General features: G+C 47.4%; 5 protein-coding genes and 3 long non-coding RNA genes across 9 annotated transcripts in view; 2 read left to right on the top strand and 6 right to left on the bottom strand.

Annotated features, from left to right (window-relative positions):
• The window catches only part of UCK1 (uridine-cytidine kinase 1), a 4,773-nt gene extending 593 nt beyond the window's left edge, over positions 1–4,180 (bottom strand). Inside the window, exons 1-7 of the mRNA XM_040083221.1 lie at positions 4,070–4,180; positions 3,670–3,829; positions 2,797–2,893; positions 2,559–2,701; positions 2,385–2,479; positions 1,251–1,299; positions 1–943 (exon numbers count right to left, since the gene is read on the bottom strand). The exon at positions 1–943 is cut by the window's left edge and continues 593 nt beyond it. Of these exons, the coding sequence (XP_039939155.1) occupies positions 756–943; positions 1,251–1,299; positions 2,385–2,479; positions 2,559–2,701; positions 2,797–2,893; positions 3,670–3,829; positions 4,070–4,156 (819 nt within the window). The 5' untranslated portion in view covers positions 4,157–4,180 and the 3' untranslated portion in view covers positions 1–755. The remainder of the gene's footprint in view (positions 944–1,250; positions 1,300–2,384; positions 2,480–2,558; positions 2,702–2,796; positions 2,894–3,669; positions 3,830–4,069) is intronic.
• Positions 4,181–5,794: 1,614 nt separating this feature from the next.
• PRRT1B (proline rich transmembrane protein 1B) lies at positions 5,795–7,491 on the top strand. Its single transcript, XM_040083527.1, is given in 5 exon segments — positions 5,795–5,822; positions 5,825–5,907; positions 6,061–6,441; positions 6,584–6,712; positions 6,800–7,491. Coding segments are annotated over 5 exon segments (768 nt in total). The 3' UTR covers positions 6,947–7,491.
• Positions 7,492–8,175: 684 nt separating this feature from the next.
• Positions 8,176–92,409, bottom strand: RAPGEF1 (Rap guanine nucleotide exchange factor 1). Its single transcript, XM_040083002.2, has 26 exons — positions 92,310–92,409; positions 60,655–60,794; positions 56,220–56,398; positions 53,369–53,525; positions 48,915–49,003; positions 48,393–48,545; positions 46,909–47,032; positions 45,495–45,678; positions 44,440–44,955; positions 37,984–38,186; positions 35,399–35,557; positions 26,068–26,352; positions 24,715–24,807; positions 23,016–23,104; positions 21,623–21,734; positions 19,939–20,014; positions 16,905–16,989; positions 15,393–15,485; positions 14,834–15,019; positions 14,599–14,683; positions 14,271–14,365; positions 13,749–13,827; positions 13,506–13,607; positions 12,982–13,079; positions 12,461–12,589; positions 8,176–11,960 (listed from the first exon to the last, which is right to left on the bottom strand). The coding sequence occupies exons 1-26, from the start codon at positions 92,332–92,334 to the stop codon at positions 11,810–11,812; spliced, it is 3,687 nt and encodes a 1,228-aa protein (XP_039938936.1). The 5' UTR covers positions 92,335–92,409; the 3' UTR covers positions 8,176–11,809.
• Positions 92,410–97,828: 5,419 nt separating this feature from the next.
• On the bottom strand, positions 97,829–105,149 carry LOC120761723 (uncharacterized). Its single transcript, XR_005703724.2, has 3 exons — positions 104,969–105,149; positions 99,718–101,172; positions 97,829–99,525 (listed from the first exon to the last, which is right to left on the bottom strand). It is a non-coding gene; the product is annotated as an uncharacterized LOC120761723 (long non-coding RNA).
• Positions 105,150–127,809: 22,660 nt separating this feature from the next.
• Positions 127,810–210,526, bottom strand: MED27 (mediator complex subunit 27). Its single transcript, XM_040083121.2, has 8 exons — positions 210,259–210,526; positions 207,607–207,751; positions 178,299–178,429; positions 154,370–154,463; positions 144,127–144,234; positions 137,870–137,911; positions 130,711–130,788; positions 127,810–128,268 (listed from the first exon to the last, which is right to left on the bottom strand). Exons 1-8 carry the CDS (start codon positions 210,462–210,464, stop codon positions 128,134–128,136), a joined length of 939 nt encoding a protein of 312 aa, XP_039939055.1. The 5' UTR covers positions 210,465–210,526; the 3' UTR covers positions 127,810–128,133.
• A 2,049-nt stretch (positions 210,527–212,575) lies between these two features.
• Positions 212,576–259,259, bottom strand: LOC131378685 (uncharacterized). Its single transcript, XR_009208444.1, has 3 exons — positions 258,863–259,259; positions 216,291–216,420; positions 212,576–215,480 (listed from the first exon to the last, which is right to left on the bottom strand). It is a non-coding gene; the product is annotated as an uncharacterized LOC131378685 (long non-coding RNA).
• Positions 238,783–285,874, top strand: NTNG2 (netrin G2). Its single transcript, XM_040083119.2, is given in 14 exon segments — positions 238,783–239,114; positions 241,671–242,739; positions 260,093–260,736; positions 271,726–271,898; positions 273,594–273,620; positions 275,503–275,661; positions 277,691–277,781; positions 279,736–279,754; positions 280,777–280,810; positions 281,502–281,567; positions 282,019–282,093; positions 283,610–283,777; positions 284,330–284,464; positions 284,783–285,874. Coding segments are annotated over 13 exon segments (2,028 nt in total). The 5' UTR covers positions 238,783–239,114; positions 241,671–242,526; the 3' UTR covers positions 285,007–285,874.
• LOC120761655 (uncharacterized) lies at positions 273,797–283,275 on the bottom strand. Of its 2 annotated transcripts, XR_005703710.2 has the most exons (4): positions 283,121–283,275; positions 276,638–276,769; positions 275,641–275,741; positions 273,797–273,871 (listed from the first exon to the last, which is right to left on the bottom strand). It is a non-coding gene; the product is annotated as an uncharacterized LOC120761655 (long non-coding RNA). The 2 variants fall into 2 exon arrangements; XR_005703711.1 differs by lacking the exons at positions 273,797–273,871; positions 275,641–275,741; positions 276,638–276,769 and adding exons at positions 277,848–278,057; positions 278,327–278,471.
• Positions 285,875–287,297: the final 1,423 nt, after the last annotated feature.

Below are 287,297 nucleotides of genomic sequence, written 5' to 3'. Positions count from 1 at the left end.
GCTCACACATTCAGTAACTGTGGTAAAGCACACTGGGTACAAAACAATAATCATACAGTGTAGCGAGATTCAGGAGCTTAGAAACGAATAAATTAAGAATCATTAATTAGGAATTCGAACCACTAAACTTGGGCCTGTCCCCTGGGTGAACTGCAAGTTCCCATTTGTGCCAGAGAGTCTCAGTCTCAGCCCTATCTCCAGGGAGAGGTGCCTCTAGAGGTCAGTGCCTCTGACCCCACACACTAGAAGGAGGCTGGCCAGCAGCACAGCTCGGCCACAACTCAAGGTGCCAACAAGGTGGAGAAGAGTAAGAGCTTGTTAAAATTAACAGCATGTGAGCTAGTCTTGGATAGAGAGAAAAACACCCAAGAGGCAGATGATCTTCCTGCCACAGATGACCATCATCAGGGAAAAGGGGTATCTTGCTAGTCACCTGATAGTGCTTTAATTTTCAGGGGAATCTTCAGCATTAAATCTCATTTTGAAAATTAAAAAATGGCAAGTAGCACTGCCTTTAACCAGTTCATCAAGTAACAACTCCAGACATCTCAGGGAGAACAGGGAAAGGCTTAGAGGGAAGAGGGATGGATGACCAACCCTTTCCTCTCCCCTCTGTGAGAAGATTCCCACCAGGATCCCCTCCGCTGCTTGGACGACTTAAGGGGCACTTCACCAACCATTCCGTGGAAGCCCTTTCCCAAAAGTTGTCTTCAGTGTTGGTGTGGACCAGAGGCAAACCCTTGGGCCGTGCCGGCTTAGTGCGGGCGGCTGCTGGACTCGAGGTGCGAGCGCTTCCCGGCCGCCAGGACGGCGCCGCTCTCCGCCTGCTCCGGGAACGGCCGCTTGTACGTCCGGCCGTGCCCGTTCAGCGCCCCCCGCTGCCACTTGCAGATGTCTCCGTTCAGGATGTCCTGGATGTGCTGCACGATGAGGTTTATGGCAACTGCAGAGAGGAACGGGGAATACGGGACATGAAGGCTCTCCTGGTTGTCTAGAAAAATGTGGAGCATCCAGCCCTGCTCAATTCGAGTTTTAACGAGCCCTTAAATGAAACTCTGCCTGCTGTCTGCAGTGAGGTCAGACCTCAACGGGTCACTTTTCCAGCCCTCCACAGGCTGAGCAGCTCCCTCCCATCCAGCAAAAATCCCCTCCTCACGAGCCGGCATTCGAGGCAGCAGTGTGCCTCCTGCTCTCTTCCCAACCCCAAAGGTGCCTCCCCAGGGAAATCAGGAAACCCAACTCCCTTTTACCCATGTTGTCAACTCCTCGGGGGATGATCACATCCGCATACTTCTTTGTCTGCAAAACAGAAACAGTGGTGGAGGAGGCTGTTAATGGGAAAAGTCAGCTTCGTTCCAGGAAAAAGCAAACCAAAGGCCAGAAAACTGGGCAAGGGTGGAAGGTCCTGGTGCTCCAGGGTTGTAAGTTAAAGCTCTCATGGTAACAACCTAAATGAATTACAATATCACTCTGGCAAATGTGCACTGCATTTATGCCCAGGGATTCTTCTTACTGTCCCTTTGCAGAGAATCACCAGGTAGAAGCAGCAGGTCAGCTGTGGTGTCTTTTGCTTTTACCCATCTGAACTGCCTTCAAACATTGCCCACTTTAGGCAAGGTCTGTTTGTCAAGAGCTGGTTTTAATCAGCATTTCGCAAGCCATTGCTAAATCTCTGCTGAGAGCCAAGGTATCCAATGTGCATGTGAAATTCCTGCCCGGCACTGATAACACTTTATTGATCTTTACCACCTTAGCAGTCCTGCTTTTTCTTTTCCCCCACAGCTGGAAAAAAGCTGGCAAATTCAGCATTTCTAATGAGTAGTTTCAGAATCCCAGAATTCCTCTGATCTAGAGTAAGAGGCACCTGAGTTTAGCTTTTTCCAATTTATTTAATCCACATACTGGATTTTGTTCTCACAGGGCTTTTTACAAATTTGATTATGTGAGCACCTAAATTGGCCTTGGTGTACCAAGTAAAGCCAGAATGGTCTGGCCCAGGTTTTCACCAGTGTTCCCTTTGAGAAAGGCTGCTGGAAACCAAGCTTTTCTTTCTTCCTACAAGGCTTAAGAATAAACTGAGAGTGGGAGTGTTTCATTCAGAGAGACCCATACTTAAATAGCCTCAGCAGCCAGCAGTGAGAAAACGTGCTGGAGGCATTTCCACAGTGCTTCGCCAGCAGAAGGGACCATTTCAGTTCCTTAACAATCAGCTCAAAATGGTTGAAGACATGAGGCGGAGGGGAGAGCGTGGGATTTGTGAAATACGAATACCAAAACCACCACTGCTGCACCTACAGCAGCTAATTCCCAGACAACTCCTGTTCCTCTGCCCCTCCACCCCCAAAAAAACACCGCACAAATGAACACAGTGAAAGGCTTCATACCGGTAAGCAGAACTCCTCAAAGGCAGGCTTGACAAACGTGGTGTACTGCGTGAGGATCTGCTCCAGGTCCCTCCCACGTTTCATATCTCGCAGAACTGGGATGGGGAGATAAAAGCCCTGAGTGTTGTCCCGTGGTGGGGACGGATAAGGAGCAGGGGCACGGCGGGGCTTCACCTCTGCGGGACAGCCGGACGTCGGAGTCCGTGTCCACAAAGAGACGGAGGTGGAACATGTCCCGAATGTCTTGATTGTAGAAAACCAGGATCCCCTCGAAGAGGACGACATCAGCGGGGTACACCACCGTGGTCTCTGCCAGCCTGCCAGGAGAGAACACCCAGAGCACGCTGTTGAACAGGCCTCAGGCTGGGGACACCCCACACAACCCAGCACTCCAGACAAAGCCAGGGCCTACCTAGAATGTGTCACGAAGTCGTACGTTGGCACCTCAACCGTTTTGCCCTCAACAATGCTTTTCAGGGTTGAATGCATCAAATCGTTATCGAAGGCATCTGCAAGAGGGAAGTTTAAAGAGAAGGACTTTCAGATGCTGTTGTATCAAATGTTCTGCTCAGGTTTTTCCAGACCCAAAGGAAAAACCCTCTGCCCGGTATTTTGTCAGGAAAAAAAGGAACTTGCAGCTTATTCTTTGCTACCAGTAGCAACACAGCACTCTCTGCCCAAGTGACAATGGCTGTGTTTGGTTTCAGAGATAAGGAAGAGACAGTTTGATGTTTATAAGCAACTAGAACACAATGAAATTAACAGCGCAAAGGTGAAGCTGGTCATTTTATAATTTTATCAACCCACTTAGTAATTGTGTAATTTTGTGCAACTTTGTTCATCTGTTAGTCAGAAGCCAATTGGAAAACCCCAGGAACCTTTCATGATTTCCATTACGGACCCAACAGGCACCAGACTTCATCCAAGGGCAGCTCCCTGTCCCGCCTACAATCCACAGCACTCCCCCGGGCAAGGGGAGCAGCTGTTTGTGCGGACAAGAAGTAACAAGAAAGGATTTCGAGAATTATGTGGTTCATTGAGGAGCCTCTCAAGAGCAGGGAGTGGAGCACGGAGCAGGATGGGGATGCTCTGCACCTCTGCACGGCTCCGGAAGGGCCGTCAGTAACAACGGGCACAAGGGAAGGACGAATGGGATCTTCGGGTGGGGGAAAGCACATTTCTGTTCTCCAACACTTCCCGCTTCCTACAAGCGCTTCCTGTAAGACCCAGCCGCGCTCCGAGCACCGACAGAACCCTGCCGGGGCCGGGGCGGTGAGCGGCTCACCCGGGTGGTCGAAGTTGTACTGTCCCTTCAGCGCCTTGGCCTGCTGCTCGGCCGTCAGCACCTTGTAGAAGCTGTCCTGGCTGAGGATCAGCACCTTGCGCTGCCGCTGCTCCACCTCGTTCTGCCCCAGCAGCTCCATGATCTTCTCGCACACTGTGGACTGAGCGGGACGGGGGCTCAGGCGGGGCGCGGAGACCCCGACCCTTCCCGCGGAGCCCGGCCCGGCCCGGCCCGCAGCCCGACTCCCGCCGCTGCCGGGGCGCAGGGGGCAAGCGGCGCTCGCTCAGCGCGGGGCCGGCCCCGGCGATGCCCCTGCGGGCAGGGCCCGCGCCAGGCGGGCTGCCCGGGGCGGGGTGAGCCCCGGCGCGGCCCCGGCGCGGCCCCGGCACGGCGGGCTCACCTTGCCGCTGGCGGTGCCGCCGCTGACGCCGATGAGGAAGGGCTTGGGGTGCGGCCGCTCCGCGTCCGGGCCGCCGGCGGACGCCATGGCGGGATGGACGGCGGGGGGCGGGGCCGGGCCGGGGGCGTGGTCCGCCAACGGGGCGTGGTCACCGGCGCCGGGCGCCTCCGGGGCCGCGGCAGCGGCGCGGACAGATGGACGGACAGATGGACGGACGGGGGGATGGACAGACGGACAGCAGGACGGCTCTGCCTTATTACAGACAACGCTGTCTTAGCCAGGCACTCGTGTGAGCGTCTGTCTGAGCGCACACCGGACCCCGGGTGATGTGTTTGACACCTGTTCCCGTGTGTTTGACACCTGGACCCACGTGCCTGTTTCCGCCTGTTCCCGTGTGTTTTACACCTGTACCCATGTGCATATTTACACCTGTTCCTGTGTGTGTTTTACACCTGGACCCACGTGCATATTTACACCTGTTCCCAGGTGTTTTACACCTGGACCCACGTGCATGTTTCTGCCTGTTCCCGGGTGTTTTACACCTGTACCCATGTGCATATTTACGCCTGTTCCTGTGTGTGTTTTACACCTGGACCCATGTGCATATTTACACCTGTTCCCAGGTGTTTTGCACCTGGATCCACGTGCATGTTTCCACCTGTTCCTGGGTGTGTTTTACACCTGGACCCACGTGTATATTTACACCTGTTCCCAGGTGTTTTACACCTGGACCCACGTGCATGTTTCTGCCTGTTCACGGGTGTTTTACACCTGGACCCACGTGCATATTTACACCTGTTCCCATGTGTTTTACACCTGGACCCATGTGCATATTTACACCTGTTCCCAAGTGTTTTGCACCTGGATCCACGTGCATGTTTCCACCTGTTCCTGGGTGTGTTTTACACCTGTACCCACGTGCATGTTTCTGCCTGTTCCCGTGTGTTTTACACCTGGATCCACGTGCATGTTTCTGCCTGTTCCCGTGTGTTTTACACCTGGACCCACGTGCATGTTTACGCCTGTTCCCGTGTGTTTTACACCTGGACCCACGTGTATATTTACACCTGTTCCCAGGGGTTTTGCACCTGGATCCACGTGCATGTTTCCACCTGTTCCTGGGTGTGTTTTACACCTGGACCCATGTGCATGTTTCCACCTGTTCCTGGGTGTGTTTTACACCTGGACCCACGCGCATATTTACACCTGTTCCCGTGTGTTTTACTCCTGTTCCTGAGGGTGCACGCAGGTGCATGCAGGGCACAACACATGGGAACCGTGAAGAAACACCTGAAGGTACAACAGAGAGACCCCAGGACACATAAAGACACATAGGGGTGAGACACGTACTACACACAGTGTGTGCACACACATCCTGTGCGTGGGTGCCACAGAGATATCTACACACACCCCCCTTAAATTTTAATAGCTACAGCTACAATATATAGAATTTTATACACATTTTGTGTATAAATGCAGCCGGAACACAAACCACATCCTATATGTAAATACGATACTGTAAAATAAAACCAAACCATATGTTTAATCACGAACAATTTGCTGTGAAGTGAAGCTCCTTTACTGCCCTGGCCCAGCACCGGCTCCATCGGCCGCGATGGACCCCGGACCCTTTGGCCGCTGCCGCCCGGAGCCCCCCGGTTCTGGGGGCCGCGGTGGCCGGTCCGGGGCGGCCCCGCCCGCAGGGCCCGGGCAAACAGCGGGTCAATGATTAACCGGGCCCGGCCGCGCTCCCGCCGCCGCGCGGGGCCACGCGGGGCTCGGGGGCCGCGGCGGGGCCGGACCCGAGCGGCCGCAGTTGGGACCCCGCGGGCACCGCCGTGAGTGGGGCCGGGGATGGGGGCGCCGGGGCGCGCAGGGGAACGGGACGGGGGGGAACGAGGGCGGCTCCGTGCCGCCCCGAACCTGGGGTGACCGCTTGGGTGGGTGTGCCGGGAGCGTCCCGTCCCATCAGAACCTCCCCGTCCCCGCAGGAGTCTCCGCGGATGGACGGTGAGCCGCCAGCCGGGCCCCAGGGCCCCGGCCCCGCAGCCCGAGCGGCGGGGCAGGGCGATGGCAGCGCGGCGGCCGGGGCGCTGCCCACCCCCGGCACCCGCAGCGAGCCCACCCCCGCGGGCCCTGCGGACAGACCCGTGTCGGTGTCGGTGGTCACCAACTCAGCCTTCGAGGGGGCTCCTCCACCCTACTCGCCCCCGGACCCCAAGAGCTTTCACTTCTACCCGCCGTACCCAGCCGGTTTCTCCCAGCAAGGGCCTTTCATTTACCAGCCGGGGCCGGGACCGCGGCCCTTCCCAGCGCCGGGCTTCCCACCCGGGCCCCTGCCCTGCACCACGGTACGTATCCCCCACCCCGATGTGCTCCTGCCCCGCTCCGCAGCGGGGGCCACCCCTTATCTCCCCTCCCGGGTCTGTGGGGTTCCCTGGGGTGCCCCCAGTGATGCCCCGGAGGGGGGCACACCCGGGGCTCTCGCAGCTCTAACCACTCCCTGTGTGGCAGCCGGGCTCGGGGGCCATGCCCGCCGGCCGCGGGCAGCAGCTGCCCAAGGATTACATGGTGGAGTCGGTGCTGGTGACCCTCTTCTGCTGCCTGCTGACCGGGGTCATGGCGCTCGTCTACTCGCACGAGGTGAGGAAGGGCTCTCCCGGCAGCCTCGAAGCCCCTCCTGGAGCCGCGGGTCTCTTCTAACCCCCTCCCCTTCTCCCCCTGCGCCAGACCCGGGCTGCGCTCGCCCGCGGGGACGTGGCCCAGGCGTACGTGGCATCCAGAAAGGCCCAGTCTCTGGTCCTCTTCAGCCTCCTCTTCGGCTTGTTCGCCTCCATCACCTGGATCATCTACGTCCTGGTGTCCCTGTACCTGTGACAAGGACCCTGAGCCCCAGGGACGCGGCGTGTGCCAGGAGCTCCCTGCGGCTGGCCAGCCGGGGGGACACGGGCAGGTGGAGCTGCCACAGCCTCGTGGGGGAACGGGTGACAACGGAGCGTTACTGGGGCTGCGGGGCAGCGTCCGTCCTTCCTGAGCCTTCAGCCACCTGCCCAGCCCTGCGAGCCCCGGCCAGGGCAGGAGGAGCCCCGGGCAGGGAGATGCCGGTGCCGCGTCCTGCCGGAGCCAGCTCTGGGCAGGGAGCTGTGCCGGATCCACGGGCGGCATCTGGCTCTGCTGCAGGATGCTGAATCCCACTGCTGCGGGCTCTCACTTGGAGCTGCCTGCGGGACTCTGGTGCAGAGGGAGCATCTTGTAGGATTGGGGGTGGAGGTGGAGCAGAAGTAACAGGTGCGTGGGAAGCGCTCACTGGTCATGAATAGTGTGAGAAAATACAAACACATGTATGCAGTTCTGCAGTAGTTCTGGGCATACACACACACACACACACACTGTATTGCCACCTCCTTGCTGCTTCCAGATTGAAATAAAACACAGCTGTAGCCAAAGTTGCTGTCTTCTCTGCACACCAAGGGCCTACATCTCCCCTTGCCATGGCCTTTGTCCACCACAAAATTCAGGGTAAGTTCTCCTGCAACAGCTGAAATCAGGGTTTTTCCTGGAGCAGGTGGGCACCGGGGTTCCAGCCCACGCAGGACCCCAGGGAAGGGGAATCCCCCCATGGCCCAGGGGGACACTGAGCTGTGGACAGACCCCTCCCGTGGGATGCAGCCCCACATTCCAGCCCTGGAGCAGGGGGCACGTGCTCTGTCAGTGTCTGGGCACTCTCCTCCTGAGCTCGCCCGTGACAATTATTGCCAGGGGAATTTTGAACCCTGTCCAGGACTGAAATAGCAGCACGGAGCAGCTCGGTTGCTGCAGGGGTTATTTATAGCCCTTGGCTGCCGGCACACGGCCGCTGCACGGGCTGGGCACGCGCCAGGGGCTGGGCAGCCAAAACCCCTGACACTGGGGACACCGGTGCCCACAGAAGGTGACGGGAGTAGATTTTCCCCTCCTAAGTGCAAGGCTTGTATCGGGGCAAAGCCGTCTTGGCAGAGAGAGGGAAGAAATTTACAGCGAAAAAATAAAGGGAAAAAGAGGCACGGGCAGAGGAAACCCAAGGGGGGGGCACATGAGAAAACACGAGGCCACACCAGCGCCAGAGGCGGATTCGATTGTCACTTTAATCCACAGACTGTGCATGCACTGTAAACAGGATCATCAGGCAGGTGCGTTACTGGTGTTTTATTTGTCTTTAATATAAAAGTTACAGGTCTGAAATGTTCGCAGAAGATGCCACCATGGGGGTTAGTGGTAAATCTATAATACAACGGAACTGCTCGGGGGGAGAGGCCTGGGAGCGGGGCGGGGGCTGGTGACGGGGGGCATCGCTTCTCCCCACTCCCTGCCCCGTGTGGAGAGGGGACTCGGACTCTTCCCTCTCCCCAGAAAGAGGTGATGGCCTTGAGGATGCTGCCTGCAAGATGGGAACACACTCATAGCCACTCCTGCACAAGGATGTTCTGTGTTTCTGCTCCCCAGGGACTGCCCTGGAGATGGGGGGGGTCTCTGGTCAGCAAACCTGAAGCTGCTCCAGGCAAGGGGACCTGGAGGGTCCCTCCAGCCCTGTGAGCCCGGCCTGAGGGTGGGACAGGGCCAGGAGCTGTGGCTGGGACATTGCTCAGCTGGGGATGACAGCAGAGGAAGGGCTGAGGGGGGAGGAGAGCTGGGGACCCCATCCCACTGGAGGAGGTGCTGTGGCCACTCAGACCTCCCATCCCCACGCCATGGGCTGAGCCTCTGGCTCTGGGGGTTGGCAGAGGGCAAAGGGTGAGACCTCCTTTGGTGCTAAGTGGGTTCAAGTGCAGGGACGAACCTGGAAATGGCTCCTGCTGCTGGGGATCACAGAATCACAGAATCTGCTGACTTGAAAGGGACCCATCAGGGTCACCGAGTCCAGCTCCTGGCCCTGCACAGGACAACCCAAAAATCCCACCATGTGAGAGCGCTGTCCAAATGCTTCTTGATCTCACACAGGCCTGGTGCTGCCCTGGGGAGCCTGTGACAGTGCCCCACCACCCTCTGGGAGAAGAACTTTTTCCTGATTTCCACCCTGAACCTCCCCTGACACAGCTCCAGCCGTTCCCTCGGGTCCTGTCACCGGTCACAAGTGGAGAGATCTGCACCTGCCCCTCCTGAGGCTGCTGAAGGCCACAATGCCTCCCCTCAGTCTCCTCCAGGCTGAACAAACCAAGTGTCCTCAGCCACTCCTCACAAGGCCCCTCCAGACCCTTTCCCATCCTTATGCCCTCCTTTGGACACTCTCTAATAGCTTAATACCTTTTTTATATCACTCTGCCCAAATTTAGTGTTGTCAGCAAAGTTCCTCAGTATCCCTTCCACTCCTGTGTCCAGGCTGCTGATGACGATGTTGAAGAGCACAGGGCCACGGCTGGAGCCCTGTGGAAGCCCATCTTTGGGGTGCCCAACCCATGAGCCACTCGCTCACCCCTCACCTAACGCAGTCACTCAGCTGGACGAAGACGAGCTGTCCCCTCCTGGCCCTCTGCACCCCCAGGGCTGCGATTCCAGAGCCAGCGCCAGGCACAGCCCTGCCAGGACAGCCTGGACACCGCACCAGGGGCTGCTCAGAGCCACCAGGGTGACACCCACAGCACATCCCGGGTGTTTTCATCGCCCTTTTCACCACCTTGCCGTGCTGGGCTTTTAAAAGATCTTATTTACAAAGGAAACACGGACATTGCTTCCTGGGAAGCCTCTGGGGATTGCAAAGCCTTGGCTGGACAGAACGCACAGCTCCAGTGCCCTCAGTGCCATAAAAATAAACCACTTTTGAAGTGTTCTGGCTCAGACACCGTGGTTCAGCACGAGAGATTCCCGCTCCTCCTGCTCTGGGGCTGCACAGAACTGTGCTGGGCCCCACAGTCCCCTCCCCCAGAAGATGCCCTCGTGGGCAGGGGGTCTCTCTGTGCTTGGCCACTGCGTGAGTCTCGTGCCTGAGCCTTCAGGAAAATAACCAAGCTGGGTAAAGCCCCGGGCTGTCACTCCCTCCTGAGAGTCAGGCAGAGCCGGCCAAGGCTTTGCAATCTGTTTGGAGAAGGAAAGGAGCACAGCTCTGATTCGCCCAGAACAAACAGAGGCTTTAGCAGGCACAGAGCTGCTATTGAGAAATCAGTTCAGGATGCTCTGTGAAAACTCCACATCTGTATTCCTTGGGAGCTGCTGCCCTAAAGCTGCAGGATTTTGCCAGAACCCTGTAAAAACCTGTGACCACAGGACAGGGAGTGGAGGAGGGTCTTGCAAGGCTGCTGAAACCTGCAGGGCACACTCACACCCAGGATCCTACTGCAAACCACTGGGGCAGGACAGAGAGGAAGGATATGAAAGGTGGGACACAGGGGGGACAGAGGGGCTGAATAAGGCACACTGAACAGATTGGGGTTAACACTGTGTGTGTGGGAAATGACACCCCTGCCTCGCCCTTCCATGCTGGGCTGTCCCTGCCCTGCTGGCACCAGCACAGCGGGACAGGGGACAGGGACCTGCTCGGGGTCCTGCCGGAGTGCAGCTCTCAAAGCACAGCACTGAGGGTCCCAGCGGGGACCCCTGGAGAAAAACATTTGGCAACGGAGAGAGGAGAGAGGAGTGGGTGGGAGGACAGGGTGGCTCAGGACATGGCTCCTTCCTGGTTCCCACTTCCAACCCAGAAAGGGATCCACTGGCTCCTTCACAAGGCTCCTGCCTCTGCTCTGCAGCCAGTGCCCACCTGGCTGCCCTGAGCCTCCTTTATCCAGCACTTGGAACAACATTGTCACTGGTTGTGGATTTTATACAGACTGGTTTGGACTTTTCTTTTTTTTTTTTCTTTTTTTTTCTTTTTTTTTTTTTTTTCCTATAAACTCAGCGGTATTCAGACATGCATCAAAAATCCCCCGGGGGGTTCTAAACACTAGGTATGTACAGTCTGTATCCTACAGCATTTCCTGTGCAAAAGCTAAGTACCATCGCTAAGAGACACGGGGTCACAGACGGGTGACCCCCGGTACCTGGGCAGTCCACGTTTCCAGGTTCAGAGGGATTTACCGTTGCTTAAATAACGAGATTTGAGAGGAGGAGGGGGTGCGATGACTGGAGATGGCGGGTCCCTGCCCACGTTTTCAGTGCCTCTTCCGCATCTACGACCGGCGCCTTCCTGCCGTGAAGAAGGCGCCAGAGACCTGGGGTGAGCCGAGACCCCTGTAAACACAAGCAGCTCTCTGAAAGCACAGAGAGCTCCTCTGGCAGGCAGCGGGAGACGCTCCCATCCTCGCCAACACGCTGGGAAAGGTGGCATTGCAGGGGAGACTCCAACCCTTGGCTTCCACGGCTGCTGCTGCCCGACGCCGCTCCGGAGATGAGTTCGGTGGGTGCTGAGCTCCTGCTGCCCCTGCCCTGGATGGGGACGAGAGCCAGGGCACACCTGGGTGCGCCAGGGGCCAGCAACGCCGGGACTCTCCTTCCACGCGCAGCTCCGTCCCCGGGGTTGAAGCTGGTTCACGGCACGGGGGGACGGGAGGAGGAGGAGGAGGAGGAGGGCGAGTGCAGCGAGCACCACCGGCCGATCTCTGCCCTCGGCGGCCGCGCCGGCGCCTCCGCGCCCCGCGTTCCCGCCCCCAGGGACACGGCTGCCAGCTGGGAGCGAGGCCGTGTCATCCAGTGACAGGTACAAACATTGAACTCCAGTCTCATAGCTGCCCTCGGCGCCTCTGCGGAGCGGTTCTCCTCGCACCGCCCCTCCTCCTAGGTTTTCTCCTCCCGGTCTGTTTTCCGCCTCGTGATGTTCCGAGGTTTGATTTTCAGGGACAGTTCCCACAGGGCCTCCTCGGCCAGGTGGTCGCTGAAGTCGTTGAAGAATGACACTATGTCGTCGTTCCTCTTGATGTCGTAATGTCTGGAAAAGCCACAGGGGAGCTGCAGTTAAACGAGGGCTACCTGGGGTCCTGTCCTGGCTTTGGGCCGCCCCTGCCCTGCTCTGGGGACGTCCAGCACCGTGTGTGGGCTCTGCCCGGTGCTCGCGACAGTGGCGTCACGAAGGGGAAAAACCCGCTGCTGAGCTGAGGGGAAAAGGCACCTAGCACACAGAAATCAGCAGGCAGATCTGCTGCCTCTGCTGCAAGACAGCACCGAGGAAAACCCTGAATATCCCAGAGAACATGGGAACCAGCAACGGAAAAACCTGAAGGCAAAACCTGTCTGGATCTCCAAACTAGTATCAGAAAAACGTCCTCACGGTGTCTGTCTAACCTAGAGAGGGAAGCAGGCTGATTAAAGCCCTGTTTTCCCAGCTCTCCGTCTCCTTCCCCTTGCACAGGGGCTTCCCTGTCCCAGCCCCTGCCCCAGTCCCCACCGTGGTGCCCCACAGCCGCCTCTGAGCCCCACTGCTGCACTTACACTTGCTGGAAGCACCTCATGCTGTCCAGGATGTTAAACTGCTGCCAGCGCTTGGAAAAGTTCACTTTGCTGTCAATGTAATCAGGGTTTCCCAGATGGACAAAGGTCAGGTCCTGCAGAATCAGGCCTCTGAAAGAGGGAAAGGGGCAGCGGGCCAAGGGAGCAGGCAAACAGGCACTGAGGTTAGTCACACAGGGCAGGCTGGCCAGCCAAAAGGCAGCCCAAAAAAATCCAGCAAGCCTCCCACTGCCACCAGAACGGCAACCTTATCCAGAGGGGAACATTCCCCAGCAGCAGATCCAAAGGTGTTTAGGACCAAACACCCCCAGCTGCCCACCCTGCCCCAGACAAACTGCTCCAGAGAGGGTCCGTGGGCTGACGTGGCACAGTGCTGCCTTACCCCAGATGTCGGGGGAAAAAGCAAGGGCTGAGCTCAGCAGCTGCAGCAGCAGCTGAGAAATCCTTGAAGGAGCCATGTTAATGCACAGGAGCAGTGGCAGGGGAAGGAAGTGGCCACTCACAGGTAGGGGATGCAGGGGGGCTCCACGTCGGCCAGGGCCGCTCGGTAGGCGCGGAAGGACGAGGAGCTGTCGATCAGGGTGCAGTACTCAGCCAGGCCCTGCAGGACACAAACCCCCTGCTGACGCCCCTGCTGCAAACCCGTTCTCTCTGTCACCTCCCCCCGAGGGCCGCACAGAGCAGGGAGTTAATGCCACCCTGCAAACACCTCCAGCTGATTTACTCAGCCCGACGCTGGGGTGCTCCTCTGGAACATTGCTGCCTTCGGCCTCCCCAAGCCTTGGGCTGCAGGAGGAGGAGGAGGAGGAGGCTGTTCTCCCCTGTGACTGTGCTGGCACTCCTGCAGCTGTCGGAATGCCCAGCCACACTGAAGGCTTTCAGCACTGTGGCGTTTCACCCACTGGAGAGGAGTTTATCCACCATCCCTGCAAGCTGGGACTCTGCTGAGATGTAAAACCACTCAGCTATTTCACACATAACCACGCTTTTCCTGCCCCCAGAGATCACAGGCCCCGCTGCCCCTCACCTCTGAGGTTTGCTTCTGCCACTCCAGCCTCCGGATGGGTGCAGAATCCAGTGCAGAAAGAATGGCCAGATAGGAATTAAAATTATTCAGCTTTCGTAAGTGCTGCGAAGAGGGAGAATATTCCAGTTAAACAAGAGCTCTGAAAAGCCTTCTAGCATCAAACCGCTCTGCCAAGCAGAGGGCCCCAGTCCCCTGCTCCTTTAAGCAGCAGTGTGTGATTCACAGGAAAAAACAAGCTGGTACCTTCATAATCTTTATAAATTTAAGGAGCAGCCTCTCTCGGTCCTGGGCTTTCTCCTGTAGCATAATTATTGAACGGACCCTGGAAGAACAGACAGAATAAAAGATGAACCTACTTAAGCAGAAATCAGATTTCTTCTTGGTTAAGAAAACTGATCACTAATAGGGATGGGCCAATACTAAAAAGTTCACAATACCTCCAATTTAAATGGAGCACTCCAATCCACAGCAAAGACAGGATAATTTCGCAGACTGCATTTATTTGCAAGGGGAATATTTGTTTGAAGAGCTCAGTGATACTGATAATTAATTCCTCTGGATTACAGGTCCTCCCTAACCCTCCCGATTTTATTTCTGCTGTGCCCTGGGGTCTTAGATGAGTGCTCTGCATCTAATTCCTGGCCAAAAATATACTTTATCCCATTTGTAATAAAGGAACCCAAGTCTATGAGGAACACTCGGAGCATCTGCAAGGCATTGGAGGTTAGGCACAGTTCAGTGCCGTGGCAGTTCTGAGCTCCTTACCAGTAGGACATGTTATTAAAGTGCTCTGTGAACTGTGTCAGGTTGGGACTCTTCTCTTCATTTTGTTCCTTTGCCCAAAGCAGAACTTCTGGGATCTGCCAAGAAAGGAGAGGAGAGGAGAGGAGAGGGGTGGGAAAATACCACATATTAAAACGGGATTTCTACCCCAAGATTCCCAGTTGCAGCCTTTGTTCACAGCCACTTGCTGGCACAAGAGCAGCTGTGTCCTTCAATCCAGCAGGTGTCTGGGAGAGCTGGCAGGGAATACCAGACATTGCAGGAGGCCCAAAGCCTCCCACTGCCCCTCAGCCCATCCTCATCTCTGTACCTCGATTTTATAGAAGAGTTCAGCATCCAGCAGGGTCAGCTGCTCGGCTATTTCATGACTGTGGAAATCGTGCAGCGTCCCTGGCCTGTGGAAAACAACGAGGAAGTACAAAGGCTCACAAAGTGTGACCTGTTTTCTTTCTTGTATTTTGAACTGAGGAAACCCCTGTGTTCCCAGGGAAGGGGTGCCCTGGCTCTCAGAGGACGCAGATGTGGCTGTGTGCCCCTTCCCTCACCTGGCTGCCACCCCCCTGGCCGCGAGAGGTTTGATGGAGTTGGCGTAGCTCAGCGTTTTCTTCTGATCCACTTTATCCAGGATGTTCTTGCGCAGCACTCTGGCCAGGCTCAGCTCCCCGCTGCACACCAGCCGGAACACCAGGTCCATCAGCAGCTTGAGGATTTCCTCTGTCAATTCCACCAGGCTGAGAGGAAGAGGGAAAGTGCAGGGAAGGCATCAGAGCTAAGACACTGAGCTGTGGGGTTTGTATCCGCACCGAGTCTCATTGCTCTTTCCTACAGGCAGAAATGGGTGACTGAAATTCCTCTTCTTCCCAGCTCCTCCTTTCCATGAGACTCCCCTTTTACTTGTTATTTTAAAACCACTGACCCAGTTAGGACACGCATCTGTGTTCTTCCAACACCAGAGTTCAGCACTATAGGTCAGGGTCAGGGGGTTTCAGCTGTTGTTACAGATGGGGTTAAAAAAATACATCTTCCCTACAACCCACATTTTCCCAGCTGCCAGATTTCTGTGAGTTACTGACCCTGCATCCCAAAATGAAGAAGGCAACTCACCACAGCTCATCCACCACTCGCACCAGCACGAAGAAGGTGTTCTTACTGACTCTCTTCTTGAACGTGTCGGGGAAGTGGCAAAACTTCTCATATGTTGGTTGCAAATTAAAGAATCAACTCAGTGTGGCCAGACCAGCATCAGTGCAACTCCCAACTGCCTCGAGGAGTTGTGAAATCACTGAATGATTTTTGGGGGGGAAGGGACCTCAGTAATCCTCCAGCTCCACTCCCTACCATGGGCAGGGACACCTTCCACTGCCCCGGGTTGCTCCGAGCTCCATCCACCCTTGCCTTGGACACTTCCAGGGACGGAGCAGCCACATCAGAACACCACACTGCTCTGTCCTGAAGGAAGCTGGTGTTCCATTTCCAGGAGATAAGGCTGCTATGGCTCTAAGATGGCATTAAACTGACACCAGCTGCTGGTAGCAGGCAGTGTGAGGAGGTACTTACACCTGGCAGAACTGAGAGCAGGTGCACCCTGAAATTGTTCTCTCTAAGGTGGAATTTAATGAGCAGCACTTCCCTGCAGTGATCTCCCCCACTGGTCTGTGACATCTGGTCTCAACAGATCTCAGATGTCACCTCCACCTTCCTGGCTGCCTAATCTGCTGCAAGGACAGTGACAGGGGCGACAGCACAGGTTGAAAAACCTCCTGCCAGGTGGACAAAGGGACAGAGAACAAGGTGATCAGTAAGGCAGCACTGGCAGGGCCCTGCAGGGACACCCCCGCTGGGATTGTCACCCGGGCTGAGCCGATCCCAGCTGCAGCAGTGGCTCTGCTGCAGATGGCACTGACGAGCTGCAGCAGGACACGGTGACGTCAGGCTCCCTCTGACGTGGGTGCACAGCACCGGAGCCACGGGGCCTCGGCGCCCAGGGACCCAGACCCTGCTGGCAGGGAACGCAGCCAAGGGCCAGGAATGGCAGCAGCGTGCCCAGGGAGAGCCCTCCTCCATCCTCTGCCAGGAATGCTCACCCTGCACATCGGGGCCCTGCCTCCTCACCAGCTGCAAGCTCAGCTCAGCTCCCCCCTGCACTGGGAGGCCGAGAGCTCTGCATCCTCAGGGCTGAGGTTACCGCAGTGAGAAAGTCGTGATGGTTTAATCATCTCTAATATTAAACTACACCTGCCCATGCAGGCAATGCCCACGGCCTCTCTGGAAGGCAGAAGGTTCTCTGGTCCCCACTCTATAAATGACACGTCCCAAATAAAAGACCAGTTCCCCAGTGACGTACAAAACCCCTGAATTGCTCCTCTACCCTGCCAGGACTCTCAGGAGACAACTCTCAGGCCCAGTGTCCACTGTGACTGGACCTGCCCTGCAGCAATTCCCACTGGAGAGAGCGGAGGTGAAGGAATTCCTGCCTGGGACACCATCAGGGCCAGCACATCACTGGCTATGCTGCCAGCAGGCTTTTGACCAAAACACTTGCCACCAGCTTCCCTCCAGGATGAACATTCAGCTCTGATTCCTGGTGGGAATGAACTGCCACTCACAAAAGGATATCTGTACTGCAGCTTCTTGATGAGCTCCTCAGGGGTAATAAATGTCCTGTATGTAGTCAGAAAGGCTTCACAGTACAGCACCAGATCTAGGCAAAAAAAGCAAGAAAGCCTCAGTCAAGCCTCCTTTCAGAAAAAGCAGCTTCTTGTAAGGTTGAATCCAGATGTACAGAGGAGGACATGGACACGTTTTGGGATGAGTGAACTTCCCAGAAGTGCTGTGCTCTTGGTCCTTACCAGCAGATGGACCCTTTGGCACAAGAGCAGCAGTGACACAGCCCTGTCCCCCACCGGCCTGGCCCTGGCTCCCACTTGCAGCACTCGGGCTTGTGCCTCATGAAAGGGTCAGTGAAAAACACCTGCTGCTGGGACAGCAGCTATCAATAATGTGTCAAGGAAAAATGTAGTTTAGACTTTGGGGATGCTTTAAAAAGAAGGTCTGATGGCAAGAGGTGATGCCTGCTCTGTCTTTGGTGCTCAGACAGGTCACTCTGCCCTCCCAATGAGGAACACACATGTTTCAACACATGCTGTGGTGCTGCAGGTCCTCTCCCCTTGCTGAATTCCAGGAAATCCATCCCAGGACAGTGTAAATAGAAGATTATTTCCAGCCAAAAAACCATCAAATTGCACGGCAAAAAACTGATGCTGCCCCAACAGAGATGTGGTGGATGCAGTCAGCCTGTGCTAATTCATCTGCAGGACAAGGGGCCTGGAATTGCAAAGGCTTTGAGCATTATCACGGGCACAGAGGATGGGATTTGAAGAAGCACGAAATGCAGACAGGAATGCAGATGTCAGGTCAAGACTGCAGAACACTTGCAGTCCCAATGCCTGGTCACTGTGGCCAGCAGTGCCAAAATGGGAGCTTTAGGCATTAGTCCCAGGACGGAGCAGGGGCAGGGCAGCAGGGTGGGCAGCGCGTGGCACCCTGCCCCTGCCAGGAGCACTGCACCAAGAGCTCCTGGTGTGCCTGCCCAGGCGGGGCTGAACGTGCAGAGCTTGTTCCAGCCAGGACAGGCATCACCCCACATCCACGTGCTGTAAGAGCCAGCCGCTGCTGCGAGGAGGGAAGGAGCAGGGCACAGAGGGAGAGCTGTGCCTCTCTGCCTGCAGTGTTGCTCTTGGCAGGAACCTCACCTTCCTCCTGCTCTTAAATCAGGGAGTGCTGCTGCCCCTGGGTTACAGACAGCAGAGGCTGGGTGGTCACAGCAGGCCTTGTCCAGCTCTAATCCTGCACTCACAATTGCATGTCGCTGTGAGCACTTCACTGGCCGTGGATTTTATTCCTGATGACCACGGGTCTCCCTTTATTCCTTATGCCACTTAGCTTCTTCAGAAAACTCAAATGGACAAGAAGCATCATGCAACAGGGCGTGGAGTTACATTTATTCTGGGTTCCCATCTGCTCAAAAGGCAACGTGAGGTAATACAGCTGGTCTGCTCTGGCACTTGAAGCTGCCAAGAAATCCATCTTTAAAGGAAAGCCTCTTAACTCTACCCCTCTGTGCCGTTTGGCTGATTGATTTACAAGCCCCGAATTCTTCTCATTGTAAGCTTAATTCATTAACCCTCTCAGCCACCCCAGCAGTGGGTTAGCATAGCACAAATTCCTCCGTGCTCCGCTCAGCTCCGTGGCTTGGCAGCGCCTGGGAGGCCGAGCTCAGGCACCGGGAGCCGTCGCCTGCCCGAGCTTCCTCCGCCCAGCTCTCCACAGCTGCACCACCGGGCACATAAAATCCTGCCCTAGCTTCTCCCAGCTCTGAAAGGTTCCCCACAGCTCTCACCCCACAGCTTGCAGAACCCTCAGAGTTCATGAACTGGAGGTCCAGCACTCACCCCCTTGTCTGTCTTTCAACAGGAGCAGTAGGGAAGTTCTTCGCTGTGATGCTTGTTGCAGAGAACAGAGCAGAGTTTCTCTGCCCCACTTTCAGCATGTTTGTAAGTGGTGTCTCCACCATCCCATTTAGACTGTTTTCTTTAATATACATTTCCAGCCTTGGCACAATCAACTGCCTTCCTCCTCTCTGGTGTGCTCCTAACTTTGGTCCTTTCTGCCTTTCTGGATTCGGTGCCCAATGCAGACTGGGAAACACAGCTGTCAGGGGAAGGATTTTCTTGCAAGCTGAATGGTGCTGGTAAGTAATTGCAAACTTCTTATGCTACAGTAAAACCCCTGTCATTTAAAAACGTACATGAAAGATATTTCCCCTTCGACTATCAACCTCTAAACCAGGAGCACTGAGTGATTCAGAGGGTTAGTGTTTTGCCTCCCAGGAGATAAGGAGATCAATCCTGGTTAAGGCCATCAGCACAAATGTGTTTGGCAGGCTCAAATCACTCTCTGGAAACACTGCAAAGGCTGTCTTTGCCACAGGTCTTGGAAAAGAGCTGCTTCATGTGTGTGGTGACTGGGTTTGGACAGATGGAGAGGGGTCTTAACAAATCCAGAGCTAAGGGTGCCTTTTCCTCCCTCACATCTCTTCCTTTGTACTGTGGATTCCCTCTCTCAACTGGTCTGGGAGGCTCCCAGGACAGAGGTGGTACAGAGTGGGACAGGAGGTGGCACAGTAAATTAAAAACACAGCACCTAAACAGCCTCCCACTGCCCACAGGTACTGCAGGAAACCCAAACCAACATCCCTTTTTTCCTACTTAGATTCAACAATCGTTCCAGTAACTCCTACATCACCACTGCCCTGAAATTCGAAGGACAAGGAGCACCACTGGAAACAGGATCCATGCACAACATGGTCACACCCGCTCTCTCAGAAGGCCCAGCTCAGCAGGTACAGGGACACAACACAGCGCTGTCACTGGCGTGCTTCATCCTCCAGACCCAGGCAAGGGCGGCGAGGAGTTAATCCCCTCCCTGCTGCTAAATGGAACCACCAGGAGCTTATCCAGCTTATGTCCATCTCCCACAGACAAACACAACCCCCCAGCTCCGAGGATCGCTGCAGACTCTCCCCCAGCCCAGCTGTCTGTGGCCCTGGGGCAGGGGACAGTGCCAGGCCGTGCCCCCAGCTCTGCTGTACCTTTCCTGTCCGTCTCCGTGGCGTGCACCAACAGAATGTCTCCAGATCCACCACGGACATCCGGCCCATCGTCCCCCTGCAAAGGGAACACACCACGTTAGGCGGGGCCCAAGCTCCCTTAGGCCTGGTTTAACATCGCCGGGGCTCCGGCTCAGCACCAACTGGCGGCGCACACAACGTTCCTGGCACTGCTCGCAGCACAAGCTTGGGATAATCCTGGAATCTGCAAAGAGCATTTGGTGTCTCAGATGAGGAGCTGGGCTGATCCTCACTCAGGGTCTCTGACTCCTTAAGGCCAGGTTGTGAAGCTCAGTGAAAGCCGAACTTTCTGCCCGCAGCAGAATGAGCAGAAATGCCACAAACTCTGCCCAGAAGACCATCAAGAGGGCAGCAGCCCTGTGTGAACTGTCTCAAAGTGCAGGATCACGTAGCACAGTGGCTGTGGGGTGGGAGGTCATGCATTCAGCTTGCATGTTCCTGGAACATCAAAACCTAGCGAGTTAATTCCCTAATCTGGAGCCATTTGGCCGAGGTCACCTGAAACGATCCAATAACTGGCAGAAGAAAACAGCCCTGCTAATTGCTTGACCCCTGCCTTACCACTCTCTAAAACACGTCTTTCTTCTAGCTACTGCATTTCACGACTTAAAAAATGCAAAACTGATCCACCACTCAGCCAGCAGTGCTCACACTGCAGGAAGCAGCTGGCAGTGACAGTTCTATACGACTTCAAACATGTAGATCACAAAGAAAAGAAAGAAAGAAAGACACTAAGACATGGATCTGCTAGTCCCAAATGTTCAGAAATCACTGATTTTTAAATGTTTTTTAAAGGAAACAATCCATCAGAGAAGGCTGGAGCTGTGTCTGGCTTCCCTTAGGAATGTCTTTATCATTTCAACAGGCAAAACAGTGAAACAATCACGGACTACAGCCACGGAGCAGCTCTATCTAAGACGTGAATTCTTCAGGTGACCCTCTGGCAAAACTCATGAAATACTACTTAGAGAGCAAATAAAAGCTTCTCACTCTCTCCTGCACATCTCAGCTGACCAAAGAGCACCCCTAAAGTGCCAGCAAATGATCCATTCTCTCTGTTTTCCAGCCAAGCCAAGCCCCCTGACAGTCTGAAAGCTTCAGACGCCTGCGTGTTCCCTCCAGCTGCATGCCAAAGACAGCGTGGCTCAGAGCACAGAGAGCAAAGCTGGCTGGGAGTGCACCCAAGGCTAGACACAAAGCTTTGTCTCAAACACAGGAGCAGTTCCTCTGGCTGCTTTTCCACATCAGTGACATCCTGTCCTGCTCATTCACCTGCTGAACCCGCCGTCAGAGAGAAAGGCCAGCACCATCACCCACACTGGATTTATTGTGCCCAGGCTCTCAGGTGATTCATTTCAGTCTGTCAGTGTCTGAAGAGGTGGGAAAGGGCAGACTGGGAAAAGGGCACAGGATGTGCTGGATTTTAGGGAGACATCTCACCAAAAGGTTAAACCCTCACTCACTGCTGGTGTGCCCTGCCTGCACCAGCATCTCTTTAACAGCAGCCTTCACACACTCCCTCCTTCTGCTGCAACCTAGCTTTTCCTGTCAAATAAAAGGTGGTGCCTTGTTTGTGCACACAGAGAGTCGGATTTCAACTCAGAGTAAACCAAAGAGTATGAAAACAAACCCTGAATGCACCTACCTCTTGCTTCAGTGTTAACCTAGACATGATTTCACTGTGGTCAATAAGGGACAGCTCATCTACCTCCTCCTCCAGCTGTGATGACTCCAAAGTATCTGGTGACTGTGGCTGCCTGTGGAAAAAAAAAAGGGAAATAACCTTCATCAAATGACAGTAAATACACAGACACTCTGGAGGTAAATCTTTTGCAAACAAGCCCCAATGTCTGGCTCTAACTCTGTTGCTTTGTGCATCTCTTGAAAAAGAGAAAGATAAACCTTTAGGACCTGAACACTTGTCTGTCTGCATTTCTGGCAGACAGGATTTTACTGTAAGTACACACTTCCATGTCTCCTTAATCCACCAAATTTTTAGTGCACACAAATCTAAGCCCTTCCTCAAGTGTATAGAGACTGAGCACACTCTGCACATCCACATCTTACTTAGTTCATGACCCGCTGTGCTGAGACAAGAGATGACAGGCTCATGTTCTGCAGGAAAATAGAGCAGAAAATCATGACCATTTTTTTGGTGTACATTCCCCTCCAGAATTCCTACCCCCAAAGGCTGGTACTCTTGTGCCAGGACATGTCCCCTCTGTGCCTGTATTTCTAAAAAAAAAATCTAAAAATAAAAATAAAGTACTTATGTTCCTCATGGCTCTCCCTAGGCACAGGCCAAAATCCCACACACTTTGGGCAGACAGTGAGCTTTGCAGAGCACTCCTGTGTTGTCTCCTTCACTGCAGGGATTAAAACCCTCAATCCAACTGCAGGAAAATGGGGGAGGGAAGTTGACTGTCACACACAAATCAACGCTGTTCTCTATTTTTGCTTTAGAAATGCAATTGCAGAGCAATCTCCAGCAGCAGGGAAGCACTCACTCCACTCCTCCTGAAGCCCATCTGTTACAGCCTGCACCTCTTCATTAACATAGGCAAATGACAGCTAAGAGCATTAGAAGGGATACAAAACCTCCTGCTCCAGGGCCTCAGCCAGCCTCTAACTAGCAGGGTTAGGAAGAAATTTCCCCCTGGAAGCCCATTCCAAACAGCAGTACAGACTCTTTTCACACTTTTCCCTGGAAGCAGGAGGGAGCAGCCAGTGTCAGTGACAGCACTGAGATGGACAGAGGATGGCTAACACAGGCTGCATTAACCCCCATGGGCTCCCTGAGTTCAGCAAGGATCGACCTTGGATATAGATCTATGGATATGGAGGATTCTCTTCGTTCAGCAGGATCCCACCGCGCACCGGCTGCGCAAAAAACAAGTGGGTTTGGAAGTTTAGACAACATGGAGGTGGTTTGGGGCAGACCAGGCGGCCCCAAGGATGGGGAGAGCGGATGTTGTGGCTCTGTTGTGGCTCTGCACCCTCTGAACCTACAAGGAGGACACCAGGGGACCAAGGCTCACCTTTCAGCACCATCTTTGCCCTCCTTCCCCATGGCACTGCTGCTCAAAGCGGAGTCTTTGGAGTGGCCATCTTTGACAGGGGGAGATTCCTGCCAAGAGAAAGGAGTTTTCCATCATCACACGAGGTCCTTGAGCCCAGCCAGCCTTGCATTTAACAGTCTGCCTGCCTCTAAATGGCCCTTTACTGTAAATTCCTACAGAGAGGTTAAAGATTGATGCAAGTTAATGCCAAATGCCAGGAAAACACAGAAGTTAATCAGACAGGAAATTTGGGACCATCTCTGGAGACTAGTGTAATTAGCACTGTTTGCTTTTAACATTGTGAAATGATGCTGAAAGTTACAACACAAGTCAGCTGTTGTCTCGGATTTTAACCCTCTCATGACCCTTTATTTTTCCTCCAGCCCTTCCTGCTGAAATACACTTTGCCTCCCGCTTTAATCCAAACAGACACAATCAGCTCTAAGCTCTCCAGTTTCAGTTCCCCTCCTGACCACAGCCCCCCTTGCCTCGGGGGGTGGATGCTCTCTGCCTCCTACCTCCCTTCTCTCCCATCAGAAGAGGTTTTGCAACCATGCAACATTTCCACTCCACGACTCGGGGCTGTGGAAATGAGGCTAATGCAAAAAAGCAGAACCAGCTGAACCCGCGGCACGGAACAGCAGGTAGAGAGCTCGGAGCAAAGATACAGCCCTTTAAATTAGCCATTTATTAAGGAGACAAATAGCCATGAACAGCAAATGGGAGTATTAATCCAGCAGTGCCGGAGTTCAGAATTATTTAACATCATGCAGAGTGAAGCTTGGAAATGCAACCCGGCGAACAGACAGGACTGAAACCATCTCAGCATGGAAACGCCCTGCTGGGCCTGGGGTTCTTGGTGTCTGCAGGATTCTTCCAGACTCTATCTGTAAAGCCCTCTGCTTCAAAGTTGAGAACCCGCTGCCCAAAAGGATGGGCCTTGCCCAGATGTGTCTCCTGAGGGGAAGTGATGGGAGCACTATCTCTTGGCGTATTTAACACCACCATGAATAAAGGTCTTGGAGACATCCTGCAGGAGATGCGCCTTCCAAGAGGAGGGCAGGCAAAAGGATCACCACAGACTTCTGCCAGCTTCCTATGACCCAACAGGAAGATGGGACCTCCCTGGAATGGAAAACGCCCTGGCTCCTCTAGGAAATATCTAAGATAAAATGCTTGAGTAAAGGAAGAAACAGCGTGCGAGTACGATGCTAAACCAATCATTTACTTTGCAACCAAACAGTGAAGGAGAAAATAAATACTTCGTGCAGACGGCTTTCTGTATTAAAAATAGGGAAGGCAAAGCAGTTACAAGAAAAGACGTGGGCCCAGGATGGCACAGGGTGCAGCTCCCTGGAAGGGAACTTCACGCGAGCAGCTCCAAACAGCCAGCGAAGCGCAAAGGGAACAGCGCGGCAGGAGAAGCCATCCCTGGCTCCTGCCAGGGCTCAGCGTGACCCCAAAAGCATCTCCTGCCCTGCACCTGCACCAAGAGGGACCCCAAACCTGCGGCCAGGAGTGGGCAAGCAGAGGGGCGGCTGGGGAGCTGGGGCAGCAGGAGGGACAGGGAGCTCCAGGCCGTGCGGAAGAGGCCGGTGCCAAGCGCGAGCCCCGGCGCGAAGTCGGCATGCACCGGGCAGCCCCTGCCGGGGTCCGGCCTCTCCGGGCTGGTACTTACTCCTTCAGAGCGAGGGAGTTCCCCGTTGCTCTGGCCAGAGGAATACAGATTGACATATTCACCCTCACCAGCCTCCTCACTGGCGTTTTCACTCTGAGGGAGACAGGATGAAAGGAGATCCGTGATGATGGTGCCCCCCGCCAGCGCTGCACGGCAGAGAGAACCTGGGAGCAGAACTGCCCTCGGCAGCTGCTGTCAGCTCCCTCGGAGCTGTGCTCTGTCTCTGCGGCCACTGAGGCTGCGCCGTGCTGGGGGACATTATTTCTGGCTCTGGAGGATTACGCTGAAGGCCCTGGGCAGCAGCAGGCGCTGCTTTGCAAGAGCTGCGGACTCCAGGTGAGACTGCCGAGGTGCAGCGGGTGGATTTTGAGGTGCTGGAAGGGGAATGTTCCGAGCTGGACACAGAGCTCCTGTCCTACCCTACTCCTGCTGAGTGCAGACCAGCCCTGCAGCCCCATGGGCACCAAAGGTATCCCCCAAATCAGGCTACAGGCATGGACTAGACCCATCACACCAGAATAAAGCAAACTCGAGGCCTTCTGGGATCTAACAAGGAGCCAGTGCAAGGAGGATGCAAAGCAAGGTCACGTCCAAAGCGTGAAAAGCTGCACATTTACTCTGTAATCAGTGACCCTCTTCCAAACTTGGCAGAGAGGCAGCACTAGCACGCCCTGCGCTGACAGCTCTAATCCCATCAACTCTCGGCTTCGCAGCGGACGAAAGTGGAACTGTCTTGAAAATGAGGTGGTCAAAATAGTATCTGTAATGGACAGGCCTGCTCAGTGATGTGCAAAGGGATCTCAAACCAGCAGAGTGGGAACAGTGTTAGCCTAACTTCACCAGCATGTGACAACCTGCCACCAAGCACGCAGCTGGGGCTGATGGAAACTGGGAAGAGCAGGAACCTGGAGAGAACAATAGATTTTATGCACAGGAGAGACAGAGCTGGACTGTACCCACTGCTCCGGGTGACTTCGGAGGGCACAGGTGGCAACTGCAGGATGTGAACTGCTGTTAGGAGCCTGCATTTAGTAACCACCAACCTCACCAAACACAACTTTACCTCCCTCAGCTTTGTCTTACAATTGCAGGAAGCTACAGCCAACTCTCCCCCTCACCAGCATTTGACATTTTGCGTTTCCTACATACGTCTAACATTTTCTAAAACCTGCTGAGGTTGTCCATTCCTTTCTGGCCATTTTTATATGAAATTTCCTCCCAGCAGTTCACTAGACCAGACCACAATTTAGCATATATTAATACAAGAGACATTTTCTTAACCAAAAAAAAAACCCCAACAAATAAAGGCAGCCTCGCGTTAAGGTGCGTTATCATCTCTTTGGAAAGTCTCACCGAAGGCGTCTGGAGAGAATCAGTGAGAGAGGTTTCAGAAGGAAGGCAGACAGGAGCATTCCCGTTAAAGCTGCTCTCCTGAGAAGAGGAGTTTGGCACATCCACAGTGCTGGGTGACTGGCTGGCTGCGGCGGGCACCGCTAGGTCGGGGCTCTGGGATGGATGGACGGGCGGAAAAGGCGGGGTGGAGCAGGAGGAGGAGGAGGTAGAAGAGAGGAAAGGAGGTATGGAGACTTGGTTGTGAGGCACAAAGTCCTGGGAGTAGGACCTAAACACAGATTTGTACTGCAGGACGCAGAGACACAACACAAAAAACAAGGAAGATGGGGAAAGGAAAGAGACAGACAAAAGAAAAAGTAATTAGATTGGCAGCAGCGTAGCAGCGACAGCACAAGGCATTTCTAACACAGGCAGCACTGTTTTACCATCCACACGCTAGAGCAGGAATTGCTACCTGGGATACAGCAGCCAGGCTTTTCCTGGAGAGGCGTGTTCCTGCACCACCAGCAGCCTGGCTGCTCATCTCACAGAGGGAAAGTGAGCGGCAAGGTGTGACCTGCAGGTATCCAGGCAGGGGAAAGCCTGGATTATCTCAGAACTGCTAATGCAGAAGCACCTGAGTGGAGGAAAGGACGTGAAGGCACACAGCAAAACTCTGAGCATGCTGGAAGTATCTACATAGAGAAAACTGCTTCAAGTGCTTATTGCTTTTCTGGGATTTTCCACAGGATCCAAATTTAAGATGCTTTTTGCTCCAGCCCTGTAATTTAACGGCTACTGTGTCAAGTCTGTTCCAGAACACACAGCTTCCAGGGAGGAGTGGCTGGATACTGCCTTCAAAGTTACACCAAAGGATAAAGGAGATTATGCTGCTACTCCTTCCCATTCGTGAAAAACAGGGAGCAAAAATGGTAATTGCCCTCCGGAGTGATGAATTCCTTATCAAACCGATCCTTTAATGCAGTGCCTTGAAGAGTCAGCTGAAGAGATGAAAAGAGATCATCTGCGTAAAGCTTTATTTCACTATCTCTCCTAATCATCAGATTACTGTTCAGATAATATTAAACAGGGTGCAGTGGGAATATATTGTGCCAAGAAAAACAAGAGCAACCCTCTGTCTTTTAACATCTGGTGCTAGTAAGATTTGCCATCGGGGTAAGTCCAAAACAAAGCTGACAACCATTAAGAAAAAAAAAAAAAAAAAAAAAAGAAAATAATGCTAAATCTGCTGGTGAGGAGTTTATTTTAAAACCTGCAAAGCTGGTCATAGTCAAGTGGACTGAAGGAAGAATCACATCATCCAAAAAAGCCCAGGCTGGAACGCAGTTGTGGCGCTGCTCCATCAAGAGATCTGCTGCAGCACAGAGCTCTCAAGAAGCACTGACACAACTTGCTCAAACCAGGCTGAAAAGTGACACCACTGTGATGTAAAAATAAAGGGAATCAAAGGCAGGAATTTGAGAATTCAGGCTGCATTTTCTCAGGGGAGTTGTTCAGGTAAGAAAAAGCAAAGCTTAGTCCATCACCTGAGCCCCAGCAGCAGCACCCAGCTCGGCAATGGTATTTTTGTTTCTACCCAGGAAAAGATGTGGGCTTAAAAATCTAAACTGAGAACAGCCTCAGGCCAGAAGCCTGGTCAAAAAAGCTTTTGCACTACAAAGGAAAGGAAATGTAAAGGTCAATGACTAGACTTTACCTTCCATCACCTTAATCCTCTAGTGGCTGTGCCTTGTGCCTTGCGTGGAGTCCACCAGTGCTCTGGGTGTATTCTCAGGGCCCAAAACAAATTGCAGGCCAAAATACAGAGGAGAGGAGGGGGATGCTTTGGAAAGAGAGCTTAAAAGACTACTGAAAAATAATTAAAATGCAAATCCCCACCATGTGCCTGCGGCTAAAAGGAGACTGGCCCTAGGACAGGCTCCTCTCTCTTCCTGCCCATTTCTTTCTGGATGAGCAGCGCTGGCTCCAGGGACACTGTCAGCTTTTGGAGCTGCCTCAGTAACAATGACAAGTCTAATCTCTGTATTTACTTTCTGCCTGGATAAATGCTCCACATTTATTCATTTTTACTTGCATGGCACAAACCACTAAATCCCTCCTAAGACGCCAGGCTCATGACATCACCTTGGCTCAGCAGATTCATTATGCCTGCCTGGTATTTCATGATCTCACTGGCATTAGTACAGCAACCATCACCCCAAGTCCCAGCCTGGACCCCAAACCACCGCTCAACAGCTCAAGAAGGCTCTCAAAAAACTGCTGTGCCGATAACAAGATCCTCTGCTCCTGCAGGGGAAATAATTAGCTCCAGCAGAAGCTCTGTGCCAGCCCCCCCATTGCTGGACTTCCTGCACCCACACGACGCAGGGCGTCCTTCACTTTGTACTTGATGGACATCTTCCACCCAGGAGCTCCAAGGGGTTTTGTCCCTGACCTGCTGAACCCAGAGGAAAAGCCAGGCTTTTGCAGAGCAGCAGTGGAGCTCACGCAGGGCAGGAGTGAAAGGAAACGACTGTCCTCAGCCAAGTCACTCCGGGACAAGCAGAGCCCTGCGTGAGGAGCTGGCAGGGTTAGCTCAGGGCACACTCTGCTTCCCTGCCTGCAGCCTGGACCAGCAGCTCAGAGAGATGAGTTACTGCTTCTGGGGCAGGAACACTTGCACACATCCTGCCTCCAGGAGTTTCACACACGTTAATCCTAATCTGAAGGCAACTTAGACCTAAACAGAACATAACATTGCAGAAATTTCAGAAGTTTGAATGCAGGTAAGTCAGTATTGACAATCACTGGATGTTTCTCTCTACCTGGTCTCATAATACACCTTCAGGACAACTTCTTGGCATGAGATACGTTGAAAAGGCCAGTTTGAGGCCCAGGTACCGATGAAAATGAATTAATCTTAATTATGTGATCCGTGAACAATCATTTAAGGATGCAGACAGGCTCCCAGCACGCAGTTAACAAAGGGAACAGTGCAGAGAAGCCTTTGGTGTGCTGGCATTAATTAGTCAGCCTGCTCTCAACTTCCAATCTCGTTGTAAAACTGCATCTTGTAGAAAGGGAGCCAGGGAGCCCCCTCCTTCCTCCGGAGCCTGAAAGCAGCTCTGGAATTCCAGTTATGCAGCCGTGCTGGGACAAGAGCCAAGAGTGAAGCATACTTTTCAAAGGGAAAAAAACCCACCCTGCAGTGGAGATGATGTCCATATGGCACCCATTCCTGCTGCTCCCCAGCCTGACCCAGCCCAGCCAGCAGCTGCCCCAGGAACTGCAGCAATGGCTTCCATGGGATCTGGGTGTTGTCCATCTCCTGGAAGCCTTGTCATCCTCTAAAATAAATACTTTTCAGGGGAGGGGACAGTCCATTCAACACAACTGTCACAAGGAAACAAGCCATCCTTCAGTGCTCCCCCCAAGAGGCAGCAGTTTATCTTGGAAACAAATCAGTGCTCGTTTTAATCAGCTTCTCAGAGGTTTCCTGCAGGGTCAGTAAGGCCTCGGTTACGGCTTCAGGGACACAACCTCCTACTCCATGGCTTTGCTTACAGTGAATATTTCCAAATAATCTCTGGGAAAGCTACAAAACAGGCTGCAACTGGAATCTTTGGGAAAGGATGCTCTCCTGCATCCAAACTCTGGCCCACGCTGCCAGCTCCCACCACAGGGCCAGAACAGAGAGCTCCCTCTCTCACCAGGGCAGTGGTTTTTAAAAAAACCTCTCTGCCACTTGGGAAGTGCTTGCACAAAGCAAGCTTTCAAGCTGGGAGCAGTCTCATCTCCTGGGAGCAGCAGGAAGCAAACGTGCCTGGCCCTGAACATTTACCACACACTGTGACACACAGAGGTCTCCCAGAGGCAGCATCTTTCAACCTTTTCAATCTGCTGCCTTTGATTTTTTTTGCAACGGTGAATACTTCAGAGCAGCCTTCCATCATTAGAAGCCTTGTTCCAGGATGTCCCAAAGGCCAGTGACATTCTGGCTGTTTATTTGGATTAGATGGCAGGAGATAAGCACTCTAATAGAAAACTTATTTCGGGAGCGATGTTTCTTCACACTCACTAGGCAAGGCTGACCACAGCTAACAGGGAGACAGGGATATATATGCAGAGAGTCAGTGATTGCAAGTTACAGCAGTCTCCAGCCCAAATCCAAAGCTGAATTCGATTATATGGCTTACAGAGCACCTGCAGCATCAGCATACAGAGTCTTTACCTTTTAAGCACAGCCTTCCCAGTTACCCTATGGGCTTCTGCCAAATTAATCTGCCATCCTGCCAGACACTCCCAGACCAGGTAGAGCATCAGACTCCCAAAGTATGGAGCTATCAGAGGAAGGGATCAATCTTTTAGATCTCCTCTGCTAATGCTATTAAGAGAACTACGTGGGCAACGTGCCAGAACTGGATGCCCAAATTGTAACAGTACAGAATTATGTTCACAAAATACTGGGTGTTGCAAAGTCGTTAGACCCTAAGAATGTAATTGCACAGACAACTATTGGAAAAGACTTCCTATCTCATGACACAATGCTGGGCTTCCAGGTACTTTTGCTAATGAGGAAGGAAATGCTCCTGCAATGAATGGCTGGAAACACAAGCTGCCAACAGAATGGCTTCAAGCACTGCCGCAGGAAGGGCAGCAACTCCTCAGGCTGGAATGTTTCTCAGCAAGGCCTCTGACCTGGCTGCAAAGCTGACTTCCCTGGTTTTAACTGATGGTTAGCACAGTAAAGGGATGGATGGGGTTTGCTCTGTCTCCTGGCTTCTGCACGAGAAAACACAAAATTCAAACTTTTCCTCGTGGAGGAGAGATTCCTTGCGTATCTTTGCAACAAAACAGCTAAGGGGGCAGCAGGGGAAGAAAACATTTGTAAGATTTGTTAACCATGCTATCATGCACCCCTTGTTGGAAAATAACAGAATTCAACTCAGTTGCACCTACAGTATCAACTCTTTAGCTTGTGGACAAAGCCCCCAGATCCAGATGGCAGATCTGGAAAAAACAGAGTCTGGAGACCAAGACAAGACTTCTAAAAAATCACTCACACGAAAAACATGGGCTGTGTGGCCTATAAAGTCAACATGGGACCGGTTAGAAAGACCCAGAGAGACCTGCAGTGTTCCAACTGCAAGGAAAATGTATAAACCCTCAGAGGAAGTGGTTTTCAGCAGCAGGATCCAGTGATACCAGCAGGCAACAGCACTGTTAATACCAGCGTCCAGGCCCGCCACGGGCAGTGGAAATGAACACAAACAAAGAAGGAATGCTAAACAGGAAAGGCAAAACAATACCTAAGTCAGAGCAGCTGGTTAAAGGGATGCAAACCTTTTCAATCCCCCTTCCCTCTGCTCCAAATTAAGGAGCCAAAACCCGAAGACAGAAACGAACAAACGCATTATGACTTCCCAGCCGTGGTCTGACTGAGGCTCCCACCGTATGAATGAAAACAGCTCGGCCTCTGCTGAGGGCCAGAGCCTGGTGCGTGCTGCAGGCTGGAAGCGAGCTACAGGGAGGGGAACAAGGCAGGGAAAACATGAGGAGCACATGTCTGCACCGTGCACGCCTCTAATCACTTATCTCACCCCCCTTTTCCTGAACATACGTTAGCACGCACGCAAGAAAGGAAAACAGTTGCTGTGGATTTTCTGTGCACTTGCTCAACTCGCCCAAGAATGGTGAGAACAAGGGGGAACAGAAGCTCTGAACTGGAGCTTTCATAAGGAAATCGTTTGCGCCTTCTGCTGGCATCTGACAGCCAATCGGTTTCTGGAAAATTCCTGGAAACGTTTCTTAATTAAAAAGAAAACGTAAGAAAAAAAACCTCAGCATTTTGAGAAAGGCAACCTATTTCTCCACAGCGAAGGATGCAGCCAAATTTCCACTCATGGCGTGTACGTGCCTTGGAGATACAACTGTTCCTTGTTTCAGCGAGGAAAAGCTTCCACAAGACTTTCTGCAGCCCTTGGTGGAAAATGTGCGGATGGGCAGCAGCGGAGCTAGTCCTGGATGATTTCCTCTGTCAGTGCAGAGTTCTCCAGCTGCCAGGAAGTAACGAGATTTCAAGACCTGATTATCCCTGCTGCTCGGATACCTGCCCACCCATTCCCAGGCAAACTGCGCAAGGATTGATTAAAGCAAGGGACAGCAGCTCTGTGCTCACGAGAAGAAGGGAGGGAGGTGATCAGCTGGAGAGAAACTACTGCCAACCATAATCAAGGACAATGCCCTCTTGTTGCAAACCTCCTTTCCCACTGCTTAGAACTTTCAAAAGAGGTGGGAATCCCCTGAATGATTCTTGCCAGTACAATCCAGTTGTGCCCCCAGTGTGGGATTTGATGGCTCAGCTGTCCATGGGATGGGGAACATGACGCAGCTCCTTAAAACACCAGCCCACACTACCAACACAACCCCAGCTGGCACAGAGGCCAGACACGAGTCAGACTCGTTTAAAAAACAGCTCAACTTGCCAAACCTACGAGGTCTGATCCAGTTGCTCAAGATCTGCCTCTATCCAGTAAAAGCTATTACCTCTGACACAATTTCCTGCAAAGGAGGGAAAAGCACAATTAGTGGGCTGACAGAGCAGCGGTGGCAGCTGGGCTGCAACAGCCCCTGCAGTGCCGAGTGGAGGGAAAGGAGTCGGGGCTCCAGAAAAATTCATCCATTAAAAATGAAAAGATGCTCTGAACAACTTCACCTCTCTCCTGCTGTCTGAAAACAGCCTCGTTAGGCCGTGTAAATCAGGAGTGAGGCACTAATCCTTCACCTGGAGCACAGAGCTAAGGGGATAACGAGCAGGACGGGGCGCAGGCTCGGCCTCCCTGCTGCTGGCACGTGAACAGATGGGGACAGGGACAGGAGGGACAGGTCCTCCCTGGGAGTGACTCCTGTGTCCTCCCTCGGCCTGTCTCCAGGGGAGGAAACAAAGCACAGGACACTTTCTGAAAACTGGCCACACTTACTGACACTGGGTCAGTTGACAGCCATCGAGTTTAGCAGCTCGGACTCCCTGGTGTTGATCCAAGGAGGTTTTTGCTTCCTGTGCAGAATGAATAACAATTTATGCAGGAGATACATAATTTTAGAAGATCTGATAGCCACTGCTGCTATGTGGGTACACAAGAGGCCAACTGCTCAGCTGGCAGTGTCTGAAAGGTGTGCTCTCCCTGGCACTGAGTCCCTCACTGGGGCTGGTGGCAGCTAATGCTGATTTTTGCCAGGTTTATCGTTCACTAGAGGCTCACTTGAGTGGCCTTTCTCTAGGGAGAGAGAGGAAATGAACACAAGAGAATATGAGGAGCAGAGCAGCATGCTGAAGTGCTACTGGTGCAGCTCTCAGCATCCCTTGAGTGAAAGCTCATGGAGCAGATTGCAGGAGGGGCTCTGGTCCTTCCAGCGCTGATGGAGGGCGTCACCCTGGGAGGGATCCAGACCTCCACAGCTGTTCCACATCTTCTTAGGGACAGGGGAAATGGGAAAAAACCGTGGTTATGGCATTACATGGGTCAGCTATGATATATGTAAGGACATTGGTATTTTGCAGCTCAAAGAGACACGTTCAGAGTGAAAAATCTCATTTTTGGCTGTGAAAAAATAGACCAGATAGAGTAATGAGAAACGATGAAATTATCCTACTTTAAAGGCACTAATGGAAAAAATCACCATTTTTAAATAAGCTTATTTCCTTTGTGCATTTGACAGCGCACTGTCTCACTGTTCTCACTGCTCCTCATGCTCCAGCCATTTATTTTACCCCTCACCAAATCCTTGCAAAAACGAGCAAGGATTTTTTTAATGAAGTTTCAACATTTCTTAAAATAATATATTCACAGTAATGTAGTCCAAAGTAAGATGAGAACGGGTCAGAGCAATTTAATAGGTAGCAACCATTTAATACAACAAGGACACTTTTTAAAATCAAAATGCCCATGTATTTTTAGAACATTACAGAGTTGTATTTATAGCCTCTCAATTAAATCAAAAATAGTCAAGTACTTTTATCTAGTCCCACAGTTCCATGTTTTGCTTGCAAGGACCACTACCAAGTAAGAGAGCTGTACCATTCAGGACTTCTACTTCAAATTTTAGAACCGTTTACCTCAAATTTATGCCAACACTAACCTTGGCCACCCCCAGCCCTTTCATCTGCGCAGCAAAGCTGTGATACTGCTCTCTCTCTCAGACAAGTGGAAGCCAAAAGCTTTCATTCATGGCTTGTGAAGTAGCTCTACTTGTAAAGTACTTGAATACTTTCTTCTTCTTCGGACCAGTGATTATCACTAATTTTTAAAGAATGAGTAAGTGCTGAAAGGGGAAGATAGCAGTGGCACAGTGGGAGGATACTGTTTTCAAACATTTAATATTAAACTAATTGAGCACTTCTGAATCTTCACAAGTCTCGGCTGATAATCTCTTCTCCAGAAGAAGCCTAATTTACTAAACATCCAGGTCACTGTCAAAAATAGTGTATTCTCAGTTGTCATCACATGGCAATCAGAGCATAACCACATCGTTTTACATGCAAACGAGCCCCACACTGATGAGCTGGTGGAATCCCATGGTTGAGTTTAATTTCATCATATTAACACTTCGTTATTACTACCATTTAATTTAAGCAGCTGATCAGAGATTTAAGCAGTGCTCTAATACTATTTTGATTTAAATTATTTCCAGCTCCTCCTGCCATTCTCCCTTCATGCTGTAGGAGAGAAAACCCTGCTCATCCATCACCAAATCATACAAGCAAACTGAGCTTGTTTGGGAGCATGGAGATGTGAAGGGAAGCAGACAGGCAAAAATGAGATGGAAGATCTGGTAGAGGCCATTTTCTAGGAAAAAAAAAAAAACTGAGGAGCTGCAGCTCCCGTTCCACGTGTTTGACTAAATCCATGGGTTTTGAGGACAGCACCTTGTTAATTCTCCCAAGGTCAGCCTTTAACTGACTCATGCACATCACTGGCATCATGCAACGGGACAGAAAGACTTTGCAGCTCCAGCGTGCAGCCTGGGGCACACCGAGGTCACAGGAGAGTGCCTGGGCACACGGGCCAGCTCCCCTTCCTCAGTCCCCCACCACAAATGTCAACATGGACAAAGAAAGCTACACCTCCCCTGGCTTCACTCGGTGAGATTTACACCTGGTGAGATTCATACTTGGTGAGATTTACACCCCGTGAGATTTACACACCGTTTCTCCCAGTGGCTGGTGACTCCAGGAGTTCAAACACTCCCAAAAGGAACCTCCACCTTGAGCTGAGAGGGCAAGCAGAGAATTTGCACACAAGTGATCGGCAGTAAGACAATACCCACGTGTTCCAGAGCGGAGGGAACTCACCGAGTGCACAGGAAAGGAGCTGTGCCGGCTGAGAAAGGAGTTAGAGACTGACATAGTGAGGCCCTGAGCGGCACCGCAGTCCTCGGGGGTGAAGGGCACTTTAGGTGGCTGGACACAGTAGGAGACAGAAGAGAAAGAAGAGGCAGCATAGGAGGCCTGCTGAGGACGGGGGAGAAAGCAGGAGACACAAGACACAGAGAAAGAGAGCACAGAAAAGGCGATGAATAAAGGGCAAGAAATGCTAACTGTAAAACAATGCATATAATGGCTGGCTAAACAAACAGCTATTCATACAGCTCATCAGAGCCAGACACACCAATATGCCTCTCTTGAGCTCAAGAGGCACGACAGAAATCACAATTCCAATCTTCTTTGTTTCACAAATCCCTTAAAAAATGAACTCCTGCCTCCCCCTCCCTGCTCCCCCTGGCCAGCTGCTGCCAGCACAGACAAGCTGCTCCTCGCTGCCCTTTTCTCCCCGTGAAATGGGGGCAGATACCCAAAGGAGGATCTGGCTCCAAGCACACAATTCCTGCACACTGTTACTGTTTTCTGGCAACCTGCAGATCGGGAACTTGGCCTCTCCGGTGTGAGCTATGGATCCTCAGTGGTGCTGCTGCGAGACTGGGTGACAGTGACGTCCTGCCATTTCTCTGTCCAGCCCAAGGTCACAATCATTGCACAGGAGGCAGCGATTACACCCTAAGTGACAAATCCTGGCAAGGAATTTCTCCTGAGTTCCCCTATGGTAGGGACACCGAGAGAGGATAAGGTATATTCAGGCTTTCTCAGGCTTGTTGAATCAAACATACAATGTAAACATGTAATCTTATTTTTGATTAAGATCTGAAGCTGACAAGAAAGGACTTCCTCATTATTATATTACAGAGGAGTCCATCCAGCAAAACTCGCTGCTGCTAGAGCAGCTGATGCCCATCTGATTTGCCAAATCAAAGACTCCCAGGGCTGCAGGAGCAGAGGAACAAGAGTCTGGTGGCTTTTAGAGGGATTGTGGAATAAGCCATCACCTGCTTGCACCTCTTTCCCAACAGAGGGAGGAAGGGAGGGAGGCTGCTCTTGAAGAAACCTTTGCTTCAGGGGAACTGCAAGCAACACCTCGATGGTATCAGCTTGTAAAACAACAAGAATGATCAGCAGGCAAAGCAGTGACATCCTGGCTGTGCAGGTAATGATTAAAGGGAAGCAAAGAAATGCTTTGCTTCAGTCAACAAGTTCAGGACAGGAGCAGAATTTCCCTTCTGCACAACGGCTGCAGTAAATCTGTGCTTTGCAGACACTGATCACAACTGTGCAGCCCAAGCCACCTCTGGAAACATCACTGCAAGTGCAGCCACCTCCAGGAGGGGAAGGGTCACACTGATGGGCACCACAAACCCTGGGGAGCTGCCTGATCCTCCAGAGATGAGCCCTGTAAACTCTCTGGGGTCCCCACAAAGCAAAAGGGACGCCAGCATTTAAGGTCTTGTCCCCACAAAGAATTAATGCGTAATACTCAGTTCAGCTCAGCCAAAAATGTCACTTTATCTTTTTAGGGCCTCCTACTTACATCACAGGAATGTGGCTATGCAAATCTCAAAATTAGAGTTAAAAAGTAACACTCTGGGACAGTCAAGCTTCAGCACATACAACATGAAGAAACACTGCAAGAGTCACCCTCACAATGGTAAGACCACGGCTCTGTTCCCACATTTCCTCCCATTTTGTTAATGCCATGGCCAATTTAAGTAAGCTACATCAGAACAAAAATTTTTTTTTAAACAGAACAAATCAGATAATTAATACAAACAAAATACCTCAGGTTGGAGTTGAAAAAAAAATAATAAAGAGAGAGAGAAAAGACATGAAAGGAAAACCCTTAAAAGGAAATGGGACAAAATCCCACCCTCCGCTGAGGTTGGAAACAAGACTGCTGCTGCCATCACTGAGGTCAGGATTTCACCCCCCACATGGAAAAAGGCCCTTTCTGTGCTGTTAAACCCACCTCCCACCCACGTGTGGATGTGCCTTTCCATGCTGGCAGCCTGGGGGGCCAGCAGCACCCTGAGAAACAGGTAAAATCCCGAACCACACAAGGGACTAGCGTGAAGGAAACACGCACGAGTGAAGCAGTGCCTATACCAAAGGTCTGTGCATAACAACATAAAAGCAGTTCTTATGTTTAAACAGCTATTATTAGTGGCATCTCTGATAACATTTCAAAACAGCAGTGGGAACAAGAGTGCAGCAATCTCTTGAAAACAGCACTGCTCAGTGTGTCAGAATCTTCCAAGCAGTCATCGTTACACAAGCCTGGCACAGATTCAGCCCTGCCACGTGGAAGACGAACGTTTCATTTTTTTAGGGCATTTTAGGACCTTCAAAACTTACTGGGAACGGTCTGAACGTGGGGTTAGAAAGCAGCAAAAAATGATGCAAAATGCCTCGAGCCATGTTCACAAGGTGCCAAGGAGCACGATGTGGTAACACCAGTGACACAACCTCCCACCGCCTCTATGTCAGAGCCAGGAGCAGGAATTCCGAGCAGAGCTGTTCCTGGAGCCTGGTGGCCCTGAGGTGTCACTCACCAGCTGCCTCTGCTTCGGTGGGAGAGCAGGAGGAGGTGCCAGATCTTGAGAGGTCTCTGGGCTGATATAGGAGTCATTGATCCCGTAGACTTCCCTGAGGTACTTGTTCTTCTTCTGGTAGATGTGCTCGTTCTGAGGGGTCTGGTAGAACATGGACGGCTGTGGCTCTGAGTAGTCTTCCACAAACTGCATGTAGGCCATCACTGCAAGGCAAAGAGAGGTCACACTCACTGCCCTGGCCTGCAAACCCCAGCTGAGCTCAGCAGGCAGCTGCTTGTTCTCGGAAGGGCACCCAAGCTGTGCCCACAGGGAGCTCACACGGTTGCCATCCACCTTGCAAATCCAAATATCCATCCCATTGAGCCAGCACACAACAAACACCAGCCCAGGCCACAAACACAGCTGATAATACTCTGGAACCAGTGAGGTCTCCAAACAGCTGCTTGAGAAGTCTCATTTACTGGTGCTTGGCCCAAATCCTCACACAGTCCATGGCAACTCTGAGAATATTTCTCAACAGCTAACGTCCAAAGTCACCAAAAAACCCAGAATGACGTCAGTCTGCTTTTTAGGAGTGTAACAATGCAACCCTGACAATAAACCTGTAGTAATTTTTGTGCCTACAGGAAGTCTCACCTGCAGTCAGCAAGATTTCTAGAACCAGGAGCAAGCTGATAAAACTGTTATCAGAGAACACCTACCTGTGAGACTGCGTGCCTCTCCCTCAGCTCTTTAAATGCCACTGCCAATCCTGGTACAAAATACTCACAGAATACTTCTGCAAGTGCCACTGACCACGTGTTCCTACCTCCTTAGCTCAAAAGTCCAGCACCCTTTGCTCCCATCCCTTTTTAAAGCAACTTACCAGCTCCAATTTTCAAATTCAACCGATTCACAAACTTTTGTGAGATGTGGCTCAATAGAAATGTTAAATGGGATCAAATCTTATCTGGAGGACCTTTCCATCTGTACAATATTCCTTCCAAAATCCATGAAAAAAATCCACACAGACAGCCTAGGCAGCTCTGACAGAGGATTAATTACTGCTGCAATATTTTACTGCTGGAGGGGGAGGATGACGCCGCAGAAAGATTACTACAAGCCCACTCCTATTATTAAGGATCAGAAGTGTACTGGATAATGTAAAACAAACAAACACCTGTACACCTGAGAGCAGGGGAAACAGATGTAATTAAGTGTCATGGGAAGGAACAAGCAAGGCCGCCCTGTAAACACGTTGTCATGCACAAGGCACTGTGATCACCCCTCCCTTCCTCCTGATAAACAAGCAGTTGTCAATTTTTGTAAAATCTGGTCATTTGGTGGCAATTATTCAGCTTCTGCTGGCGTTCCTGTTGTACAGCTGAAAGGAGGGGATGACTTCAGTGAGAGCTGTAAACACAAGGAGCACGATGCAGGATTTGCACATCATGAAGCCGGTTCCCACACTGGCTGCAAGGCAAAGCCCTCTGTTCACCTGCCAGGGCAGAACCCCAGGCCAGCCTTTAAACAGGATGCAGCCCTGCAAATGTGTCAGCAGGAAGGGGCTGCTTTGCACCTGTCTTGGGCACCTTTCTTCAGATTTCCTCTAATATTTTAAACTCCATTTGGAAGCGGAGCTAACACAGCTGCCCTTCCCCAAAAGAATTATAACCCTCTTCCAAAAAACAGAATAAAGATAAAAAAGAAATAATGAAAAAAAACCAAAAAAACAACAAACTAGGTCGAGGCAATGGGAGCACAGGAAATGGAGCTGATGGATTTCAGTCCTGACCGGTAACACCTGCTGTCCCCATCCTGTGACCCCATGGTCCTGCCACTGGACAACCTGCTCATGTCCTGCAGTACAGCCAGCCCTGCACAGCTCTGCCAAAGCTGCTGCAATTCAGAGCTCCAGCTCTCCCTGCCACCTGAGCCTTGCCCCTCTTCCTCCCTCAGACTCCCTGCTCCTTCCCAGCACCACCTCACAGTGAAAAGAAGCATGTTCTGAAAATACTGTCTCTATTTGGAGTCACAGGGAAGGTGTAGGAAATACAGAATTACTAAAATAGTCTGTTCAAGTATCGGTGATTCGGTTGGCTAAGGTGCTCTGGAATCATACAACAGCTTCAATGGACAAGATCTAAAGGAGGGTTATGAAAGATATTTCTCTAGCAGCAAAACTGAACTAAGGATCAGGAGTCCTTGCAGAAGCGTAGAGGACAAGAGCTTGAGGGAAGGACCACATTTGGAGAGCTCATCAGCTGAGCAGGACAAAAGCCAAGAAGGCAGGCCTGGCAGTGCTGGCATAATGCAGCAGACAGTGCTGAATCCAGACCAGCCCTGCAGGTTGAGTCACCTACAAAAGCAGCGCTCCACTGCACACCCAGATCTGCAGACACCACTGGGGATCCACAGCTGTGAGCTCCTGGAACGGCACCAAACACCGGAATGACACCACAACTCAGAAGTGTTGGTGAAAAGGGCATCACATCAGACACTTGGGTAAAATTCAATCACTGTAACTCAGGGCACTGAGCCTGAATGCTGTCGGGAGCCTTAACTCAATCTGCAAGGGAATAATGAAGAGCTCTTTTATCTCAGCTCTTTATGGGTCTAACGCATCCATTGTCATGGCAGCTCCCTGGCCTGGCTTGTTACAACTAGTCCTGGGCAGGTGAGCACACCTCTGCCTCTACTTTGTCATCCTTGTTTTCAGACAAAGTGAAGAACAGTTGGGATGGTGAAATACAAACCTGGCACTGCGGGGTGCAAATCAAAATAGGCATCATTAAAATCCTGCCGATCTTGAACAGGAGAGCAAGAGAGAGAGAGCACTCCCAGGACTCCTGTTTGCAAAGGGTCTTCTCTCCTCTCCGCTGTGGGTTTTAACAAGGCAGAAATTTAAAAGCAGATGGGAAATTACATCAGCAGCTCAGTTCAGGCTGCACGCCCTGCAGCAACTGTGCAGAGGGAGGGATGGGGGCTGCAACTCCCCAGTGAGCAGCTGGGGTGGAGTGACACTCTCAAGGCAGCACCCCGGGAGAGAAGGGAGGCGTGAGAGAAAAACCTCTCCCACCACGTGCCCAGTTTATGTCAGTCCTTAACCCAGACAGAAAATATGTGAAATTTAAAAAAACCATGAAATCTCAAGCTGAGGCTAGGAGCACCTTCCCAGCAATCTGCTTGCAGGGCCCTGGCTGCTGTTTCTGAAGGAGCTGAAGCTGCTCAGGGATTTCCAGCACACACCAGTCCTGCCCACATGGCAGAAGTCGCAGGTACTGCTCTCCCAGGAGCCAGCTCTCCTGGCAGCAACGCTGCAGGAGAGGACCAGTGGTTGTTGGAGCCTCAGGGGGTTATTAGGAGATGATCAGCACTAAGGTACCCCCGCAGTAAAGTGAGGCACACCTGCAGAGCTCACTGACAGCTCAGCCCGACCCTGGCGCTGTGGGCAGCTGGGCCCTGCACAGGCACAACAGACCTGTGTGCAAGGGCAAGAGCCAAAATAATGGACATTCTTAAGCTATACCACAGAGCAGCTCGCTGGAGAAGTCAAGGTCAATGAGCCAGTCGTTGCTGTCACCTCTGGGAGGAGAGCTGTTCCTCACAGAGCTCGCATTATCCGCTGGCTAAGCCCAGCCTGCCCTCAGCGTGGTTCCTGCAGTTAAATACCAGCTGCTCACTGGGCACCAGGCTGCGTTTTGTTCCCACTGACAAGGAGGGAAACATGAATAAGTGCCTCACCAGTAGTTTCCAAGCTGTTTGGGGAAAGGATCGTGTTATTTCTGACTCTGGGCTCTTAATGGCAGAAGCTGTTCCGTGTCTGGGTCTTGTTCAGCAGGAGCACGATGCCGGCGCTCGAGCAGAAGTCTGGAGTAATTTGCCCTTAGCACAGTAACATGTGCTCTTACAGCACAGTAAAATAACCATAACTCATGCCAGACTAAAAGCCCTATCACTCCCCTGTTTAAATTATACAGAAGTCAACTCTTGGAGGTCCCTCTGAGCACAGCTCCCAGCAATACACAAGGTTAACTGAAGCAGATCTTCTGTACATTACCCATAAAAATACCACCAGTGTCTCTGCTGCAACGCTTACTGCCAGCTACCAAAAGGACCCACGACAAAGGCACTACAACCAAGTCCCACCTGTGTGAGCTCTGGGTCTTTTTAACAAATCCATGCATCTCCTCCAGATCCCAGGAGCTTGCTGAGGTTGTGGAAGCAGCCCTGTGTCATTACACAAGAATATCTATATGCATCACCCTCTGGGCAAAAAGTATCCTGGGTGTCACCACTGAGTAACATTCGACTGGCCTTTTAAATGCTGAAAATAAAAGTAAAACTAGCAACCACAAATCTGTGGTGTGATGTAGTGTGGAGTAAAAACAATCCAAAATAAATTCTCAGTGAATGCAACTAAAATACTTGCAGCGGTCAGGTATCAGCCCCAAGACTACCACCAGGAAGTTTTGCAGCAAGGATACTTTATCAAATCATCAGAGTTGACAACAAATTAGGTAATAGCTCCTACCTCTCCTAACAATGCAGTCTGATCGATACTCCCAAAATTTCTGATAGTGCCAGATTACAATGAACTCTAATCCAACATCAAGGGAAATTCACACAAGGCCTTGGTAAGTGAGGTTAAAGTTGTGCCCAGGCAATAATGCAGTTTGCTTTCAAACTTGTTTTCAAGTAACTCTTCGGCATCTTCTGTGACACCAGAAAACAAAGACATGGGGCTTGAAGACACAAGCAAACAGCTCAGATCTCTCTTTCAAATGTCCAACTGCCTCTTACCCTGGGTTCACCAGGACTCTCCCCTCCACTGAAGCTGCCTAAGAGCACAGAGGTGCATTTCCCTGCATCCCCCCAGCCTGAGAGGTGCAAGAGCCATCCCTCATCAGTAACAGCAGATGCACAAGGCTCTGATCCTGCAGTAACGTGCTCTACTATCACAGCCCCTGGCAGCTCATATTGCAGCTGAGGATTTTGAACAGCACGAGCTGTAACAACCACCTTTGGCTGTGCCCTTTTACTTCCTTTCTGTTGTCCAAAACCAACCATCTCAGCCTCTTTTTTAGATGATTTTAGGGTCTTTAACTGCTGGAGTACCAGAGAGGAACAAAAGAGATTTCCTGCACATGGGGACACTTGGATGACCCTCACTTTCAGGTGGGTCAAGCCTTGTGCTCTGAGTAAAATCCCTGAGGGATTCCCATGTGGACTGGTTACTTAGGGATAATGGAAATGCTTTTAGACAAGGCATATTTTTAAAGAAGTGGCAGGCAGAATGCACTACACAGGAATGGAGAGAATACACCCTGACACCACACACCCCTCTTACTCCCACCTTATCCACAGAACTGCAGCATCTTAGACTGGTTTGGGTCCTTAAAGAATCCAGTTTCAACCCCCCCTACCATGGACAGGGACACCTTCCCCTAGGCCAGGTTGCTCAGAGTCCCAGCCAGCCTGGCCTGGAAGACCTCCAGGGACAGGGAGTCCACAACCTCCCTGAGCAAAAATCAATCCCACTGAGAAGTCTATAAACTGCAGAAAGGAGCCAGAAGGCCAACTCAGTGCTTTGAAATCAGCTCTTCTCTCGGGCTGCCAGCCATGCAACGTAATTCTCTTCCCCCAGATCCCGTACACGTTACCCCCTCATGCAACACACAGCTGCAAAGCCAGCCAGGGAACTGCAAACCAGTGTCTGCTGCATCTCACTGTGCAGCCCACAGCCTTCCCTGGCAGAGCACTGTGGCTGCCTGTTTGGCAAGAGGTTTCACATTTTTCAGCCATGAACATTAAGGAAATCAGAAGAAGGTTGTGAGCTTGAGATGTGGTCAGCCCTGGTGTGCCAGGAGCCTGGCTGGGGACAGGAGCCTTTGCTTTTAGAGGCTGCTTGTTTTAATGATGTGGGAAATTCTCAGGCATCCAAAGGAAATGAGATCCTGTAGCAAAACAGCAGTACTGGACTGCAGCTAATAGTGTTGTCTTGCACAGCTATGTGGGTGACTGTGCTCCTACTGCCAAGCAACTGCTCTGGCAAGGCAAGGCTGGGTTTTGGACAGAAGAGCAATCCTTTCTCCGAGCTCTTGGAGAGGACCCAACTCTTCTCTGCAGTGGGAAAACAAAACTGAGGAAGGGGGGAAGGAATGGACTTTAAAAGGGAGAACAAACCAGAAAGATCTGCACGGCAGAGTTCAGGTAAACATAGAAGCAACACGGTCCCACTACAGTAATGAAGATGCTGCGTGATTCCAGATCCCTTGGGCCTGGAGCTATCTTGGCCCCAGCAATCACTCCCTGCCCACCACAGCACGGACGTTTCCCCTCCATGTCTTTGATACCGACTATCAGCTTTTGACACACTCAAACAAGAGCATCACCACGAGCACCGCTACTTAGCGACCATCAGAAGCGCGACAACTGCGGGGTAAAAGTAAAACCCAAACACAGGAACTTGCTTACTGTGTTTGTTTTTCTTCTCCGGCAGAGGCGGCGGCTTTTCTGGGTCACTGTTCGAAACTGGAGCAGCAAAATCAGTAATGAATTCCTCAGGTGCTGAAGAGTTTCCCTGCTGGAAAGGCAAAACAGCAGCAAAGGGCGTGAAGGGCATTGAGGAGACAACCACGGCACTCTGCAGGTCATCCTCGGAGATGTTGTCGTACTGGGAGGGGTGCCTCTCGTAGGACACCCTGCAGCCCGAGCTGTCCGAAGTCTGGGAGGCTGCACTCCTTCTCTTCTTCTCTGGCAGAGCTGGGGGAGTCTCTGTCGGCTGCGCTGCTCCCGAGAGGCTGCGGAATTCCGGAGGAGGAGAGCTGCCCTGCGGGAGCTGGAAAGCGTGTCCGTGGAAAGGGGAGCCAGACTCACCCAAGGACTCTGGCAAGGGGCTGAGGGCACCTGACCCCTGCTGAGGTATCTGATCAGCGTTGGAGAGGTCCTGCTGCAGGAATTCATAGTCTGGATCATAGTGATCCGATTGATCTGGCAAAACAGACAATGATGGATTAGTTTCTCTCTTATGCTGTTTAGCCCTTCTCAGTTCTGTCCCTCCCATTCTATCAGTTAATTAATCAGTTCATTTTAATCAGAGTGCAACTTCCTTGCAGCTGGGACCATCTTTTTACACCTTCTGTAACACCCAGACTCCATAAAACTCATAATTAATTCTTTACACTAGCAAACAAATAACAAAAATTCAATAGGTAGACGAATAACACGTGTCATATTTATATCTTTATTTTCTTTCCTAGCATGTAGAAACAACACTGCTTTAGTCTACCAGGACTGTCGTTTCTGCAGACAGGGCTGAAATGAAGAAAACATTCCACTAGAGAGCTGAACTGAGTTTGAGAACCATCACCTACAGCAAGGGAAACACATTCCCCTGGGCTTTTTCCTCTCTGACAGAACAGCTCTGCAGCAACTCCAAGACAGCAGCTGCAAGTTCAGTGCATTTACTCCATCAACTCGTGCACCTCAGCTCCCAACTGAGAGGGCCAGGGCCCCACAGCCCCTCTTACCCAGGGTTTCACAGCTTGTGTTGCGGGAGCACTGCCCGCTGTCGCGGTCCAGAGAGGAGAGCTGCTCGTCAGACTTGCTCAGTTTGCCGATGCTGCTGCACGGAGAGAGGCGAGGAGACTCCCCTCCATAGGAGTGGCTTCCACCTGACAACCTCCTCTGGGCATAGCAGTCAACATCAAAATCCTTCAGGACAAAAAAAAAACAAATTAAAAAAACCCAAAAAAAATCACCTTCACTCTTGGCAGCTCGCTAGTGAGGAAGATGCAGCTCGAGGAGCAAAGATCTCTCTAAGCTGATGGAGAACACAGAAACCCTCTGATCTGGTGAACAGTCCATGCCAGGGGGCTCTGTGGATTCTCGATTTCAAGCAGGGGTTGCTGTGGCCCACACTGGACTTTAGAGATGCTGAGAAGATGACCAAGCTCTTCACAGCTACGTGTGTCTGATGACTTGTCATGACACTGAGACAAGGGAATTTCTCATTACATACCTGTGGCTTTAGCAAATACTTGGTTACCTCAGGTGCATGCAAAGGGAAAATAAAGTACAGTGAGATACAACTTTCTGTGCCTATGGCTATGGTCTCATTTCAGAAATTACCTCAAGCTTATTAACCTGTAAGTGAAACCCTCAACTATTCCCACTCCATCAGAACAACCTGTGTGTGACTGCAGTTTTAACTGAAGAGTGGCCACAGCTTTATCTGAGTCAGCCAAAGGCTGCAGAGGCTCCCTAAGCCAGAGCTGAGGCTTTGGGGATGAGGACAAGATTTGATTTTTGTGTAATTTGATATGATTCAGGTCCTCACTGCTGAGCTAGTAAGTTCCTGAATGGGTAAAGCAAATCCAGCCATTTACAACCTCATAAACCCCAGACAAACAGAAGAAATGGAATGTGATTAACACACACACACACACACACACACACACCACTTTCCCATTTTTATACCAGAAAAAATTCCCCAAAGCACCAGCAGCAGTCAGAGCAGTAGCTCCCACTACGGCTTGAGTTAAAAGATGTTTTAAATTGTGACTTCTGATCTCACTCAGCCACATGCTCCCTTGGCCTGTGAGTAAAGCCTGCTGAGATCTCAGGGAGCTCAGCCAGCTGCTGTCCCCTGATCTATTGGACGCTCCCACCCTCACACTCTGCTACCGCTCAGGGCAGCAAAGTTTGCAGCAATTTGTTAATTAAACACAACAAAGCTGTAAAAAAAACCCCCAAAATTAAGCTGTTCACATTATTTATGGCACTGCAGCTCTTGCCACTGCCGCTCCCAGTGCAGGCTGCCTGCTTGGGACGGGCAGGGACGTGCAGGGATCCGTGTGGCTGCAGGTCACAGCATCAAACTGAGCTTTTCCTCCAGCTCTCAGCATGTTTCCCTTGGCTTCCACCAAGGGGCTATGCCATTACCTGTCTGTTGATCCCAACAGGTAAACTGGACCCGCTGGTGGCTCGGCTCATGGGGGCCACAACAGCCACTCTGGTTGGGGAAGGCGCCGACTGACGTTTTTTAGGGGGCAACGCTGGTGGAGGGCTGCAAGACACAACAGGAATTGATGCTTCCATCACTCTTCCAGAAAAAAAAAAAAAAAGGATTTTCAGATGCTTCACAAGTTGTTTTCCAGAAAGCTTTCGTCAGCCAGGAGCTATTCAGCAAAATGTAGCCAGTAAAAATAGCGATTTAAGAATACTCTCACAGGTAAGGTCCTGTTAAGTGATTTATTTTTTGAGGTTGGTTATTTCTCAAACGAAAACAAATGCTGTTCTAAAAAGTATTTTTAATGGAGCTAATTAGCATGGTAATTATTCCTTCGTAAAAGCAGCGAAAATCCAAATTAATTGTTTTGGTTGGCCCAAATATTGTTTCCATTCACAGAAGTCCCTCCGTCTCCTCAAACCTTCCCGGTCTGAAAAATGCTCAAAGTTTCACGAATTTACAGGACAGGCAAATTCTCTTTTCTGGCCTTTGCTTTCTTGGTGAACTGCTCTCACCACCTGCACCGTGAGGGCCCCATGTTTTGCCATGAATCTGTATCAGACCCACACATTTGCAGTAACTTGTGAGAGTTTAACCCTTTGACTTTTAGCTTTTGCTTCTAATGACACGTAATCCTGGTAGTCATCAAGCCTGAGAAGTTCCCAAGAGCGCACATAGCCTGTTCTTGGAATGTACCAGGAAATTTTTATGTAACCTTTTAGAATTCATAAAATACACAGAAATGAGATTCTTTTTGTCAGCCACAACGACAGCCACAGCCCTTGATGCCGCATTTTCAAATTAACACAACACATATTTTTCACACCAGACATTAACACCAGAGAAGAGAAGAAAAACAACACACACACACATACAAAAACCTGCAAATTGGGGGTTTTCTCTTCCATCTCAAAATAGAACACAGAAACTTTCATGTGGTTACTCACAGAACAGGGTAAGAACAACCAGGCTCAAGGGTTTTTTTCACACACTCTTGGCTTTCACTCTTAAGCTGACAGGCAAAGCCCAAAAACCTGGCTGTGCAGGACAGATTGGTAACTGCCCCCGAGGTTAAAGGAGCATTTCCCACTGCACACAGCAGCCCAAGACACTTGTACAGTGTGGAATTCACACAGTTTTATGTAAGGTTATTACAGATTTACGTGACGCCTCTCATGCGTGGATGTCAGGGCATGGCACTACCCTCACATCAAAAGAAGGAAAAGACACAAAAAATAATAAGAGAGACAGAACACAAAGCAGAGTCCAGGAGCGGAGAAGAATTACTCTGGAGGACTGGAAATTCAAAAGCAACACTAACCCTCCTCTCTGGTGCACATTTTGCAAGATTGTTTAAAAACCAACAGGCTGATGAGAGGCACTGGTGTTCTTCAGTCAGCTGGCTGGTCAGTATTACCTGTTCTCTGCCACACGAATGCTGGGCAGAGGGGGTTTAGGAGGTGCAACTTCTTCATCCATGGAGTCAGTCAGCAGCTCGTTGGATTGGGTCATATTAGTTGTTTTGTTGAGGATCTCCATTTCCCGGTCGGTAAGGGGAAGTTCTGATGGGCTGCAACATGCAAAACACAGATTGTAGATCACAAACCACAGCTGGAACGCAGCCTGCTGACAGATTCAAACCTATTTTAAATCATGTGCCATCAGACAGACACCTAGAGCAGAAGGCAGAATTTGCATCTGCAGGTGGAATTCCATGTCTATGCAGAGCTCGGTGTGCACAAAGGGACGTTTCACTGCCAGATTTCAGTGCCTTTCCTATCATAGCATATTCTCTTTTAGTGAGCCTACTGAAATGGATGGGGGGGCTACATAAAGAACACTACACCACCCTCTGTGAAGTGATTTAACTCAACTGCCAGCAGTCAGAAATTACGCCTTCTGTTATCAGTCCTGCCCACAGAAGAAGTCAGTGACCCACCTGTCGGATTTACACGCTGGTAAACTGGGTTTAACTGGGCTTGTGGGAGAGGGATGCTCCTGCTTTTCAATCGTGAGTTTGACCAGCTCCTGATGGATGGAGAGAAGAAAAAGAGAATAATCACTACTTGCTGAATGCACTTAAACATCCCAGAACACAAAGGGATGCTACTGCAGTAAACTCTTGGTTATGGTTTGATGATGGCGAGGACACAGAGAGAGCTGAGCTGGGTTTGTCTGGTACAGAGCCGCTCAAATGATGCAGAACAGCTGCTAAGGAACAGCCAGAGGAACTTCTGGCAGTATTTGAGTGAAGTTCATTACCCCTGACTGCATGGGGATTCTGCACAAACCCACGTGTGTCTTTTTGCTGTGCTTCCTCTTTCCTCTATCTCACAAATGTGTTCCAATCCACACAACACCCTAGATAATGGTAAATCTGCTTTACATACACAGATGTAAGTACAAAACAGTCTTACCCAGCGGAATGCTTCATCTAGCCAAAACCAACATTAAATAATTGCTTTACATTTTATAAATAAGAATGTATTTGTTTCAAAAAGCAAGTTTTCCCTAAAATGCCCAACTAAAAACTAAACAGTGAACACTTTTATTAAAAGGCCTGCTTCCCCTGAAGCCACCTTTTAACACATTAGCAAGAGAAGACTTAATCATTCAAGGAGCTGCTGTAGTGTATCTGTTATAGGCAGATAAGGCTCTGGATAAAGAGATAAGGGCATGATAATCCTGAACTCTGTCTGCCAGCAGTCAAAGCAACAATCATTCACAGCAGAAAGATGGAGAGAACATTTTATGGATGTCTGAGGCTGACAAATAGATCTGCTCACACGTACAGACACATGCCCCTCTTACAGGCAGGCTGGAAAACTGGCAGTGCTTCCTGCCACTATTGGTTCCCCACCATATTACACAAAGGAAACTAAAAGGGATCAATTTTAATTTTTTTTTTTTTTTTAAAGCAGTCTGAAATACATCATTCCAGTATCATCTTTGTGTCCTTGTCTGTGGAGTTTGGAAACAACTGGCATTGCTCTGTCAGTGCAGTAGCTGCAATGAATGCCATTGCCACCATTCCTCTGAGGAAGGAAAATACTCCAGTTCTGCAGTTTTACATAAGGCTCTCCTGAAAGCTGAAATTCCATGGGTTAACACACACACAACAAGAAGAATAAGGTGCAAACACCATCCAAGTGTCCACCACAGCTGACTTTGGTCTCCGTGCTCTGCTTGCACTCTTGGTGTGAGCTGGTGCTCCAACAGAACGCACACGGCGTTACCCAAAACCAGGACACTCGGCTTTCCAGAAGCTGTCCTGGAACATCCCACACAGAGGGAGGGAAGGGGGAGCACTAACAGATGTCCCCAGGGACTAAAATGATGAAGATGTCCCTGCTGGGACAGAGAGCCCTGGTGAGGAACAGTGTGTTCTGAGAAGTGTCCTGATGAGTAACATCACCTGACTCTTTTGGCTGCATTTGATATCATAGGGCTGAGTGATGACACAAGGGATTGCCACCTTTCTGCCCTCTGGACAAAATTCCACCGCTGAAAAGGTTTTTGGAGATCCTCATGCACTTTAACAGACTCAGGGCTGGACCCTGTGGGCCTCTGGGGTAGCGGCCAGCGAGGACTGCAAATGCGCAGGAGCACAATAAAGGAAATAAAATGTATGGGCATTCAAACCAAAAGGCAGAATACTCAAACATCTCCCTGAAAGGCTATGGAAGGGCAAGTGTAATGTCTTTTTTTCCTGACCTCTCTTCACCACCTTGCACCAAGGCCAGGCCAACACTGCAGGCTGTTCTGCAGCAGCGCTGAGGAGCCCCGGACACTGAGGGCTGAAGTCATCAGTTTTCCTATTTTGCCAATCCTGCTGGACACAGCTTTCTATCACATGGGAATGTATGTTAAAACCGGAGAAAATCAATCAAATTTGGCTCAAAAGTACCTGCAGAATTATTCAAACCATTGCAACTGGGGGAAAAAACCCAAAGCACCTTCCAGCAGAGGCACCAAGGCAATGCATGATTGCAATTACCTGAGAGGATCAGTTTTCCTTCCAGCTTTGACAAATATCACCAGACCCTGAATGTTTCTCCTCTCTGCTACCCTCAAATGAGAACTCGCATTTGGAAATCAAGCCAAAAATCTTTAGCATACACACAGAGGTAATCTGCACACAACCGAGCCAGATGCACATTATGCTATTTCTTATCAGCAAGGCAAGAGATTCCTGCAGCAGTAATTAGAGATAATTAAAGCCTCTCTACAAACTATGCTACTTCAGCAAGCTGAAAATTCCACAATGAGATGGATTTTTGAGAAGTTATGTAATCAAACCAAGGATTTTTTCTTCCTGCCTAGCAAAGCCCTAAAACCTGAGATCAAAATATCAAGTAACGGAGGTGAACAAGTCTCCTTTATGCTTAATTCTGAAAATAAAGAAGTAAGCACTGAAATGTGGAAGTGGACCTTGTGTGATCTGCCAGAAAAACAAAATAGGCTCTGCTGTGGAGAGAAGTGTCCATCTTCTCAGTTCTGCTTCCAGATCTGAAACATGGCTTGGCCTTTCTAAAATAAACCTCGTTCCTTGCTGCGCAGGAGGTGAAACACGCCGCTTCCAAATGCTGACCTCTCGATGGGCAAATACTCTCCCATCTCCCCAGACAGCCACACATCTGCTCTAAGGCTGACCAGACATGAGCCAGCTCCAATTGAAGGCCAAAATAACTTTCAGTCTAAAAACAAAGCAGAGACTGATATAGCCACGCTGCTGAGCGGGGCCGAGCTCAGGCTCAGCACTGCATGGACAGATTCATGCTGCTCCCAGTCTGGGCTGCCTCATGAGCAGACATCCAAGACCTTCCCCAATCCCAAACCTTCCCCAATCCACAGAGGACACAGCTCTGGCTGAAAGGCAACAGGTACCAAGGGTTTAAATACTGCCTGCAGTCAAAGAACAATGTGTGTCCAAATCTCCTGCAATGAGACCACACAACTCTGTTCCACGTCTGGGGATAACACATCTCTCCCTGGGATGGTGCAGATTCAGCCAGTGATAACTCACCATTTGCTGGGGAATTACAGTTCAGATGCCACAGCACTGATTTTCACATCCTGCAAATTGCTGCTGAATTCCAGTGCTAATGGCAGCTGAGGTTTTAGGCTAAACTCTTTTCCTTTCTCCTGCTGTGCAAATTTAAGACCAGCTTTACTTTTAAAATGTGGAGCTTAAAGTTAAAGAGCATATTGTGCAAAATAATCCTAGAAAATCCATCTTCTCTAGGTGATAGAAATGATTTGTTTCAAAGGTATTTATTTGAAAGGCTCATAAAGTAATAGCAGATTTTAGTAACTGTGTTTGAGTAACAGTAAAGAGATATCCAGAAGATGCAGACATCAAACCAAGAGGCCTGAAAATGTGACAGCCAAAGCTTGGGAGATCCACTTCATTTTTGCATTTGGCTCCATTTAATAAAACTGAATAGTACAGTGAAAGATGCCTGTTCTTGATCCACAATTCCAGGTAAAATACCTGCTGCACTTCTTAAAATTCTATCCCAACTTTCCTTGTGTAGCTGATTTAAACATTCCCCTTTAGATTCAGCCCTTCTCTAGAAAGAGATTTAACCTCCTCTAGTTTCCAAAATAAGATTCCCAGGAGATATGACAGTCTGTCCACTGGTGCCCTAAGCCCACATCAACCAAACTTTTACCAACAGTGCTGGGACAGGTGAGGAGGGATCAGCCCAGAGACAAGCCTGGGACACAGGAATAATGGGTTCAAGAACCTGACCAGGAGACAGAAGGAAAGCCAACAGCTTTTCCAGGGTGGAACAGGGAGGGAATGCTACAGGCAGGTCAGACAATGGATACAAAGGTTTCTGTTAAACGTTTCCATTAGCAATGTAAAACATCTCCAGAAAACTGAATTTAACTCACCACCTGTTCCACGCCCTAATCCAGCTGCTTAGAGTGGTGATGTATCACTGGCAAATCCCCTGAAATTTTGCTTAAAAGATGGACCTGGAGTCTTTCACCCTCTGTGGGGACTGACAGGGAGCATTTTCATTTTATTTTGCTGAGACAGAAAATGTGCAAACCACATCTTATAATCTGCATGGGAGACTGGGAATGACTTGCTGAAAATTTAATACCAAGCTGAATAAAGATCCCTTGCTTCTTCCAATTCGTCCAGATGCCAGGATGAGTGTGCCAGAAGTTCACATTCAGAGCCAAACTGCGCTAGTCTCTAACCAACACTCCAAAAGGGAACATTTAACTTATGGAACAGTTGATTTAAGGGGTGGCTTACTGAAGGCATAGGACCTTCATGTTTCACCTGCACTTAAAAACCTAGTTTACACAGATCTCTTCTAAAATACATTATTATACACTCTTTATAACAAAATTTACAACATTTGTCTCAGGTACCTTGACTCCATCCAGAACAGCTTTTATGACATCCTTCACTGTTGTCACCATCTCCTTGTCCTCTGAATTCACCCCCTCCAGCATCACCTGATCTGACCAGCGGATGAGGTTGGCCAGGCTCTGGTACACCCGGCTGTAGCAGGATGAGATGGCAGAACTGCAAAGCAGGAGAGGGAGCAGGTGAGAAAAAAAGAACAAAAAGAAATTTTGGAGACGTTATCAAACGTTACTGAGAGCGAGTTTCACACTGTGCATTTCGCTGCTTTGCTCTCTGACACTCGGAATTTGTGCTGAGTGGGTGACAAAGCTCAGGCTTCTCCTCCAGTGCAGCTGCTCTCCCCTTCTCTAGCAGCAAATGATGACAGTCTGAAGGTACAAACCATCAACAGCTCATTCCCAGGTATCAGAAGGAATTATCTGGGATGCAGGTTAACACAGCAATGCTAAAAATAACATTCTTTCCATCTTAATTTACAGCTCCATCCTATGCCTTAACTTTAAATGTAAGTATTTAAGCCCTACATTTAAGTTTAAGCTATGTTATTGCAGTATTATCCTTCTTCCTTATTAGCTCTCCCCAAAACCACCTTGGATCACTGAGAGCTGACTCTACTCATTCCTTTACAAATCACTGCCTCGCTGTTTATAACGCCTGAAAACATGTAATTAAAATGACTTCTGTAGAGAAATTGAACTGAATGAATTTCAGGTTTGAAAGAGGAAGGGTGTTACTTTGTTTTGTTTTTAATGAGAAACAGAATTGAAGCTATTGTTCTGAAGGGGAAAAAAAAAAAAAAAGTTTTGGAAGGATGACAACTTTAAATAAAAGTTAACTGTAACAACAGTGCTCCCAGGCATTTTCCTGGCCATTCTGAAAACACTGACTTCATTACTAAACAAGGTGTGTTAACAGTACTGCTGATGGCAACGCTTCAGCAATTCTTTGTCATGTTAAATCAATTTCAAACTGCATCAAAACCATAAACAGATAAGAGAAGGTGTAATCTTGCAATCATTACTGATACAAGTTGTTCCAAATCTTCCCATTTCTCTCTGGTATCCATTTTACATTGGCTTAACTCCAGTAACCTCGTTATCTGTGAGAAAAGAATCAAGCCCATGAGCTGCAATGAGCTGATTTAGGTGAATGAGGTTTGCAGGACTGGGGAAAGAACTACTGTCAAGTTACAACCAGGGGATACAAACAATGGCAAGGACTTGATTGTTTGGTCGTTGATTGGGGTTTTTTCTTAACGTTTGCTGCTTGCCATTTGATCTAATTTCAAATGAAATTAGCTTGGAAGGAGATATTTCTGAAATGGGGCCCTTCCCCATCTCTTTCTAAAGCTTTGATTTCTTTGCCATTAATCCTCAGTCTGCTTCCTTCTAAGGAGGCAGTAATTGAAAGCCCATTTTGTGCAAGATTTAATTACTTTTTTCCTTGATGCGAATGCTTCCCCTAAAGTAAAAAGAAGTCCAACAATAATTGTAGGGCTTTCTTTGTCACTGACACAAGTCTTGCTCACTTTTCTTGAGGGGGATTTGCCATCAGAATCATCCCTTTGTGTCCTGCCACTGAAGTACACAGGTAGGGAGAGAAGGACACAGCTTGTTGAGAAAGCCAGATCCCCTTCTGGGTTTTTTGGGAGGCTAAGCAAGGCATGGACATGGGACCTGTGCTTTAATGCACACTGTCTCCAGAAAGAGAGACTTATCACTGTGTAGAGGACATTCCCATTCTAACAGATTTGCTCACTATGGTTGGACAGATCCAACCTCAACTGGATCTTACCTGTCCCAGCCACAGGTGTGATACTCACACATCTCCTTCTTTTTGCCAGAAGCAGCCCTGGCCTCAGCACTGGGGCCAAACACAGCTGAACATCTCTGTCTGCAAAGTACTTGGCACCCCAGTGCTACCTCAACTACATTATAAACCCTCCCTGTGCCAGCACTGAAATAAGCATCTTGAAAGAAAAAAATTTGGAGATATTTAATGGGAAAACAAACAGGGACAGCACAAAACCTGGCAGGAATTCAGGAACCAAACACCTGCATTTCTCTGCTTAGTTCTGTGCTTTTCTCCGTGTTAACTTTGCTCTTCCAGTATTATTCAACAATGTTTGCTTGTTTTCTGTAAGTCAATTGCTCCAGCATCCATGGGATGAACACCAACAATATCTCTATGGCTTGGCAACACCACAAATTCTTATAATCCATGCTGAGCTTGGCTTTGGCAAATTTCTACTTCTTTCCTGGCTTCAAACCCACTGCCTAACCGGTAAAAACATAATATACATAATCTGTTAAAACATAAAACAATAATCTGTTGAGTGCAGCAGGAATGAACTTGGATGGGTTAATCTGCTGAAGTACGTCTATTTCCTTCTGTATCTGATCCAGTAAAATCCAAAAAAGCAGTTAAGAGTGCAGGCTCAGACTTTTGTAGTATCAGGGTGGATAAACTGAGCACAAAAAAAGGATTACTCTGAAGATAAACTCCTTTTTCAGGTGAAGCTATTGGATTTGCTAGCTTTTAGGATACCACCATGGACTGCAGAAACAGAAATAGCATCTGACGAGAATCTCCCTCTAGAAAATGACAAATTTCCAAGTTTATGCAAAGAACCATCCCCTCCTCCACTCCGCCAGCAGCCTGATTTGCTTTATCTTTCTATGGCATGAGCTTCTTCACAGCAGGGAATCTGCTTTTAAATGATGTCTGAAAACCACCACGTAATTAATAAAAACAGCAGTCATGCTACATCAGCATCTCCTGCACTGGGATTCTTCAGATTAAGAAGGAGCCTGTTGGTCTGTCTTGGTCCCAAAATCCAAGAAGGACACTCACCTTTGCTGGATGCGTGGGTCAGTCTGCACCAAGGGCAGGATGGCTTCCAGCACTTTACTTGCTGAGCCTGGCAGCATCTCTAATACTTTGTTATCAATTGCCATTTTGTCCACAATAGTCTTAAAGTAGCGCAATGCACTGACAACCTCCTTCTCCTTTTCCTCTAGCCAGGATACATTCTAAAGAGGAGGGAAGAAAAGGGGAGAGACGTAAAAATGTCAGTATTTTTAAGGGCAGGGATCTTTTAACAAACTCAAAATATGGTGACACTGAGGTGTAATCCAGGAGGAGTGGAAAAAAAACCCTTTTAGCACAAACACTTTTAAATTGAATTAGTACTTTTTCAGAGGAATAGTCAGTGCAAGATTACACCCACACTTTAACCTTCAGAAATACCTGCATTCCAAACTGAAGGCTGGTCTCGATCAGTTTTAGGCTAAGATTAGCACCACTGATGAAATCAAGGACACTGCTTTGAAACCCACACCCTAAACTGGGACAGTGAAAGAAAAAATATTTCACAGAATGGTTTGGGTTGGAAGGGACCTTAAAGCCCATCTCCACCCCCTGCCAGGACAGGGACACCTTCCACTATCCCAGGTTGTCCAAGCCCCATCCAACCTGGCCTTGGACACTTCCAGGGATGGGGCAGCTAAAGCTGCTCTGGTCAACCTGTGCCAGGGCCTCTCCACCCTCATAGGGAAGAATTTTCTCCTAATATCTAACCTAAACCTGCCCTCTCTCAATTTAAAGGCAGTACCCCCCTTGTCCAATTACTACATGTTCTTGTAAAATACATGAAAACATTCAAACAAACTCCACTCTGATGAGCCTCCATCCTCAAATCACTTTGCAATGCTGCTGGAACAAGAGAACTCAATTTCCATGAGGACCAACTGTAAAAGCTAAGTTCTGGCACTGGTGAATGAATGTTGCAGAAGGGAACAATTCATTGGAATAAAGCTGAGTTGTGGTCACCGATTTTCGTGCCACCACCAGCACCAGAGGACGAAATTCAGAAGTGATACATGATACCTCAATGGCATTCTGGACAGGGATATTTTTTAAAAGTTTACAAGAGTATGCCTGGAGGACTTTTAATGCCACAAGTAATTTCTAAGTGAGATTTAAATTAACTACTGAACATTGCTAGAAAGGAGCAGAGAGCTTAGCAGAGTCAGAGTTCATCCATTATCTCCTCAGTAAATTCAGCTTCAAGAATTAATGACCTCTGGGCATTGTGGGCTCCCCATATTCTTGTCAGCTGTTAAACTGCTGCTTTTCTGCCAAATCAGGCCAGCGGCCCAAAAGGTTTTAGGAATAACAATTTATAGGCAGCACTGGTTAGTAATTTGGGGCCAGTTGCATAAAAGGATTAGAATCCTAAGTTCCATCTAGGTCCAACTGCAGAAGTCTAAGTCCCAATCCAAGAACTACAAACCACCCTGTCATTTTCCGTCTCATCTGGGCAGTGCCCGAAATCTGCTGCTGCTTCGCCTTTGGGCAACGCTTCTTGCCAGCAACCTCAAGTTCTGATCTACAGCCCACAGTGCCCTGAACTCCCTTGATGAGGAGCATCCTGGCAACACAAAAAAAAAGCCATTTCCCATTTTGCAGGGATGTGCCCTCACCACTGCACAGTTTATTCCAGGATATAGAATCATATAAACATTTAGGTTGGAAACGACCTCTAGGATCATTGAGTCCAACCATTAATCTATGGAGAGCCTCTCCCAAGAAGGCTTTGCACTTCATATGAAATGATCACACATTTTAGGGATCAAAGAGTCTTTAAATTCCCTGGGTAAGTACGACCATGGTCCAGCAGTCAAAGCTCTCAAACAGAAGTGAAAAAATGTGGACGGCAGTTCCTGCTCCGATGGCTGTTTATGGGTTTCATTCAACAACTGTTTCCTGTAGAAAGGCTTGTGACTTAACAGCTTAAACACTCTCCTGGTGCACAGGAGGGACAGGCCTGACAGAGTTCAGGGCTGAGAATGACAACTGGAAACACAAATCCTTCCGCTGAGAGCACACCGAGCGATGCGAATCCAGCCACCGGACACTGTCTGGGACACAGCCCTTCTTTTTTTTCCCTTTGTTTTTTTTTTCCCCTGCTAGTTCTTTGGGTGACATTCCCCAGGAGCACTTTTTAATGAATCCTCTCCCAAGGTCCAAAAGTATCACATGTAGGTGTGTGTAGGTTGGAATGGTTTGGGTTGGAAGGGACCTGAAATCTCATCTCATTCCACCCCCTGCCACAGCTTCCACTAGACCAGACTGCTCCAAGCCCTGTCCAACCTGCCCTGGAACAGTTCCCAGGATGGGGAAGCCACCCATTTCTCTTTTGGGCATTAAATGAGAAAAAGTTACAACTCAGGCAAAACAGCATCTCCTCTCCACTCCCTGCCTGACACATATAGATATTTTTGGAGGATTTCCGAAATTTTCCCTTAATAATCGAATTGTAAATGCATCATGTATGAGACACAGATGACCCAGAAGGGGTCACAGTGAGCTGTACAGAATACACCCAATTACAAAAGCTGGAATCATCCCTTTTTTTCCTTACATTTTGGCAGTGTAAAACCTATCATAAGTCTGTATATAGCACTGAAGGACACTTCTGTTCCTGTAACAGGATAAGAATCACAGACAGGGCTCAGGGGACAAAAGGAGGCTCTGAAAAGAACTCCCCCAGTGTTGCCCCCATCCAGATATAAAGAACAGGAGATGATGATGTTTCCATGAGCTGAGCATGTCCTTCAGCTTACACATCGTGATTTTACATTAATTCTTAGTATTATTTAGAGCTATTTCTGCTCTACAGTGATTATCTACTTCAAGAGCACAAAAATAGCATCTTAAGTACTTCAGAGGGAGAAAAGGATGATATTTGGTTTATCAAGTGAGCCTTCTGACAGAAGATCTCCCGTTTGTCAACTGATGTCTATATTCCAGTGAGAAAACCTGGAGGCAATCCAGACACATCCCCTTCCCCACTCCCTCCACACAAAGCTAATGAGCTGACTAAATCCAGCTAATTGATTAGTTGGACAGTAGCTATTAAAAAAGGTAAGGAATGAGCCAGAAATCAACAATATTTTGCAGAATAAAAATGAATGCACCTTAAATAATCATGTACAGTAATAAAAAATATTGTGTTTCGTTTTCCAATTAAAAAAATCCTACTCTGTACATAAAAATTGGTTTTAATGTCCAGCATGACTTATTAGTAAATCCTCTTGCACTGTTTTTAGGGGAAAAAATAGAAAAGCAAAAACTTCATCTATTATTAACATGCATTTGCTATAGACCACATTTTGAAAAGGGCTCTTCATTTCCTAATGTATTTAATGTGGTCACATATCAATTTAAAGGAAGGCCTCTAAATTATCTCAAGATACCATCCTGAAACATCATTGGAATTAAAAGCCTTCAAGGAGTATTCTCGCTGTTGTTTTGTTCGGGGTTTTTTAAATTTTGTTTTTAAATAGCACTCAGCAATGCAAGGTGTTTGGCTCCCTAGAAAGCATTTCCACAGCCTCCTGGGGAAAAATCCTACAGCCTGGGGAAAAAACCCTCATCGTCCTCCACCTGATGGTGCAGAACAGGGTGAGGAAGCGCTGCTGAGACTTCTCTGGGTGTTAAAGTCACACAGCCTAAGAAAACTTTATCTTGCTGGCTGCTCTCAGTAACTCCACAACAACTCTCAGCAGAGATAATCTGAAAAATTCTGCATGTCTGGCGCTGCACACTGGATGAGACTTTTAACAGCTGAGAATGATGTTTAATTATCCTCAACAACTTCAACTGCTCTTCACTTCTGGCTTCGATTTGTACTTGAAAACTGACTGCAACGGTGTTGTCACAGAGATAGTCTCCAGCTACATAATCAGGTCACAACAGGAGAGGAGATAACACACATCAGTTTGTGACCTCATTTCTTAGAGGACCTGGAGTACATTTGGTCTGAGGAACATTGTGCTGGATCAGCAGCTGCTTGAACCCTCCTGTGTGACTCTCGCTGCTGGTGTCACCAGAGACTGAGCACATCTTTGGACCAGCTTCAAGGATGTGCTCGCCTAGGTCTGGGCTTTTTAAAACGATCACACCCCAAAAGCAAGCAGCTTTTTGGAAGCTGTAAGCATAACCCACAGGGTGTGCATGTGGGGAGGATGTGTCAGGCCATACACCACGTTCCATGATGAGATGTTTAAATGCTTGTGGAAGGAGGTCTCGTCGTGCTCTCCAAAGGGAAGCACATGTCTTGATTTAATACTACACAGTGCTGTTTATAGGTAACCATAAAGTGACCCTGAGGACCCCTGAGCTGCAGAATGATGCAGAGGACAAATTCACACACCACATTATGACAATCTGAGCACCAGGAAGCAAGAAACTCTCAGGAAAACAGAACACAGCCTTCACTTACTTTGTTCACTGATTTCTCCGGTGTTTTCACTGTCAGGTCAGCTTGCTTTCCTTTCTTGGAGGGTGTTCTCTTTATTTTTGGTGAATGAAACTTGCCCTTCAGCTTCATGGTGAATGAGGTGAGATGGGAACGCTCAGAATCTAGAAAGACACAGAAAAGCATTACTGGATTAGGGCAAATACGTTGAAACCAGGTTCGTGTAACAGCATTATCTGGAAGACACTTGCACCACGTAAATTTATTGAGCGGAACACGATAAAGAAAATTAATAAACTGCAGCTCAGTATTATGTTTCAAACCACAATACCACCATAATTTCCTGCCTTCCTCGACCACAATATCACCATCATTTCCTGCTTTCCCTTGGAGGCAGGAATGCTGCAAAGCAGAGGCAGGGACAGCGGGACTGCTACTGCTCTGTGCCTTGGAGGGAAGAGGAGAAACACCTCTCTTCAAAGCACTTATCTGCAGCAGGTCCTTTACAGTACTCCACAAAGGAGGTAATCATCGTGCCCCTTTGGCAGATGAGCAACTGAGTCAGGGGGATGAAGTGACTCGCTCACAGACCCCTGGCAGAGCAGAGCCCTTGGCCGTGGGTTGCCTTGCCTTGGCAGGGCTCTGCCTGCTTCAGGGATGGAGAACACAACCCCAGGCACTGCCCTACCCAGGGTGCTGACCTCCACCCACTCGGCAGCATCAGTTTTGAACGTGGTCCCATGGATAATCTGAATAAAAACGCCAGCCCTTGTCATCTGCAATGCATTTCACTTCCAGTGTACCAGAAAAAACAGAGAACAGAGGAACCACTTTGATACCAGGGCATCCTTCAAGGAGCTGAACTGCAGAAGTGCTCAGCCCTTTTAAAAATTGTGTTTTCATTGTTTTTTGAATACCTAAAAGAAGACTCAAAGGTTTGCAATCATGCCATATGCAGACTTACTGCTGAAATACATTTTTAGCTGTTTAACCATGAAGCTAAATAAAACTAAGCTGCCTTGTAGAGAGCAATTTGGAAAGTATTTTGAGCAAAGAGGACTTTAATAAATGAAGGTCTGAGTTGCTCTCTAGTGACCCAGATAATTCAGCAGAAGTTACCCAACTTGTCTGTAACTACATTATCAAGAAAAGTACACGGTTTTGCTGTATGTCTCATTTTTCTTTTAGATTATTTGAGCACTAACTGTACCAGCTGCAATGAGTCCAAGAGGACAGCCCCATGCATGCAGCACTGCAGCACCTCGTTAGCATGCAGCCTGCAAACAGCAAAGGCTGCTGAGTCAAATCTAGTACCCAGCAGCTAAATACCACAGAGCAGTGCTGTTCCTCGTACTCAGAAACCACCTAACCACAGCTCAAGGAAAGGAACCTGTCTCCCTTTAAACCTGGTTTCCTGGCAGCATGTTCTGATCCTCTGTGAGCACACTCACCAATACTCTGGTTAGGTCTGTCCTCCAGACCAAGATTTTTCAGGCATCCTACGAATCGACCACTGATCCTAACCTGGTCTGGCTGCAGAGCTGCTCTTCATTTACAGAGCTAAATGCTTTCCCAGGTTTTCTTTGTATCCTAAAGTCCTGTTCAGCGCACTGAGGAGGGCGGCACTAATTAAAAACCTTGGCCACTGCAGATAAATCCGGGCATATCAGCTGGCCTCTGAAGAATCACTTACAGCAGCTGGCACCCCAACTTAGCAACAATTTACGTCAGTGCTTTACATCCACCAGAGGATCTCCAAACCTTTAAAACCTCTCTGTCTCCACAGGGTGCTGAAGGTCACCACTGAAGAGAGTTCCTGGCTGCTGCGATAACACTCTTGAACTCCTCCCCAGAAAATCATTTGTATTTATTCCATACACCATATGAGAATTTCCATATTTGCACGCATATGCACGCTTGCCATGAGAAGTCATGGCTCTGAATTAATTTTTCGAGAACTGGCAAACAATTACAATAATTAATCTACAAGGAAGTAATGGTGACAGCAACAAATTGTGTCTGGCTCCTCCACAGGCTGCAGTGAAATCCAAACTGCCGGTCTCTAAGAAAACGCTCAATACCTACAAAATCCTTGGTTACCTATGGTGATAATTTTACATTGTAGGGACAAGATATCTGAAAGGGAGAAAGATTTCAATAGATTACAATTTCCTTTTCTCCTTGCCACCAGACATCTCTACCCACCTTCATGGGGCAAGCACATGAATGGCTGAGCCAACGTGTCTGCACGGTCAGGAACCTCCAAAAGGAGACGTCATCAGAGAAATTCCTTTTCTGCTGACAGCAGATCCTCTTCACCACCACCAGCAGCCAACCGCTGCCCCTTTGCTCTTTTCACTTTGGTCACACCAAACACCAAATCATTTGTGTGCCACACACCGAGGGGAGACAGACACACAGAGCAAGGACAGAAGCAAGTGGCTGGAGCAGAATAGGAACTGCTGAAAATAGTACTGGTGAAGTAAACCAGCTGACATTTGCAAAAATAATAAACGTTACTGTTTGAACAGCCCTGCTAAGTCCTGCTTTGAAGATCACAAATTAATGCAGCTTTTTACTGCCATGGCTTTCTGTCTACACCGAGCACTTTCCAGCTCTCATCTGCTCACAAGTTTCTGATGCATTTGCAGTTAAACAAATGAGTCACAAACCAATATTCTCTCACACTCAATTACACTTAGCACTTAAAATAGCGCTTTTCTTGTTCCAAGCACATTACAAACACATTGCTCTCATCCTTAAGCAGCCAGGCCTTAACCTTACTCTGCAGATGGGAAGCAGGCACAGAGGTGAAGCAACTTGCCTAAACAGAGCAGAGGGTGAGTCAGTGACTCTGGTACAGCATCTCCATCGCCCTGCAGGCCCTCAGCCCTCTCCCCCTGTTCATGGGTCAAGCTGTGGAGCTCCTGTGATTACCTTCAGTGAATGCCAACAGAATTATTCGGCACACTGGGCTTTACAGTTTGCAAGCTGATACATCATTCAAGCATTACAAACAGAATTTGCTTTGTAATGAATCTGGATGAAGCGGTATAAAAGAGAAGTGACACTTGAGCAGGAAGGGATTCTAGCTCACAGGTGTAAGGGACCTAAGCTTTTACAGTTGAAGCCTGAAACTCTCCTCTGAAGAGCACAGCTGAGCAAGACTTCCTAGACTGGTTACTGGTCTGCTGTGAAAAAGTAACTTTTTTATACTATATCCCCATTTAAATATCTTACACGTCCTGTGTGTCTGTCCAGCTAAAAAGTTCTAACAGCACAGCATGCCTTTACAGATTAAATAATTTGATAACATACACAGAGGTAAAAAACAGCCATGGCAGTGCTCAAGCCACTTCTGTCCCTCTGCTCCTTGCTGCCTATCTACAGTAACCAAAGCCTTTAATGCAGCATTGAGGTTGTTCTGAGCTTGGGAGTTTGCCCACTGGAAATTATTCTATCATATTACCCTCGCCTCTTGTTGATGAATAGCCAGCAGTGTTTAGCTGGAGTCTCAGCACTGGCTTTCTCCTCTCTGGTGTGCAGGAGAAGGGTACCCCACACTTAACTTCTATGCAGTGTCCAAATATTTGTGAGATGAATGGGAAAAGTCAGGGTAATAAACTCAATGAAATTATTTCAACTCGAAGCTGGGGGAAAAAAAAATTGTATCGAAGTGTTTCTGTCTCAAAGGAACCACCGACTTTCCATGCCCTCATATTTCATCTGTCTGGATGCTCTCTGCTGCTGCGCACCACTGGAAAAAAACAGCCCTTCAAAATGACTTTATTACGGATCTGAGTTTCTTGATTTCTGACTGGAAGCTTCACTACATCACTCGTTTCACAGCTAATTCCATCCCCTGGCAGCGAGGCTCCAGCTCGGCCGCGCTTGAACGTGCTCCAGCTGTTGAGTCACGGCCCCGCTCAGCTCCCAGGCTCGTCTCCCCCGGCACGTGTCTGGGGTCTGACCACACACACAACACCACACAGCTCGCCTGACACGCCTGCTCCAACCAGCCCTGCTGTCAGGTGTGGCCAGAGGGGTCTGCAGCATCCCTCAGAGCAGGCAGAGCACGGCTAAGGAGACCACGGCCACCCAGGAGCCCCCTGATTCCCCACCAGCTCCCCAAGCTCCAGCAATTGGTGCTGCTGCTGCCCGTTTGCCAGCTGCAAGCTAGCTCTGGTGAGGAAAGCACTGCAGGTTTAAAACAACAGTGGATTAAAAGGGAAGGCAGATAAATCAGCTTATGTGCTTGTGGGCGAAGAAACTGAGGCTGCTCAGGAGAAAGCTGGCAAATCAAAGCCCAACATCCACCTCTACTGTAGTCAAATGGTCACTCTCCACTTGGGCTCAAATGAAGGCCAGAATAAGTCAAAACACACCCAAGCCGGTGAATTCCACCAAGCTAAGCCAGTGGCAAATTATTTGCTTTAAAGTCAAAGTGAAAGTTCAGTCTTTTACAGAGCTCAGGCACAGCAGAGTTTCCATCGGTTGGGTCCCACTGACCAACCTCGTGCAACGAGCACATGGGAGCCCTCAGAAATGGGAAATAATGCCCTGCCTGGTCCTCTTTTTGTCACTACTGCTCCATGGCAGGGACACTCCAGCAGCTGGGACAGGCTGCTCAACTTGTCTAGTGCTTGGATCATATAAAACTAACTGAAAACAGACTTATTTTTAATTAAAACCCCACAAACTTTAGAATACAGTACCTTTTCTTTCCTTCACCTGAAAAACTAAATCCTCCACCTTCTCTCACTCTCTCTGTGTGTTCAGACAACAAAACCCTGCAGCTTTAGAGGAGACACAACCTTAAAAAAGGGTTGTAGTTCATTTTCCAGCTTGTCCTGACTCTTGTGGCTTGTTAGAAAGAACGAAGTGGAGTCTAAAAATCGTATTCCGCAAATGGTTCCTTTTTCAAAGGCCGTTTAGGTCTCTCTGTTGGATGCACATATTTAAAAGCTATCAGATTAAAAATAACAACAGACATCTCTCCCCATGTCATAACGAAGCTATTGTGCGCATTTTTAATCAACTGCTCCCGCCACTTTTGCCACGAGTCCTTTGAAGGCAGCAGTGACTTATGTAATGAGTTACACAACGATGCCCATTAAAATGGCATTTGTTCCCTTGGGCTCAGCTCCATCATTTGAGAAGACAAAAGGCAAGTTGCAAGGCTTCAGCTAAACCCTAGCTGACAGGGACTTTATGGGTTCTGAAGCAAAAGGCAAAAATAACGAGCTAGAGTTCAAAACGACCTTTCTGCTGAGGATGTCTGTGCTGCGGTGCAGCACCCAGTGAGAGGCTCTGGGCTGGGGCTACTCCAGATGCAATTCAGCTCTGAGAAACACAGGAAAACAGGTGATTCAGGATGGGCAGAGAGGCATATAAGAGCTTATCATGATAATCAAAGAACATTCTGCAAAGCAAACGTTTCCCCAGATTTTATATGAATATGACTACAATACCCAACATCTTCCTTCCACCCTTAGGGCAAGGGCTGTATCTGTTACACACCTGTAAGCACAAAAATCTGGGGGACTGTGCCCTGGCTAAAGCTTTTGGGCTCTCTTGTAATTTAAATTTTAAAATCAGTGACTGACAGAAAATCAAGCCTTTGAGCTTTGTAGGAAAAAGCCGAATTCCTCTGCAGAAGAGCTGGCACAGGAGGCACAGTGTGATGCTCACCAGTGAGCTCAGCTGTGGGCAACAGAAAACTACTGCAGGGGCACTTGTAAAAGCAAACTTTAATAATTCTGTCATATGACAAAATGTTCAAGCCTGCCAAAGTGCAGCTACGAAAGCGGAGAGAAAGCACGAGGTTTCAAGGAGGGTTGAAGAAACAGATGAGGAGGACCCCAGATAAATTCTCCACCCATTCACACCTGCAGTGTGTCGCTAGCTCTCCCAGTACACTGCAAACAGCCTTCAGCTACTTTTCACACCCTCTTTCTCCACAAGTCCTGAGGAGGTTTAGAAGCCTAAAAACGCTGATATGCAGCACTTGTGCAATGCTGCATGTTCTCAAAATGATGAACTGGGATCCTGAGTACAGAAAAGACAGAATGCGACAGAACAGAATTAAAATATCCCTTTTAAATGTATCAGCGTATCACTACTGCATCATGGGTGCTCAAAAGCCTCAGACCCACTACTCCCAGCTCTGTGAGTTTACTTTTCTCACCTCTGCCATTATCCCCAGAGACTGAAGCAAAGAAAATTATTGCAGAAACAAAAAAAAAAAACCTGGTAGGTGACCTGGAAAGGAAAAAAAAAAAGGGAGGGTCCAGTGTCAATCAGGAAGTTTGCCCACCCTAACCTTTGTACCTTGGTGGAGTTGTTTGTAAGCTGCTCCAAGTCCCTCTCCAGGGAATCCAATTGCTAGGAGAACCGCCAGGTTTTAGAGGAAAACGATGGAGGAAGGGCAGCTGAGAATCAAACAATCCTTCTCGAGTGCTAAAGAAACTTTTCCTCTAACATCACGTCACCTTGGAAGCAGCCAGCTTTTAGGAGCAGAAAGACCGACTGCCCTTTTTCTTTTCTGGCAACATTACAGTGAATGAGCATAAACCAGTGAGCATTAATGATGTGCAATGACAGCACACAAACTTCTCTGGAAAAGGGAGGCTCAGTTCCTTCTCAGCTGGCCAGGCAATGCTCACTGACTCACAGGCTTCATTATTTTTATGCCGCCCTCTGGGGCCTCCAGAGGAAGCAAAACATTTTTATTTGTCACAGAGCACATTTTTATTTTTATTTTTTTCTTTCTAAGCAGCCATGAATGAGGCACCTCCAGCTGCAGCAACCTCATGTGGAAAGAGCTTGCAGTGTTTGCGAGGGAACTGGAAGGCAGGGAGGGTAACTTGTCAATTCAGCCACGTCTCCCTACTGCAGTGAAAAGGACTGGGTTAGTCAACATTAATTTTATGGTGCATTAACACAACAGTTCTTCTTCCTTCCAGTATCATATCTGGAAACAAATCCCCAGGTTGCAAGGAACAGAAGATACACACGATCAAGTAGCAAGTTCAGAGCAGCTGACCAGATTCCCTTCTACTCCTCTTTTTGCCTGGTATTTCAGAACAGAGAAATCTCCTTGTGTGCAGATAAACCAGGAATCCTTTACCTGCTGAAAACTGTGGCAGTATCGCTCAACCAATCCACAGGAGAAAAGGAAAAGGCAAAAAGCTAAAATAAATCAAACAAGGAAGAATTTAAGGAAGTAGAACTGCTACCCAAGTTCAGTTTCCTGCAGCACACCAAAGCTGGTTTTGAGATTTCTTTGTGAGCAAGATACCGTAATTTATTGATAAGCAGCAGACAGGACTTTTGCTGTGGTTTTATCAAGAGCTGCTCCAGCAGACTGGTGCCATATCAACCCCCAAGCAGAAACACCAGCAAACCTTTGTGCAGCATCTGGAGAGTCTCTGGTAATTTCCCATCTAAGAACTGATTTTGCACAGCCCTGCAAGCCCCAGAGAACTGATGGGATTACAACACTGGTAACATGACTCGTAACACCCCCAGTGCCAACAGCACTAGAACAACAAGAGACTCAAGTAGCCTCCAACACCAACATGAACAAAGTGGTCCTTGCTCACCCTGTTCTACCCATGAAGGCCACCAAGGATGTTAACTAAACATTTTGTTTTAAATTGAAAAAAGAATCCAGCTACCGGGCATAGCATCCGCATTACTTCAGCAAACAGCTCCTAACACAGAAATCGCAACGGTCGAGAGGGAACCTGCTGAATATTTCCCTGCTCACCAAACATGACTTAATATGGGGTCCGTGGGCATCCCCACTTGTCTAGCAGCTTTTGGAGGATACGGTCATGACAGTGATTCAGACATCTAAAAATAAAGCCCTGCAGGCACAAGTGTGCGTGCGCAGCACCTGAGTCACTCGGGGCTGCGGGGAGCCCGGGAGCCAAGGCTCATCTGTTTCATTGACACCACTGCCGTGGCCAAGCAAAAAGCCTCGTCACCCAGCTCTGCTTCAACTCCTTCTCCCCTCCTCTCGTTTTCTCAAGCACGTTTAAGTTTTCTTCCCGAAAAAACCTTTGCTGGGCTAGGGTTTCAGTTGTACGGCCGTCAGCTTGGAAACTCAGAGCTGAAAGATTATAAGCCAATGTTGCTGAGGCTGTTTATCCATCTCCAAGGTGACAGGATGTCGTCACAGGCACTCGGCAGGACACCAAGCAGAAAGGCATTATTTCAGATGCTTTAGGGAAAAGCCTAATTGCTCACAACCCGGCTATAGGTTCAACAGCCGGCAAACAAGGCTGTAAATGGAGCCTTGGCTTCTTGTCTGCCCCACAGCACCGGCTCTGAATGGGAAAAACTCAGCCCTCTTTCATCCTTGGAGAGTAACCTCCGCTCTCATTCATCAGGCAATGGAAAAAAAAAAAAAAAAGAGAAGCTGGCTCAGATCTGCCTGACACAATTTCCAGTTGCTTTGGACATTACTAATTATAGTCATCTTTATTTTTGACCTCTGATTACAGACTCTTTGCACATTCAGTCTGAATGGCAAAGATAACCCCTCTTTTCTAGTAGGCTTGGGAGGAACCTTATACCCTGCCCAAAAGCCACCGCCCACACTCATCTGAGCTGAGCACAAGAAATAAGATGAAAACATGGAAAGCATTTGCTTAAACATGCTCGGTTTTACTTCCTTCTTTAGCAAGTGCCACGGATCAAGGGCAGCAGTCCAGGTGAGAGTGTGATGTAAGCTCTTTTCCATGCATGTTCCGAGATGAGCTAACTGCTCCGCACGGGAGCCTCGTTTGTCACTGTTCTGACTAGCACTGTATCCTCGGGGCTCAGATGCTGAAAAGGAGATATTCAGTTCAGTAAGATTAAACATGTCTGCACAACTCCAGTGCACCATGCTGGGGGCTCACATCTCTGCACGAGAGAGAAAAATGAATTTTAGGAACCGGGCCAGCGCTATCTCCTAGAGGCACCGCAACACCAGTGTAAACTTCCCTAATACTGCTTACTCAATAAAACAAGGCATCACAGGAGGGCTATGCAAATCCCTCAGCTTTGAAGTACTGCTCTCCTGTTGCCCCAAAGGACCAGCTCTCTATCTCCACACACCCAGACAAGTGTGTGTGTGTGTGTGTGAAGCGATACAGCGGCACCGCAGGTGTGAAATTTCTGATGTAATCAGGTCAGAAGCTGCTTTGACATCATTGTTGTGCTGCTCAGTAAAGGGTTAAGAAGCTGCAGGCCATATCCTCAATTCCATACTCTCTTCTACACCTGATAGGATCTGCAACCAAACCACCAGCTTTATTGCCTGCCTACAGGCAGGAGAAAATATTAGTCTTCTATAAGCATGATTTGAAACATCAGTGCCTCCAGCAAGGGGAAACCGAGATGTTAATTGAACTGAACAGCCCAGGAGGGAGCTCCCTCTTCCCTTCCTTAGCTGGAGGATTAGCACATCCCTGCACTACCATGGCAGGAAACATGAAGTACCTCAGGGAGTCTAAGAGGGATGTCTGGCTATCACTCTGCTGCACATAAACATTAATGTCACTTCAGCAGTAAACAATTAATTGTGACAAACTTTCTATTTCATCCCATTTCCTCATGCCTGGATTAAAGTCTCCTGGTTACACTAGTCTACGGACAACAGGTTTCAAGATAAAGACATTCTGACACCAACACTTGCAGTTCTCTCCACTCTTTTTGGCAAATCCTGACTTCGAAAGATACAGAAGACTGAACTTCTGCAGCAGCAAACCCCAGCAGATTTGTACAAACATCAACAACAACATGAAGGGAATCTGAAGAATCCATCCCATCTCTAACTCATCTGAGCCTACTGAAGACTTGAGGTTTCAGTAGCAGGAAACAGCCACTAGAATTTTACTTGATAATTTAATTTTGAAGAAAAAGTACCTATTCCCCAGCTGCTTCAGCTATTACTCAGCCTAATGCAGTGACAAGTCTGAAAACCCACTTAACCAGGAGATACCTGAGCCTCATTTCTTTGGCACATCATTCTTTGCTGGCATGCAACATTAAATCTTGTATCATCCTATCTGTATTTAACTGTTACTGTCATCTTTAATGGAAATTCCCAAAAGGGGGCCCTACAAAGAATCAGATGCAGTATTTCGATGAACTTTCAGTTTGCTCACACAGGAAACTGGCCTGACTTTCAAGAAGAAATATCTTCAACACTCATATACGACAACCCAACAGCCAAAGGGAACTCAGCTCAGGCTGGATTTCACCAAAAACAAAGCGCAACCTTATCTCAGCATCTCTCTACAATCTTACTGAAACTGTTCTCTTATCACAGAATAAATCTTGGTGAATTAATAGCTACTTGAGCGATGTTTTTACCAACAGCCCATTTCCTGATCATATCCCATCCCATTCAGGGCATGGCATCGGGTTTCAAAAGCGAGATCTTGCCCACAAGCCAGCCACACCTGCCAGGAAGACACACGAATGCATCCAAAGACCATGACCCGCTCCAAGAAAAAAAGCATATTTTAAAAGCCAGCGCCCAGATTGTGTGGTAGAGAGACCTTAGGATTCTATAAATAAGAAATAATTTTGTACAGCATTTCTGTTTAATTTGGTTTTGACAAAACAGCAAGCCCGCAATTGCCAAAGCTATTTAAGTCCGTGCAACACAACGCGCGACCGTGTGGCCATCCTGCCATCAGCCCTTTTGAAAGGTGAATCGATACTAATTTCAGTTTGTGGTCTGTTGAGCAATACTTTGGAGCTTTAGGAGGTCTGTTTGGAAAACAGCAGCCAGTTTGTAACAGGAAACTTCAGCTCCACGAGGCCTCGAGCCATGTGGTGCGGGGTCAGGCCGGGCTCTGCTCCATCGCCTCCGGAGAGCACGGCCCTTCGGTCAGGCTGAGCCTGGTGCCCTGTCAAAGCTTCACTGTCATTAACTTTATGCTCCTTCACTGTGAAAAACAGGCGACAGCCCACTGGTTTCTGCAGTGCATTCAGTATGTCACACAGCTGGGTTCAGAAAGACATCAAGAGACGTTTATAAAAATACCTGCGGTGCTCTTACTAGGAAGGGGAAACACCTCCCAGATCTTCTGGGCTCAGTATTATCAACTGGTAATGCACAAACTGCCATCAAAAGCTTCACCCCAACTGGATTTTGAGCCCTCACCTGGATCCAGCCAATGAATATAAAAAATTACACTGCAGTAAAGCAACGAGAAACACTATAAACCCTCTTTCAAGTAAAAAACAAGCACCTATAATGCTGCAAGCACAGAACTGACTTGGAATATTTGGTCCATGCTTATTAATATCACTTTGCATAAGAATCCAGTACAAAGCTTTGCGTCAGTGTAGTAAAAAAACATTACTTTTGTTTTTCTGCTCAGCAGGAACAACTTTACGTTGCAGGGAAGGGGCTTAGGGGAAACAAACACTGCATCATTGACTGCAGGACCTCCACGAACATCTGCTCCACACAAGGACCACTCTCCACAACACCCTGCATGACTTCACAAGATCTGCAGTCTGAGCTCTTGGACTTCATTTATTTTAGGATATGTTTTCAGGAAACTTCTCTTTCCTTTCTACCGTGTTTACAAATTTGCACAGCAAACTCACTTTGCCTCCCTCACCAAACAAACACATAAATTTTGCCTTTCTTCTCCTCTGTGTACTCATGCACTCTGAAGCTCAGCAAATAAACTCTCAGCTACATCCACTTCTAAGCTGCTGATTTCTGTAGAGGAATGACAGATGGAAGAGAGCTCTCCTGCTTCATTTTTCGTCAACTCTGCAGCCAGAAGTCTGAATACACTCAATGTGCCCTCATTCCTCATTAACCTGAGAGCCACTCACGTATCTACAGCAAAGAGCGCAGAACTGGAAGATGGCTCAAACAAATCTTCAAAAAGGCAGTTGGTTTGGGAAAAGCTGCTTCATTAAAATGTATTGAAACTCTTAAGTCCATCTGCAAAAGGCTCCTACAGCTTTGTGTGACTTTAACCAGCACCATTTCCATGTCTATCCTCATATGACACACCAGCCACAGGTATAAAACACCCCTCAAGGCTTGATTGCTGCTATTTGATAAAAACCCAACACTATATATAGCAGTCACAATCATAATTGTGAAACTGAACCCATATGGGAACTTTGAAAGACGGCCCTCACAGAAGACACTTTCAACAGGGATTCAAATCACTTATAAAAATAGAGAATTTAAAAATATATAGAAAAGACTTCTTCAAGTACAGTCAAGTAAATTTGCCATTTGTTGGCAGAAAACAGAGCAGGTGAAGAGCTGAGCTGGTTTTCTGGCAATTGTACAAATCTACTTTTAGGGAAATTGCTGCAAACTACAACACACCAGAATTTATCGTGATAAAACAGTCAACATTCAAAACCACAAGAACCCTCTTTATAAAGTCTGAGCTAAAGGGTTCTTCTCCATCCTGGAAAGGTAGCTTAAATCAAGGTGAAAGTTGGAAATCCACACATATTATTCCAAATTAACTCCCTATATATAGTTTTACTTTGTAATACAACTGTTCACTTGCAGAATGGATTTAGCTAATTGAAAGGCGAAAGGGCAATATTTAGAGATAGTTCTCATATATATGGGAGATTGTTTCTCAAAGATAAAGTCTAGCTTTGTTGAACAGAAGTAGATAACAAACCCCAAAGGAAGAGATTTTTCTTGTATGAACCGTCATTTTTTTAATTTAAAGGACACTCCTGTGTTATTATAAGAAATCAGGACAACGTAACCTCAACGATTTCCATCATAAAACAGATTTAAAACGCATTTAGAACTGTTTTGTGCTCTCCTGTTAAGAACTGGGTCTGCATTTGCAAAACAACCCAACAAAGAAGTGCCAGCTCCACTGAAATACTTTGTCATTCAGGAACTCAGGGGAGGGAGAGTCAGTTCCAGACCTAGCAGCAAAGCTCTAGGCTTACATTTCATCAATAGTCTAAACAAAGCCTGACCTAGCACCAAACAGGCAGCTGGTTTGCACATTGAAATTCTCAGAATGTTGCTTTTGCCCCCTTTAATGAGAAAACTGCCATCTCTGCGCCTCCAGAATGACTGTTTGATGGTTTTTCATTTTATAAGCCAGAAATTCGTGGCACAAATTGATGAGGTGGGGATTCAGAGCAGGTGACGCTGTCAGTCACAAGAAAAGTTCGCGCAGAACAGACGCAAAACCACGTCACCGTCGGCAGGTGACCTACCTGGGTGGCTCCTGAAGTCACCAGGAGTGGCTTTAAAGGACAAACGGAATAACCGCGATCCTGAAGGCACGTAACATTCCTATAACGAGCTTGAAACACGCTGCCAGTCACAGGCAGCCCACAGTAAACAGTTTGGCAAAGCTGCCCGAGCAATAAGCAGGCTGCTGTGAAAGAAATGACCGATCCTCACAGCAAATGACCCAGCAGAACCAATCTCACCACCCCTAACGAGCTCTCCAGACCAACGCTTACAGTCATTTTCAATATTTCAAACCAAGAAACTGCTCCCTCATACTCTTAATTGCCTCCCCCAGCAGGACGGACAGGGATTTGGAGCCTCCATAAATTCTCAGTGGTAGAGAAATCAACACCATTATTTTTCTAACATTAAGGCTACTAGGTTTATTGTATAAAATTACTAGCCAACCCAGAGTCCAATAATGAGATGATCTATTTGTAAATAATATTTTGCTTGGAGGAAAGAAAGAAAGAAACACTGTTTTCATCTCTAATACCCGTAAATCACTGTATTTACAGACTACAGCTTGGGGACCCAGGGCCAATCTACTGATAGGATTTCTTTTCTATTTGCACCGTGTCAGCATCTGCTCCCTTCATGTGAAAACAAAAAGCTGCCCAAGGAGATTATGGCACTTTCACACCCTGGATCACCCAGGTCCCAAAGAGTCTGCCTAGCTCAGCGCGTTAGGAGCACACCACACTTTGCCTTTCCTACTATTTTAATATCCTAAGTGTTCAGTGAATATAGGATAACACTGGTAAAGCAGCTCTTGTTCAATTTCAAATATCAGATGCTTCTTTATTACAAAAGCTGAAGTCACATGCTCCAAGGCTCCTTTCAGAAAGTCATCATGGGCATAACAAGGTGAACACCAATAAGTACAATCAAACACACATCCTCCTCTCCCTAGACATGTTCAATTACACTGTGCTAGACGTGGCTTATTAAAGGATTTGCACACACCTAAGGAGCTATGTCTGGCAGTGATTTCTTTATTTATTTAAATAAACACTTTACACCTATATTTACATAGTGCTTTTAAAGAGAACCTCCAAAAAACATCAGAAACCATTCAACTCCAGGGTAAAGAGTGAGAAAAATCACAAGGAAGAAGAGAAATTAAGTTCTGGAAAAAAAGAGCAAATGACACGGATTTGAAAGCATGCTAGGGGCTATGCAGGGCTACACAGAGCCCACTTACCACAGATAAGAATTCAGATTGAATTTTGGAGGTCTAATCTGAAATACAGAGAGTCGTAATATTCCTGGGGGTAAACAGCTCCAGAGAGCATCAGCATTACAGGAGGCTTCTTCTGCCAAATTACCACTCTTACTTGAATTCACACCTCCTGGCTGCGTATTAACACAAGAATCTTGGATTATATTAACCTCAGTCAATCATTTTGCCTCCACAGAGGCACAGGCCAGGAAGGGAATTTCAGAGTTCAAGCCCATTCTCCTGCTGGATCATAAAAATCCCAGCATTACTGTATCACACAAAAGGTTTCCCACCGGGAGCTGATGCAAAACAAGGAAAACCAAAACCAGGAAACAAAGCAAACAAGGAAAAATCCTTAAACAAAGAAAGAAAATCTTTGAAATCATTGGCTCATCCACTTAAGCGCTGTTAATTCACAATGATCTTGATTCCTACAGCTAGTTTTGAAATTCTCAACGTAGTACGTGCCATTTTATTTAAAAAACACGACCTACATTTGAATTTCTGAGTACGAGCACTGTACACAACGCTTTGCATGCTAAAGATGCGTCTCTATGGTGGCTCAGATTTCACACGTGCCCATCTTTTAAACGACAAATCTGTTCTGACGCTGCCCATTGTTACGGGATCTAAAAAATCCAGAGACACAGGGAGCACCTGACCTGGGAGTTCTGATAAAAAAACCAGGCTATTGCAGAGAGACAGCAGGAGAAAAGAGGCCGCTCAGTGCCAGTCAGACGCTTTTTAATCAAGTTGAAACGCTTGGCTGTGGAGAGGGGGGTTCAATCTCTCCAATCCACGCTCCCATCGCTCATGCTGCTTTCTTAATTAGCAGCAAGTGGACAACAGCTGTCAGTAGCCTGGAGGCCAGAAAGTTATCAGCAAAAAAGGGGGATGTGTTAAGAGAGAGAGACAGAACGGGGCTGTTCAATGCACCAGTGGTCAATACAGGCAAGAGATCCCTCCACAGCCAACATGGAATGCTTTGGGCTGGAAGGGCCCTTAAAGATCATCTCATTTCAATCCCCTGCCATGGGCAGGGAACACGGCCTCAGCCACTGGCACTGAGAGGATGCTCTTCCTGCTGGCTTTAGTCTGGTTATTTTAATATATAACTAACTGTAATTCGGTTGTTTTGGTGGTTTTTTTTAGTACTCCCGTAACAGGAAAATTTAAACTGAGAATACAAGGAAATGGGAAGGCCATCCTAATGTCTTGATGAAAATACATGGGGGTCAATTCAAAGGCACAGCAGAATAAAGGCTTCAAGATTGTTCCAGAGATTTTCAACATAAAAGCTGAAGCACAAGAGAGAGGGTGGAGAAAGGATGTTTTACTTAAACAGTAGAGAGAAACTTTAGCAGAAGATAGAAACTCCATCTGCAAGCCCTAACCTCAAATAGCACAAAAGAAAAAGACTCTAGTCAGTCATTATTGTCTGTGTATCAAATCCTGTGAGCCCAAGTCATTGGGCTTGACCTTACTGTACCATGTATTAGACTAAAGTGGGTCAAAAAGAAAATTCCTTCCCAAAGAGGTGACACCCTCTGGTCAAACCATGTGCTTATCTTGTAACACAACTCGCTGACTCTCTGGATGATCAAGAAATAAAGTAATTGCTTCCCTCTTGGATGTCCTAATTACTGTCATTTGTAGCAATAGGGAACTCAATGCAATTGCAAGCAATAAAACGTATTATTAAAATTTCCCACTGCCCATTTGTTACTGATAAATTGTCATCACCCCAACTTCTTCAGAAAAGCCAGGCTTCTTTTGAATTTGGCGTTAACCTACCTAGAAACCAGAGATTTGGAGCAATTTTCTGAGGCCTGGCTGGCAGTTCTGCCAGTTCTAAATAAATCCCAGCTTTCTGAGCTTGAACCTATGCAAGGGAAGCTGGGAGGAAGATGGAAGTATTTCCCCAAGCTGCCAGTAGACTAGCAAGACATCTAAAAGCCCTCATCAAATTAAGTGCTTAATTACAATTCAGACTTTGAGACTCTGGAAATTAGGATAATCTTCTGGGAAATTTAACAGTCTCCCACAAAAGAAATTGCAACATACAAGCCAAAAAAAGCAGAGAGCTTGGAGAACGTTACCCCATCAAATCACACCTTGTACTAGATTCCTCACCCTAATTCCTGTAGAATAGGAAGTGAGATCCACAACTTAATTTCAGGTTCTTGAGCCGTTGGGAAAGATGAGGATCAACATTTAGGAGGCTAAATCGGGAAAATAGTCTCCCGTAAAAAGCTGAGAAACATTTGTTGAGTTGATGGAGAGCTGCCTGCGAAGGGAACTTCTCACACTTGATTTCAGGATGGAATGTGAGGGGAGGCCACAAAGGGCACGGCTCGGAGAAGGTCTCTGGCACAACCACCAAAATTTTGGCAGCAAAGCAATGGCTGCAGGCTCGCCAGCTCCGTTCCTCTAGGTGGCATGATCTGTGCACGCATCACCTGCATCTTCCCACGCGGAGAGATGCCACCACTGCACTGCACTGCGTCTGCCACTCTCACTACCTAATGACATCCCTAAAAGCACCAACTAACAACCCACTCACAGGCTACACAGCTCCAGTGATGACTGAAAAGCTCACAGAAGCTGATGGAGGAGTAGAGATCATCTGACCACAGCACCAAGTGAAACCACAGCAGTAAATGAAAGGAGGGCAGAAGTTGTACTCACTGTCCTTACCTCACTACAGACAGCACTTTCCATCACCGCCCATCATGAAGTCAGAAGTACAGGTGAAATGTCTGCACAATGCTCTAAAAATGTAAAGCTCTAGGTGAACACTAAGCATTACACATTTTCCTTTTTGATTCATGAAATTATTGCAGAGGAAATGAAATCTCGATCTCAAAATAAGCCAGAACATCCCACACTTCCCATTGTTCTCACTCTCATGAGCCATGACCCCAGAATCACATTTAGCAGCAAGAGGAGCTCTGCTGCTTGGGTAAGATGTGTAAGATTGCTCTTCTGCTGTGACACATGTACCACTGCTTGCTGGCACATCCCTGCACATCTCCAGAACAACGCTGCTGAGTCAAAACCTTGTGACACAGAGGATGCACTACAAGCAACGTGAGTGTTACCATCCAAAAAAACTGCAAACTAAGAGAAACAAAGGGCAGGGAGAGCTGACAGAGAAGAAATCATATCCTGGTATCAAAGACAACAAGAGACAATACAAAATGAAAAGTAATTCAGACCCAGAGCTCAAATGGAGAGTGAAGGAAGTGACTGAACTTGGGCTGGAGGTGTCTCAGAAGCTGAGCTGTGACACTGGGTTCACTTGGATAATGCAGAGGCTGTAGGTGAGAGGGTGTTTCCCAACAGCAGCTTATCTCTGCACACTCAGCTTCCAGACAGGTTCACATCTGGAGCACTGCACTTCTTACTCATTGTTTTTTCCGTGAGCCAAAGGTCAGCAGCGCTGCTGACACCTCCATAGGCTGGATGAGCCCACTGGAGCCTGCTGCTCACACCTGGCACTGATCAGAGGGGTCTGGACCAAAATCATGATTTATTGTTCCAGAACATGTCTACTACAGAAATTCACAAAAATGTTCATTAATTCAAAACAAATCTTTTGGCGGAAAGCTATGGAAATCTATATATAATCTCATCAGAAATCAGCTCTGTGATTAAAAACAGAGAATGCAACAAAGAAAAGTCCCAACTTGCACATTAGGAAGCTCAGGAGAGGGAGTTGACTGCATTTCCAGAGTGTGCCTGGCCTAACTCATGTCCTGGTAGACACCCAGGGTAGGTCACAGGGTGCTACAATGCCAAAGAATGCTCAAAGCCATGCAGCCAGCAGAGATGCCTACCTGCAGAGACAGAAACTGCTGCTTTAACTCAACATGGAATAAATCAATTAAATTTGTACCCTGGAGCAAGAGTCTGGGGAGTGTCCAGACAAGCCTTAACAAATATTAACTAGCCAGAAGTTAAATACCTCTCTGTAAACTATCCTACAGACTTTGATACCCTAGGAACCAGAATTTTTTTTCCCCAATATAAAATTCCAGGCAAGTGAAAATAAGAAAGCAGTTCTTCACACAGCTTAACTAGACTAGCAGTTAAATAACTAGCAGTTCTTCAATACAGCTTAACTAGACTGATCGTTTAAGCTCGAGCTGCTTCCTAGAGGTATTAGGGCTTTCACAAGATTTTCCTGTGGCTTACTCATAATGAACAGCTGCTCTGGCAACTGCTGGAGTCAGCAGGTACTTCCTGCCCTGAGAAACAGTCATCAATATATCTCAGTGCAGAAAAATCATACTCTCTTTAAAACAATTCATGATAGGGTTTAGATATCAACTGGCTCCATGCCACGGACACTCCCTTAAACAACGGTTACACCCTCTATACAGCTAAAAATGAAATAGTTGAAAAGGAAGACATTTTATACAAGTTCCCAGGGTAAAACATATCTGAGAAGCACTGGTCTGGGACTGACATTGTTCTACTGAAAGAATAAATATCTGAGACCAAATCGTATTTCCTTCACCACCTTCCCAGCCTTGCACAAGGAGAAAATCCCCCTGAGCTTTCCTTTTATACTTCTGGTGCTCTCCAACAGAATGAAACCCCAGCGTTTTATAAGACTGTAAATAAATTAGAAGTGCTGCAGATTATGATTTGCCCTTTTGTTAACATTGCTGGTAGCACCAGCGAGCCTGTTTGCCAGCTTAGGAGAGGTCTGAAACTCCTTCAGTGTTGACTTTAAGCTGAATACAAATATTGAGTGAGCTGCCTGTACACGGAGTCCTCAACCACAGCCATCTCCTCGCATAGCAATGCTGCTTGCAATGCTGCCAGTGAGCCAGGGTGTCAAAACAAACATCATTGTATTAATTGCATCTGTTGATGAACCAGCCCAAGAACAGCCTTGTTTCAATCACAGGCTTTATAAGACAGTACTGAAATGTTACTGTGAGTGTTGAGATGGATGAGTCAACAGACAAAATACAAAAGCATTTGTAAAGAGAGTCTCGCTGGAGTAATTTGAAAAGCTGCACAGCTACACAAATTGATGGCCTTTATTGACACAGCTTGCTCATAATAGTCCTTAACCTAATTTTAAGTTTCAGTTTTGTTTTCTGCAGCCTTTCCAGTCAAGGGCAGGGAAACACACAAGTACTGTTGCCTTTGCAAAGGTGAAAGATCAGCAGACGCGTAACCAATTTGAAAATAGTTCAAGAAGTCATGTCAGATACTAATCCTCGCTCGGGGAGTTACAAATGGCTCTTCCCTGCACTTTGGAAGCTTTCCTTGACCTTGTGGAGTGAAAGATCTCTCAAACTACCAGGTAAATATAACACTGGGGCTCAGGGTCAGCCCAAGCACGAAGCACTGGCCACACATCCCCAGCCAGCCTCTCCTCCTGGTCTTACTCGGCTGAAATCATCTCTGCAGTGCCACGTAAGGTCAGGAGATTCAGGTTACTGAAAGAATGACATTTTCAACCTGATCTCTCTCCCCCTCTCATCCAAAACCATCTGCAACTCATCTTTTAAGGCAGAGATTATTCATTCTGGGGGAATTATCCACTGATCAGTTTTTATCTGCAAACCAGGTCCTCATGCTGGCAGCTAGGTCTGGCAGAGGTTTTGGTTCCTTCTACTCTCAGAGCAGCCTCAAACTGCACAGACTTTAATATGCAGTTGATGGCAGCCCCAATTTACCAGCCACCACATTGTGTGCCAAGGCAGGTACAGAGAAGCAAAGCAAGGCTCCAATTATGAGTCACTTTTACTGGGCTAGAGTTAGTTCTTTACATCTTCATGCCCAAGGAACTGCTGTGTGAGGTTTCACACCACCCTGATTTTCTGAAGTAGGATAAAAGCAAGCAAAACCATACTGCACAACAGGAAGAGGAGACAAAGACTCCGGTATTTCCCCCCAAACCACACAGAGAGAGGTCAGCACAGACCTCTGGCTCTCAGCACACTTGCTCACAAGCCTGGCTGCTATTCCATTCGATATTTGTCACAGCCAAGTGTGAAGCTCAAGAGAAGCACGTGGTCAAGTGAGTCAGACCCCTGCATTCTGCAAGTGCTTCTCCCCTACTTATTATAGCTCATCCTTTAGCTCTGCCCTGTGACACCGAAGCATTTCCATCCCCTGCTCAATCACGACAGCAGTTCCTTCCACTCACCAGCACGAAATTCCTGTCCATCACCTCCCAGAGGTGACATCCCTCTTCTGTAGGGCCTTCCCAACAAGATGTGATGTTCATCTGCAATTATCACGCAAAAATACCTCCACAAAAACTCAGGCAGATGAACTGCCTCCTGCGTTTCACCCTGAGGCCAAGGCAATAACTGCACAACTTGTAGTTTGCATCAGTAAACACAGCAACGTAATAGTTCTGGGTTATCTAATTTTCAATTTTGAGGACTATGTTAAAACAAAACCAAAACCAAACCAAACCAAACTCACCTGGATCTCTCCTGACAAGCAAATTGTTAAACTGGCCCAAAATCATATTTTACCAACTGCAAAAGGGAAATTCTGGAGATTCTTCAGCTGGTATGAATCAGGATAAAAGGCATTTCACAGCTGTAGAAGTGAGAATATTTTGGGAAAAAGAAATGTTTTTAATTCCCTCTAGTTTATTTATTAAATTCTAAACATCATAGCTTAAAATAATCTTGACAGACAAAGCAGGTCAGACTTTCCTATACAACAGAGTACATTCTCTATTCTCTATTGGGTAAAACAGAGGGGATGGAAGGAAAGAAACTATTTAGACTGAAGAGCAGAAACCTCTACCCAGACCCATTTGTTTTACTCTGCAAGTATTGACAGATGAGTAATGAAAACTTTGCTGCAGACACAGGCTGTTCTTCAAGGCAGCATCAGTTAATAAACCACAACCACAGCTGCAAAAATATTAAGGAATTTAACTAAATGAGTCCTTCAAGGGCAAAGGATTGCAGGAGGAGCCAGTTTTTGTGCTTTGTTATCATCCCAAAGGTTAAGATCAGAGCATGCAGCACCAACACAAACCAGTGTTACTGTTTTGGACACAAAAGCTCTGAATAACAATTTCATAAATGTATACAACTGGGTACTAATATTTCTAGCATGATGCTTTTCCATTATGATAATATTTGAAACTTAGTATACTATGTTGCCAAAGCTTTTAGACGTCAATTATCTCATCTGAAAAGAATTAAATGGTAAAAACAAATTAACTGTAATAATAGAACTTACAGCCTGTTAGCTCTCAGAACCACAGAACCATCAGGGCTGGAAGAGACCTTCAAGATGATCTGGTCCAACTGCCAGCCATAATCACTACAAAACCATGTTCTCAAGAGCCACATCCAGAGACAGTGATTCCACCCCTTCTCTGGGCAACTTATTCCAAGGCCTGAGCTCTCTTACAGTGAAAAACCTGAACCTTCTCACAGGACAAGCCATAGCCCTGGCCTGGTGGCAGGGCTGAGAAGGGTGTTCTGCAGGCATTACATACTTGGATCAGGATGCTGATCCACAGCCCTGCTAACAGCCCATGCACGCTGGCAATGATTTCAGAAGCAGTTATGCTCACAGCTGATGGGGGGATTTTTGGTGACATTACCAGTGGAGCTCCAACAGAGTGGATAACCAATGGTTCTAACCTTAGGTACAATTATCTATACCAGTCCCAAGTCCTTACAGAACTTGAGAAGTATCCAAACAATGACATGGGCAATCAACAACCCTCCAATTGTCCTTTTTATTGTTGCTAACACTCTTACACACCTTGTTGCCAAAACACCCTCAGGATTTATAGACAAATTCCTCTGCCCAGGGCAAAAGAGGGTTTGGATCCCTTGGAGCTCGGCACTCACCAGGCTGCCAGCCAAATGGAAGCTCAGGGAAATTCTGCTGGGTATCACTTGTGGTGCACCTGATGTCTCCAGGGAGCCCTCCGAGTGCTGCAGTGAAACACACACCTCGCATTTGAGGTCTAATTGAAGCAGGTTGTATTTCAGGATAAAATCTAAGAGTAAGCGCTGCCAATGAATGTTTAGGGAATTTATACAAGTGCTTGCACCCAACACACACAGGAACAAAACCATCTTTGTTTAAAGCCTACCTGGAAATCGGCACAGAGAGTAACAAGAACCAAATTCTCCCCTGGCATGGTTTTTAGGTGTTTCTTTGCCCTGCAATTGGTACCAGGCTTTAATTGGCAACCCACCCTTCACTGCCCCCGACTGGCTCCTCTGAACTGTCTCCAAAAACACACGCATTTGCTTTTTTCCCAAAGATTTTGCAGCTCCTAGGCATTCCCCACTCCAGGCCGTTCACAAGTCACGTTTGCCAAGTGGCTACAAACACGGGACAGCTACATTTTTAATTTTACCATAATGAAGACCGTATTTGCAACCTCTCTGATCGCCTCAGCCTCCTTCTGAAAATGTGCAGAAATTTAGATAAATGTCAATATCCATTCCTCTGTGAAGTTTGACAGAAATTGGCCAGTAAGTCCAAGAGTTGTAACAGGATGGATGAGCTATCACAACTGCCTTATGTAAGGATGTAACAGATTAAGGAAGAGAGGTGCAGACAAGGAGCAAACTTATCTCCGAGAGATGTGCCAAGTTATGCATGAAGACTCGCTGGTTCTTCTTTAAAGGGATTTTGTGCACCTGAGTATCACAAAATTGCCCAGAGCTGAGAGCGCCAGCTCATGCACTTTAAACATCATTCCTGAAATTCACTCCGTCATTTTAACAGGGTGGCTCTACAATGTTCCGAAGTGTTTCCCTCGTAAAACAACATCTCAGACAGAAGTGCCACTGATTCCAACAACAAAGGGCAAACACACATAAAAAGAACAGAAAAACTAAGCTGAAAACAGAGGCACTCCCCACCTCAGATTGTCAGTTATGTTCTAGGTATTGCTCATAAAAATACAAGATTATGGGGTTTTTTTACGTCATGTGACAGCGTTTTTGGGCACTGCAAATTTTTCCCACACAGAGAAGCAATTCCAAGCAGTAAAAGTTAAATTCAACCCCTGCACTGCTCTTACCATGCTCTGTCAAAAATCCAGCATCAGTCTTAACATCTGATTTCATGTGACCTTTCAAGGGTATTTATACAGACAAACCAGTGCTCTACATTTTCTGCAAATCCCTGTAAATTCATAGATGAGTTCTAACAAAACCTTTCGGCAGAATTCCCTCGTTCCTCAAACATATTATTCTTATATTTAATTCTACTAAGAAAAGTAGAAAATATAGACTTTAAAAAAATAAGAAAAATATATATCCAAAGAGGGATATTTCATTTTCTTGTATATGAAAGCTGCAGCACACATCACTCTCCACTGTGAAATGCAAGGCTGCATTGAGCATTAAAAAGGAAAAAAAAAAAGGCAAAATGCTCACATTGACAAAGTTAATATAGTTAGAGCACAGCTGAAAGGATCATAAAACACCCAAGAAAAACCATGTTTAACCAGTATTGTCCTGCTAACTGAACCCATTGTCAGATGGATTCACTGAGCTCTGCTCTCCAGAATTGATTGGAATGTGCTCTACAACCAGAACTGCAATATTGATCTCCCTGGGTGCCCTTTGTGACGTTTGGTTCATAAAGGAAACTTTCTAAATATGGAATTAATTCCTGAGGCTACTTTGGCACCTCTTGGGCAGCACAGACAGGACAGATGGGTAGACAGGACCCAAACAAACTGAGGGATAAAAAAATGTGTGCTGTATATTTGGAACACACTTGTTTTGGTACCCATTTAAACTGTTAAAGACTCCCTGCAAGCTACAGCTGAATAGATACAGAACTATTTATTCAGCCTCCCAGTAAAATTCAATCAAGGTTTAATCAACCAACCAAGCTGCAGTATCTGCTTCCTCCAACCTTACCAGCTGTGAGTAACCGTTCTTTGACTTTAACCTCCGCTGATTTTTCTTCCTTTCTTTCCAGAAGCCTAAAAAAGAAAATTCTCATGCATTTCCTTTCAAACCCTAAGATTTTGTACACGTCAGGGATGAAATTAAAGATCTTGTTTAGAATATAAATGGGACTGGTTCAGTGAATATGTTAAGTACCCAACAAAGGGCATCCCCCCATGAAGCCTTCAGAGAGAAAGAATGAGAGCATGAGAGTGCAAGCAAGCTTTAACCTCTCTCCCTGGGCAGAATAATGGATTAGGATTTCCTCAGAGGCACTGGTGGCCACGCCAAGATGTTAACTTACATCACAAAATGCACAGGATTTTCATGGCACCAGAAAAACTCTACTCAAAGCAGCAGGCACTGTCTCCCAGGTAAAGTAAGACAATGCAAAACATGTTTTTTTTTTTTTTTTCAATTCAAAAAGCCTCAGTTTCTATAATTAAGAAATCTCTTCTTCAGCGCCACCCATGCTCATTCGACTCTCAGAGTGGTTATAAAATAGGAACCAAAAAATGATTTAGAATACAGCTCTTATGAATTCTCAGATCTTTCAGATAATTTCCTAAATATGATACAACAGAAGGGAGGTGTAGGAGAAGCAGTCCTCCCAAACATTGTGAATATTGTACCTCCCACAACACCAAGAGAACACTCTGACACAGGCTCTCTTTTTCCTCTGCTTGTTTCTATTCACTTCTCCCTTGCTCTCACAAGGAAACATTACCTTACAAACTCCACCGAAGGTGAGCTGTGCTAGCAGCTCCAGCAGCAAAGAGATTTAATATGAAGAGACTGTCTCAAAGCTGGAGAGCTTTCACTGAAACATGCAACCCAAATAAAAGCAGATCAATAATGTGATCCATCAGCCTTCTCAGGCTGCTTCACAGAACATGTGAGGACATCATTTCTCCCCTGCACAGATGAAATTGTTTGCTCTGTCACTGCCAATGTCAGACACCTGAAGAAGAGATTGGAAATGTGCTTTTAAGAGTGGATGCTGTGGGTCAGGGAATAAAGCTGTGATTTGTCAGGCTGCAGCAAAAGGCGAACAGCACAACTGCAGAACATTCCTTTGGCAGCACGTCCCAACCTGCAGGATTCCTGCAGCTTTTCCGGATTGCTGAAATTCATCTTCTGTCTCTTTGCCTTGGAACAGACTCCTGTGAAAGCTGTTGGGAACGTCCTCCTTGCCTGATTTCCCCCTTTGTCATCCGCCTTGTCCTCTCCTCTCTGCTCTCCTCGCACGCAACTCAGCCCCCCGCTGCCTCCTCTCCCATCACCCGTGGGCTGGGCATCCTCTCACTCGATTTTCTCATCTCTCAACCCATTCCATCAACATGTGATGCCTCTTTTTCCTTCTCTGGACACCTTTTCATGCACCTTGGAGTTCTGGGGCTGCAAATTCAAACTTGCAAAGAGAATAATTCTAGTTTTCCTTCAACCTGTTCGTCCTTTTCCTCTGATTTTAAGCCCTGAGAATGACACACTGCTGTTCCTTGGCACCTCCTCATCTCATTATGTTCTACAGTACTTCTCAACTGTAGCCAAACTTCAGTTATTCAGAAAAAAATCACAAATAACAACGCTAATATCCTTGCATTAGCTCTGTGATTTCAATACTCTTTCTGTGACACTGGCTGAATCCCACAGTCATATGCTAATAAAAAGGAAAAAAATCTAACTCCAAAGCAGAATTTTCCAACTATTCAGGCACTTACAGCATAATAAATTTTCAATTCTTTTCAGAGAGAAAAGCCTATTCTGTCACAAATCTGAGAAGCTGAAGGACCCCTCTCCGTGCATAGGATTTTTCTCCAGATAATGTAACGTCTCTACAGGCAGCATACAAGCTGAAAGGATTAATTTCATGCTAAGCAACAGTACACAGAGGACAAGAGCTTCCCAAAGTAGCAAACAATCCCAAATCCCGAGTTCCAGCAGAAGAATGCTGTGATTATATGCTTTGGAAAACTGAACAAGTTATATCCACTACATGTATTCAAACTATGCAAAATGATGGGTGTGGTGAGGAGGGGGAGAGAGGAAGGAGGCTATTAAATCACCTTACCTGTAGTTCTGACATGTAATTTGTTATTTTTAATATAAAACATAGTTTCAGGTGTTTTATCTGGCACAAAGACAGAAAATGTTCTTTATCATCTTACCTTTGCTGGGGTACAAGGGATCTTCCAAAGTGGGTGCTACGGTAACAAACAACTCCAGCTCCCACTCACTCAACTGAGAGCTACCTATAATACACATAATGACTGAGTGATTGAATTAAACCTGATTAGCCATCAAATGCCTCTGCCAAGGAAGGTACAACATCTCTCCAGCTTCTTTAAAATGAAGTCTAGCAAGTTAACTCCTCATGTTCCTCCACTTGCAGTTCAAATGCTGTTAAGATTCTGGATGGAATGCTCTCCTTCCAAAGGATTTGTAAGTCAACAGCAAAGCTCATTTTGCCAATTCTACCCTCAGGCTTTCCACTTTGGAAAAAACTAAGGTTTTAATGTATATTTCTCTAAAAAAACCCAAACCCATACTTTTGCATTACAATCTATCTGCACCTACAGTAGAGCAAAGCTAGAGCATCAACTGCAATTCAAAACTTCCAAAAATACGAACAAAACCCCGAGGAATCCTGAAAGAGGAGTTACAGATTGACTCCCCTCCCTAGAAACAAACACCCAGGTTTCTTCCACTCAGGCAATACATTGCAGCAAACAAAGCCACACAAGTGAATCAAGAGATCTAAATGAGGGATATTTGTTTTATGATCTTGACTGACAGTGAACTTCCACTCCTCGCTCTGCCTGCCAGGAGGTTAGCAAGAGCCAGTGAGTTACCACCACATAAAAATCACAACCAAGAGATATATTTAGTCACTGTGGTTCAAGGAAAACGATTGCTTACACTGGAAATAAATTTAGCAATTGTTTCCAGTTTCTGATTTTCACTGACTAAGGCACAACCCAGCTGCTTCACATTCCAGTAGCCTTCAGCTGTCTTTTTTCTCCACTCCTTGCCCACTTCCTTCTAACTGCTAAGACCATCTCAATCCTCCAGCAGTCATCCTACAGGCTGCATTTCGGAACACACCACCACCTGTCAACCTACAATGGCTCACAAAAGATGCCAAATTCTGCTCCTTGTGCTATTTTGTAGAAATGAGCGATCATCTCGTACCTGTATTTTACCTCCACACAAAACAAGTTACAGTAAAACACAGGTGGGATGTCACTATGGGGGCAGCACATAGGAGAAAACAGTAGGTACTAAAAGCCTGACTAAGGAAGAATTGGAACTGAACTGCTTTTGGGGTTGAGAGGTAAGTTTTTTAAAGGGTCTAATTTTCAGATAACGCCTACTTTGCTTGAAAACCACCTGCAGAGAAGCACTTAAGCTGGTCAACTGCAAAATTTTCTAACCTGAAAGCCCTCACTTCTTATTGAGGAACATGGTACAGCTGTGAATGCACAACAGAACTGAGAGAGTCCTGCCTAGTAACCCACCTAGGCATGACAGACAAAGAGAAACTGCATAAAACTGTACAGGTATATAAAACAGGCAGGCTCATTTCCATAAAATGATCCAAGACATGATGACAGTTCAAAATATACCCTCTGCAAAAACAAAATCTCCAGGAAACTTCACATGAGTACAAAAACATTCGCAGTTGAACAACTCCGGATCACATAAATCGGCATGAAGGGCTCCAGATAGAACACTAAATTCCCGCAAAGATGGGAATAATGTGACCTCCTGAATTGCTCCTTCGATTTTGTCATTTTCTTAAGAACACAGCTCTCCTGGGATTACCCCTGGTTTTTTATCCCACCAATACTAAAGGGTGAGAATTAGAGGTGAATTTGCATATCAGGCAAGTAAGAGATCATGAGCAAAAGGCAAAGCCAACAGCATTTTTGGTCTACTGGGAATAAACACATCCCGTTGAGTCCTGAGCCAAATAGAGATGACTGCCTGCACTCCAGGTAGCTAACACCTGAAACAGCTCTCTCAAACAACCTTTAGCAGGCAGCTGTTGGAAAAACAAGTTCACAAGGGAAATGAAAACCCTGAAAGAAATAACAAGCTTAGGAGTGAAAACACCAAGTAGAATAAGCCTTCAAAATATGGCACCCATATGTTCTTTGGCTTTAGTGTAAGAGCATTTTTGAATGGACTTGCTTCACAACAAGCTTTTGGTTCAGAGGTGATGGTGCCTAATTCCTCCCTTACTCTCCCTGAATGATGCAGAGTAGCTGAATTCCCTGCTGCACGTAATCCATCAGGTAAATAAAAACAGGAATTCGTGCATCGCCATGGTAACAGGAAACCCAAGCAGAATCTGTGACCTTCTCCGCTCTTTCTTGGCATCCCTGTTTTGGATTTCACATCAAAAAGGGAGAGAGCAAATATTTTCTGAAAGTGAAGACAAAAAGTCACAGTCTTGGAGTAAAGAGAGGCCAGTGGCCATTCCTTCTCTTCAAGCCAAGGAGGGTTCTGCTTTGGAAAAGTGTCTGGAAGTCTCCTGGCAGGAGCCTAACAAAGCAGGGCTCTAACACCAGCAAACCCCAAATATACCATCTTCTTCATTACCCGATGGCTGCCCTTCACTCCAAAGCAGAGCTCTGAACTGCTCCACAGTGACCCTTCTGTTGATTAAACAGCAGCACTGAGAGGCTCCAGAGGGAGCCTTGGCTGCTCTTCCTTCATGGACAGGATGGAAGCTGTTATCTCTAGTCATTTATTACTGGTTTTTATTGAGTGCCAACAAGGTGTTTCAGTTAAGGACCCAGGGAGCAGATGTGTGAGGGTCTCTGGGGGTCTAACCCTGTAAGGGGTAACACATTTTTTCCAGCAGCCTGTCTAGATGGCCACATGAGTCAAACCAAAGCCCACTCCAAAGTCAGGGCTTCGGACCAGTCTATTTTACTTGTAACACAATGCATGAATTTCTGTCCCTGCAAGAAAAATAAATTCAAATGCACACAAATGCACAGACCTTGGACCTCAGAGCATTTATTTCATGAGTCTGTATCCTTTGTTCTGCTACTGTACACGTCTTGACAAACATTACCCCTGAGTGGCTGTGGTATTATGGGCTGTGTTTATTCGGTGACGCTATTAACCAAACTGTTTGTGTCAATCAGAAGTTCAAACACTCAGAAACGGCGATGGAGGCTGTCCTGCTCTGGAACAGCTGGCTCCCAGCCCTCCTTCCATGTCTCTTCTCCTCCCATTTATATCTGGACCAGAGATTTTTTTTTTTTTTTTTTAATATCCTTCCTAAAGAAATGAAAGTACAAGCAATTGAGGGAGGACGGATTGCCAGATTTACGGTTTCTCTTGTTCAGCAAATCCTCACTGTGATAGCCTTCCAACTAGAACAAATGCCTCTGCATCAGGGCTTCTCCCACTGCATCTTCCAACTGCACGCTCACAGCACCGACATGGGGATGGATCTTGTATGATCCTTGAATTCTTCAGTGGGAGCTCAGTGTGGCTGGTCTCTAGGTTGGGCAGGGTATGATTTTTATACGGTATTTTATTGCTATTATACAGTATTTTAGATGGCATTTATATTTATATGGTATTTCTTGGCCTCTCTGTTCTATTGTTTATGGAACCATGATGAGTTTGTGTGCGTCTCCAGAGTCGTCTTCCTGTGCTTGAACTCCTCACGCTGCCTCTCTGGTGTGGAGCTCTATTTACTATTCTCCCAGGGTTATTTACTGCACGCGAATAAACAGAACGTGATCACTTATTTATACATCTGTAATTACTGTCTACAGTTACTAAATCCCAAGCCAAATTCACCTCCAGCATAAACAAGTGGCAATTATTCCAGAGCTGGCCCGAGGTCTGCGTACTCCGCTAACACCTTCCTTGCTCGCTGAAGTACGGGACAAGCACGGAAAAGCTCGGCAGGAGCAAAGCTACGCTGCGACACCGTGAAAAGGCGCGGTGCACCGGATTAACCTGCGATATTTCTGGAGTCACACTTGTCCCCTGATGCGGCGCACACTTGTTAGACGGTAACTCAGCGCGAAGAGCTGGAAGCACGCCGAGGTGCTGCTGCACGGAGAAGCCGGCTGGCAGGCTGCTCATCCCCCGGGGCCGCTCCAGAACCCGCCGCAGCCGGAGGAGAACACGCAGCAGCAGCCGGAGCACATCAGGGTGGGATGAGCGCAGCCAGAACGCGATGCTACAAAGACTTCGCTCCTTGGAATCGGGGATCCTTCCTGCATCCGTGTCCCGGGAAGCCTGGATGCTCCACGCAGCCCCGCTCGGGCTGCTGCCCCGCGTTCCCCACGAGGAGCCAGCCTGGCTACTCGCCGCAATGAAATATACAAAAACAGCATCGATTTTTCTCTGCTAATTAAATGCAGCATAATTAAACGACGTAACTTCGCTGCTTGATCTGCGCAACGCTAATTGAATCTTTAAGCGTACTACTCCCACTACAGAGAAAAACAGGGTCACTCAACCATCTAAAGTGACAACTGAGAACCAGGCACGGCTCCAGAGGCACGGACAGACAATACGATCCGTGCTCGAGCGTTTCCTTGTGAGCGCAGGAGGAACCTCAGCAGCCTCCCCTGGTTCTGGTTCTCACGAGCACCCCAGGCAGAGGGGAAGAGGGAGGGAAAAACCCTGCAAGTTCCCTCTGACATTTGCCCACGACCTCATCTTTTCTCATCCTGCACAAACACCAGGAGAGGAAAGTTGGGAGAAGTTGAAATTAACCATAGCGCGTAGGCCCCAAAGCGCTGCAGCGCCCGGCTGGGCTGATGCTCGGCTGCACGGCAAGGACGGAACGGGTGCGACAACGTGAAAATTAAAATAAAAGAATTAGGGGCGGAGGGGGGAAAACCCAGGAAAACAGCGAGGAAAAAGGAAAACGCGGAGAAGACACAAAGCCCGAGCCAAACAGCGCCGGGGCAGCGCAGGACCAGCCCCCGGGGGGACGGGCAGAGCATCTCCTGCAGCCCCCGGGCCCGGCCCCGGCCCCCGCTCGCCGCCCGCGCTGCCAGGAGCCCCCCGGGGAGACCTCTCCGGGCGCGGGGGGCCCTGCCCGGCTCCCCCCGCCCCGCCGGGCCGCGCCAGGCCCGCGGCACCGCCGGCACCTCCCGCGGCTCCGCGGCCCCGGCGGCTCCGGCTCCTCCGGCGGCTCCGCGGGCCCCCGGCGGCTCCGCGGGGCGAGCGGCGAGCGCGGCCGCCCCGGCGCGTCCCCTCCCGCGCCGCCCCCGGGCCTGCCGGCGCTCACCTGCTTTCTCGATCTTGCCGGACATGTCGGAGCCGGCGCTCGGCGCTCAGGCCCGGCGGCGCACGGAGCCGGCGCTCGGGGCAGCCGGGCTCCCGCTGCTGCCGGGCGCGATGCGGGAGCGGCTCCAGCGGCGGCCGTGGAGCAGCGCCCGCCCCCCTGCCCGCTCCGCGGGGCCGCGAACGGGAAGGGGCGGCCCGGGGCTCCCGCCGCGCACGCCCAGCGCCCCGCGCCGCCTCCCGGCCGCGGAGGGAACCGCGGGGAGGGCGGGGCCGGCGGCGGGGAGGGCAGCGAGCGCCCGCCGCCGCGGGATCCCGGGATGGGGGCGCGGCGTGGGCGTCGGGATCGCGGGATGGGATCGAGATCGCGGGATGGGACCGGGATCGCGGGATGGGACCGGGATCGCGGGATGGGATCGGGATCGCGGGATGGGCATCGGGATCGCGGGATGGGCATCGGGATCGCGGGATGGGCATCGGGATCGCGGGATGAAGATCAGAACCCCGGGATGGGCATCGGGATCGCGGGATGGGACCGGGGTCGCGGGATGAAGATCAGAACCCCGGGATGGGCATCGGGATCGCGGGATGGGACCGGGATCGCGGGATGGGACCGGGATCGCGGGATGGGCATCGGGATCGCGGGATGGGATCAGGATCGCGGGATGGGCATCGGGATCGCGGGATGAAGATCAGAACCCCGGGATGGGCATCGGGATCGCGGGATGGGACCGGGATCGCGGGATGGGACCGGGATCGCGGGATGGGCATCGGGATCGCGGGATGGGATCAGGATCGCGGGATGGGCATCGGGATCGCGGGATGAAGATCAGAACCCCGGGATGGGCATCGGGATCGCGGGATGGGATCAGGATCGCGGGATGGGACCGGGATCGCGGGATGGGACCGGGATCCCGGGATGGGCATCGGGATCGCGGGATGGGATCAGGATCGCGGGATGGGCATCGGGATCGCGGGATGGGCATCGGGATCGCGGGATGATCAGAACCCCGGGATGGGCATCGGGATCGCGGGATGGGCATCGGGATCGCGGGATGGGATCGGGATCGCGGGAAGAGGATCAGAACCCCGGGATGGGCGTCGGGATCCCGGGATTGGATCGGGATCGCGGGATGGGCATCGGGATCCCAGGATGAGGATCAAAATTCCGGCATGGGTATTGGGATCTCGGCATAGGCACCAGGATTGCGGGATGGACGTCAGTATCCTGGGATGGGGATCAGAAATCCAGGATGGTCTTCAGGATCTCGGGATGGGATCAGAATACCTGGATGGGCATCAGGATCCAGAGATGAGGATCAGAAATCCAGGATGGTCTTCAGGCTCTCAGGATGGGATCAGAATTCTGGGGTGGGCATCAGGATCCAGAGATGAGGATCAGAAATCCAGGATGGTCATCAGGATCTCAAGATGGGATCAGAATACCTGGATGGGCATCAGGATCCGGGTCTGGCTGGGAGGGACCCAGCGGCTCAGCTGGTCTGACCTCCTGCTCAGGGAGGGTCATCTCAGAGCACAGGGCTGTGACCAGATGGGTCTGGAATATCTCTGGTGAGGGACACTCCACACCCTTTCCTGTCTCTGTTCCAGTGTGTGGTCATTGCACGGGAAAGTAATTTTTCCTCGTGTCCAGGTGGAACTTGTTGTGCTTCAATTTCTGCCTGTTTCCTCGTGTCCAAGTGGTTGGCACTACCGTGAAGAACCTGGCTGTATCTTCTTGGCATCCCCCTTTAAATACTTACACACATTAATGTGGTCTCTTCTTGAGGCTGAGCAGCCCCAGCTCCCTCAGTCTCTTCCTAGGAACCCAGGTGGTTTTCCCCCCAAAATGCAATCCTTGGATATGGGGTTGGAAGGAGCAGGGACCCCCATCCTGAGCTGCTTGGGATGTCCTGCTGATGTTCCTGACTCTTCAGAATCTCTGCAGGCCTCACAGGTTCTGCCTTTTTCCAAATTCACTGCCATGGCAGAATCTTTCTTTTGGAGCAGTCAGCAGCAAAATTAAAATTAGTCAATTACAATTTACTCTTACAACTGTCCGAAAGAAGGTTGTGGTAAGGTGAGGGTCAGCACCTTCTCCCAGGCAACCAGCACCAGAACAAATGGAAACAGCTTCAAGTTGTTGCCAGAGGGTTCAGATTGAATAGCAGGAAAAATTTCTTCGTGGAAAGAGTGGTTAAGCATTGGAACAGGCTGCCCAGGGCAGTGGTGGGGTCACCGTCCCTGTAAGTGCTCAAAAAATGAATAGAAAAGGTTTAGCGGGCATGGTGCTACTCACTAGAAGGTCACACTTGATGATACTGGAGGTCTTTTCCAACCTGAATGATTCTGGGATTCCATGAAAAGGGAGCAAAGGTGGGATTTGTGCAAAGCTGACTGCAGCAGGACACCAGTGCTGCTGCCTCAGAGCATCCTCATAGCACCTACAGACCCCCCAAACCCACGCTCGGGGCAGGAGTGGCAAACGTGAGCCCAGGTTGCCCAGCACGGCCGCTGGAAGCCCCAGAGCAGCCGCAGACAAGCTCCTGCTCCCTGACACCCTCAGCTCCGTGTCTGCCACCCCAACCTCCCCACTCGCTTTAATCTGAGCCCAGGCAGCAGCGGCAGCTCCCCGGGGACAAGTGGCTTCGCTCCACAGGGAAGTGACAGCAGAGCCCGGGGATAGAGCTCCAGGCAATAACAGAATAATTATGGTCCTGTTTGAAAATTAACTCGTTTCTACAACTTAATTAGGGACAAACATCACAACAATGACTCGCAGGTAGCCCTGCGCTGTGGGCCAATAAATCTGAAGCCTGGTGAGCTGTCAGAGGCTGTTTACTTCCCTTATCAAATAAATCATTCACGAGCCTGCTATTTCTGTAAGCTTTCCATACAACTTGGAAAGTGACTTCATGAGCCTGTTTAAACATCTCACACACCTGAGGCTCGGCAGAAGGTATGGGAGGAAACGGTCTAAGAGGCAGAGTATGCATTTTCCTCTCGCTAATTTTTCATTGAGAGGCTTGTGGAGGGCCCCTGAGTGCATTTGCTTGATAAATCCTATTTAAAAAAAAGAGAAAGATTTAGGTGGGGGTTTTCCTCTGGCTCACACAGATGTAAGTGGTGGCTGTTGTAGCCGAGCTGTGCTGACTCACCCGTATTAGCGAGCAGTAGTAACGAGGAGCTGCAGCGGGTGATGCTAACGAGAGCAGACCCGACTGGGAGTACACACAGGAAGCAGACAGATGAAGTAACAAGCTGCTATTCTTACACCCTCCCCTTCTCAGACTTGGGCAAGGGAGAAGGAGCCTGTGTGCAATAATGTGAGATATGAACAGAGCAGCTCCTAAATTGGAAGGACTTTTCATAGTCTCGGATATAAAAAGCCCCGTTGTGCCCATGATGTGTTGCCTTCCGGGGGATGCTGGAGTTTCTCTTGTGGTTTCTGCATTAAGATGTAACTCACAACGCTGGGAAAAGCTGATGCTTCTAAATATCCCCTGGAGTCAGCTGGGGAAAAACACCTCAGAGCTGGTTGTGTCCATCTGAGTGTGCTGCTGAAGGCAAAGCTGTGGCCAGGAGAGCAGGAGGAGATCTGTGAAGGGAGATGTCACTTTTCAGGCTGTGTGAGATCCCACAGGGGTGGCTCCTGCAGCACATTTGGATGGAGGGAAAGGGATGGCAGTAGCTGGGTACCTTCAACAGGGAGCAATGCTGGAACACCCTACAAGGAGCCAATTTTTTCAGGTGCGGATGCTACATCAGGAAGAAGAAATGAAGAATATGTTGGGTATCTGCTTTGTTATCAAATGAGAGCTCAGTGCTAAAGTTCACCTTACAGCCAGAGACGTGCCAGATGTGGGGGCAACATCTGGAGCCTCCTTCCCCAAATATTTCTTCCCTGGAAGAAACTCCTTGGCAGCAAAACCTGCCAGGAGTTCTGAGCAGACGGTGGAACCCTCGCTGGGGGCTGCCCCAGAAGGGCTGACAGCACCCGGGGAAGGGCAGCAGACACAAGCTGCAGCCCCACAGGGTCATTTCCTGCAGTGAGTCACCGGACTGTACAAGTGACCCACTGAACGGGGGGGAAATTGTGCAAGAAACGCCAAGGAGGCTGGAGCCGCGCAGTGGAAGAGCGCTCCTGCCCTCTAGTGAGGCTCAGCCCGAATCCCGGGCTGCTCCCGGCCCGGCCCTGCTCTCCTGTTCTCCCCCGGTTTGTGGGATCAGGGCTCAGGTCCTGCTGGGTCTGCCCCTGCAGAAATCCCAGGAGGCAGCGGCCATCCACCCCAAACAGAGCTGGCCGAGTGGGTTTTAGCAGCGGGGAATAAGTGGGATTATTTGGGGAAATGCAGTTTGGCCAGCTGCCCTCTTGCACAACGCCTTCAGCACCAGCGCTGCTCCTGATAACGTCGCTGCTCAGGAGAGCTGCAGTTTGATGAAGGCTCCAAAAACTCACTGGAAAAAACCTCATCCAATGCGCACGAGGACCCCCAAGTGACAAAGACACCACAGAGACCCGATGTGTCCCATCCCTGCTCAGCCTGCAGGGTGGAAAGTTCTCCCACCGGGAGGAGGTGAAAAAAAAGAATTTATTGAAAGCAACCAAAGCTAAAGGGCAAAGATTATCATCTCCTGTTAATGGCTGCAACTCCTCTGAGGTGTTCGGGGGTGGGAGAAATAGGAGTGGGATGCCAGTATGTGGTGGAGGAGAGGAATAGTTTGGGGAAGAAGACAGCAAAACCACGGGGGATGCACTCTGGCTGATGCAGAAAGGGACAGAGCTCGGTGTCAGAAAATATACATGATGCAATCAGAGTTAGTATGAGGAGAAAAAAAAAAAAAAAGGCAAATGGGAGACACCGATTTTGGGCAAATCCCCGCTTTCACCTCCTCGAGGAAAGGGTCAGTGTTCAGGTTTTCTCGGCACAGCAGCTGCTGGTACCTGGCTGCTGGTCCCGGCTGTGTGTCAGACCCCCGTGAGAAGTTTTTATCGTTAGCAGAGCTGATGGTCCGGGCAGATTGTCAAGGTTCCCGCTGTGCATCCTCCGTGGCCGTGGGGCTGGTGCCGAGGGTGCTCCCGCGGTTCTCCCGTTCGGACGCGATTGTCAGGACTTGGCTTTCTCGCAGCTTTTTCCTTTAAAAAAGGCGAGATTTGGGTGCAGGCTCTAGAGGGCAGCATATGCCGGCACATGGGGCTGGGGGCCACCGCCGGCTCCCCCCAGCCGCAGCCTGAGCCAGGAGGAGCCCCCGGGGCGAGGAAGAGCAGAGCATCCCGGCGGTGGTTATCCCGAGCAGGCAGCAGCGAGGATGCTCCCCAAAGGTGCTCGCTGCTCTCTGTCTGCAGCGGGACAAGGAGTGAGAGAATCATAGAATGGTCGGGGTTGGAAGGGGCGGTTTTGAGTTCCAAACTCCCTGAAATGAACAGGGACAACTTCCAAATTGCTCCAAGCCTCATCCAGCCTGGCCTTGGACGCTTCCAGGGATGGGGCAGCCACAGCTTCTCTGGGCACCCTGTGCCAGGGCCTCCCCACCCTCACTGTAAAAAATTCCTTCCTCATATGTAATCTAAATTGACCCTCTTTCAGTTTAAAGCCGTTAGCCCTTGTCCTGTTGCAACATCCCAACCTTGGAACACCTCGGTCCCTTCCCTGCTTGGTCACAGACCTTTGGTTTCTTGTTTTGTTTTGTTCCCCAGAGAGATCTCCAGTCCAAGACCAACAAACCCACTGGATGTCTGGGGTGGGTCACTCAATGCTTCAGGGCTCCCCATCTGTAAAACACCAACAGCCAGGTGGGCAGAGACTCAGGTCACTGGGGCTAGGGGATTAATCAAAAAATAAATAAATTCCACTTTCACATATATCTGTTAAAGTGGCAGCTTAAAGGAAAGATTTTTTGATGTCTTTTTCTTAGGCTTTTGTGAGAAGAAGTAAATAGGGGGGGGAAAAATTTTCGGTTTCATGCTGCCAACAGGAGGATGAGGTGGATCTGAGGAGGGATGCTGAGAAGAACCCCAGGCCCTGGGATTATTAAAAAGAAAAACTGAGAAAGAGAGATTAAACAGCTTATGACAAACCCTTTGTACATTTAAAATAATTAGGAAGGTGAGGGTGGAAGGAGAAAAGGCTCTTGAAGGTTCTTTCTCTGGTTTAATCTTTTCCCTCTACTGGGGACAGTATTTCACAGTGGAAACACAAACGTGTGAATCACCAGCACAATATATACTGGCTAACGAGGTGTCTGGCACTCCAAGGTGTTTCTGTCAGCACCTCCTCAGTGGTCAGACGTCTTGCTGTCCTTTCACCTCCCCACACCTGGAGGTTCACATCGATGGCTCATCCTCCCGGGGTTTATTTGGATCGTGGCAGGGAGCTGAATAAAGATCTTTGCTGTGCGTGGCTGGAGCTCGGCTGCTGGCTTTGCTGACCACACCATGGTCCATCTGTGCTGTCCCTGAAGAGTAAAAGCAGCTCTGAGCAGGGTCTCTGAAGCCTGCCGTGACCCTTCTGGCTTTGGAGATTTTGTTGCTGAGGTCAGAATCGGTGGGAAGAGCTTTCAGAGGAAGGGAACAGGGTATCTTGGGCAGTCCTTTCCACTTGCAGATAGTGAAGGCATCGTCCCAGAGACACAGATGGTCCCAAGCCCATCTCCTTTGGATGGCTTGAACATCACCCAGAGCCACGCTGCATCGCAGACCTTGGCTACCCTCTGGGCACTGAGCAAGCAGAGGAGAGGAAAGTCTGGTTTTTGTGGGACGGGCTGCTGGATACACCAGGGCTGTGGGAAATGTACTTTAGACTCTGCCTGCTGCAGCAGAATTCTTCCTTCAGTCTGAAGCATCGTTACTGATCACTGCTGGAGATGGAGCACCAGGAGATGGACACATTTCTGTGGCAAACTCTCCCTTTCAATCAGAAGATGCTCCTGCTGCTCCTGCTTCCAGCAAAGACTGGAGGAGCTCCACATCCAGACCTGCTCCATTGCAATGCAGCTCCCACCCACCTCTGGATGAGGGAGACAACTCACCAGAAAGCCAAGGGGTATTCAGGAAGGACAGGATGGAGGGGCCCAATTTAGAGTGCCAGAAGCAAGCCCAGCTCACACACAAGCCCTCTTTAAAACCTTGCTTTTCTTGCAGGTCATTTTCCATGGGCAAGTGACCCTTCCTGCCTCGCACTACAGAGCAAGCAGATGCTGAAGGTGAACCAAGTGGCTCCCTGCAGGAAAGAGTGAAATGAAAATGAATAAAAAAAGGAAATCAAAATCAATATTACAAAGTCAAATAATAAAAATTGCGTTTTGGAAGCAAAGGTCACCCAGGGAAAAATGTAATTGGATGTGACAGCCTTGATTTCCCCTCCCTCCCAAATCCCAGGTGGAAAGACCTTGTGCCCAAGCCAAAGTGTCACCTGGCCACGTTGCTGAAGCTCCACACGGTCTGCACAGCTGACAGCAGCTGCAGGAAGGATGAGGGAGAGAAACCTGGGGGAGCTGCAGGCAGCAGGTCTGAAATAGCAGAGGTCTTGCAGGGCAGGAATGAGCTGTGTCGGCAAATCCACCTGGGGAGCCCGGCACGGAATAAAGGAGCCTGTGGCAGGTCAGGAGCGAGGTGTGCTGAATCCCGAAGGCTGCAGGAGATCCGGGCTTGGGAAAGGCAGCGCTGCCTCTGAACAGAGAGCGGCGGCAGCACGGAGGATGTGCGCGGCAGAGAGGGAGCGCGTTTGCTTTCAGGGCAAAAAGGTAACTTGGGGCAGGCTGGCCTCTCCGTGCCTCAGCTTCCCCTGTTGTGAAATGGCCCTTTCACCTTTGCAATTAGACAGGAGAGGCACAGACACCTCTGGGCCCCATTAATGAGCACAGCAACCACCCTGACAAGTTGGTATGAACACGAACTGGTCCAAGGTCCCTCCCGTGCAGGGTGACAATCTGCAGTGTCTCATGCCAGTCTTCATTTTGGCCCTCCTGGCCTTGAAGGAGGGGCTGACCCACCCCCACCATGCTCCCATTATGCTGCACAAGCCCTGATACGTTTCAGAGAGCGTTGTAAATGTGGGGCACGTCCCTCTGATAACGGTGCAAACTTCAAACAAGTATTGCTCAGCCCACAGCACTTCTCTTCATTGTCAAGCTGGGGCTGATGGGTTGTTTGGTTTATTTTATTTCTAAATTTGCCCTCCTGCTTCCTCCTGGGAATTTATGCTGGATTCTTTTTATTATCACTTTCTTTCTTTGCTCTTTTTTTTGTTCTGTTTTGCACAAAGTCAGCAGCAGGGAGATAAACTTCCCATGAAGTCCGTTTGCCAACAAAGCCTTCTGTAGCACAACACACAGTAGGAAAGCAAAACTGATGCTCAGGCTGGACATGACATTTCCAGCACCATGGTGACGACGGTGGCTGCTCTCTGTCCCTCTGCAGCTGGCCCAAGGGTGACCTTCAGCTCCATGAAATGCTGATTTCCATCTCAGCTGACATCTGCCTACCTGTGCGGGGGGGGGGTCCCACGGCAGGAGCTGGAGCTTCTCCATTCTTTGGCAGCCCCATCGCAGCGATTTCCTCTCCAATTGCTCTTATTCAGCTTTGTTACCTTGTTTTGGCCTCCAGTGCCTCCCTGCAGGCTGTGGTATTTGGGGGACGTTTCCTGCATGCTTAGGGAGCAGCTGGATTTAACCAAGCAATGGGAAGAGAGTGAAAAAAGTCACTCAGCCTTCAGTACAATTAGTGTGGGACCAAATCCTGTTTTCTCCCCAGCTTAAAGGTGGGCAGGGTTTAGTTTCTGATGAAATTAACCCCGCCGTGGTTGGGATGGCACAAAACCCAGCATGCAGCACGTTTCAGATGGACATCAAGACTCATTTCCTTGTGGCTGAAACAGGAATAAAACAACCCCTCAGCACACTGGAAGAGCAGTAAAAACCAAACTTGAAGGAAACCCAAGGGATAAAATCAGGGAATCAGCCTGGTTGCCTTCCAATAACAACAAAAAAAGACTGATTTGACTAATAATAATATTTAACTAGTAAGAATCCAGGTGAGCTGGATGAGTGGGGAGAACCCTTTGGCAAAGGGGCTTTCTCCTCCTGAGACCCCCAAGAGCAGGACACAGAGAGAAGGCAGCGGGGAGCCACCCCTTGGGCTTACAAGGTCTCCCGAGGACACAAATAATTTTGTATAAATTGGGCAACCTCCCCAGTTAAACAGGAGCCCGTGCACTGCCTGCATCACCCCCTGGTGGGTTTGGGTTTGCAAACACCAGGAGCTGCTGAGGCTGTGGATGTGCTGCAACAAGTCAAGGAAGGGGAACACGATTGCTCCCTGTTACACAGGGATGCTGCAAAGGGAACATGGGGAGCAGCAGCATCACCTCTGTGTCTGGGGGTCCAGAGAGGCTCTGGACTGTGCAGCAAAGAGGCCTGGAGGGACTCAAAACAGCTCTGTGAGTGCCAGCACTGGCTGAGCAGCCAAGAACCCAAAAAGGAGCAGGAGCTGGGAAACGCGACTGAGGATCTCAACTACTGCAACAAAACACAGGGAGAAAACCAGAGATCCTTCTGCTGCTGGATGGGGGCTCCTCCTGAGAGATAAAAACCATGGGGAAGCAGCCTGGCACTGCTGCAGGGAGGTCCAGGAGCAGGGAATGTGATGGGCAGGAGCTGCCCCTTCCCTAAGCAGTTTGGACAGAGCAGGGAGAGGCTGAGCTGCTGTGACTTTATAAACTTCACCTTCAGCAGCGTCTGCTCATCACCCCATCATCCCAGCCAGGATAGAGCAGAAATGGAAAAGATCCAAAGAGTTGCAACAAATAGTATCAATAATCCATGAGAAGAGATTAAAAAGATTTAGGACTATTTAGTTTTGGAAGAAGAGGGGATGGGATAGAGGTGAAGACAAGGAAGGCATGGCAGAGGCATACAAAGCACTGACTGAGGAAGAGGAGGAGATGGCTGGGAGCACAACTTTGGCCCTGCAGCACCAAAACAGAAGGCATCCAGAGGGTACCTTTCAAACCAAGAACAGGCAGAGCTGCAGGGTGCCCTGCCACGAGGATTCACAGGAACGTGGGGTTCAGCAGGATCTGCAACGCCAGTGGGCATCAGCTGGAACAACAGCGGTGTTTGCAAGGATTAAATTCTGTAAGCTACAAACTGTCTTGCCCAGGATTTTGTACCTCTGGGGTCTGTGGCATGGATTCTGCTGAAGACAGGGCGGTGGGGTGGGGATATGAACCCCTGGGGGTAATTCCTGCACCTTCAATGTTAAACAGCCCAAGGACAGGCCTAGAGCTACTGATGGGGAAACAGGAGCTGGATTTCAGCAGCTGCCTGGAACAGATCCCATAAGCGCCCTTGAGGGACTGGGCTGTGAGATGAGAGAAATCCTTTTGAGGACCTATTAAAAAAAAAAAAAAAAAAAGCAAGAGCGAATAATAACAGCTGTCATCTACGAGGTGCCCTTCATCTTGGACCTCAAAGTGAGAGCCTGTGCCTGGAGAAACTGAGGCACGATGACGTGGGTGGGAGCCCACAGCTCCTGCCCCCATTGCAACAGGGGATGTCAGCAGGGTTAGAAATTCAGGGCGAGGTGGGAGCTCAAGGAGGGTCAGGGGGATGGAGGGAAGGATGCTGGGGGCTCCTGTAGCATCAGCTCCCTGCTGCCCAGGGCTGGGTGGGACAGGGGGCCCGGGGCAGGAGCAGGGACACGTCACCCCTGGCTCGGGGTCATGGGACAACAGGAGCAGCTGAGCTCACCTGCTCTGCACGGTTTATTTGGAGGGTTTTGCTGGTTTGCTCTAAGAGGCCCAAAGCAGAGGAGCTGTCAGGAGGCCGGTGACATTTATTAAGTATTAATCCCTGCAGTGTGCCACTCACCAGCCTGTTTGATAGCGCCTCTGTGCTGGGTGCTGTGGTTTCTCGCCTCTCTGCTGCTCAGGACAGGGTTTGGTATGCTTCAGGGACTTGCTGGATATTTTTTCCCCCCCACGGTCACTTTTTCTACCTCCTTCTCCTCCTCCTGTCCCACGGCTGCTCTCTCCTCCCGGATTTACCACACAGTTTGCTTTGATCATCTTCTCCCTCCCTCTCACCCCAAGCCCCCTGTTTCTCCCCAGACACAATCCCCAGCGCGGTGTCTGCCAGCTCAGCCCTATTTCATCTTTAAATGAGGCTTAAAAGACTCTTTACAGGGGCAGAAACAAACATTCCTCCTCCACGGGCACCCCGTGGATTCCCTGCCAGCCCAGCCCGGAGGCTCCCGGCCACGCCGCGGCTCCGGGAGCATCAGACTCGGTGACACCGCTGTGACAACTTCTGTCGCACAGCCGCCCTCGGGGAAGAGAAAATGAGCAACTGTAGCTTTAAAACAAAGATTAGATGCAATTTTTTCCCGGCCCCTCTCTCCCTCCCTTTCTCTCTCCTTTTTAAAGGGAACTTGTCAAGGTTTCCATCAATAATAGATAATGGTGCATCACTCTGGCAGGTTACACCCTCCGGCTGTTTTGATATTTTCCAGAGAATTTGTCAGCAATCTTACAGCAAAGGAGGGCTGGGGGAAGGGTGCAGGGGGGTGGGGAGAGGCCTCATTAATTTTTTGTCATTTGCATTCCTACTGCTAAATAATGTATTGATTGCTCTTTCTCTCTCCCTCTTTAATTCTCTCTCTTCTGCAGCGTCTCGCAGCCCATGGCCCTCGCTCGGTGACAGATGAGTTTGTCAGAGGCACCAGACAGCTCCTGCTCCCCAGGACCGGGCTGGGAGAGCTCAATGTGACCCTGGCACCGGCTCCAAGTCACAGGTCTGGTGACACCAGAGCTCTCTGTGCCGCAGGGATTCACCTCCACGCCCGGCCCCGGCAGTTCAGGGCTCAGGGACAGCAGCACACGGGTCCCAGCACGCTCGGATGTCACCAGGGGAGGGATTGCTGCAGAGCTGGGGGAACAGCAGCAGTGCCCAGCCTGGGGAAGCATCGCCCTGCCAGCCCAGCTCCACGGGCAGCTGCGGGCATCGGCAGGAAGCAGCCACTGGAAAAACCAACACAGCTCTTACCTCAGAGCAGGAAACGGGGAATGCTGAGGGGATTTTGGTCTGCTAACTTCAGGAATCTGCTTCCCTGTCCCTTCCACAATGTGAGCCCAAGGGCCTGGGAGACACAGTCGAGGTCCATTGAGCCGGCAGCTGAGCTAAACAAGAACTTGCACATGATTTGGGCCGTGCTCAGCTTAATGCGGCTTGGCTTCTATTTTAATTAATAAATACTTAATTACATAGTTAATATTTTAATATTTCCTTTTAAAAACATCTGATTTAATGGAATTGCTGCCAGCTATTTGCTCTGTATGACTTTTATGTTTATTTTCCTCTTTCGTTCCTCATTTCCCCCTCCAACCCACTGCTGTAATCCCTGAAGCTCCCAGCTGATCTTTGCTACTGGAAATGAGGAGGGAATTTGCTAGAAATTGCTACTGGAAATTTCCAGGCTTCCAGCTGAAATGCAGCCTGGCCCTTGGTGCTGACATCCACCAGCCCCAGGTGTTAATGTGGGTTATTCGCACTCGGATACCTCTCTGCAAATGTCCCAGCCCCTGGGGAGGGACAAAGGGACGAGCCCCAAGGTCATCCCCAAAGATGGGGAGAACCCTGAGCCTGTGTCTGCCTTTCAAAACTTACCTGGCCGCACAGCCCGTGTCAGGAGCAGCTCACCTGCGCCCAGGCGAGGATGGAGAAGGGCTCCGAGAGCTGTGGGATGAGGATGTGACCTGCAGCAGTCACAGCCCCTCTCTTCCTCTCCTCAGCCCTCTGCTCCTTGCTGCAGCTCCTCTTGCTCCAGGGTACTGCCCACACCCAGCCCTGCACTGAGAGAGGCACTGAATTAAGGCAGCTCGCTCTTCCTTCCTTCCTCCCTCCCTCCCTCCCTTCCCACCTGATTCCCCCAAGTCCATCTCCAAAGCAACATTCCCCAGCACAGGTGAGCTCATTCCCCAGCACAGGTGAGCTGTGCCTTCCCTGGGGTGGGATATCTCTGTGCCTTCCCTGGGGTGGGATATCTCCTCCAGCCTCTCTGGGGGAGCCCGTGGTGGGGAAAGTGGGCGTTGCCACAGTGATCTCCATGAGCAGCCTGTTGGGTTAATAAAACAAACAAACAAACCAACAGAAGAGTTAAAGTCAAGGCACTTGGGGCACCATGAAATAGACTGAAAGCAAATACACCGTCGCTAATCCATCATAAAATAACAGCCTCTTAGGATCCTGAATGCCTGGAAAATGCAGGGTCACAATTCACGCAGGGCTGTGGGGAGTGTGAAGCAGGGCTGGAAGCAGCGGGTGGGAAACAAACCCCAGCCTGCTGGGTAGGGGCTGAATCAGGACTCCAGGAACTCCGACCTTCCTGCCCAGGCGTGTTCAAAAGCAGCAACGCCAGGCCAGGCCAGGAAGAGAGGTGTGCTGATGAGAGACGTGCACATGCTCCTGCTGCTGGTGAAGCTGGAGGTGGCGGGGCGCCGTTGTCAGGAAAGGAGGAGATGAAACAAATCTGGATGGAAACTTTACGGGACTCTTTAGTGCTCTGTCTTCCCACTAATGAGGGTTCTGCATGTGAGGGCAAGCGAAAAAAAACACCCCACCACGCTCTAATAAAGCCCTGTGACTTTGCTGACTGGAGGCACTGGCGCTAATGAAGTCACCAGAGAGATGGGATTCCTCTGGCAGCTCCGACATCGCTCTGTAGAACTGTTATTTTAATTCAGTCTGAGGAAACAACAATAAAAGTAGAAAAAAGCGCCACAGACTGGTGTGGCGTGCCCAGGCAGCAGCTGATGACTCTGGTTTGCCCGGTGGCTGAGGAGCCTGGGTGGGAGAAGGGTTTGGGATTGGGGTGTTATGGACTCATCCAGGGATGGGATGCTCAGGTGGCCCGTGGGGTTCAGCTCTCCTCAGAGCTGGGCTGTGAGCACCTCCTGCACGGCCCAGGTCTGTGCCAGGGGCACCCAGGCAGCCTGAGATCCGATCCTGCAGAGGAAGGCAGGGACAGAGAGGTGGGCACTTACTGCACTGGATCTCGAAGCATTCCATAAATGCCCCGTGCACACTCCAGAGCCATCCTTGGAGCAAACACCCAGCAAGGGCCAGCAGAGAGCCCTGCAGGTAGAAGATTGTTTCCTGGAAGCAACGTTTTTATACACACAGACACATGTTTAAATAGGTTTTTACATATTAACACATTAACACGTTTATATCTAACATATCAATGTATTCAATAATATCCCTGAATGTTCCCCCCATATACATGTGTGTGTATTATATACACAGAAAAGCTCAGCACTGTCAGGCTTTAGCAGAGGCTGTTTTTGGAAGCCTCACAATGTCCTCTGAACCCCTCATTTCAGCAGCTTTTATTTGAGCTTCTCTGAAGTTAAGGAGGAGTTTCTTCACAGCCCGGGAGCCGACAGTGCCCGCTGTCCTCATTGTCACCTCGTGGAGCAGGGAGGAGCAGACAGATACCCCCCGAGGTTCCTCAGTGCCTCTTTTTAATTAGAAACCTCATCTCTGAGTCTTACATGCCCTTCCACGGGGTGAGTTGCTCTCACCTGCTTAATCCTGGGAGATTATTTTTCTGGTCTCTTTTAGAAAATAACCCAACCTCCCCAAACTCTTTGGTCTCTTTCAATTCTTTTCATTTCACCTCATTTAATTCCTTGCCAGCTTAATGACTTGGTAGTAATGAATAAGATGAAAATTAGGGCTTAATAAGTGTTAGGAAAAGACAGTTTTCTTGCTGATGAAGGGAGGCTGGTGGTGGGAAAGTGGAGCCTGGGGAGAGCACAGAGATAACCCCAAAGCTCCTCCCGACCTTGAGAGGGGCGATGCCAACTCTGGCTGCAGCTGGTGACAATGACAAGCTGCGGCGACATCAGGGACATGCCAGTCCCAGGAGAAGGATGCTGGAGGGAAGCAGGATGGACACGAGGAGGGGCTGGTGACTGTGCCCAGCTCAGCATCCCAAACACCCCATTGCTTTCTGGCCAGGGCAGGGGCTGCTCTGTGCAAAGCTCAGTGGCTGCAGTGACCCCCGTGTGTGGGGAACCCACTGCCCCACCCGGGGGTGGCTTTGGACAGAAAAGTCCTGCAGCTTCTGTGGTCAGGGAACTCAGAGCCCAACACGGTAAATCCAGTCCTGGGGTGATTGTGGAGCCCAAACTGCCCCAAAGCTGCCATAACCTCCCCTGTAACATCACCTGCCACCGAGCACCTGTGGGGTCAAGTCCTCGTGTGGTTCCCTCCGTGCTGGGATCGCTGCCTGGCCACAGATGACTCCGGGCTGATAGAAACATCCCCTTGCTCCCACCGCTTCCTTTGCCGGAGCTCTCTGTGGCTCTTCCCCCCTGGATGCAGCTTTCCCATGGGCGCAGCCGGCACCGAGGGCGCTTTGTGCTGACTCAGCGGCAGCGAGGATCCTGCTGACTCAGCAGCGCTGGCGGGAGCCGCTGTGGCACACGGGCGGGACCGGGAGCAGCCCGTGCACACCTGAGCCCCGAGGACATCCCGTGGCACCGGGGTGTGAGACCGGCCCGGCCCGGGATGGCTCAGGGCTCACGCTGCACCAGCTGACTCCGGCCATGTGTTCTAACTAACGGTAATATTGGAGCTGACAGGTGGGCCAGGGGAGAAGAGGTGCAGGATTAATTGACCTGCCAGAAGACGTGTCCCACAAGATTCACCTCCCCATCACGCAAGCACCTCCCTGCCCAGCTCCCCCCGGACAGGGCAGACGCTGGCGCCGTGGGCAATCTGCGCCTTCCCAGTGCACCCTGAGAGCTGCCTCCATCACGTTACTCAAGTGAGCAGCTCCTCCACGACCCCTGGCCATCCCCCCAGCTCTGCCAGCGCTTTTCCCTCCCAGGTTTGCTCCTTCTGCTCCCACGTGCTGTCACTGCACTGAGCAGTTTTGAAGCGCATTTCTTGCTCTTTGGCTCTTTATTTTATTTTATTTTATTTTATTTTATTTTATTTTATTTTATTTTATTTTATTTTATTTTATTTTATTTTATTTTATTCCATTTCCCTGGCAGTAACTGGGCTTGACTGAGGGAGAGCACAGGATCTGAGCGGCGCTGAAGGCGTCTGTGTGGATCCATGGAGGGCTCTGGGTGCCACCCAGCTTAATTCAGGGCAGGGCTGTTTTGGAGAGAGGGTTTTTCCCCACGCAGAAGCATAAATCCCAACAGCTCTAATTAACCCAGCGAGCCTGCTGGGTGGCAGTGCTGCAGCTCCTGCTGGGGCCGAGGAACGGGCCCAGCCCTGGTGCCATCCTGGCTGAGCGGGGCTGTGCCAGGAGCTGAGCATCACCACGAGCCCAGGGAGGAGCTGCTTGGGTTCAGTGGGAGAGTGTTTCCCATTCAATCCAGGCGCTGGAGGCCTGGGGTGGATGCACATCCCTACTCCCACGCTGGGACGGTGTGACATTACACACATGCAGCTTTAATTCCAACCCTGCCCGTTGCAATGAGACTCTGAAATCCAAGGAGTGGGAGCCTGTGCAGGCTTTGCAGAGTCGCCTTCCCCAGCACCTCCTCCTTTGCCAGGTGCACAGGGGGATTCAGGAGACACCGGGGGGTTTTAATTCCCCTTTCCTCATTGAGGTGGTTAAATGGGTTTCCCCGTATCATCTGGGCTGCTGAAATTCTTATCCAAGGGTGGAAAAAACCTGATGGGGAGAGTGAATGCTCAGCGAGATGGGGCAAACAACAGCAGGCTCAGGAAATTCCCTGAGCTAAAAATAGTGGACACTAAAATCTATTAGAGGGGATCAAAAATCCTGTTCCCGCGCACTTCTGTGCATCTGCTTGTGGCCACTAAAACCCCACTATTTTGTGGCAGACACCTCCAGCAAAACAGCTCTTGGATTCAAAAGGATGTTCCAATCCCCAAACCTCCTTTTCAAATTTTTTTTTTTTTTTTTTTTTTAATAAGGTGTGTAAATCTCCTCCAAGTTTTCTGCTGTGACAAATGTCTCGAAAGAACCCGTCAAAAATCAAATCAGACGCTGCTCCCGCACAGCCCAAGATCAGATGCACCTGCAGCGGGGATCGATTGCCTGATTAGGGGGCATTGATTGCCCCAGCCTCATTAGCATATCGTTAGTACTGACCCCGTGGCTGGCCCCACTCAAGCAGGCCATGACCTGGATGGATTAAAAAACGCAGCGCACTGGGGAGGGATGGGAAATCAGTAAAAAGGAGAGGGGGGAGGCGAAGGTCCAGGTCGATAACATCCGCATCGTTACCCTGCTGAGGCCCCGACGCCCACCACCCCTGGGGCATCCCAGGGAGATCCAGCTCCAGGGAACAGTGCCCTGCCCACAGCAGTCCCAGTGGAGCATCCCCCCGGGGAGCATGGAGGGTTTCTTCAGGAGCTCCAGCCCTTTTGAACGTTGACTAACAGGTTTTTTTTAGTGCCGTGAGTCAGGAGCCCCAGATAGGATTTCCATCTGTGCCTCGCCAGACTGTGTTTTGGGCTTCCATCCAAATAAAGCTGAAGAACCGGTTGGGTTTGATTTGGTTTTATGGTTGGGGTTTGTTTCTTTCTTTCTTTATCAGTTCTGCACACAAAAGAAGGGGAGAGGAGCCTGGGCTGCTCCAGAGGCTCTGTCCAGCCTGGACTTCTCCGGGACCCACCTTGTGAGTGACTTTACCGGAGGGCAGGGGACAGCAGGGAGCCTGGCCAAACCTGCAATCCCACCTGCAGAGCCCCAGCACCCAGCTCTGCAGAGGGCCCGGGGTTTGTCCCGCACGCCTGGGCCATGGCACGTCACAGCTCTGCTGTGCCTGTGGGGACACTGCTTTTCACCGTTTGACCAAACTGATCAAAGGAGCAAGGAGGAGCCTCTGGGAGTGGGTGGAAGGAGCAGCTTCTCCCTTCGAGCTGGGGGAGCTGCTGCCCAATGCCCCGAGGGGACATCCACCCCACACCGAGCTCCAGCCCCATCCCTGGAAGCCCCCAGGTCCCTTTCTCTGGACTGGTTCACACAGGAGCCCCTGAGCATCCTCTGCTTTTGGGTGGAGAAGCAGATCCCAGGCGCAGGGAGGGCAGCAGCACTACAAATGCAATCAGACACGCAGCACCAGCCCATCTTGGACTGTGAGCTAATGAGATCCTGGCTCCAGGCAGCAGCAGACTGGGCATTTGTCCAAGGCCCCGAGCTGATCAGGAGGAGTTAGAGCCAGCAGCCAGCCCCGGGTCCCAGCCAGGACAGGAGCCCCAGAGAGGTCATGGCCAGGCATGCAAGCGCAGTTTGTCTGCTCCCAGACATCCCCTGAGCATCCAGGGTCAGTTCTCTCCTGGTTTTGTTTTTTAATTTGTTTTAAATGTCTGATGTGACAGCTGTGAGGAGCCGGGATGCTCCAGGACCAGGGGTGCAGCGCAGGTGACCTCGCACACGTCAGGTGAAATTCAGGCACGGACACCCTGTGCCCATCTCTGCAACCACATCAGAAACCAGCACGGCCTGGACAACATCCAGAGGACACAGGGTCCCCCTGTCCCTGGTGTGTGGTGGGGTGTGGGGGTCCCACCTCCAGCACCTTTCCTTCCCACCCGCAGGGTGCAGGTGTCCGACTGACGGCCGTGCTGTGGGTGCTGTGCAGGTTTGTGGGGCAGTTTTAAAGCAAAAGTTGCTAACAGCAAATAAATTTCTGGTTTCCCGAATAATCAGCAGAGATTTGGTTAAAAAAAACCAAAACCCAAAACTCCCCCAAAAACCAAACTAAAACAAAAAAACCCACACACGAAAAAACCACAAACAAACTAACAACGCCCCCCCCAAAAAAACCCCAAAAAAGGTGGGGTTTCCTTCCTTCCTCGCTGGTGCCTGGGACAGTGGAACGCCTCAGGAGTGCAGCGGTATTCCCACATGGGATGGAACCCTGCCTGCTGAGGCTGTCCATCAGCTCTCATTACGGTTCATTTTCTCTGCTGGGTGAATTATTGCAGGAGAGGCGCCGGCAGCCCTTTGCCAGATCCTGTAACACAGCGAATTAATTAGCGGCGGTGTGCTAACTGCCCGCGAATCTCATCGCCGTAATTGCGCTGCGCTCCGGCCGGGAGCATTCGGTCTCCTATTGACGGACGGGACCGGCTTCCCTCTCCCACACCGTGCTTCCATTTCTGAAGGGGAACAACTCGTCCAGGGAGGAGCCGGAGCACCGAAATTCCAGCGGGATGGATGCAGCAGCGGGGCAGAGGAGCACATCCAGGGACCGTGTGCACCCTGCAGCACCCCTCGGCCCCCACAGGAACCCTGGAAACGCGGGACGGAACATGTTCCCTCCTGAGTTTTGGCTGCTGATCCTCTCCGAGGCATCCCGGTCACAGCCAGCGCGGAAATCTCGGGGTGATGCCGCGCCTCCCTCCAGGACACAGCTCCGAGGGAAGGTGCTCACTTCAACAGGAACCACCTTCCGAGCAGTGTTTTCCACAAAAAACAGCCCCTCCTGAGCTTTCCCTGTGTTCGCCCAACTGCAAGAAACGTGAGTGTCCCGCTCGGTGCCGGGCTGCACCGCCCCGGCACGGGAAAGTGCGAGCAGGATCCGCCCGAACCCCGGGACCCTCCCCACCCCGGCTCTTGGCAGGATGATTTCACACTGGGCCATGGATAAGCAATGCCTCACCGCAGATTCCCACCTGTTCCCAGCGTCGCCCTGCGATCTCTGTGGCCTTCAGACAGGGAGCTGGGAACAGAAACCTATTTTGCAGGCAGCAGAGGTGTTTGAAGCCTCCTTCATCCCACGTTTCAAGTGTTTATCTCCTCTGCCCGGCGCAGCTGCGCCTCCCCCGCGGCAGCTTTGCGGGGATGGGCGCATCAAGCTCTCGATATCAAGGTTTCACTGCTGTGGGTCCATCACCTGGTCCACAGGAAAAGGTGTTGTGAGCATCATTGCACCACCAAAGAGAAACAAAACCCAGTAAAACTGCGTTGGCAGCTGGATCCCAGAGACTGATTAATTAATCGGCTGATTAACCATCCATGTGCCCAACCCAAGGGGCTCCTCTGTGGCTTTTCTCAGCAGTGAGGGGAACCTGGGTGTGCAGGAAGGTGCTGGGCTGGCAGATGTGCTCACTGAGGTGCAGAGAGCGAGGAGAGCAGCCCCTGTGTGCCTGGCATGTTGGACATAACTTACTGCTGAAGAATCCTCCTCCTCCTCTCTAGCAGGCCAAGGATTAAATTACAAATATTGCTTTATTGCTCCCGAGCACCTCCACCCACCCGGCAAAAGGCAGGGATATAAAAACTGCTGTGGCCTTCAGGGAAAAGAAACTCAAACCAAACCCCCCCAAGTTTCCTCTTTCCTTCCCTTGTCAGTGTAAGCAAATGAAAAAAAAAAAAAAAAAAAAAAATTATGGGGAACGTTTTGCCACCAAACCTAATGCTTCACGCTGTGTAGGTGTTCTCCTTCTTGATGAAATTAGTGTTGGCCAAATTTAGTTATTTTCACATCATTTCAAAACAAAGAGTCGAGATACTCCATCTTTTAAGGATTATGAAGAAACATTTTGACACCAAACCCAACCCCCCCCATTCATCAAGTCCTCATCTAATTCAGCACGGGTTCATGAATAATTTTCATCAGCCTGGAACCGCTGGTGGCTGATGGGACTCAGCCCAAAGTGCCCGTCAGGGTGGCATCCCCTCCCCTCCCCTCCCTTCCCCTCTCAGGAGCTGCAGCAGGGAGATGTCCATCAGCTTCTGGGAGCCCGGGACCTGCTGGCAGTGGTGATCCCAACGTCCCTGAAGATTTCCTCCCAGGTCCAAAGTTTGCTACAGCCAACAAATGAAACCCTGGAGGAGTCGGGTGATGTGGTGGGAACCTTCCAACACACCTTCCTCCCCTCCTTGGGACGTGGCCACATCCACACAAACATTTGGCACCGGTTTTGCTGCTCTGGCCAACAAGAGCTGTTTGGAGGGAAGAGGAGAAGCCCATGCTGGAGTGAAAGCCACCAAACCAGCCCCAGGGCAGGGTGGGGGTCTGTCCCTGCGCCCCTGGAGAAGATCCCGGCCGTGCAGAGCATGAGGAACGCGTGTCCAGACTCAGCTCTTCTCTCCCCAAGGGCTGCAGAACGCCCCCAGCAGCTCAGGAGGGTTTTCTGGGCTCAGACGGCAGCACTTGGGGGTTTGGGGGGCAGGAAGGCAAAGAGCTCCCTCTTCCCCTCCCTCCTCCCCTCCGTGGCAGGCTGATGGCAGCAGCACTGCCTGCTGCTCTCAGGGGCCCCCAGGCAGCTTCTCAGAGCTCTCAGCACTGCAGAGGATGCCTCTTGTTCTTGTTTTCCAAACTAAACTTCTCCACAGCGAAGATTTTCCTCGCTGACTTGTACTGGCATTAGCAGATGCCCCCAGATGTGGCTGCAGCTGCCTCCCTGCACCACCTGCCTCTGCTGGGAACCCAGCTATAAAACTTCTGGCTGACTTCGAAGGGAATATTTTTATCATTATTTTTGCCTTATGAAATGTTTTGAACCCCGTTTTTCCCTTCCTGGGATCTCTTGGAGTCACCCCGTGGGTGTTCAGTGCAACCAGGGGGTTAAGCTGGAAATTTTCCTGCCAACGTTCACATCTTTGCACAGTTGACTTTTAAACTGATGGTAAAGGTTTAGGAGGGTTCTCAGCTAACAAATGTACCAGATAACCTGGGAAGCATTAAATACCATTTAATCACCTGCCTGTTGTCACAGAGGGTTCACCCAGGGCTGGGGGCAGTTTTGGCAGCCCAGGCTGGGCAGATGCTGTTTTGTCAAGCAGCTTTTCTAGCCCCGTGCTCAGGGAATAAAGTTCCTCAGCCCCTCTCCTTCCCAGCTCTGCTCCCACTCTCATTTCCCCAGGGGATCCCTGATGCTCAGACAGGAATCAAGGCGTTATCCAACCCCCCTGAACTTCAGTGCTGGAGCAGCAGAGACTCCAGAGGTGGATGTGAGTGCAGCTGTGAGCAGGGAACACCCTGGGGCAGCCTCTCCTGGCAGGCAGATGTTCCAGATCCACCCAGCGCCTTCGGCTGGTGGAGCCGTCCCCTCACGCTGCCTCTGCCACAGCCGCCTGCTGAGAGCCTCCGGAACAGACCGGCCTCGCGTGTGGGAGGAAAACAACGAACAACAACAACAAAAAGCATAGAGGAGAAAAAGAGAAAGGAGATTAAAAATTATAAACGGCAGCAGACAACAATAACAACAGAAGTATACAGCTTTCTCCTCAAACTGTTCCTTTAGTCCCAACAGCGTCTGCTGTGCAGAGCTCGGAATTCGCAGCTGCTCAAAAAAAAAAAAAAAAAAAAAAAAAAAAACCAAAAAAAACCACCAAAAAACAAACCACCCAAAAAAACACATGAATTATTTATCCCCGCGCAGATCAATCCTTCAGCGGGCTGTCAGTGAGGAATCAAAGCCCCAACAAGGCAGGCAGGTGAGGGAGCAGCTTCCAAACTCCCCGAGTGACCGGCAGGTTCCTCGGCTCTCGTGCTGCCCCTCGCCTGCCTCGTCCCTGTCCCCCTGTGGCCCTGGTGCCCGTCACACACACAAACCCCCATCCCCGAGCTCCTTCCTCGATCCTGCAGCAATTGATGCCAAAGCCTTATTCCGAGGCACATAAATCACCTTGTTCTCAGGGAGGCTTCTCCCCCTGGCCCCCAAATCCGGCCCTTTCTCACAGCACAGCTCAAGGGTGCTTCATCCCCAGCTCTGCCTCACCCAGGGGATTCCATCTCCTGCCTCCACCCTCTGAAACTCTTAAAATCCCCGACCTCTCCCACCAGAGTCTCCTTCCTCCTGTAAATTGGCAGGGAAGTTAAAAAAAAGAGCAATTGGAGCACTTGAGGGAAGGAACCATCCCTGTCCCGTCTCTCCAGGCTCTGTCATGGGAAGGAGGACAAAGGACAGGGACAAATGGGTCTGGAAAAACTCTTTTGTTTGTCCGCCCTGTCTGGCGCGGAACAGCAGAGAGGCTGGGTTGGAAACAGAGGAAACGCTTCAGCTTCTTTTCCTCTTCGCTTTCCAGGTGTAAAATCCTGCCCTGCAAGGAGAGGTGGCCGCTGTCCCTGCACCCAGGGGTGCTCCAGGCTCTGAGCCGTGATCAGCAGCGCTCCCAGGCTCTTCCCAGCGGCACCACTGAGAGCAGCTCCTGCAGGAGGGGTGACCCCGTTCAGGGCGAGCATCTCTCACTGCCTCCGGTCTCTGCTTTTCCCACAGCCCCAGTCCTGCGCTGTCGGCTCTGGCTGTCACCTCGCTCCTCTATCACCGCTCCTCCCGGAGCATCTCCGCTTCCCTGGGCGAACGCAACGCTGCTTAATTAGCGCGCAGCGCCGGCTCCGCAATTAACCCGCGGGCTGCTGCGGGTTCTGCCGCCGCTCCCGCACAGCCCAGCCCGGCCCAGGGCAGAGCCAAAGGCAGGGGCACACCCGGGACACCCAGATCCCAATCCCTGCCAGGCCTTTTCCCAGGCAAGGGTGGGCATCTCTCTGCCAAGAAGCCGAGCCGCGTTCCTCGCTGCCCCCGGGCAGGGGCTGGTGGGCACGGGGGGCTCGGCTGGGCTCAGCTGCTCCCCGCAATCCCCGCTGTCCCCATCCCACATCCCAACCCCCCCGCGATGCTCCGGGAGAGCCTCCAGCGCGGCCCTGAATTCCCGCAGCTCCTTCCCTGGTGCAAAGCCATTCATCAAGGCGCACAAACAGCTCGGCTGCTAAAGGCCACGCCGTGACAAAATGCCAATAGCTGTATTTACATTCAATACGTCCCGCTAATCTCGCCTTCAGGAAGCGTCTGCTGAGCCTGCCCGTTCCTTCCCGGGCATCGCCTCTTTAATCAGTCTCTTGTTACTGATCACAGATTGATTTCTGTTCCGGTAGCCAATAGGTTTTCCTTTTAATTTTCAGCATCATGTTTAATTAAAGCGGGGTGGGTCCGACCCCATCAAATCATATCAAAGTCTGTCTGAGCCCCAGGTGAGTGAAAACACCAGCATAAATTATTGATCGATCTTTGTTCAGATTAATCTATCACTGCCTCTCCCCGGGCAGTGCGAGCACGGAGCTTGTGGGGCGTTCGTCTTGTGGCAGCTCAGGACACCGTGGTGGCCCAGCCACAGAGATCAAAACTTGCCTGCTCCTCAAAAGCATCGCATCTCCTCGCCCTCTGCTCCCGGAACATCCCAGCCCAGGTATGCAGCAGGGGCTGGGAGATGCTGCTGAACTTCCAGAGCTCGTTATCCACTGGGAGGAGGATGCAAACCGCAGCGAGGAGACAAGATTAAAGAAATCCCCATTTCTGCATAAATGCCAGTCTAAAAGGCCTGGAAGAACAAATGTTTTCCCCCAGTCTTGGAGGCCCTGGAGCTGCAGGGTCGGTGGGAGTGATGGCCAGGGCAGGAAAACCTTTCTCCCCTGCCCTGCTGCAGAACTCCAAGTGATCAATGGAAACACAGCTCGTACCTGGAGGCAGCTTTATGTCAGCGTGCAGAGGAGATGAGGAGCAACAGGAGGTGGGTGAGATGGGCAGAGAAAACCAAGCAGACCCTGCTGCGCCTCAGCCCCAGCGTTTCCCCCTGTGAGCTCCCCCAGCCCTGAGCCTGGAGGGGATTCTGCTCCTCCCGGGCTGGGCGAGAGCCCGAGCTCAGAAACGATCCGGAAATGCAGAAAACCAACAGAGCCTTGGAGCACCTGAGAGGTCCTGTGGGGTTCAGGCGGAGCCGGCTGCTCCAGCACTGCAGCAACCCCAGCCCGGAGAGCAAACACGCCTTTGGATTATGAATAAAGATGGAGCGAGGCGTTCCTGCCGCTCCCGAGGCTCCCCTGCCTGAATACTAATTGCTGGTCTGAGCTGAGGCTGCTTAAAAGCAGGTTTGGGGCCAGGGTCTGGAAGATACTGCGGTGCATTTGCATCATTCGGGGGGGAAACAGGTGGTTTTGCTGGCTTCAGAAAACTTCTGCTCTTGGAGTAAACTTTGGATGCTGCCAAAACCCGAGAGGGGTGAAGGGCTGCGTAGAAATAGCTGGAGAGTGGGGAAGGATTGCCAAGAGCATCAGCTCAGCTCGTGAGTCAGCAGCATTAGCTCTCACCTCAACAAGCAATCTGCAAATCGTGCAAATCTGCTTTTCACAGTTCACCTAACCTGCGAAATGGCCTCAGATTTACAGCCCCGCTGTTCACGCTTAAAAACAACCGAGTTAATGAAGAATCGGGAGGGAGGGGGGGAATTACACCGGGGCAGAGTTTGGGTTTCACCTGGAGCCAGCCTGCACCAGGGTTTCTCCAGAGGATGCTCGGCCGGGGCTGGGTTTGCAGTCCCGTCCCCACAAACACCTGGGGCTGGTTCCTGAACATCCCTTTTGCTTCCCTACTTTTCCACCAGCTCGCTGCAGCTGCAGCCCCCATCTGCTGCGGGGGGGGGGGGTTCTTTGATAAGGCAAAGATTTCCAGTCCTTTCGGATGGAACCCCTCCCGCCATCGGATGCAAAGCGGGCACGGAGATCAGGATCTCCGAGGAGAGGATGAAAGGGGCCGTGTTTCCCCTCCCCTTGTAAAGTGTGAGATCAATACCGCGGTTCCCCTGGGATAACAGCTCGGCTGTGGGGGAATTGCTGGGGAAGGAGGAGGCAGGAGCAGAGTGGCTCGGTGGAAGGAGCCACCCCAGGGTTTACCTTTAAAGTATTTTTAGCACCGAGCTCGGAAGAAAAAGCTGCGATTGAATAGTTCAGAGCAGGACGAGTAGAGGACGTGGAGGAGTTATCTTTGTGCACAGGTCGTGGAGCAGAGCTGGGAGCGGAGAGGGAGCAGAGGAGAGGGGGGAAAGTTGTGACAATTCCATCTGCTCCTTGCACTGAGCTTCTGGAATGTGTGCGAGAGGAGGGTGGCGGCTTTGAAGCCTCCCTTGGGGTCTCACCCCTTGGATTTTAGACCTTTGAAAGAAAACCCATCAGTTCCTCATGCAGGGCTGTGCGTGAGAAGGTACCTGTCAGTCCCAGGTGTGTGAAAAACTGGTGTTCAGAAACCCTTGGGTGATGCTCTGGATAATCTCCAGCATTCCACGGGGCTGTGCCTCTCTTTGGCTCCTCTAACCCCATCCTGGCCCTGAGCCTGAGCCACCCCGAGCAAAACTTTGCCCACACTTTGCTGCCCACCTGTGCACCGGGGGCTTTGCAGGAACATGCAATCACTCACCTTTTCCCACAGCAACCGGGACTGTCAATCCCACTCCAATCCTAATTTCAGACGGTGTTTGCTCTCTTTCCAGATAATGTCATCTTGATGTTCTCCAACGGGCTGATATTAATCTTGTGCCACAGATGGATCATTATGGGTGTGGGATCTGCAGCACAGATTGATCAAACCCATCACAAAAAACGGTGATTTATGTCCCTATGACACCACACCTATGGATATTTCTACAGGCAAACCCAAGCACGTGCCCCCCACACAACGAGCTGTGTGACAGAGTGTGGAGGAATTTCAGGGGCTGAAACCAGGTCCTGGTAGGAGAAACAGCTTCCCACAAACAGTGGCTGGAGAGGAGGACAGGGCAGAGCTTCTCCAGCCTGCACTGGGGGCCTGGCACCTCCTTGTCCGTGGACGGTGCAAAGAGTGGTGGGAGTCCCCATGGATCACCCCCATCCCTCTTCCTGAGGGCTTGATGCCTGGAGAGGCTGCCGAGAACAGAGGCTAGCCAGAGTTAAAGGAAGGTATTTATGGAAGAGCCTTCATACCTTGGGACACCTTGGGCAGTGCAGGAGTCTCAAGTCCCAAGAAGGATGACTGTCATGGTTTTTTTGGACGGATGTAAGTTTGGTCTGTTTGCATATCAGATGTTAATTGTTAATTACAGCTTCAGGTAATGTAGTCCCATTCCATCAGTTTGTCCTCCACCCCCAGTTCTCTGTTATTTACACTTTTTGGGGCCTGAGAAAGTGAGGTGTCCTTGGGTGTCAGGCCTAGAGAGGAATGGTTTTGTCTGAATGAGATGGGAGAGCAGCAGCTGACAGGCCATGGAGTATCAGAGCCGTACACTGAAGCAGTACTGATCTGAAAAACATAAAAGCTAAAACTTAGGTCATCAGTCTGGATCCCTTCCTCCTCTCCCCTCAGGAACATCAGGCTTCATTTCCCCTTCCCACACGAAGACTGAGATGAGCATCAAACAGCACCTCCCTTCTCACCCAGCACCCCTAATCCCAGGGCACCCCCGGAGCACCCCGTGTCCCTGTGCCAGGTCCCCTCCATCTCCAGGAGGTCCCAAGCTCAGTCAGATGCTGCAGGGGCAGCCTTGGAGGGGTCACTGAATCAACGTTGGAATCCAGGCTCTTTGCCCAGACCCATCTCCGAGCTCCTGCTGCTCCAGGGGTCAGATCCAGCCCGCGAGCTTCCTGTGCTTTATTCAGGCTGACAAAGCATCTCCACTTCTTCTACGGCATCACCCCTGGAGGTTTAACAGCTGCTGCATCCCCCGTGGCATTGCTGCACCCTGGGACCTGTCCAAGATCTGTGGAAGCCAGTGGAAAACTCCCCTTGGCATCAATCAATCCATGATTAAACAGAGGCTGTAAAGCCTCTGATACCTGAGGGATGAAAGATGGAAATACAACTCTCCATCAAAATTTACATTTTAAAGAAATGCAGCTTTCCACGATCAGTAAAAACCCAGCTTTGCTCGCTGTGGTGAAACTCAGGAGACTGTTCTCCGGATTTCAGGAGACTCTGAGCACAGGGGAAAGCTGCTGAAATCTGAGTACAAACCTGGAGGACAGAGAGGAGCACGAGTGCCAAAAGCGCCTCAGAACTCAGGCTGAAGGATGCTTCAAGCCAGGAGACCCTTCAGCCCCAATGGCCTTTGAGTGCAATAAAGAAAAGCCAAGAAACTTTCATTTTTTTGCAGCTTCCTCGAAATAACAAGAGAAGAGGACAAAATGCCAGGCATCCCAAAGTCATTTCTTTGAAATAGGAGCCTTAAAAGGACCAGTTCTATCTAAAGGTGATAAAACAAAACTCAAATGGCATCCAAGCAGACTCAAAGCACATTACTGCATGCTAGAAGCCTTACAGGAGAAAAGTTCTGGTTGGCAGCACCAATTTAAAGTGCAGCTTAAAACCCAGTGACTTCAAGGTGGGGTTTTTTTTGTTGTTTCTGGTTTGCTTCATTTTTTCTTTTAAATTTAATTACTTTGCCTTCTGAGTGCCCTTCAAAAGCTTGGCTTTCTCTATCCAGCCATTCTCACACCGTGCTGGTGCAGAGCCCTGGTGGGACCAGACTCGGGAAAAAATAAAGTAGATCCACTTTTAATCTCAAGGGCTGAAGGTGTTAGGTTTTGTTTATATCACTGCTATTTAATGTTGAATATTTTCAGCGCTTCTGATAACCAGGGTGAGGGTGGATCGATTTCTTCACCTCGTGCTATAAGGCGGCTTGTATTAAAAAAGAGAAAACTCAGCTCTTTTCTAGTTCAGAGCCTGCCCATGTTGGACTGGTTTTTAAGCAGTGGTGAACCACCCTTTCTCCCCCAGGAAAATCCTTAAAAATATTCACAGCTGAAAATGAAATACCAACCTTTCTGCTGATTTGTAACCGTCCACCAACAGCCAAACAACATCTTTAACGGAGGGAAATAAACCGGTTTAACTGATTTAACAGGAAACTGAGGGGTCAAATGTGGGACTATACCCAAAGATTAGAGCTAGATTTGTGAGGAAAATGCAAGGTTTTATTTTCTTGAGCAGAGGGCAGCAGCCCCTGCGCACCTGCAAACTCTCCAGGGACCAGCTGTGACGATATTGGAGCGCTCACCTGTATTTTCCCAGCACAATTAACACGGCTGTCAGGTGAGTTTGGCAGGACTTCCTTCCTCACCCTCATCCCCCACTGCTCCTTTAAGGATGGAAGAATGTCCTGTCACAGCAATTTAAATTTTTCCAGCCCGGCCTTTCCACTCTCCTGCCTCAGCAATTTGCAGTTTTAATTTCACGGATGTTTGTAATTACAGCGAGGGGCTCGGCGAAAACAAAAAGCAGAAACGGGAGAGCTTGGCAGCTTTGCTTCTTGGCGTGTTGTGTTGGATACTCTGGGATTAATTTCCTCATGTTTTTCTGTAGGAGAAAAGTAGTTAATACAATGAATTTCATTCGGTTATAACCTTCCACGGCCTCAGACCCAGGTGGCACCTGAGCGGAGGCCGGGAGCACATCCTGCAGCAGCTTCAGTTGCTTCATCCACACATCCAGGGGAGAAAAAACCCCAAAAACTCAGGGAATCACACGGGTCCTGAGCACAGCAGACCTCGATGTGAAGGACCAGCACGGATTCTCTCCTGGGAGCGGATTTCTGTCAGAAAACCGAGGTTTGGGAAGCTCAGGAAGAAGGGTTTCGGAAGCGCGCGCGAGCATTTCATCAGAGTCACCTCCTGGCTCAGGAGGAATTCATCACCAGAGCAGGATTTATAGGAGAGCTGGGTCAAACCTCAGAGAAAGAAAACAAAATCTAATTAGGGCTCCCGTTAAGGTGGTGGTTTAGCAATTTTTGCTCCAGTTCAGCATCTCGGGACATCACCCGGCTCCCGCTCGCCCTGCCCCGGGCCGGGATGCTCTGTCCCCCTCCGGGACTGCATTATTCCCTCCCAGCCAGCTCCTCTCCCATTCTCATCTGACATTTCCCTTCCCCTCAAGTCCCCCAGCAGGTTCCAGCCCCGCCAGCTCCAGGCACCGAGGGCTGGAGGAGTTTTTCATCCAGCAGAAAGCCAGCGGTGCCCACAGGTCAGCCCTGCCTGTGGCTGCGCTCCGGGTTGTTCCGAGCCCACAGCCCATTGCCACCCCCGAGCATTTCAAAGAGGGATCGTCAGCAGCAGCGAGGCTGCAAGGAAAGAAAAAGGGCTAAAAAATACCTTAATAAACCCAAAACGCAGGGAGGAAGCGCAGGCGGTGAGAGACAAGGGCACGGCAGCGCTGCACCGGCTGCTGCTCCCCTCCACCAGCTTTATTTTTATACCGAGGCTACACCGAAATCTGCTGCTCGCAGTTCTGCACCTGCAGCCGCCGGAGGAGCAGCTCGTTGTGAAGCCCAGCAGCTGAGATGTTTGGTAGCACGGGTTAATTGTAATCGGGAGCACAAATCGCAGCCTGCTTTCCTGTCCCCAGCGCCACTCTCACCATCACGTTCTCCACGCAAATATTTGTTCTCATGAATTCCAAATGATGTCGCCGTTAATATTTTTCGCGTGTTTGTTGTTTTCTGGCAATACTCCTGAGCTGATCCGCAGGAACTGTTGGAGATGCTGAAGACCAGAGCGTGGGGCACCTTAAAACCCAAAATGCTCGGTCTCAGCTCCCGAATAACAAAACTTCTCCGTCCTTGATACTGGCCCTCTGGTTTTCAGAGCAACTTTTTAATCAGCACAACCCTGTCTATTCCCAACTACAAGGACTCCCATTTTAAATTAGCCTCCTTATTAACATAAAAAAGTAAATAAAATGAGAAATGCTCAGCTGTCCCTGGGTTCTCCCAACTCAAAGGACAATAAAAGCCCATTTACATTCCTGTGCCATGATTTATATTTTTTTTTTTAATCCCCCTTTCATTTTTATGACACAAACCCAGTAATCAGGCATTAGTGCTGCTGTTGAACTTTACAGAGGATAAAATGCCAGCTGATAAAAAAATCCTGGCTGCTGCAGGGACACACCCCTGCCCTTCCAGAGGGTCACCGCTCTCCTCGTGTTATCAAGGAGCACGTCTGGAGATGTCTCTTGTTTTGATCATTTGCTTTCAAAAGGGAAGAAGAAAGACAACCTCACAAATTCCAACAAGTTCACGACACACACGCGTCTTTAAAGGAACTAATTACCTGATATTGCAATCGCTGTCCCTCGAAGCAAGAGAGGAGACACAAACCCTGGCGACTCAGAGCCAGCTTTGTTTTGGGGCTGCTGCTCACAAAACAACAAATTCCCTCCTCACCCCGCTGCTTCCAGCCAGGGAATAACCACGGGAAAAACAGCTGATGTCTGATGTGAAAAACCCAGTTTACCTGCAGCAGATCTCTTCTGAAGGACACCAGGTGAGTTTGGAACTTGCAGTGGAGCGTTCGTGGTGAGCCGGGGCATCGGAGACCTCGGCTCGGGCTGTGGGATTCAGCCCCCAAGAGACAGTTCCTGCTGGGGGAGGAAAACCAGGACATGGCCTGAAGGGCCAAACTCGCTGATGGATCCTGTGTTAGGAGGCAGCCTGAGCCTCAGCTGCCTCCCTCTTGCATGGATGTGAACTAAACCCGTGCACGGATCCGTGCCGGGGTCACACCAGCGGAGGTGAAGGTGGCAGGAGGAGCATTTGAGGTTTCCCTGCAATTTTGGGTGACCCTGAGCCTCCTGCCTCACCCCTCTCTGCCAGCATCTCCCACCCCCAGGGGCTCGGCTCTGGGTGCCCTGGCACTGAGCAAGGAGCGCTGGATTCCCAGCTAAAGGCTGGTGGAGGGTCCAGCCACTCTCCAGGGGTGTGCAGGGGCCCAGTCCTGGCACTGCCCTCCTGCAAACCCTCCACAGACAGGGGACTTTGGGAAAGCTTTGCCACATCTTTGGAATTCACAGCTTTGGAGACACCAGAAGCTGTGGAGAACGCTCGGGATGGGGATCCTGCCACACAGCAGAACCCCCATCCCGCTCACCCAAGGCAGGACTGCAGCACCACAGCACAGCACAGAGCCCAGAGGCTGCCACTGAGAGACAAATATCCTCATACTTAAGCTGCATTTCTACCTTGAGAAGCAATTTGCAAACCCACGGAGCGATTCTGACAAGCCTCACTGAAACCACCTCGCGAGTTTGCAAGGAAGATGCTTTTACCCACCTGCCAGCCCCGGGATTCATCATCATCAGGGCTTAAAAACGCCCTACAAGGCAACCCAGCTCTCACATTTGCAGAATTCCAGCAGCTTTTGGAGCATGCAGCGGGCTGGGTGAAACCTGTGAGCCTTCAGGGGGGTTTAGCCCAGGATGTGGATTTGGGGTTGAAGGAGCTGCAGGAGCCCTGCCAGATACCCAGAGCCCAGGAGCTGTCGGTGTGGCCAGGGCTGCTGCACTGCTGTGACAGGATTCCACTCTGGAAAATTTAAAGCTGTTGGGAGAAGCCAAGGAGAAAAGGGAAACCTCTGCCACGTGTTCTTCAAGGCCTTCTCCAAAAGGTTTAGCTTTGAAATGGGATCACACCAACAGCACTCACTCTTTTACTGCATTCCTGGGTAAATGCCTCCCTGTGGATTCCTCTGGCTGGTGCACAGCACCAATTAACCCAGGGCCCAATTCAAAAAAATGTATTTGTTTCTCAGCAGACCTTAAAAACTTTGGGAAAAGGTAACAAATACACAAGAAAGGAAAGAGAAGTAAAAGGCTTTGGTTAGAAAATTAAAGTTGTTTGCCATGGCTTGATGGCTTAATCAGCCGATCAATATTGTTCACAGGGCAGGCAGGGAGGGAGCCGTGAGCTGTGATGAAAAATGCATGAGGGGACAAGGGAGGCCTGGGAGTAGAAAATTAAAAAGTTAGCCTGTTACATTTGTCCAATATTGGCAGAGAAATTAAAGCTGTTTGGGGAGGGGTGCGGGGAGGGAAAGGGGAGCGGCCGCGGATCTGCGGCGGGTTCCCTCCACCAGAGAAACTTTGACATTAATTAAGTTGCTTTCTTAGCAAAAAGATGGATTTTGTAACCTTTAGCACCCGCCAGCACCAGGAGCGCAGCGGGAGGGGTTTGCACAGGGGAAAATGGGACGGGATTTCTTCCCAGAGGAGCTCAGGGTGGGTGACACCGAGTGACAGCGCCCAGGGCTGGGGCTGCACCCGCCCGCAGCAGCAGGGGAGCTGGATGGACCCTGCACGGAAACCAGCACCCTGGGAGGATTCAGCTCTGCCACAGCCACTACAGCACGCTCTCTCCTGCAGGTGCATCACTTTCCTTTCCTTCCTCTGTTCAGTTTGGCCGCTCCTGATTCTGCAGCAGTGCTGGCCTTGCAGAAATGAGGACAGGGAGAAGCGCAGGCCTGGAAGATGCTCTGGGAGAGGTGAGAGCCAACCACTCCCTATGGATGGATCATGGTCCTTGGTGTTTGCCTTGGAGGTTGGAACTGCTTTAAGAGCTGCAATAAACTCCATTCTTCAATTAATCTGCTTTTGGTCACCTGTCACCCTGGTTTTTCTGAGTTTTTAAAGCCTTTTGATTGTTCATAAGATGGAGTCAGACGTTTTAGCTTCTGTACAATATTAGGAGCAGTTTCTGCCTTTTCTCACACATGTAACATAAACAAATCCTTTGTTTTTCATTATCTGTCCTTTGTTTGCATATTTCTAACCTGAAAACAATTGTAACTGACAGTTGGTCTGGCCATTGGGCTGGGAGGTGAAAACTCCAGAAGCCAATCCACAGCCAGACCCACAAATGTATAAAAAGTAGGAAATAAACAGGCAGAGGGGCTCTGGGCTTGGCTCAGCCTTGGGCTCTCTCGGAGGAACTCTCTGCCCTGCAAAATCTTGTCTCCATGTGATTGCTTTGCGTGTCCCGATCACAGTCATCCTTTCTAAGGGTGATAAAAATAATTATAATGCCCAGCATCCAAAGCTGAGAAAAACCCCAGAAATTCTCTAAGTGTGAGAACGGCTCTGTACTTAGGAGCGACCTCCCAGTTTGCAGCCCTCACACTCAGAGCAGCCTCTGCTCTCCTTGGAAATCCACATCCCAGGGATAACCAGGAACGTGGACTGCCAGGACAACGAGCAGGGACAGGCACAGACTGGATATAAACTGCTGGAACTCCTGAGCTGAGTTTCACTCCCCCTAATGAAAATATTCCAACCTGTTGCCCTTCCAGGCTTGCAGGGACAGAATTCCCTGCTCCTCCCAGGGCCCTGGCGAGGGGAGAAGATCCTGATCCCTCTGCTGCAGTTCAGGGGGAAGAACGTGACAAAGGGATTTGTGTTGCACATCAGTAAGACAAATTATTTTTGTACTGAGGTGCCTACAGTGAATCGTGTGACTCTAGATCAGACTCCCCAGTTACAGGTTTGAAATTTCAGGCTCAATTAACAGACTTGGACAATGCTGTTTTCTGCAACTAATTATCTCCAAATGCCAAGACATGATTCCACACTCGGTACTTTTGTGAACCTCAGGATTTGCTTTCTACACCATTATTTAAGCATAAACAGAAGAGAGCAGCCAGCAGTGCCTAAAGCAGGTTGGATATCATAATATGACCTTTATAGTAACAAAAAAAAAAAAAAATTTAAAAAATGCTTATGCTATCAGAAAGCCAGGACTTCTAATTAGCACAGGAACAGGATGGAGAGTGGGGCCGATTATTTCCAAGGCTCAGGCTCATCCAAGATGCAAACATTGTTCTGTCTTGGCTGATCTTTGGACTGAGAAGGCTGCTTGGGTCAAATAACAGCACAAAAAGTTTTCATTAGGTAATTCAATTGCAGCTGGGTTTGGAATGGCCATTATCCCACTGCTACGGTAATTCTTCTGTTTGGTGACTGGGAATATGATTATTAATAATAAGAGGGAAAAAAAATTAGATCTCATTATTAACAACCTCAAACACACACGCTCTCATGCTTCACACACAATGTTGTGCTTCCAAAGTCACAAACATGCATTTTCTTTCAATTTCTCTTTCATACGAGCCAGTCCTGCAACAGAAGCTTGTCTAAAAGGCAAAAGGAACCTCAAAATTAACTCTGCGGCACTGTCAATTTATTTGAGAATTAATGGAGTGACGAGGGTCCCCCAGAGCTCCCCTTCCCAGCTCCCAAATCAGCTGATTACTGAAGCCTTTGTGGTTTGTAGGAATGAGAGTGGAATTAATCAAACTGGCTGTCAGGGAGATGTGGAGTCAGGAAAATACCAGAGCAGACACTTCAGCCACTACACCCTGGGCTGGAACAGGACCAGGGACCTTTCCCTGTGTCTGGGGGAAGGACAAACAGCCAAAGCTCGTAGGATGGAAGTCTCCCACCCCCTTCCAGGATTGCTGGGAGGGATCCTGCCCTTCTCCAGCATGTTCCATTTTAAATCACTCAGGAAACACTCTGGATACCTGCGCTGCAGAAACTCTGCTTCAGGGCTGAATTATTTCAGCTGTAGAACACGACTGTCACTGCTCATCACATGCTTCCTAACCACTTAATACATGCAGATTTTGTTAACATTTCTCATTACAGTTTTAGTAAAGGGAAACATCTGTTTCCCCCCCGCCTTAGAAAGTTACACTGCATCTTCCAGGCTGCCACGTGCCTTTGAAATTCTGTGCTTAATCAATGTCACAATCTCCACTTCCACAAAAAAACCCCCCAGCACTCAGACAAGCAGCCTTGCAACAACTCCCCTTCCCCAGCATTTCAGCATGTTTAAATGTTTCCAGTTTTCCTAAAGCAAAGAGCAGCGCTGCGAAATCCACACCAAACCCGAAGGTTTTGCCGACCAAATAACGAAACGAAGAGCGCAGACCTCGAGAATACAAAATTCATTTCAAACTTACAAAAGTCCTCGGCACTGCAAATCCCGTCACAGAACGCAAAACCGTACAAAGGATATTTTCATTAAAGTTTAGAGTAATGATAACTGCTGCCAGATCTTCCCGGGCAGATCATTTCGGATCGCACACATCTTCCCCTCCAAGACGGATCAAGTCTCACATGTGCCTGGCAGATGCTGCTCCGGAGTCAAATGTGTTTTTATGTGTTTCAGTGCAACCTCACTGCTTAGGACCGGGAGGTTCAGCAGTGGAGCCCTCAGCGCTGTCCCTGACCCTGCTGCTGGCAGCTCTGGGCTCCTACTGCCTGCAGGTGTCGTGGAAAGCCTCGAGCGTTCGGAAGTCCCTCCACGTGGGTGGCAGGCCGTCCTGCAGGAACTTCCCGCAGCGCTGGCACGGAGCCTGGAACAGCTTTATGTAACTCCTTAACCAGGTCTGAAAGGAAAAGGGAGAGAAATTAAAGAAAACTGGATATGGATGTTCCCCTTTGCCATTATTCTTGTCGAACGGGAGCAGCAAGGACAGAGGATGGGCTTTGGCCAGGCCCCAGTGAGGTGCAGGGTGATTTTATAAATACGAGCACACCCAAGATTACAAGGTCACCGTAGAGCTGAATTCCCACTTTATTAATCATCTCTTGCTTTTTTAGTCACTTAGGCGAATTTGTTAGTAGAAATTCCTGCCTGTGAGCAGGAGGCATTCTCAGCCCCAGAATGGTGATGGGAGGAAGAGCGCTGCAACACCTCGTATTTTTACTGGGATGTAATTGCTCCTGATGGTGCCTTCTCCAGCTGAGTATTGGTTTGTCTCTTGCCATGACCATCTATCACCCCCTGCTGCACTCCCACTGCAGGCTGGGCTCTCCAGAGCTGAAGACAGAGGGACTCTCACATCCAGCTAATGAACTTCCTCTCTAATGCGATTTTAGGATCAATACTCACTGGTCATAAAAATACTGAGCCATTTTAAACCTGATTACACTGATGACTACACAGATATATACATAAATAAAAGGCCAGTCGTGCTGAACAACACAGGCTAAGTTCAGATGTTCCTTCACAAAGTTCCTGCCTCTGAAATGGGCTCTTCCCATCATCACACGCAGCAATGAGCATTGCATAACCCAATTCCCCACTCGAGGAGCTCCACAACTAAAAAAGCCCTAGAGCAGCAGATTTATACTGTGAAGGATGCACATGAATCTTGTCATTTAAAGTCCTATTGAATTACATCGATAAGAGAAAATTGTTCTCTGAAGAAGAGGTCAGCCGAGTTTATTGAAACAAATCCTTCCATCTTCATCAGAGTCTTCTCTATAGCAACCAAACCTTGGGCCGTCAATAACTCTCCTCCAGAAGAACTAGATCTTGTCTGGGTTGAGCAGTAAATATGGGGACAAGGGCAACACAACTCTACAAGTAAATTGCTGTTATTTACTTCAGCTTGGATGGGCTTTGCTGGTGCTATTGAAAAATCGAATTTTCTGAGCCATAATACAAAAATAGGTAAATGAAGTTAAATTGTGCACTTGAGAAACAGAAAAGAAAGGAATGGGTTCTTCATTCCCATCAGAAAATTAGGGCTTCAGAAGATCCTGTCATGTGGACAGCACAAGTGACAGGTGAAAGGCCCAACATATGGACACTTGTGCTGGTTTTGCTTTGTGGGAAGTTTTGGTGTTTTCTCTGATCGATACAGCGGGGCCTTGGCTCACACTAACCACTTGTTCTATTAAACATTCATTTTCAGGACCACGTTGAACATGGATCTGACCAGTAATGCTTGCTTTCACCTTTCAAAACCTATTATTTCAAGATGCACTTTGCAAATCTCTCATCTGAGTGGCCTTTTCATTAAATAACCAATCCAGCACAGCAGGGAGGAAAGCCCGACTGTTCTGAAATTACACACTGGAAATTAAGGACGTAAAAAAAAAAAAAAAAAAATTGGTGCTAAACACTCCTAAAGATAGTGAATGGCAAAATGAGAATTCTGTTTCCCAAAGTCTCAGCTGCATTGCTCCAGGTGAAGCGAAGGAAATGGAGGAAAAAGCCTGAACTGTAAAGAAAATCTCCCCAAATCCTCCATTGGGAGCCTCTAGCAGGGAGAACAGCAAGAGCCTCCACTGCCAAAATTCATCTTGGTAGAAGGAATTCTGAATCTTAATTCCTTGTTCTCACCCTCTGATTAACAGGGCTGCGTCTTGTGCAAGTTTATTTCACAAATATGACTCTAAATACAAACAGAATTAAAGGGGAAAAACATAAATCTGTATATCAAGGCAGAATAGTACTGGATTAATTTTATTCAGTAAGGAAAGATCTGAATACTCCAGTATTTCCTTGTTCCTCCAAACACCTGGTGCTGAGCTGGGTGAGTACAAACAATTCCACAGGAACAAAGTCTGGATCCAGCAAAATGGAACCTTCTGGAAATAATGCCCAGCACATCCCATACCGGGCAAGCTGCCTCAGCTGGAATACACTGGGAATTTGAGTTTCCTCCTCCCAGGGAAGCTCCAGTGGAGCAGATTTTGTATGGCCAGAACTCGCACAAAGGGCTGGGCCACAGGACACAGCTTGGCTGAGGGAGTTGTTCCTCCTGTTGTGACAGATGACCCAGACCTTTGCTGGAATCATCAGGCCAATTTTGACACCTGGGATGTAACAGCCACTCCCAGCTCACTTTTCCAACACCAATTACCCCAGGGGAATGGGAATGAGCTCCATATCCCTGTCCGGGGAGGAGACACAAACAATTACAGTCTCCAGCTTGTTTGAACCGGGAGAATTCCAACTGCACTGGAACTGCCGGGTGTCAATCACTGCAAACACACTCAGATCTGGCTGGAAAAATGGTGTTCTCCAACACACTTACCATGAAAGACCTGACCACCACGTCCGGCATCTGGGGCAGCTGGTAGTGCAGCAGGGCAGTGGTTGCATGATCTGTCACCTGCACCAGAGCAAAGCAGAAAGAAAATATCTATTCACTCCTCGTTTCAGACAAAGCAGTGTTAACCTGCAGGAAAACTGCGAATTCCATGGGGAGGCAGCAAAGCAGGGAGGTGCAAGGATTACTCAGTCTCATTTCCTCTGACATCAGGAATCAATTAATACAATTATGGTTTATAAATACTTGCCTTACTAAAAGATTTCTGATAAAAAGCTTTTTAATTTCCCAGACAGAGCTGTAACAAGCTCATACATCTGGGAATTGCACATGGATACAATACATATAAAATGTGTATTTATAATAATCGGAATAATTAAAGAAAAATGAGGAAAATTAACCATTCCTGACTTTTTTTTTTTTTTTCCTTAAATAACTACAATTTTTAAAATTATTTTGGAAGGGGCAGTTTCTGACAGTTATGAAACAATTTTCTAGCAGTATTCAGCCTGTCAACTGTTATCAGCACAGTCAACAGCTTACTGCTTCTTAGAAATTCCAGGCTGAGTGCAAGAAATTATTGGAAAAACTCTTCAGGCTGGACAATAAGGAACTCAAAACAACAACACAACCACAAGAGCTCTTCCACAGATTTCAACTCACGAATCTCAATGGTCCTCATCAGTAATGGCAAAGCTTCCAACAAAATACATGACTTTATAGAGAGTGATTAAATTGTATTTTCTAGCTCTGACAGGGAGGAGTGGAGCTCTTCTCAGGGCCAATCTAAAGACTATAGCAAACTTTGAGTAAGAGGAAGTGAGAACTGAAGTTCCCATTGCTATTCCCAGCTAAGTCCAGTTGTTCCCCATTTGCAGCTCGGTCCGATTCAGCAACGGGAGTCGGAGCACTCCAAGCTTGACTGGAGAGGAGAGAGGCTTGAAGCTATTCAGGGAGGTGGTTTTGCCAAAGCCATATTCCTGAATAAATCCATGTATAGCCAGGCTCTCATTCACACCATCCAAACTCCCTCCACTGAGCACTCCATCGCGTCAGCCTGTCTGAATCCAGTTCTGAGTTTTCCTGCTATTTTAGACACAGGATCTGCACCCCATCATTCTCACACACCCAGCTCTGCAAGCAGGGACTCACATGTGCTTCTGACATTTGCAAGGGAAAACTTTCAGGACTTTGCACATCCTGGTGAGTTTGCAAAAGATATTCACAAAAACGGACCTCGGCCCGTTTTAGCCATTTCTGTGTTACCGTGTAAAAATAAATACGAGAAATAATGTGATGCACGGTGCATTAATAGCACAGCATAACTCAAACCAGCCATTGCTTTTAAACACATCTCATGTAGTGCTCAGAAGCCAGCCCGAGCCCCAGCAGCTATCTGGATTTCTTTTTGAGACGGTGCTTTTACAGGATGGCAGCAGACATGTCAAAGAATAGGAAGTTCTGAAGATATTTATGAGCAGCCGTTCTCCTTCTGCTGTGTTTCTACTTCTAACAAACTGTGGTTTGTTTTTTTTAAGATATTTTTTTTTTCCTCCTGAACAACAAAGTTGTTTTCTCTTGGCACCGGAGGAAGTTGCTTAAAAAAATACTGCTATTAACAAATTTAAATTGACTGGCCACTTTGGCAAAGTTACCCATATGCTGCTGCTATTGTAATGTAAAGATAATGAGATTCCTTGGGGAGATAAAAGCCATCCCAGCATTGCTGGAACACTAATAATGCCTTCTGCACGGAAAGAAGGCGATTTCTACCCTAAGCAAGAGCAGATAGCTAAAAAAGATCAAAGTGGATGTCAAATTTGAGGAAGAAGAGTAAAGGAATGACCCCCGTCCCCTTCCCAAGCCAGCAAAGAACGTGAAGTCATCAGAGAAGAGCTGGGCCATGGATAAACTGCCCAGGGCAGGGGAGTGAGGGAGAACTGAACCCTCCCAAGACAACAGAGACATGAGAGGAAACACAAACTGACCGAGATTAAAAAAGAGGAAAGAGGAAAAAAAAAGAGGAGGGGGAAAAGAACAAATCCCAAAAGATCAATACCCAGCTTTCCTAATGGCAATACAATTTCACACCAAAGCACAGCAAAACAAACTGTCTATGTGCCAGCTCACTTAAGGGACACACTTTTTCTTCCAGCCAAGCTGGAATCAGAAACTAATTTATTCTGGGTGTAGGATGATATTTTGTACATCTCAGGGTTTTATTTTATTAACTCCACTTTTATCGTTGTGCCTTACCTACTGCTTATCTAAGTTATCAGTCACTTTCTAATTCCTCTACTTCTTTTTACAGGGAAACATTCAGGGGAGCACACATCGATTGGGATAGCTCTGCCCTGGACCTTGAAATGGATTTTCAAGAGATCTTGCAGAAGAGCTCAATATTTCACAATTCATCTATTGAAAAGCACTTGTGTTTCTTGTCAAAAAAAAAAAGTGAAAAACAAGGCAATCTCCTACAGCAAAATTCTGCTACATAAAACAGCCATTGTTTAACTACGCACTTGGAGACTGAGGAAAAGAGACTTCAGTGACATGCAATAAACAAATTTGGCAAAGAGACTCCATTTTTCACAAGAAGTAATGCATTGGAACAGTACTGAGTTTTCCAAAGGTGACATATCCAAATATGGCTTTATTGGGCTCTGATGACACTGTCATACAGCATTCCCAAAGCTGGAAAATCCATAAAAAAAGTAAAATGATACCATTTCCAGGTGGAGAAGGCTGAACAAGTGCTTCCTGTAACTGGGATAAGCAGCACAAAAGCTTTGCTCCACCACAGACCGGGTGAAAGAAGCTGCACCTGGCCTAATAAAAACCATCACATGACTGAATTATAAAAGCCCTCCCTCTCTCTGTGTATTTTATCTCACTGCCAGGAAATATCCTTCTCAAAAATAGGTGCAGAACTTCCTTTAAGAGCCACAACATTTCTTGCCACTTACTGGTTTATTCCCTCAAGCACAGCACTGACAACTCCATCTAATATAAAGGGATTCTTTAAATCCCCTGGAAGGTTTTTAATTTTTTTTTTTTTCCCCAAACCCTTGTAAGTTCGTGGCCTTCACTGTGGCCTGTAGCAATGAGCTCTGGAGGCTGATCACAGCACTCAGGGAAAGAAAAAAAAGGAAGTTATTTTATTAGTGTTTAGATCTTTTATAGCGTGGAAAACTGCACGAATGCCTTCGTTCATTTCCAAGGATTCCCATTACTCAATCCTCTCTCCAGGAACACATCTGGGTCTCTCTGGAGGGAATGTGGAGCACAGAAAGTGGTGCCTGAGAGGTGCTGGGAAGGATGATAGATGGAACAGGCATTGATGAACTCACACAAATCTCACACACCCTTCCCCACTCCCAGTTCAGGAAAACAGCACCACACTTCTCTGAAACGGGATTTATCAGTTGTTTTCAGAGCTCACCAAGTGTTTAGTTATTATTTTGCTTGTTCTGCTTATTTGCACCGGGTCACAGAGGTTTTATTTCGCTCAGTGAGGTCTTTGAAGAGAGGCAGGGACTGATCCTGCCCAGGAGCAGCAACCCTGGAGCAGCCCAGCTCCCCTCCCTGAGCAGCAGCAGCACAGCCCACGGTTTGTCTCATGCCTGCATTCACCCTGCATGTGATCTCACTCTGAGATTATTGACAAGAATACATCTTCATACATTACAATATTTATGTGCCCTTGTGGTGCTGAAAACGCCATCACTTTGGGATCACACAGCTCACCAACAGCTTCCCAAAGTCCTGGTTAAAATGTGCTTTGGGGAGAAGCACATCAAGCAAAAACACAACCAGTTTGTGGCATTGCTAAAGCTGTTCGTGTGAAAATAATGATGGGACTCTGAGATCAGAATGAAATAAATGGGTTTAAAACCTCTGCACGTGATTTAAACAGCCAACCTCATCACAGTGCCCAGCAACACCAGCGATGCTGCTCTTAAGTTTGACACCATCTCCCAGTCTGATCCACTCACAGCAGCTCCAAAATTCTGTGTTCTTCCCTCTTTTTTGAATGCAAAGTTATGAACATTGCACCATTCTTTACAATTAGAATTTTGAACCCTCTGCACAATGACTGGATTTATGCAGCCTTCATGTATACCGGGATTTAAGCCCCAAAATCTTTCCTTATTTCCTGTTTTATTCCTCTTCTTGCATTAGTGGATCAAGAGGCACGAGGTGTTAAAATAAGGAGGTTTATAAGATGAAAACATTTGCTACTCCTGTGGAGTTTAAATGTCACACCAACATGGAAGCCTGAAAAACCTTTTCTTTGCTCCTTGTGCTTCTGCCCTTTCAGCATTCCCCTCCCTTATTTCCCAGCTCCATTCTCTGGATCCAACCCTGCTGGTGCATTCAGTGCCTGTAAGGCTTGTTCACCCCAGGAGCAGATTCAGGCAGTCTCCAGGGAACTGGGAAAATGTCTGTACACTTGAACAGTAATGGGCCCTCCAGGAGCTGGCCCCCATCAAACCACACCCACTCGGGTATCCTGCCTAGTAAGGAGAGAGAAAAGCCTTGCTGACACAGGCAACGCTCCCAAACAGAAAGGATAAATTTAGCTTCGTCTGACAGGGTTGGATTGAAGATCAGAGGTCTCTGGTCCTTCACCTAGAGAGTTGTGTGGAATTTGACAGACCTGCAGCTCCCCCAGGCAGGGATCTCAGGAGCTCCAGATGTTGTTGTATTGTCACTGAAGACAGAGTTTGGGAACTTGGTCGGGGTTTTAAAGAGGAACAGCCCTGTCCTCCAGAGGAGTGATGGATTTTACACTTAAAGGCAGCAGTGAAAGGCCTGCTCAGCCTCTTCCATGGGGGGAGCAGTTACTCATCCCTGTTTTTCCTTCTTCCACATTGCCATACTGGTAAGTGCCATGAGAAACACATTTCAAGAACATTCAGATGTGCTCTGACACATTTACTCATGATTTTTTAGTGGCATGACAACATTTGTTCAGAAAATCCTGCAGTACAGATCCTACCCTGGTAACAGAGGACAATAGTTTCCGTAACACTATTTTATCTATTTCCTTCATTTTGCTACTGCTAAATCACTACTCCTGGGCATTTACAAATAGACACAAGTGCAGCTTTAGAGAAATAAAGAGGAAATCAAACCAAGCACTGCAGCACAGAGAATTTACTATGCTGAACCACAGCACTGTCACCTGTTTGAAAACTTGACGTGGGTCCCAGCCTTAACTTCTTCAACTATCGGCTCCATCTATACCATCTATTGATTAGAAGGTGCCATCACCTTGCATTTTTATCACACTTCTCAGGCATGAATCTGAGAGCTCTGTGCAACCAATTCAGCTGAGAGCTCCTGTGAAGTCAGCAAATATTCCCCCAGCCTAAGGCATGAGAAACTCAGCCAAAGAGAGGTGAAGTTGTCCAAGGTAACACAATGACAGAGCCAGCACTAAAATCTATAAAACTACCACAAAATCCCACCACAGACAGTTTTTCAGCTGGTTGCAGGACACCCTTTCCCTGAAGGCTTTCTGGGTTGGTTTTTATTTTTTGGTAAACAGGAATAATTTTTTATTTATCAAGAAAAAAACTGGACAATAGGTTCTTGGGAAGAGAACAAAGATTCTCATTTATCTGTACTGCAGCCATAGAGGCAGCAGGAAGAGGGGTATTTTATGTTTTCTCACTGATCTCTTCCAGCTTCTGCTCTGAAAGCATCACTAGGACATGAAGGGAAATTTATTCCACTTATTTATGCACCCTGAGTCCTTAACATGGACATCTAAGCAAACTGGACATTTACTGTACTCTGTTATCTCACTACAGACAATGACAAAATCAAAACCAGATTATTTATTATCATTTCACACAAATTTCAGCAATATGAATTTACCCTTTCAAGTTATTCTAAACCAAAACATCCAGGAGGACAATCATATGCCCAAATGAGTGTACAGCCAAACACAAACGTTGGGAAATCGAGATGATGGAGGTCAGTCCAGAACCTTATATTTATTCCACTGCAAAAATCACTTTAAAGCAGGCTGATAAACAAATGCTGTTCTACTTCCTGCTCTATTAGCGTACTTGATTGCTAAAATAGAAAGAATATTTAAACCGCTAATCTCCGGGGTAAAGAATCAACTGCAGCAAGAATTCGCTTTAATGCCAGGCAGAGAAGGGAGAGCAACCAAGCTCCCCCAAAGTTGTCCTTTGATCTCCAGCAGGGTAATATCCCGGGTCAAACACCTCCCCTTCTGACTGTCTGGGCAATCTTGGAAGGGAGCTGCACAAACACAGCCAAGATGCCGCAGTTTTGACCCCTGGTTTTGAGCCCTTTCGAGTCCCTGACCCCCATTTGTTTCACAAACTACAAACGCGGATGAAAGGAGCCAGTGCAGCAGCCGCAGACTCCAGCTCCTTGAACTGGGGCTCGAGGGTAGGGAAACTGGAATTTAAACTCAGATCAATCTGAGCTTACAGCATTCCGACAAGAGGCCTTCAAAGAGAAATCTTCCCTTGCTTGAAAATAGCAGGATATAGATCTTTCTAAAACACGCTTTAACCTTCTTAGCAGTTTTATTTTTATTGCTGCCATTCTCTCATCGGTCTTCTCTTACTTTATGGCATAAGATTCATTCCAGTAAGTCCCTCCTCTTGCTTACACCATCATGGGAACAAGGGCAGGCAAAAGTAACATCACGGAAAATATTTCCAAACTCATTTTGGAAAGGGGTTCCAGTGATTTATTAAGCTCAAGCTCTCAGGAATGTGAGGCAACGAACCCCAAAGAAAACAGCAAAGCAAAATCCAAATGAACCTGAAGCAGTCCTTTCTCCTCCAAAAGATTTAAACTGAAGAAAGAATGCTCAAAGAGTCCTCAGGAAATTTTAAGACTAGTGCAGTATAATCTCCAATTTCCTATTCCAAACCATGGACTGGAATTGTGATGGGAAATAAATCCAAATTAAATAACACCAGAAGCGATCTTCTTTTCTACTCACAGTTTTCCATCATTACAAATTATTGTTTGCTATTTTCAAGTTGTGATGACAAAGAATAAATTCTGAATTATTTAACATAAGAGCCCAGATATTTAAAATCAATTCCACACATGTGCCTTAGGTAGAGAGAAGGGATGTGAGACTTACCTTCTGAAAAACTTGATAGTTGGATTTAGACCATATGTCAAGCTAGAGTATGGGGAAAAAAAAAAAAAAAAAAGTTATATATTACTACAGATAAAGAAGAGCTTTGGAGAGAAAATGGATCAACAAAGATGTATCACTGAGTTCTTTCTTTTGACCCCTTGCCCTCACCTGCTGCAGTCCAAGAAAGGGAATTAATAACAAGATTTCCTTTGTATTGCAATGAAGAATGAACACAGTTCAGCGCAGTTTCAATAAAAAAATTATACACACAAGACCTGTTGAATTAATGAGTTCTCTTTAAAAAAGCAAAATCTTCATTTGTATGGGGTTGTGGCTGATCTATGCAAATATTCATCAGCTTGAGTGTGTTTCTAAAATGAGGGCATTTTTATTAAGTTTATGCTTGTCTTGTGTTGAATAAGTGATTCAGTTACAAACGACACAAAGAGCGTTTAGCTGAATTAAGCCAAAGCTCTGGGTCTACTGGGGCTAAATAAAACATCCCTCAGGAAACCCCATTTACATCTGCAGACAAAAATCACACTAAGAGAGATACGAGGTCGTAGATAACTGCACAAATCCATGACTTAAACGTGTGCTCAGCTACACACAAACCAAGAGAACAAAATTGAAATTTAAGATTTATTAGCCCCCAAACTGGAAGGTTAAGGCTGTCCTTGATGAACAGCCCAGTGGCTCTGGTGTTTAACAATTCCTACTGACACGTTCATGCTCTCTGAGCCCAGCCCTGTGGAACATCTTGGACTCTGTCAAGGAAAAGCAGCAGGGAAAAACAAGAGGAGCTTCCATCAATCCTGGACTTGCAAATCACTTCTTTCTTCAGCAGATCCCAGCCTACTCAACAATTCTGTACGCACAGGACTTGTCACGGGAAAGGTGTTTGATAAAGCATTAATCTCAGGAATCTTAGTCTAGACAGAAGAACTTCTGAGTGAATTTATGAAGCAGGGGTAGCTCCTCTAGTGCCTGAGACCATGGCTGGACACACGAGCTCTCACAAGAGAGGCTCTCTCTTTTTCTGGTTATTAAATTGATTATTTCAGTTCTGCCTTAGGTGCCCACACATTCTAACTGATGGTACAAGACTCTTCAAAGGCACAAAAAGAGTCTGAAATGAAGTCAGTCATAAGAAGTGAGTAAAACACATTAGAGGGAGGTGAAGGAAGCAAGGGGGAAGGATGCTGACTCCAAGCGATTAAGAACGGTCAGAATGCTAAAAGCTCTCACTCTTTTAGGAGCAGCACTGTGAAGTGGCCCATGTCCAAATCCTGCACAGCAGTGACTCCTGAGTCCCCAGTGCTCCGTGTGGACAGGACGTGATGCTAAAACTTCAAAAACTGCTCCAGGATCGATGTTTCACAGCTCAGCACCGCTGACCTTGCTGTGAGACAAAAGGCAGCTGATATGTCAGTGCCTCTTCCAGGCTGGATGGACACAGAGGCACCTCCCTACAAACCCTGTAACATCTCCTGGCTCTTGGGGTGAGATCAAGAACCTGTGTGAGCACCAACACACAGGGTGCAGCCCAGACTTGGACCCAGGCTTGATTTACAGGGAATTATCCCACCTGTGCCTGCTGGGAAGGCAGCACTGCACTTCCAGATTAGAAAAGCCTACATTTGAAAATAAAAAATTAACGTATATTTACCCTCCCCCTTCCCCCCTCCCATTTTAATGTAATTTACAGCTTTTTTCCGACTACAGAGTTGCTGTAATTGGAATGTATAGATGGTTTGCTTCTCTCCAGTGATCAAACCACGTATGTGATCCTATCTAGTTAGGCTCAAAAAAAAAAAGTCCACTTCAGACGCTGCTTTAAGATGAGTCCAACAGGTTCTGAATGTTCATTAGTTGGCATAGAGATGGGAAAGCTGAAAAAGTAATGAATGCCTGTCTTACAGACATGATGTTATCCATGTTAAAAAAGGAAGAAAGAAAAAAGAAAGAAAGAAAAAGCCACTAGCCCCTGCTCCATGCATACATCCTAAATGAGCGCCCACCTTTCCCTCCTGAAACCGAGGATTAAGGCAGAGGCAGATTAAAGAATGAATCGTTACAGGTCTATTATTCTTCAACTTTTCACTTTCAATCAAGACACACATTTGTAACTAAAAAAACTGCTGAAAGCACAATTTCAGGGCATCCTCTGCATGCGAATTAACCCGGGGCTTGCTTTCCCCAGTGCCCCTCTCCCCACCCACCCCCAGCAGCTGTAACAAGAGGCCGTTTTCTGAAGGTTGTCGGAGCGATTTCAAAGGCGATAACAACCCCGAACGTTCCCCGCATCCCATATCAAACAGGTCCGGTGCCAACACTTATTAGAGAAATCGGATTCAACCCCCCCTTCACCCAAACACACACACGGCCAGCTTTGAAGTGGTGAGAATGCAGGGATCAGAAATTACCCGAGAGACAGCTCTGCCTGTCTTTGAAGCTCTCCTTTGATACCACTATTTCTTCTCCTCTCTTACGCTAGGAGGCTAAAAGCTGCCTTTTCTTATTGATATGGGGTAATTAATGAAGCCGTAGCATTAACATAACCCAAGTTCCTGAACATGAGAATTCGACTGAGACACTTCTTTCTTTAGTTAAGCCCAAGGGATGCAAAATAGGAATTTGGCTGGGCAGTGATGTGAAGTGCCCACATGCCCTGCCAAGGTGATTCTTGGTATTATCCTGCCAAAAAAATCCCAATATGACTTTTTTGTTGGCAGACCGATGGCTCAGCTGCCCTGTGAAGACGAGCTGCATAGCTTCATTTAGTCAGGAATCAGGAAAACACTAGTAATTAATTACTATCCATGGTTAAACTTCAATGCACAACAAGCATGTCTCAGTCTGAAATCAAGGGTGGCACCGTGCCACCGCTAAAATCATGAGGGTAACTAAAATGCACCAGTCTGTGGTGGACACAAAGGGTCAGGATGGTGAGCAAAAGCAACTGTGAGCAGGTCCAGCACCCATGATGTGTCAGAGCCTGCCAGATCTCACTTACTGTTTTTGCAAAGCGGCACCAAAAATGTCCAAGTTATGCAGCTGGCAGCTTGGCAAAGACATATTCTGCAGGGTCTGTGAATAATTCACGAGAGAAGCACACGAGGCACTTAAGAAATGCAGTGATTCTGTCTGTATAAGCAAAGTTTGAAAATAAAACCCCAGAATGGTCTTGTTTTATTCACTGCAAGCTTCAAACTTCTGCTTTTTCACCTTAATTTTGAAAGTATTTAAATGCGTAAGAGGGAGGACCCAGTTTAGGGAGACTTCAGCAGAGACCACGTGAGGCTCTCACGTAAGCACCTGTCAACCTGCACAGCACAACGTGTGAGCACACAGCAAGAGAAAACAACCTGGAAAACGCACTGTCAGCTTCCCTGGGTAACTGCTGGCGTGTCCCTGTGCAGCTCCACAACCAGGAGAAACACCCAGATTTGGGGTTTTTTGCCAGACTTGCCTGACTGAAGGACCAGAAATCTCAACAGCTCTGCTGTTTGCACTCGTCCCTTCCTTTCCTCTTCCCAGCAATGCGGAATTTGCCAAAAACCAGTGTATTATCAGTAATAAATTGTGACTACTCTGATCAGAGGGGAAACCTTTGGCCTCTTCTGTGCGCAGTCCATTTCTCACTTACTATCAGTGTGACCCGTCTCCCAGTGATGGCCAGTTCTCCTTTTTTAAATACCACTGAATACATCTGGTTGCCCCAAGACCATCTCTACTTGTAAAAAGTCTCCCACTAAATTTCACTTTCTGTACTTAAAGGCCTTTCCAACACGTGCAGTTTGGAGGATGACTCAACAGACCCTCATCCAGTTATTTAAGTGCAAAGAAGTACAAAGACTTATCCCGTGTCCGTATCCCTTCTTCAACGTGCCTTACAGAAAAGAGGCACTTCAGCATTGCCATTTGCATGTTAGCACCTAATTCCTCATCTCCCTGTTGTTTACAAATATTAGATGTTTCCTAGGAATACATAAGCTAGGTCCCAAATCAACAATGACTGTGTAAACTGCTCCCCGGAAAAAATTATCACCTCCTACTGTGTTCCTGAGGGTTCTCCATATTTCTGTTATTTAATAAGGATGATACTCTCTGATCTTTTTCTTACTTTTTTTTGTGTGTTTCTCCTTAATGCTGGTGCATTTTTTTCTGCTATCAGGCTAGCAACTGAGAAGCCAGAATCGTGTAGAAACCTCACTGAAGTACCTTCCCAACAGCATCTGCTGTGACAGGGAAGGAATTGCAATGGACTGTGTCTGAAACTGACTGCAATCACTCATTCCCAGCAGGCACAATAAGGAAAGCAAATCATTGTGAGAGCACAATCTTAATTCTTATTCTCCAATTACCAGAGTAGTTAATTAGTGACAACAAAAAAAGGAGCTCGCTGTTTGTCAATATGTGCTCCAGTTGGCAAAACTAGCAAACTACGCATTTATTTAATCTTCCGAGCCAAATTTGCTCATGATTTAAGTGGCTCCAACTCCAATTCTACTTCAGTCAAATGAAACGTTCCTATTTATACCTAAAACAGAGACCTTCAGGTTTGCAAAATCTCTGGGATGCCCACTGGAATAGTGAAGTGCCACATAAAGGTCACGGGTTGGTGCAGCCTTAAAGGAGCAGTCGCACAGCCCAGGTTTGGACACGAAGATTAACGGGTAGAGAACAGACTCCCCTGCAGACTGGCTTAAAGCAAGAAATAAGCCAGGTGTTACCAGCAATGCTCTGGAGGAGCAGAGCTGCTCCCCACTGACAGCAGGCAAAGGTTAGTGCCCCGTGCCCAGAGCTGGCCTTGGCAAGTCCTGCTGTCCCCTGGCAGCAAATGATGGCAGAGGAACAATGTGCAGCTCCCAGGAGGGTTCACCTTGAGCTGAACACAATCCCACTGCCAGATGCTGAGTTTCAGAAAGGAACTCCTTACTTAGCTTTTCAGCATATATAGCATTATTGTATTTCAAGGGAGCTTCAAAGGAAACTGGATTCATCAGAGAAAACGAGCACACCCAAATGAAGTGTGACACGGGAATCCATCACACACTGTCAGCGCTCTCTCAGCAGACCATCATTTCGCTTCCGTGCGGAACTTGGGGTGAAGAGGGGCTGGTGCTGTAGCTCTGTATTTATATGCAAATATACAGGGAGTAGAGAGCAGCTGCTTCTGCGGCAAACTGGTATTTAAACTTGCCTATCTGAAAAAGGCAAATCAAAATTAAGCAATTTTTATTTTACTACTTCTTAGGCCAATCCCCTGCCCTTTGAGGGAGAATGTCTCACCTGGGAAACAGAGCTGCACTATTTCCTTCAGCAGCTCAGCTCCTGGCCTTTCCCAGAGAACAGAGGTTCAGACTCAGAGCTGCTGAACTCTGGGTCAGCATGCAACGTGCTCCTGTGTGCTCAAACACAGTTATCACTTTTGAAAGGAAAAGAAGTCTCACCTCATTATAACATGGCCTATGGGTGCCAAATACTCATCTTGATATAATGAACTTTTTATTTTAATAGGCTTCATAATCAGAAGAGAAAGCTCCATGGAGATATGTGAAAGATGGAGGTATTTAGTGCTGTTACTGGCAACGGAGAGTCCTGGTGGATGTCTTGGGAACAGAGACCAATTCCACCCTGGAAAGAGACCTGAGCTGAGCTGAGGCCGTCAGGTCCTGTTAACATCTCCTGGTGGGCTGAGGAGAGCCATATGGAGTGTGTGCAGGCACAGGAAATCTCAGGGTTCAAGCAGGGTGAACTGTTCACAAAACAAATCACTTGTGGAAGCAGGTAGCACTTGCTGCAGTAGCTGCTGTTCAAGATGTGCTGCTGCTGCTGCTGGCAAGCAAATTCTTGAGGAGCACCTACCAATGATCCTCTCTGTTGTGTTTATCAAGCCAAAAATAACCAGCCCAGGATTTCTCAATGGCTCTCAGAAGAGAGAAAGCTGAACCTCGGGCTGTTGATTTGCTGGTACACTGCAAAAAACATTTTCTCAGCAGACACTACAAACACAGCAACTGGGGTCTAAGGTGATAAATCAGAAATTCAAGCAAAAGCTTCAGAGCTTAGAAAGAACTCAAGAGATCTGGGGGTGCAAAACCCAAGCAAAGCAAGACAAATTTAAACTGGAACATTCTGCAGACATTCCGAGCCTTTTGCCAGCTTTATGTTTCCAGTGCACTTGCAGTGGGATCCCAGTTTTCTGCCATGTAAACAGATGAAAATGAAATGGCTGGAGAGGCCATACCCACCTTGCCATCCTCGGTGTAGACGTTCTCGTTGTAGCCTTTGACGATTGTCCGGTCAATGAAGAGGCTCCGCATCACCACGATCACTTTTAACACCTTTCCTAAGGTAACCTGGGGAGAACAGGACAAGGACACAAACGAGATGAGGGCGAGGTGATGGAGTCTGAATTCGTAAGACCATCGAGCTAACAGCTTAAGTTGATGCAATTTCAGTTTTCAATTTTTTATAGAGAGACCAAAATAAAAGATCTAAAAGCAGTGTGTGTTATGAGGAGGAGAGAGACTATAAAGCACAGAACAAACAAACATTCATTTGCAACTGAAAATGTATGAGTTCACAGAATTCCCTTGTGCAGGCATGACACTGCCAAGCAATTCTCTCCATTTTATTAACACCACAACTCAATAACTTGTCAAAAACAATGGGCAAATGTGATTATTTTCGATGAATTTGATATTCTCCAATATAAGCCCACTTAGAGAAAAACAATTCCAAAGAAGAATCGGACTCTCCTAATGCTGGCTTGTAAAAGCATGCCACGAGTTTAATGGAAAACATTTTCTGTCCAATAAAAATGTAAAATTATTTCAAAGGAAACTACAGCTTAAAGTAAAAATGTTACATTTTCAAAGGTTTCATTTCCTTCTGTGAAAGTGTTAAAGTGCAAAGAATAAAACTAGCATAATGGAAAATACAGAGGGTCAGTCAGAGTATAACAACAGAAATAAGCCTAAATGATATTATTGACAAAAATGCAATAATGAAGGCATTTTAATCTAAAAATCAATTTACATTTCAAAGATGAAGTTGTACTTCAATACAGTTAAGATGTGTGTCTAACAAGAATCCTGTCTTTGTATTTTGTTATGCGGAGATTATTAAGAGAGCTTTTCCTTACCCACAAAAGCATAAAACAGATAAAAAAGAAACAATTAGTTCCTTTTAATACTTCCCAACCAGCAGCAGCTCATTTTCTGCCCGTGTTCCAACATTTCATCCTGTGTAGATTAATATCCACTGAAACAAATGTGTTTTTACTGCTGACCTCAGCAGACAAATCCACACCTAATAAAATCAATCAATATGCACCTTCATTGATCTGCTGGATGTTATTCCTTTGTAACTTCTGTTAATGACTCCTGCCCATCACCTTGTTCCAACGCCAGCAGCCCCAACCTGAGCTGATTTCATCAGCAGAGAGCAGGACAGAGCCACAAACCCTGGACAGAACCGATGCCAAGCCTTTGGCATGGGACAGGGGGAACTCCAGCAGGGAAGAGTCTGAAAACAGGGCAGGACAAACTCACAGCAAGAGAAAAGACAGGGGAACAAGAAGGGAAGACAATGACAGCCATCAAGCAGACAGACTGCCAGGCATAATGCTGCAAGAACTTCAAAAGTGGGTCAGAAGAATGGGTAATTTCTGAAGAAAAAAAAGTGAAAGGCTGAAGGACAGGAGCTTGTATCAGAGCCTGAGCCACGCACACAGCAGGAACCATGAACACATATGGAAACACCATGTTGTGCTATCAGGTGCTGTGGATTTTGGTTTAAATGCAGTATCTTGCCAGAGTACTCTTAAACAAGACCTAGTTGGTCCTCATACACAGAAAATTGGCAGAGTTATTTCAGCACCTGACACTGTATTAATTAAGTTAGAAATGCAAAGTCATGACCCAGAGATGCCCAAGCTATGATGCTGATCATCCACTGGAATCACAGAGTTTTGTCATAATTGCTAAGAGGACTGAATGAATAAACTGAGAAAAGTTGCCAGCACATTCAGAGTTAACAGTTTTCAATTTATTTTTCTGCCTTATTAAAACTGGCACTTCAGTGGGATATTGGTCTGCTGAGAGAACGGACTCTTATTTATAACTTCACACTAGGCATCAACCATACATATTAAAATTAAAATGAGGAAAAGAAGACATTTTAAAGAAAAAGAAATCTTAATGGAAGAAGGATAAGGCTGCCCTACAAACACCCAGACCCAGCTTTCTGTATAATATTTCATATCCCCATTGCTTTCACACACTTCAGTTGAAGCTCCCTTCTTTACTCTTTCTCTATACATTGTGCATTCATGGCATTTCCCACTGCTGCCAGGTAGAAATAAATGGGAGGTTGATCTGAAACCTGTGTGGGATCTTCCTGAAAATCCTCACAGTGAACAGTGGAACATAACGTGGTGAAAAATCCTGTGTGTGGCACTCCAGCTTGCTGGAACGAATTTACTGCTGGCCTCAAACCTCCTCCCCATGATTTACCTGCACAAATGCTCCTGCATTAGCCCCCTGCCCTTCCCCAGGTGATCTCACTTCACACCCTTCCAGTGGTTCACTCCCACTTCCAGAATCCAGCACAGGATGTCACATCCTGCACAATGCCCAGGACAGTGCCTGGATCACCCATTTGCCTGACCACTGAAATTCAAAATTCCTGGTCTCCCACACATGTAGGAAGCTGTGGAAACCCAACCCTAGCTGGGCACCTCAGTGAGCTCCTTGAGAAAGGTCCTACTGCTGCACTCCCCTTTACAGGGGTACCCAGGCACCCTGGAAATCCAAATTTCGGCTGGGTTGGTGCTGGCTTGTCTGAATTAGCTCTTACGGCGCTCTGGTAACTTGAACAAAACACTTTCCTCTTTTGTACTACCCTTGTTTTGACATGGGATTCCTGTAGATTTTACTCTGGCTGGAAGAGAGATCGAGACTTGGAGATGATTTCTGTAGGACTGTATCATTAGTTAAGTCTGACAGAAGCAGGAATTTTGTAAAAGAGCAGCTCAGAGAAATTACAGTTCATCGTTTTAGCAGCACTGAAAGAATGAGGGTAGTAGTACAAAGAATGAACAACGGCCTGTCAGCAGACTGTGAGATGTAGAAGCCAGAACTATGCTCCACAGCTATTCGCAGGGTGAAGCACATTTTCCGTATTGTACACAGCAAATGCAATACCCTTTTACTTTTTTTTTCCCCCAGTAATCAAGATTCGTAACTATTTCCAGGGCTTAATGCTCTTGCTCAACTCCACCGTATTTTACAAACCACATTTTTCAGCAGACCATTTGATTCCCATCCCTGCTCAACTTGCCTACTTGCTCAGAACAGATCTAGGTATGGAACATCATTTACACTTACAGTCAGTCATACAACTGTGTCCCTGCAGATCACCTGAAAGAAGGTAATAAAACACTAATGGCTTTGGGAAACCAGTAATGTGATAGTTCTACCCCAAATTCCAAGGGCGCAGGTCTCTCCTGGAGGTCCAGACTCACCCAGGTGTCCCCATTTAATGGGCATTAAAATGTCCCTGCATTTCCACAGGTATCAACTGAGAGAAATTTCTTCCCTCCTTCAGAAAAGATACCTTTCAATTGTGACAAGAAGGCAACAATTTCCTTTCTAAGCCAAGTTTTCCTATTAAATTTCAACTTCTCCTGTCGATATCCTGTTAAGACAGCACTTGGCTTTTTAATATTTTGCCTGAAGGATATATGCCAGCTCGTCCTTGATGTAGAAAATTTTAATTCAAATCAATACATGTACAAGGTCACTTTAAAATTCAATTAATATGAATGAAAAAATATGCCCCACAGTTCTGTGAGCTGAAAATGGAGCAGTTGCAAGTTAAATACTTCTGTAGCTTCTGTTTTGGGCTGTGTAATAACAATGTAGTTCTAACTTCCTTTTAACTGAAGTATACTAAATTCAGACAGTTAAGTTATTCATAAATCCCCTGCTTCCTAAAATGGCAAGCCCCAGAAGAAGGTAGGACAGGCAGCTGATTGAAATCTACAATATTATGCAGCTTTTCTGACAAAGATGTATAAAATAAAAATCTTCTTGAAATATCCCAGTTTTAAAAATATTTTGTCTATCACCAAGATAAATCTCAAGGAGCATCTGACAGACACAGTATGCCAAGAAAGAGAGAGGGGGAACAGAATAATCAGGGAGAATGACTTAAGATAATTTCTTGTAAGACTGCTAAAAAAAGTTCCCATTTAACACCAATTATAATCAGGAAAGGAGAAAGTACCTTTCCAAGTAAGACAGAATCAGGGTCCACATGAGTTTACAAAATGAAAAGGATCAAAATTAATGCACCATGCCAGAACTCTGCCTGGAGGAAAAAGTTTGAAAACCCCTCTTCAATTTTGCCTCCTCACTGAAGCTAATATCAAGTGAAAATCCCTTTTATGAACCATTTAAACAACACATTAACAAATGATATTTCTTAAAACTTATTTAAGTTTGATATAAGGAAAATTTATACAGACAACACCAAGCTCTCACTTTGTGAAACGAAAAATTCCCAAAGCTGCAGATTTCCCCTCAGCATTCCAGGGAATTTGCTGCTGATTTGAGCTGCAGATGCTCTGCAATGCAGAGCTAAAAGAAAGAAAACATTATTTTCAGTTAACATGGGCACCTCCCTGCTTCTATAAAAAGGAGCCCAAGTGTGTGTGTGTGGTTTTTATTCACCTCAGCAATCAGGCAACATCCAAGCAGAGATGTAACCAAGCTACAGATTTGCAGCAAAAGGCCAGACACCTGCTCCTTGCCACGGAACCAGCCATAAGCTCAGCCTCCCACTCACAGATCCTTCTTACTAATCAGTACAATGCATGGAAATGGTATTTATACGTGCTGGGGAAAAAAAGGTATTGCATTAAAAATAAGAGATTAAAAAAAAAAAAACCCAACCAAAAAACACCAACACACAGACTTTCAACTGGATTTTTTTTTCCCCCCACTCGTTTTTTCTGCGTCTCATCTGCTGCGTTTTCCCTCACATGCTCATTATTCTTTAATGATGCCTATTTGTAAATAGCAAGATAAGATGCAATTAAGCCATTAGAGTCTAAATAAACAAACATACTAATTAGGTTCTTTACAAGGATTTCCTTTTTTATGCAAGGGCTGGAATTTACCTTTCATTAGTCTAACCTAATTGCAATAGCGCCTGATAAAAAGTCAACATAAATGAAGGACTTTAAATGCTTCCACCATATTAAGGATGAGCTGGCTCTTCTCCCTTGGTAACATTCCCTCTTCTCTTAATAAGGCAAAAAACTGGCCCAGGAATATTGTTCAAAGTTTCAAGGACAGATTTTGCCAGTGGCCAGTCACCCTTAGGGAAGGGTCACACCAGCCCAGCACTGCTACACAAGATGAAATGGATTTTGGGTTTTTTTTCCGTTCTAAATTAGAGCACAGCAGAAATTTCACAAGGATGAAAATGATGTCTGATCTTCCACAATATAAATCTGTGGCAGTATCAATACACACCTGAGAGCTTTGGGCACAGTAACCCTGTGGAGGGAGCAAAGCTGAGGACATTTCTCACAAGTCTTTCTCCACTTTTCTCTACTCTTGTTCCCTCTTCCCAATGGAAAAAGGACTCTTCCTCATCCTCCTCACTCTTCATTAGAGAAGCAGAGAATGCTTTCCAATTTAGTTGCCAACCCTTGCTCATGTATTTCATTAATTCAAGACATTATTCCCCTGCCCATGTCCCCTCAAACACTGACCTAATGCCCTTTAAAAGTGCTTTTTAAATGCTGGTTCTCCATCTTAAGGCACAAACTCTGCAGTCACAAGTCCCACTGTGAGCTCAGGAGCGATTCCTCCAGCTCACAGCAGATCCTGAACCATCCCAGGAGTTCTCTAAAACACCAAAACTGCCTCTAAGCTAATAAATCCCTAAATGAATATTCATCCTACAGGCCTAAAAATCAGGTGTCCAAGGCACCAAACGTGACCACCAGAGCTGCCTGCCCCCATGAACCTGCCTGCTTTTATCCCGTGCCTGCTGAGCGCCGCTTTCCTGATAAACCACCCGGCAGGGAAGAGGGAAGGCTCACACTGCAAAGCGCTTCAGAAATATGAAATTGCTTTGGAAAGAACAGCACTGAATTGTTTCCAACCAATACAACATCGATACGGATTTCAAATCACTTAGAAAATCCCCCTCCAGTCCTCCCAGTTCTCCAACATCAGGGTCTCACGCACAGGAATCAGTCTGGTGCCTTTTGCAGTGGGCAAATAATGAATTTCAGCTTCCATTTTCCCCACAAAAATAATAATGGCTTTATGGAAAACACTAATAAACAACAGTGAGACACAAGGAATTATTCCGTTTCAGGGAACAGATGTCTGGCCTATCTGCAATTAATACAACGCACTGCCACACAATCAGACTGCTGCAAATGCCGGCAACAAGATCTGAAAGTTCAAATGCAAATGTGTCTGGTTTTAAGGAGAGTGAATAAAACTGTTTAAAAACCTGCTGCATATTTTTATATGATACATCGATTAAAAATCTAGGCAGCAGTATAAATTCAAAATTATTAATTTAAAGGCAAAATTTTGGAAAATTTGGAAAGAAAAAAAATCACGATGATGATTTCTCACCTGAGTTTGGCAGAATCCATTCAGTTTTTCAGGCTGGAAGTTACTTACACAGATCACCGTACCTCAGAAATAGAAATTACAGAAAACAGTCCCAGTATCTGCAAAAATATTTACCCAGGGCTTGTAATTTCTGTAGTAGTTCTTAACAAATATAAAAAGAATTTAAAGACAAAGCAGTTCCCAGATGTTGATAAGAAAATTCTTCCCTGAGTAGGACTGGATGGGTAAATCATGCTAAGGAACTTGTATTTCTCAGCTGGAAAAGCAGGGCTAAAGTTTATTGTCTTCTAAAATCTTTCTGTTATTAATGAATCAACTGTATGCAGGATTTGTTTCACACAAAAAAATATTCTGAATTTTGGTAACAGACACAAGATACGTGAAACAATCAAAAAATAATTTGATTATTATAGTAGGAAAAATAATGTATCTAGGAATACAATGAATTCAAGGAAAAAAAAAATCTAGTTATTTTCATTCATTAAAAATTAGTCAATATTTTCTTAATATACAAAGTAAAGTTTATCTATTTACAATTCCTGGCATTTGACCAACAAAATCTCACCAAAACCTTAAGGAGCCCACAGCTCCCTGTGCTGCCGTTGGAAATTAATTTTGCATAACACAGGTATTAGAGCTGATATAATTCTATGTTTAGTCTATTTTATACATAGTGCTATTAAAAGATTAATTGAAAAATCACTGGTGAAGACTGGGATTAAACAGCACCTTGAAATGCCACAATAAACTGCTTTTAAAATCGGCCTCGGATCTCACAGAGCTCTGAAAGGTTTCAATAATTTATGTGTTTGGCCTGTGTAGCATAAATCCAGACTAATGAGGTCCAACTGCTGTGTGTCAATTGAAAGCATAAAAAACCTGCTCGCTGTCTGGAGGCAGCAGTTCATTTTTCTCACAGAAGTTTCTGGTCAGGGAGAGCCCAGCTGAGCACGAGGGTTACCCACCAGCAGAGTCTGACCAAAGGCTCACACAGCTCCTAATCATGACACAATTCCAGAAGTGTTGGGGTTGGAAGGGACTTCTGGAGATCATCCCACCCAACCCCCTGCCCAAGGCAGGGTCACCTGGAGCAGGTGACACAGGAACATTCCCAGGTGGGTTTGGAATGTCTCCAGAGAGGAGACTCCATGCCCTCCCTGGGTTCCTCTTCCAGAGCTCTGCCACATTCCATGGAAAGTTTTTTACAGAATATTCTCAGTTGGAAGGGACCCAAAAAGATCACTGGGTCCAACTCTTACATGAATGGCCCATAAAGAGATGAAACCCACAAACCTGGCATTGCTGGCACCACGCCCTAACCAAGGGAGCTCATCTCAGGGCTCTTCCTCATGCTGAAGTGAAACTGTCTGTGGTTTTAGTTTATGGCCATTACTCCTTCTCCTGTCACTGGGCACCACTGAAGAGAATCTGGCACCATCCTCGGGCACTCCGGGGAGATATTTACATGGATTGCCGAGATCCCCTCTCAGCTTTCCCTTCTCCAGACAAAGTCGGCCCATCTCCCGCAGTGTCTTCTCATCAGAGAGATGCTCCAGCCCCCAAATCCCCTCAGTGCCCTTTGCAGGGCCCTCTCCAGCGGCTCCTTGTTCTTCTTGAAAAGAAAGACATCTTCTTGAACCACCAGATGAATCTTAGTGGTGCAAGACCCACCTCTACAGCTAAGGACACAAACGTATTTCCATGTGCACATGAAGTTGTAGAGTCTGGGGCTGAAACTTCCTCTCTTGGATCTTTTTGCTAAAGATAATTTGTTTGACAAAGGCCCCAATGTTCCTTGAGTTCCAAAGAGTCTCTCAGGCCTCCTTTCTCCTTCTTCCCCATCTCCTTCCAATCATTTACACGTTTGTAAGACATGGATAGTGCTTACCAGTGCCTTTGAAGGTGAACGCACAGGTTTTCCCTGGTAGATGGAATGATTGTTATAAAACCTGGACCTCTGCATCAAGGACCTTCCTAAGATGCCAGGTGTGCTATGAACAGTCCAAGGATGAGCACGGTTGAGATTATGCAGTTAGTTAATTAACTCCGGGCAAACAGTATGGGCTGTGAAATATTTTGAAATAAAACGAGCGTTATCTGGAGCCACACTGCTGCAGGGGAGCAGCTCCAGATGTAACTTGGGCTAAGTTCAGAGTGAGAAATCACAAGTGCTGGAGAAACCTCCCTCCTTCTGGGGGAGGTGCTCTTCACACTGCCCATCCCGCAGCACCTTTTTCACTGAAGGATCTGTGGCTGAAAACAGCAAAAGCTTTTGTAGCAGTCAGGGCCAGATGGAAAGTGCCATATTGGCAACATCAACTGAGACAGATGGGGAAGAGGGAAAACCTGGCTAAAAGGAAAAAAAAAAATGATAAACCCATCACACAATCACACACAAAAATACTTTAAAAACAATTTTTTTTTTTTTGATCTCTGATCCAAGGAAAATATGCACGCCATTGGTTCAACATGGGGCTGGGATCTTGCAGAAATAAAAATGTCCTTGATTTAGAGAGCAACTGCCACATGGAATTCACTCAGTGCTGCTGGTGAAAAGTGCTTCCTTTAGTTACCACCCAACCTTGTTCCTCGGCAGTCACACCCAAGGTAATTTACCTGGTTTCCTAATTGTGCCTGAGTCTTGAAAAACATCACCTATTTCCTGACCACCTCAAAAAGCAAAAGTGAAAGATACTTCAGTATGCAAAGACGGGCTCCAAGAGAATGGAAAGCATTTTAAAGTAAGGAAGCAAAACCAGACATTTTTCTATTGCAAAACAGATAAAACACAAAGTCAGCTTTAGAGGAAATGCAAAAACTTCTAAGACTTAGAACTTCTTAAGACTGCACTGATGAATTCTATTCTTTTCTGGAATATATTGTTCCACTTGGTGAATCCAACAATTGCAGATTAAATGTTTTAATGCCAGCTGTTTATTTTAACCTCTGACTCAGTTAATCTCTTGTGAATTTGTGACTGTTCAAAGAAAGTTAATAATGAGATGCTAGACAGTTGATTAATTAAAACTAAATACAATTAAAATACTTAAAAATTAACAATAATCACAGCAATAGTTGCTATAGGGAAATTTCCATGAGAAACATGAGATGGAAAAGACTCAACTGGCCTCAGTTTTTCATCTGCGTATGTGGTGTATTTTCTAGTTTTATTTAAAGTTTGGCTAAATATGTGACTTCTGCCTTTCCCTAGCAGGAAATCAGCCTCCAGCTGCCACACCTTGGGCTCCTCTTCTGCTTTGCTGCCTTAAAGCTTGGAAGACTTCTTTTGCTGTAAGCACAACAGCTGCCTGTAAAAATGGATGTGAACAATGGGTTCCTCTGCAATGAAATCTTGCTTGGTCAGGCAGAAGTAAGTTGAATATATTGGACTTGTTTATCTCAAATCCAGCCTTTACTGCTCATTTACTTCAAAGGCAAATTCTTAACTTCATCGTATAACAGAAATTCACTGACCCAAGAGCAATGTGAACAAATTTAAATCATACTGGTCTCCTTTTCTTTTTCACAGCATCCTCTTCCTTCTTAATTATCACGATTAAGATTCACTCATTGCCAAGTCTGTCGAAAATCACAGTGAATATTTGAGTTTGCGCTCATATTTCTACAATCACATTTAACAATAAAGCAATAGATCTTCTGCTTAAAAGGGAAATTATTGTTACCACTTATTTGCCTAAGAGCAACAAAGACGCTGCATTGCTGTGGCAAATGAAGAATGATCTATTAAAAAAAAAAAAACAACAAAAAAACTTTAATAACCTGTTAAGAAAATCAGCTCAGGGGAGTAAATGATCCAGCTTACCAGAAGCATTGCAGAGGTTCCATTTGGCCGGGAGAGCTGGATGGACATTTCAGGGAACATCCTATCAATCCGACTGATCACGTCGTCAACGTATCTACCGAGCAGACCAAACAGCAGCATTAACACAGGGGCTCTCTCACACACTCAGACTATGAAACAATGCTTTTTAAAAACATTTATCCTTTTTAGAAATTATCCTTTTAAAAATTATCCTTTTTAATCCTGTTCATGGGACTTTCCTGAATCGATTTCTCTCTGATACCTGCGTATTTTTCAAAATCACACGCAAGCAATAATTCAAAAAGTTATTGATAAGAGGAAACAAACCAAAGCCCTCTGCAAGTTGTTTTGAAAACCAATTACTCTGCCCTTAAAAACATGCACTCACTTAAATTTTAGTCCACATCTGTCAGCCTCAAACTCCTGCCATTGTATTTCTATACTTTCTCCTCAGGAGGGTTGAAGGACACATGATGAAAATTACTATTCCAGTGTAGGAATTCACAGGCTGTCAGGTCCTTACTCTCTCTTTGATAAACTTAACAGATAAAGGTTTTATCAAAGTCTTTGGATGATTCTTAGGGGTGTTGTTTTGGTTTTTTTTTTTTTTTTTTTTCTTTTTTCCTGAATCCTTTCAATTTATTTCATGCACTGGTGACTCTGAAAGTGGCTGGTAAATTCCAGCAATTGAACACAAATGTAAAACAACATCCTTTCTGCTGGGTGTAATCCCTGTTTCTGCAGGCCAAGGTGAACTGGTGCACAGTTATCCTGTTCCCTGGGATCAAATTAATTACTGACCTCCATTAACACTGAAAACAGCCTTACAGAGACCTTGTTTCCCAAGACACATCTCCCCATAGCACGGACATGCCACTTCAGCCACTCCTCTGGGCATATTAAAATCCAAATATTTGCTTTAGTAGAGTTTTCAGGTCAGTCTGTATCATCTGTGCACTGATCTGTCCCCGTTTACAAACTCTGCAACTTGATCAGACCCATGAATGACTTCGTAAAGAAAACTATTTTCATGCTAATCCACGTACGTGCTCTGGAAATAAAGACTCTGGGAAAATTGGATGCCTGAGTTAGATTAACAGTAAAACTAAAAAGGAAAAAAACCCAAAAACATAAAAACCCCCACAAAAAATAGCTAATTATTTCCCTTTAATCTGCTTAAACAAAGGTAAAAAAATGTTGAATTCTTGTTCTTCAAACAATTCAGTTCTAATGTTAGTCCTAAAACCTCTTGAACAACGAGGTGCTATGCTCCAATTGCTACTGTGCAAAGGATTAAAACCTTCAGAAAAAATAAAACCAAATCAGGAAAGCTACACCTCGTCAGCTGGTAAAGTCAGCTTTTAAAAGCAACCAAAGAATGAAATGAGTTATGACAATTTTGCACAAAAACCTTAATCCACACTTGTCGTTGTGCAGAAGAAAGCTCCCCCATTCACTGCAATGACTCATTAACACTTGCTGATGATAAGCAAAGCCAAAAACATCCAGAAGCCAAGAATTTCCTCAGCGCTGGGAAAGAGGAGGCGCATCAGACACTGCTCCAGGAGGAACAAACTACACATGGACGGCACAAACCCAACTCATTTCAAACACTGCTCAATCCCAGACTGGGCTCATGCAGCAGGAGAGTTTATACTGTTTCATAAATGCCTTTACTCCAGGCTCTGCAAATAAATTAATCTCCTGCTTGTGGGGACCAGGGATGACCAGCTCTGTGGTTCTGGACATGTGATACAGATTTTTTGCACAGCTTAACTTTTCCAATTTGCCAAGCTTTAGGCAATAAGAAGTTAAAATAAACAAAATAAGAAGCTGTAGAAAACAAGACATTGGCATAAGTCAATGCGTTAAGGAAGGAAAATTCAAGTAATTTTAAATCATGTGAACGACAGTTGGACGTGGGCACTTAATCTGCTTACGTCCTTCTGGAAATCCCACTGGACATGTACACTCATCCTTTGAAAATGGGATCCAGGCTGGCTGGAGGTAATCAATTCTTTGAAGTCTTTCTTACATATGATTATTTTTAAATGTAAAACTTGTCTTGACCACGAGGCTTAAAATCTGACTCAAACCCAACTGTCACCTTGTACTACGTGAGCGGTGTAAGGCTGAACAGAGAATTCACAGGGTTGTGAAATCTTCCCTTTAAATGAAATCACACATACAGCAAACCAGAAATCTTCTAATTTGCATTAACCACCTTCTGAAAGCACTTAAAGGTGAGTTACTATGACTTTTTGGGTTTAGATGCCTGGTAATTTTGTACCACTTTTCATAGATCTGTTGACAGAAAAAGGAAAATGAAAACCATGTGCTTCAGGAAAGGTGATGTTTTACTTTGGCAGCTCTATCAGGACCATCACACAGAGAGCCTTTTCCTTCTCTTCTCAATCAATGGGATGTCAGAGAAGATCCCAGACCAACAGGAGAAAAGAGCACTGATGTATGCAGCATTGTTTTGTGCTCCTATGCCTTCTTTCACGTAGTCATCAGGCTTTCCTGAACACTCATCAGAACAAAGAGTCTGCAAAAATACATATATATTTACTAAGCCTGACTGGATTGTGGCCTCAAATACAAAATGACAAACAACCTTATCCAAGGCAAAATTTTTCTATAGATTTGCCCTTCTGAGAGGGCATCTGGTAAAACACCTTGTGAAGGGATGGACATGAGAAATCAGATGCAGCAATGTAGTGTAAAAGTGTAACTGGTGATTACTTCAGAGAAAACTGAGGAATACATGATAAAGAAGAGATAAAGTGAACTCCTGAGGCTGTCTGGAAAGAGGGCCAAAGAAAAAACTGCTGTCTGGAACTTATTTTGTAGAACTGAAATACATAAATTTACTGCCAAAATAAGCACTTACAAAATTTACAGATCTCTGTCCAGCTTTAGCTCAAAAATACGACAGTTCCTATTTATGTTACAGACCTTCCTGCCCAGCCTCAGAGAAGCAAAGCATTGAGGATGGAGGAAAGTCTAATTTTACTCTGCCAACAAGCACTTCTGACGTCCTTTGCACATCTCAATTTTCTCCTACATACAAAAGATGATGGCTGGAACAAGCATTTACAAACCCAGATGAAATGACACAAAGCGGGGAAAATCAAATGGCAATAGATTTGTCCAGACATTTGGCCTATTTTCATCTCAAGAAAAAGAAATTCATGGGATTCTCAAAATTAAATGCAAGCTGAAATTTCATGTCCTAGAACAGGCATTGTTCCACCTACGAAGGGCTGAAGAGTGTCTAGGCAAACCCCCCATCACTTCTCCGGGATGCAAAGGTTGTTCAAAAAGCCAGACTGCAAGAGATTGTACCCAATAATTCCCATTTTACAGCACAGAATTTTAACTCTTTATAGACAAAATTTCGTATTATGAACTATCCTAGGTCTCAAAAAATATTTAACAACTTCTCACTGCAACATCCTGGGTTAGTCCCATTCTATTTAAAAAGGCTTTAAGTAACTTCATCAACACTCACATCATAATCCAGATCACTATGCGCCTCCTAATCCAGATCCCTGAACATCCTACTCAGAAAAGAACAACAGACTTAACCAAGAGGTCTTAACCTCATTAAACCCCAAACAATTTCCCCAATGTAATTTTACTGGTCTGGGGGGAGATTTTTAAAACATCTTCAACATCAGGTTTGTACCAACTTCCCCTTCCCATTTTTTTCTTTTTCTTTCCGTCATGACACAGGTTCATGATTTTTCAGGAAATATTAGAATTGTATTTTAGACACAAAATCTTTACTTTAAAAAATGCTAATATTATCATTCAGGGGTTTGCATCTGAACGTGCAGAGCCAGCCAGTCCATCAGATGCTTTCAATGGCTGTCAACACCATAAATCAGTATTTTTATTTTAACGTAGAAGAGTTATTCTTTCCAAAAACATGCCATATTAATACTACAAAAGTCAAAACAAATCTACTTCGTGAACATCAGCAATGACTAAAATTAATTCAAAATATTACACTTCAAATGAAGCCTTGTTACAAACATGCAGAAAAATCAACACTGGAATAAAGTAATAGAGATATTAGTTGAAAAATCCCTCTGCCATTTTGCCAGTAAGTGTACACATAAATCCTTTTGGTCCCTGTCAGCAAAACAATGCCTGGGACATGCAGAAGACACCTTTGAAGCCAGTCAGAAAATACTGTTTAGAAAGGCCTAATTATCGATGCAAAACATTCACTGAGAAGTTTCATGCTAAAAAGATCAGGATGACAATGTAGAAATAATTCAGGAACCATTTTTGTAGATAAATGGTCTTATACCATCTCTTTGATTCACATAAAGGCCCCCCAAAAGACAGCAATATAAGAAAGTAATTCATTATAAATGCCTTTCAATTCCACACTGGACAGATGGCTCCGCTCTCTAATGTGACCTCTCTTGTAATTTTTTTTTTATTTTTACTGGATTAAATCCAGGAATCCAGTGTTAGTGTGATGTTTAACAGCTTAGACAAGACTTAAATAGCATTTATCCCACACAGTGTTTCACTTGCGTGCTGTTCATTTTTTCCACCCAATGCAACAATTTAAAAATTAGAAATATAGGTAATAATAATTTCCTTTTGGAAGAAAGACAATTTTGCTAAGTGATCTTGGGAAGACGGAGAGAAAGAGAAAAGGGGTAAAAATACACATTTGTAACAGGAAAGAAGTTAATCTTTCCTATACACTTAGCAGAAAACACCACACATAAGACAAAAATAAACTCTACAATTCTGTCGAATCTGGATTCATGATATTCTGGAGAGCAACAGGGGAAACTCTCCACACATCCTCTCACTTACTAGCACAGTATTTACTTGTTCACAGATTTTTTTTTTTTTTTTTTTTGGCTTTCAGTTAATATTTTCAATCCAGTTAATAATTTCTTTTCACATGTGTGATATTTCAGAAGCATGAGCTGGCCCTGCTGCACATGTTGGGTTGGTTGAGGGAGGCACTGGGGGACAGCGTTTGCCTGCACTCATTCCAAGACCTATGGAACAGCTATTTTTGGCAGAACCAAGGCTCAACATACAACTTAAAAGATTTTAGCAGCAGCAGAATTTAAAATATTATAGGCTTACATAGAGATTGAATAGTTTTCAGGCAGCCTGATTAGAGAAATAGTATATTTTAACACATACAGGGTAATCACAGTTCTAGTGTGATTTATTCATCGCGGAATTTAAGTTTTAATTTGATTCAGCTACCTACCAGGCAAATCTCTGCAGGTAGCAAATTCAAGTTGATGGAAGGCTTTTCAGAAGCATCAATTAACAATAGTTATTAAAACAGTGACCTCTGCCAGCTTTGGTGAGATGACGCTTCCTGCTTGGATAGGCAATGAAGAGCGTGAAAAGAAATTCAACACCACTCACGCTGAGAAAGCGACTTCACGTCTCAAGACTGAATTAGACAGCTGGCACCATCCCTGACATCTGTACAACAATCCTGGAAGGCTCTGCCTCCTCTCCCAAATTCCACAGGTTCTGTTGTTGTGTTTTGTTTTTTTTTTTTTTTTTTTTTAACACAGGCTCTTGCTTTTCACTTCTGCAGAACCACTATAAAATGCTCATGGTTTCCTGGCTCCAGTACTAAACTCTCTTGTTTTGAGCAACTTCTCCTCCAGCTATGAGTTTCCTTGCCAGGCTGTTTTCTCATACAGTTGTTAACACCATCCTCTTGTCCTTTCTGAACAAACTGCTTCAGCAGTTTCCTCTCTCTTCTCACTCAATTTCCAACTTTCTTGTGGTGGAAGATTCCAGCCAGGATCCTCTTGGCTCATCTTTCTCTTCCCTTCTCATCTGCACATTGACTTGGTCTCTGCTACTCCTGCAATGCCTCTGTTCCCACTGTAAAATCTTTATTCATGACACGTCAGAAAGGAAAAATGTTCTTCAAATAACTAACTGACTCCTAACTACCAGGAGGTGAGGTGAGGGCAGAAGGAGCAAATCTGAGTCGTGCACACTGGAGCAGCAGAGAGTCTCAGCAGCACTGGAGAGTCTTGGCAGTGTGGATCCACAGGTGTGGGAAGAAGTCAGGATGTGCGAGCTGCAAGGAACTGATTTGCTGAGACACCTTGAACAAAGGTCCAAAGGAACAAATCTGCTGAAATTTTTGCCCAACTCCACACTCCACCTTCAGAGGAGTGGAAGCACTGAAAGATCCAAACCTGAGAGAAGGCAGACTTCCATTGATTCTTACAAATCCACTTGTTTTCAACTTTGCTATGGATGTTGTATAGAGGAATTATGCTTTATTACTGAGTGGATGCAAAAGATTAAGTTATGTGCCTAAATAGTCTAGTGGTGTTTACATATAAACACAGGGTGGTCTGCTGCAAAAGCATATGCACACAGAGCTGTATCAAACACTCACCATCTGCACTTCTCACTCACAAAAGGCCAAACCTGGTACAGCACTTAAGGACACACGTGGAATCGTTTGGACAGTTCTCCAGAAGCCAAGACAGAGTGTTTAAGGGTTGGATTTACAAAGGCATTTAGAAACCTGAGGCTGTGATTCAACAATTTTCAGGCTTCAGCAGAAATAGTGACATAAGGCACTGACACATCCCCTGCTGCACAGCATTCAGCCCCCTCAGCTGTGCTGTGCTGGAGGAGCTGGAGCTCACAACTGAGCTGGCTTGGAAAAAAAAGAAGTAGTATTAGTTTAAATCTAAATCAGTTCCATGATTCAACTCCCTGTGTGGCTGCACACACAGCGTGCCAGTACAATTCTTGCTGGCACTACACATCATGGGCCAGGAATGCTGCACACCAGGGTCATTCTATTACAATAATAAAATATTGGTTTATGGTAAAATGTTGTTACTTAAGCGGCATTGTTTATACAGCAAACACAATTCAGAATTCCTCAGTGCCACCGTGAGTCCACTGCTAAGTGATGTGGTGCAGACCTGCCTGGAATGTCCTCAAAGGTCTGAGCTGACAGTGATGGCACAAACGAACACAGGCTCTCCTGCTGAAAGCTTCTGGAATGCAAACCTGCTGCTGAATCCAACAGTCTCTGGACATCTGCACATTTACATTAAATATGAACAACCAGATCTGTAACACCCTCTGAAAGCACACGTTGTCAGCGCACACTTCGTTTTTTAAGGCAGAGCACAAAGACATCTGTTCGCAACACTGAATTCCAGTGCACCACCTTAAAAAACGTAACTTTAATAAGGAAAACTTTAAGTTACAAATAGAGACCTTGCAGTCCAATTCCCAGGGCTATTTTATTATAGTACTGAAATAGCTTTCTTTGTACTTACGTGGAATGCTCTTCAAAATGCCTTTAATTCACAGCAGCAATCATGAGAGGAATATGGATATTAGAATGTGCGAAAACTAGTTAACAAAACAAGCATGCATCTACTTTACAGTCATCACCAGGATCCTGCCTGAGCCTGCACTGGTCTGTGCTTTATGAAAAAGAAAAGCATTAACTCCTTTATACACACCTTGAGAGGAAACCAGCCTTCCCTGAGCCACTCAGCATCAGTGGTAAAATAATTTCAGAACCAAAACTCCACAGCACAAATGCATTGTTTATATTTCCACTTCATGAAACACGACAACACCACAACAATAATACTGTTATTATTAACAATAAATGCTAACAGGAGTCATTTTCAGGGGCCTGGTTAAGAATCAGAACTGTTACATCAGTGTTTATCTAAAAAGACGGCTCTTGAATTATTCTTATACTTTCAAGCAGTTTGTGCCCCACACATGAACCTAAATTTGCAGGTGTGCACACATTTCCATACAGCAGAGCTGGGTCAGAATTCCTCAGGAGAAACTCAGCAGCTTTCCTCAGGAGAAACCCAGAGTCCTTTAAAAAGGAAAACCAGCTTTTGCACACACACAGAGCTGTCCCCATGGTGCACCAAAGCAGGATAATGCTCCCCACGCTCTCAGGGTTCACCTGGGCTGGGTGGGTCAGTGCTGGGAGGTGAAGCCCCCTCTCCTGCACTCCCAGGAGGGACAGGGGATTAAAGCTGATGCTGATCTCAGTAAACACCACACGGAGCTTTGACAAAAGCATCGAGGTCAGTCCTGCTGGGAGGAAATGTGATGGGCTGGGCTGGCTTCTCGCCCAGCTGCCCAGCCAGATTCCCAAGGGAAGTGAGTGGGGCTGTCTCCCATCTGGGAAAGGCCCCACTGTCCATCCCCACTGACCACCTGATGGGACCCTGACACCACGCATGACTCCACACTGTCACTGGAGTTCAGCCTCCTCAAGCTAGAATTCAGGATTTTATAACATGTGATTTTCAGCTCTGCTATTGAAGATTTACTGCAACAGCAAAGCCTTCTCACTCTCTTTCTTTGTGCTTTATTTCTCCCTCAACAGAGCAGAAATTACAGTACTTACCCCCTTTTATGAACAGCAACGGATGATGCATGATACCTGTTATTCATTCTATACTTATGGGAAGCAGTGAGATTTTCCCTTTGGGTGCAGTGACTGACGAACAGGAAACACAGGACGTTGTGCCCAGTTAGATCTTTTCATACACTGGCCTTGGCCACGACAGGCACTGCTGGCAGGAAGAGATCTTAGGGATCACTTCTCTTAGGCACATCGACTCCCAGAACTTAGTGAAGGCATCACAAACTCCAGAGGCTGGGAGGAAGGGAGGATTAGGGATCTAACCCTTTGGAGAATAGCTTATCCATCAAAACAGGAGAGCAGAGCAGACCATTTCAAACACAGGACAGAAAACACAGAATTAGCAAGTGAAGACTCCAATTTTAGGCCTCATCAATAGGCTTCAAACAGCCACTCCAAAAAAATCATCCACTTCAAGGTCTAGAGCTTCGTTAAAATTATAAATTGTGGTAGAAACAGGCAAGCCTTAATATCACTAGTTCTAAGGGTACTTATGATACTTGATATCAGCCTTTAAGGATCCTTAAGATCAATTTGTTCTTCTGTCATTAAGAGGCAAGTAAAGGTGAAGAAAAAAAAGCAGAAAAGATGAGATATAAATGTTGTATAGCCCACTGCAATTTATTACACAGGCTTTTACCCATTCCAACTTTTGTGATCACTAATTTTAAGTTTTCTTGAGGGAGTTTCATAATTAGGCCTAGTTTTTAGCTCTTCAGAATTATGCTCTGACCAAGTACTTCGATCTGCCTGTGATACTACAGAGATAAAAATCTATCCTACAACTCAGAGGTTTATCAAAAGACTCCTTCAAGGTCATCTTCACACTTCAGTAAAAAACTGGAGATAACAAGTACAATTAGGCATTTATAAACTCAAGACTCTCCCCGTACAAACATTCAGGAGAAGCCCTTCAAAACACTACTTTATAAAAAATATGCTTTCATCACTTCTTCCTCCAGCATGACAAGCTGTTCCTTAGGTTGAGATTTTTTTATAGGGCTTATGGAAATTAATTGCGTGGCTTCCGCTGAAAGTCAGCGTGGGGGAGGAGGGCGAATTCCCTTGAGGAAATTCTCTGAGAAAAACTCTCTCCTTGAACAAGAAAAGTTGGTTAAAGGTAAGGGCTCATCATGGCTGTAACTCCTGGTGAACACAGACCAGACAGCAAAGTGACAGCAGAAATTCACTGCACTTTCTGGCCACTTCCCCGCTCCTGTAATCAGATTCCCTCTCATTTGTTATTTCCACTCACACAAGGATCGTGTGCAGCCCCCAGCAGAGATCACACAGGTTTTAAGTTCACTGTGGCTTTTGAAATGTTGGAGCCTCTGAGCTGAAGTTCAAAGTCTTTCATGAGGCTGAGAGCTGGATTAAAGCCAAGAACAGAGTAAGAAATACAGAAATTCAGAAGTGTAGTCCTGTACCTGATTTGCTTGACATCACCTGCAGAACTTTCCTAGACAATAAAACCTAAGCTAGCATTAATGCCAAATATACCTAAAACAGAGTAAGATCTCCAAAACTACCATGTCTGGTGCAGCCTGGGAGAAAAGCTCAGCCTACTAAAAAATAATATGATTCTGTTTATGTAGGCAGACTAAGAGAGAAAAGTGCTCAAGTGAAATCCAAGGAATGAAGATCTCCCAAGGTAAGCACTAATATTAACAATAACACTGCCTAGCTTAGTTCCTACATACATTTTCCAATCCTCTTCATGAATACAGAGCTCAAAACTTGTGAAGAGCAAATTCCTTTAAGGCACGTCAAGTTGGTTATTCAAAGTAATGAAATTCCAAGCTGTCAGATAGTTTCTAATAGTAAATAAATACTGATTTAAAAAAAAAAAAAAAAAAAAAAAAAGGTCCATTGTATGCATTCACAGTCCTTTATTTAAAAACAAAGAAAAAAAAAAAAGCCCCTATCCATTGTAATGTGATGAGTGGTACGAAATAATCCACCTGGTACTTGGTCAAAAGCCAGGGTTTATATTCTGCCAAACATCTCGAAAGTGCCGCTAGAGAAGGGCCAATAAAACATTTCTTGCAGACCCTGCAGACAACAGGAGCCTGCTGAACCCTTGCTGATCAGCAGCCCCAGTGTCTGGCCTGTCTGTCAATGCCAGTGGCTCTCAGCAGGGAGTGGTTTATTATTCTAATAAGATGCTCCAATGAAGAGAGGGTCAGCTCTGAATCGCTGCCATGCAAAGATTTAATTAGATTTTTACACTGACTAAAGACGTTCCCTGCACACACGCAAAAATTTAAATATGGAGATAAATGACAGTGTCTTTTAAGGCAAGGTTACTTTTGTTTTCTTTCTGTTTTAAACTCCCTAGTTCTATTTTTCCTTTTCTTAAGATAGCTTTTTACATTATACAGTTACAGTGTCCGAGCTTAAAGGTTTCTCGTGAAAGAATTCAATAATTTTCTGATTAAAAACTCTCTGGCCAAACCTGCTGAAGTACTCCACCCAATAAAGAGCTCTATAACTTCCTAGGAAAAAATCTGAAAACCCATACCCAACTAAAAATTAGCAAAACCCAACAAAACAACCCAAATTTTCTTGATCACAGGAACAGACTGATACTGAATACATGTATATTATATATCATCATTGCTAATTATGTAATATATATTGTTAATTACATACATCATATATTGCTAATTATATATATAAAATATCACATATCATATTATTAATAAGCTGCTTTAATTCAGAATATACTGGATGAAGAAGAGAGAGCTGTATTGATCCACACAGCTGCAAGCCACCTGTATTAGCAGACAGAACGTTCATTAAGGGTAACCCCGAATCAAAGATTTTTCTAACAGCCACCAGAGGAACGTCGAAGTCAAGCACCAGGGCCAGGGCTATTAGGGCTGCTTCAGTCATTAGGAAACCATTATCTCAAATTCATGCTGCTACCAGGATACAGGTTCACCCAGTAACATGACAGCAAATTAGATGATTAATTAGCTCCCACATAGCCGCTGTGAGCCAACCAGTTGAAACCGATGCCCTACAGAAACAGATAAAATATCACCCAATGGCAGCTTCTGGCTCCACAGATCTTCCTGCAGCCACGCTCCCAAACATCAGTGAATGTGCAGATGTTTTAAGGGAGCTCCCCATCCATGCTCACTTTGCATTTGCTACTCAGTGCATGGACGTGCATTTCTGTATTTGATGTTTCTTTCACCGTTTAGTTATTTTCGCTTTTTTTGCCTAATTGCAATCATCAAGTTTCCTATAGATTCAAAACATAAACTACACTGGCATCCATCTAATGGCACCCATTCTTAAGAGCACCTCATAGGCATTTTTAAAAAGGAGACAAAATATTTGCCTTCTTTGGCAATTTGGCAAAAGACACAATGAGAAACATTGCACAACAGCTCTGAAAAGGATGATGGGAAAGCTGGAAGAGAAAGCTTAATATAGAGAACAAAACAAATTAAATTACATCCACCACTGAGAACTTCCCTGCTCTGACTGGTGTCCTGCACCCCATCCCACCAGCTGAGTCAAGTGGTGAGAAGTCAGCAACAGCAAAAAAAACCCCAATCATGGGAAACAAAATGAATCTCTCATTTTATTCAAGGACTTAAAAAAACCCCAAAGTACATGGGTGTACAAACATTACCCAGTGCTACAGCAGTGACTGCTCCCTGACACCTGGAGAGGCTCTGCTCACTCAGAGCTGAACTGCTCTCAGTAAATCCTCTCCTTCATACCCAGGAGACAGGAATGAACTATTTATTTAGGATCTGAAAACAACAGGAGTCAACCATGGAGAGACCTCACGTGAGAGAAAACAACTTCATCCTTGAAACTCTCCAAAACAAACCAGAGAAGGTTAAGAGATAAGGAAATATTTGAAAAAACCTGAAAATCTAAGGGCCATCCAATAACCAGGTTCTCTGTGCACCTTCTTCCCACCAGCATTCTAAGGTATCTTGAGAATTTCAGCAGAAGGTATTTGAGAGATTTGTAAAATGCAGTCCTTTAATATCCAGTACTTATTTACTGACACTTCAACAAAGCAATTAATTAATTAATTAATTCAAAAGCAAACTGTTCACTGGCATCAAGTGATTTTTGGTGGAGGGTGATGCCTAAGACACCAAAAATTACCTGGCTTTAATACATATCAGCAGAGAAACAGATTATTCAATCATGGCACTACTGAGAGATGCAAAAGAGCAGGACAGAAAGAAAGAGATTACAACACTCAGGCTTCAGTATCAGAATCTTTATCCCTATTGATGGCTTAATAAAAAAACTGAGGGAAGACAGCAATTGTGGAACAACAAAAAGAAATTAGTAGCAGCAGATAATATTTTAGTTGTACTAGCAAAAATTATAATTGATTTTCTGTCTGTGGTGTTAAAGTTGCTATCTTTGCTCTGAAAATAAATTTTCATTTTAAAAGCATAATCACCTGTTAAAATAGTTCTACCTGGCATTTTCTGTGCACAAGCTCATTTTACAAGGGGGATACAAGAGCCACCATTGCTCCGTCATGTCAAGAAAGGTATTTCACTTCCTTAGGAATACCTAAGATTAGAAAGCAGTAAATTTGCTATCATCTACTATGCTTTAAAAATGAGGTCGTTGAAGAAGGAACCTTTTGTCCAAATGAAGATCAACTTTCAAACGAGAAAAGATCACGGAAGCACCAACACAGAAACTGTTTTTAAGCCAAATCTCAGACTTAAAAGAAAACCACGCAACTATAACTTTAAATGCCAAGCACTCCTCCTTGTAGCACTCCTTTCAATTAACTCAGCTTCTCACTGTGGGATTTTTAAGCAGGCTACTATAATCTACCTTCTTACTTAATGTAGTTTCCTCAAAAAGATCTGTTTTCTCCTTCCATCAGGCACCGCCCTCCAAGCGTCCTTCTCTCAGCTCTTTTCAAGACCCGTCTGCACGGCACACACAGATCTGTCACGAGCAAAGGCATCATCTTTGCTGAGCAACTGTCAAAATGCAAAAGCCAAAATGAAAGAGGGTTCTGCATGTAAAATAGGGAAGTAGAAAAGCCAGGGTTTTGGCTTCGGGGAGCTCAGCTTTACAGGGCAATTTTAGACACGGATATTACATCCTGAGTTAAAACACATCAAAACTGCAGGGTATTTTTTGCCACTCCTAGAGTACATTTGATTTTAATACCAAACACTGAATCAGCAAAAGAGTTCAACAATTTAGAGGCCACAGAAGTTTAGGCAGCTTCAGACAGACTGACAGGCTCCAGCCAGGCTTGTGTGCAATTATTTCATGTGCTGGCACTTTGTCTTCCATCACTGAAATGAACACCTAAAGGCAAGAACACAAAGGATACAGGATAATACATCACTGCTCATTTATCACAAGGAATGCTGGCAGTGGATACTGAGAGCTTCCTATCAGGCCTGGCAAGTAGGAATTATCTGGTCATTCCTTCATTGCTCACAACGTGTCATTCCCAGACTCTGGATTTTTAAAAATGTTACCTGGTCTTGAACAACTAAAAAAGGTGAAAGCCCAAGACTCTTTCCCTGGATGAAGGCATCTGCTTTGTGGTTAATGCCTTCTCGCTCCATTCACTCCCAGCATTCCAGATGATAAAATTCTCACCATTCCCATGGGGAAACTGAGGCACGGAACAACTCAACAAAACAGTAATTTGCTCTGCAAGAACTTGTTTAGGGGTCTCTGTATCTTTTAAGTGCTTCCAAACACACGTGGCACAGAATGAAAAGGCTGAACACTAGTCCACAATCACATTTTGTGAGGGATGGAGTCGAAGTATTACAGGCAACAGTGGAGCATAATGATCATACACAGAATACAATCTTCATTTCATTTCATTCCAGGTAAGCTCAGCAAACACTAAATAAGTGATTCACTACTTTACCACGATCTCTGCGCCAAACTCTTACTTTTTTCCCAAAACTTGAGTTTCAAAGAGCAATCCTGAGCAACACTAAAGTGTAAATTTAATTCCAATGCAAAACTTGCTGCATGGAGGTGCTTTTGGTTGCTAAAATTAGAGGGCTTACTACAGGATTCCCCTGGCTATGACTCACAGACAATAAAGACACGGTGTGCAGCCACAGAAAAACTGCCAAACCCAACTCTCTGAAGTTAACAAGGTCTTCCCTGTCCCGTTTTCACTCCTTGTGTTACCCACACAAAGGTAAGAATCAGGTAAATACACAAATCACGAGGTGAATGTTATCTATGTCAATTAGCGATGTGCATCACACTATTAACACACTTATTTTCACAATAACATACACACACTGCTGAGTATCATCAATGAAATTGAAAGGATGGTGTTACTCCTGTGTAGGTAAACCTACACAGCACAGAGCAAGTACCTTCCAAAATTAACCCATCAAGAATGGAAATAACAGTAGAGCAGCATCTATAAAGAGATGAAAACTGATTCATTTCACACAGTGAAACTTCTAATGGTTCCATTTTATTTATTTTTTCCCCACTGTGTGTTGGGAAAATGGGACTAGAAAGTAAGTGTACCAAAATACTCCATATCATTTTAAGTGAAGATTAAATTTAGAGGAGAAAACTATGAAGTCATCAGCTGGAATTTGCTACCCCAAGCTTTTTTCATTTAACCCTTCCAAAGGGTTCCTTGTAAACACACGAATACCCAGAGAATGCCCTAAAGAGAAATTAAAAAGTAATAACAGTTATTTTTAACAGCAGGTGAAAAAAGCAGAGTAAAGCAGTTCTGTAGTTATAAAGGACAGCCAGGAACCCTCTGAAATAAAGTCATTAATTAATACATTCACAATGGGCTTATACCATGTTACACAATACAATACTACAATAAAGCTGGTCTGCCTAAGCCACCAAAATATAAAGATCTTCTCATTCCACCTTATTCCAGCTCTGCTCTTCCTGCCCCTCATCTCTGACAAGGAAATATACAACCAATGCAGATGGAAACATTTGCTGTAATACACTTTTGAATTGGGCAAGAGGCAGTTTTAATTTATTCTTTTCAGACTGATTGTCTGCTGCAGTGAAGCAGCCTCAAATCCCCATCCCTCAAATTGCAAAGCTTAAAAAAAAAAAGAGAATGGGGGGGTTTAAAGTAATCTTATTATAAAATCACAGCTTTAGCAAAAGCTTTGATATCATTATTAGGTTCATACAAATTTCCTCTCTTATCTAGCTTGTTCTTCACTGTCTTAATTAGTTCAACCACACGTAGTTTGTGTTCTTTTTAACTTTTTTTTGGACACAGAAACAAGCAGTTAAACTTGTATTTGCAGTCTTTAATTACACATTAAAATCTTCATCCTTGACTTTCTTTTTTACTGGAAGTACAGTGATTCCCTACAGTGCAATATTAATGTTCTGCTCTGAATGCTGCAAGGGCATCTTCTAATGGTTGGGACTGTGGAACAACTTCTAATTAATTGCCACCTTTTAATGGCACGGTTCTCACACAAACGTTACCTTTAAGGCAAACATACATCAAAAGAGTCAGAAATTCGCTCTTTTACAACAGAGCTGCGGTCCCCTGTAATTCTAAACTTGCTAAGGGATCTTTGCACGTTTTGGAAACAGCAGATCAACACTGCTACACGGCCCAGAGCCTCCGAAAAGATCCATCTTTTTCACTTCCCCGGTACAGTGTTCCAGTTAATCTTCCCCAAAGTAGATGGGGACGATTTCAAATCGCCGTGCTCGGTCACGCAGGGCTCCGCATCACATTCACAGCAATCCTGTCTGGGGGATTATCTGCGGAATATGATGACAAAATATCTACAGCCACCAGCCCCAGGTGCTTTTTTGGCTCATGGCTCCATGACAGGCACGTGCACAGAGCTCATCACATCAGTCCACAGCGGCTCACAGCACACTCGTAAAAAAACCTCCATACACAGAATAGAAACTGTGAAATATTAATTGCATGCACTCTCTTTCCACAGTACTTGGTTAAAAGAGCTGTTGAAAAGTGAATAGATAAAAGAGATTTTTCCTCCATGTTAAAATACACTGTGAGGTTTTCCCTCCTAAGGAATGTTTCCTGCCCTGAGCTGTGGCTGCCCCTGGATCCCTGGAGGTGTCCAAGGCCAGGCTGGATGGGGATTGGAGCAACCTGGGATAGTGGGAGGTGTCCCTGCCCATGGCAGGGGTGGAATGGGATGAGCTTTAAGGTCCCTTCCAATCCAAACCAGTCTGTGATTCTTTAATGCATATTTCAGTAATTTACTACGGATAAAGCAACATCTACGATCCTTTCGTATTGTATAGATAGAAATTATTCTCCTGTTAATGAATATCATAAGGAACATTTAGTTTTATTTCCTTTGGACAATCTGTGTTGATCAATGCCCGCTGTTTTTTTGTAATTACTTAGTAAGAAAATATGCAGCTGTATAGTATTTAATGGAATGAAATTAAATTCAGCATATAACTACAGCCAAAATAAAAAAGCATTGATTTGGCATAACAAAACAAAGAAGATTACTGCAGAAACCCCTGCTGTCAGATATATCAACATATGAGAAGATTAAATCAAGATTAAAATGTTTAAAAGAATTGTGTTTCTAAAGATGCACAGAGCAGCAAAGCTCATGTTCTGTATCCTTGGTATCTATGCAGGTTACAAACCATCTGTAAAGTCCCAAAGTTAACATGATAATAACCCAAGGGAACAGCACTGAAAACAAAACAGAGACATCAAACAATTTAAGAGCACCTATTTTAAATTTTACCTGTTACACTGAAACTAAATTTCAACAGGATTACCCTTTCTCTCTTTTTTGGAGCAGAGTTTGGCAAGTTACCTTTGGCTACAAGTGGTGAGATGAGCATTGTTATATCCCTGGTATGTTATTGGATTTGATCTCACTGGAGTTGCCTGACAAAGCCCTTCATGAATCAAAAGTGTACTGTGGAGGTTTTTCTTTCCAGCCACATCACAGTGCTCAACAGCAAATATCACATAACTGAGACAGATTGCCATTACATTTAATAGCAGACTGTTTCCCCCCACCACATTTAAACAAAACACACCCAAAGCAGCAGGACAAAGCAACAGCCACTCACAGAACTATGGAACATTTGTCCCTGCTGCTCACACGGGCAACTGGGAACGAAAAATATCAGTCTTGAAAAGCTTAGAATCATCTCTCATCCAAATGACAAGGACTGGGTGACTCACTTGTGTCACATCTGAAATCCAGAAAGGACAACGCAACACCCACCCAAGGGCTGTTCCCTTGGAAAACTCAGTTCAAGACAGGTTAATGATTTGTCATCACCCTGGAACCGTCCCTCATAATTTGTTACATGGATGGGCTCAGTCAAGGGAGATGCTTCCCCAGCTCTGGGATCCCAGAGTGCTGGCTCCACAACCCCTGAACACACTGAAATCAGTACAGCAGCCAGGGGTAAATGGCAACACACTGCAACTCCCACCAAAACAGCTTCACAGAACAGCTCTGCAACAGGAGTTCAACCATTTACTAAAAATAAAAACAACACGATGATGTGATCCAAACCGTGCACAAGACATCAAATACTAAAATTAATGTTCGATTGACATGGTACAAGGTTGCAAAGTAATTAAACTTATTCCTGTAAATATTATTGTCTTACAATATAAAGAACTAATTTTTAATCTTTTTTTTTCTTTCATATAAAAGGGGATTAATTTGTGGAGCAAAAGTGTCACATGCTTCAGCAACATGTTCTTTTACAGTTCCTGTTGCACTGTCTTGCTAAAATCAAGCTGAAGAATTCCGTGAGAAACTTAAACATGAACAGGGATATGAAATGAGCTCCCAGTCTTGAAAGTTATTGGAAACTGATCTCTTCCTTATTAATACAATTCCCCATCATGTACGAAAAGATATCTCCATGTTCCAGAATGCAAACAGAGTTTTAATCTTTAATTATATTCTCAACCTCAGCTCTTCTGGAGAGAAGTACAGATGTGGGCCCGAGGATTATTGCTTTATTACATTATCATCTCCATGGTATTTAATGAATATTGATACTTAATGCAGCTTTGGCAGTACAGGCAAAGAAGAATTTCAGAATTGCACAAAGAAGTTCTGATGACTTTTCTCAAAACAGAAAATAGGGCCACACACACTTCACTCTTCTACTCTTGAGTACTCCAGGAGTCGTCCCAAAGCTCAGAGTCCAGTTCCTGACACTGAATTATTGCAATGACAACACTGGCTGATAAATAACCCCACCCCTACACCTGGTGTCACACTGAACTGAATCACATTCATCATGGAATTTGGGTTGGAAAGGACTAACACAGCATAATCTAAACAAGCTTTCTTAAAAGCTACAAAACTTACGAATTTATTGGTTTAAGGCTGTTTTTCCATTACCTTTAGAAAAACCTGCCTTGTTCTTACATACTGAAAATCCCTGAACTTAGGAAGTAATTAAATGCTGTTTATAAAACAAAATGCCGAAAAAACGCTTTCCTCCAAAAAACTCTTGGCAAAGGGCTCAGGATTTTTCCTTAATGCAAAAATGATAAATTATACAAGTTAAGTTCCAAAGAATTTATTCTGGCACATCTGATGACTGGGTGTACATATATATATATAAAGCTGTTAAAAACAGCAACCTTTTTATTTAATACTAAATCCTTCCTTAGGATTTAGTATTTAAAAAGTCAATTGGAGTATCCTGAAGAAAGCTCTTGACCAAAGCCAACAGAACCTGACAGTACTAATTATATGACAGAACCATTAAGCAGGTAAGACATTAATGCTATGACAGAATGACACTTTGACTATGCTGGTATTTAATCAAGCTCCAATAAACACAGAGTTTGGGATATCTGTACAGTTCTGTTCCAAATGCAGATGAACAAATACCTGCTGAGCCAGGAAATTAACATTTTACACAATCAACTCACTACGGAGCACCTTTAGCTAATGCAGTTCCAAAGGATGCAGAAAGTATAGAGTTCGTTTGAATATATCCTTTTATTCTAGAAGAATCATCCAGATGAGTTCTGAGGCGCAGAGAACAGATCAGAGACCTCCTCCATCTCACCCAGAACAAGTACAAACAAAGTCATCCAGTCTCTATATCCTCTAGTCCTCATCTCCTAAAAGGAAAGTCATCTCCACAGATTTTTTTTTTTTTGCTCATTCATCTAGAACAGTACCATAGGCAGCACTGTCTTTTCCTTTATTAAATAATAAAAAAAAAAGTAATTTTGCTGGTGTGCTCCTAGCAGTAGAGTACAAATTTACAGAGATTTTTACTCAATCTATTACAGTATTTTTACTGTCAAGTTGGGGCATACATCAGACCACAAGAGATTTTACAAGACAAGCTGAAGAGCCTTAAAACAAAGAAACTGGACTCTCTTTTACTCAAACCTCTCTGTTCATTGAGCCTGGAGTTGTCAAACAAGAACAAGACTTCCACTTGTTTATTGTTTATAGTGCGCTTATTTCTCCAAAACCACAAAGTGACAACAAATGACCCTAAAAGGCACCATAAAGGGCAAGAGTCTCAGTACCTTCTGTGATGATCAAGTTCTTGTTCTGGCAATTTTCTTCCAGACAGAGAAGACAGACCATTAATCTGGGAGCACTGAGAAAGCCCCACACAACAGAGCTATCAAAATCACAGGGTTTCCAACTGAGACCCCTAAACTTCCCACTAAAACTGACTGACTCCTGTGTGTGCCACTCAACTCCACTGCAAGAACACGGACAGCACCCTGGGCTCCCTCCTTTCTTCCTTCTCCAGCTCACGGTGGCTCACTGCTGCTGTTTTCCAGCTGGACAGTGACACAGCAGATTCCCTGGGATCCCAGCAGGGTGGTCCAACAGCAGGAATTACCTTGTGGACCACCCTGCTCTCAGCGCTCCCCCAGAGAATTCTGCTCCCTCAGGGTCTCAGAGACAACTTCACAACTGCAAATTTGCTTTTGGCACGTGGCGCCAAGCAAAATAACACAAGATTAATTAACCGCGCCGATTACTACGTTTGAAGGGGAAAAGAAAAGCTGCGCCATCATTTCTTATTGTCTTTATTTACTGATTCCCAAGCAGGAGCAGCCACCCCAGTTTCGAGCAGACGCTTCCCCAGGCACTCAGAGGAGCTGACAGCTCTCAGCACTTCAGCAAACACTGCCTTGAGATTCCTACACAGAAGGAAGGAACCCGCAGCCAGATGAGAGGCATGCGAGGGAACGCATCCATTAGCACGTACAGGGAGATGTCTTGTTAATAGAAGACAGAAGGAGGGACAAAGCAGGCAGAGAAAGCAGCCAGCAGTTAGTCATTTTCTCACACAGATCATTTGGCTGGGGATGAGACACACATCAATCCCGTCTTCCTTTCCGCGCTTTCGGAGCCAGGGAACACCGATACTGAAAAGCAAAACCCAACGCCAAAAGGCCTCTCGTCAAAACTGCTCAGCACCCTTTAGGAGTTCTCAAATAACAAACAGGGGGAAAATGCAGGTTTGCCTCAGAGCAGTTGCACAGGGCAGAGAACTTCCATTTTCAAAACCACCTTTTGGATTCAAAACTGCTGCTCTGTTTCAGACATTTACCAGTGAAGAGCTAGAGGTTCTCACCTCCAAACCAGAGCACATCAGAAGAGAGCCTAAGGCTGGGGAGGAAAAGGGGTGAGGGCCCACCAAGAATAATTTTTGCCATCAGCAAAACCCTTCCTCCAGCTCCTTCAGCATGCATAAAATAGGAAGAAATGGCTGAGCCTCCAAGACAGGCTTGGGTTTGCTTTGTTTGATCGGTTTCTTTAAAAAAAAAAAAGGCATTTTGGAGGGGAAGAAGGAAAGCGGAGCAGGGGCAGAGACTGAAAGCTCGAGTGAACAGTGAATTGAACAAGACTTGATTTTTCTGCTGTATCACCCCCTTCATGAGAAGAAACACCGTTTGGGTATGTTTAGTTTGTGGAACAGAACCCAAGTCTCGCCCCAGCAGCACAGATCAAAGACCTGGATGAACAAGAAAATTGCTCAGCTCGCACCACTGAGAACGTGAAGTGCAATAGCAAAAGTTACTCATGCAGTTTCCTCAAGGAACAGGACCATAAATAAACAGATAGTAACCGACCCTCTAATACTCACATTAACTCAAATACAGACATGTTTACTAGTAAACTAGCCATGTGCAAAATCTGCGTAAGAATAAATTGGTTTTCGGAGATTCTTTGCCCAAATCATCACCTCTGATACCTCCTGAGCAAGTGTTCCCTGCGTTCCTTTGCTGGCAGAAAGGATTTGCTGCAGTGTTGATATTCACTCCAACCTGCTCTCCTGAAATGACACTTTGGCATACAGCTGGTTTCAACTACTTCTGTTTGAGAAAAACTCTAGATAATATAGTTGCTCCGAACAATATTTAATAAGCACTTGACTCGTTACTCAGCCCAATGACTTGTCACTGAACTTAATTTTAACAGCATACATCAAAGCAAAAATAGACCAAGAAACAGTTATCCCTTTCTTGAATTAATAAAGCTAAAAAAAAAATAAATATAAAGCCTTGAATTGCCATGGGAATATTAGGATGCAGGATGCCCTTTCAAGGAGATCTGTAGTTTTGCACCTGGATGTTTTCTTCTTTTGCATTTTTTAAAGAATGAAGGGAAAAAAACCCACTGCATGATTCATCACTATTTGCATGAAACTACAGCAAAATCAAGATATTAAAATCCATTTGTCACACTTTTTTTTTTTTTAAATACTTTTCATAAGCCTATTTTCATAAGTCTTTTCATAATCTGCTTCTGCCTTGTGTTGGAAACAAGATATTGAGCCCAACAGGTATTTGATTTGCCTTAATATCACTATTATTCTCTTAAGACACACCGAGATAGCAAACAAGAACAAATATGGGGAGGTCAAAGAGGAGCCAGAGAGGAGGAAACCAGTGACAGATAAAGGGCCAGCTCAGCAGAAACACATTTTCCCAGTGAATAATGCTGGAAGTGGTAATAAGATACTGAAACATAATTCAACTACTGCCTAAAGTTTAGCAACCACACTAAAATTTCAGTCTGTCTGCAGATCCTAGGTAAAGGCACCACTGAAGGAAAATCATCTACAGATAACAAGACATATGATACTTTTAAATATGTATATTATGTATCTCACATTAAGATTTATACAGCTGCAACTGTTAAGGAACATTTTTTTCTATGCAAAAGTACAACTCAGTTCTTTGTATGTATTTCTAGTAACTAACTAGAGACGCCATGATTAAGAAACAAAACAAAAACCCATCAAAATAATTCAAGATCTCTGAAAAAACTGTGTTAATTGATATAACTGTGCTCCAGTTTATAGACTTCCTGGAGAAGGAAGGCCATATGAAGCTCTACATACCCCAACAAAGAAGAAAAACTAACCAGCCAGTTTGTCACAAGATATCCCTGTTCCATCACACAAATCAGTGAAATTACATCTGGTTTTCAAACTACTGCTGGAGCCCCCTTCAAACCATTCTCCTCTGTCTGATATATTGGTAAAACAATAGAGCATTTTATGGATTCTTGAATTACCAGCACTTTAAAGTTAATATACAAGGGGAAAGCTCTATTGACTCTGTTTTTTTTTTCACATTTCCTTTAAGAAAAAACCCTCTAAACACTGACCTGTGAAATCTGGTGACAAGAGGGACTTTTATTATTGCAACTACGAGGTTTTTGGTAGCACAGTGTTTATACATCAGTGACTCCTGTTTTGTGAAGAAAAGCAGGCAGCTTCCACAAACTACAAGGATGCTCAGCACAGTGAACAATTGCTTAACACTTCATTTTCTATATAATAATCATTTTCTTACATGGAACTAAATATATTTCAGGCCGTTTATTAATTTATAAGCTTCGTGGTGTACATCTCCGTGTTTCTGGCATCGCTACACACAGGCTGCTTAAAGTGTTGATACTCTCTGTCCTCAAACAGTTTCTAAGTGTCCTCATAATTGCTTGTCACCTGTAAAAGAGGTTTAGATCCGATGCAAAATTAACATATGGTGAACAGATGGACTCGGAACAGACGTTTGCCGAGAAAGTACTCACACCAAAGACTTTTTGGCTTCAGTCTTTCAGGACCTTCAGAAAAGTCCTACTTGAAGCTCCAAGTCATAACAATCAGGTGAGCATCATTCCTCAATGACAAGCTCGTGTTGCAAAGTTTTTTAATGACCTGCTACAAAGGGAACGCGTACGGAACAAAAATGCAGGCGCGAGGCTGCTTATTACAATGGTCGAAAATAAAACCAAAACCCCAATAAATTAATAAGAAATATTAATAAGGTTGTTTATTACGATGGTTGAGAATGAAACCCAAAACCCCAATAAATTAATAAGAAATATTAATAAGGTTGTTTATTACGATGGTTGAGAATGAAACCCAAAACCCCAATAAATTAGTAAGAAATATTCCACCCCCCCTAAGCATGGAAACTCTTCCAAATATTCCATTACTTACTGAGGAGGCAGGACAAGAGTTGTTGGCTGGGCTTTTGGTCTGCGCTTTGCAGAGACTCCCATCTGGTTGGCCGAACGTTTCAGTGACTGCTGATTCAAAAGGCCAGATGCCAGCCCAGCATGGTACTGCAACTGGGTAAGAAAAAAACATATATATATATTAAAATACACACCACTGCAGTACTCTGTCTGTGTCAGAGCTCTGCTACCTGTGGCATCTGATTCGAATTACAGCCAGTCAGGAAGATAATGCGTGGTATTTCAGATATATTGCTTGGTGGAAGACAATAGGGACAAAGGCACATGGAAAAAGTCTGCTGTGAAATGGGTATGAGGAGCAAGTGATGCATTAGGGCAGGTAAGATGAAGAAACAAGGACTTCCTCTCAAGTCTAACCCTCTTGAAAGCTGGGCTTGCTTTTAAACATTGAGATTGTTTCTCCTCTCTAGGGACTAAACATTCTCACTTTAGGAAGAAGACAAGAGGAAGACAGATGCAACCCTTTCACAATATAAACCATCTTTTTAGAAACAACACTCATCTTTTTCTTCTTAAACATAAAACTACAAAACATTTGTAAAGGAGTTTCTACCACTGCAAAGAAAACTCTTGCTTTTAAAATACCTGCTGGTACATCTCCACAGCACTGCAGAACAATTCACATTCAGTAGCTTTCTCCTCCAAACTTTTCCTTGCCAATAAAAGACAAATTTCTGAAGGACACAACATGAATCAGCAGGATTCTGAGTGCACTCCCACAGCTCTCAGATTTAAGAACAGCTACAGGGCTCTGCCTGTCCTGCAACCACCTCCAAGTGCAACAAGTTCTCCTCTGAACACTTTCAGCTACATTCTGAGTTCCCCATTTTTGAACTGGAAGGGGGAGGAAGATTCAGCACCAGACAAATGCGATTTCCTGCATCTCTCCAGTACCTGCATCTACATGTTCAGTACATTGTCTAGAGATTTGCTCTGAAAAAGTTGAATTGATTCACATGTTAACACCTCTAACCCCATGGCCTATACATAAAAAAAAACAGGTAATGGTCAGGAAAGTATGATTTAAAAATGTTCAGAAAATAAAATGATCTTACACCAAGCTGTTCTACAGGGGCTGAGTGAAAAGGAAGGAAGCAAAGCTTGGAATGACGTACTCAAAACCACCTGTGGACAGGAGGGAAGCAATCCCCTGAGCCAGCTTGACTCAGGTGTCACTGCTCAGCACATCCACAAGGATTTCTAACAGGCTCCTGCTTCCCCTGGCTGCTTTGCCACGTGAGCTCAGCCATGGCACAACATGAAGACACATCACATTCCTAATGGGAAGGGAGCTGTGCTTTGCCAGGGAAAGGGGGGGGGAATTTTATTACCCCAACCAATGGATTTTGCTCAAATTTGTTTTTCTCCGACAGTTTTCTGAAATGAAAAAAAATCAATGAGGGCGATGGAGGGTCCACGTTTGAGAGGCGATGTTTCAGTGTCAGGGGCTTAGTTTTCAATCTTCACTACCTGAATGTGCAGGGAGTGCAATATGCAGGGAATTAAAGGCAAAGACAGCTCTGGCAAGAGGAGCCCAGGAATATGCTTTTCCTTTTCCTTCTTGCATCTTTTTTGTGCTGGTGTCACCATTCACTGATGTTCCCAGTGCAGGTATTTCAGGTAAACAACATTATTTGGACACTTACTCGGAGATGGAGGTAATCACTGCTACTAATCAGAGATGGATTTTAAAGGTAACCTCTTAAAAAGGTTTCATAACCTCCCAGCTAGTGACATTTAGTGGTGAGGCATTAAAAAAACAACCAAAAAACTACAAAAGGAATAAAAAAGAAATAGATTCTGAACCACCATTTTGTCCTTCAAGGCTGACTTCTAAGTGATTAAGTTATTTTTATTAATTATAATTATTTCTTCATAATTTACCTTTGCTCTTAGGAATGCAGGTCCAACTGCCAAAACCTGTAAGGGCCATAAAATATTTACCAAACCATCTTTATAATAGGAGAAAAGGTCAAAGTTAATAAAACTGACAGGCAGCTTCTGTCCAGCTTGATTTATACATTATTAAAGCATCACACACCGTACTGCACAGAGTGCTCTCCTTTTTGGGGACAGGGGGTGTTCACTGAAGGAATCAGGAAATTGTTTCTTAATCATTTTTCTGAGGAGCAGAAGCAAGCCTGAAAATAGTGCCTAAGGAGGACCACAAGTACCAAAAGTATGGCCATGAGATTCATGGTCTGATGGATAATACAGGAGCCATTCAGCTCCCTTTTCCTCTTACAAAATAAACACCTTCGTCTGCCAGCATCGACCACGAGAGAAAACCTCAGCTAAAAAACACAGCAATCTCCCCAAATTTTTGCCTACTAACAAGAGAATGCCATTTCCAAACACATTCTCTCCACTTTGGGGAAAAGTGCAGAAATGCAGCGTCAGAGGATGTGGTGGGTGCTAAAAGGCTCATGCAGGGAGGCTGAGGGACACAAATCCTTTTTGGGGTTAATGAACACACAGGAACTACATGGAGCAAATCATTCCCCTATCAGCTGCAAAGGAATTCCCCATCCCTACTGCAAGCAACCACGTTTTTCCAGCTTTGGGGAATTCCACCTGGCTTGTGTGAGGCTGAACTTCTCCTAATGAAATATTTTTCTGCATTATATCAATAAGATTGATCGGTTTTCCCCAATACATGTAGAGGAAACAGAAAATCTATTTCAGAAAACCAAGAAATCAAAACCAGCAACAACAAAAATCAATTTACAACATTTAGCAGCCAGGATATACCCCAGTGCCAGCTTGTACAGGTTTATGATGAATCTCATGATAGCTGATATTTTTCTTAAAACTGCAGTTCCAAGTAGATGTGTGAATTCTACATTTTAAAATTGAAAGTGACTCTTCTCAGGAATGTAGGAAAGGTACTGAAAGTAACACTTCAACATATACAAAAGCTTTACATGAAGCTAAATAAAAACAGAACTTGGATTACTTTTAAATTATTTTTCTTCTAGATTAATTCTTTTTCTACTTTAATGGCCACATGGCTATATTTTCTAGAACAAAATGCTATCACTAATATTTCACATTTTCAGCGTTCCTGAGTATATTAAAACCATATTAATATATTAACAACCCTTAATCTTCCTCACTAAGTGAAAAGCATCAACAGAGAAAGCACTTGGGAGCCACTTTTCTCACTGCTGTAATTGTAAGGAGGGCAATTTCTTCATCTACGTAAGATGTCTTTGGTTTTCATAAGAACTATTTAAACAAAAAAAAAGGCGTATTAAAGAATTACAGCTCTGATTCAGCACTGAAGGTATTAATATTTTTAAAGACGTTAATCACATAGCATCTTTTCCTTACTCTACCCCAGTGACTCTTATCACCAGAAATAAGGTAACGCACCTCCTAAAACAATGAAAATAACCAAAGATAACCTCCCCATCCCCCCCAAAATCCTGTCTTGTGCAGCTGATCTTTAAGATTTGGAGGAGACAGAAAACTTCTGCTACAGCCAGAACCCTGCAGAAAAAGCCCCTTTGTTCAGCTGAAAAGCACTGACCGTACTGTGACAGATTTCCATCTTACCCTGTAGGGTTACTCTGCAATGAATGTTATGAAACCACAAGCATGGGCACAGTGCTCATTTAAAACTTTGCAAACTAAAGCTTCATCATTAGAATCAAGCTGGGTCTAGAGGTCTTTAGTTTACATAATTCATGGGCTGGAGATTTTGCATGCGCTGACTGCTGCCCAAACAAGATTGCACTTACTGTCAAGGCCATCCGAAGTTGCAAAAATCGGTTGAAAGAAGGTAAGAATCAGGGAAATAAAGAATAAAAGAAAAAAGCAATCACATGGAGCATTAGCAACTGGCCACACCAGCTCACAGGTGCACATTACATTTGCATTTTGCCATTAATTAAAGCTTTCTAAGCACCAACACTTTAAAAAGTGAAATCAGAAATGTGATTTCTTTTTAAACACATTACCCTGTTATTTCTTCCATTCTTATGTAAATGCTTGGTGATCATATATATAAACAGGAAAACGTTTTCTCACACCTAGGTAATGCGAAGTTTTTTCCATTCCTCCAAGGGATGCCTTTTAGAGAGAAGGCTGACAGATACTCACCCACCGTGACATTTTCTGAGCTCACTGTAATCTTGGTGATGCACATTTGCCTCCTTTAGGATGCACAGTGCTCTGCCCCTCATCATTAAACAACTTCTTCCTTGCAGATGAAAAGGGATTTGTCTATTATGATAAAACTTTACTTGCTCTTTTGAAAAGAGCAATGAGCAAGCAAGCAGGACACTCCCACAGTTTCATCTCTGCAGACTAAAGTAGGCAAAAGAGAAATTATACTACCTTAATTGATATTTTTAAGCTTTTTTTTTTCAGATAATGAGGCCTGTTTGGAAACTCTCTTTTTCTCCAAACAACGTTTGATCATTTTAGGACAGCTGAATTCTTGACTTGACCAAAACAGCATCAATAAGCCAAAAGAAAAGTCTCAAATTTTTTTACTCATTGGTTTTCCTCTAGTCGAGCTGGGTTGCAGACTTTTCAATTAGCAGGAAAGCCAGACAGTGTGTCTTTGCTCTATTTTACTATTTAATCAGGACACTTTATTTTATTTTTTTACAAGCATTTATGCTCCCCAAACACTTCCCAGTTTACAAGAATATTTAAGCAAGAAACACCCATCCGTGGAACAAAGGCTGCTCCCATCCCATTCTTTTTTAAATCCCTGTGCAAAAGTTATGAGAGCTTTTGCCAAACACCCTGATCTGACTAAACCCTGCCAACAGTGAGCTCACACTTCTCTTACTGTCCTCTCTCATGCCTGAGGCTGTGAGGTGTCACAGCATCATCCTGGTCAATACACTGGGATTTGGAGCAGGCTGGGAACATCAGCCCTGCACAGGGCTTCTCGCTTAAGTCTCTCTCCTCCCTCCCTGAGGGAGTTCAAAAACAAGCTGAGACATTTTTATTTATTTATATATATAATGACACAATAGTAGGAAATGCATGGATACACATCCCTGCTTCTCTTTCTTGTCTTTGCTACAGGTTTTACTCCATTGTCTCTGAACTCCTGTTTTTGCTGAGGGTGCTGTTTTCATTAGTGTCAGATTTCTGCCCTAAAGTGTGTTCTCACCTTACTTTTCTTTCGAAAACATTGAAGTTCTGCTGATGAATGACTGCTGATGAACGTTCCCTCACTCCAATACTGCTTGCAAGTCTTTGGCTTTTTACCATGCAGAAGTAGCAAATCTCATGGCACTTTCTTCAAGGAATTGGTCAAAACTTCAGCATCTGCATCCCTGCTGCCAATAAAATGACCTGCACTCTTCAAAGTCTCTGCAAAAGCCACTACTTCTCCCCTATGTTTTTTAAAAACGTTCTGGAATCCATTTAATAGTTACAGAAGTGACATATTCTTACTTTTTGGATAATGTCAACACAAAGGGACACTACACAGCCACCAGGCTGAATTTTAAAAGGATCTAGTGTTTGAAATGGATGGAGAGTCACAGTAATCATAATCTGGGGCTACAAGCTACTTTATTTATTCTTTAGAAGAATAACTGTATTTTATGCTTAAAATGTCTACACCTCCAGGTATTCTGAAGGGTTTGAACTTACATATTTACTGAAAGATAACTGAATGAACTGGCATTTATTTCATTGTATATGCAGCTACAACATAAACTCATACCAGAATTACAAAAAGCAAAGTAGAATTATTACATTGTGTTCTGCATCTAAATGACAAAAGAAAACCAGGCGCAGTAACAAACAGCAGCATTTTCAAGTAATCCTGGGCTGAAGGCAGGAGTTGGTACAGAGGTTGTCCAGAAAAGGTAAATGGTCTTAGTGTCACTCTGTGGGGTGGATTCACAATTGTGTGTATTCCTTTAATGGACTTCATTAAAGTCTAAAGAGCCAAGAAGTGCACATGATCAATATCTGACAGAAAATCCTAATTCCTTTTTGACAGAAGCATTATCTTTGTATAGGACAAATAATCTGTAGCAGGGGAAGTCATCATTAAACTCCAAGATAAGGATACAATTAGTACCTTCCCCCAGAGCTCTGTGCTCCCTTCAGGAGCCGCCAGAACTCTGGAAACACTGCTCTCCTGCTGGAATTAGTATTTCCTAAAGCCCCAGACTAAATCTTTGGTGTCAGGGGCTCGGCTGGCAGCTGTGTCAGTATGAAGAATGACCTGCTGCCTCTGTGACAGGGGGTGCTCAGGTGTTTAGATAAGAAATGGGAAGATACTTTAAGCCCAAATGGCAGAATAAAGGGCTGCAATCAGGTACACAAACACTCCCTAAACTGTCCAGCACCATGCCATGATTTGAAGCTCTGAGGGTGGCCTTTACTACAGCAAACAAAGCGCTTTACAGAGAAATCAAGAAATGAATACTCTTCAATAAAATGTCTACACGGTGCAGTGTATGTCAATCCAACCAGCAGAGTGCACAATCAGACAAAGGGGAGACAGGCAGGCAAAGCAGACATCAGGGAAAGCCATCAGCAGGTGAGCAGTGCAACACTAATAACAACACCCAGCACTTGTGCTGCTGATTTATTCTTTCCCTAACTCATTAAATCTAACTATTTTAAATTCTGTTAAATGCCTTTCCTTAGCTTTGGTCACTTGAACAATAATTACAATGCACAGTATCTTTAGATACCCATACCGAGCGTCTGACAACAGCCCAGCTGAGGGTTTTCCTGCCAGCACAGGGAAATCTGTCTTTCCTCAGTCTCCTGTGGCTTTGCTGAAGGGGAAATTGGAAGACCACAACTCCACAGTCCATCCCAAGGCTCTGCCATGCCACACCAAGACATCACCGCTCTCTTCTGCTCGAGGTGACCACCCCAGAAGGGGTTGAAGGAACATTGTTTAAACTGAGCTGAAGTTGCCAAATCAGGAGCCAATTCTTCCTTCAATGGTTACTTTTGCTAATATCTTTCTTTCCATCTAGCGGGCATCCTGAAGCAAGGCTGCAGGGGATGCTGATTTCCAGCCCGCCAGCAACAAGCAATTAAAGCTTGAAGCTGGCGAGTTTTGGAACAGAATGCACGAGGCCTATTACCCTGCAAGAACATTCCTACTACAGAATATTCATGATCACATTAATTTATCCACCTTTTCTAGACGGCAGAAAGTAACCCACAGAAAATATTCGTCCACAAGTAAGAGCAAATCTTAAATGAAAGGTCACTGTTACCACTAGTTTGAGTAAGAGGTTTTAACTCTCATCCTTCCCATGTAACACCGGGGACTCTTACAGAGACAAACCCTGCGATCACCACAGGTGTCTGGAACTTCTGAAAAATCAGATTAAAAGAGATTTCAAGTTAGACGTCCAAAAAATAAGCAGACATCCATGAAAGTCTTAGGCAAATTATTTCTTTAGCCATCAAAGAGTTAAATTATGAATGTTTCTGGGAATGCAAAAAGAATCTATCAGGTTTGATTGATAAAAGTGTAGCTTTTAACTAAGACAGAAAAAATGGAAGACTGGCAACATTCTTTTCCAGAACAATATGCTTCCTCTGCTTTTTTTCAGCATAGTGCACATAAATCAAAGAAATGTTAAAGAGGCCCATACATCACAAGCTGGCATTTCTAAACTATTTACAAAATCTGTAATAGTCAAGAGGATGGAAAACATAACAGTGTGACCAGCAAAGTTCCTGAAAGAAAAAAAGGCAGCTCTACCATCCCAGCAGGGTGAAGGCTGGGAACTCCTGATTTTAGACTTTAAAATCATTAAACCAAGACAATCCTGATAATGCAGGGTTACAAAAAGCAAACAGGATGGTGTTACCAGCCCAATCTGGTGTCCACCAGACCAGAGCACTGAGTGCCACATCCAGGGATGGCGACTTCAGCTTCCTGGCCAGCCCCTTCCATTGCCTGAGCACCCTTTTGGTGGAGAAATCCTTCCTCATGTCCAGCACGAACCTCCCTGGCAAATGCTCTAAGGAGGTCTGAAGTACAAAAGCAGGGCTGACCTCACTGCAGAGAGCCCCAGAACCAGCAGGAACTCCAGGGCTGAGCTGTGTCTCCATCACATTTTCACATCCCCATCTACACACACAACAGATTTCAACAGATTAAGTTTTCCTCAACAACTTTTACAGATGAGAATCTCATCTCCTCTTCTAAAAGGAAAGAAGTGGATTATGGAAAGTTTATGTGTCCATCTGTTGGAGATGTCACACTCTGACTAGAGAGTGCAAAAAGCAGAGAGATGTTTTACAACCATATCCCAAACTTGCTGTAGTCTGAACGAGTGGAAGAGCCATATGCTTTGCAAAAAAACCACCTCTCTTTTGCTACACATTTTTTTGCCACAGCACAAAGAGTAACAGTTCGAAAGCTGCTGTAATCTTTATTTCTGAAAATAGACCGCATATTCTTACTCTCATCTGCCACACTCGGGTGAGTTACTGATAGGAAACAGGAAAAACAAGGAAATACTACTGTGGGAAATGCAAACTAAAGACACTCTGCACTGCAAGGAGTTACCTGCAGCCCCAGTAAAGGGACAGCTCAGAGAGCCTGGGAATGGGATGATGCACAACAGAAGGTTTCTTGCAATGACACATGAAATGCTTTTACAGTTTTCTCTGTTGAAGACTTGCAGTGGGAGCATTTGAGAAGAAGCTGAGGGACCTCAGAAATATCTTTAGGAATAAAACAAATGGAATACACTTCATCCTATTTTCATGGGAGCTTATAATGATATTATAATTAACTCAATTACACCACAAGATTAATAGCCTTTAAAACGCTCCCAGTCATTCATTATAGGCCTAATTAAAACTCTCTTTTGGTGCTGAGCCAGCAAGAAATATGAAACAATTTGCTAGCAACCATATAGAAGTATACAAGGTATTACCTTTACTGTGCTGGTTTTCCATGGTCACAATTCAGTGAGAAGTTTGGGGGTTTTTTTAACGTCAAAAACAACAAGAAGAAAGGACAAAATCCACTTTAGAGGCTCCAACACCTGTAACAGCATATCAGCTCACTACAGCTAACCAGTTTATTTCTAGTTTTGCTGCAACAGTTAAGGGCTTCTACAATAGCAGATGCCTTTCCTCCCACACATCAATTAATTTGCAAATGCGCTCAGGTTGTAGAAATAATGAAGTGCTGAATGCTTGTCTATTGACAAGTTTTGCTGTCAGGAGGTGGAGGCTGTAGGCGAGGTGCTGAAATCCGCTGCTTCTCTCTGCATGCCAAAGGAAAGACACCACACACGAAACTTGGACACGAAACTTGCTCGACAGCTAACGGGGCACATCAATTACTTTATTTACTCCTCTCTCGCTGGAACCAAAAGGAAGAAATCCTCTCCAAAAGCTCTATTGTATTTATTTACCATTTTACAGGGAGGTGGAAGGTTTTGTGCTGACCCAAGAAATACTGTATATTTGAGGAGAAAAGTAGTATTTTCCATGTATTTTTAGGTATGCTATAAAAGTTACATTAAAATTAAGGTTATAAATGAAGAATTCCGTAACTAGGAAATGCTTCATAATGCCTGTGCAAGCTAAATCAGTCTGCCTGTGCTAAGGACTCACACTTTCATTATGTGCTTCTTTCCAGACCTCAAATTACCACAGCCTGCAGGATCTCATGGATGAAGAGGCAGTTACTCAGCACCGTTTTCATGCACTGAATGTTATTTGCAGGATCTCACACAATGCCCACACTTCTCTCAGATGCCTTCTACCATATTTTCCTGCTTTATACTGCTTTCTTTACAAATACTGTTAAATTTACCTTCACAATTCTTATTCCACTCATGCTGGGTGTGGATCTAAGGAATCTCAGATTTTTAAGAACACTATTTACTACGTACTACATTTATAGTAGAGCTTCTATAGATAATGACTGCAGTCAGGTGCTGAGCAAGTCTTTGAAGCGGCCAGAAGAGGCTTTCAGCCAGGCAAGGTTGGAATCTCTACCCCCACTTCTATCACTTGAAATAAAGGATCAGTCTGGAGCAGTCCATTGTAACTTTCTGTCCAGTAATTGGAAATAAAGTACATCCCACCAGATATTCTCTGAAACCAAGTTAAAAACAGAGATACTGAACTTCCAATCCCAAGGAAGGCAAGTCCCAGACTGTCTCTCTCCAATTCTTCCCATGCTCAATTACCACAGGTGCTTAAACCACCCACCTCAGCAGCAGTCCAAATTTATTAAACTTTTATTTTCAATTACTGATTTTTTTGTTGTTTTTTGTTTGCTATAATGAAGAAGCCCCTTACCCACTTCTCCCCCCAGCAGATGTTGGTAAAGAGCAGGTGACCCATCCACTATCTTTTCTTTCATGAGCAGAATAAATTAACTTGTTTGATCATACAGAAGGAGCACAGGAACCCAAATGCTTCTGGCTCAGTTCTCACGTCTCTCAACTAGAAAACCCCATATTAATGAGCACTAGACAAATGGTAACTAGACAGTTTTACAATTAAAATGATGCTTAAAACCATTTTCAAGTGTTAATAACTGAAAATGTTATTAGTAAAGGCACTAACAGGTAAGGAAATTTGCTGTTAAAAATAGATGATTTTCTGCTTTTTAAAAATATGCAATTTTCAGGCTGACCTTGTTCCTTTTAAATTTTTATAGCATCCTCAGTTCCAATTTGAGATTTTCATATGGGGTAGGCAAACCTTCTTATGTTCTGTATTAAATGCAAGACACCTCTTTGGCATGATCTGCAATATTAATAATACAACAGTACCAATTTCAGGAGCAGCACTGTAGCATCAACACATGCATACCCACATGAATCAAAATTTAACCATGTACATCATGGAAATCTTTAATATATCACAAGAAAAAAGCAGTTTTAAGACAGCTCAAAGACAATTTGAGATTTCCTCTTTTGCCATACAAACACATGACCCTGTCATGCCTCACAAGGTAACACCGACGTAGCTGATGCAAGAAAACATATGCTTCTCTTTACTGGGCTCAAAATAAGAACAGAGGGGAAAGGAGAATGATACCCAGGGCCAAAGCCAGGCTCCTGAAGACCAGACTTGCAGCTGTCACTGTATTGAGCAAAAAAAGGTCCCCGCCCACACAAGCCCTAAAGGATTCCTAACACTGACTGCCACTACAGAATCAGGAAAATACTTTCTGGAAATTACAAACATTAGAGATTCATTACTTAGCAAGGAATTCACACTGGTGTTATCACAGGGTTTTAAGATTTGGAGATTGAGCCATTTTTACGTTGCTGTGGGACACAGTTAAAGCCACAGGAAAATAGAAATTATTATTTTTCATGTATTTCAAAGGAGACCGACATATATTTGATTTTCCATGTACTGGCTGTCTTGCAGGCACTCTTCAACAATCCAATTACCACTTAAATGTTGGCCATCTAGCCCACAGACATTTTAGATTCTCATTTAAACCTGGACATACCTTATTTCTGTCTCTTGATAATCACTATGAAAATCCTACCAGATCAAAGCCCAGCAGTTTATCAGTACCTCAGTTCAAGGCACCAAGTAAACAGACATTCCTCTCCCTGCTTTGTGGACTTCATAACTAATGAAGTAAAAATTGCAGACATCAATCTATTGCTTCAAATGCCCATCATCAAAAAAATAAACAGAAATGTGGCTGCTCACAGTGGCTCATCTGGCACATTCACTGGAAGGTAAATTAAAAGCACTAATGACCAGAGCACAACAAGCGAGGGAATAACATTGGATTTGAACAGAAAATGCATCTACACAGCTTCATTCAACCAAGGCTGTGTTTCCTCCCTCAGTCATAAGATAAACAAATTCAGTGATTTTTTTAACAGCTTCACCCATCTCTGCTGAAGGCCACGCTGCCTACAAGCTCCTACAGAAGAAATGAACACTGCTGGCCTTTTTTTCTGAATGTTCCCCAATAGCAAGGGAAAATGAAAGGTGAGGAAAAAAAAAATCATCACAGTATTACTTAATCTCTCGAAAGAGCCAGTGAGGCTCTGAGGGGGTTCTCCTTCCCTGCACCTGCATCACCCAGCTCACAGCTGTTATCACACCCATCCCCAAAGTGGGTAATTCCAAAAAGTCTGGCTGACTCTGGGAAACAGCACTGACCTCCCTACGCATACTTTGTGTTGTACCAAAATTTCAGCACCACCCTGCTGTGCACTGGTTATCAAACTCATCCTATTGCCTGCTTTGCGTAAAAACCTCAATGCATCCCATGCATCTGGTCTGTCACCTTCCAAAGCTTGCCAGTCCTGAAAAGCCACAGAATACTCTACTTTGTATTCTCATTTTCCTCACCTCAAAACCACTTCTCCAACAGTTCTGAGCTGGCCAGAAGCAAACTCCCTACAGAGCTGAGCACAGCACGGTGCCTATCACTGCAGGACGGTGGGTGCAGAACACTGGAGAACCACTGGAAGTGGGAAAGTAAAAATGCATCATACATGCAAGAAAAAAGAGAACAAAACTCAAATCTGGATCTTTCGGTCTTGAAGACGGACAAGGAAATTACATTTAAGAAAAAACCCGATGCAACCATTACATTACAGTTACAGTTGGAATTTTATATTACAAATACAACTTCGAAGCAGACACGAGCTGATAAATTCACCACTAAGTTTTCTGGAAGTATCCTCAACTCCTCAGCAGTGCATGTACTTACACAACCAAAAAGGATCTTTCTGTATGAGCTCATAGCACCAGCAGTATGACAAACTGGTGTGCATTTAAGGAAACTGGGGCGGTGGGGGAACGAGACACTGCTTCTCACAAACCACGATTTTTGAACTTGTTTCCATCACTTCTCCAGCTACAGAATCTTTTTTAATGAGGACACTACCTACCTACCTCACAAAGTTTATTTTATCAAGCCAATAATTCAGCAACATGAACAACTGACAATTCACTCAACTGCAGTTTTTGCCTGAGGCGTTCACAAAAACATAAAAGAGCAAGGAAAACTCAAAAATGGTGCTGGAGAGCTGAAGCCTTGCTGGTGGCACGCTGAACAAACAGGAACAATTGAAAGCTAAGGAGCAGTCAGTAATTTATACTACTGAGCCCAGTGCCTGGACAGTAAGGAAAACAGATGTCTCTGCAATATGGAGACGGCTCCACGAAAAGCAGTCGGCACAGGGAGGCTGCAACAGCTCAGCAGCGAGAGTCTGCCTGGCTGTAACAGCCACAGCAAACCGAATTCCATCATTTCAGAGGATAAAACAAAAGAAAAGTAAAGGAGAGTAAATTAAACAGAAGTTCTTATTACAGTTGGCCTATATTCCATGCTAAAGCGTGGGCTCCTTCAGAGTTTTTCCAAGAGTCCTGCACAGACAGTTCTGTGCAAATAAATGAGCTCCATGCACCCGGCAGGAGCAGCGCTGCTCTTCCTGTCCCGGCCCCCTCCCAGGAATTCTGCATCACACCAAACGTCTCCGAACGTCAGCTATTTAGTTCTACTTTTAGCTCTGCTTTAAATAAAAGTGTGTGGAGTGCAAGCTGCATAATGAAGGCTCAAAACCATGGAGATGGCACAGACTGCACCGGGCAGCATCACCAGGCTGAGGGGGTTTTAGGGTTTGCTTTTCTTTCTGGCAGACTCATTTACGTGGAACAAAACCAAAATTTGCCAAAGGAAGTCTCCAGCTCCATGCTGGAGGAGACAAGAAGCTGGTTCCAAATGGAAATGGCCCTGTTTGAGCCTTGAGGACATACCCAGAGACAGTGGCAGGGAACACATCAACAAACACATCCACACAGGAAGAGCGGGTGAAGAAGTTCTTGACAAGTGCGTAAGGACCTCAGACTAATTTTTCTAAAGTATTGCTTTTCAAGGCCATTGTGACTAAGCAATATACCAGTTATGCAAGGTCTTTAAATAAGCCAAAAATCTAGCACAAAACTTTTCAGAAAGGCCAAAACATTACAAACTCTTTGACCGTAAGAACCTCTTAAAATAAATACATACTCACTATGGAATCAGAGCACAGGTGAAAGCTTCAATTTAAAGCCAAGCATAAGATTCCTCTTCCTCTGCAAGTTTCCTGTGATAAATCAGGTTGTTTAAAGGGCAAGCTCAGTAGCTGGATTTAGCAGAGGAAATATCATCTTGCCTTGCATATCATGACAGGTGATGCTACTCAGCTGCAGATTATGCTGACATATTCCTGTTTCACCGACAGGTTTGTTTTAATTTAAAAAAAAAAAACAAAACACTAAAACGAGTGTTTTAGTGTAGAATATGTCTATTATTTTTCTTAAATCAAAACTCACTGACACACTTGCTGATGTTGGTAAAAGGCCTCTGCACACAGTTTTCTAAGTAGTTTAGAATTCAGCATGAGCCCACAACTGCCTGCATTTGGGGTAGGCTTGTAAAACTCAAAAGCACAAGTTTATCATCACTCTCATGGAGTAACCAAATGTTACTGTTCTTTAAAGTAATAGTCAAATGGAAAATCAAAGCAAATTCTTTTTAAGGAAGATGCTTTCAGATATATTTCTCTTTTTCCAGGCTTAAGCCTGAGACATAGCACAAGAATTAGAACAGAAGCTGCGTGTACAGTCCTGGCATCCCCCTGCCAGGACTGTAGCCACTGGCATTGCTCTTCTCAAGAAAGCAAATACTAAGATTGATTAAACACCTTTGTTCAAGTGCTCTTGATAATAAAGGGATTATTCTTCCCCTTTTCTAATGGCTATTTTATTCGGGCAACTGCTGGATCATACATTAAACTGTTTCAATTCCATGCAGCATCTGCTGCTACAATTACCAAACTGAAGAAAGAAGAGATATAAAGCCCTGTGATTTGAAGGAAAACCATGAAGAGGAAAAGGCATAAAGTTTACATGACACTAACAATCCTACTGACACGTTTTTCTGACTTTGCAAACTTCCTTTCACGCAGAAGCATTCTTTTATAACCTGACAATTCCCTGCAGCCTGAAAACCTCATGAACATGTCACAGATTCTTGTTTTCAACCTCTCTGAAGTTCCTCCAAGAATCATTCAAACCTACTGGTTAGGATGACATCCAACAGCAGACATGAAATTAATAACTGCATCTGCAGTACCCTTCTTAAACTGCTTCTGCCCTTTACAAGATTCATTGTTTCCCTAAGTACCCTTTTAGTGAAGACAAAGAAACATCAACAAAGGTTAAAAGAAATAAATAGATTTAAGCAACTTGAAAGAAAAGAAAAACGAAATCATTCAGTCAAGGCATGTTTGACTTCATCAGCCACTGAGAAAGCCACAAAGGATGTGCTGCTACTCCAGTTTGACCATGCAAGTCTCTGAAAACTTTCCCTAGTCCATTATTTATTTAGGAAAAAAACCCCTTTCCATCTTTACCATAAGAGTAGTGAACATGAGACATTAGTTTTCCAGACTTCACAGTGGCTGACAAAGCAAAACACAGACTGAATTTAGGCAGCCAGCAGAGCAAGAATCTCTGAAAAAGGGCACCTTAAATAAATGCACAATAAATGTCTCCTCAGCCCACTCAAGCAGAGCCTTCAGCCACTGCTGTATGTCCATGTCTGCTTTAAAAACAGGTCATGGATGCTTAGAGAAAAGCCACAGACCCTGATTTCCATCCATCTGGGAATTACTACATTTTGCAAGTTAGCACATATGAAGATGCACTAAGGACAGTACTCTTGGAGTTCATTTAGGCTCAGAGAGTTTTACTACAAATAACCTTTGTAAAAGAGTTACCATGACCTACAACAGATTTTTTGAAGGAATGTGACTCTTAAATAAAAGAATCATCTTTCTATGTTCTGCTAACACAACAAAACCCTTTCCATAGCCTGATCATCAGCAAATATGCATTTACCAGCTCCAAAAGATCATAAAGTTACTTTGAAATCTGTTTGAAGATTAGCTAAAATCTAAGTTCATCAGAACAGGAAAAGATCAAAACTTCACTAATAAAGTCACATCAAATCAATATAGCAATAATATGGTTCATGAGGGAGACAAACTTTAACAGTAATGTGTTTTGGTTTATCAACCTAAATTAAATCTTTCCCCTATCAACCCCTTTTTCATTTCAAGATTCTTTTACTTTGCAGGGAAAACTAATTTTATCTGAGCAGGTGAATATTCCATGTCCCTGCTGCTTTTAATTCATGCAACCTGCTATGGCAGCACAGTTGTTTCATTTGGACTCTCACAAAAAATTAACAGGACATTTATTCACCTGTGTGTGTGCAATATTGTTGGCAATTACATGGAAATATGACTTTGAAACACCATATTTACAAATCAGAATATTCCAAAGCTGCCTGGTCTCTGTGGACATCTGTATAACAACAAGTGCAGCATAAAACAGGAGTAATGAGAAGTCCTTTTGAAGGTCCCCACACATGAAAAGGGGTTCTGCTGACTCTGTGCACCTGTGGTGCTCTTAGAACGAACAGAATCGTCGCTGGGATCCATCAGCTCAAGCAATTGTGTGGATTATCTAGCAAGACAGCCAGACTGCAGCTCTCCTCACAGCTCTTCCCTGGAAGAGAGATCTGCTCCTTCCAAATCTGCCAGGTGCAGTGAACTCTCCTCTGTTCCAGCTCTTCCAGAGGGAAAGTATTGGCTTGGAGGAAATAACAACTAAGTAGCTCCCTCATCGACAGCAGAAAGCGAGCGCATTGACTTGTGCCCTTTCTGTATTGATGCTCTGGCTGAGTAAATGAAGATGTACAGGGGAAAAGCAAAGAGCACCACAAGCGGGTATGTGACCCAGAAAAGCACAGTAGCAATTTTATATCTTCTTCAATCTTCCTGAAATGTGATTATAGTTGACCTTTAAATCTAGTAGATCAACCAATCGATTTTGCTGGAACAACCCCATGTGTGATCTAAGAGCGTGCCCATGCCTAAAAAACTTCCCATGCTTGCCCGGCACAGTCATTTTATTTTGTTGTAAAAGTTACCAAGATTTGTCTGAATTGATTTTACTTGCAAGAAAAACACACCATCAAAACTGCAGCATCAGCGGACACTAAAGGTCTTCGATTCTTGCAGGATGAATGCAATATCAATACAATTAGGATTTATCCATATGAGGTACGCAAGAGGGATGGAAAGAAGATGTTTCTAATCTCACTTAATCCTAATGCAGCCCCAGTTCTGCTTTTTTAGACTGTGGGAAAAAAATAAATACAAGGAAAACTACAAACACTCCAAAGTATTTGCCAGGCAAAACATTGCATTTGGAACGGAAAACATATTTAACAGCTCTTTAGGAAGCAAAGCTTTAAAGCTTTCCTGTTGTGTTGGATGGTAGTTTTATTTCAGCTGATAAATTGTCCTTTAATAAAAAACAACTTCAAAGGAGACTTCAGGATGGGGTTTGTCCACAGCGGCCTTGGAAGTGAGGACCAGGGATCCCTGCTCATTTCTCTGAGCACTCACTCTGTAGCACAACTCTTATTTTATAGTTAGATATTTTATGGATGAAAAAAGACATGCACAACAAAGAGACTCGTGAAACCTCATCCAGCAAGCTAAGGCCAGAGTAAAGAGGAGGATGTACAACTCCAGAGTCCCTCCAGTCCCATGACCAACTTGGCAAAGCTGCCGAAATCTTCATCCTCCCCATCAAAAGTGTTTTGGGATGTCCACATCACACACTCATGTTCATAGAGCCAACTATACAGCAAGTTCTTTTAAGCTGAAAGTTATTAACTTCACTCCGTATTACATGCAGGGTGTCCAAAAGAACCAGAAAATTGGAAATGAAAGGTTAGCTGGTGCTTTATCAGGCACAAGAGAGCTTAAAGACTTGATCAGCTCTGTGATCTATGAAATTTCTACAAACAGCTTTGGAAGAAGCATCAAGCAGTGCAGCCAAAAAAAAAAAGAAAAAAAAAAAAAAAAAAAAAAAAAAAAAAAAAAAAAAAGGCACTGAGCAAACTGAAAATGCTACACTGAAAATTCTGAAAATACAAGATCTGACTCCAGAGTAAAACTGAAGCAGACGGCAAAGCAGAGAACTTGTTAAGTCTGAGTGCAGAGACAACTGCAGAGAAGACTCTAAATAGAACCCAACTGAAAGCAGATGGGTAGGGCAGGGAACATTAGAATAAAAATCTAACTAATGGTAAAACACACAGGGATGTTTTTTCTCAAAAGAGAAACATATATCCACCCTCACTGAGGGATAACCTCTGAGGGAAGAGGAAGCCATTATCTTTTTAACTGCAGCTCATTTGATACACAAGGGACATTTCCTCCGAATGAGGAATTCTTTTCCCATAAAGAAAAGCCACCATCTGAAATAAGAGAGAGCACAGTAACACTGCAGTAGTTGAGAATGTCATGATTTCCATCAGAAAACTGTTTTGCAGGGATCAGGAACAGCTGTTTCAAACTGAATTAGACTAAAACTGGAAACAAGCTGTCAAAACCCAAAAAATATATTTTATACATAAAAGAATGTATTTGATTCAGCTGTTTTATCATGGTGGTCAGCCAAAAGAGAAATAAAGTAACATTCTGAGATCCAGACGTTGTCGCAAAGATTCTCTCATTTTAACACTCTTTATGCAGATTTATTCCTTTGAGCATTTGGAATAGGAAAAATGTCAAACAGCTCATATCACAGATTCTTGAATATTTTCAAACCATGGGCAGCTTAAAACAGTTTAAAGACACCTGAGGACTCTTGCTGCTCCAGTCCACATTCTCTGTATCCTCTGTAGCAGGAACAGGCTGGTGCATATACCGAATTGATGTTGACATGAAAAGATTAAAATAATTCAGTCTAACCCACCACTTGTGGGTAATAGCACATGCATCCAGCTCCTTTTTGTGCATGCTTGCAGATCCTGGGAGGCTTTTAGTGGGTATTTTCAATATTGATTTCCCCAGGAATTGCAGTTTCATGTAATGAGGAGTAAATACATCTATTTTAGAATATACTGTAAAATGTCACATCAAGATACAATTCCTTTGTGTCTAATGGCCCATGCAGTACACAGAGCACCTTTAGTACTCTGCCACTACCAGCTACAGGAGCTTAGAGAATCCAGATACAACAACGAAATTAATCAAGACTGTACCGGTTTTGAATAGAACTATTTGTTCCAAAGCACAAGTCTGAACATCAAAGACCTCTGTGATTTCATTACGTGCTGTAAGATGTAGCCATTATACCCTGCTTGCCAACCAAGGCTGAGGTAATCTTGAAAACACCCTTAGCATTTCAACACGGTCATTACTCCTCATAATGATGATTCACGCTAATTCCATCTAATAGGGATATTAGTTATTATTGTCAGCTGTCAGCAGCTGGGCTTTTGAGGAAGAGGTATCCGAGCACAAGCAAATTCATGAGCATTTAAAAAAATGTACACCCCAAGAAATGCATTTTTAACTCACTAGAAGACCAGACAATCATGAAACTGCAGCCGTGTGCCATTTCTCCTCTCAGACTGCTCACCCAGTCCAGATTTAGGTATTTTAACTCGAGGGCTTAAGTTTCCAGCACGCTCAGTGCAGCTCCAAAGCATGACTGAACGCTTCACACTAAGCCAAGAACTTGACAAAAGAGCACAACAAGGTAACTGCTGCCCAGGATACAGAAACTTTTGATCTTTCTGTGAAAAGATCAAAAATGTGAAAGACTAGCACCTGGCAGAACCAATCAGTTTTCATTAAATCTTCTTTTATTAATTCAGAGGACATTTTTTTCTACCTATACTGTAACTGAACAAGTGTCAGTGGTTAAAAGACTTATTCATGTTTTTTGTTTCTTCTGCAAGAACCATTACATTCAGGCACTTAAAATTAGATTAAATGAACTGCCTATAAATGCTTGGGCTAATCTTGTATCAGCAAAGGACATGATAACATGTACTGATAAGTGTCTTTATTTCCAGAACTTCAGGATTTGACAGCTCTAACAGATTTAAATGCTAGCTCATACCGAGAAAATATACCAGCAGCAAATGGAGTTGGAAGTGAAGTAGCTCTAAGTGTAATGATCATATTCTGATCTCTTTTCTGTTTTCCTATGAATTCCCAAACCAGCCCAACCACAGCACCACTCAGACTCCAGGAGAGCCAAGACACAGTTCTGGAACTACTCAAGAAGCCTGACAGCAGACACAGAGTTACAGCACCTACAGTTCTTATCCAGTCATGGTCCTGTTGCCATGGTCTGGAACTTCTTATTCACATTCCCCACCCTGTCACAAAACACCACCCTTGGTCCAGGGCAGGATTATTCTTCCCTCCCAGGAAAATAAAAATCAGTCTGCACTGATCCCAAGAAACAAGAGATTTCGAGGGTCACCACAGACCCTCTGGTTTACACACCTTCAACATCAGCAGCTCAGTATTCACTCCTTCTGAACAAAAAAATGCTGTCACCTTTTTGCCAAATGCACATTTCCACAAAGCAGCTACTAGTGGCCAGAAACACAGTTTTGATTACATACACAGTTCCTTATACAGACTAGTCTCATTTTTATTAGCTGTTAAATCATCTCCCTGTTTTGTCACCCAATTATCAACAGCATGAGATGAAGATACAAAAGGGAAGAACTGAGCATTGTTTATGTGCAATTCAAACAAACAAATCCACTGTGAACTGTCTGGGGGGGAGGGCAACTTCAGTACCTTCAAATGAGGAATGCACTTCTGCATTGAAAAACCCAAGTAACAGTCACAATAAAAGACCTGACAACAACAAAAGTAGAGAGCAACAGGGTGACATCATTAAATTTTCCATTTTATTTGATTTCCTCTAGAAGCTACAAAAATATCTTTTCCATACGAAGAATACCTGTGGGATGCTTATCACCTGCATCAGTTATTTATATTAGTGTTCATATTCCTTGAATGTCCTTCATATGAAGGTCAGCAAATGCTTCACAAACATCTTTAATTTGCCTCAAAGAAAGCGAGAAAGGACACTGAGTGTCTGAAAACATTCTTTGTGTTTTCATGGTGGCACCATCCATGAGATGGTCAGGCTTTATCACCAGCAGAGACTCAGTCTGAGCCACGGAGAGCTGAGGCAGCAGGAGAACTGGAAATTCAAAGGAATTCTGGGTCTGAGCCTTTCTCACAATGCTGCTCTTTTTCTGCAGTCTGCATATTCATCAATTAATCCCCAGACAACAAGGATTTCCAGTTATTCTCTGTCGTACTCCTGAGATTCTGAAAGCAAAGCCTTTTCTGCTGCTCTGATGGCTGTACCGTGTACATTTCTGTGGCTGTGCCTGGCTCGGCTGCATTCAAACTCCATACAAAGCCAAGCAGTTTTAACTTGGTTTGATGACTACATCACACAACTTAGAAAGGGAAAGTGATCACTGCCTTATAAATTACATCTTTGAACGGTATGAGGAGTTCTTGCAGAGGGGAAAAAGGAGTTAGAGGAGGAAGAACCAGGAGTGGGCAGAAGTGTTTTGGTTAAAACAGAGCCACATCAATCATTTCCATCCCGAAATAGGCTAACAGCTAGGACATTAATACTTATCAAAGAAACGAGGAAAAAAACCCACTCATTAGCAAATAAAGGTGTTGCAAAACATTAAATAATTCCCACCAGCTGACAAGGGGGCTGTGATTTATAACAGTGTGTTATTGATAGATCACTTCCCATAATTAGGAAAAGGGAGACTGGTACTGCTTACAGCATTATTTTGATCAGAGTCTTGAAAAATACTGTTGAATAACAACAAACACCAGGCATAACAATAGAAAAACACCATATCACTGCTCTCAGGCTGCTTCAGATTTGAAATAAAATATTCTAAAAAAAATTCAGTAAGAAAGCAATTCTGTTTGTACACATAACCTTACTTCACAACAGCATCCTGGTGCGAATTATTACTCTGATAAATCTGGGAGGATCACAGATATAAACCATTCAAACTATGTAGCAAAAATAAGTCAGAACCAAAGGCTAATTATTCTCATTTTTTTTAAGCAACAAGTTACTCCTCATAACTCTTATGACAGAGTAACCTTGGTCTACTAAAATGTCAAATAAATGCAACTAATTTCTCTACTAGTACAAGTCAGCATATGTGGGAATTTCTCACCTGCCACGAAAACTTTCCATGCACAAGGAATAAAACACATTGGCAAATTCCATTCACTTTCATTCATATTATCAGGTGTCAAAACCACTTTTATAGCTATAAGACAACAATAAAATAGTTACAATAGCCCTGGCTTGGACTTTTGTCAGAAACCAACATAACAATCAAAGGCAAAGAAACAGAGAGCTCAAGAGCTCTGTTACCCATCTCTAATGCCCCTGACACTGCTTTAGGCAGGATCTCCAGGGAAAACAAACCCTGTCTAACAAGCAGGAGCTGGTGATTCTGCCTTTACTGTTGCTATTATTATAAGCTTCCATTTTCCTTATGGTTTTCACCATGTTCACCCTCTCACTATATTTACATTCTTTTCTTCAATTATCATTGCAAAGCTCAAAAACCCTCAGAAAAAAAATTCATGTCCCACCTTTTTCCTTCTCCAGCAAAGCACACATGGACTATTGAAATAACATTTTGGTACAAGCACTCTCTTCCTCATCACAGCTTTTCCAGTGTTTCCCTCCCCCCCCATAATTATAATATCAAGGCTGATTTCCACACTACCTGAATTTGCCATCCCTGCCATGGCTAGTCACTAAAATCAACCCTGCAACAAGAAAAGTCAGTATTCTCCAGGCAGACAACTGAGCAGTAATTAATAACTGCAGCAGTTGGAAGCAGAGAGGTAACAACCTGTTTCCTAGCCATACTAAAAAAAAAAAAAAAAACAAAGGAAAACCCAGAACACTAATGTAATTCTGAACAGCAAGGGCATTTCACCAGGTATTTGCCCAAAATCACACAGAATTAAAAGCCCATAAAGGGCATTTTTCCAGACTGCCAGGCAAACAGCATTAGTCACTGGCTATATAATACTTGGCACCTACAAAACATTTCTGTCCAAAGAACCCAATGCACTTGGGACACATTTAGACTAGAAACTCTCCCAAGAAGTAGGTGAAGTGATATTATCCTCTTATCTGCATAAAATGAGGCACAGTAAAAATTTGTTTGTCCTGTTCAAGGTTACACAAATTAGTAAGAAAAGCAGGAATAGAATCCAAGTGGCCCAGCCCCTATTTTGTGTCCAGTGTACAAAACCCACCAGTCTGTGCTATTCATTTCTCCAGTGACAGGAATATGAATTCCTGCGGCTGATCTGCACAGGAAAGGAACCCACAGCTGGAGTTCCCAATGTAGCTCCCTCTAGGAAGCTCTGATTCCACTCTTACAAATCAGATTCCTCCAGAATCTGCAGATCTCCATATAACAGGATGTCACAACATTATAATGCTGCATTTTTGTAGGAAAAATGTCCTGAAAGGACAACATTTTGGCCACCTGCCTGAAATTCCCAAGAAGTGCCAAAACAATAATCCAGTTACATTGTCCATGCTACTGTAAAACTACAATAAATTCATGATGCTTGAACACACGCAAAATCCAAAATTAATGTTCCTTGGAATGAACACGTCCTTTTACAATCAAGACAAAGTAATTTTTTTTCCTGTTCTGCAGTGTTTCAATACTATCATGGTTAACATTTAATGTCATTTATTGTCATTAAACTCAGTATTTGTGTCTAATCAATACTAAGCTACCAAGTGCAGCTGTAACAAGTCTGGTCTTTCTCTACATGCTCTATTGATTGGGTTTTTTTGAGCCCTACAATAAACAAAATTTATACAAATAATTTATCAGGGAATATATCAAAATAATTTAATAAACAAAACCTATCTATACCTTTTCTCTTCAGTCATGTGACAGAAAATCATTTTAACTCATTAATGGTAATCTTAACAGTTCGATTTTAAATTTACGTAAAAAAAAGAGGAAGCTATGAAGCAACAAATTTAAATCCAAATATTTTTAGCCTACTTCCACATGCAGATCAACAGTAATTTTTTTTTTCATTTTGTATTTCCCAGCATATTACTTTCAAATAAATTTATGACAACTCCTGTCCAGATTAGTTCACTTAGGAAACTTATAATGCACAGATATTTTAACATTTATCCAAGTGGCCAAAATAACCTTTTCACAGATAAGTAAATTAAATAATTTCATATAAATCCTACTTCCCCAAAAAGTTAGAAAGTCAGAAAAGTTGCTTTTTTGCTTCCTGCTTGGAGCAGTAGAAATCAGCCTTCCCAAACACATGGTTATCACGTTTTGTAAGCAGCATCTCATGAAGATAAAACAATACCACCGCCCCTCACACACACCTACACACATGGGTTCAAGAAGAGGTGGAAATGGAGCAAAGCACATGGGCAAATGAAACTCTGAAAACAGCAGGGGATACAACACTGCGCTTCAGTGAAGTTAAAAATCAAGGAAAAAATTTAGAATAACATCACCTGTTCAGGACTACAATTGCTCTCAATTTCCCCACTTCCACTGCTGTTAACAAAAATATTTGAAGGTCTGAACACAAACCTTTCACTGCAAAGGAAGGGGGAGAAGGGAAGATGACTTGCAGAAGACTATTTTTACTTGAGCAAGCGAACTCAGCTGATGCCGCTGTCACTCAGCAACACAGGGGAGACTGAGTTTGCTGCTCTCCAACAAACCGAGCATTCCTTCACTGGCTGAAAGTAATTCTGGAGCACTGGTCTGGGAGCTGATCCATTCTGCACACACCCTTCACCTAAACAAACAACAAACAAGCAAAAATCCTCTACAGTGATTAACGCTCAAGTGTGGGGCATGAACTACGTAACAGCATCCCAAGCAAGAGAGGGGAAACCTACCCAGAAAAGCATTTTCCTTACTCAGTGAACATAAAATACATGATTTTTTGTTCCACTAGAGCCAGTGGAAACCCCTGTTTAACAGGCACAGCCTCGAGCACCCACAGGGCGAGGGCATGGAACACTTTACCAAGGGCAAAGGATGAGCAAGGACACACTGCAGGCCATAAATAACCTCACTGAAGCTGCAGATGGAAACCCAAAGTTTATACCACTCAAAGAATGAGCTGACACTCCTGGATTCCAAAAACATGCACGTGCTCTGACCACCAGCATTACTGTAGCTGAATCACACCACCACAAGTTCACTGAACGTTTTGTGTGTGAGGAAGTACGATATCGGATTAATCACAGCACCAACAAGGATTTGCCCCCCCACAAAACCTCTGTGTCTCCCAGGACTGAGAACAAATATTGAGAAACAGGCAGTTGCTTAGGAAAGGAAGCTGATGTTCATGAGCTGGTGGTCTCATCTCCTGCAGGGAACAAGCAGCACTGGGAGCAGGGGAGGGTGGCACAAGGGCACCTGGGTTAGAATCCTGAAGAACAAAAGAGAGTTCTTGCAGTATCTACCACAAATCTGAGGTCACATCTCTTAAAAAAATGCAAAAAAATCAAAACTTAATCAGTATTTCAGTCTAGAAAGTGACTTTAAAAAATTCCTCTAATCTAAACTTAGCTGATGCCTTCCACTCTGTGGTGATTCCCCTTGAATTCTAGGATAATGCAAGAAGCAGGCAGCTGGTAATGAGAGGTAAGGCAGAGCCTCTGCAGACCCAGCCCTGAGTGCTCCAGGCAGCATCAGGCCACAGACACCAAGCAGGAGCCCTCCTGACTGCTGCTGTCATCTCAGATTTCACCCACTCAGACACAGCAGTATATCACAGAAAGAAAAAAAAAATCAACTGCCAAGATGTACATAACTACTAAACCCAGAATTCAAGTGCAATGACTCAACAGAGACAGTCCATGAGAAAAAAAAACAAACTACTGCTATCTACAAACATCCTGTCTTACCCATAATACTCTCTCTGCATTAACCTTGCACAATGATAGCTCATTTTTACCTTATCTAATATTATATCTTCAGTATTACATTAGAGGGTACATATGGATCCTTCTGGGAAACAGCACTTCAATTGTAATAAAGATAACCTCTTTTCTTAAATAAAATTGAAGAGGAGGGGGGAAAGAAATTTATCAACTCGACCTAAATACTGTTCCATGGCTACTACATGTCTCCATGCACCCCACAGGCAGCAAAATAATTCACTTGCATGATTTCTACTGATACGTAAAATAAGTTAAAGCAAAGAAGAAAAGCCACTTAGCTGTTACTTGCAATAAAATAAACTTCCTGAGTTTTTCAGCTATGGCTTGATGAGAGCTGTTAAACACCTGAAAAAGGAAAGTTCCTTTACAGCTGTGTGTGTGTGCAATTAATGCATTTGACAAGCTGTTGTGTTCCCAAACAGCTGCTTCCATTACACAGACAACTTTACCATCTGCAAAACTATTGGATAAACTACAGTAAGTAAATATCAGGAGAGCAGGTGCTCATAAATAACCAGCCCTGCCAAGATAACACACTTCTGTAAGGGAAGCTTTCATTCTTCCCACTGGACTTCTTCTAACTCCTGAAGCAGGTAAAGTTACAGTCAGAAATGGAGGAACCAGTGCTGCGACTCACAGCAGCACTAAAAAAAGGTTCAGGGCAAGTATCTGTGAAATCACAGTTAAATACAACTCATCTTTACTGCACTCAGCCAACAGGGTCAGTAAATCTGCACCTGAAAGTGAGTCTTCTCCAAATACATAACCAAGCACAGCTACAAGTATTAATGATGGTAAACAAAGCAAGGCAGGAAGTGTCAGCTTAGTCTCACCTCCTATGTCAACACTCACATCTTAAACACAGCACTTTCCATTTACGTCTATGACTATGATCTTCACTCCATTTCACATCCAGCACTGCTACTAAACCCAAAAACTTGTCCATGAATCCAGGGCCAGAACAAAATCAAGCATTTGCTGGACCCAACATCAAAACAAAGCTGCAAATAAAAAGAAACAGCTTTTCTAACATCCAGTACCTCATGAACCACAGGACAGTGCCTTGATATTAAGAATACTAATTTGCTTCTCATAGGTAGCCCAGCCCTTATTATCATCCTAAAAGTGACTTTTAACAGTCTCCTCATGTCTTAAAAATAAGCAGACTGCACTGAGACATGCAGCACAGTCGGTGCACTCATTTTCCTTGTATTTTGTGAATGTTCTTTTGGAATGGCACCACAGCCCCAGAAGTCTCCTCCCCTGGCAGCCAAGGGGCCGTTCATGCCATCAGTAATGCATGAACAATCAAAGGCAGAGGAAAATGCCCTTATCTCAGCTCATCAAAAATACAAGCAGGCAAGCCACCAAGGGGTCACAAAAAATTAAATGCAGGCAGACCTAAAGTGTATTGACAGACCATCACTTCCAAACCATCCCCGTGAAGCAGCTGGAAACAAGAGACACATAACAAGAATCGAAGGCAGCCAGAAGAAGTAACGAAATAACTCTTATTCCAGAAGTGTATTTAGCAATGAAGGATTAAGTAGGAATAAAAGGATGTGTGCTGGTAAAGCCAGCAGCTCACACTCTCACACAGGCAACACATTTCCTGCAACTTAGTCGGTGTTTTTCTTTTACCTCTATTGTCTCTGACTTCTGTTTTACAGCTAAAATAAAAAGTACTGTATTTCTCCTGCAACATTTAATTATGAATAACGAGTGCACAGGATACTAAAACTTGCAGCTTTCTGAAATCAGAATCCAGTATTACTCCTCAAATTGCTCCTCAAAGCTGCATAACACTCTAAGTTAATAAAAAACTACATTAGAACAGCTCTGTAAAGCTATTTCATTACTGCCTGAGTTTACTCTGATAATGACCTAAAGAAGCAATTAAATCCCTGAAGACTTAACTACCTGATAAGTTTATAAGTTTTCCTACTTTTGCTGAAAGTAGCAAATTAATTATTTTTTCTTCAATGCCAATAATCTGCTACGAACAGCTAGGAACACAAGCAAATGTGAAATATTTTCTCAATTACTAAATCTCCACTTAAAAATCCTTCCTATACCCCATCTTCCAATCATACCAAATTTCTCCCAATGCCAATTTCTGCTAATTTAAAAAAAAACATTAACACATATTTCTATTCTGACCCATCACTGTATGAATATTATTGTGGTATTCATACAAACATTATTACTGTATCCTATCCTAAATCTCAATAAGGTTAGAATGGTTGGCTCAAGGTGTAACAAGAATTTGCCTACAAAGTATCTGTGTACTCTCAAAGTCTTCCTGGCTCATGTATCATAATAAATAATTTAAAGCGGAACTGTTTCTTTTAACGCTCTAAATATTTTCAGATTTATAATTCCTGCTTACTCCTGCTGCCTAGCATAAGGGTATTAAAAGCTCCAACTCCGGACATGCTTACTAGTAATAATTATTGCAACAGAAATTAATCCACCTTTTATATTTCTTAACAGCTTAAAGTATTTCAAACAACATTTAAAGAAAGCTTTTAAATACTCACTCATCTTAAAACTTCTATAAAAAGTAATAGGCATGCTCAGGAAAATCAGGATGGGGACAGGCAACCTGAAACATAACACTGCTCAGAGGCCAGCAACAATTGCTATGCCAGGTTTGCTTATTTAAGAAAATCAGGTGAGGAAAGGAGTATTTTTGACCCACACGTAGATTGTTCAGGGTAGAAAAGGGAACATACCTACCCAAATCCTACATATATTCAACATACACGTTTATGAAACTGAATCATGCTGCTGAAAAAAAAGTTTCTTTCAGCCAGAACAACTAAATTTTTTAAATGTAAAAGACTTCATTAATATTATCTGCCTTTTTATTTTACACAATTTAAAATTCAATGCCGTATAATATATAAGAAAGGAGGGATGTCAAAGCTGCTGAAGACAAAGCTGCTTTTGAGACCACGGGCAGAAAATGGTAGGGTAATTCTTCAAGATTTCAAGGCAACTTCCCTGCAGGACTCTTTCCTAGAAATAGTTTGGAGTTACATAAGCTGTTGATTCTCTGCTCTAATATCCCACTAAAGTGTTTACTGCCAGATGCAAGGACACAACATACTTTTAATTTATATCTACATAAGATGCTAAATGTGGAAATGTTTGTGAGTTAACACCCCACTTGAGATCAAGGGCATGCCTTGGTATCACAGAAAACTCTCCTCTTAATTAAAACATCATTTCATCCCTGAAAAGTACATTTAGGTACGTATTATGCCCCTCAATTCCAAAAAAAAGTCAGCCCTTCTGACAGCCCCAAACACTCAGAAGCCTGCTGTATGGCTGATCCAACCTGCAACGGGAATACACAGCTCAATCACACGGAGGTGTTTTGTTACCTTGTTTGACCATTTGTAGGCCTGGAGAAGCTGGCTGTAGAGGGGGGTTTTGTCCTGCACGGGGTCGAGGCTCAGGAGCCCGCTGTTGTGCAGGGGGTGGTTCTCTGAGGGTTTCCCAACCAGGTTGCTCAGACGCTCCAGTTCCCTGGAAGAAAGCAGAAGGGCATTTTTTAGAGTCAGAATCGCAGATGTGCAATCCTTCAGGGACAGCAGCATGCACCAACTCTATTTCAGTAGCTAAATGAGTTTTAAATATGTCCCAAATTTGATTTAAAACATAATTCCTCTTATTACCCAAACCATCTCAAGCAGGCTGTTGGTTGTTAAGCTCAGTTCTTCTTCAGAGACAAGGTACAAGTCAAGAGTCTTTGAGAACAACCTGGAAAGAGTCAGACCATGGCAGGTCCTGTTCACAGCCCAGGACACCTCCTGAGCAGAGCAGCCCCTCAGAAGCCACAAAATTCTGACCTCAGCACTGCCTGCCATACTAGAAGTCATTCTTTTAACCACCAAGCAAGCGGATGCCTCATCATTTCGTTAGAGAACTCCAAATTAACACTGCCCTCATATAAATATACACAAGAACTGGCATTAGTCCTAAGCCTGGAGACAACACTGCAAAGGCTGTGATTACTGTAATCAAGTATCTGCCTTCCAAGTTCTCAGGACAAGGAAGGATCTTCTGATTTCCATGAGCAATTTGTATATCTGTAGTGTAAAATACTCAACTGAAGCATAATAAGCACCATTTTCCCCTGAAAAAATCCCTCACTGTGAAATGATCTATCATTGCTTCATATCTCATTTGTCAAACACAACATTTAATCATAACAAAAGTTAAGCAATTTTTCAAACTTGCATTAATCAGCTGTAGAAGAAAGACTGGCCACTTTGCACAGATATAAAAAGCAGTTTTTCAAGTGACATGACTAATCAAGTGCTTTTCCTTCTGACTGCCCAGTGCTACTCCCAAGTCTGAACTTCAGAACCTCCACTAAATTAAATGCAGCGCTCAAAAGGCAGCTTATGAAAACATCTGTAAAGGAAAATCCAAAATATCTCAATTTACATTTAAGAAAGGTTACAAAAATAAACTCCCAACAATCACGGAACTGACAGTGAAAAGACTTCCAGACTTCACTACCGCAAAATTCTCCTTTGTTAATCATCATTCCTTGAAGTTTCCATGGCCTACATTCTTTCCAAGCCTCTGATGCTGTGAACACTCACAAATCTGCTTAACACTCCTTGACAGAAGAATACAATAAAACAAGTGTGACTAGGCACAATAACTGAGGATTTGCTGAACAAAGATACCAGTCAATATTTTCTCTACATAAAAGCCCACTGGTAATATTAACTTCAGCACACCTTGGAGAATTCCCCTGAATATTAACTTCAGCACACCTTGGACTATTCCTTTGCTACTTGAATAGGCAAGGTCGTGGAATACCCTGAGTTGGAAGGGACCCACAAGGATCCAAGTCCAGCTCCTGAGTTGTTATCTGTTACTGTCTGTGAATGAGATTTTTGGGGTTATATCTGATCACTCTTTAGGAGGCCACAGAGTCAGGCAAGAAGGATAACCAAAGGAACAGCTTGGTTTCCATGGAGGGAACTGTGAGGCCTCCTCAACCTAAAAACTAAAAACCAAAGGGATACAACACCTGCCCCCAGAGCTGGGTACAGCATCATTTGTGAGAAGGGTTATCCACCACCCTTCCCAACAGAAGTAGCTAACAAATTATATTACCATGATCCACAGCTAAAAATCAGCAAGGCCTTTCAATCAACAAGAAAGAAATTATTGTACACAAGACCCTGAAGAAGACGTTCTGGGAAGGGGTGGTTAAGTGGACACCTGTGGACACTCTCCTGGGCAGTGCCGATGGCTCCCAGGAGGACACAGCCAAACCCAGCAACCCAGTGGTGGGATCAACACAGACAATTAGGCTGGAAGACACCTTTATGATCGTTAAGTCCAACTGCAAACCTCACATTGCCAAGTCCACCACTAAAGCATGTCCCTACGTGTACACCAAGTACTCAGTTCCTGCGGCTGTGTAGGGGTTTTAAATTTAAATACACAAAACTGCTGAATGAAACGGTGTGCCAGCCTCTCTGTTCCGCCCACAACTTTCCTCCACGTCTTCAGCCTCAGCAGTTTGTCTCTACTTACACAAACACCTGCTGATACTAAGCAACTATACACTTACCTGGGAAAACGTTCCAGCCTGACAAGTTTTGGTAATAAAACTTGAACCCCTTAGATGCTACTGAATAGTCTGCACCTAGGAAGTGACTGAATTTTTAACAGAAAACTTCAAAATATAGAGATAAATCTTCCTGCAGCCAAACACCTTCACCTTGTCAATGCAATCCCACCGACAGGTCCTTCGTGAAAACTAAAGGAGAACAAAAACCAGGTAAATATTATGAGCACGTTTAACCCTTTGGAGACTCCGGAGCAGAACACCACGAAGGGTTAACGCGTACGGTGCTGGGGGGAAAGAATGAATGCGTCTTCGCATTTATTTGCCTAAAACCTTCCCCTGGAGTGAAAACTGCCCTGCCTAGGGCTGAGAAGAGCCAGGACATCCCGGGACCCCCACCCTGCGCACCGGGGGAACCCCCGCCGGGGCCGCTGCTCACCCCAGGTCGCGGCTGACGGAGTGCAAGCTCTCCTGGAAGGCGGCCACGAAGCCCTTCTCGCGGCCCTCCAGGGTCTCCTTGTTGCGCATCCCATCCTTGAGGCAGTCGAAGACCCTGGTGACGCTGGAGCGCAGCGCCTGGATGGCGGCGATGGCCTGGGAAAACGCCTCCAGGTTCACGCCGGGGCTCAGCGCCCCGTCCGCCATCTTGGCCGGCGCCAGCGGCCCCGCCGCGCCACCGCGTTGGACGCTGGGAAATGTAGTCCGGGCGTTGGGCGGGGGCGGCTGTTGATCGCCGTGAAGTGATTGTTCAGAAACTTTTATCTCCTTTTTCTGTGGCGCTTACATCGCCAATCACGGCGTCGGCAAGGTCGGAAGACACCTGTGAGATCATGGGGTTAGCTCAGTTGGATAGAGCATGGTGCTACTAACACCACGGCTGGGGGTTCACGTGTGGGTCATTTACTTGGGGGCTGGACTTGATGATCCTTGTGTGTCCCTTTCAGCTCGGAATGTCCTGTGAATCTGTAAATTACCAATTCTAACCATCCACCCAGCAGTACTACCACAACCCCTAAACCTCATCGCCCGGTGCCGTGCCCAGATGCCTGGAATCACAAAATTACAGAATCATAGAATGATGAAGTATCCTGAGTTGGAAGGGACCCAAGGATCATCAAGTCCAGCCCCTGGCCCTGTATGGACACTCCAACAATCCCACCATGTCCCCTGTTATCCAAATGCTCCTGGAGCTCTGGTAGCCTTGGGGCTGCGCCCATTCCCTGGGGAGCCTGGGCAGTGCCCAGCACCATCTGGAGGAAGAACCTTTTCCTAAATTCCATCTAAACCTCCCCTGACACAGCTCCATATAATTCCTTCAGGTCCTGTCACTGGTCACCAGAGAGAAGCAATCAGTGCCTGCACCTCCATTTCCCCTCTTCTGGAAGCAGCAGACCACAACGAGGTATTTGTAGGGTTTATTCCCTCCCTTGGATGTTCTGTGGATCTGCAGGGTGTTTCTTAGGCACAGAACCAGAAATAAAACCGTTTGGAATGGGAAGCAAGGGCCCCAGCCCTGCTGCAATAACTGCACTGAGATGGATGCAGGCAAGAGCACTTCCATCATCCTGACGCTCCTGGAGAGACCGGGGTGTCCAGATCCCATGTTACAGTCCTTGTCTTAGTGATGGAGCCACCTGGTGCAGCAAAAGGTGTCCCTGCCCATGGCAGGGAATGAAATGAGATGACCTCTAAGGCCCCTTCTAACCCAAACCAGCCTGTGATTCTGTGTTTCTATATTTCAGTTGTGATTACTGCTGAAACAAGGCCCTCATTATCCAACCTTTGCAAAGCACTGCAAAGTTCAGGAGTGCTTTCGCAGCAGTAAACAGTGCTGGGTTGATTTTGTAGGAGCTGCTTACGTTTCCTATGCCACTGCCAGCTTTTTTCACCCTCAAAGTGCAGCTAAAATAAATAGAGCTAAAGTAAATGAAGCACTGCACAGGCCAATAGTTGCTCCACACAGAGTGAACTGCAGCACAGGGATAGATCTTTTGTTTTCTCAGCTTCTAAAGTAAATAACAACTCCTTTCATAAAGGTATTAATTAAATTCAGTAAGCAAAATCCACACCGATCCTTTAGCCATGGCGTGATCTTTTTTTTTTGTATGTAAAATGGAAATGAGTATGACAAGGAACAGCCGAGGTGTCAGTGGCCAAGTGAAGCGAAGCTTCACTCTCCATTCAGTGACACTTTTCTGTCTGTCAAGTGATGGATTCTGAAAATTGTATCCAATCAATTAAATGTTCTCAGAACACCATGTGAGGTATTGGAAAGTGACACCCTATTACTTAGCATGAAGAATGAGAAAATGAAAGGCCTGTGGTTCCTCTTCTCTTGAGCTTAGGGATGCTGTTCTGCCACTCAAAGAATCAGCAATGGACTGAGCACACTTAGTAAGGTAAATAGGAACAGGGCAGGAGTAGTTCTTTGTGTTAAAAAATTCTGAATCAGAGAAAAGCAGCCAGAGGTAGAAAGGACAGAACTACCTCAACCAGACCAGCAACCTAAACTGTTTATGGATCTGTAATTCTAGTTATTTTAAACATAAAATACCTTTCTTTGGACTAAAATAGGTTGGTCAAGAAGGTATTGTGTTATAAGGGAATACTTGCAGGCTGAGAGATCATTCCTGCATGACATTATTTTTTTTTCCCACTACAAAGTTCAGACTCTCGATGCCCATTGCAGATGTCTGTAACTTATTTAATGTGTTATCACTTGGACATGGATGATTCTTTTCCATTTAATAGTTACTATTTTAAAACATTTTTTTTACATGCCAATATTGAACTTATTTTAATTACCTCCAAGAGCCCTGTCATTGTGGTGCCCAAGTGCAAGGAGTTCTAATTTCACCTCCTACCTGGAACAGTAAAAAAAAGGTTTGACAGTTGTTTTACTATTTTTAAACAAACGACAAAACAGTGGCCTAAAACCAAACCCATAAATATATAAGGAATCATTTGGAACTTGCCCCTATAGAACAAAGTACATCGCATAGCTTTGCCTTAGAAACTCAAAGGAGGGCATTCACAATTTTTTTGCTCCAGGGATCTGCTTTTTCTTGCATAAATGAGGAGCCAAGTCCTCCTGAACAGACAACAGGCAATTCAGAGCACTCAGAGCTCCACTGGCTCCTTGGGGAGTTAAGGCAGGCTCTGCTTCAACACCTACAGATAATGGCCGAAGAAGAGAGCAGGAGCTCCTTTCCCCCTTGTTATTCCTCCTCCTGTTTTGCCACATCTAGAAGGAAAAGGCTGCATCATTTTGTGTGCTCATTTGTAGGGCATTGCCGTGCCGATGTTGCTCGTTCCTTTTAAGAAAAATTCCTTAACTGGCAGCTTGCCCAAGCCAAGGCAGTATGTTCACTTCATCTTCATTATAGGTGCATTGTAAGGGGGCATTACAAAGAGAAAATATGTGGAACAGGGATATCTCCAAGGTACTGATAAAAATCTTCTTGCCTTAAAATCATTAATAAAACATAAAAGCAAGAATCCAGCTGATATTCGGAACATCCTAAAATCTTGTTATCTGACAGCTGTTGAGTGGGTTCCTGCAAAATTATCTGGGTGGCTCAATTCGGGCAGGTTTCCACACCTGAGCAAGCAGCAGAACTGGTATCCTTTATCCTCCCCACCAGAAGTTCAAGGACTTGGTGATCTCCCACCAAAAAAATCACATTTAAAGCATAGGGGGTATATCCACGTGGCACAACTCGGTGTCATGTGGAGAGGTGCAAACAGCAGCCCTGCTCCCTTAGTGCAGCATCCTGCCCACACTAATTAACCCTGTGTCTCAGCCTGGCTAATTAGCTGTGGCAGACCCCTGTGCTAACACGGTGATGCCCCAGCCAGCTCAGTTCTCCCCATCATTGCTGCTCCGTGCCGAGCAGAGACGCTACAAGATGGGAGAGGGAAAGCTGCTCTGAGCTGCCAGTTCTGGATCTGTTCTGTGGCTAAAGAGAGAACTTCATTTTGGGTGCTGTCAGTCTCTGAACATTCAGAAGCTCTGAACTCACTTGGAGAGAAAGGAGGGGTATAAAGTCACAACCCAGCCTGGCATCACATGCAGCAAGAGAAGTTCAGTTCCCTTCTCAAGCAGAAGCTTGGCTGGGGGAGTGTGTGATTAAGATGAACATTTCACAGCAAAGTATGTTACTCAAATTGCAGCTACTAAGAACCACGTGGGCTGTAATTAATCAGCAACATCAAAGCAAAGGGATGACTTCAGAATCCTTGCAGAGGTACTGTAAACAATTTGTTAGGGAAGAAAGTGTCCAATTAGAAATGCGTTCTCATTTAAGAGAAATTAATTTTGGTGTCAGGAGAGACAATTAATGGCCACTATTGGGTTTCAAAGCAAGTGCAGATAATCTCTCATGAAACGTCCGAACAGGGCTCAATATTTGAAATAACTTATAACATAAGAAATTATCTTTATCTTCCTCTGACAGAGATAAATGCTGATATTTATTCTATGGCAAGCTGGACTGATATTCATCCCCAGAACCTCTTCATTTCTTCATACTTCATTGCTACATTCTTGACAGCACTTCAGATAAATATAATAAACTGATTTTGTTGTTGTTGTTGTTGTTCAAATAATTTGTTGTTGTTCAAATAATTGTGATGCTCCATAATGCAATTGGCAAGATGTTCTTGCTATTTTTACATTCCTATTAATTTCTTTCAGGTTTTCAGTCATCAGTTAGCCACAGAGTTTACTACACGATGCATTATTGAAACCGAAGAGAAGCTGAGGGGTTATCGACTCATGTTTGAGGCTTCTGCCAAGAGAAGGGAATGAGTCCTGCCTCCCTTTAGAGAAGGCTGAAATGGCAAGACATTTTCTGATGTGGAGGAGACTTGCTCTTCAGTGCTATTTCTTTCCCATTGTTCCCTGAATCAGAATCCCCCACTATATCCAACAATAGTGAGCAAAAATCTTATCTGAACACTCCTGCCAGAAGAAACAGCGAAATAATGAACTGAGCTGACAGTGATGTAGTTATCATCAGATTTCCTGTGGGATGAATAGAGTTAGCTTCCTATTGTTTCATGCTCTCAGGCGACCAGGCTCACCTTCAAAAGGATCTTCTCCCACATCATGGTGGATGGAGAACAGACCTGGAGGCCTCCCTGTCCCCTTAGGGGCTCTCTGTAACTGTAGGAACTACAATTTTCAGGTGGCTATTCAGTAATCCAGAGTTTTTTCTTTCAGTTTATGGTTATAAAGCATCCCCATGAAGCACAGAGAATCCAGATTTGTCTGCAGAACCACCAAGGGCTGTCTGGATTATGACTCTTCAATTCCCTCTTGCCTGATGAAACTGGCACTCTTGATACCAGTTTTAAGAAAATTGAAAGAGATCTGCTGTTGTGTTGTGCTGCTTCTGGAACTTGGTTCCTTGGAGACGTCAACTTAACACCTTATTCCAGCACCGAATTTACATGAGAAGTGTAAAGCAAAATACAAAAAGTAAACCGTACCCAGCAAGACTCATGGTGTTATTTTATGCATGAGGAATTCTGTCCCAAAATATGTCAAATTTTACTTGCAAAAATAAAAGGCTGCTGTTTTATTCTGTATGTGTGCAATCTGCAGAGAACTCAGTTACTTCTTTTCTTTAAACATTCAGTGATCAAACGGGGAATCTTCTGTAAAACCGAATGGGAAGAAAGTACCATTATTTAAAGGCTACAGAACTGCTTAAAATTAGAGCTGTGAAGGCACCAAAAAATACCAGAAATCACAGATGGTTTGCAGATAAATTCACATTGCATTTAGTCCACTCCACATCTAAAAAAAAACCTCCTCTGCTTTTGCCTTGCTTTTCAGTCTATCTGTTGATGCCTGCTCAAAACGTACTTTCTTTAAATTGGGCTTTGAGTCGTGTTCTATTGCCCTACACAGCCAGATCCCAGTCATTTTGAAAAATCTGCACAAATATGTATTTTTAAATGATGTCGTTAAAATTTAATATATTCTGCATATTTGCAAAATCACAACTATCCTGAGCAGGTTAAATAAGACATTAGCAGGGATGAAATAGTAGCAAGAACAGACAAGTAGCTCTGCAATATGCAAGTGGCTGAGACAGAATGACCCAGTTGTTTCTTCTTGTCTATACTGATGATTCTGCAGTATTAGAGTCAGTTAAACATTGTTTTCCCCACCCAAAGACTGCAGGATCAGGCTTTTACATAATTCTGGGATATTTGTGTATTCTGTAATTTAACTAGTTAAAGCCTATTTTTTTTTTTTTTTTTTTTTTTTATGCTGAGGCCATATTTTCAAACACTCCCTCTTGTCCCCTGCGTTTTCCTTCTGATACTGGCTTGCTTTTGGGGAAAATTCCGCTTCCATTATCGTGAAAGATCAGGATTTGGCACAATCATTCCAGCCTCACTGCCTAGCAGCAGTCAGCAGAATTTGTTGAATACATAATGCTCCATTCTCCTCCTTACCAGGTTCTTGCGGAGGGATTCTGCAGCAGGCGAGGGGAAGCTCGGAGCCTGATGGTTGTTCAACACCTGCTTGGGACATCCAGGAGTTCTTGCCCTTCGTTGCACGGGCACAGGGAAGTTTTAGATGGCACTGTTAAGAGAGTAAATATGATGAAATTCATGGTACAGTATATGGCATTTCTTCTTGCCAAACTCTCACCTGCAGCCTGGAATAGCCTCGGCTGCTTTTCCCCTGGCTCATTAAAAAGCCTGACACACTAAAAATCCCTGAGACAAGTTCAGAGAGTTCTCAAGTCCCTGATTAGTAAATATTATTTGTGCAAAGTGTAATCTCAGGACAATAAGGCCTGACACGAACCCGATTCGGGCATGTGTTTGGCAATCCTCAGCTTTATTCCTTCTCAATACAAACGCAGCATGCCAAGCAGCAATCCTCTGACTCCTGAGCTCAGCTTTCCCCATTCCACCAGCCACTTGCCAAGAGTCATTTGCTCCAGTACTTCTCACAAAAGCCAAGCTACTTCTCATAACTCTCTCCATCCTAATTAAGCTACTTGCTGGCTTTTATAATCACCTCTCCATACACCAATCAATCTCAGCAGGATTTTTAACAGATGAAACTTGGCTGATTTCCCCTTAAAGCACCAGGCATCCTGATACAATAGGGTTGGGTTTTTTACTCTTTACTGCTTTTCTTGTAGGCCCTTTTTCTTCTCCACCTGTCAAAAGGGGAGGCTAACAACAAAAATAAATATAGTTGAGTATGCTTGAGGATGAATGAGGGCATGGAAACCTGCTGTTTCCCAGACAAGTCAAGCAGTTCTAGAAACTGCACAGACCAGTATTTTCTTCAAGCTATTCCACACTCGCTATTGTTCATCAACCCATCAAAGAGGACAGACAGCCAAACTTTTTAACAGATATCCAGACAAAACAGGCAGAATAAAGCAAAGTTCTGGGATATTCAGAACTTTAGCATTTCAGAAATTCAGCACTTCATCTTGACCTTTATTCAGGAGAGCAGCTTGAACTAAACTTGGAGTACATACAAAGGGAGTTTTCGATCGATAAGCCCTTCTACAGAACTGCTGCCTGCTTCAAGACCCTACTCTGGAATCTGCAGGGCATCTAAACAGAGCTCAGATCACAGAGTCTACAACCAAGAGAGCAATGCCTCTGGAGGGGACTTTGTGTGGAACACACAGATCCAAACAATGCACAGAGCATCCCCGAGTGACTGCAGCACTTCACATGTTACCAGGACACAACTGACTCTGCTCGAATTGCCACTGGACTGCATTTACACAGAAGCTTCTGACCCCTCAGACACTGTTATGGAAAACATCCTCCATGAGAGGAAAATAAAAGTTACCCAATTTGCTGTCAAAGGCAGCAGAGTGTTCCTTGCTGTCTCATAATGAAATGGACACCAGCACTTGGAGACAGCGGAGGCGCCAGGTGATGTGGAAACAAACCGGCTTCAAACAAAACCCTGTCCTCCTTTTGTCAGGACAGAACCGGAGCAGCTCTCCTCAGGGTGGGGGCACAGAGCTTCCAGCACCCCCAGCCAGGTTCAGCCCTTTTGGGTCCTGCCCCACGGAGAGCAGCAAACCCAAAAGCCACACGCAGGACTGCGCTGTCGGTGCCTGCCTGCTGCCAGACCTCTGTGCCAGATGCCAGTGCCCACAGGGTCGGGACGTGTGGCGTGGGCAGCGGATGCAGAATGGGTTGGATTCTTTCCAAAGGCTATTATCTGAAAAAGACTTTGCTTTATGCTTGGGCCAATATGGTAAACTGCATCCAGTTAGCTCAGGGAAAGGTCAGACATATTTTAAAGTAAAGAAAGGCCATCTCTGGCAGGTGTATCCAATTCAGAGAGATGTATTATCCCCAAAGGAACATGAGAAAAAAAAATTCCTTATTTATTTTATTTCTGCATATTCCACTAAGAGTTACCCTGGTGCATTCGTGATACGGAATTGAGCAATGTTTTCAAGCAGAATCCAGCCAGTCTTTCCTAAAATGAGACATAGTTTGTCTAAACAGACAATCACTTACTGGAATTTGCAGATCTAATTCCGTACTTCAGTATTTAAGGCCTCCAAAAAAAGTGGCATCCATCTTCCCTCTTATAAAAAAAAGCAAAAAAGAAAGATTTTCCTTCTATCTAGAGATTATTTAGTGCTCTGTTATTGACACTGCTTCTATTGAAAGATTTAAAGATAAAAATGCAGTGTATTCAAGTAGTGATCATTTTTCATCGTCACTAAGTGACAGAACAGCCTGTAGTCAATTCCAACAGATTTATCTTTTCTGCTATTGATCCTGTGTGGGGCTGAGCTGTGCACAGGGACTTGGCTGTGGCACTTCAGAACTGCAGCAAGAAATGCAAAAGGAGTGGACAAGGGAGGTGCCAAGAAGCCTTGTTTTCATTCTCAAGCTGCTTAATTATTTCCTTCTCAGTGGTGAGACAGGCTGCTGGAAGATAACTTGTGTGTAGACACATGGCACTTCCTGATGGACAAAGGGAACAGATCATAAATGCTATTTCCCCATGTAGCTCAGTCTACAAAGTGTTCCAGAGCTGAGTTCAAGACATTGGATGCAAATCAAAACTTCAGGTGCCAGAGGGACAGATGTTTTCTGAAAAGTAGGAACTGCCAATCAGGTCCCTAAAGGAAACCTCCCATGACCTCCCGTGGTGAAGATGCTCTCATGAGGATTCCCATCACATCATGGAAAGAGTCTGTCTTCATTTTTGAAGCCCAGAGAGGATGGAAAGTATTATCCTGAGACTTTGGAGCACTCCAGGCTCCAAAGTTCCATGACCAATTTTTATACTTAAGACACAGAGATTAATTCTGGTCACCTTCTGAGTCTAGAGTGAAGCTGAAGGGGAAAATAACAACAAGACATTTAGATGCAAGGTAGAACCTGCATCTCCTCAAACAGTTCAATACTGGATCCCAGATTATCTACTATTTTAAACAGAGCCAGGTTTCTATATACGCTCTTCTTCACTTAAGCCAAGTACATCGGTAAATGCTGATACAGAGGCTGCGAATTTGATGGCTGGATAATGTTTGAATCCTTCAGAGACCAAGAAAGCTTTCTCCAGAAGCTGTCACGCACCTCCTGATGGATGACCGCTCACAATCCATAAAGGCACTTAATGCTGGGAGCAGGCAGAACCACATCTCCAGCTTCCTACAGCAGCTGCTCTGTTGTGGAGCTCAAAGGTGCTTTTGGGCTTGTTTCCTTTACCAGGTACTGGCTGAAATGTGACCCAGACATCTTTTAATTTCCTGTACATCAGGTGTAAGCTTTAAATATAAGCTGAAAAAGAGACACACAAAGAACTTAAATGAATGGCCAGACAACGGTGCCTCTGTGCTATTTGCAGCTTTCTCCTGCTGATGCCATTGATCCACAGTTCCCACTGTGACTTTGGGGCTGGTTTTTGGGTATTTCCCACATGGGTTAGGAAATGAAGACACAAACACTGGCTTGAGCAAGGAGAGCTGTTCTAGCCCTTGTGGCTGAGGACACTCAGCAGATTAATTCAGACAACAGCAAAACCCCCAGACATTGCAACTGCAGGAACTATATCAAGATGAAAATCACAGACCCTGTCCTGGAGGCAATGACTTAACCAAAGCCAAGCAAACCATACAAATAAAACACATATACAGGTTCATCTCATGTGTGAGCTTGACAGTGCTCTAGCCCTTCTCTCCTTCCTTGTTATTCGTGAGCTTCTGAGGTTCATTTTCTAATCACTTCTGTGAAAGACGTTCTTCTACAGAGACCTAATCTTGCACTCCTCTGCAGCTCTGGCTGCCTTGTCATTCCCTGATCCAAACCCTTTGGATTAATCATCTCTGAACAGGTTTATCAGTCTGTTCTGAAGCCTGCACACAGGAACATACATGTCCAGCAGATATTTCCTCTGTAACTGCTACACTGTTCTGGAGAACTGCTCCGAGCAGTGCCAGCTAACTCTTGCTATTTGCAGACATGGGAGGTGGCATTCGAAGCCATGAGCTCTTGCCAAGGTAGCTGTATGGGTATACTAGCAAAAGGATATTTCTCCTCCTGTATAGCTCATTCCTGTTCTTCAAATAAACTGTGTGAGTAGAAAGACTTCCACTGCATCAGCAGAAGGGGTTTGTTGATAGATAATTTCACCTCTTTCATTACAAACCGATGTAGCAGTGATAATGCAGCTTTTGACCAGAGTGAGCTCTTTTCTCCTCAGTATTCACAGCTGCCAGAGAAGGAATATGATCATTGTCTTAAAGAATAACAAGTGGCTTCATTTTGTCCCCCAAAATAACCGGCAACTTAGATCCATTCTGAATTCTTTCTCTTGCAAGCCTTTCCTGCAGAGAACAACATTAAACAAATTAGCAAATTACTCTCTCTGCAAGAGCCAGGTCGTGTTTCATCATTAGAGAAGCAGTCTGATTTTGGTTGGGTGAAAATAAATCCACAGTAACACCATTTGCTATCATTCAAGTCTCAACATTTCCCCTCAAAATAGTTTCATTTTTTTTAAATTTAATGCCTCAGCATTACATCTTAAAATAATGCCAATAATTACAAATCTCACTGTTTTATTTTAGGCGCTGTTCTCCTGAAGTGACAGAAGCACACAGATTGAAAATGTTGCTGAAAGATTGCTGGAAGAGAGGAAAAACACGTCCAAGCTTTGCCTAAGTGGTAAAAAGGAAAGAGATGCTCTTTGGACACAGTAGGAGATAAAAAAGTTCGTAATCTTCGTCATTTGCTTAAAGGCTGAGGAGGATTTTGGGACAGCAAACGGAAGCGCTGCAGTGTCGTGGGTTCGTGGCGCAATATTTTGGTCCTTGTGGGATGTTACACCGCAATATTGAAATGAAGGATCATCCTCTGAAGTCTGCAATCTGGTGCCCCTCGCTGGCTGTCACACCCAATTCTAGGCAGAAGAAACCCAATAAGGGATATTGATCAAACTGTCTGATGTGTCAGGTAAAAAATAGCGCCTCATATGTAAACAAAAAACTGTGCGGAGCAAAAAAGAAATAAATTCAAAAGCCTCCTCTCCTTCAAGTTATTAAAGCTCTTTCTGTTGCTATACAATGAGAATCTTTGTATAAGTTTTATGAGCTCTATCACTGATCTATTCATTTTCTAATGCCGGAAAAATTACAGATCTTCTGCCTATTGAATGAAAAAGCAAAGCCCTTCACAAGCCTATTAGGAAAACAATATTTACAACAGAGCACCGAGGAAAACTCTCCCATTAAATTTTACAGCAATTTCCTTGGAAGAGTCCTTTCCACTGAGAACAGCTGGACTTAATTGCAGATGAGCTGACTGAAGGAAGTACATCTGATTGCAGATGTAATAAAATTCATGCTTGACACCTTAATTTTTTTAAAATATATATTGGCCACCACCAAATCACTGCACTTGCTGGTTTGCAGGCTGAATCTATCAAAGTTTTGGCAGGAGAATAGACATGGAGCGGAAAAGCTTGTGGAGGCCTTCAAAGCTTGGTGCTTAAGACACAGCTTTTTAATGCTATTGATTCCTAACAATCAATATTTTTTTCAATAAGAAGGTCTCATATTACCCCTTTTCCCAACCACCCTTCACAATGAACTTAGGATGAAAAAACACTTAATGGCTTTCATTTGAGATTTTTTTTTCCCCCCTCTGTGTTCATCGCAGTCTCCTCTCCCTTACAAAGTTCACCTTGCTCAGCCCTTCTGGTTGATGCTACGTGGCTGTGGAGTGGTTGACCAGATGTTTTCCAGCATAACAACCTGCCATGAGGTTAACCTTTGACCCAGAAGAGCTAATTTCTTTCAAATAAAAGACATTGTGACCGCATAAATCTCTAGCCTTTAAGGCTACTCGCTTAGAATCTACCATAAAATCAAAGAGCTTGTTCTTCTTCCTCATCCTTGTTGAAATTCTGTGGATAATTTAATTCTCAATGAGCTTCACAAACAAGGTTTTTAAGTACCATTAAATTTGTACCAAGGCAGTTATTTCTGTTAGGAGTTTTTTAAAGCGACCTTTCAAAAAGTAGGGTTGGTCCTCTTCTGTTGTGCATCACGAGGGTGTGGAAATTGTTCAGAGAGAGAACAGGGGGAGCAGGAACTGTGCTCGCTGCCACTTGAGGTTACCCAGGAACTGAGTTGCATCGCTGACTAATTGCAGGCAAATTGCTTCTGCTGGAATATATTGAGTGAACAGCAGCAGCAGGGCTTGCCTGGAGAGCAGAAAGTCCAGCAAGGATGGAATAAACACTAAATGCTGCCTGAATCCTCCTGCAGTGGGGGTATAGAACCCCTTCCCTCTTCCGTCTGTGATATGGGGATGTGGGATCCCCCTCCCATTTGCCCACTTGTTCCATTTTCTGCTGAAGAAAATATTGGGATACTCCCTCAATTCATTCCCATCTCCTGACCTACCCGGATTATTCCTGGATAGAAACGTACATATCTATGGAAGGAAAATAGTTATATTTCATCCCTGTGTTGTGAACTGAAGCTGATAATCAGGACTCATTACAAACAGAGGCTGCTTCTCATGTCTGGGGTTTTTTTTGTTTGCAGGGTATCACTGTGTGGGCATCCCAACACTTCAAAACCAACCTGCTGCTCCTCAGGTACCTCGCGTGCCACTAACAAGAGCTTCATGAATGTTGCAGAATCTGTAATAAGAAACTTAATTTTTTTAAAAGGAGCAGCAGTCACTGCTTGTTTCTGTAAGTGGCTGTTTAACCAGGCCTGCCAAACATTGCAGATGTACACACAACTGCATTTTAATCAACCACAAAAACACTCTGTAGCCTAAGTAGCTAGGCAGCTATGCCCACAAGAGCACAGGTAAGTGGGCTGGTAAATATTTAATCAACTATTGTTGCATGGGATGGTAAACATGAATATTTAGTATAATATTTACTTACATTTATATCCCATGTTTAGAAAAATGTTATGTTTAACGACAAGTATACATTCGGATGTTTGGTCTGGTAATACTACTTATAGACACTTGTAACCTGCTTATGTTATTTAAATGCTGTCATGATGCAGGCAAGAAAAGGAAAGGATTAGTTTATAAGATACAGACACAGGCACGGAGCTATATACATATTCAGTTTTCATTGTGGAGTAATTGCACTGTGACAAACAGATGCAATGTACACATCCGAATCTCCTCGCAAGGTAGATGTTGGGCTTTAAACACCAGACTTGTCACCTGGCAGGGAACGACCTTGGGGCTTGCATTACGAGATGCTGGACTGGCACGAGGGCAGTTTCCAATGAACACAGCACAAAGTGCAAATGTCACTCCCCCAAGGCACAGCCCCAAGCACAGACACACCTCATGCCTTTCTCAGAGAGTAAAATGGAGGGGTTGGTGATTCTTTAGGGAAATGCAGGATCCAATCACTCCAAAGGAAAAGGTTCCTTACCAAAAGCCCTGGGAATGCCCCAGCTCCCTGGCAGGACTGCCCCTCATCCTCCAGCAGGTCAGCTTTTGCCTCCATCCTGAAACAGAGGCAGCATCCAGCTTCACACATTAGTATTTCCTGCAGCTTGCAGTGCAGCAGTAGTCCTATGTCAGATCTGACTCTATTATAGAAAAGACCTGCATTATAGCAAGAGGTGGCCCTTTAGAGGGATTTGGGTTTTCTGCCTGATAACACATTTTGGACCACTGAGTCTCTATATACATTGAAAATTTCCTGTTACAGCCACCTTGCCTTCATGATGACAGACAGCCTTTCCCTTCAGCTGGGGGCCTTCTGAAAGAGTTCCTTAAGGTCTTTTTCTATTTATGAACTAAATGAGACTTCTTGTAAAACACATATCTGTATGCGGATGTGCAGGCTTGGGTACCGGTTAGTGCCGTTTATATTGGACCCCTGACCAAAGCCACATCATCAGCTTGGCCAGAATATTTTATACCAAAGTAGAGAAGTCATCTGAGGACCAGTAAAGCAGCAAAAAGCATTTAATCACTATTTCATGGGCTTACCCGTGGCCCATGTTATTCAGGACTGGTCTCACAGCCATGCCCTCGGCGAGATGTGGCGTGGCAGTGGGTCTGCTCTTAGGGGATACAAGTTGTCTGTTGTACAAACAACATTGTCACTGCTGATATCTCTGCCGGAAGGACCCGTGTGCAGCACTGGGGTTTGTTGCTTTTTTCCTTAGCACGCGCTGCCTTTTTAGCAAGATGCCTGCTGAATATTAACCACCCTAACGATCCCAGCGCAGCTCCACAGCACTGCTGCTGCCTTTAGCTCTGGCTGAAGTGATTTTCTGCTTTTGTAGCAGTTTCAGTAGAGGGGCCAAGGACTGGCAGAACTACAGCAGCTGAGCAACCTTCCTCCTCTTCGCAGGCAGCTCACAGCCAGGCACCAGTGCTGACGCACAGGGCAAAGAGATGCTCTGTCCTCTCGGGCTTATTTGACAAGGGCATGTGGTGGTAGGATAAGGGGGAATGGCTTTAAACTGAAAGAGAGTAGGTTTAGATTGGATATTAGGAGGAAATTCTTCCCTGTGAGGTTGGGGAGGCCCTGGCACAGGCTGCCCAGAGAAGCTGTGGCTGCCCCAGCCCTAGAAGTGTTCAAGGCCAGGTTGGAGCAGCCTGGTTGAGTGGAAAGTGTCCTTGCCCATGGCAAGGGGTTGGGACGAGATGATCTTTAAGGTCCCTTCCAACCCAAATCACTCTGTCAGTACGATTCTATGACTCACACACCCTCCTCTGGTCACAGCTGCACTGGCTGATGTGGTGGCTGTGTTTGGATGTCCATCACTGCTCTCCCCTCTGTCTACCAGCCTGGCTGGGGTACTGGGGCTGAGGGCACCCAGGGGAGCTGACCCAGCCAAGACCCTCCCAAAACAGGGTCTGCTCCCTCTCTGACCTGCCCCCCGCCTCTCTGCAGGCACACTTCATTTTTCATTGACTGCATGATAGCATTGCGCCTGACTTCATTGAGAGGCTTTTAAAATCTTCAGTTTTGCTATTAGTATTGATTAGCTTTGTCCTCTTAGCAGGCTATCCTTTTTTTTTTTTTTGTCTCCTGGCTTGTTGCATCATCAGGTTCTATACTGCTCTTTAGGGGCCTTTCCATGGATTTATAAGTGTGAATACAGCTGGAGACAGCTCTGGGAAAAGATGCTAATCTTCTGAACAAACCTTCCCAGGCTATCTTTCAGTGTTTAGGAGACAATTCACAATAAGAAAGAGGACAAACAATCTGGTCATTGCATCTGGGCAAAAAGGAAAAAAAAAAAAGGAGACAAAAAAGAGAAAAGAGCGAGACTTTCTCTTCCAAAGGAAGAGAATGAGTATTCAGTAACTCAGTGAGCCAATGCACCAACTTGCTTCCTGCAGCCACGGGTTCTGAGCTTAAAAATACAGGAGTAGTAATTAATAATTCGCACTTTATAGCATTTTTGCAGATTAACCTCTCCACCAAAATTTCACCTAAATCTAAATGCAGCCATTTTTGGAGTGGAAAACAGTGGGAGTTTAATAATGCATAGAAACACCACGCAAGAAATCAAGTCAGGAATACTATACAGATATAAAAATGCAGGGGCAACGTTCACAGTGAGAGAACCCAGCTACTCAGGCTGAAATTGCTTTGTCCTGCCCAGCTAATAACCGGCCTCACAAAGCTGTTGCTGAATTGTTAAAATATTACAAGTAGGTGTTACAAGTACACTTCAGTTCCGTATCTCATCTCAGAGCCAGCATCTCCCAGAGCGCCGTGCCTCCGATCAAACCCCCCTGCATTAATCTGATATTTATTCTGAGGAAACAGAGCTTCTGAGCCACCCAAACAATGTTTTGCAGCACAGAAGGTTTCCATTGACATCTGTCCTCCAGGCGCTGACCCAGCGCTCCTGTAAGCTGTGAGAACAGCAAATATCACTTTGCAAGGTGGTGCGGGTGCAGCCCATTGATTCGGTGGCCTCATCCCCATCCCCTGGGAATGCATCCATTGCACAATTTACCTTGAATGTCAGGGGGTACTGCAGGCAAGAGAGCCGCCTCAGAAACTGATGGTAGTTCTGCTCTCCCTATTGCTAGGAAGTCTTCCTTGCCATCTCTGTTCTTCACTCAGTGGCCCCAGTGCTCAGCATTATTTGGTTGTCCCATGGAATGGGGATCAGGAGTCATTTTTAGCCTCTTCCTGGGGTGTTTGTGCCTGGGGTTGGGTGTTGAGCTGCCTCCTCCCCACCAGCCCAGCTCATTCCTGTGCCTGTCACTGCAGACCATGAGCTCTCCAGCAGCCCACACCTCATCATCCTGCTGCATGGAGAAGTCCTGTGGCATCTGGATCTGGAGCTGTTGCTGAGGTACAGCGAGTTCAGCTCATGGAAGAGGGAGAAAATACTCCTTAGGGGGGTGTTCACTCATTAGCTGACCCCAGGTATTCCTTAATTGGACTCTGCTTCCCTCAAAATTCTCTCTTGAGGGTTGAGCTCTAATCAAATTAATTTGTCTCCTGGCTGGTGAGGAATAACAGTAAATCTGAAGTCCCTGAAGGCATATGGAAATTGGCCCACATGAACCATATAATTTTTAAATATGAAGGAGAAAACAGATTTGCAAAGGAAGTTTTTTAGCTGGAAAAATAAGCTATAACAGAGAGCACAGCAAAAGGGAGAAAGTAGCCAGGAGAATACTGCAACACAGCTGGAACACAAGGTTTTGTCGGAGAAAAGCACTTTCTTGTATTTTACCAGAAAGGCATTTCACTCTGAAAATGAAATCCAGACAGGATGTTACTGAAGGTCCACATCCTATTTTCAATAAATGATGAACCTTCATGTCCCATGAAATATGAAAGCATAAAGCTGCATTTCTATTACAGTCAGCAAAGGTAGGGGTGTTTTTGTTCCCTTTTGTTTAAATATATTCATTATCAAAGGTGTAGTGCCCTTGAGAAGCCGAGACAGTTGCGTGTATTGCTGCGCAAGGAATTTGAGAGACTTGGTGAAGTTTTTATGAACAGTGATGCAGAGATGTGTAGTGTGTCTTTCAAGACCCCTGATCCATCCATCCAGAGCTGACACTTGAGCTGTAAAGAGACATCCTTGTCAAACCAATTGCATGTTGCATATACAATGAGATAGCCCTACTTTTCTAGCACACCAGTTGCAGGAGGTAGAATTTAAAGCAGAAAGGTCCCAGACCTCTTATTTCACATTCTTGTGGCTCCAAGCATGGAAATCACATTGCCAATAATGAAAGGTCAGTATCTGAATGCACAGTTCATGAGAGGGCATGAAAACATTTTGAAGAAAAAGAATCTATGCTTCAGAACTGGCCAGTGTGCTACAAATCTGAGGGGTATGGAGGGACAATTGTTTGGGAGGCAGGTTAGCCCTGTACATCCTTTGTTTTGTCCTGCAGCTAGGAATGACACTGGAAAACAAACCCACCTGTGTGCACCATATAGACCTACAATACAAAAGAAAGGGAAAACTGTCTCAAATGGCTGGTTTCTGAAAGTCAGTAAGAAAAATAAGATTCAGTTCAGCCCTTGGATACACACCAATGGCCTTATCTTATGATTCCTTTGTCCCTTTTACAGCTCTTACTTTCACAACGATTTTGTTTTAACAGCACTTTTCTACCGTCTCCCTGTCCTTTGGACACACTGGTAGCTATTTCATATAATATTTCCATTTTTAATTTCGGTGATACCCTCACACACATTTCAAAATCAGGGAGAATTACTTCTCAAAAAGTAACAACAGTTGCTCTTAACCAGGTTTTGGTCTCTCTGCAGTGCCATTGGGAAAAGCTGGCTCAAGTGACTCCAGTTGTAACCCAGGAATTGAAGCAACCAGAAGCCACTGCCAAAGTTGACAGGAGGCTTTCTCCTCTGGCTGTGCATTTCCAAGGAAAGTGCAGGCACAGTCATGCTGGGTATCAAAGGAGATCCATTTAATGCCAGTTTTTGTCCGTGACAATCTCATCAGCAGCCATAGAAAACGATATGAAAAGTCTGAAGATGGATGTTAACAATTCATTTCCTAAATTTCCATAGTTAATGTAAACTTAATAACTTCCATGTCCTACCAGCTTGACTGTGCCTGCTGGAGTTCACTGCTTAAATTTTCCTGTAAGGAAAATGTACCTGGGGCATCATCTGGACCAGCTCGTTCACTTCCAGGAACTCAGATGATTTCTTAGAATAACGATCCAGGCAGCTTTTTTACAAATCACTGCAAGTTCAGCTCCTATGAAAAGGGTTTTCTGAGGAAGAACTTACAGGCACAGCACGTTTGGAAGCAAGCAGGAGTTGAAGATTCCCCTCTGCCTCCATGGGAACAGCGCCTTTCCCAAGGCACCTCTCAGAGCAGCAGAAATCCTGCACGACATCAGCTCAGTCTTACCCAGAGAGGCTCCAAAGGCTGCTCCAGCAGCTGGAAATCTTCAGAGGTGCTTTATAAATACGCCCACTCTTACAGCAGGTGCCACATCCTGGTCCACCAAGGAATTTTCCTGCATCTGTTCCACGGAGAGATCTGTGCGAGGCTGAAGGTCACAGCTCTGAGAAGTCCTCGTGTTAAGTGACCTCAGGTGGCTGGGATGTGGTCCTGGGTAATGTCTAATGGCTTTCATATGACTCAGGTTTTTCTCCTTTGTCCTTCCTTCTCCTTGCCCAGCATTTCGCTAGTTAGTGGTTGTGCAGCAACAGCTGCAAAGTACCCTTTAAAGGCAAATTATTATTAACATCGCTCTGCCAAATTGGCACCAACTATTGAACAAAGAGTCGCGGAGCGGTTTGGGTTTGGAAGCACCTTAATGATCATCTAGTTCCAAACCCCCTGCCACGGGCAGGAACACATTCTTCCAAGCATCCTGCTCACTGCAACCCTCTGAGCAGATCACTCAATTTTAACTCTTCTCACGCTTTTTTTTTTTTTTTTTTTTTTTAAATCCTAGAAGAGGCTAAAAAGGCAGGACCAGGCTGGGTGCAGCAGTGCCGGGCACAGCCCCGCTCTGCGAGCCGCGGGGAGCGAGCGATGCTCCGCGATGTGGCAGCTCCGGAGGTGCCAAGCGAAGCCAATGCTGCAGAGCGATACTAGAGGGCACTGTAAACCTGGCAGTTTTGGCTGCCGAATGGGACGAAGCAAAAATTGAAGTGTTTGCTGTTTGAGGTCGTTAAATCTCTCCTGGTATTTAGTGCAAAATTAGTGCTGACCACCCACCCCGGGTCCTGAGCAAATTAATTTGTGGGATTGCATTCTGCTGTCGTAGATCCCCCTTTCTGTCCGGGGTCCTTATCCATTGCCAGGCCCTGAGCTGTTGCATCCCCTGCTGGAGGGGCTCCTCTCCCAGTAAATGGGCAGGCTTGGAGGAAAGGGGAGCAAGAACCATTATGGGAACTCAGCAACTTTTTCTTTAAGCTATCACTTAGCAGTAATGTGTTCATTAATTGGCAGCCAGACCACTGCCTGACTTCATTTAAAACCTGATGGTTTCCTTTCGTTGTGGTAGCAAAGGTTTCATCCTGCATTTTCCCTATATGCCAACATCATTCTTTTCCACGTGCCTGATTAAGGATGCACACCTATCAGAGAGAAGGAGAGTTCCTGCACTGCAATAAAACAAAACTGTTTTTAAAAGAGTCTTTTAAAACATATTTAAAAATGGGAACGTGTTGCTCTAAATTAAACACTCCAATCAATGTGATCGATAGATTAATGGGTTTCAGTACCTGTCTCCTCAGACAGTCCTCATACGCCCATCACTGTAATTTATAATTCAGTGTTCAACTTAAATTAGTAAAATTTAAACTGAAACAACAACAGACTGACAAGTAAACAAGACTTCCCAATTTAAATGTAAAATGTTTACCCAATATGCAGAATCAAACTCTCCGCTCTCGCAATATCACCGCCACACAAAATAAACACAGAGCCACGGGGAAAAAGAGGAAAAGGCATCTTGAGAGGTCACCTAGTCCATCTCCTTCCCCCAGGGTAGGATCAACCCTGCCTAAATTGGTCTTGACAGGAGAGTTTCTCTGACCTGTTCGTCCCTGGAGGTTTTAAAGGAAACTCCACAGGCTCCTCAGATGGTCTATTCTGGGTGTCAGCTATCCTTGTAAATGGAACATTTCCCCCAAAGTCTAACCCAAACTACTTTTACTGCAGTCTAATCCCACTAATTCTGTCTGTGAGCAACAGTTCATTACTTTTGTAGCATCTTTTATATTTGGGGAGATTATTACTGTTTCTTCATCAGCCTTAGGCAATGGACTACTGTCCTTTCCCTCTTGGGAGGTTAATTTTCTAGCCTGTTCTTTTCATTTTCTGTATTTCCCTGGAAGTCTGATGACAAAACTGCTCCTCCCCAACACTCAGCAGAGGTGGGAGCAATGCACCAATGTACCACACCACACTCTCTTTATGTACAGCAGTGCCAGCTTTGCTCTGCTCACACCAAGGCACCACAGTTGGCTCGGGGTTCATTTCTAGCCCATGGCATCGTCCCTTTCTCTTAGAAATGCTGCCTATGCAGCCATTTCTGGACCCACATTTCAATGGTTTTCATACATTCAGCTTTGCTCTTGTCCCTGCAGAACATCAGTCTCTTCTTTCCAGCCTGTTCCTTCAGTTTGTTAAGATCTTTGAATCTTTCTCATGTTCTCTGAGAGCACTTACATCCCCTCTTAGCTTGGTATTGTCAACAGCTGCAATACGTCTCCTCCATATTCCACCACCCCAGTCACTAATGAAAACATTGAGTAATGCCAGAGCTGCACAGACCCCTCCAGCACCGTATTCAAGCCATCCTTCCACTTGGACAGCAAACAGCAAGCAGTTTTCAGCGTGTTTCCCAGCTGCTTTGGTACCTTGCAGCATTTCTCCCCATCCATATTCGCCCACCTCGCTCCTGGAACACCCCATGAGTCAAAAGCCTGACTGCAGTCAAGCTGCAGCTCCTCCCCTCTCAGAGACCTGCTGCCCTGCCACAGGAAAATTAGATTGGTTTGACATGATTTATCCTTGACAAAACCACAGCCTGTGGGGCTACTGCATCCCTCATGCCAGTGCCATGCCTTGCCTTCGGATCTAGAGAGCAAAATTCTGTCCCTTTTGAAGTAAGGGACAAACCTCCCACAATCCAGGGACGTTTCCATGTCCAGACTCCACCCAGCCCCCTGGAGCAGTGGAAATACCGTCACATTACTGCTCATGTTGGTAAGCAAGGGTTTATTTCCACTGCGAGCTGCAGAGGCAGAACATAATGAGGGCTATCACAGCTGGCTTTGAGCTTTGAACCCCCCAGTACCATCATGTCAGGGACACACAGCCCCTCCCCAAAACTGCTGCCACCTCATTTGCTCGGGACAGTTCAACAGAGGTGGGAGGAGGTACAATTTACACTCTGAAGGGAGCTGCAAGGAGGCATAAATTACTCAAGCACAAGCTACCTAAGATTCACTTAAAATTCACTCTGAATTTGGCACCAGAAATGTAGGAGATAATCAAGTTTTCCTTTTTGAGATCTTGTGTATCTGAAACCTGCTGTGTTTAATTTTTGCAGTCACAACAATGCTCATTCATAAATATTTCCTAATGTTTGATCCTATTAGTATGTACAGCGCGGTGTTTGATTAATGGACTAGAACAATGCGATCAAATATATTTTGGGCTCCAGAATACCACTTTGTAATGCCTAATATTTGATGAGATATTACAGATAGGCTTGTCTTCTGACTAGAAGCGATTGCACTTGAATTCTGAGAAATGCAGATACAGATCTTGGATAAGATCTGAATTTCAAGCGAGTCCTAATTACACGGCACACTGGACCAAAGCTCAAGTTCTGCACATTTCCAGCGCTGGATTCTTCACAGCTCAGATGCAAATGTTGTTTCTTAGCCCACTCTCTCAGGAATTCATAACATATTCATCAACTTGTAGTACCTAAGAGCCCTGTCCGACTGTATTTGGAAGACCTTAATTTGACTCCGGTAGGAGTTTAACAATATTAATAACTAATATTAAACTGGATTCCTAACGGGGATGCCGGGACAATACTCTTTGATTCACTGCATTAATCTGGCGCAATTGTGTTTATATCAGCCTCGTTCATCCCATCTGAGCTCAGTGCCATCTTGGCATGAATATGAAATATGCAAATCTGGGGGATACACGTTAATAGTGGGTCCATCTGCTTGGATCTTTTATTAAAGGGAAGTGTGAATGCAGTTGCCATGCAATACACTCTTACACACAAAGACCACGAGTTACGAAAACAAGAGAAAACATCTCGTGCTTTGGCCTTATTGGTATTTCACATTCGTCGTTTCTGCGCCTGGTTTTCGTTTTAATTTGGAAGTTTTCCCCAAAACGAAATTTGAGTGAAAAAGCTCAACAGTTAGCAATGACTGCGCGTATCCACGCACGCACATCTCTTCCTCTCTAGTGACAGACAGGATATTGCTTTTCCACTGCATATGAAATTAATACCAGAAGCACAAGAAAAAAACATGTAAATGCCAACCCTTAAAGCCTGATCCGGATCTCACTTCTACTGCTTAAGACATATATAACATCGAGGAAAACTAGTTGTTGGAGTGAAAAAGAGGGTAATCCAGAGCTGGCTTGGGAGAGCCAAGCCCAAACATGAGCTCAGCCTTGGCTATGGAGTCACAGCCCAGTGCCTCCACAGGATATGGATGAGCTGCTGCGTTCTGCTATCCCACTTTCTCTGTAATAAAGAACTCTCTCAACTCCATCCAAAAGGAAAAAGCTCCTATGGCTCATTGTTTCCGTGCACCGCCGTGTCCTTAGCTTGTCTCCCTTGGGTGTGTGCCGTTCCATGCTAATGGTTTGGGGGGTTGTGCTGTGATTCATTTAACAGCTGGTAGGTCAAACCTCCGTGCCCCAGATACGCAAGTGCTGATCTGCTTGTGGAGGGGAGAAGGTGCCCTGATGACATAAAGTCAAAGTATTCACCTTGCTGAGCGTTCCTAATCCAGGAACGGCCCTTCGTGCGCCACCCTGCAGAAATGGAGAGCTCCTGGCACCGCCCGTGGTTCTGAGCCTCACACTCATCCCGGCAGGCTGGATTGAGCAATCATTTTATTCAAGGACACTGGGATCTGAAGTACAAAGGGGCCTATATTCTCCTCCTTGATTCACAGATATTTGAGTGGGCAGCAGAGTAAGCAAGACGAGTTTTTTCCATATCTTCAATATGCAAATAGATGAGTGAGCTCAGCTCTCTATTCATTGCTTCCAACATACATGACACAGATGATGCTGTTCCCATTGTCACGCTAAAACTGGGGGCTTGATGACAAGAAATCCACTGAGCTTCCATCTGCACAGGGCTGAGATGGTGGTTGGGTAGGGAAAGTCACTGCATTGGATTATGTCAGCTCTACTGTCTGCATCCACAATTTATTAGCTGTGCCTGGGATCTGAGAAGGCAGGAGAAATCACAGTTACTCCTGCGTGATCAGCTCTTGGTGCCACCTGGGGAGGGCCTCATTTGTCACCACCCAGGACTGGCACCTTTCTCTCTAGCAGGGGCACAGGGGCTGTGATCTGGGAGCCAGCAAAACGACTGAAGGGAGCGTTCAACCAGCACGTGACCCAAGGAAAAAGTTAAATGTTGAGATTTATTACATATGTACTTCTTAATGGCATCTTAGCATAACTGGGTCAATTATCTGGGAATCGGCACGTGTGTGCCTGGGAGGGGGAACATGTGCACGGGTCTGCCGGTTCTGTGCTGCTGAACACATCACCTGCTTGGGAGAGAATGAATGTGTTTATCCCAGTGCTAAGGAAAGGGGGGAAAAAAAGAACAAGTCAACCTTCCACAGCGAGCTGATTATGAATTTCCCACATCAAATTGTCAGCATTTATTCAATTACCTCACTCACTACAAGCGTGTTCTTCAGCCACTAACCTAAAACCCCGCCCTGCTGCTGTCAGCTCCTTTAGAAGTGACACGCTCCTTCCTCAGGTTAAAAAGCTTTTGTGGGAGGCATTTCCTCCCAGGACAGGGCTCGGGGCTGCTGTGCCCTGGGAAGGGAGCTCCTCTCCCTCTGCTGCCCTCCTTGAGCACAGGAATCCACCCAGGGATTGAGGTGAATCCTCCATGGGGTAGCAGGAGTTGTTTTTAAAGCCAGACACTCTCTGAGGCAGGAATTAGAGGAATTCACAGGGCTCAGCCAAGGATACAGAGGAGATCCCCCGAGCCAAAACTGTATATTCTCCAAACACTTCCACTTTAATAGTAAGTTACAAGGAAAGTTCCCCTTCTGAGGGGTTGTTAATTATAGATCCCTCCTTTAAACAGTCCTCCTGTTTTTATCCATGCTTACACCCCCACAGCTGGCGAAGACGAGGAAAGCTCTACCTTCCCCAAAAAATCAAACACATCCGAAATGCTTCCTGAGCTGATTCACTTGGCTGGGCTCCTATTTGATATATGAAACAAAAGACAAGGCAGCAGAAAGCAACATATTTTCCCTGTGTCAAGGTGAAGCACTCCCCATCACCCAGCCCATCTCTGCTGGGGTTAATGCACATCAATAATATTTAAATGATCAAAGTTTTTCAGCAGAGACAGTGATGGGGGTTTTTTTGGTTTTTTTTTCTGACTTGTCATGCTTGTTTTCCTTAAAGAGGCAATGACCTGCTGTAGTCAAGGCTCGCAGTTTGGCACGCAGGAGCGTTTTGAGAAGCGTTATCTCCCGAACAGAGCAGCAGCCTCATGTTTCCCTGCACAACAACCTTTCTTAGCCTAAAATGCTTTGCATCCCATTTCCTTGATCTGGCTAAGTGCTTGCATGCTGAAAATCCCACCCTCCCTCCAGCTGTCCTTCTGGCAGGAAAGAGACAGCATCTCCTCTCTGGAGAGTACAGTCACTGCTCCTTTTGGTTATCTAATCAGGGAGGGCAAAATTCACTCAGGGCCCTGTGAAACCGGCTGAGCTGCAGAAAATGCATCCCGAGGTCTTGTGCGGAGGGTGGGAGGAGGCAGCCGGGGAAGCCTCCCCTCCCAGAGCAGATGCTCTCTGCCATTTCCCCAGTAGCTTTCACAAAGGAAGAAAAATGTGGAGTACTCCAGGGACTGGAGCGTTCGGCTCTTCCCTCTCCTGCTCCCCGGGTGTGTGTGTGCCTCGGAGCAGGGCAGGGTCTGCCCCGAGGCCAGAGCAGCCTGGGCAGGAGGGCAAGGAAATAAATATCCCCCCACCCACCCTCCCGGTGCCAGAGCTGGCTGGTGCTCAGTTTTCTCAGGGTTTGTGTGGGTTTTCCAGCATTTCTCATAACTAGAAAATATTATGCCTCTCTGCCTTCTAAAACTCCGTGATTTTGTCTTTGCACCAAGCGCGAGGCACTGCGAAGCACTGATCAAGCTGGGAGCTTTCTTCGCATTCAGCTTGCTGAGAACAAAAGGGCAGTACAAGGGTGGTGAGATGAGACAAATCCCCCTGGAGGGGTGAGGTTCAAGCAGCCTTCACCTGCATCATCTGTAACATTCCAAACAAAAGCATCTTTAGGTCCCTTCCTCCCTTTTCCTGGCAGACTTCTCCCCAGAGGTCCTGGTGGGCTGGAGAAAGCCACCACTGGAACTAGGTTTGGGTAGAGCTGTGCTTGGCAGGAATCACCCCTCACAAAGGGGTCACTCACCTGCTCCTGGGCTCGGAGCACATTTCCAAGCCATGTGTTCCCACCAAGTGAAATTCTTTCTCACTTGCAGGAGGTACTTTGACATCCTTGGCCTCACACTGAGAGATAAGGAGCGTAAAAAAGGATGTATGGCTGTTATGGGGGATACAGCAATACGTTTCCTCAAATGAAATATCCTTTCTAAGCCTGGCTGTAATTCTGGCAGTGATCTCAGATCGCTCTCAGCGGGCTCAGCTCAGCTGAGGCGTTAGCGAGCGCATCGCCATGGCCAGCGGGGACTGCGAGGTGTCACGTTTACCTTCTGTTGTTTCAGTACATCCCCTACCACCCCCAGTCGGGAAGACACTTCCCTCTTCTTCCACTCATGTCAAAAGCAGCATTTGCCATTTAGATTTAGGGAGCCAGATATAGCCCTGGTATAAAAAGGTGAGAGCCCGCATATGTCAATAGAATTACACCTGATTTTAATGGGCTTACATTTGGCCCTTGAGCCCTGGGGATCCCTCTGGGGGCAGAGGCTGTATTAAATATTAAGGGCCTTATTCTCCACGCCTGCTTACGCTGGAGTAATTAAATCTCTGTGCAGACCCATTGATTTTCAACCGCGTTCTCCTCGTGTGAGGAGGCAGCGCTCGGCACGAGGGAGGGAGCAGAGATGTCCCCTCGAGGGAAAACACATCCATTTTTCCTCCCCACAGACATTCCATCCAGAAGGAAGCTATACCCAGCATTAAGTACTTGCGAAACGTGCTTGGGCAAAAGGATGCAAATGGTCTAAAATGAAACAATGACTCCAAGCCTTCCCCATTGCCGCCAGCCTGTGACAGCTCCGCCGCTCCCTTCAGGCTCCCGGTGCGAGTGCCACCGACAATCCCTCTCCTTCCCAGCATCAGCACCTTGGCAGGCAGACCTGCGAGGAGCTGGGTGATTTCCCACGCTCCAAGGCTGCTCCTGGATCTCCTGAATCGCTGCGTGACCTGGGACAAGCCCCACGGCTGTTGCCGGCCCCTCCGCGGGGGTCACACTCTGATTAATTCCGATGCTTTTCCTGGAGCTAGCGCCTTTTACCTGTGTCTATACCAGTGTTGCTGCCAGCTTGTGATCTTTTGAGCTTGCAGGGCTGTGAAAAACGACTTTGGTTTTTCCTTAAATGCCACGGAGTTTCGAAGTGTGACGACTCACACTGTGCTGTTATTCTTTCCAATTGAAACCTAATGATGCGTGCATATCACTTAACTCTGATGTCAATAATCAGCACACCACTTGGTCTTTGCCGTGGCTATTAGAGGGAATGAAAATGAAATACCAACTCCTTTTTATCCTGTTACTGTACCATAATAACTAATAAAGAAGTAATAAGGGAGACGTGGGGAATTTCCAGGGGAGTCATTACTACAGAGCAGACCTAAAGGCACAAAGTGAAATCCAGGAATATTAGCCAGCCCTGGATTCCCAGCCAGTGCTTCTCACTTTAAGCTATACTGCTGCTGTAAAATAAGTGTTTACAGGAGAAGTTACCATGTGGAAAGTATCAGACCGTGTCCTGGAGTGGAAACTGAGCCAGAATCAAAGACATCCTTGCAGGTAAAGACCACCCTGTGCATCAGCGTTGTGTTTAGGCTGGGCCACAGACAAGACACAATGCCGGCATTTCATAAATCTCACTTATGCTCCAGAATATGGGAAACGTTTCCCAGAAGAGCTCTAAATCACCTCAGTCTGGTTGCAGGATGAATCTTGTGTTTTCCAGGGACTCCTATAGGGGAGAGGCCACCCAGAGACCTCAGGGCAACGGGTCAAAGGAAACCATACAACAAAATACCGAGTGCACGGGGTTCAAACCACGTGTCAGATGGACAATGCATTTTCTGGCTTAGAAATTACAGAATTCTTGGTTAGGAAGGAGCAGTCATTTTTTGGTGGTTGTATACGTAGGAGCCGGTGGTGATTCTTTGGTTTTCCTGCCCATAAACGAACTGTCGTTTATCCATGGACTGTCATTTATCCACGTGTCAAAAACCTGTCGCTGCTCAGGAGTTCTGCCTTCAGCAGCTGCCTGGTGCAGGGAAAACTTGGACCTTTACCTGCCACAGTTTTATCCGCCTTGTCCACAGCTGGAGCCTCCTCTGTCCCTCAGCGTGGACACCACAGAGTTGACCCAAACAACCCCAGCTGCTTCTCCAGCCCGGTGCTGGAAGGTGCTGTCACACCTTACAGCCCAACATGTTCACCCCCCACCTTTCCAAAGCAAAACCTGCTCCGGTTAAATCTCACAGCACATTCCCACCAGTACCAAGCATTTCCCAGCCATCTGATTTCCCCATCTCCGAGTTCCTGCTTTGTTTATCCTATTAATTCCAACCACCCCCTCTTCCCCCAACACACACGCACGCAGCCTCATTTACAGCATCTTCGCCAGCAGAAGCCTCCCCAAAATATTCAGGGCACACCAAGCGAGGACTTACACGTGTGGGGAAACCCTCGTGACTGGAGATTTTTATTTTTTTTTTTCCTCTCTCGAGCAAACATGAGCTCATGATTTTTTTTTTTTTTTTTTTTTTTTTTTTTTAAGCTCTTAAAGGAAAAAAAAAATAAAGGAGAAGCCCCGGGGAGCGGCATTCCCGGCTGCCGTTATCCAACCGGGGGCACCGGGACGGCGCGGATGCTGCACCGGGAGCCGCGGGGCCGCCGGGGCTGAAGGCTCCCGATCGCATCCTCCTCTTCCTCGGGTGGTTTCCCCTCCCTCCTCCTCCTCCTCCCCCCCCCCCCCCGCATTTCCTCCTGCACCTTTAAGAAGCCCATTGCCGCCGGTGGGATGGTGTGTGCTAAAGCTGCACAGAGGAAGTTACGCAGCCGGGATCAGGCACGGAGATAAAAGCTCCGATTGTGATTGAAAGTGAGAGCAAAAGGGATTTCAGCCTCGGCATTAACTTGCGAGGGGAGCCGGGATTGCACAAAGCTCCCCCGGCCATCTGCCCTTGGGGGCCGGCGGCGCAGCGCCCGCCCGCCGCTCCGGGCTGGGCAGGGCAGGGCTGGGCTGGGCAGGGCTGGGGGGAGTGTTTTTGGGGGTTCCCCCGGCCCCGAAGTTGGCAGCTCCGCCGGGAGCCCCGCGCCGCAGAGCTCCCTGCCGGTAAGGACCCGCAGCGCCGGGGATGGGGGGAAAGCGGGGCCGGAGGGGGGGCGGCCAGCGCCGGCATCTGCCCCAGCCCCGCACGCTGCGCGTCCCCCCGCGCCTCCCAAGTTGTTGCCACGCTTTCCTGGGGTGTCCCGCTCTCTGTTCCCCCCCAGCTCGCTCCCCGGAACGTCCCCGTCTCCCCGCCGCGGGATATTGGGTTTATTTTCCCATTTCGGAGTTTGGGATGCCGGGGGTCTCCCCCAGCCCAGGGCGCTGGCTCCCCCGGCCCCGCCGGTTCCCTCCCCAGTCCGTGCAGCTTTCCTCCCCCCCGCAAAGTCCTTTGGTGGAAAAGAAACCGGGGAGGATGGGGAGGAGCGGGAGCGGCATCGGGTTTTGCCGGGAACCGCGAATCCATCGGGGAGAGCGGCGGGATGCGAGCGGCATTGCCGCGTTCTCAGCCGGGAGCCGCGCAGCGTTATCGCGGGGTTCGGGCTCCCGGGCCCCCGAGGGTGCCCCCAAATTCTCTGTCCCGGCTCGGGAAAGGGATGGTCAGCGTGGGAAAGAGGAGAACGACCCCCGCTCCAAGAGCGCGGGGGGGAGAGCGGAGAGTTCATGGGGAGAGCAACACTTCTGAGAGAAAATTAAAAACTCCTTCATTGAGTTTACTTTCTGCTCTTAATCCGAGAGCAGCTCAGTTGTTGCTCAGCGTTGTCCCTTTATTTCAATAGGGTGTTAATCCAATAATAAGAAAAAAAACCCCGGAGCCAGCTAAGTCAAGACACAATCTAATTTTGTGTTTTCAATACTCCGGCTATCAGTCCCCAGTGAGTGCTGAGTACTCTTCAAAGAGAACAAAGAGCATTGATTCTATTTGTTCCCATGAACTGCAGTTTCTTAATAATATCAGGTGAAGATTTATTTTCTAAGAACCAAACCAAACCAAGCAGGGTGCAGCCTTTAATTTGGGGAGCCTCTCTGCCCCGTTTGCAGTGCGTTGGCTCATTCCGGAGCAACACTCCAACTATTTCTGCAAAGGGACTGGACTTGCTAAGTGAGTGTTGAGCCACAGACTTCACCCCAAACCCGCTTGCCTGGCTGATGGACTGACAGTAAATGCATTTTTTTTCCCAGCAAATTTTCATTTCCCTGGGAATCTGTGACATTTAGCCAGCATAACAAGACACTAATAGATATTATAGATCCTTTCTACCTGGGTTTTTCCCTGACAGCCATTCAAGTGCAAGATATAATTGTTGAGGCTGTGAAAATAGATCCATAAACTTAACAGCGCTGGAGTCCTCATTAAAACTACCCTGCTTGTTTTCTACACAATACCGGAGTCTCTCACTCTCCGCTGTTATCAGGCACCTGGCAGTGACCGGTTTGATGTAATAATTAGGAACTGACTTGTTATAACTGAAAAGACAGCTCTGATGTAAGTAGGACTTATAAACACTGTGTCACAGTGGCTTATTATTTTTACTACATTTACTCATAATATAAAAATAGCAGCCAGTCTATTCTTTTTCTGGGAGTTTATTCAGGTCCAACGCAGCTATAACAGGCTCTTCGTTGAGAGCTGGCAATGAAACATGAGAGACAGCTTCTCTTTTCTGAACTCATTCATCTCAATCAGCAATCTTTGGAGCAGAAAGGGGGGAAAGGGAGATGGTAGCAGAGCGCTGTGAAGCCCCCTAACACGGATCAATGCATCTGTTAACCCGGAGTTTCTGAGCTTTAGTAACTGAGCTTCATGAGAAAGCAAATGCTAAAGCATGCTGTTGAAGCAGATGTGCCTCAATTGTGAAAGAAAAGTTGGGGAAAGAAATAGGAAGGGAATTATCCAAAGGTAAATTTCTGCGCTGGCTATGTGACTCCCACCTGCTCGGATGAGATCTCCCTCCTGAATCTAATACTGAGGCAGGGTTTGACTCTTTCCCCCTCCCCGCTTCAGTTCTTTGTCATTTTGTTTTGTAATTACTTACAATTTTTATAGCTCTACTGGAAAGACAACAAAATTGCAGAAATGTTGTTCTAACCTGAAATGAATACTGGGAAGGTCATTGCTCTTTGTATTAGGTGAACCTAAATGTTATTAGGACTTTAAATTGTTTTTTATTAAATGTTATTGTTCAGATAAATCATATGTGGGGATGCTGGACAATGTATCTGTCTCCCCAGCTGTCTTATTTATTTGCTTATCTTTTTAGGACTATCAATTTGTCTGTCTACCCCTACTCTGTCTGCATATTTCCCATTTTCTAATGACCCATAGCTGCTTCTTGATGTTATTTGAAGACCCATTAGAGCTCCTGTTGTCCAGCTGCTGTTGCAAAGCAGATACCTTAAATTGGGCAGCGCTCCTTCGCTTCTCCCAGACAGCAGAGAAGCCATAAGCATCTTACTATGGATTGCTTTTTATTAAAGTTGTATATCTCCCTGTTACAAAAACCTGTCTGGTGGCTTGGCAAGCCCAGCTGAGGGCTCTGCCTCCTGAGGGACCCCTGTTCTTCTTCTTGCTCCAACTGTCCCCCCTTGCTCCCACCTAATTTGTCCTCCAATTTCTTGCAGGTCCCTCCTGCTGATGAGCTCTGCCTTTGCCCTGACCATGAAAGAGAGAGGAGATCTCAGGTAGCCCCATGGCTTGCAGCTGAAGGCTTTGGGAACTTGGTGCTCCGTTGCCAAAAGGCAGAATTGGACAGGAATCCTCGCCACCACCACCACGGGACACAGCGGGAGAAGCCAAGGCCAGCCCTGCCCCAGTCACCCCAGTGACCACCCAGCACCTGCTGGGACCACCACGGGTCTGGGCACAACCATCCCTTGGGAGGAAGGAATTTTAGCTCCAAGCAGTCTCTCTTGTCAGAGTCGTACTGATGACCAGATGCTCTCTTTATTTTATGTGCTAATGTTCAAACACCCCAATAATTAAGGCAGACACAGTTTAAGGCACTTCCCACAGCGACGCATTCGGAGCAGAAGGCTGAGGAAAACCTGATCCAGCACCATCTCACCGTCTCTCCAATTTACTCCTATCAAATTTCATCAGCAGCTCAGAACTTGATCTTTGTATTGATTGACTGGAGTCACCTCTAGATATTTTCATGCTGATTGGAAGACCTTTCGTGCAATAAAAGGGGGAAAAATGAGGTTAAGGAAGACTTTTGACCACTGATCAGCAACTCCGGCCAAAACTTTCCCAATCAAGTGAATTGCAAAGTTGGCTTCTGTTGCCCGGAGGAACTTTCCACATCCAGACACAGAGCGGGCTCATCCCTGTTACTGTCTGGATCTCCTTCGACTGGAGCATTTTTAGATGAGGAGTTTCCATGCTGATCCCGAGAGCCACCCCTAGCCCAGTAGCCGCCTTCCTGGGGACTCTCGGCGCTGCCCTCGCCCAGGGATCCCGCGCTTGGCCGCAGCTGCCATGCTCTACCTGGCTGCTCTCCTCGTGCACTGCGTGCCCCTGGCCATGGCACAGTATGACATTTGCAAGTCCTGGGTGACCACGGACGATGGCCCGTCCTGGGAGTTTTACGCTTGCCAGCCCAAGGCCATGCGGATGAAGGATTACGTGACCGTGCGCGTGGACCCGGCAGGAATCACTTGCGGGGACCCTCCGGAGAGGTTCTGCACCCACGTAAGTGTTTCCCCTCCTTATTTGCTGGCTTAGAACAAACTCTGCAGGTGGCTGGAGGCAGTGCCCAGCCCTGGTGCCACTGTAAGGACGTTCTGGGTCAGGGTGGCCACGGCGGCCGCTGCCCGGAGCTCTCAGATTGCCGAGCGGGGAGAAGGCGCCGTGCCCGTCCCGGTGCTGTGCCGCTCCTGCAGCAGGGATGGGGCTGGCGTGCCGAGGGGAGGGCGAGGAGGAGCCAGGGAGGGCTGAGCAAGTCCTGGGTGAGGTCTGGATTTTGGAAAAGCTCTGCTGCCACAAGCACACAACCTGAGCTGCTCCTCTACTCGCTGGAGTGTGGGGTGTGCTCGCCAGCCCCGTCCCAAAGGGCTGCTCCAGCACCGCTGGGATTTTATAGGATGTGGGGAGATGGTCTCAGTTCGAGGCAGTGAAGGTGGTTTGGCCCCTGCACACCCACAGCTCTGGCATTTGGTCTGACAGCCGCAAATTTCACTAAAACCCCTGAAAATGTGGTTCTCCCTCTCTTCCATCCTCCACAAGAAAGGGTTCTGTGGACAGACATTTGCCCTTGTAGTTAAAATCTTTAACTTATTTTCTCTTAAATATTAATCATCGCATTTCATTCCGTGCACCACAAAGCTCAGCAGGAGCATTTGATATATAATTCACAAGGCTTTACATTGTTAAAGAGTTCAGGGGTCAAAACAAAGAGCAAAAAGAGTAATGCCCCCTCCCAAAGGTCCCCCAGGAGTGGTCCAGGCACACATTTAAGGGACAGACACCAAGCCAGCCCATGCTGGCAGGGTTTCCACTGGGCTGAGCACTGGACAAGGAGTGTCTTCTGAAAGAGCATATTATTTTTTAATTAAAATGAGAAGGGGAGTTCTCCCTCTCCCTCCCAGTGCAGGGAGTCCCATTTTCTATTGCCAGTGCTACGCCATGTCTGAGTTTGCCAGGAAAATCCCCTGAGGAACAACCCTGGGCCCAGCCAGTATCAGGGCACCTCTTGAAAACACAAGAGAAAAATGCTCCTTCAACACCAAGGAATGCCAAGCATTTATGACCATCAGAGCATGCTGCCAGTAGTTACCCAGTTCCCTCCAGCCTAAGGGCTCTCATTAGTACCAGGGAAGACATTTCCACTAATTCCAGATAAATAGCAGCTTTTCCTTTTAAAAGATCGTTTGAAAAGAAAGATTAAGTCCAAGGTTGCAAATAAAACCGTTTAACTATTGATGGGTCAGTCTGTATTTCCATTTATCTGACTGGCTGCAGAAGGATTAAAAGGAGAACACCAGATTGCTTCCCACTACACTCACTGCAGTTCTTTGCAAACCCTCTCTGGTTAAAGATGCTCCAGACTTCAGCTCCACTGACCTCCGAGGAAGCAAAAGACACAAACTGCAATCAGCTCTCTGCATCTCTCGATTCAGTCAATACTGAGCTGAAATCTTTCTATTCTGGGCACCGGCAGTATTTCCTTGTAGCGTACGCCTGCCATGTGCTGTAACACTTGCAAACACCGTGTACAGCCGTGAATGAGAGCTACACAAATGCAAAACATGGATTTGCCTTCCTGTCCCTGCCTCACCCCAGCCTGGCCCAGCTCTCGCCTCCCGAAACAGAAACCAGCGCTCACGGCAATGTCCCTGAGCAATTCCCCGGTGAAGAATCAAGCTAAGAACAGGAATAATACATGGTGAGGAATTTTTTTAGATTTTTTTGGGGGATGTGTTTGTGAAATACCACTGTATTCGTGGCCCTTTCTCCCCCATCTTACACCAGCGCTGTCCTCTCCAGAGGACAAAAGAGTTACAAAAACGAAGCAGAGGAGGAGCAGCCCTGCTGAGGTGAGCAAAGAGCCCACCCAGCACCCAGAGTGGCTGCAGGAGAGATCCAGGCTCCAACCCAGCCCTAGGACTGGAGTGGTGTGGGCTGGGAGGCCATCAAGCTCAATTTTCACAGGCTCTGTCACCGAGAGTGACACGTGGCCACTTACTGCTGAGCATCCCCTTCTGGTCAGTGGGAAGTGGACTCAGCAAGAATTGGCCCTTCCATCGCCGGCGCTGGGCGGTGACTTGACACCTATCGACGTGCAGGGAGAGGGAGCGGAGCCCGCAGAGGATGTGAGCCGAGTTCTGCTCCCCCCGCGCTAAGGAAGCGCTGGACAAAAATCGATGTCTCTGCCCACGGATCGTTACAGCCTCAGCTCGCACAGAGCCAGGGCAGCTCCTCGCTGCCAACCCGCCCAGGTGCCTTTGGGTGTCCTGTTATCCTTTCTCTTCAGGTTTTAATTATTTCCTTGTAACAGGTGGGTTCTCATAGGAGCCCCGGCTCTCCAGCAGAGAAGTTCTTACGGCGACTGTATTGCTTTCTTAGGTGTCTTTCAAAGCAGCAGGGGACTGTCCGTGCAGTTAAACTCGCCTTACTCAGAATTAAGCGCAGCCCAGCGGGGCTCCTGCCCTGCTCAGACAGTTGCAATCAGAACTGGAGACGCACAAACGCCCCTCCACGCTGAAGGCAGCCAGGCAGGAAGGAGCTGCACCGCATCCCTGTGCAGGGCAGGCCAGGAGCAGAGTCCTGGTGACAGTCAGGACCTTGTCAGACAGCGAGCGTGTGCTGCCAGGCGGCACAGCCCACGGGATCACGCACTGCCCTGCCACAGCACCAGCAGTGCTCGCAAGAATTCTGCACCAGGAGGCTTCAAGAGATGGCAGGAATTATTTGGAGGACCGTCCTTTGTGTTTTATAGCAATTCTGGTCACATCTGGCTGCTTCCTTCTGATTGGGAAGCGTTTTGCCGCTTATTAAAGTCAGGGGTTTTGCTTTTTTCACAGTTTCTGAACCTGTTCCTGTTCATGTCAATGCCTTCCTGGCAGGGTCACCTGAAAAATGGATTGTACTTTGCCTCCTGGCAGGGCAGGGGGAGTGGTGAGAGCAGGAAGACAGATGGATAAGTAAATAAAAGCCTGAATGAAACTGAAAGTGGGACTGAAGACTAATAGGGAACAGATCTTTTAAACCAAGGATGTCGAGGGAGGGGTGAGGCTTCAAAGATCACAGGCAGGGCACGGCAGGGAGCAGCTGAAGGTGGGTTTCTGAGGAGAGGGGTTTGCAGGGCAGACCCAGCTGGGAAATGGCCAAGATGCACATGGGGCAGAGGGGAGATGTGCTGCTCCTTCACCTTCCCACCCTCCTGGGCAGCAGGAGGAGGAGGAAGGTGGCACAGCTGGCAGGCTGCTCCCAGGTGTTGAGATGCTCTGAAGCGTTTCTCTGATACCGAGCAGGGACCTTTGGGAGTTCCACTTTCAAGTGTCAGCGTTTTGCACACAGGATAAAAATTCCCCAGGTTTGGTGGGGAATTCACACGTGGGGAGCAAGCAACCACCACAGCCCAGTCCCAGCTCCTGGCAGCTCGAGGGGTTTCCAAATCACTCCAGCAGAAACAAGGAGAGGTGTCCGTAACAGAGGGTCATTATGGGATGGTTTTGCTGCTCCTTGGCATCCCAGTGAGAGCACAGGGAGCCCACCCTGCTGCAGGAATGGGAGCCTTTCCCCCTGCCCAGAGGTGTCCAGACAGTATTTCTTGTTCTGACAAGACTCTTTGATGCAGGGCCGAGCTCTCAGCCCATATTGATGGGTCAGGGGTATTTTTCTTTGGCGTCAGCATTGTTTCATCAGCTAATAGACCTTGTTGACTTTGGCACGGGTACATGAAAGGAAAAGGCTTTATTTATTCATTACACACGCAGCCAAATTGGATGTTTAGTTTAATTCTTAGCTAAACTTTTCTGAATGGCATGTGGTTATAAGGCTTGTACTGAAGGACTGTTTCTCCTGTGGACTGGGTGCTAAAATTGGAAAAAGCAGACAAACCTTTGGGCTAAGAAACCCTTTTCCCTGCATTTTTAGCCCACCTATATCTTCGTACACCTGTTTAGGTGCAAACAAGGGATTATGGGTTTAGGGATGATTAAAAGCCAAAAGTTTTTTTAAAAAGAAGGGAAAAGCCAAAGTCTTTAAAGTAAGAAAGGGGAAAAAAATTACTTCAGCAATGCTCCTCCAAAAGCATTTTTAAAGATGCAACATGTTCTGGTGGTTAAAGGATGCATTCATCCCTTCTGGTAGCCTGAGCAGAGACCCACAGCCCTTTCCTGGCCCACCAGAGTTCTGCCTCGCTTTGAGTAGAACCAGGGGGCAAAGCACGAGGTGTTCTCAACCTTTCGACTGCCCTAGAGTTCAAGGACATCCTTTGGGCTAAGCAGAGCCTGTATACAAGTCCAATGGAAAATCCTTTCCAAGAAAAGCCGATATTCTCCCTCCTCCTTGAATAAACCAGCACTACCCACTGCTGCTTGCAAACCCACCCTTGGCCGTAGCAGAGGGAGCTGGAACTCCCCTTTGCCCTGGAACCCATACGGCCTGGGGACGATCACTTTGCCTTTATGCCAAAATCCAGCAGCTCAGGAAATTCACTCTCTGCTGTCGGATCACCTGTGACACCCCTGGCAGCGCTGTAGGGATGGAAAGACTGGACTTTGTTTTCACAGCTGCAAAGTGCTAACAGCCCCTCTCCCCCACTCAAAGCCTCCAGTCCTTAAATTAACACCTGGACAATGCTCCCCTTTCCTTTGAGGAAAGCCTGGAAAAGACAACTTACTGCCGGGAAAGTTTCCCAATCCAGCCCTCGCACCCGTTGTGGCGCTGCTTTTGAGTGTGGGAGAAAGAGCTGGAGCCTTGTGGTTCTGTTCCCACCCTTAATCACTCCCCAGCACCAGGGTTGCTGCAGAGGACACTGTTTGAAGTCAGGATCAGTGCCTCCTTGCCCTTGGGGCCAGACCCTTGGGCTGTACGTTATTAGCTGCTCAGCGAATTGCACACTGCTCTTCTCCTGCCACTGAGGCTCCTCGAGAGTGCAGCAGGATCTCGGTGTTTTAAAAGGAAAGGCTTCATGGAAAAAAAAAAAAAAAAAAAGAAAGGAGACAATTCAGCTTCAAATTAGAGAGTGCTGAGCAAACGGGATTTTCCCTCAACAGCCTGTAACAATTTCCTTAAATGCCCAGTTCGGGATTCATCTTGTTGTAAAGTGGGATGCTGCTCCACTAACAAGGATCATTTCCACTTGCTGATGGAAGAGTGATAAAAATGAAGCTGTCAAGTAGATTTAATTGGTACAGTGAGCAGAAAGTTTTCCCCTGCCTTGAAGGTGTTCAGGAAGAGTAGAGTACTTTTAAGGAAAGCTTTGCTCTTCAAAGGGAACAGTGTCCAGATGGGAAAAACAGAAGAGAAAGGACAGAAGACTTGCTGGGAAGTGTGGCCAGAGCTGGGAGAGCAGTTCTTACAGCAGCCCTTATACTCATACAGCAGCTCCAGGTACCACAGCTTTCCATAGAAAACTTTTGAAGTCAAAGGATTCAGGGAAATCCTTTTCCTATTTATTTATATAAAAATCTGAATTGTGTTCTATAGCATAGATATGATTCTCCACTAAACTTTAAAAGGATTTCTCCCTACAGAAAATCCCGCCTGAGTGGGAAGGAGTCTCTCCTACCACACTCTGGTTTCCCTGAGTGAAAGTCCAGTTCTAACCTTAGTTTCAGATCCCAAAACACCCTTTTGCCATCAGCCCTTTGAGACGTGGAGCTCTGGCTGACCCAGTTACTCAGGCAGTTCGACACAGAGCGCAGGTTTCTGCGCTGGAAAACACCAAAGAGGATTTTTCCTCCCCAAACCGCACAGCACTGCTGGGTGACCATTCCGGAGATGCCTTTGGGGAGAAGCTACTGCCTGCAAAACCCCAGCAAACAGCAATTTGGAGTTCCAGCCTCCACCCCAGGCAGATGAGCCATCCCCTGCAGCCTCAGACGTGTCCCATGAGGTTCCCACCTGTGCCCCCTCTTCCAGGCAGAGCCACCAGCACAGCCAGAGGGGACAACTGCAGCCCTGACCCCGCTCCTGCCCTGCTCCACTGCCCCGTGCTTGCTCCAGTGTTTGGCACCAATGCCTCTGCACCTCTGCTCAGTGCTGCCCACAGCCAGGCTCAGGGGAACCTCAGCCTTTTGGCGCTGGGGTGGATTTCTGCAATGCTCAGCCCCACAGGAGGGGCCTGGCCGGGGCTGCTGGCCCAGGAGCTCAGCGCTGCAGAGTCAGCAGCCTGGGTCTCATCCCTGCTGGCTCCCATCCATGCAGGAGCCGCTCAGAGCAGCCTTCCCTCCGTGGAGCAGCTCCACGCTCGCTGCCAGCGCTTCGGCCAAGATGCTGCACACCCCGAGCAGTGGGTCTGTGCTGCCCCGGTGCTGAGCTCCACGGGGTGCTGCCACCACCGTGTCCGGCCCTGCCTCGGCACTTCCGTGTCCCAAAGGGGGAATTAGCACAGATTCAACTGGTTTCTACTCCAGCCAAAGGGCTTGTACCTCCCCATCTGCTGGCTGAGTCAGCTGCTCCAGCTCTGTAGTGCTGCCAGTCAGAGGTTTGGGGAGCCCTGTCTAAGGAGAGGATCCCTGTCGGGGTCTCAGGGACAGCCAGGACATGTTTTGGGCTGACACAATCCAAACCTCTGACGGGGCCCTGCTGAGTTGTTGCCCTGAAACAGAGCCTAAAGCAGCCAAATGCTTTGCACACAACAGCAAAGGCTTGATGCAGCAGACAGACACAGGAGCCCCGAGCAGAGGCTGGCGTGGGCGCAGGGGTGTCCATCACCCAGCTGTGCCCCCTCCACAGAGGCTCTGGGGAACATCTGCACCTCCATTTGAGGAGCACAGCAGAGCCTCCTCCACTCCCTCCCCTTTCCCACCCCCTCTGCATCCTGCCCTCCCCCATTCAAACTATCAGGGCCTCTCTTACCGAATAAATTATTAATAGCGGCGTAGCGAGCCTCTCTGCAAAGGCTGCAATGTATTGAGCTTACAAGGCGCACAAGCTTTTAGAGAGCAGGACACTTTTCCTACTTCCTAAGCATTTTCTTAGTCCTGAATCGATAATGCACTCGCAGCCCTGCACACAGGTCGCTGCTGCCGCGCTCCTGCTGCTCGGGGCTGCGGACACAAATACAGCTCTGTAGCAAGATGCAAGGGCTTAATAATCTGGCAGGGAAGGGATGGGGAGGAATCCAGGCAGCTCAATTTGTAAACAAGCTTCAGGGAAGCGCCCCGGGAAGTGCAAAGCTCGCAAGTCCCCGGTACAGAAAGTCCGAGTTTGGAGCTGAAAATCAGTCAATGGGATCAAAGCGCCGCGTTCTTGAGCGCGTGCCCGTGGCTGCCAGCTGAGGGGTGTGGGGTTGATCAGCCTCCCATCCCAGGCTCTGGGTCACCCCACAGCCCCCAGAGCCACAAGGGGAGGTTGAGGGGTGCAGGGAGGTGGGGGTGGAGGTGAGCCCAGGGCGGCAGCAGGGATGGGGTTAGAGCGGCTCACCGGGGGATTAGCACTTCGCAAAGAAAGAGCTGCTCAAAAACCATTCCACGGGAGGCTGCTGCGGGTGATGTGTGCGCATCCCCGGCACAGATGAGATTATCTGCTTAGGAGTGGAATTTTCCGGGCGGCGTTAACCCTTGTGCCGCCCCCAAATCGGCCGCACGCGCCTCTCGGGATGGGGCAGGGGGTCCCAGGCCGTCCCGGGGCTTTGGAAATGGGAGCGCTGCTTCCAGGCCGCTCTGCGAGCAGCATGCTTGGGGCCCTTCTTGGAGAGAAGCGGACTGGGCTGGTTTCAGGCTGGAGGCTGAAATTCCTCGTGCAGCCAGATTTTCTGTTTCTGGCTTAGCCAGAGTGGGCGTGAGGGGATTTGTGCGGGTGAGGAGCGGCGCCGGCTGCGCTGCGAGGGTGGACAGGTGACTTGGGTCAGCCCTTGTGCGTGACAAGCTGCACCTCCCTCTGCATCCCCCCTTTGTGGAGAGGATGCTTCCTGCCTGCACGTCGCCCTTTCGCCGAGGTTGTGTCGTTTACGGCGCAAAAACCAGTTCAGAGCCTCGCCATGAGCACTGCCAGACCACAGGGAGAGTTTCAGAGACGGCGCGGGGTGAGAGCAGACATTTCCCTGAGCCTCACATCAAGGCTGGGTGAGGGAGCCGCGACTTTGCCCTGCTGCAGGTGCCTGGGGGATTTCAGTCCTCAGAAAGGTGGACCAGTGAAGCCCAGACCCGCTCCTGAAATCCTTCCCTGCCTCAGTTTCCCCATCTGGAGACGGGACGCTGCCCTGCCGCCAGCCCACCCTGTCTGGCACGGTGATGTCTCCCCAGGGCCGGCGGAGAGAAGGGCACAGTGCTGAGCCTGGATGAAATACGAACGAGATGCTTCTCGAATTCAGAGCAGGCTGGAGGGGGAAGGGGAAGAGCAGCCACGAGTAGGGCTTGAATCTCTTCTCTGGCGGAGAGACGGGCCCAAGGGAGCCCGAGAGCCTTGAACGAGCGGCGCTGCTCGGTGAATGAGGATCTGCTTCAGGCCAAGGGGAAGAGGCAAAACAGCAAAATGTCTCGCTGGGCGCGTCCCGGCGTCTCGCCCGGAGCCGGCGGGGTCGGTTCTGCTGACTCACGCTCTGCCAAACCCAGCACCAGGCAAAGCCCGTCCCAACGCCCCGGCCAGGGGTCACCTTGTGCCCGGACAGCCTCGGATCCGGCAGGAAGGGGAAGGAAGCGGAGGAGCAATCAATCCCCCCAAACCACGGCCGGGGAGGAGATGGAGGGTGTGACATTCGGCTGAGCCAGAATTAGCAGCAGATCTGTGGAGGGACCCCATTTCCACCCTATTAATAATTCATTCCAGCTCTGCCTTTACCTGCTCACAAACAGCAAACAGCTTGTTAGCGAGGACGGTTTTCTCCCCTTTTGCTGTCTCTGCCTTAATAAGAGCCCCTTGCAGATGGCTGGGGGAGGGAGGGGGCAGGGGAAGGACACACGAGGGAGCAAAACACCCCACCAGCCCTCCCTGAACTTCGGATCCCATCCCATCCCATCCCATCCCATCCCATCCCATCCCATCCCATCCCATCCCATCCCATCCCATCCCATCCCCCAGAGGTGGAGCTGCGAAATAACCCCTCACCAATGCCCAGGTGCCTTGCCAGAGCCTTCCTATCCACGTGGGCCACCCCGAAATGTCCCTTTGGAGGGGCACGAGGAAGAGGAGGGTGGTGCCTGGCGGATGTGCAGATGAAGGCTCTGCTGGAGCATTCCCGAGTGGCTCTCGGGCTGCAGCCGCTCAGGCAGCCCATGGGAAAACTGCATCTTTCACTTTATGAGACAGCTCCTGTCTTAGCTAAAATACAGAGAGCTTCACCAAAGAGATATTTTAGAAACAACAAAAGTAGAAAACATAGAACCTTGAAGAAAATCTCCCCAGAGTCTCCACAGTCCAATGCTGTGGGGCTGGCCCCATTAGGGACCTCTCCCTGCATCCCAAAGCCGTTCCTGAGATGTTTTCAGGTTCAAGTCGCAGCTGTGCCATGGGGAAAGCCCAAGGGGCACAGGGGGAATCAGTGCAAGCAGCGTGGACCTGGCCAGGCAGATCCCAGTGTCAGATCCTCAGAGGAGGGCACAGACCTTCACCTGGGCTCACAGGGATTTGTGGGGCTCTTTGGCATGAGAGGGGCCTCACATTTCTCCCGATCCCTCTCCGTGCTCCCAAGCCTCTCTGCAGTGAGTTATGCCACTTGCCAGCTGTTGGAAATAATCGCCGTAAATTAATTACAGTTGTTTCACCCCTCTGATCCCTCCCAGCCCATGAATAGAGTGAAAATTAATTGTCAGAGAGTATTTCCAGCTCTCTTAGAGTCCCACCCTGGCCACTGGCAGGTTATGGTTTATGCCCTAAAGCAGGAGATTTAATTACTCACAAATGTTATTTTTGATCATAAAATCACCTTGTCTTGTCATAAATCCAGACAGAGCAGCTGAACCCTGAGATCAGGAGCAGCAAGAGTGAAAACACCCTGAAATGTCATTAGGACGAGCCTGTGTTTTCTCCTGGGTAATTCTGTTTGGGAAGCAGCATCACGTCCTGGAGTGATTATTGGAAGAAAAGCCAAGGAAGTCTCCCTAAGCACACATTGCTCAGGCTGGCCCTTGTCGGAAATTTGCGTTGCAGAGAATCGGTTGAACTCTGTGTCCCTGGGAAGGTTAAGGGTGGTTGGCACCGGGGCTGGGTCAGGCACCTGCCCCGTGCTGACACAGCCAGGAGGGGAGCAGAGATCCCTGTGGGTGATTGCCCCGTGCTGACACAGCCAGGAGGGGAACAGAGATCCCTGTGAAGCCCTGGCACAGTCAGGAAAGCCGGGCCAGGGGATGGAAGGGAAGCGAAGCCCCACAGCTCAACCTCAGCATGAGCCAGGGGCGCTCAGCCGAGTTTAAACCAGGAAAGAAAATGTGCCAGGAAGGACATTTCACCTCCGTCCCGCACCCTGGGGAGCCAACGGACAGGGGAAGGGAGAGGGGAAAATAAAACCTGGGGAGGAACGTGTTCCAGAACAGCCACAGGACAGGCAGGGAGGGCGTGGGCTGGCCGTGGTCCCCTCTGCAGGCTGGGGACCCCCACGGCCGCGCTGCCCGGGGAAGGGGAGGCTGCAGGACACCTGCGGTGGCACCGCTCCACGGCGGGGACGTTTTCAGGGCACCAGGGATCAGGTGCGCGTGGGGATTTTGCTGATCCCTCGCTCTTTTGCAGGGTTTGGAGGAAATTTGATGCCAATTTCAGGACTCGGTTGCAGCACGAGGAAACGCGGGGACTTTGTGAACCTCGTCTGCTGCCCTCTGAGCAGGAATCCAAAGGCAGAGGCGTGGGTGTCCTGAGGAAAGCAGAAAGGCTTTGGGTGTCCTGAGGAAAGCAGAAAGGCTTTGGGTGTCCTGAGGAAAGCAGAAAGGCTTTGGGTGTCCTGAGGAAAGCAGAAAGGCTTTGGGTGTCCCAAGGGAAGCAGAAGAAGGGCCTTGGGATGCTCCTGAGAGCTCTTTAAGCATCACAGCTGGATGGGACAGGGGCTACAGAGGGAATTGTCCGCTCCTGGGTGGAGGTGGAGGTTCAGAGCAAGGTTTTCTTGGTCACAAGCAGTCCCAAGAAGGAGAGGAGGTTGTTCCTGTGCTGTCACCTGCTTTTCCTGACTTTGCAGACTCTTTGGGGGTTTATCAAACAGCCCCCAGTCCCAACCAGCAGCAGCACTTACAGGAGCTCCTGGAGACACCCCAGGTGTAAGAGGTCTCTGGTTGGGTTCGAGAGCCAGTTCTTAGAGGAAAAAACCACTCCAGAAGAAAGTACCCAAGAGAAACCCACACAGCAGCGCCGATCTTTGTGCTGAAGAAATGCATTTAACTTTTTCCCCTTTAATAGAAATCTTCCTGATAAAACACCAAGGATTTCCACCCCCAATTAAAAAAATGCAAAGTTTTGTTTTCCAAAACTCATCCAAGTTGACGAGACCTTGCCATTGCTCTTACTAGAAGACTGTAATTAAAAACAAGCAGTCCTGGGGTGCTCTAGGTTTTGGCAGAGGCCTTGGATTAAATTCCATCAAGCAGAAGAGACCCCCCAAGAGCAAAGGAGGTCTTGGGTGTTCCCAAAACACCATTAAACAAATCACACCAGGTATGAGAGCTGTGACTGAGCATCCTTGGCTGAGCAGTGCAAACTCTCGCTTCATCTACTCATTTTTCTTTGCTCAAATCTCATTGGGTTTTTTTTGTTTCCCTTTAATATTATTATTATTATTTTTTTTCTTGTTTTTCTCCACTGTGCAGCTAGTGGTTGCAATTGCTTTCCAGCTTCCCTTTGGCGTGGAGATCTAAAAGCTGCAGTCTTATTTCTCTGCAGCTTTCACCATTCACAACAGATGTCTGGTTTGTTTAAAATATTCAACAGCCTAATGATTAATCAAGCAATTGCACCTACAAAAATATATCATTCTATGCTGTGAGGCTTAAAAATGGTGTTAACTGCTAGGGAGAAAAAAAAAAAAAAAAAAAGGCAGCAACTTTTGCGCTCATTAAGAGCCCTAAAAACCATCTGGGCTTTGTAAAACTGAGGCTTTTGTTGTGGCTGGTGACCCCCTTTCCCCCCCTTCCCAGCAAGGTGGGGAGCAGCTTCTCTGCAGCATCCTGGGTTCCTGTCATCCTGCTTTGTCAGACCAATATCTTGTTTCTTAAGAAATCCTCCTGCTCAAGGAGCCTCTGGTGTCACCTTCAGAAAGTCACTTTTGCAGCATTTCTGCCCAGAACCCGCCGCAGGCACCAAGAGGAGGCAAAACCCAAGGGCTGGGACAGCAGTCACCAGGGCTGGGACAGCAGTCACCAGGGCTGGGACAGCAGTCACCAGGGCTGGGACAGCAGTCACCAGGGCTGGGACTGGCCCATGGGAAGCTCCTGAGTGCCCCTGGATCAGGACAACCCCCAGGATCACTCCAGGCCAGGGAGGAAGGATGGAGAGCAGCCCCAACAAGGAGGATTCAGAGTCCCAGGATGTGAAGAGGGTCTGGAGGAAAGGTGGGGAGGGCTCTTTATTATGAACTGTAGTGTTAGGACAAGGGGTGATGGTTTTAAACTAAAAGAGAGCAGACTCAGATTAACTGTAGGGAAGAAAACTTTCACAATGAGTGTGCTAAAATACTGGCATGGTGAAACCTCAGAGGTGATGGATGTCTCATCCGTGGAAACATTCAAGGTCAGGTTGGACGCGGCTTTGAGCAGCCTGACCTAGCTGAAGATGTCCTTGCCCATGGCATGGACTAGATGACCTTAAAAGGTCCCTCCCAACACAAACCATTCTATGATTTGGCTCTCAGAAGCACCACCTTTGGCATCGTGCTATTTTTTAGCACACCGTGTCCTCCACGAGGCTCTCACAGTTTGTCCCCTGGAGATTTGCCCTTTTGGGCTGAGCTGGGGCCAAGCAAGGCTGCAACACTCTTTGGTACAACCCCAAGAAGTGCACAGCCAGGAGAGCCTGAAATCTGCAGCGTTTAGTTGCTGTGAGGACACTCACGACTGATTTAATAGCGAGAGACTCAAAGTGAACTGGTTTATTTTAAGCTCACTGAGACCAAGTTTGCCTGGCTAATGCATCCTGACTTTTAGATTGAAGACTTAAATATCTCGAGACTTTGGACAGATTCTTTGGAGGACACACGGCTTGGAGGAGGAAACCAGATTCAAAAATAATACCTGGAATTGTTTCAATAGTGCTATATCTGGTCTTACCAGGACCAACAGAGCAGCCAAAACGTGGCCATCTGTTTCCGCTCCCCCCTGCCCTCCTGGCTGACTCCAAACCACCCCCCCAAGCAGAAAGGGCATCGAGCATCCCGCAGAGGAAGGACAATTCAATAAAGCTAACCCCAAAAAGGAACACTTCATTTGAGCAGAGGAAGCCGTAGTGGTGTGACTCACTCGGCGGCTTTTGAGGCTCTCCCCCACCTTGCAGCGCTGTCACTTGGAGGTTATTTTTGAGTTTGCTCTGTTGTAACCATGAACCTCCTGAGCCTTTTGCCTCCCCAGAGTGGTTAAGGAGATCTCAGGGGGTGCTGCCTGCTGAGCTGAGCACGCTGAGGTTGGGACACACGGGAGCCATCAGGGGTTGTGCCCCTCCATGCCCTGGGATCAGCACATGGCACAGGCAGAGTTTTCACTCCGCTTCTCCTGCTCCCAACCCGCCAGGGATGTGCCTGGCCAGCCCTGCCCCTCCAGACGGGACGTGGTGAGGGGGATCATGCTTGATCAGACTCAGTGGCTTCCATCACTGCTCCGTGGAGATCTGTCCCGCCTCCCATCCTGGCCAGCCTTTTCTGGTCTGGGTGATGGTTATTCCTTATTGTGGTTTCATCACAGAGTCCTTTGTTTGTTTAATTTTCACTCCAAGGAAAGCACTGACAGGAGCATCACCCACAGCCCTGGAGGTGGCCACTGCGGCCATGCAAGTGGCAAATTCTCAGCGAGATTCATCTCACACCTGCTCGAGGGCTGTGGCTGCTGCACACGAGGAAAGGAGAGCTCATGGCAAGAGCTCCCTTGCCAGGACAGCCCTGAGACACAGACTCAGCTCAGACAGAGCCACTGAGCAGCGAGGCAGGTTTGTCAGGAGGTTTTCTGCTGCCATCCCAAGCCAATCGCCCACCTGCTGCACCCTCCTCCAGACAAGTGGCAAGAATGGACCTCTGGGATGGTCTTTTCAGGACTGTCCTATTAAACCATCTGCGTGGCCACCACGACAGGAGGACCATACTGCAACACAATATGTTGCCTCAGCACAGGAAACACGCTCAGAGCCCCCGGCGCTTCAGCTGAGGGGGATTTTTCTGCCTTCTCCCTCAGCCACCACTGTAAAGCTGCGCCGAGAGGCAGCTCCATCCCCCCAGCAGGAAGCTGTGTCTCATTAGCAGAGGTAAACAACAACTCTGAACGTGACGAGTCGGGAGAGCATATTAAATATGTCAATATCTCAGCGTGTTTTAATCCCTGCTCCAGAGCAGCTTGTTGTGGCAGGAGAGGAGCCCCCACAGCCCAGCTGGCATCTCCCCCTCTTTGAGGGGCTTTTGGGGCGCCCTCACCCCTCGACCTCGCCCACCCGAGCAAGCCTGAGCACTCCACGGATTTCCCTTGCCCGGTTATCACAGCTGCACACGAAACAAATAAATAAATGAACTAGCCAGCTATTTGCTTTTAAAGCATCAACCCGAGCACCCGTTTGCGAGCGGCGTCCCTGCTGCAGGCTGGGCACCACGGCCCAGCTCCCAGCTCCTGTCCCAGCCCTCCCTGCCGGCACACACGGAGCTGGCAAAAGCCACACACGGCCCAGGCTGAGGCTGCGACAGGAGGAACAAACCCCAGCGTGGGATTTGCAGCTTCTCCGCCAGGCAGGGGTGTGTCACAGCGACGCTGGGTTGGGAACAGTTTGAGTCTTGACCTGTTTTAACGTGTGCTGCTTTCCCCGGCAGCCTCGCGCACGCAAACACAAACACGACGTGTGCTGCGTTTCCAGGAGTCCCCTCGTGTCCCCAGGGCTGCCTCCCCTGCACGGGAGCCTGGTTCTCACGTACAGATCGCTCACTCTCTGGTTTGTTTTCCCCCCGTGCTGACAGAGCAGCCTCCTGCCTTATTTACACGGTGCTGCTCACATGCTGCTGCAGACACAGAATCATTTGTGTCCTCAGGAGTTTTCCGGGGCTCCTGGGTGCTGCAGCCTCCACTGACTTTGCAAACAGTTGCTTGCCTTCAGTGCACGTCTCTGAGCTCCGAGGAGGCACCAAAGGCCCATTTTACAGACATGGAGTGGAGAGGCTCCAAGTGTTTTCCAAGACTCTTGGCTGCCTGGCTGGAGGTGGCAAAGCCCAGATTTCCCAGAGCAGGTTGTGTTACTCAGAGATTTCCACATTCAAAGCACAGCCCCACTTTGCACCTGAGAGCATCCACTTGTGCAAGCCGCCCTCTGTCACCGAGACACACAAAGCAGTCACACACGGACAAGAGATTTTCACAGAGGTCCTTCTGATCCCAGCTCACAGCTGAGAGAGCCAAGAGAAGAAGAGGGAGACCCCTTTGTTTATTTTTTTACTTTTTATACATTTGTGGGTCTAGCAGAAGATTGGCTTTTTGGGGTTTCCACCCCTCAGCCTCAGTGGCCAGACCAGTTGTCAGTTACAATTGTTTTCAGGTTAGAAATATGCAAACAAAGGACAGAGAATGAACAACAAAGGATTTGTTTATGTTACATCTGTGAGAAAGGTAGAAAACGGCTCTTAATATTGTACAATAACTAAAATGATCTGACTCCATTTAAGAAAATCAAAAGGCTCAGAAAAACTCAGAAAAACCAGGGTAACATCGCTCTGCTCTGCCCTGGGTGTGCACAGGGCACCCTAAAAGCAGCTCACAGACACCCAGACTCCAACAGTTCCCTAGGTCAAAGCAAGCCACGGACACAGGAGCAGCCTCTTGCCACACCTGCAGCAGCCAGGGTCACAACCAGCCTGCTCAGAGCCTCATTTTTTGGAGCCTCCAGGTACCGGTATCGGCTCCCTGCACCCTGGCACAGCCCTGGCACTGCAGGAAGCCCCCAGGGCCAGGCAGGAACTCGCTGATCCCCACACACAGCACCTCCCCGTGGCTTCCAGCCACGCGCAAAGCACCCACAAACCAAAGCACAATACACAGCTCAGTCTTACCTTGGAAGCTGCTGTGCTCAGGAGAGTCAGACCTCCCACCCCAGCAGGCTCCTCACCTCCAGCCAGCAGCTCTGAGCAGCTCCAGCTGCTTTATCACCTCCTCCTCCTCTGCCAGGTGCATCTGCCTTCCTGAGAAGGGTCCCACAGCAGCAGAGCCCGCTGTCATACCAACCCCTCTCTCTGCCCAGTCCTTTGGATTTTGATTCTGAGAGGGAGGCCAAGTGACAGCAAAGAGATGCTTCATATGCAGAAAAAGGATTTGCAGCGTGTCGCAGAGTTTTCTGTGCTCTGTGCCCACTAGAACACAGCCCTACACAATCCCCGAGGTGGCTGTGACCCACACACTCACTCCTGGAGGCAGAGGCTGCAGGGCAGCGATGCTGAGCTTTAACAAACATATTGGGTGAGCAATAAATGCATTGGCACAGCTGCCCAGCCCCAAAACTTCAACACGTGGTGTGTGACCTTGACACTGTGTCCCAGCACAGCTCAGCATGTGTGGATGGAGGTGTGCCCTGCAGAACACACCAGCCTGGCCGTGCACTGGCACTTGTGGGCAGAACGGGACAGCTGGATGTTCTCTCCCGCTGCTCAGGCCTGCAGGCAGAGGACATTGTCACCTGGATGGGATGAGCCATCCTTCCCACCCTGTTCGCTGTGCGTAGGTGAGAACCAAGGCACATAGGGCACAAATCTCTGCTCTCTCTGCTGCTGCTCAGTTCTGTCCCAGCCTGCAGCTGGAGAAACTGGGTTTCCCTCCTCCAGCTGTGCTCAGAGGCACAGGGGATGGTGTCCCCAGCCTTTCCAGCATCAGGAGGCACGAGAGGCAGGCGTGTGCTCGGGGGATTTGAGCCGTTCAGTTCCTCCGAGGCAGCAGGGATGAGCGCAGCTTTCCGTAGGCTTGTAAATCGGCCAAGCTTAACCCAGGTTTCTCAGAGACCATCTCAGGGAAGGAGCTTTCTACGAAAATTGCCCCCGTGCCAAATTGAAAAGCCCTTTCCCAAAGGGCCTTTCGAAGGAAACGGCTCAGCCGTTCTTAGAGCTGAGGCAAAGCCGCATCTTTCTGCCTTAAAGCCGTTCTCAGAAACAGCATCCTGCAGAGCCAGCCCCCGGCACCCTCCAGCTGAGCCCGGCAGTTAACGCTGGACACAAGCAGCCGGGCGTGCCCGCGCCGCCCACGCCGCGCCCGGGCTTTGCTTTCCCCTCTGGTGACCGTTGTTGTTGTTCCAGGAGAACCCGTACCTGTGCAGCGACGAGTGCGACGCCTCCAACCCCGACCTGGCCCACCCGCCCAAGCTGATGTTCGACAGCGAGGACGAGGGGCTGGCCACGTACTGGCAGAGCGTGACGTGGCGCCGCTACCCCGAGCCGCTGCTGGCCAACATCACCCTGTCCTGGAACAAGAGCATCGAGCTGACCGACGACATCGTCATCACCTTCGAGTACGGGCGCCCCACCATCATGATGCTGGAGAAGTCGCTGGACAACGGGAGGACTTGGCACCCGTACCAGTATTACGCAGACGACTGCATGGAGGCCTTCAGCATGCCAGCACGGAGGGTCCGGGACCTCTCCACCACCAGTGCCAACAGGGTGCTCTGCACGGAGGAGTATTCCCGCTGGGCGGGCTCCAAAAAAGAGAAGACCGTCCGGTTTGAGGTGCGGGACCGCTTCGCCATCTTCGCTGGCCCCGACCTCAAGAACATGGACAACTTGTACACGCGGCTGGAGAGCGCCAAAGGGCTCAAGGACTTCTTCACCGTGACCGACCTGCGCATGAGGCTGCTGAGACCCGCCCTGGGGGGCACCTACGTGCAGAGGGAGAACCTGTACAAGTACTTCTACGCCGTCTCCAACATCGAAGTCACCGGCAGGTAACGGCTGCTGCGTTTCTTTGGGCGTCTCTTCTCGGAGGGGTGAGAAGAGGGTTCTTGCTAGAAAACTGAGCCGTCAGCGTTTCTGCAGACCGAGAGATAACTGTTTGTCCCTCTAACAGCCCTGCTCCCCAGGCAGGGCAGCAGATGTGTCCTTGCAGGGAACGCCAGGGGCACCTCCAAGGCTGTGTCCTCCTGCAGCTGTTGCTGGGGGAGCTGGGACATGGCTTGGATGGACACTCAGGGTCTGAGTTCCCTCCAACACCCTGCCCCAGCTGCGCAAACACAGCCAGGCTTTGCGCAGATGTCCCAGGGGTGATGCTGGGGGATATGGGGCGTGGAACGAGGCTCACCCCACTAAACTCCAGCTCACTGCCAGTACAAGCAGGGTGGGTCATCCCCAGTCGGTCCTGCACACCCTGAGCAGCCTCAGCCCTAGCAGATGAAGTTTGGGGTGAGGGCAAAGCCCCTGACTGCTCTGGGGCAGGGGAAGCAGGAGGGGGTTTGTTTCTCCTGGGTTTTGTTTTTCATTTCTCCGTACGATGCCATATGTTACGTTATGACATCAACCGAAAAAGCAAAGTAAGGTGGAAAAGTGCCGAGATGGCTGATTTCCCATCCAGCTTGTGCGAGACTTAGAGGCGAGAGGGGAAAAATCTCCCCATCACCCACCCCGTGCTAACAAGCATCACCACAGCGACAGAGGAGCCGTTTGTATCGGTTCCAAACAGTTTGCTTCTGAGACTTGCAAGTAGAAATGTTTGCAGGTGCCACTGAGGCTGGCTTTGAACAGGCTCCAAGGGGAAGGAAGCTGCAGGGAGGGATGGGAGAGCCCTTTCCACCCGCCAGGGCAGGCAGGAGGCAGCGGTCAGGGTTTTTCTCACGGCGTGGTGCCTGTCTGGGATGAGCTGCTGTGGCTCTCAGCTGGGTTGGGGGCATTTTGGGGTGCCCACTGTGGGGATTGCTCAGGGAGGAGCCCTGGGGGGCTCAGGCATGCGGGCAGACAAGCGGGAGATACCTCCACATGTGTCTGGTAAATTGGGACTAAATCTTTGATGTCAGTGCTTGTGTAATAAGCTTTGGCTTCCAAGTGAGGAGATCAGCACAGGTAACCAAGGACTTGTTACTGCTCCCGCAGCAGCCTGGGGATACTCGATGCTTCAAAGAGTTAAAATGCTCTTGGTGTCCAGTGAACGCCTTCCTCCACCGAGCCATTTACCTTTCCTGCCTGCCTTGGGCAGGATTTGTTGTCTCCGTACTTTGGACTTCAGGCCATGCTGGTGGGATTTTCCCCAAACCAGCACCTTGCTCTCAGTTGTCCCCCTCCCTCCTCCCCAGGCCCCCATCACCTTTTGGATTCACTGGCCAGATTTAATACCATTGCACAGTAGCGGAGATCGGCTCAAGACGGAAAACCCCTGCAAATTCAGCGCAAAGAGGCAGCTAGGGAAGGGGAGGAAAAACCCTTTCAAACACCCCCAAGGCTGGAGGAGCCGCAGCCTCCACGAGACATCCAAAACTCCACAGCCGCCCCGAGGGCAGCTGGAGGCGGGGGACGGCCGGGCTGCGAGCGCCCTGTGGAAGCTGCAATGCCGCTTTTTAGCCGGGGCCAAGCCGAGACAGGTCGGGGTTTTGTTGGCTGCTCGCTGCCGGCGCTGGCTCGGTGCCGGCGTGGCCGCCCGCCCGCGGCTCTGCAGCGCAGCGCTCCCGCTCCGCCGCTCCCCGCTTGGCTCCGCTCACCAAAAACTGCCCCAGCGCCTCCTCCAGTGCGCCGGGGCCGCTGCGAGGAGAGGGGTTTTCCTTGGCTGGGAGCGGGGAGAACTCCCAAATCTGCTTTTTTTTTTTTTTTTTAATCAGCCCGAACTCCCGCAAGTTGTGAGCTACGGTGAGATGCGGCTTTGCACTGCTCCGGCTTGCTGGGCTGGTTCCCGGGAGAGAGGGATGCTCATCCTGGGCAGGGAGGGGGTCAGTGCCTGTCCTGTGCTGACTCCTCCAGCCCCCGTGGGCACAGGGCAGGGGAGGTGAGCAGCTGAGGGGCTGTGGATAAGTGGTGTGTAAGATGGAGAAGCTCCCTGTGAATTAACTCTGCTCCTGTGATTATTCCAGTCCCCAGCAAGCAGGTTTTTGCACTGAAAAGCAATCTAATTCCAGCTGTAAGCAAAGCCAGTTACAGTGCAGGGGCTAAAACCAAATTAAATCTAGTGTATGGCTCAACAAGGGATGGGTTATTGAGAGGAAGAGAGGAGAAATCAATGTGAGCCTGACAGGAGCACTGTGCAGGGAGGGGGGAGGAGGGATGGGCAGGGATGGGGATGGACGCACACCGCCTCTTCCAGGACATGTTGGAGGAACAGCAGGAAAGTGCCTAGATAAAAGTGGGGTGGTGTTTGGGATCCACTACAAGGGGGCGTGGAAAAAAAAGGGAAGATGATCGTGAAGAAATGAGGGGTCAAGGGCAGCACGAAGCCAGAAAATCCCACCTGGAGAGCAGGGTGAGAGAAAACTCCACCTGGAGAGCAGAGTGAGAGAAAATTCCACCTGGAGAGCAGGGTGAGAGAAAATTCCACCTGGAGAGCAGGGTGAGAGAAAATTCCACCTGGAGAGCAGGGTGAGAGAAAATTCCACCTGGAGAGCAGAGTGAGAGAAAATTCCACCTGGAGAGCAGAGTGAGCAGCCCCGAGAGGCTGAGGGAGCGGTGTCTGGCCCTGTGTGTGGCAGCGCAGGGTCAGTGTCTGCCCTCACTGTGTGGCATTGCCTGTGCCCCCGTACCACCGGATTTTGGCGGTGCCCGCAGGGTGATGAGGCACTTGGCAGCTCATTTCCAGCTGATCAAGGGAAGAGCAAAACACTTTGCCCTCAGAGCAGACCGTGAGCCCAGGTGGTCTCTTGTGCTGCAGCCTTGACTGGTGGGTTCGGGGAGATTTCTGTGACCCCTCAGTGCAGGTACTTCTGGCCCCCATCCTTCACACCTCAGCTTCACACCAAGGAAAACCCCTCACCTCAATCTCCCTGAGCTTTTGGGAAAAGCAGGAGACAGAACAAAGGACATGGGGACAAGGGAAAAGAGTTTTCTGCCTCCTCTTGTCCTGTAGACCAGAGGATCTGGTGAATCCTGGGGGTCACTACCTCATTCTTGGGTGTTGCTACAGTGGGCTGGTCCCTCTCTGCATCTCCTCCTCCCACAGCTCAGCCAGGGCCATCTCTCCGTTCATGGCTGACGGTTTATTTTTATTCCCTTTCTTCTTGGTATCTTTTTCTTTTCTTTTTTTTCCCTCCCTTTCTTCTTCCATCCTGTCCCTATTGATCTGCAGAGTAACTGGAGATGCAGAAGAGTCAGGACAGGAATAGACAGGAGCAAGCCCTTGGCCTGTGTGCTGTGTGTGTGCCAGGCAGGCTGGGGAAGGGAAGTGGAAGGACTTTTCCCCACAGATCTCTCTATTCACTGCTTAATTTTCTCCTCGGTGCAGCAGCGAGCCCAGGCACGGGTGAATGAGCTTTCCCTGGCTGCCAGGGCTGTGGTGAGAGCCACTGGTTCTGCCTCCATTCCACGCTGGGTCTCTCTGGAGTCATTTCTTCCCCTTCACAACGTCAGTCACTGCCGCGCTCAGCAGGGCACGCTCCATCACGGAGACGTTAATAAACTGTAATTGAAGTTAATGTGCCATGGCCGGGACATGTGGATCCAGTTAGGAGAAATCAGATTGAGCAGAAGTGAATCAATTTTAGGCTGGTTATTAGGATTTCTCCCTTCTGTCCTGCCCTGCCCCAGTGCATGCACTGTCTGTCTGTCTGTCCATCCTGCTGGTGATGAGCAGTCCCTGGAGGAAGGCAGGAGGAGGGAGCATCCCTCATCCCTGAGCAGCTCCGTGGAACAGAGCCTCCCCTCTGGCTGTGCCCAGGCCAAAGGGGCACCAACAAGATGAGGTTTCTAGTTTTGAAGTGGCATTTCCTTTCCTCACTTCACCAATTGCTTTTCTTAGGCTTTCCTTGGCTGCTGCTCTGCTTCCACCAAAAACCTGAAGGGAAAAGCCCTTTGTGCTCCCCTGCTTCTTTCCCTGGTGTGCCTGGAGGCTCTCCAGGAGGATTTTCTCTCCACACGTCTTGGAGAGTTTGTGCAAGCGGAGCAGAACAACTTTGGCCAGCCTGGTGCCAACAGCCAGGATCAGGCACCCCAGACCTGGAGGACCAAGGCCACCCTTCAAAAGCACTTCCTGCAATAAATGGAGCTGGAAATGGTTGGTGGTACCCACATGCAGGGGATACATTTTTCTGCATTTGTGGGGAGTTTTGAGATGTGGAGATAATTGATGCTGCATTGCTGTTAAAGGTGAATGAATTCCTGCTCGCTGCCTCCTTCTCTCGATGAAGGCAGCTCAGTGCACTCCCCCTGTGGCTGTAGCTCAGCTCAAGCCAGGGCTGCCAGCACAAAGCTGCCCCTGAGCTGCTTTGCCCTGGTTGGACATTCCTTCTTCTGGCTCTGTTGAAGGAGATCTTCCAGCTGATCTTGACTTCTCCAGCAAAGCTGTCTTTAAGTTGGAGAAAAGGCTTGGTCCGTGGAAGAGCCTCTTGTTGAGGGTCAGAGTTTTTGTGTGGTGGCCGGTGAACATCTCTCCCTGAGGAGCAGGGTGGGACCTGCACCAAAGGGGAACAGGCAGCACCTGGGGTGGTTGATCTGTGAGAGCAGGAGCTTCCCCAATCCCAGTGCTGGGGCATCACTCCCAAAACAGCCACAGGCTCACCCAAACGTCCCCCAAGAACGAGCCCAACGCCCCTGCAGCCCTCAGCCAGCTGCTGCCCGCACTCGGCAGCTTTGGGATGACCACAAAAACCAGGGCAAGCACTGCCTGTGCCCGTCCCTGCTCCCTCCCCTGCAGCTCCTGGCAGACAGAACCCGGGTCCCCGGAGGCAGCAGCATCCTCGAGTCAAGGACAGCCAGGTCTGTGCCAGCAGAGCACCGTGTTCCTCGGGCCGTCCTCACCTCCGAGCTGGGCACCCCCGGGAGCTGCATGGCTGAGCTTCCCTGGCATTCCTCCGGGCTGGAATCAGCTGGAGTTCGAGCAAAATCTTGCTCTTGGTCATATAGTTAAATTAAGTTAATGTGCAGCAACTGTTTGCTGGAGCCCTGCGAAGGTTTCTGCTCCCGCTGCAGCAAGGTGGGGAGGAAACTCTCTGAGCGGGAGGGAGGGAGATAGCGAGAAACGCAGAGAGCTCCTCCCTCCCCCAGACACTGCTGACACTTTGTCGATCGCCAGAGACAGATGCCCAAGGTCCTATTACCTGCTCCTGGCTTCGGTTTGTGAAGGGTTTTATTCCCCCTCCGATTCTGTTGCCGAGTTGTGTCCGGCCCTGAGCAGATAATAGAATTTCATCGATAGACTGAGAAGGTGATGTATGTTAAAGCACTTAATATAAAGAGACTTCTACAGGAGCCCAAATTCAATTTGGCCAATGAACTCAATTGCAGGCATTATTGCATTCCAGGAGAAAGACCAAGAGCATTTATACACATTACTCTGCAAATATTTATGTTCACATCTCCGTGTGATGTCCTCTTCACCCTTCCTCCCTTCTGCTGGCCGACCCCCTAATGGGGAAGTTTGGTTTTGTGTTTGCTTTTTAAGACAGCTTTGAATATAAATAATGTTTCACCAGTCAGCAGGATCTTGACAGCTGGTGAGTGTCAACTTATTTAAAATAAATAGCCTCTCGGATGGGAACAGCCAGCTAGCATGCTCTCCACTTTGGCATCTTTTAAATTGTCTCATCTTTGCAACCCAAACCTCAAATCGTTTCGGAGGGCAGCGAGGAGGGTTCCTTCCTGCTGGGAGGACTCACCCGTCCCTACCGCACAACAAAAAGTAAAAACCCACAAGGATAACAACCCACTCACAACCCTCTGACATAACTCGGGGGTTTTTTTTCAGTTTTTTGGCTCTGCACAAAGCAGTGAAAGCCAGAAGCCTCTCACCCTGGCTCAAGCTGAAAAAAACTCAACACGTTAAAGTGGCTTTTCCTTTCCTTCAGCCCCTGGAGCTCGGGGAAGCTCCCAGCCCAGCTCCTGGGATGAGCCATCGTTGCCTTCTTCATCCCCTTGAGCCCTGCTCCAGGACTGGCAACAGCAAACCCCTGCCAGAGCATCCTCCCTGCCAGGCGAATCCTGATCGAAATGCTCTCCACAAAGGGACTGTGCCTCTTCCATGGCCCAGCCATTAGAAGCTATTTTTACCTGCTTCCACACGCACAGATGGGCCAGAAACAATCCAAGCTCAGCACCCGTTATGCTTTGCCCAAAAGATTTGCTCCCTGCTTTTGCTGAGCTGCCAAAACAGTTGCAAAAGAGCAGGCAGAAGTGGGTAAGCGATGGCCGGGCAGCTGCCGGAGCGTGCTGCGAGCAGCGGCTGGGGATGACAATAGAGAGATGGAGAAGAGTTATTCATGTTTCCCCGAGAGCCCAGATCAGTTGAAACATCGTTTTCCTCGGGGACTGAGAGGAAAGAGCTCCCTTCAAACACGTCGTCCCGTGAGACTCATTAAAGGCTCATCAATTACAGTGAGAGCAAACAATTCAGGGGAAGGCTCTGATAAGCCTTCCTCCGGCCGGCAGTCATTAGCGCCTCTCCCGCGCTGCCTCTCCCCGCAGCAGCACCAGAAACGGAGCAGGGGGGCAAAGCCAAGCCCGTGGGGGGAAAGGCAGGAGTGTGATGGCTCAGAAGCCAGCAGGATGGGACCGGCATTCTCCAGAGTATCCCCATGGCCTCATCCTCATGGAGAGGCTGCGCTGGAAAGAGGCTGGCAGGGGAGGTGGTGGCCTTCTGCTGCTCCATGCCCAGGATTTTTTAAGGAGCTCAGGGCAGTCAGTGTTGTCTCATGGGAGCTGGGCAAGAGGCACGAGGGGATGGAGCAGCTCTCTAGGTCCCCACTCCAGCCCTAGCCAGCACAGCAGTGTCACTGAGGGGGTGCCAGCACCCCACGGCTGCCCCATCCCTGCAGGAAGGGAGAGGGATGAGGAGATGCTCTTTGCCTTTCTCTGCCTCGCTTCCCTGCTCCGCAAGTGGGGCTGTAAAACAAGTAAGAATCCTTGGAAGGAAAACAAAAGGCTGGTATGGCTTTTTAAAATGACTTCAAAAGTCATTATTAATGAAAGGTCAGGGAAAGGGGCTGTTTTCCCACCCCTAGCACGGACAGAGGTTTGCTGCACTCTTGTGCTTGGGCATCTCCTTCCCTCACACGTGGGTTTGGCACCAGACACCTCTCCAGCAGCTCACTGCTGTGACCTCCAGGATGCTGACGTGGAGAATTGCAGAAAAGTGTTCTTTATGGCTGGAAAAAAATTAAAAAAAAAAAAAAAAAAAAAAAAAGAAGAAAGGTAAAAAAAGGGCACTTTCCTGTAAACTTTCCTTGGCTCTCCAAGCTCTGTGATGTTCCCTGGTGGAGGCATTGGCAGCATCAGAACCACGCTGCACCACTCTGAGGAGAGCTGAATGACCTGCACTAAAATAAACTCAGAAACACCCCTTTGTGCAAACTGTGACATCTTGGGGCACACATTGCTCCGACCACTCCTGCTGGGAACGGTGTGAGGCGGTTTTTGTTTAATGCCAAGTGCAGTGGCGTGACCTCCTGCCAGCCCTGCGCAGGTGGGTGTCCCCGGTGCCCGAGGGTGCTGTGGGTCCTGCTGGGGCTGCTCCCCACCACTGCTGACCCTACACAGGCTCTGAATGCCCACCAGCACCGTCAGCACAGCCTCAACCCGTGACTCAGAGAGGAGAAACGCTCCCAGATCTCCTCCAGAGCCAGAGAGACCATATTGCACCCAGCACTTTGCTGGAGCAGCCCCGGGGCTGGAGCAGGGCCACGGCTGCCTTCTGCAGGACACAGCGCAGGTGTCTGCCCCGCTGCTGATTTTTAAGCCTCATTGCTAAGTAGCTCCTAACCTTTCCCTTCATCCTCTCCTTCCTGCCGTGGCTGGGCGCCGAGGAGGATGAGCAGAGGCGAGCAGGACCAGCAGCTCCCACCCAGGGGACTGGGCTAATGCCATTTACTCCAGCCTCTGCCAGCTGAGCCTTGGCTGGGGAAAGGCAGGCACGGACCATCGGCGTGTCTTTGGGCTCTGGGCCCAGAGGAGGAGGCACAGAAGCCTGAGGAAGGGGTGGAAGCTGATCCACTGAGCCCGAGCTGCAGGAAAGCCAGGATGCAGAGACCTCTACCCAAAATGGGGCTGTCTGAGGGTGCTCAGCTGTTCACCATTAAATAATGCAGCCTGATTGATTGGGCTGAAAAGTGCTGTGCTGCGGGGTCAGGCTGTTGGGGTTACAGTTCCCTGCTTAGATTGATGGTCCTCAAAGGTCGAATTCAGAAAGCAATTCCCTGGTAAAATTGATCCTTCGGACAACAAAACTCCTGCGCAGTGGCAAAGGGCCTAGCAGTGAGAAAAATCAGTGACCCGGGCATGGGCAGGCAAGGTGAACACCTGCCCCTGCTTCCTTTTGACTTGATTTTCCTTGCTTGCACCAATTAGGAAGTGAGGGTCTCCCCTGGGAAGAGCAGCGCTCTGTCACTCCTCGCTGGGGGACATCCATGAGCTCCCTCCCTGTCCCCATCCATCAGCTGGGGCTGTCCCAGGAGCTGGAGCTTGGCTCCCAGCCCTCCCCAGCAGCAAGTGAGCAGTGTGTGTGTAGGAGCAGACACTGCTGGCTGCCTCCTGCACACACCCAGGCCCTGCTGCCTGGAGGGGGATTTGTAGCTGGAGCCAAATTGGCAGGGAACGGGTCTCACCCTCCTGCACTGGGAGCCAGAAGCACCCCAAAATGTCTGCTTGGCTCCTGCCAGGAGCAAGGATGTGCCACATGTGGAGGGGGTTGGTTAAGGCTGCCTCAGGGCCACCCTGGGATGATGTCCCCACTGTGACTGGTGTGTGACACACGGGGTCAAACACCAGAGCCAGGCACCGCCCTCCACCTCACCCCAAACTTCAGGGAAAACAAGGGTGTGACGATCCCTTCCATCCTCCCACTCCCATGGGGCTCCTAAACCCCCCCTAGGCTGGATGCTGAGGCTGTGCCCTGGAGCTGCCCCATCCCCTTGCTCCATCAGAAGAGGAAGGAGGAGAACTGCAGCTCCTGAAGCTCTTGCTCAGCTCAGGCAGGGCCCAGAGCAGCAGTGCTGAGGCTCTGACCTGCTTTAACCTGCTTTAACCCGCTATCTTGCCTGCTTTGCTCTCGTCTGCTCGTTCTGAAGCGAGAGAAGGAGGCCACGCTGTGTGGACACTGAATAATTCAGAGCCAGGCTCCGCAGCGCCCTGGGGCTGGGCAGCGCCTCTGCCGAAGGGCTGGGACAGCTCAGCCGAAATCCTTCCTCACCACAGCCAAAGGGGATGCAGCATCTGAAATTCAGCATCCCTCCCGGCTGTAGGTACCAGCCAAAGCCACTCCCTTCCCCTGGATGCTGGGATTCGTGGCTCAGTCCCAGAGCACAAGTGCTGTCAGTGCTTTCAGCCGTGACGCGGCATCTCCAGCCCTCGCTCATGGTTTCGAGTGGAGCTGAGTGTGTCTGCCTCTGCTCCCTGGGCCACGTTTTCTTCTTTCCCTCCCTTTTAGAGGCTGCAAAATTCCCTCCTCTGCTTGGTCAGACACAGGGCAGGGTTGTAAGACTGGGAGAGTTTGCTCATCCAGCTTATGCTTAGCCTCTGAGCGGGGTTTGCTAGAATTAAGGACAGGGAGGGGAGGGAGAGGGAAAAAAGAAATCATACATGAGGTCAGCTCATCCAGCCATGCGTGAGGAGAGCACTGCAAAGGCGGCCTCAGCGGGTTGGGCAGGTGGCTGGGGAGCTTCTTTGGGGGCTCCAGGGGAGAGGGGGAGAGACACCAGGAGCAGGGGGCATGTGCAGCTCCCAGCCTGACCCAGGCTGTTTATCCCAGTGCAGACACAGCACAAGGAGCAGCAGGCCATGGTTCCTCCTGTCTTCTCTGCAGGCAGTTCACTCCCTCAGCTCTGCATCTCCTGAGCCCTGTAAAAAGAAGCGCTGCCCCATCTTCTCCACCCCTGCACAGAAGGCACAGCATTACTGTTTTCTAATGCTTCTGCTTCTGAGAGTGTAAATTATTGCACAAAGCAGGGAAAACCACTGGGCTGTGCTAGGGATCGGCTGTCTGGAATGAAATGAGATGTTTTGGTCCCCAAAGTCTCTGTCTGATGGCCTCAGCTCGGGCCCAGGAGTCACCAGAGCCACGAGTGAGTTATGGGCTCAGCCTCTGCGCTCTGCGCAAGTCACCTCCGGAGTCTGAGCAACAGGAATTATTGTGCACGGAGATAATTATTCCCTGCATACTGCACTACAGCTCATTAAAAGTTTCTTAATGTTTGCAAATTGCTGAATAGCGTTTTTAGTTGTTGCCTTCTCTGATGAGGCGGGGACTAGCGGGTGGATTCTGGTGGCGGCTTTGTTGTCTGTGTTATTTTGGTCACAGCAGGCTGGGGCTGTGCTGCACCCAGGGAAAAGGGTTTGTGCTGGGCAGCCTCACACCACGGGAGAAGATGCTGTTGGCTTTGGCACAGTGCACAGGGGGCAAGGGCTGAGTGCCACCAGGGTCAGCCCAGCTCCTCCATCCAAAGCCAGAGACTGCCTCCAAGTAGAAGCCTCCATCTGAGGTAATTACCCAGTTTCCTGTAACAGCCTGACATGTGAGTGACTCCTTCCTGCTGTCTCAGCTGGAGATGTTGAGTTGCCATTAAGCAGCCTGTGCTCCTCAGTCAGAGGAGTGAAGTGTCTCATCTTGGACGAGAGGCTGCAGATCTGCCCTGGGTGAGGCGGTGGACATTGAACCCCAGCACCGGATACCTGGGGAAAACTGCTGAGTACAGTGAGGAAAACCTGCAGGAGGAGCAGGGAAGGGGTGATCAGCCCGGCCTCAACACATCATCATCACTACACTGGGGGCAAGGAGGAGCAGCAGTAACACCTGACAGCTCTTCCCTGTCTTCTTCCTCCAGGTGTAAATGCAACCTCCACGCCAACCTGTGCACCTTCAAAGAGGGCAGCCTCCAGTGTGAATGTGAGCACAACACCACGGGCCAGGACTGTGGCAAGTGCAAGAAGAACTTTCGCTCCAGGTCCTGGCGAGCAGGGTCCTACCTGCCTCTCCCCAACGGGTCCCCCAATGCATGTAAGTAACCTGCAGGGAGCCAGCCCCGCCCTGGGCTGCACAACAACACCCACAGGTGGGAGCGGGTGCTCATCTCGTCCTTCTCCAGTGGAGTCAGTGCAGGATGCTCAGCTTTCCAAAGGGAAATGGGCTCTTACCCCTGTCTCGGTACTCAGAGAGGTGAAGCAGGATCTGGTGGATGCAGAGGTGAAGAAATGAAGCAGGATCTGGTGGATGCAGAGGTGATGTGCTGGCTGCTGGCTGAGGAGCGATGAATCTGAACGATGGTCAAGACCAGGGATGAGACCTTAGGCCAAGACACAACCGCAGCCTCGGGGCAATGCCCATCACTGTCCTTTGAGGAAGGCGCTATTCAGCACAGCAGAGCTCTGGCTCCCAGCCGCCCATGGGCTCCGTGCTGGCTCTGCTCAGCTGCAGGAGTGCCGGCTGCTCCCTGGATCCTGCCCGTGCTTGCCGGCGTTCCCGGGAAGCGACCGCGGCCCCAGCCTCCTCCAGCTGCCGCTGGAGCGCGGCTCTGACAGCGGCGGGCGAGATGAAGGATGCATTCCCACCGTCCTCCGAGCAGGGAATTGGGGCAGGAGACATCGCAGATGGGCCTGTTCCTCCTGGGTTCCTGTCCACTCCACATTAGCAAACTTGTTTAAATGTCACGAAGCCACAGTAGCCACTCCAGCCTTTCAAGCAGCAGCTTTGAGCATTACCAAAGAGAATCTTTTCTCTCCCTCCTCCCAAATTTTTTGAAAGATTTATGTGCTTTAAGATGATCAAAGCTGAAATCCAGGCTCCGAAGGCCGTGACGGGAATGTTTTGTGTGTGCCAGGGCTGGTAGACGAGCAGGTTCTTTGAAAGGGAACGAGCTTGTCAGCTCCCACCAAGCGGCTGCATTGCTTCAAAGGAGCCTGGGAGAGTTTCTGGTGTTGACAGGCACAGACATGCTGTACTCTCTCTTTCCCTACCCTCCATTCCTTGTGTCTCTTCCTATTTCTCTTTCTCCTCTGCTCTTCCTTCTCCCGTTCATCTCTCCTCCCATCTGTCATTCAGTCTCCTTCCTCCTCCCCACACCAACATCCTCTTCCTCTGCCCCAGAGGCAGCTCTCTGAAGTCCTCTGCTCTTGGTAGTCCCACCTCTTCCATCACTGTGCTTTATATTCATGCAGAGCTGAGACTTTTCATGATTGACCCACGTGTCGCAGCAGGGAGGCCCATGAATGTGTTTAAAAAAAAGACTGGACGTGGCACTCAGTGCCATGCTTTAGTTGATGAGGAGCTGTTAGGGCATAGGTTGGACTAGATGATCTTAAAGGTCTTTTCCAACCTGGTTCATTCTGTGATTCTTTAGTCCCCTGTTCAGACCCTACAGCGTATCCTCAGCCCAGTGCTCCTGTGTGCTTGTCCTTTGCTGGGCCTTCACAGCAGCCTAAGGAAATGGTTAACAGAAAAAAAAAAAACCCATCAGCAAGGACCACGCTGGTTTTCCTTCCCCAGGTGAAAGGCTTGAGATGCCAGGAGCCCAGACAGCGTTGTCTGCTGTTCCTGTGCTTTGACAAAAGCACCTTTTAAGCTGTAGCAGCAAACTGATGTGCCTGTGAGCAAGCCCCCACTAATTAGCTGCTGTTCAGTCCCACGTTGTGTGTCTGTATGATCTTCTGATGGTGTCCTGCTTCCAGTGACTGGGCTTCCTCTTGTTTTTTCCAGGTGCAGCTGCAGGCTCAGCCTTTGGCAGTAAGTAAAACCCTGACTGAAATGCTGGCATTTAACACCTCGGTGCATGATCCTTGTGGATGTCACTAGGAAAAAAAAAATACGGTTATTTCCTATCCATTATCATTTTCCAGGCAATAAGTCTTCCCTAATTGTGCCTCATTTTCTGTCCTGTCAAAGAGTCTTATATTTTCTTCCTCTGACTTCAGCAGCCTCATTTTGCCTCTTCCTCTGGCATGGTTTTCCCCCCATGAGGTTCGTTAGTATGGCAGCTGGAAAGGAAATAAAAAAAGACTCTTCAAAATCACCAGTGCTCGCTGTGAAGTCCCCCCCTTAACCCCCCAGTACCGCAGAATTCTGCTCTGAGAAGGAGCTGGGTGTGAATTATTTGGCGTAGAACGCAGTCTGGGTCACCTTGGGCTATCAATAAAAAAGCACATAGAGCGTGTGTACATCTGTATGTACACGTGTGTGAATATGAGCAAATGTCTGTGAGGTGTCAGCAGCAAAGGCAGAGCTCAGCGGGGATTTCTGCTGCGAGATTGATGGCAGGAGAGGGCTCCTTATTTAACAAAGCTGGAGGTAGTTGGATATCAAAGAGCCTGGAGTTTTGGGAGAGCAGAAGCCTGGGTTTGAATGTTGTGGCGCAGAGTGCCCCTCCAGAAGAAACAAATCAGGGAGCCGAATGAATAATGAATTCTTTGGTTTGCAGGCAAGTGGGAAGAATTGGAGGAGGAATCGTTTCAGGGAAATGCAAATGCAATTAAGGAAAACGCACCTAATAGGAAAGTGGAGGACAGGTTTTCCGAAATGAAAAATGAAGCATAATTAGATTTTTAGCAGTTAAGTGCTTGAAATTTTCAAATAAAAATTAAAGGTCTCCCTTAAGTAATTTAGGATTTTTTAAAAAATAAATGTTTCAACAGTACAAAATATTCTTCACCTTTCTCTTCAAAACCATTTTGGTAACTTTTTTGCCTCCCATTTACAAAGCTTGGCATCCTCAGCACTGCTTTTGTTTCCCTGGAAAACATTCCCCATCAAGATTTTCTGCGGGGCAGAATCCGGGAGGCTGCTGGGAGCGATGTGCAGGAGGTGGACAGGAGGGATTTATGTCCAAGGCCAGTTAAGGAGAGATTATTTAACCCACATAGGAGACTAGAAGTGACCTAAATTAAGTATTTAAACTAGCTCAGGGCTATTATGAAATTAAGCACGATAATCTGCATGAAGCAGTGAGACAAACAAGGACAGGAGGGCAGCAGGTGTAAGTTAAGCAGGAATTTGTGTCCCAGTGTTATTTCAGTCGGGGCTGTTGTGGGGAGCAGCGGGGTGGGATCACTCCTGCCCGGCTCTGCTGACCCCCAGCCATCCCGAAATTTGAAGGGTGCCGCTGGAAACAAACAGGTGCCAAGGGTCCTGGTTGGCTTTGGTGGTGCCAGGTGGTTTGGTGAGGGGTGGCAGCAGGGAATGGTGCCGTGCAAGGAGCACAGCTGGGCACATGGGCACCAGGAGCACAGCTGGGCCTGGGGGCTCCTTGGCACCTCCCGCCCGCTCCTCACCCCATCCCTACCCAGACGTGCCTTCATCTCCCCTTTTCAGCCTAATTGGCAATTAGTTTATGATCGAGCTGTAAGCATTTAAGCCAATATCTGCACCAACAGAGTAAGCTGATACAGCCCCAGCCTGCAGCCCCTGCTCACACACACACACCCCCCCTCGCTGCGGGCAGCGTCACCGAGCCGCCGTCGCCTTAATCCTGCCGGTGCCCCAGTTGTGACCGCGCTGAGAAATCAGCCACCAGCTCAGCCCAGCAGCAGCAGCCTCACGGGTGTGCAGGCTGGCATGGACACCCACCATTCCCCCCAGTAAGTGCCTCCCTACTCTTCTCTTTGCTTGTCAGCATACGAGCGACCGCAGCGAGTAAACGCCGCAAAAACCACCACCGCAAAAACCACCACCGCAAAAACCACCACCACCGCCTCAACCACCGCCTCAACCACCGCCCCAACAACCACAACCAGCAGCAGCACCCCCCTACCAGCCAGCACCACCCAGCCAGGTGGGTGCCAAGCTCCCTGCCCCGCTCAGAAGCCAGGGCTCCGCTCCCAGCTGCTGTGTCGGTAGCCGTGGATCTCTGCTCTGTAGGATGACAAAGGGACATGGATAAAAATCACCCTGCCCCCAGCCACCAGGCAGTCCTGGTTTGCTGTTGTCTCTGGCAGCTGTGCCAGAGATGCTCTCCCAGCTCCGTGACAAGGCAGGGCAGGAAAGCAGAGAAGACTTTTCTGATCCATAATAAATTCAAACCACATATTTCTCTGGAAGGAGAGGGGAATCGTACCCCATCCTGCCCTATCCCTGACCTCCTGCCGCTTGCCACCAGACTCAGAGCAGCACACAGGTTTTGCTTTGTCCTTGCTGGTTGTCCCAGTCCTGCACCAAATCCCCGTGGCCAAACTCATGGATGTACTGCAGGTGCAGTTTTCCTAGGGCAGAATTCCAGCTTTCCCCAGGTGGCCGCTGTCCAAGCAGCCCGGGAGCGTGCGGGGCTGGAGCTCACACACGCGCCAGAAACATTCTTTCCTAATTTCTGAAATCACCCCATGGAGGAAAACTTCTGTCCTTCTTCTGGGGGCTCCTCCTTCCCTCCCCCCGTGAACAAGGAGACAGTGTTTTTCCTTGTCTTTTGGAAATGAGCAGATAAAACTTAACAGCAGGACATTTTTTTAAGCTGCTCATGGGGGAATTAGACACGCATTCCTTCCTTTGCCATGCTTTCAGGGCCTGATATTTCCCAGGAGGACGTTTTACACCCACAGCATGTTAGTAACAGTCTGTCTGGGGGAGCTGCCAGAAGCCAGTCAAAGGGATGAGGAAACTTGATTGCATGTTTATGCAAATATAGATATATTCATGGAAGTACCCTGCTTGAGGAGTTAATCAGGGAGCCGAGGGTTTAAGTCCAACTTGCATGGAGTTGGAGTGACCTTGGAAAAAGAGTGCAGAGCTCAGCTCTGTTGGGAAGAGCTCCTTACCCAGATCCAGGCTGTACCTGTGCAGGAGGAGGTTCATCCAGCCGGAGCTCACCCCATCCCCAGCAGGGCCAGGTGATCACATCTACATCCACACAATGCACTTGGGCTCATCTGATTTTTATCCATGCTCACCTGTAGAGACATTTTAGGGCTATGTTTTTGCTGTGTTCGTGTGGGTAGCTGCTTGGTGTGTCTCTTGTATGATTTGCAGTGCTCTGCCTTCGTGGCACCTCTGGCACAGGCAGGATAGTGTCTCTGGGGGATTTGGGCTGCTGGGGGTAACCTCTCCTGCTCTGAGAGACATCACGGGGTTTGTTCCTTCTCCAAAACCTGCTTCCTGGGCAGAGAAAATGTTTTCCTAATGATTTCATAAACTGATGGCAAGGGACAAAATTAACAAATTGCAGCCCAGCAGCTTGATACAGCCAGGCCTGAGCTCCTCGCTCCTCACCCCCATCCAGAGCCCCATCAGTGCTTCTGCAGAGCCAGGTCCCACCCCAGGATGGTGTGCCTGGGAGTGGTGACAGTCCCTGGAGGGGCTCCTCCACAGGAGAGGGCAGCCAGGGCCACCCAGCAGCTCAAGGACCTGCTCTTACCTGGGCAGCGTGAGGGGTTTGATACCAAAGGTCCATTGTGTGCCCTTGACCAGCAACAGGGAATCAAGGCACAGCTTAATTCTGATCTGCTTTTGGCCAGAGATGTTCCTCCTCCATGAAAAATATAAAGTATTTCTTTTAAAACCATGACAATCTCAAGGGCCTGCAGATCTGATTTTAACCTGGGCTCCAAGGGAAACGCTTTGTGAAAGAGGTGACCCTTGAACTCCCGATAGGACGCATTTGCAGGAGGTGGCCCTCAAGCAGCGTCAGAATCCCAAAGTGAGGTACTGTTGTAACCCCCGTTCTGAATTTTAGAAGGCATTAAAACCCCTCCTTGCTTTAAAGCCAGACATTTAAACCAGTCCTGCCAGAGCCCTGCCCCACCCCTGCGCTGTTCCGCCCTCTAATTGACCCACTGTCTTCTGCCCTCTGAATTTCTGCTTCCCACCATAAGCAAGCATCACCAGACCAGCCTCTGAGTTTGCTGCCTCTGTGCCCGTGACAGAAACAGAGAAAAAATCAGGTATTTAAAGCCAGCCCGCCGTGTTTTTCCCTTCTCCTCGGTGCCTCCGCACACCAGTGGGTAGCAGCGCGGCAGAAGCAGCGTGGCACGTAGGCTAGAGGAGTGGATTAGATTTGGGTTGTCTCTGGGTTGCATGGAGCTGCTAGACATCTGCTTCCTTTGGCTGCTCGTGGTGTTTTCGTGGTCAAGGTGGAGCTGTGGTCGTGCTCGTAGGATGCTTTCTGCGCCCGGTCGTGCCGTGAGAGGGGAGAGAGGGATGAGTTCATGGGCAAGGGCTGTGGCCTGAAGGCAGTGGAAGCTGCCAAAGAGGGTAGAAGGAAGAGAAATCACAGAGTTACCCTTAGGAGGATGAATTAAGTGCTATTCTCCTCTGCCTTCTGCAGTTCTGTTGTTTGAAAGCCTTCCTTGAAGCCTGTCAGCTTCTTCCTTGCCATTTGTTACAGTTTTTTTCCCATGTTGAAATTAAGGAAAAAAAAAAAAAAAAAAAAAAAAAAACCCACAAAAAAACCACCAAAACCCCCAAACTTTTCCTTTTTAATTTTTTTTTTTTTTTTTTTTTTTTTTTACCTGCCTCAATTTTCCTCCCTCTGGTTCATGGCAGTCTCAGCAGTGCCAGTTCACATCTGGGAAAAACAGGACCAGCCTGAGCCCTGCTGGGTGGTCACCAACTCCAGCAGAAATTGAGCACCAACAGCCTGGCTTTGGGGAGGTCCTGCAGGAAAGAAATCCCTGTTGATGTTTTGAGAAGGGCTTTTCCAGCTTTCTCCCTCAGTGCTGTTTGCCCCAATGGTTTTTGCCATGCAATCTGAATTCTCGGTTCAATTTATTCCACTCCCCCAGAAGCCCACCAAGAATAGCAATTTCCATCAGAGCCGCCCGTCGTTTCCCATTTTTATGAAGTGGGTCTGGGGCAAAATGCGTCTCTCTCCCCCTCCCAAAATGTAAAACTGTCCATTATGGCCCAGAGCTACAAAGGGAAAGGTTCTCAGGATAATGAGCATTAATAATTTTCTTGGCTCTGTAAATGCGATTGAGTGGAGGTGTATGTGAATGACTAAAAAGCAAAATGCCTCCAGGGCTGTTTTTTATTGTGACTCTAATTAAACCCTTGCCAATTTGCACAGGGATTTTTTCATATTCTCTTTAACACCATATTAATATCAATTGGTTTCCACTTTCCAGCCGAAAAGGACAATGTCTATCACCTTCTCTCAGAGCTTGTCATTAAAAAAATAATCTTTTTTTTTTTTCTTTTTTATTCTGTATTGTTTATCATCCCCTTGACGAGGCTGGGAAATCACATTTCTCTCCTACTCGGGTTTGTCCTTTGAAACTTGGCAAGGATTTAGAGATTTTCTTTTTTTTTTCCTCCTCCTCCTTATGTTACCCAACTGGAGCTTGAAATTAATAATATGGCTTTTAAAATTTTTAGTCCCTGGTTTGTTTTCTAGCAAACCTGAAGATTGTTACCAATATTGAGAAGCAGGGGAAGGGGGATGGAGCCAGTGGGGGTGAGGGTTTGCAGGGAAACCAAACAAGCGAGCTATAAAATTCCTTACTGGTGGTGGTTGGAAATTCTTCGATTTGTATTTCTGAGGGAACAGCAGAGCCTGAAGGAGGGCGTGGAAGCTGGGATTGGAAACCAGGGCCTGGTGCCTCCATGCCAGGTGTGTGTGCTGTTTCTCAGCTGTCATTTCAAAGCAGAGGGGCGCAGGGCTCAGTTCCTGGTGCTAACGCAGGAGCTCGGGCAGCTCAGCACACACTGCCCCTCACAATCCAAGGGCTCTGGTGCCCAAAGACCCCCGTGGCACAGGGCTGGGTGTTGGATTTGGGGCTCTGACTCCCTGTGGGAATGCTGCAGGGCTCCTCGTGGGATACCAGCTCCCCCAGTAACGCAATTTTCTCTTTGATCGCTGCAAGACTACCCCGGCTTGTCGGCGGCTGCCCCGCTGCAGGTGGGCTCTCCCCCGGCCAAGGCTGGCCCCGGAGCACAAGGTAGGAGCCAGGGGGCTGAGCTGGGTCCTGCCAGCGAGAACCAGCTCAGAGAACGCTTTAGCTCCTAGCTCTGGATCTGTGTTTTCCATGCCTCTCTTCTCCTCCTGCCCAGGAAAGAGCTTGGGGCTTGTCTGTGCCCTGCACACAGCTGTGCTGGGAATGAGGCTGGATTGAGCCTCGGGCTTTAGTCGGGTACACGAAGGGTGAGGATGGTGAGTGGTAGAAGGGATTGTTCACAGCTTGCTGCTGGGGTGAACGGAGAGGATCATGGAAATCCTGTCAATTCCCGAGGCTGGAGCCTGTTTGTAGAGCAGAATCACCCTGAGAGTGGATAGGCCTGTGTCCTTTAGAGCACAGATCCTCCTCAAGCATTTCCTTGCTCAGGTCTCCTGTGTGACAGCCTGAGGTGCTCCAGGTGGGAGCCTTGGGAGGTTTGCCTCTGGCTGTTGAGGCTGAAGCTTCTCCTCCTCAGGGTTCTCACCACACACACGCTCTGGTAGCTGCCCTTGGTGCTCAGCTCCCTTTTCCCACCTGCGATTCCCATAGCTCGCTCCAGCTGTAGACTTCAGCATCCCTCCTGCACAGATCCTGGGCCTGTCTGGCCTCACAGAGAGACAAAGCTGCTTTTGATGCAGGGATTGAGCTGCACCAAGGGGCCAGGAGTGCTGACAGCCTCGACAGTGCTCCGCAGATCTGGCTTTTCTCTGTGCCTGGGCAGTGCCAGGACCACGTGCCAACACTCAGCCATCCAGCAGCTCCCACACCTTCCCCTTGGGAATATTTTTCCTTCCTCTCTTCACACGTAGAGATGCTAACTTCGAGGAGACTCTGTCTCTCCTTCCTGCTTCAGCACATCCTCCACTGGATACGGCTCCACCGACCCCACCTAGACACCTGCCTAGAGCTTCCAGTGTCCCTTTGCCACCTTGTTAAGCAAAGCAGTGGGGATCTCTTTTAAATCTGATGTTCTCTCTGATGCCACCTGTGATGACCCACCAAACACAGCAGCACTTGGACAGAAGCCGAAGCCACCAGACCCTCCCAAGAACATGCGAGGTAAGGCCAGGCCTGTCCCCAAGGCTGGGACAGGGCAGGTTTCTCCCTCAGTGCCACAGGCCAGGAAAACCAGCCGTCCTCAGCACAACCCCCCATTGTACAATCTCCTACTCAGAGGGTCCAGCTCAGCTCAGCTCTGCTCATCCAGCCCCAGGGAGGTCTTTTTGGAGATGTTTGGGGCCAAGGAAAGCCGTGGAGACCAGCAGGGCCCTGATACCACAGCAACATCAGGGATGGTGTTGGAAGCAGGAGCAGGTGCACTCTGACCATGGCTGAGCCCATGGGGAGCAGGGCCACCTCCTGCCACCACTGTCACTGTGAGGATGTGACCAACACAGGCGGCTGGAGCTCGCAATGCCCACCCACGGCCTCCCTGAGCACCACAGCTCTTGTAAGGGCATAGGCTCCACAAAAAAAACAGTGGAACCAGAACCTGTTTCCAAGCACCTCAGTGCTGCTCAACCTCACTCCTCACTGGGCTCACCAAAGCACAAAACCTCCCAAGGCTTGGTGGCCTTTACCCCCAGTGCTGGGTCACTCTGCTTAGGACAGGGGTCTGGCTGGTAGCACAACCCCCAGGGAGCCCCATTCCAGCTGGGACAGCCCTTTACCCTGAGGAAACGTGGGAAACACGACCCTGGGAGCCCCCTGCCCAGCACAGCCCTCAGACCTGTTCTATCCTCTGGCGTAGCGGCTCCGAAGAGCAAACCAGGGCGCACAGCACACTCTGCAGGCAAGAAGCACGGCAGAAAGACAGGTACGTGCTGCTGGGGACGGGCCAGGCTGGAGCAGCACCCGCTCTGCAGGACCCTGTAGCAACCCCTGCCAGATGCCACCTCCATAGCACTCATCCTCCTCGCAGCTTTCGGGCCACCTCCACCAGCCCGACTCCGTGGCCAGTAGACAACGGTTTGCGAGTTGTAGATCCTTATCCTCACCAAGTGTGAGCAGCTCCTCCCAGCTCTGCAGTTGTGTTGTGCATTGGGTTATTCATGCATCGAGTTTCTCGTGCATCGAGTTTTTCACGCACCAAACTTTGAGGAGGGGAGGGGAAGAGGAGAAATGTAGCAGCTACCAGCTGTCTGGTGCAGAAATAGATGCCGGTGCTGCCAGCACAGTGCTCTTGGCTCGGCATTGTTCTCGTGGCAGGGGAGGACACGGGGTGGTGCCAAGCAGTGAGAAAAAGCCTTTCTCTGATTTTCCTCAAGCATCCTCAAAGAGCTCAAAACTCATCCGGCTCAAACCAAACTCTGGCCCAGTGGCTCCCATTGAAACGTACAAAGGTAAGCAGAGGGAGGGCGGCTCTCCAGGGCTCCCTGACCTCGCTCAGGTGACGTGGTCCTGCAGACTCAGACATGGAGAAGGTGGGGAGGGTCTGTCCGAGTCGTGGTTAGCTGTTGGCTGTGTGTAGCAGTGCTTCCCTAATCTAAACAATACCTGGGAATTGCAGCAGGCAGTATTTGAGCTGGAATTCTTAGGATAGCAGTTGATGAGGTAGAAGTTCTTTCAAAAGGAGTCAAGATTACGAGAGACTCTCAGCTCCTCCTCAGGCAGCTGTGAACCATGGGGAAACCTCTGCCCTGCTCCTTCTTCCCTGGCCATCATGTCATTGATCACATCGCCTCCTCCAGCTGCATGTGCATGCCAACCCACACCCTTCCCTGCCATCCCTCTGCCATCCTTGAATGTTTAATGTTCTGCTTGGAAGAAGGCCCCAGCTCCAAACCTCTCTCAGAAGGCTCTGAAAGCTCAGACCTGGCTGAGACTATTTCTGCTCATGTCATCCCCTGCCCTTGCTGGCTGGGAACCTCCTGACCAGGCCAGCTGGGCCACAAGTCACCTCCTTTTCTCCTGAGCTGCACACCTCACTATATATCGTTTATATATATAAATGCCCAGTAAGATCCAGCACCTGGATCTGACGCTGCAAGGTTGTCACCAGCCCAAGTCATGGTAATAAAAAGCAAACACAAGAAGCAAAAAACCCAATCCCCCTGACTACAAATTCACCCAGAGATGGTTGTTTTCTAACACGTGCCCACAGCTGAGAGAGGTCAGCCCTGGGGACAGGAGCACTTGGCCAAGTGGTGGTGGCAGCTCCCAGCCCACCACAGCCTGTGCTGTGCCGGGCAGGCCCTGGTTCCACCCTTCACACACCTGAAGGATCCCACACAAGCCACACTGCCTTGCATAGGCTTATTTTAAACATTTAACCTGAGAGCCACCACCCCTCGCAACAGAAAGGTTCAGCAGGAAGGGGCCTGCTGAGAAGGGACACGGAGGGGAAAGGGAGAGGCTGTGAGGTTTTACCTGGACACGCAGCAGCTCCATCTCCTCTTGAGCACCCCTGCCAGCCCCATCCCCTGGGCCAGTCCCCTCAGTTCCCCAGCGAGGCACAGCCTTTGCCAGGGCTCTGTCCCCCAGCCCAGCTCCTCGCAGGTCCTGCAGCCTCCCCAGAGGCAAACCCAGGCACGGAGCTCTGCTCATTAACAAGGCAGCTCTGTAATTAACCTCTGACTCCCCTCCCATAATGACGCGGTTTCTCAAAGAAACCACGTCCTGGCAATGGGGCTGGCTCCTGCCTGTCCGCACAAGATTACCGGGACCCTGACCCTGCTGTGCTCGCTGAGCGATGATTTCCAGACCGATCCCCTCACGGTGGTGGAGCACTGTGCCTTCCTCCTGCCCAGCACACTCCAGCCCTGCTCCGGCAGTGCCCACGCCATTCCCTCCTGCTCCCAGCACCAGGGAAGGAGCTGCGGGCCCACGTCCCCAGCTCTCCCCCGCTCTCCTCCGCAGACTGCGAGTGCTACGGCCACTCCAACCGCTGCAGCTACATCGACTTCCTGAACGTGGTGACCTGCGTGAGCTGCAAGCACAACACGCGGGGCCAGCACTGCCAGCACTGCCGCCTGGGCTTCTACCGCAACAGCTCCGCCGAGCTGGACGACGAGAATGTCTGCATAGGTGAGCGCGGCCTCGGGCCGGCCCTCACGCTGTCAGCCGGCCGCATTCGGCCCTCCCTGCAGGGTGTGGGCTCACCGGCGGGGATGGCAGCTCCAACGGTCTCTGCAGCCGGCCGAGGCGTGTCTTCCCTGAAACAAAGCCTAAAAGTTGTCACAGAAGCACAGAACAGTTGTGCGTTGAAAACTGTCTAGTTCCATGCCTTCCACTCTCCCAGGTTGCTCCAAGCTCTGTCCAGCCTGGCTTTGGACACTTCCAGGGGTCCAGGGGCAGCCAGAGATTCTCTGGGCAAACTGTGCCAGGGCCTCTCCACCCTCACAGTAAAAAGTCTTTCTGACTGAATTCAGATGCTCAGTCCCAAAGAGAGCTGACCTTTGCATCCATGCCCGTTTGCACCGTTGTGACCTCTTAGGCCAACGCGTCCTCCCAGCCCCTTGGTCTCTAAGCTCTCTTCCACAGCACATCTCCAGACTTTTCCAAAGCCTCTCCCTCGGGGAACTGCATGCACAGAACCCCCAGGCAGGACAGGCTCTGACCTCCCCGTCTTTTGGCCAGAATGTAACTGCAACCAGATCGGCTCCATGCACGACCGCTGCAACGAGACCGGCTACTGTGAGTGCAGGGAAGGCGCCACGGGGCCCAAGTGCGACGACTGCCTGCCCAACTACTACTGGAGACAGGGCTGCTTCCGTGAGTACCGCGCTGCAGGCAGCTGTGAGACGGCTCCAAACAGGAGCAGGATCTCCAGCGCTGTTGGCTTGGGTGCTCCATGATGCTCGGGGCGCGGGGTGAGCAGATTCTGGCCATTCCTCCCAAGTCCAAAACTACTTTATGGCTTTGGCCACGGAGTTTGCACTCCTCCACTGCATTCTGCTGGCCTTGGGACTGCTGTAGCGCTGGGAGGGCTGGATAATTTAACTCCTAGGCGCTAAAATCCAGTTCCTGCTGCAGCCGAGGGGTTTAACACGCTGCAGGGTAACACCCGCACCTCTCCCTGTCACCCTGCAGCCAATGTCTGCGACGACGAGCTCCTGCTCTGCCAGAACGGCGGCACCTGCTACCAGAACCAGCGCTGCATCTGCCCCGTGGGCTTCAAGGGCGTCCTGTGCCAGCAGTCCCGCTGTGAAGTGGACAAAAAGGACTGTGACGGTGCTCCCGGTGCTGGCGGTAGCCTGGCCACCGTGGCGCTGGGGGTGCTGGCCCTGCAGCTGCGAGGCTGGGTGGACCTCTGAGGCTGCACAGGGAGCCCAGCCCGGGCACGTCACCCGAGGGACCTGGGGACACCGAGGTGACGGGTGGCCGTCCCCAGCGCCTCCTCCGCCTTCCCTCACGCTAGGACTTGCACAGCGTTCTTTGGGTCCACTTTCCAAGCAGAGAGGTACGCAGGGAGCCCGGTGCTGACCCCTGCCCGGTGTCCCAGCGCGGTGACACGGGGACCGCAGCAGCCTGTGCGGGACACGGCGCACAGTGACTCTGTCCTGCTCCGCACAGGGCGGCCCGGGGCCGCCCAAGGCTCTGGGCAAACAGTGCCGCGATCCAAGGGATTTTTTTTTATTATTACTTTCTTTACTTTGGTATAGGCTGGGGTGCTGTTTTTATTTTCCCTCCTCTTGGCGTCCTGTTTTGGAAGAGCCTGTCACGACAACTGCAGGCAGGGGACAGGAGGGAGGGGAAGGGGACTCTGGTCCATCCCTGCTGCATAGTCCCACATCCCACCACGGGCCCCGCCTGGCCACGCACATACCGTTGCCTACGACTGTAGTTGCTGCATTGATTTTGTATTTTCATGGCTGGGTTTTGTTTTCTTGCACTTGCAGAGAGCACAGGGGCCGCGAGGCATTCGGAACGTGAGGAGTGCAGTGTCTTATCCACACATGTCCGTATGGTGTACGGGTCAAATACTTCTTTTGGGAGAGACTTATTTTTGTTTGGATTAAATGTTATAACAGAACCACGACCTAAAGGGACATTTTACCATGAGCATTTGATTCTGGTGTATCCTCCTCCAGTAAAGCAACTATTAATGGCTGCTTGATCACCACGTTTTCCTTTACGTGTGCACAGTTAATTACAGGTAAAGACTTATTTTTTGATTCATAATGTCCTCTTGTGTTTTCTGAGTCACTTCCAAGGTGCACCACATGGTGAGGGAGAAGGGAGGGAGAGAGAGGTTGCCTCATCACTGAGAGCTGTTAATTATTTCTCCTAATTACTTCGCTGAGCCTAGGTTAGACTACTAACTGTAGACAATGAGCAAAGTCTGAGTGATATATTAAGCACTGGTCTTGTGTGAAAAGGCCATTTCCAAATGAGCCTGCAGCAGGAAAAGGCTGGCTAGTGCAGGGATGCATCTCCACAGGGACCTCAGCTGTCCCAACCCCACTGCAGCCCCCTCCAGCTGGTGCCATGATGCACCTCTGCAGAAAATGCTGCATTTTTAAGCAACCACAGCCAAATTTAAGCAGCAATATCGAGCTCACAGGGATTATATTAACTCATTAAGGTTCATCAACATGCTCCCGTCTGAGGAGGCATTTACAGCCAAGCACATAAGTGAAGGCAGGAGAAAGCAGAGACAAGAGAAGAGGTAACTCAGATCACCTGGAATGTCATTAACACAAGAGCTCGAGTGCTTACTGAGCCAGGAGATGATTGAGTGCAGGTTTAGAAGATGGGGGAGACCCCCAACTCCAGCTTGTTCAGTTCCAGGCTGGTTTCTCTGACAGGTGAGCAGCCTTGGTCTCAATCCCAGTTCAGTGACACTCCCAGAGCCAGCCCAGGAGCCCCACATAATCCAGGCTTCAGCCCCACTGGCATTTCCAGGTCTGGTGTCCTTGCCTAAGTGGAGCCCTTCTCTGAGAGCTTCTCTGTCAACATCTGCTCTGTTCCAACACCTTCTCTCCAAGGCCCCCACAGCTCAGGGATGCCAAGAGCAGCCCCCGTTTCAAAAGTGCAAGAACCCACAGCATCTTCCAGCCCTGACTGGATACTGAGCGCTCAGCCAGTGCCACCAAAACCCAGCCACCTCCACGGAGAGGGGACAGCGAGTCTGTGCTTTGGAAAAGGAGAGAAAACCACCAGTGAAGGTGCAGGATGGATACTGCCACTTCAAAGAGCAACACACGTTCTGAGCAGGATTTATCGTCACAGAGGCAGAGCACAGGGCTTAGTTAATCCACCGTAAAGTAAAAGAGGGTTCAACTCACCCTGATTTGATCCTTGAGGCAGCGGGCCGGCCCCAGCATTGCCTCCCTGGCTTCAGCACCGTTGGTTTCTCTCTGTTGGTATCGACACTCGCTCTTTTCCTTGCGCTTTCTGACTGCAGCAGACCTTAAATCCTCACGTTACTCTTCTTACAAGTAATAGCAAAGACTGTAACAAGATCAAGATCTCTAATGGCACTTCTGGGGGGTGAAGCAAAATTCTCCTTTCCCCGCACTACTGTTTTTCTCTAGAATATTAGATTAAGCAACAGAAAATTTACTACTTCATAAAGCCAGACAAACTCTGTGCCCAGCAGATT

Source organism: Hirundo rustica, chromosome 20, assembly GCF_015227805.2.
Source record: "Hirundo rustica isolate bHirRus1 chromosome 20, bHirRus1.pri.v3, whole genome shotgun sequence".
NCBI lineage: Eukaryota > Metazoa > Chordata > Aves > Passeriformes > Hirundinidae > Hirundo > Hirundo rustica.
This window is presented reverse-complemented; position numbering and strand designations above follow the sequence as displayed.

Coding starts and splice junctions, on each gene's coding strand:
- RAPGEF1 (XM_040083002.2), bottom strand. CDS start 92,334: ATGTCCGGCAAGATCGAGAAAGCAG. Junction 56,399..60,654: donor CGGAGAAATCAGTGAACAAA/GTAAGTGAAGGC, acceptor CCTCCTCTTTAG/AATGTATCCTGGCTAGAGGA. Junction 13,080..13,505: donor GGCAGAAGCAAACCTCAGAG/GTGAGGGGCAGC, acceptor TGTGTCCTGCAG/GGCCTGGCTGAGTACTGCAC.
- MED27 (XM_040083121.2), bottom strand. CDS start 210,464: ATGGCGGACGGGGCGCTGAGCCCCGGCGTGAACCTGGAGGCGTTTTCC. Junction 178,430..207,606: donor CCTACAAATGGTCAAACAAG/GTAACAAAACAC, acceptor TTTCTTACCCAG/TTGCAGTACCATGCTGGGCT. Junction 154,464..178,298: donor ACTCTTGTCCTGCCTCCTCA/GTAAGTAATGGA, acceptor TCTGCTCGGTAG/ATACGTTGACGACGTGATCA.